Genomic DNA, 288358 nt, shown 5'->3' with positions numbered 1-288358 from the left:
GTGTCTGCATGGCTGTGTCATGCCTGAGCTCTCACCACCGTCTGGAGCACACGATGAGGCAAGCCAGAGTCAATAAGGTGAGGGGTGAAAGGGAAGTGGGAGGGGGCGGGGCAAATCAGTGAACTAAATCAAAGGTTCCTCATCCCGTTTCAGGGAATCAGCAGTGATACTGAGCTACACGTAAGAAGCATCTTCAGGGTCTTCGGATTTCCCTACCTGTGACGTAACATACTCACTGACATGGATTTCTGAGTTTTCTGTGGCAGATACCTTTGACAAAGGGTTATCCTAACCAACCCCTGGACACTTCAAATATTCTCCTATTCAGAAGTAGAAGCATAAAACTAAAACTTCCATTAGGCCACGGAAAAGGAGAGCCCCACCTTTTCAGGCACAGAGTCCCCTTCCCAGAGAGATCAGCATTATTCCCTACAGATGTGGGAAGTGAGATAAAGTACCCCTGTAATGTTGGGATAGTTCTGAGGCTGGAGGGTAATAGGCTATTCAGGCTCCAGCTTCAGAATCATGACTGAGATGCTATGGGTTCTGTTCTCATGGCATTAAACACATGATGTATTGGGGGGGGGGGGGTTGCAGAAATGGTTCAGTGGGTAAAGTGTTTGGGGAGCGACATGAGACACTGAGTCCAAAGGGAAAGACCTAAGACAAGTCTGTAATCAATCATAGGGAGAAACAATAACAGGAAGACTGACTGGGGTTTCACTGGCCAGCATCCAGAAGCAGAAATGGGGCTACCAGGGACTCATTGAGTAGATGAAATGGTAAGATCCAGGTCAAGAAGAAACCCTATCACGAAATTATGGGGGAGACTGGAAGAGAAGGATGCCTGATGTTGACCTCTGGTCTCCACACATATGTGCACAAATGTGATCATATAGACACACACATACACAAAACACATACATATATACATGCATGCATACATACAGAATCTGAGAAAGAGAGGAAGTCAAGTTGACATAATTTTTCTTTATCTGTTCAATCAAATACCTCTTACAGGAAAAAAAAATAACTGTTAGTTTTAAATTGTTCCATAAAAACACCTGAGATAATTGACTTCTAAGGAAAAGGAAAATGTATTTTTATCTGATGGTTTCAGAAGTATATTCCACAGTCCTGTGGTCCAGTTGCTCTGGTGCTGTGGCATGGCAAAGCATAGCATGATGGGGAGCCCCTGAAAGAACAAAGCTGCCCCCTAATGGCGGCCAGGAAGCAAGGAGCAAAAGGGAAGGGTTGAGGTCCTATTATCCCCTTCACAGACTTGGACTCAATGACTTCATTTCCTTCTCCTGGACTCCCCTTCCTAAAACTGGAATTGCCTCTGTGGTGCTGTAGACTGTCAACCAAGCCTTCAGCACATCACCACCGGGCAATGTTTAAGAGCTAAACCCAAAATACAGATGCATCTGCTTATATGATCTACATCCGTCTTCATTCCAATAGGATACAATGTGATCTGACTTCCGGGTTCATATTTGTTTGCATATGCCAGCTTGAGACCCATGCCAGGAAAGGGAGCCCAGGCCTGACACTTCCTGGGGGGCCAGGAATCAGAGACTTGATACACAAGCGATGGAGGATAGAAGCAAATATAATCCAAAAATAAGGAAGGAAGGAGGGAAGGAAGGAAGAAAGGAAGGAAGGAAGGAAGGAAGGAAGGAAGGAAGGAAGGAAGGAAGGAAGGAAGGAAGGACAGAGGGAGGGAGGGAGGGAGGGAGGGAGGGAGGGAGGGAGGGAGGGAGGGAGGGAGGGAGGGAGGGAGGGAGGAAGGCAGGGAAGGAAGGGAGGAAGGAAGGAAGGAAGGAAGGAAGGAAGGAAGGAAGGAAGGAAGGAAAGAAGGAAGGAAAGATAGCTCAATGAAATTATTCCTAATGGTACTCTGCTTTCTTATAGACCCGAGCCCAACATAATCATCATCAGAGAAGCTTCATCCAGCAACTGATGGGAGCAGATGCAGAGACCCGCAGCCTAACATCAGGTAGAGCTCAGGGAATCTCGTGGGAGTGGAGGAATAAGGATTGTAGGAGTCAGAGGGGTCAAGGACACCATAAGAAAACCCACAGAATCGACTAACCTGGGCTCATGGGGTCTCACGAAGGCTGATAACCAGGGAGTCTGCATGGGACTGACCTAGGCCCTCTGCATACAAGTTATGATTGTGTAGCTTGGTCTTCTTGTGGAGCTCCTAACAATGGGAGCAGGGGCTGCCTCCGACACTTTTGTCTCCTTCTGGGATCTTTTGCCTCCTGCTGGGTTGCCTTTTCCAGCCTTCATATGAGGGAAGGTACCAAGTCTTATTGCAGCTTGATATGCTGGGTTTGGTTGATAGCCCCGGGAGGCCTGCACTTTTCTGAAGGGAAATGGAGGAGAAGTGGATCTGGGGAAGAAGGGAGATGGAGGGGAGAGACTGAGAGAAGTGGAGGGAGGGAACACTGTGGTCAGAGGGTAATATATAAGAGAAGAATAAATTTTTAAAAAGAAAAACAAAAAATAAATTTAGTTAATATATAGTGATTATATATATACATTTTTCATGTAACATAAATACATTGATACTAGTATTAGTACAAATATAGTTACATATGTACATGTATATACATGTGTGTATATATGTACTCTCATGTATGTATGTTCAGATTTTATGTATGTGTGTGCATGCATGTTATATAGACAGGATATATAGATACACACAGGCTACCATGAGAGGAAATAGGTTTAGTCTATGGAGATGACAAAATTGCACTTGGTACTAAAGAGAGATAGACCTAGGAGATAAACTTACACCTCAGCTCTATCCCAGGAAGGCCTTGTGAGAACTTTTACTGAACTTTAAAGAACATTAATAGCAGCATTCAGGACAAGATAGAGGGAGTTACAACAACCGTCTTTTGTTCACTATGGCTTTATTATGTTTTTCTTTTTTCTTCCACTCCTTTCTGTAAGCATGTCGGAGCTGTGACCGCAGAGGTGATTGGAGAATCACAGCCCTCCTGAAGCGATATCTAAACAGAGTATTTTCCAATACACATCCTGAAATCACAGAGCATGCCATTCCACACGAGCTCCAGGAAGGCAGCAGCTCTGCTTAGGATATGGAAATTTGGAAGCTCGTCGCTATAATCTGTGGTTATGATTTCAAGATCCCCCAGTGATGTCGGGAAGCAAACCGCAGGCTCCCAGTGCTAGGAGCCTTTATTGTAATCCAATAAAGCCTTAACAACCACTCTTCTTTTATGATAAATTAAGGGCCTCGTTTGCTTTGAAGCAGCCCCTCTGCCCTGGGGTTTACCTCATAGAGAATTCGTTCTGAAGAAACACAGAATGAAGACAGAGAAGGAAAAAAAAAGCAGGAATCTCCACCTTGGCTGTACAGATTCAGAAATTTCAAAACAAATAAAAAATAGTTCTTTTTTTCTAAAGAACCAACTGTTTAGGGTGAGACTCTGCCTGGGAATTCTGACAATATCTTATGGATCCTGACCTTCTCAACCCTGCATATCAAATAAAGCCCAGCACCGTGAAATAACTGAGTCCAAGGCTGTGAGTGCATTCTACCTACATGTAATTTAATTCTGTATTTTCCAATTTAAAATTTATTCAGAAGCTCAAATTCTGCCCACATTTCCAATATTTAGATTATTGTCATCATCTCTGTGAATTCATCTGTTGCAGAATGGGTTCTAAATCCAAAATAAACTTCAAGCAAGGGTTATGTTTATTCCACAACCTTAACTGCTTCTTTGGGTTGAAGGCAAAGGGACAGCCAACTACCCTAGTACTACATGTGTGTTCTAAAAGGATTTCTGAGGTCATCCAAAAAATATCCAGAGGACTTATACCCTGTGCTAAAGAGACATGAAATTATAGTAAAGATAAAACAAGAAGCGTTTCTGATTTTCACTTTAATATTAGCAAAATATCTAAATTAAGATCGAAACATAAGAAGCTAAATTGATATTTCCCAAATATTTCCAGAAGTAACATCTTTAAAAGCAAGTTAAATATATTGGGTTTTTTCTCCATTTACTTAAGAATCATGAATTGAATGTGTCTGTCATTCATCAAGCTCACAACATTATAATCTGATATTCATCAGTGTAGATGTTCCATGGCCATCACCTAGTTCCAGGCAGGCAACTTACCATGGCCCCAAGAAATTCTGTGATTCCTTTAGCATTTTAATGTGAGTGGTTTACTCCAGAACTAATATTAGCAAATGTTTTGCCTTCAACATGAAAATTTGAATTTAAAATCTATAAACAAAAAGAGATGGAGGAAGCAACCCACATACACACTGGGTAACCCATATGTAGTGGTTATCTACAGCCTAGAGTCACCTGGGAAGGAGGGACCTCAAGTGAAGAATTGTCTCTATCAGACTGGTCAATGGCCAGGTCTATGAGAGATTGCCTTAGCATGGGAGGGCCCAGTCCACTGTGGGCAGCACCAGCCCTAGGCCAGTAGATATAAACTGTATAAGGAAGCTTCCTGAGCACAAGCCAGTTAACAGTCTGTCTCTATGGTTCCTATCTTGAGTTTCTGCTCTGACTTTCACTGATGATGGACTATGACCTGGACATGTAAGCTGAAATAAACCCTTTCCTCCACAGGTTGTTTATCTATACAGGAAAGCAAACAAAGACACCATAAATAGGCAGGTTCACATTTGAATGATTCCAAATTATATGTAAGTATTCATAATGATGACTTGATTGTTAGTGCTTACTAAGTATCAGGAACCATTTTATTCAAAACGCTACATATAAACCAGGTACATGGGCACACACCTGCAATGCCAGCACTTAGGTAGTGGCAAGAGGATCAGGAGTTCAAGGTCGTCTGTTGAGGGAGCTGCGGGCCTGCTTTTTATCCCGCCCGGCTCCCGCATGGCTAGCTTTACACCAGAAATAACAACACACGAATTGTATTCTTTTAAACACTGCTTGGCCCATTAACTCTAGCCCTTACAGGCTAATTCTCATATTCCAATCAACCCATCTCTAATAATCTGTGTAGCATCAGTTTTACCGGGAAAGATTCAGCATGTCTGACCTGGGAGCTTGCTTCATGGCATCTGCCCGGGAGAGGGGAGCATGGCCTCTGAGCTCACTTCCTCTTCCTCCCAGCATTCTGTTCTGTTTACTCCTCCCACCTATGTTTTAACCTATGAGGGCCAAGCAGTTTCTTTATTATAGTTACCCAATGACCTTCCTCCATCAGTCGTCCTTGATCATAACATGTTTGATGTGAGCCTAAGTTGCATAAGACTGGAGGTGCAGGGGAAACAGGAGGCAAAAGGAAAGGAAGTAGGAAGGAAAGGAGAAAATGTAAAAAAAAAAAAAAAAGGAGAAAAGGAGCTGAGACTCAGTAAATAAATCATCACTTGTCACGCAAGGTTGAGAACCAGGGTGGACCCCGGCCTAGAAACTATAGAAAACCTGTGCAGGGGAGCTGCCTATACACCCTGCCACTGAGGAGTAGAGATAGGGACTCTCCAGAGAAATCAGGGAAGCTGGATAAGATCTAGGTTAAACCTGTGCCTTAGGGTTCCTATTGCTGTGAAGAGACACCATGACCATGGTAACTCTTATAAAGGAAAAGCACTTAGTTGGGGTGGCTTACGATTTCAGAGGTTCAGTCCATTATCATCATGGTGCCACACGGTGACATGCAGACAGACATGGTGCTGGAGAAGTAGCTGAGAGTCCCACAGCTTGACTTGCAAGCAACAGAAAAAGGACTGGGACACTGCATGTGGCTTGGGCATATATGAACCCTCAAAGCCCATCTCCACAGTGCACACTTGCTCCAACAAAGCCACACCTGCTCTAACAAGGCCACACCTCCTAATAGTGCCACTCTCTTTGGATGCCATTTTCTTTCAAACCACCACATCCCACTGTGTGACTCTCAAAGGCTTGTAGCCATATCAGAATGTAAAAATACATTTAGCCCAGCTTTAAAAGTCCCCACAGTCTCACATAACAGTCAAAAATTTACTTAAAAGTCTAACATTCAAAGTGTCTTTTGAGATTCATGTACTCTCTTAACTGTAATCTCCTGTAAAATCAAAAGCAAGAAGCAAATCACATACTTCCAACATATAATGGCACGGGATTAACATCACAGTTCCAAAACAGAGAGAAGGGAGCATGTTAGGAAAATACCGGACCAGAGCAAGACTGAAAAGCAGCTGGGCAAATTCCAAACTCTGCATCTCCATCTGTGATGTCAAAATGCTCTCCACATCCTCGACTCCTTTCAGCTTTGCTGACTGCAACACACTTCTTTCTCTTGGGATTGTTCCACTCCCTGTTAGCAGCTGCCCTCAGCAGGTATCCTATGGCTCTGGTATCTCCAGTATCTTAGGGTCTCGAAGGCAATCCAGGCTTCAATTTTATAGCTTCATGCAATGGTTTCTCCTAGGCCTCCATTCAGGGACACAGCCTGACACATGCCCAGGCTCAGCTGCTCTCCACTATCTCTTCATGCCTTCAAAACCAGTACTACCTGGGACTTTGACACATTACCAAATCCAGGTGCCGGCCTGAGGTACAACCTTGGCTGCCTCTGGAACCACGGTGCTGTGTTCTCAGGAAACACTTCCCCAAAGATTTCACCTCAGTGATGCTGGTCTCTTCTTAATCACAGCTAACTTCTTAGCTCCATCTGATCTACATCAAGAGTCCCAGCAAAGCAAAGTTTTGCTTTAGTAATTCTGGTATCTTATTAATCACAGCTGATACTCCAGACCCAGCTAACTAGAAAGACAGGCTCTTAATTCAAAATTGCAGATGGTCCTGATGGAGTGTTTAAAATTCCCTCTGAAACTTCACAATCCAATAGGTCTATGTCTGCCTGCATGCCACTATACAATACCATGATGATAATGGACTGAACCTCTGAAAATATAAATGACTCCAAATAAATGTTTTCTTTATAAGAGTTGCCGTGTCCATGGTGTCTCTTCACAGCAATAGCAACCCTAACTAAGACAAAAGTTGGTACCAGGGGCTGGAGTACTGTTGTAATAGACCTGACTGTGCTTTGTTTGAAAGACCTTGGGACTGTGGATTTAAAAAGCAGTTGAATGGTGTAAGTGCTGATTAATGGGCCATCCTAGTAGGAACATGGAAGACAGCGGTGCTAAGAGTGATTTGAACTGTAGGGGGCTTGCTCAAAGGGTTTCAGAGGAAAAGAACCTTAGTACATTGCCTAGAGATTTTTCTTGTGATATTTTGGTGAAGAATGTGACTGCTTTCCACCCTTGTCTGAAGAGTCTGCCTGAGGCTAAAGTGAAGAGTTTTGGATTAATTCTGATGGCAGAGGAAATCTGAAAACAGCCTAGTATATATAGACTCTGTTGTATGGTGTAGTAATTGGAGTGGCGGGGCTGTATCCCCGGCACTCAGCTGCCCGCATGGCTAGCTAATGCCCTGAAACAATTACACAAAAACTCTATTCTTTTAATCACTGTTTGGCCAATTAGCTCTAGCCTCCTACTGGCTAGCACTTACATATTGATCTAACCCATTTCTAATAATCTGTGTAACACCACGAGCTGGGCTGACCAGGAAAGATCTTAACGGGCATCTGTCTGGAGTGGGAGAATCATGGCAACTCACTGACTTGGCTTCTTTCTCCCAGCATTCTGTTCTGTTTACTCCACCTACCTAATTTTCTGTCCTATCAGGCCAAGCAGTTTTCTTTATTAGTTAACCAATGAAAGCAACAGATAAGATACAAGACCCACCTCCATCAGTATGGTTATTAGTGGTAACTGTAAGGAACATTTACAATGAAAAGGAGCCCACAATGAAAGGCTTGAATTTTTAAAAGAGACTGGTGTAGTATGAAGGCCACTTGTTCATTTCCTGGCTGCCCAGACTCCCAAAATAACCACACAGAAACCGTATTAATTAAATCACTGCTTGGCCAATTAGGTAAGTGTATTGCTAGCTATTATATCTAGAATTAACTCATATCAATTATTTTATATTTTACTATGAGGCTCGTGGCCTACCAGCAAGGTTTCAGCATGTCTGTCTCTAGCGGCGGATCCATGGCTTCTCCCTGACTCTGCCATCCTTCTCCGAGCATTCAGTTTAGTTTTCCCCACCTAGCTCTGTTCTATCCTATCAGGCCAAGACAGTTTCTTTATTTATTAACTAATCATGTTCACACCATACAGCAAGGAATCACACATCAGACTTGCTATTTTAAAGAGACTGAAATTTTAATGTGTTTTCATCTGTCAAGGCTGTGGGACTTTTAAAGTTATTTATGATTTTAATGTGAGGTCTTGGGGATGATAAGAAAGGAAGAATTGTGTCTTAATGGTGATCTGTTTGTGTGTCAAGTTGACAAGGGGAAAGTTGTACTAGCTGATTTTGCATGTCAACTTGACACGAGCTAGAGTCATCAGAAAGGAAACAGCCTCAACTAAGGAAATGCCTCCAAAAGCAGTTGTAAGTCATTTTCTCAATTAGTGATCAATGTGGGAGAGACCCAGCCCATGGTGGGTGGTGCCATCCTAGGCTTGTGGGTTCTATAAGAAAGCAGGATGAGCAAGCCAGGAGAAGCAATAAACAGCACTCCTCCAAGACTTCTGCATCAGCTCCTGCCTCCAGTTTCCTGCCCTGTTTGAGTTGCTGTCCTGACTTCCATCAGTGATGAACAGCAAGGATGAGTGTAAGCCAAATAAACCCAACTTACTTTTCAGTCATGGTGTTTTGTCACAGCAATCGAAACCCTAACTAAGGCAGCAAGAGAACCCCTGCTTCTAGAAATAAAGTGGCGAGCAGTGGAGGAATACACCCAATGCCACCTTTGGGTCTACACACATATTTGCACATATGTGTGCACACTTATTATACATGAACATGCCCACCACACACATATCCAACAAAACTGCTGCATATGTACACTCAGATCTCACAGTGAAGGGCATTCTGTTCCCCTCCCCCATCTACAGGATGCTGAAACACAAGGGGTGAACCTTGGTGATGTGTGCGAGACAGGTCCAGTCAGGATGTGAACAAAGGAAGTTTAGCTCCCAAGTCTGTGTGTCTTAGTCAGGGTTTTTATTGCTGCAATGAAACACCATGTCCAGAAATCAACTTGGGGAGGAAATGATTTATTTAGTTTACACTGTCCATCATGAAAGGAAGTCAGGACAGAAACTCAAACAAGACAGGAATCTGGAGGCAGGAGCTGATGCAGAAGTTATAGAGCGGTGCTACTTACTGGCTGGCTCATCATGTCTTGCTCAGCCTGCTTTCTTTACAGAACCTAAGACCACCCATAATGGGCTAGGTTTCCCTCCATCAATCACTAATTAAGAAAATGGCATAAAGCCTGATCTTATGCGGGCATTTCCTCAATTGAGGTCCCTTTTCTCAGATGACTTTAGCATGTGTCTATTTGACATAAAACTAGCAAGCACACTATGTTTAATGTTCCCAGTAAGGGATGAAGAACAAGCTTAGAACATCAAAGGTTTGGATAGAAGTTACATTCACATGGATTTCAGAAGCAAGCTATGTTCTTCATCTGTACACTGAGATTCCATTTGTATTTAAAAGAGCTTCTTTGTTTGCTGACAAAGGCAGGAGAAATGCAAATCCCTCCAAAATTATCTCATAAACCTTTTGTCATTAACAAACATGATTTGTTTGCTTCTCTGTTGCTGATATGCCCTTGGTGGGGAGAGGATGTACAGGTATCCGTCACAAAGATGACTCATCGGGCAGTAATGGGCTATGAACAGCTTACATGCAAATACCCACTGTCCCTGTGGCCTTGGGTTCAGGTGTCACCTGCTTGCCCTTATACTGGGCTTCTCAACATGACTTACCAAAGCCCACAAAACAATGGAAATGGCAAGTGAGCTGCAGACAGGCTTAAAAAGCAATTGAGCACTGGGTCTTGACATCCCCTTACTATTTAGAATTCTGCTGGCTGGTGATGAAACAAGGGCCAAGTCTCCCCAAAGACCAAACTAAACTCAATTCACCTGTTCTCCACCTAAGAAACTCAACATCACTACCACCAGCAGCCTCATAAACACCATTAAGAGCAACAAAATGATGTCAACCTGTAAATTCTAAAAGTTTATTTTTTAAAAAATGACTAAATCTTGAAGTTATTTATTACATAGCAAAGTCTAGCACTTAATAAACATTATCCCCTTAATAAACATCTAACTTTATCCTAATATGCATTTGAGGATAATATAATGAGCTCATGATATTTACAATGTCAATACATTTGTTGTTAATTGGGCCTTTTCAACATACTCGAATTGCTTAAAATCACAGAACTTATGTGATTTGGAATATGACATTCAGAGCTGGGGCTGAGGATCCATGGTTTAGAATTTCTCCAGCATATAGAAGACCCTGGGCTCAATGTCCAACACCTCATAGATTTTGTAAAGACACATGATATTTGCCCATTACTTATCACTGCCGCAGGTTAAGACTAAAATGAAAATGTGCTGCATAATACAGACTTGCTCATCTGCACATTCCACAAAACACTAAAATTAGTTCAATAAATTCTACTCTGGATCATCTTCAAAATGTACTCTTCCTGCAGATAGTATCTGTAGCAAAATTTTTGCCACTGCTCACAAATTAGTTGGAAAATTAGTCGCACTTACCATGCCTGTTATACTGTAACTTCTGAAAGGTTTTTCTAATAAACACCAAAGAATGAAATATGTAACACTAACTTTTATGAGACGCAAGAACTTATTGCTGACATTAATTGCGTCAATTAAAATCAAATCTAAAATTTTATGACACATTCTACTTCAAAACAAAAAGTTGTCTAAAAATAAACACCTATTCCTAAGACAGTCATTTTAATATCCCTAACTAAAATCAAAGCACAAAAGGGACATTAGTGAGAAGTAAAATTCTAGGAATAGAGGAAGGAAGGGTGGTAGAGGAGGGAAAGGAGACAATAATTTCTTAGATCATAAAATTTTAGATATTACAAAATACTCCAAAATTCATGATTTAAATGAGATTGATATTTATTTTTTCTCTCATTTTGCACCCTCTCAATATCCCAAAGATAATGATGGTGTTGTGCATTTGAGAGGCAGTCATGTTTGAAGATAATTGGCAACTTCAGGCAATACTGTTCAGAATGAAATCAATATTCTCAACCTCTTAAATATAGTTTGTGTGTACACATACACACATATATACATACATATACATAATTTAGATATGTATATCAAAGGTGATACATATTCAGTCAGTACTAAAAGCAATTGCTTGCTAATTTCCAAATCTTCCCAAATGTTTTCCAATTATTGATTCATCCTCCCAGTAATCTGAGGAATAAGTACTATTTTCTAATTCTATGAATGAGATTCTATCACATGACTAGCATTGGCACAGCATGCAAGCATAAGGACCTGAGTTTGATACCCAAACATACCTGAAAATTCCTTTCATTCCAAGTGCTGGGAAAGCTGAGACAGTAGGGATCCCTGGGGCTCGCTGATCACTCCATCTAGCCTACTTGGTGAGGTTCAGGCAAGGGAGAGAAACCTTGGCATAAAAGAGGTGAAGACATTTCTTGAAGATGGCTCCTGAGGTTGCCCTCCAATCTCTACATGCACACACATGACACATACATCAACATACACATAAAGAGACAACATGTGCACACCTATAAACATATACATACATTTAAAATGTGCATTGATCATAAGCGTGGTCTCTTTCCTAGGAAGGAATCTGGGTAGAAACTCAAAAAGAGTGGTAATGGAAACTCACAGAGTCTGAACCAACAACCTAGGCTCTCTGCAGAGATCACACTGTCTTTATCGTCATTGTGGACCCCTTGTGCATTGCACTGTGACATGGTCATAATCAATGCACGTTTTTAATGCATGTATATGCTGATGTGTGTGCATATATTGTATATGTATGTGTGTGTTGATGTATGTGTCATGGCTGCATGTGCATGTGGTTGGGGGCGATTGCCTTGCTCAGCCTGAATACAGGAGGAGGCACTTGGTCATATGGAAGCTTGATATCCCATGCCTTGCTGAAGCCCATGGGAGGCCTGCCCCTACCTGATTGATTACAAAGGAGGGGTAATCACTGTGATCAGGGGGCAGAGGGGAGGAGAGGGAAGAAAGGAGGAAGGGGAGGCTTCAATCAGGATAAAACATTAATTAATTAATTAATTAATTAATTAAATAATAGCATGACAAACAACTGAAAAGGAATATAGACTATGTCTAAAAGAATAGATTTTACTTCCCTGACAAGAGAAATCTAGAGAAGAAATCTATCTATCTATCTATCTATCTATCTATCTATCTATCTATCTATCCATGCATACATACACCTGTGTATCTATTATCTATCACCTATATATCTATTATCAACTTGTCATCTATCATTTATATCCTTTATAATCTATTGATTCATTCTTCCATCAGCTGTTATTTATCTATCTAGTAATACGCGTTTATCCATCATCTGCATACTGATATATCAATAATTTATTTATTTACATCTATTTATCTACCATCTACCTGTTGTCTGTTTATTCAACTTCTATCTTCTATCTAGCTATTCTAACATAACATATAGATCCAAATATATTATTTAATGCTGAAAAATAAGTAAACAGTAAATATAATGTACTTGTATGGCAACTCTTCTCTATTGAAAAGTTACCTCCTAAAGGGAGGAGGGAGGCTCATGGGACTCAGAAAATACACTAAACTTACAAGTCTGAGAAAGCTCCTGAAACTTACAGGATTCACAATGCCCATTCTTAAAGACCGTATAAACAGTAACAATTGCGGGGCAGAGGAAACTCTACCACTGGCTGAGTTGCATGCAGGAGACTCTCTGACCTGTGATGCTCCCTGAAAATTCATGCAGAGAGCTCCAGGATTCAGCTTTCATGAGTTGTTACCTAAGCTGGGATAAGTTTTCCAGTGACACAGTTGCATCTGAGTCAACCAATAGATAGCTCTTATACTCTCATAAGTTCCCTGAATTCGTGTGGACTCATTTCTTTGGTCCGTCATTAATGCCTTGACTGGGTTGAATGTCTGTTTGTTCCATCTCCTCAAGAAAAGTCACACAGCAAGATTCAGCTCTAGAGTTGGGGATGGAAGAAAGGTAATAAATCCAATTCATCACAGACAGACCAATTGAACTCTGAGACAGGAATCCTCAATAGTCCTTAGAGCATGGTCACAAGCAACACAAGAAAGTTCCAACAAACATACTGCATTGTTATTTCAATTGTAGTTCATTAGTTATCTCACTGAGAATGGAGGAACAACATGAATAGCAGACTTTCTTTAAAGCCACGTATATACATTCACTCTGCCATAAAACCACAAAACATGATCCTGACAATAAATTTAAAAAGTCAACCATAAGGTATTATTAAGTGCATCATGTCTATCTATCAATTTAGTAATGTAATTCATATTTTAAAAAACTTGCTTACATATAACTTATTAACAAAAATGTAATTATGAAATAAGCTAAACCATACGGGTATGTGTCTTCAGTGGGTCAATGTTCTAGATAAACAGGTTAAATTTAGCCATTAAAATTGGAGTTAAGTGTTTTTAAATGATGTTTAACTTTTGGCATTTATTTGTTGGTTGGTGGGTGTGCATGTGCACACAGGAAAACACATATCATGGTGTGCATGTGGAGGTCAGAGGACAACGCGCAGGAGTAAGTTTTCTTCTTCCTCCATGTGTATTCCAAGGATTAAACTCAGGTCCTCTGGCTTAATGACAAGCATCTTTACCTACTGAGCCACTTTGCCAGTCCTAGAGCAAATATTCTATGATTTATACATTATCTCTAATTTGTAAAGCTGTAGAGATAGAATTTTTTCTCAGACACCAATACAGACACCCATTTTATCTAAATTCATAATTTCTGCAAAAATGCTGTCAGGTTTTCTCTACAACCAAACTTCATAAGTTCATTGTTAAGGTCATTTGGAGAAACAAATAAACAAGAATAGCAAAGAACACAGTAATGAAGGTAAATAAGATAGTTGGGGCAGAGTGTTACATCCACCCTTAGTAAAATACATTATGGGTCTTCTAGAATGGAAGCAACATTGGAATCATTTTCAGGGATATAGAATGTAGGTAATGTAAGGAAAAAAAACATGGGTTCTTATATGATATTCTAATTCCACAATTTCTGCTATTTTTAAAAACTTAATTTCTGGAGCAGGAGAAGGAAGATGGAGAGGTAATATCAAACGAATTAAGGTAAAAACTGTAAATTCTCCTGAATTTGAATTGATGGTATCAACACAACTGTTGGTTTATAATCTTTAGAAACAAATCTAGGGGCTGGGGAGATGCTTCAGAGAGCAAAGTGCTTGCCCTGCAAACATGATAGCCTAAACTTGATTCCCCGTACTCAAAAAAAAAAAAAAGAGTTTAACACAATGAGCAACATCTATAATCCAAGTCCTGGAGAGGTAGGAACAAGGGGATCTTTGGTGCTCATTGATCAGGTAGTCTGACTTAATCAGTGAGCTATAGGTTCAATGAGAGACCCTTTCTCAAAAAATAAGATTAAGAGTGATAGGGATGGATCCTCTGGCCTACACACACACGTGCGCGCGCACACACACACAAACACACGTTATATATTTCCTGGGATTGTCCACTGAGAAGCCATCCTATTAGCAATGATGACATCTACAGACTAGACTGTGATGTCTAAATATTCATTCCCATTTAAAAAACAAGCAGAGATCCCCGTGGAAATGACTGCTTTTCAGATATAGTTTAGATTTGGCTGGTACCCTACCTTAGGAAAAGGACCCTATAAAAGAAGGTAAGTTTCTTGTGTAAGCACTCAAGAAGCGACACATAAATAAACCTCTGCTGCTCTTACCACCACACACACACACACACACACACACACACAAACACACACACTAAACCCCTTCCTAGCAAGTTCTTCTCTTCGTGTTTCTTTGTCTAAGACACACTGCATATAATTAGGATCTGTAACATCTTAATCACCTGGGCCAATTCCTTTGAATGTCTTGAACAACATGGATGTGTATTTCATCATGAGGTCCTTACCCCAAGATGATATTAATAATCCAGAAAGGTCAATGCCTGTCTTAGCCTTCCCAGACTACCTACAAAGATGTTCAGACACAATGAATTCTCAGAGACAATCGCCTAATTACTCCAAGATGATAAAATGGGTACATGGCCGAAAACCCTCTGCTGGAACTGAACACAAGCCTAGAAAACCACCCATTCCCAGTTACAAACCAAGATTTGTTTCTTTCAAAGCTTTACTTTCTGTTTTCAGAGGTATTGTTTTATTTCCTGGGGACCAGGAAAAGGAGAAAGATGAAAAGGAGAGGGAGGAGAAGAAGAAGAAGAGAAAGAGGGGGAGGAGAGGGGGGAAAAAGAAATTGAATGGGAAAAGAAAAAAATCTTTTAATTACTGTCAAAAGAAAATTATGAATAAAGTTACTAAAAAATTTATCAACTGAAAAAAAGGGCTACAATGTGACATCCTATTTCTGAAGCCTTCTAATCTTCAGTCCCTTTGTCCCAAATATTCAGACTTCATTATAGAAAAGCAATTCCAAAATCCAAGAGTCTTCAAATAATAGGCACTTAAATTTAGTAGATAATAGGAAATTTCAATATAGAGACTTTTCTCATTAAACTTCTCCTGCACTTGTTTTTTCTTTCATGATGTGCACTTTGAATGAATAATTTCTATAAGAAATCTAATAGTCTACTGAGATTAAAAAAATAAACTCATCTAACTTTCACTGTCAAGGACACTAAAGCAAACAGTTATATTCTACAGAAGAGAAATAACCTCCCATAGTCACAAGAAAGATACAGGGGTATACGGCTGCTATGAAAGTAATCCTAACAGAGGAAAAAACTGAAAGAGGGCACTGAGGGTATGTAGAAATGAAAGAAGAACAAGGTCAAACTAAATTTATTATAACAATATTTTTGAGAAAATTTGAGAAAGCTGTTGAATGAATTAGAAGAGTACACAGCTCTCCTGGTCATCCAAGGGTCCCTCTACTAATACAGCCCCTCTCCCGTATCAATCCTCACCCAAATCTTCACAATTGTGTGATTAAGCTTCCAACTGCCCAGGTTTCGTGGTGGGATAAAAGTATTCTTCCATGCTCTCTGTTTGCGAGGAAAAGTGAGAAACCCTAAATTTCTGTTCTCCTGACTCAAACCAAAGCCTGGCTTTCTTCTCTCTCCCAGCAAACTCAGATGCTGGGGTAGTTTGAGGGTGAGGATCTGCATTCAGAGCTCAACCACAGCTCCTGGGGTAGCTCCACAACTGGTCAAAGTTTTCCCAGGACAGTTGGTGGTGGCATAACCCACCATTACTTTCTCAAACCATCTCTATGAGCAGTGTCTGCTTAGTCCCTGATGAGATTTCTATTGGCAGGCTCTTGCTCGTTCAAAGCCCTGGGAAATTTTACAGCATTGCATCAGCCTCCCAACTGCATTTGCCGCAGCCATTTGCGGTTGTTGGAGATGAAGTCCATTTTTGTTCTCATCTGTTGTCTTCTCAAGATTTCTTAAGAGCCCTCTTCAATCCCACCTGTCCACAAGGAGCATGGCATTCCAAGTCTTCCTCTTCAAAGAGCAACTGGACAAGCAGCAGGTTTAGGATCTATGACTAGAACTACATAATATTACCTCATACATCCGACCTACTGTATTTGATAAAAAGCTCCAGGTAATTCTTTTTTTTTTTAGTGTTTTAAATTACATCCATTTGTTTATCTGTCTGTTTATTTATTGAGGGGTCATGCTATACCGCACCATACATGTGGAGGTCAGATGATAACTTAAGGGAGTTGCATCTCTCCTTCCACCATGTTGTTTCTAGGGATTAAATTCAGATAACCGGGTTTTGCAGCAAATGTCTTGACACACTGAATAATCTCACCGGCTCCTATGGGGTTCTTGTGTAGTGTTCATTCGAGAAGTTGGGGCTGGGAAGTTGGTTCAATTGATGAGGTGCCTGCCTTGTAAGCCCAATGATTTGAATTCTAAACTTCAGTGTCCTTGTAAAATTTACGACCATACCCATCTGTCATCCAGTGCTAGTGGGGGGAGGGTAGAGACAGGAGGGTCCCTGGAGCTCACCAACCAGTCAGGCTAAACCAATAGACAAGTTCCAGGTTCAGGGAACCACCCTGTCTCAAAAGCTGTGATGGAGGGTGATGGAAAAACACATCTGTCGTCAGGCTCTGGCTTCCATGTGCATGCACTCATCTATTCGAGCCATCTACATACATATTCCGCAAACGCACGTGCAATGTGTGAGAAGTCAAACACAGGAAACGAATTTTTATTTCATTGTGTTACACGTCCGTAGAAAACAAAGAGGCATACATTTAAATTTTCTTTGGGAACCAGTCCCTTTTTTGAAGGGTTAAGTTTTGAAGGGAATTCCCAATAGCACATAGAAAGTCAGAGTTATACCCACAGGAGGCATGTGCTGAAGCCAATGAATGGTTTGCTAATGACAATTTGTGTCGACTTATTTCATTTGCAAACCGTATGTCATGTTTGTGCAAGCAATGACAAGTAGGAGACCCTCTAGTCTTCCTACCAAATTTATATGTCTTGTAACACATAAGGGCTCTTCTAATTTCATAAAGATGTCCATAATGACAGTTTCTTGGACCTGTTTCTTATAGCAAAAAAAAAGACAATCTGAAAATGACTTTTAATGTTCTCTGAATTAACTGTAACTTTATAGCAATCCTTCAGTAACTCCAGAAATTCTGCTAATTAAACTCTCTGTCACTGTCTTGTGTGGTTCTTGCCTATGAAGTCTAACGTGGCATTTAAATACCCCACATCATCCCAGTCAGGCATTCTTAGAGAAAGGGTTTGACAGGCTGAGCATTTAACAAGCAGTAGCATGATTGCTAGCAAGAAGAACTTCTGAGAAGTTCGGCATACTCTTCCATTAGAAACAGGATGGGACAGATTTCTGGGGCCCAGTCTCCAATCCTGTGTCTGCAGCTCAATGAAGCTAGGTTTAGAGCAAGTTGCCTAGGTGATGCCAAATAAAATTCTTCAAGAACCATCCCTTGAAGGAGACTGTGTGGAGATGTTACACCACCATGGATTCACCCCACCCCAGAGTCTGGGCACAAAACTGCTCCCAGCAATAGTGTACAGGATCAAGTTTCTCATGGTTATGGTTCAGACCTTTACAGCCCCATTTAACACAAAATGTGTTCTTGCCTCAATGACGTGGTCAGCTAGTTCCCTGTAATTTTCCTATCAACAACTGAACTCCCTACCAGTCCTTTATTCCTTGGTAGTTAAGGATCCTGTCCTCAAAGCACAAATTACCCCGGATCCAGTCATGGAAAAATTCTTTAGGCTCCATCTACTGCCAGCTTTTAAAGGACAACTTTGGTGTCTACCTGCTGTCTGCCCTGAAGACCCCTGTCCGTCACCTTGGTCTTTGCTTTAGTTAAGGTTTGGATCTTTATTTTTATCCATGAAACACTGATTTAAAAAAAATTGTTTGGAACTCAAATAAAATGCAAACCAAGAAAATTTGCTTTCATTGAGGATGGTGAGGAGAAACATGTGTCACTGAACATTCTCACTCGGAGACAAGCAGCACACACATCGACATTTTCATATATGCAGTCATTCACTTGGATACACACAAAACTACTGCTACTACCTCTCTCTCTCTCTCTCTCTCTCTCTCTCACACACACACACACACACACACACACACACACACTGGATGCTGAGATGATCCTTCTGAACCTTGGAGATGAATCATGCAGCATCAAAAATCTCTTCTCTCTGTTATAAATCCAGATTAGTGTCCAATTGCCCTGTTGACCTGCCTTCCCAGACTTAAACTCCATGGTTTAAATCTGTCTTTTAAAGAAAAGAAAGGACTTTCTCTTCTTGTAATCTAATTAGTTCCTGTGTGTACATTTCCAGGTCTACATCTTAATCTATGGGTTTAGCTTACATTCCTGTCCAAATATGTCCAGATCGGGTCCATCCAATCACTTACCAAGCTTGAGTTGTTTACATGCTCCTGTAAATTCTTCTCGGGGAGAAAATGGTCTTATAAATTTATTGCAGTTAGAATTGGAAACGACTACATATAACTTAATAATCATTTAAGTGATATAAGTAACTTAAATAAGTAGTGGATGTTGGTACTGTCAGAAATTACAGTTTTAAAACTCAAACTTGTGCTTTTCAATGCAGTGAGCTGATATTGCATATTGACCAGGTATCCTGCAATTTGGTTGTACTTATCAATTATATGGAAGGTTTTTTGAAGTATTCTACATAGGGCTTTTAAATATTCATAGCTTAATTTATTGTTTTCTAATCTAAAGGTCTTATTCTTTTCTACTTATGTGATTACATAGGCTTGGATGTCTAAATACAATGTAGATAAGAAATGATGAAAGTAAATACTCTTGCATTTCCCTGGTCTTAGAGGGAAAGTATTCCCTCTGTCATCAGTAAGGATATATAAGCCTTCATTTAAATGCCTGTTATCTTGTACACAATGGTTCTATTTTAATATTAAGCCACCCTTGAATATCTAAAGTAACTACCTACTAATGCTACTAACCTCTTCATATGCTGCTGGGTTCAATTGGCTAATATTTTATATGGATTTATACATTCATATTTATGAATGATATTGCTCTGTCGTGTTCATTGTTTAGGTCTGGTTGGAGTGTTAGTGTAATTCTAGTCTCATAGAATGAACTGATAATAATGCTATCATCCCCTATTTTCTGAGTTTATATAAAATTAATCTTGTGACTCCTTTAAACCATTGAACTTGAAATCATGAATGAAGATAACAAAGCAAAGATTTTCCTTTGTAAGAGTTTATTTCTTTTTTAAGGGTGTATTTATGGGAATATATGTATGAGTATTTCTGCATGCATGTATGTAGGTGTAGCATGTGAATATCTGATATCTACAGAGTTAAAGGAGGACGTAGGACCCACTGGAACCAGATTTAAGCCAATTGTAAACCACCATGTAAACCCATGTGGGTGCTGGGACCTCTACAAGATCAATAAGTACTCTTAACCACTGAGTCAATCCTCCAACATGCATAATTTTAAGTGTTTATGTATGTGTGTATGTCTGTGTATACATGTGGGAAGACCCAGGCATTTTCCTCTATTGTTCTCTATCTTATTTTTGAAACGCAATCTCTCACTGGAGCTGGGGCTCAGTATCTTTGCACTCTTCCCCACAAGCACACCATCTCTCGGTACCCAGATGAACAATTTGCCACTACCACACCCAGCTTTTTATGTGTGGGTTCATAAGTTTCAAACATAAGTCCTCATGCTTATTTGACAAGAACTTTACTTACTGGGCCATCTCTCCAGCCATCTTTCATGAGATTTTTAGTTAGTAATTATTAGTTTTGTGTTGCTGCTACCAAAGTTACCGAAGGAAGCAACTGAAAGGAGGAAGTATTTTCTTTGGATTCCAACTTGAAAAGATTTAGTCCATCATGGGAGGAAACCTGAGGCAGGGACATTCACATCACAGCAGGCTGAGAAACAGAGAATTGGGGAATTCCAGTGCCTGCTGACTTTCTTGCTCTTCCTTGTTTGTTACATCCAGAACCCTATCCCAGCCAGAATGCCAACATTTGGGTTGTTTCTTCTCTCCATAGCTAATTCTGTTTGGATGCTTTGACAGGCATGCCTTACCAATCTCCCAGATGATTCTAAATTCGGACAAATTGACATGAGCTTTAACCATCACACTAAACATAAATTTATTTTACTTGTTAATTTTACTATTTTTGTTTTATCTGTTATCAAATGTATTAATTTGCTCTATAGAAAGTCATAATTTAATCTACTTCAGATGACCTGGTCTCCTTTGTCCTGTCTATTAAGTGTCATTATATGTGAATGACATTAATCAGGAATGTTCTTTCTCAATTTTCTTCTTGTTTATTTTTTGTTTATTCTTGAGAATCTTGTATAGGTTAACAAGGAAATACAATCATGTCTAGCCTCCATTCTCCTCCCCAACTTTCTCCATATAGCCCCCACCCAAATTTAAGTCTTTAAAATAGCCCACTAAGTTCAGTATCTGTCCATGTAAGTATGGGTATGGGATCATCCACTGGAGCACAGAAAACCTATGTGTCCACATACTCAGAAAAGAAGGACTTTCCCTCCCTAACCAAGTGTCAACTACCAGCATATCCTCAATAAAGGATGGAGCCTGGAGACCATCTATCCCAACCACTCCAGAATTTGGCTCTCCTTACTCTTGTGAAGGTCTTGTGTAGTTAGCCCCGACTGCTGCAAGGTCTTGATTTCCATGGCCATTGCGTGCCCAGAAGACATTTCACAGCCTGAGATGATCCCTGAACGTTGTGTCTGTGCTTGTGGGTGTGGGTGATGCAGGGTCCCATTTAGCACTGAGCAATCCATCTCTAATTCTCAGCAGGTTGACCAGTTATACATCTTCTCGGTTGACTGCCACAAAGAAGCATCTCAGACTGAGGTTGCAAGAAACCCAGATCTTCTGCTACAAGCGGGAATATTTCCTTCAGGAAGGGAGTACATGTGATCCACCAGCACTTTCACGTATCTCAACCAAATTTATGGGAGGAGAGGAGTGAGAAAGGGAATAGTGGGTGATGTGGGGAAAGAGTTTTTAATATACCTACATAAACTTATATAAAAACATGTTACTGTATGGCAATGTCTCTTGCAGTAAGTACCATGTACAGTGAATATATACACAAAGATTTTAACATGTTTCATGTTTTCAAGTAATTAACCTTTAATTTTTCTGATTTTTCTTCACTGTGTTATTTGTCAAGGGAAGGAGGCAGGGTTCTATCTCACTAATTGATACTCTACATCGGGTCCTTTCTTCTATTTCTTTTTATTTTAATCTCCTTTTTTCACCTATAGACGTTGAAAGCCAGGTTTCTAATTTGAGATCTTTTTTAATAACATAGATAATTGTTGCTGTATTGGTAAGTTGCTTCCTCCTGAAGCAATGTCATAATCCTTTCTGAATATTTTGGTATGTGTCTTCATTTTAACTGTACTTAGGATATTTTGTAACTCTCCTTGTAGATTCCTCTTCCACCAATTATTTTTTTCTGACATTGATTTCTAGTTTAATTTTATTATGATCTAAACACATGCTTAATCAGATACTTAAGTGTGCAAAGATTTAATTTTTAGATTTCTTGGTTATATTGTTGCCTAATTCTTAGACCTAAAGAAAGAATCACTTTTCTGCTGTTGCTAGGTGGAGTGTTTGATAAATATTGGATATGCAAAATTGATTGGTAGCTTTGATGAGGGATTATATGGCCTTTCTGGCATTTTGTCTGCTAGGAAAACAATATAATGTTTATATTTCCTTGCTTTTGCTTTTAACCTAGGTCTTCCAAAGATTAAACTTTTGAAAAACATCATGTGTTTTAGAAATTGTTTCCATATTAATTCCATATAACAAAATCTGCTGGTTAACTTGCCCAGAACATTTACATCTAAAATAATTACTCCTGTGATTGAATTTGGGCCTGATATTCTACTATTTATTTTCTCTTGTCCCAGAATTGTTGCTGTTGTTTTTCCTATTTCCCTTTTCTGACTTATAAAACTCATTTGAATATTTTAATATTTGCTAAATTTAACCACTGGTTTGTCATTTATTTCTCTTTGAGTTTCTATGATTGTTGTAAATATTGCTGTATGTATAAAATCTTTCATGTTATAATTGCAGATTTTGTTTTGTGGGTTGGGGTTGTTTGGTTTTCTGTTTTTGTTTTTTGCTTTTGTATGTGTGTGTGTGTATGCGTTTTGTTTGATTTTTTGTTTCTTTGTTTGTTCATTTTGAGGGATTTTGGGGGCTTTTTTGGAGACAAGGTTTTTTTCGTGTAGCCCTGGCTGTCCTGGAACTTGCTTGGTAGACCAGGCTGGCATCGAACTTAGACATCCGCCTGCCTCTGCTTTCCATATGCTGGGATTAAAGGCGTGTGTCACCACCACCTGGCTAGTTAAAATTTTTAATATTTTGAATAAATTTCTGAAGATTTTTAATACATAAATGCCTTCAGCCTCTATTTTTAACGTTGCAGTGTCAAATGTATAGTTATACACATTGAAAACCCCATCAGATAATGTTATTATTGTCCTCCATTTATATTTCTAGAGAATGCAATAGAGTTTGAATGTCCCCTCCAAAACTCACATAATAATTTGTTGTTGTAACTGCAGTAACAAATGGAACTTTAAAGCAGTGATTTAGGTCATGGTGGCTCCATACTTCATGTGCAGATCAATGTCCTCATCAAAAGGATGAGAAAGAGAATGACTCTTTCTGCCATGCCCACGGTTTCTTTGTGTGGCAGTTTGTGCACTCTGCCTTGTAGAGCTGTGATGTAGTAAGAAGGCACTCATTAAATGTAGTCCCTCGGTCTTAGATTTTCCAACTGCTGAAAGTGAAAAGGATTTTCTTTCCTTTATAAATGACTGCATTTGTAACTGAATTATGTGAGGGTTAGTTTTAATTGTCAACTTGATACAGAATTCTCTGAGAAGAGAGTCTCAATGAAGGACTGTGTAGCTCAGGTTCGCATGCTGAGTATGTATGTGGGGGACTTTCTTGACTACATTAACAGTGGTTGGAAGACCCATCCATTGTGAGCATAGCTCTTGCATGGGTGTGGATCCTGAACTGTACAAGAGTAGAGGAAAAAGTAGAATAGAAGCATGCATGTATTCATTTCTCTCTTGAGAAATATATTTTCCTTGAATGGACATATAACAACTCGCTTCAAGTCCCTGTCATCTTGACACCTCCACAGTGATAATTATAACTTGGGATTATGAGTTAAAATAAATGTTTTCTTTCTCCCATAAGGTTGTTTCTGCCAGGGTATCCTATCACAGTGACAGAAGGAATCTAGGACACACGATCAGAAGAGAAGGCACTCTAAGAGGGAATTATTTCCCTGGACATGGAATTATAAACTAACAGGTTTAGGGATTTGTGGTTTTGTTTTCTTCTCAGTACTTTAAAAAGACATCAGATCCCGACTTCTCATCATGGTGATTTTGAGTTCTCCGAAATTACATGTTTTCCTATATGTGGTGTGTCATTATTTGAGTAGCTTCTTTCAAGATTTTTTTTCTTGCCCTTGTTTCTCTGCATTTTGATTATGATATGTCTGAGCCTGGTTTAGTTTGTTGCTGTTGTTTGGGTTTTTAGTATGTAGCCCATTGCGGGGTAGCTGAACTTCTGCATCTGTGAGCTTTTCTTCCCTGATATTTGCAAAGGTTTAAACCCTTAACTCCTTACAGGATCTCTCTACACACATCGTTTTCCCATCATTCTCAAGCTCCAATAGCATATTGAACTGTTTTATATTATACTGTATGTCTCAGATGTCATCTACATTTTTCCCGTCTTTTTCTGTGTTCTCATATTGAATGATTATTTTATTAAAATAACCCAGTTCAGTTTCGTTCTCTGCTGTCTATTCTACTCAGGTGTCTTTTAGTTCAGTTTCTTTTACCATTGCACAATTTCTGTTTGCTGTTTTATAATTTGTAGGTATTTTAAACAAAAATCTCCTTTCTACCCACTTTAAATGTGTTTAGCAATACTTATTTTGATATGTCTATCATTTATTTAAGCTTGAAATAGCTTCATTAGCTTCTCTTGAGAATTGGTCAAGCCCAATGTCCTGGTGCACAACCATAATCCAAGAGCTTAAGAGGCTATAGCAGATGCATTGCCATGAGTTCAAGGTCAGCATGGGCTACACAGTGAGAACCTATCTCACAAAAATCAGAGACAGAAAAAGAAAGATATCTGCTTTTTTCTTACATCAATTAATTTTGAATTATGTTCTGGGCACTTTGACTATACTTTGTGCAGATTCTGTATTGTTAAAAATCTATTTGGTGTGGGGGTGGGGAGCAACAGGGTGTTCCTCCCAGGGCAAGGGCCTGGAAAGCTGAGCTCTCAGAGTGGAAACCCAGTTACCTCTCCAAGGGCAGTCTAGGCCAAAACTCCCGTGGTCAAGGGTAGGGAGGAGGAGAACGAGGAAACAGGATGCTCAAGAAAGGGGAAGGACAGAGAGGGAGAGCAAGAAAAGAGATATCTTGATTGAGGAAGCTATTAAAGGGCTGGTAAGAAACATGGCCCTAGTGGAATTCCCGGGAATTTACAAAGATAACCCCAGCTAGGACTCTAAGCAACAGTGGAGAGGATGCCTAAACTGGCCTTCCAGTATAATCAATCAGATTGATGACTACCTTAATTGTCATCATAGAAACTTCATCCAGCAACTGATACAGAGATCTACACCAAAGCACTGGGCAGAGCAACCAGAAACCAGTTCAAGAGCTGGAGGAATGATAGAATGAGCAAAGGAGTCAAGACCATGACGGGGATACTCGCAGAAACGCTGACCTGAGCCAGTGAGAGCTCACTGACACAGGACTGACAGTGGGGGAACCTACATAGGACCAAACTAGGACCGCTGAAAGTGGGGGACAGTTGTGAGGCTTGGGCAGTCTGTGGGGCCCTTGCAGTGGGACCAGGATCAATCCCTGGCACTTGAACTGGTGTCTCAGAGCACCTTCTCTTTGGAGGGATACCTTGCTCGGCCTAGATATAGCAAGAAGGGTGTTGGTCTTGCCTCAAAGTGATATGCCAGACTTTGTTTTCTTACCCTTCCTGAGGAGTGGATTGGGGTAGGGTGGGATGAAGGGTGGAGCAGGAGGAGGAGAAGTGGGAGCGGTGATACCTATGTAAAATGAGAAAAGATTGTATTAAAAAAATTCATGATAAAAAAATCTACTTGGAATTGATTTTCCCCCCACAGACAAAATCAGCAATTCTATTTATCAAATATGCCCAGTCTCGCTCTTATTCTTTGTCATCAGTGACTGTGAAGTTGGTTCTGCTGTCAAAGACTGTGCTCTGCTGCATTGGGTGTGTCCTGCAAATTTATCTCTTAGAGGTTGGCCTGATGTTGGCCTAAATCGTGGTCAATGGTTAGGTCTTAGTTCAACTCTCAAAGCCAGAGGTAAACCTTGAACCTGTTTATGTCCAGACACAGACTGTAAAGTTGTTTTCTTCTGCTTTCTCCTTGACGGGATAACCCGGCATAAACATCCTCACAGGTCTCTTCAGCAGCTAATGCTGCTGGGTCTCACTAGAAAAATACAGGGGTTCCTTTGTTCACACTATAGGACATCCCTTTGGGGTATACATAGATTGGTTTCCTATTGGAGTGTCATCCCCTATTACATATCAGAGAGTTCAAAATGCAAGAGAAGAGTACATAAAAATAAAAACTAAGCTTTACTAGCCATTAATCTAGTAGTATAGTCTATTTCATAACTTCCTAGCTTTGTTTACACTTAAGCATCTTCAGTTAGTTTCATTTTGTATTTTTTTCCAAAAGCTTTAGATGTAATCTTCAGAAGATAGCTTTGTATTATTTTGTCTTGGACAGAGCAGAATCAGAGGAATCTAATACAGAATTTAATATGTGTGATCCTACAGGAAGTACCTGGCAATTATCAGACTTTGCCTATTTTCTAGAGACCACTATGATGACCCTGGACTGCAATCTTATTGAAGCATTTTAACATTACTGGTTTTAAATATGATTTTAAAAGGACAATATAAGAATTTATTACAAGATAGTCCCAGCATGATTTGGAATAATGCTTAAATATCTTGAATCATTTTCCAAAGTTTTATGTGGAAAAAAAATGACGCAAAATGGGCTAAGCCTCGAGTTGTCTTTTACACCTTAATTTCACAATTTGTGTGTGGTTTGAAGGAAATCAAAACCATCGTATATCTAATCCTCTAAACTTCGATCAACCAAATATTTTGTTTTAGAGTCATTTGATATTTCAGACCCTAGTAGTGTTTTTTTTCCCTTTGTTCCTTGTAAAAACAGGAAGTGGTCATCTTCCAAAAGTAAATAAATGCACTTGAAAATCATAAGAGGTCATGCTGAGTTCACAGCTTCAGACAGAATTCACTGGTATACTCCTCACTTAGTAACGCAGGCCTTTTTTATTATTATTCTTTCTTTTTTTCTTGATCTAAAGAGTCAACTGACATCAAGAATGTTTACAAATACGTAACATTACCAATCGTAAAATAATTCGTATATTTAATTTTCTACAGAGGAGGAATGTGATCACATAGACATCAAGGGAAAACTATGAAAACCTGAAACAATGCAGCAAAATCACTATATTGAGTCAAATGCCAGCATGGAATAAGTAACTATTGGCATAAGCAAGCCATCCAATGAATTAATAAGCACACAGAAGGAAATCATGGGCCACACTGTACTCACCACTGTGTGACGCTACCGTGGCCTGAATCTAGAACGTTCAGCATAGGCTTGTGTTTCGAATACCAAGAGGCTGTGGACCTCGATGACTACAGTAGGTCCCTGAGGGGACCTTTTTGAAGGTAATACCTCTTCCGTGGTCTCTACTCCCTTTGTTTCCTGCCACCATCCTGCAGAGAACTCCATAGCTCATGTTCCAGCGGCCATTACCATCCCTTCTCCTTCGTGATGTACTGAAGTCTCTGGACCCGTGTGCTAAAGTAAGTGCTTCCTCCCTTGTCTTGTTCTGCCGGGTATTTCAGTCACACTTACTCAAAAGTAAATAATACAGCCACCAAATACCAGTTGTGGCTGTTTTTTTTTTCCAATCAAACAGTTGTCCCATTCTCTAAGAACCTCAAACTAGATGTTCCATGTGTGAAGTCAAGTCAGATCCCAAACCAAAGAATCCAGGTCTGTTAGACTGGCCCTGCTTTTAGACACCAATCACTTCTGGCTCAAACGTATGTGGGGCTTCAAAACTCTACCTCCTCGGTTTTAGTCACTTGCTGGAAAACTCGCAGAGTTGAGGGAATCATTTTACTTATCAGATGATAAGAGAGAAACTGTCATACATGAGAAGTACATGAAATAGCACGTAGGGGTAGGGGAGCAGAGCTTCAGAATCCTCTTCAAGTGCATCGCCTTGCAGGCACCTCCACCTCTTTACTGACATCCTTGCGGTTCTTAAAAAGGCTTTGTTATACAGTCACAATTTACTAAACCATTGCCTGTGGGTTTTTAATACAACCTTCATCAGCCTTATCTCCTCCCTGGATGTCAGGAGAAGAAAGACTAACAATCCTAACCTAAAAAATAAGAATAGTAAAAAAAGAAAAATCTGTCACAGGCAAGAAACCAAGAAAATGCAGACCACACAGTGTAACATTGTTTTTAGGAGTTTATCCTAAACTGTTAGGTTAAAGTGAGATAACTCTGGATAATGTTTTTATTGATGATTTACTTATATGGAGCCATGGACTTGACTTGGTAGGTAACGTGCTAACAGACCAGCACTGTACATACTTGGCTCACACATATAGATGCAGGGAAGCACTCATACACATAAGGTGAATTTAAGGCAAATACTATGGAATCCACTGACTCCCCTACATAAAAGCTCACTTTGGGGATAGTCTCCAACTGTTCTCTACTGCCTATCCCCAAAGCCACCCCCTCAAAGTTCCCAACTGGAACTGGGACTCAAGTACCTCCTAAGCCAATGACTTCAAAACTGAGAGTCAAATTAACATCGAATCTTGTAAAAATATTATATCATAAGAGAAATGCATGTCTTTTAGGAACAAAGTACATTTAAAGCTAACAAACCCCAAACTCTGAGTTGAAGAAGGAAAAACAAAAGACCCTTGGAAGATAATCTCAATGACTGCCTTCAAATTAAAGTAAATACAGTTGGTAAATCAGGAATTGAGTAATGATCAGCTGTGTGCTAAAAACATGTCAGCCCTTTGCATACACAATACTAATTATCACTATCGTGTGGAGGAATAATTTACCCTCTTCGAGATGTGGAAAATACATCTACAAGAAAGAGAAATAATTTGCTCAAGATTACACTTCTAATGGCATGCAAGAACACATAGAAAAGGTATTCTCTTAAACATGAAGCTGGGCCCCTTTGCCTCACCTACCTGGGGTCTGCCAGTTCCTCATGGGGCCTTTGCTATGGCCAACTGGGTGAGGATATGTTTGTTTTTATAGGTCATGCCTTCCTAGGGAAAACTATGATTAAAGACAAAAGAATCTCCTTCCATATAGGGATCAAAGCCACTCAAATTTCTATATACACTCTACTCTAGCTATCCCAAAGCGTCACTAGTTGAGGCTCATCAGGCATTCACAGTACTTGGCTGTTCCCATGTAGCAGAAGGAACACAGTTCTATTTGTAGAGCAAAATAGCAGATCACTCTTAGAATAGCTGATGACTGACTGATTCAGAATAATTCAGAATGTTTTGTAACACGCCCCCCTCATTAGCCGTGAAACATTTGGTGTCGACTTCAGAACACAGGAGAACTGTGTTTAGTATTCATAGATACCTGACAGACACCATTTAAGGAAGTAAGGCTCTGCTCTGTGTGGTCTTGCCAGAGTGCAGCAGTCCATTGTGTCGTAGAAACTTGGTCCTGGGAGTGAGTCAGCCTAGGACAGCAGGAGTGTGTATGCAGCTTGTTTACATCCTGTGAGATCCAGACACAGAGAGGAAGCAGAAGTGGATGTCACTCTCAAGACCTTCCCCCAAGAACTCACTTCTACCACCTAGACCACATGACCCAGATACTCCACACGCTCCCAAAACTGTACCAGCAACTGGGGACAAAAGTATCCAACAGAAGTCTTTTCCATATTCAAGTTGTAATAAAAAATGAACTGATTCTCTTCATATTCATATTTTAATAGTCAAGTGATAATAAAGAATGACCTGATCCTACAGAAACTGAACACTTTAGAGACAATGTCACAGGAAGGTGCACAGACTGCCAGCATCTCATCCATCCCCATGATACCTTTTCTTTTATTTTTCTGTAAACTGGCTCCCTTGAAGAAAGACATGAAATTCACTGTTCATGGTGATGCAGACTCTGCAAAAGAAACACCACCCCCATTGGTTGCAAGGATTTTTAATGCATCTCATTTAAAACAATAATAGCAAGAGGCTTAGAAATAGGTCTTTATGTGTCCGGTGCTGATAGATGCTCTGCAGCTGTTTAGTGAAACTGTCTTTTTCCACTTCTTCCTGATGGTTGTGTTTTACCCTCCCCTGCCAAGAAAATTTACTACATTTTTTTCATAAATTTCCTCATGTCAAACGGAACTTTTCATTCTAAATTTCATGGCTCTGCCCCTCCTCTCAGTTAGGATACCACATAACAAAAATGTTTCTTTTATATTAATTTTTTTATTCAGACAAAGTAAGCAATTACTCCTCAGTATGCCATATAGGAGCCAAGAAAGAAGTGACACACTCATGCCCAGGTTTTATTTAAGCCATTTGTTCAGTGGTCCAAGTAGATTACAGACAGAGCTGTTGCCCTAGGAGCAGCTGTAGTAATATGGGGCAGCGGCAGGGTTGCGTCCCCAATACCCCAGCCGCCCGGCTCTGCCCGGCTAGCTTATGCCCCAAATAATTACACAGACACTGTATTCTTTTAAACACTGCTCTGGCCCATTTCTAATCATCTGTGTAGCGCCCCTAGGTGCGCTTACCGGGAAGATTCTAGCCTAAGTCCATCATGGGTCGGAGCTTCATAGAGTGCGTCTTCCCTGGAGCAGGTAGCATGGCGTCTCTCCTGCGTCTGCTCAGGAGAGGAGAGCTGTCGAGTCTGAGCTCACTTCCTCTTCCTCCCGGCATTCTGTTCTGTTTACTCCACCCACCTAAGGGTGTGCCTATCCAATGGGCCTAGCAGTTTCTTTATTGCTTAGCCAATGAAATCAACAGATTGATATATGACACTCCCCCATCACTTCCCCTTTTTCTGTTTAAACAAAAAAGGCTTTAACTTTAACGTAGCAAAATTACATATAACAAAACAGTTATCAAGTAAAAGTTACATCAGAAACATTTATACATATAACAAAATTGACCGTAAATCTCTATCAATAAAGCAAAATCTATACTAATGCAAATTATTCATATCTATATAATATCCCCCTTTAAATGTAAAAGAACGTTTATAAACCATATTTGGGAACATGGGCGCAGTTATTTCTCTCCAAACTGCTTCCTGCTGAATGGGGGCGTCGTTAATTAGGCCTTTCATGGTATAACCTGTGTGCCAGGGTCATCTCAGTTGGCAGTTGAGCGAAGCAATTTTCTGAAGATGTTCACAGCAACCCTTCAGGAGGACGAGGTCCATCATACCAAATCGGAATAGAAGAAATCCATAGAGTCTCATCCTCTGTGAAAACAAAAGAAGAATCTCTTTTCCAAAGTATCATATCCTTAGATCCAAACTCCGAAATCACACCCTCATGATATCCGTTCTGGTTCCACTTGGCAGCCCAGATAATGAAATGTCTCTCTGTACTTAGCTCCTTCACAGTCAAAAATTTTAAAGAAAACACAATGTACATAATCCAGACTCTCTGTGAATTTTCCATCTTTACGCGGCTTATTTTTACTCTATCACTTTACTTTATTCTGTCTCTTTAAAGACTTTACCTTTTTTTTTAAAAAAACCATTAACTTTATTCTCTATATTCTTTTTTTTTCTCTCTCCCAAGCCAACGTACATTCATCCAACAGTGTGACTCATTCAGTGGTCTGAATCTGTCCTATTGTGAATCTGCAATTTTTTACTATCCAGGAGCACTTTTGATTTACACCTTTAAATCACTAGGCGCTTAAGAATCTAATCTGAGACATTCCTAGATTAACTTTTTGCTTTTTGAGCATACATCTTTGACCTGGAATAACCCTGTAGACCAGGCTGTCTTTGAACTCTCAGAGATCCGCCTGTCTCTGTCTCCCAGGCATTGGGATTAAAGGCGTGTGCTACCACACCTTGAACTCACAGAGATCTGTTCGTCTCTGCCTTCTAGGCACTGGGATTAAAGGCGTGTGCTACCACACCTTGAAGTCACAGAGGTTTACTTTAAGAATTTTAACTTTTAGTCTGCATATATTTTAACACTGTAAATCATTTAAAATTTTTCTTTGTCTTTGAATCTCTCTTTACTGTATATCTCTCTTTTTCTGACGACATGAGTCCTTAATTTAGCAAGCAATATCAGTAGAATTAAAGCCGTGGCTTTGCGGGCTAGATGTAGCCCATTCCTTAGCTTTCCAGCCTCATGGCTGAGGTACTGGCTGTAAGGTCCCTGCCAGCCAGCAAGCTACAACAGACAACACTCAAGTCCTCTCTCGGTAGCTGGCCCTCCTGCCTCAAACAGTCAGAGTTTGCCCTGGCAGGACAGCCCAGAAAGCCGGCATTTTTAAACGCGCAGCTTTTTTCCTGCTATGGCTGAAAACCGAAAAGCATGCGTTCAGCTTTTCGCCAACACCGTTTAAGTGTTTTGTGGCAGGACCTCTTAATGAGCTGCAGGCTTTTGCAGCTAAAGCTGAGTCAGGAAGCCTCTCTTAGATGAGAGCGCTTGCTTGCCTCTAGCAAGCAGAGTAGACCCAAGAAATCGCTACTATCAATAAAACATGCTTTACTCTTTCCCAAGCTTTTTCAGGCTTTCTGTGGATTCAGTTGGCCACACGTCTGGGCGTCATCTGTAGTAATATGGGGCAGCGGCAGGGTTGCGTCCCCAATACCCCAGCCGCCCGGCTCTGCCCGGCTAGCTTATGCCCCAAATAATTACACAGACACTGTATTCTTTTAAACACTGCTCTGGCCCATTTCTAATCATCTGTGTAGCGCCCCTAGGTGCGCTTACCGGGAAGATTCTAGCCTAAGTCCATCATGGGTCGGAGCTTCATAGAGTGCGTCTTCCCTGGAGCAGGTAGCATGGCGTCTCTCCTGCGTCTGCTCAGGAGAGGAGAGCTGTCGAGTCTGAGCTCACTTCCTCTTCCTCCCGGCATTCTGTTCTGTTTACTCCACCCACCTAAGGGTGTGCCTATCCAATGGGCCTAGCAGTTTCTTTATTGCTTAGCCAATGAAATCAACAGATTGATATATGACACTCCCCCATCAAGCAGCTAATGGGCCAATCAGTTTATCATTAATATAGAATCTCTGTGTGATTTTCTTTGGGGCTAACTGGCTGTAGGAACTGGGCAGGACAGAAACCCCAACAAGCGGACCCTCATGCTACAGAATGGCACCCATGTGAACAACTCCATCCACATAAAACCTGAGAGAGCATGGGAAGTAATTCTGGGCAGAAAAGAATAAAGCATGACTTCTTGGTAGCAGCAATTTCTCAGGTCTGCTCTGCTTGCTAGAGGCAAGCACTCTCATTTAAGAGAGGCTTCCTGACTCAGCTTTATCTGCAAAACCCTGCAGCTCTTTAAGAGGTCCAAGTAGATTAAATGCCCTAGGAGCAGCATTGGGGTAGCAAGGATTGTTGCCACTTGGTCGATAAAGTGCATGTGGCTCACTTGATAGCCCTTCCTGTTGGTCTCCGTCAGCCTCATTAAACACTAGGACACCTGCATTTAACAGGCTCCAGTTGAATATATTGGGGGGGGGGAGCATGCAGGGTTCTTGAAAGGATCTAATGTTAACGTGGTGCTCCCCAAACTCCCAGGATGCCTGGAGAAAGAGGATCAAAGTTTCCCTTAGGGATTCCTGGGAGTTGAAAAAAGCAAAAGGAGAAAGTGGCACGGGAGGAAGAGGAACATGAAACAGAAAAATAGAAGAACAGAAATAAACCGAGAGAGAAAACATTGCACGCTTCCATTGTTCCCTTTCTCTGCCAGAGTCTGGAATGTTAAACAGCTGCAAATTGAGCGGCTGACGGGTAATGGATTTTGGTCTCCACCACTAAGGGTCAGAACCCCATGACATGTAAATAATACCTACACACTTGAAACAAGGAACAGATGAAGTCCCTGGGAAAGATAGGTCTCAGCTTTCTTATTTTATAGAAAAATGTAAATTGTAGCATTAAGACAAACGGTGAGAATATTGTGCATGTAGGCACCCCCATGTGGGTGAGAGTCTCTAACCATGGGTGCTTATTTATCTCTGGCTTATCAACTCCAAAGAAAACTCATCATTGGGAGCATAGCTCCCACGTGATTGAGCTCTTTCCTCGAATGCATGAGGCCCTGGGTTCCATTATCAGCAGCACGTGCAGAAATCAAGTATGGGGGTACATACTGGTAATCTCAGCTCCTAGGATGTAGAAGCTGCTGGATTAGAAGTTCAGCTAACTGCCAAGTTTAAGGCCAGCGTGCTATATACGAGACCTTGTCTCAAAAAACTAAATCAATAAGTTAACCAGTTCTTTATAAGACAGTGTATTCATTTTAAAATTTACACTTTCTTATCTCCATATTTCTTCCTTTCTTGATCTTTTGATGGGTATATTTTTGTTGTTGTTCTTTTCAATTTTTTTTAAATTAACACACAAGGTATCAGACAGTGCCACAGCATGTTTCAACACACTGTGTTTTAGTAGCTTCTCCTTCCCCATCTTGCTTTGGTTATATGTAGTCTTTTGGGGCTCCATACACATTCTTGAATTATTTTTTCTGGTCTTGTGAAGAATGACATCAGCCTGTAAATGGGAATTGCACGGAATCTTTAGATTACTTTTGGCGATCTACGTAGAAGATCTTTCCATCATCCAGCACTGTCTTTGATTTCTCTTTCCAATGTCTAGAAACTTCCATTAGAGAAGTCTTTTATTTCCTTGATTACATTGATTCCTAGGTACTTTTCTTGTTGCTGTTTGGAGTGATTGATAATGAGGTATATTTTTAATTAACTTATTTGTCTGAGTTTGTTCTCCATATACATGAAGACAAATGGCTGATTTCTTCATACTTAAAACAGCTTTGGGATGGGAATATAGAATACTTGCCTAGCATGTTCAAGGCTCTGCAGTTGAGCCCCAGAAGTGAAAAAAGCAAACAAACAACCTTTATAAGTGAGGAAAGTGAACATTGTTAAGAGGATCAGAGAATAAGTGAATTAAAAAAAATCCCAGTGCCTATCCAGTTAAATATATGGTAAGGGCAATAATACTTCCTATAACACCCATCAATACATGAATAACAAAGAAAGAATGTTTGTGTTTTTTTGTTGATAAGGGACCCACAACTTTGAGTGGAGTTTCCACATAACTAGGTGTTAAATGCATATTTAAGGCCTCATGAGTGGATATAATGCCATAAATAAGCCTGATTAGGCAGTGTCAAGCACAATAGAATCATTACAATAGAGAAAGTTAAAATGAATAGACAATAACAATGACCCATCCTCTTGTAGGAGAGAACATCAGGGCTTAGGGAAAACAGTGGTCTATGAAAAGGACCAGCTGAAATAATAGATCAAAAGTAAGAGCCAGCAAAGGTCAGTAAGACATAGAAATAAACAATTTCCAGAGGGTGAAAAGCTAAGTTAAAGGTGACTAGAAAACAGGGTTGGAATGACTGACAGAAGTTATTCAATGTTAGGGCTTTGTAGGCTGTGCAAAGGATTGCAGTCTCTGTCTCGGGTGCAATAAGAAACTATTAGACAATGCTAAATTACCCCCTTTAAATGGTTATAAATGGATGATGGGATCTAAAACAGTAGGTGTAGAAACAGACACTGATTGTCAGCTATATGGTAGACCTGATAGCAATTCTGATGGTTTAGACTTTGAATGTGTGGAATGGGATACGGAGGAAGGAGGGAAACAAGAACCACACACAACGCTAAGATACTTGGCTTGAACACCAAAGAATGTGATGATTCCGTGACAGAAAGTGTGGGGGACCAGATGGAGCTATGTAGGTAACCTGAGAATTCTTCTTGCCCCACAGTATGCATAAAAGGCTGAAGGCATATAGAACTGGCTCAACAAGTTCTAGGCAAGTGGCACTTTTCAAAGGCATCTGTATTTTGTAAGGGCAATGACCAGGTCCTTTTCATGTATGAGGATACATGTGTGTGTGTGTCTGTGTGTCTGTGTGCTAATGTTCATATGGGTGTACATGTGTGTGTGTGCACATGTTCATATGGGTATAAATGTGTGTGTATGCACACATGTTCATACAAGTGTGCACGTGTGTGTGCACATTGATTTGGGTGTGTGTGTGTGTGTGTGTGTGTGTGTGTGTGTGTGTGTGTGTGTGTATAGAGGCCTAAGGACAATTTAAAATGTAGTACTGTTTGTGGAATATTCCTTTACACGGTGTGAATATATGTGACTGTGATTAAGTTAATAAAGAAGAAGTTGACTCTTTTTTTCTGCAGCCTGACGCCGCCAAGGTCGCACGCGTGAGGCCGGTCCGCAGCAGCCAACAGGAGCTACGTCGCCTCTTACTTGTTTGCCGCCCTTGGGGGCAACTCCTCTCCTAGGGCCAAAGACATTAAGAAGATACTAGACAGCGTGTAAGAGTTAGCTAATAACAAGCCTGAGCTATTGGCTGAGCATTTATAATTAATAATAAGTCTCGGGGTGGTTATTTGGGAGCTAGCTGGTAGGACAGAAAAATTCCTTCTAAAGCTATAGAAGTCATTTACTTTGTTTTTTGAAATAAGATCTCTTATTTCAAAAGGCCTGGGACTTGCTGAGTTGATAAAATTAGCTGGCCACGAAGCCCCAGGGATCTACCTGTCCCTGCCTCTCTAGAAGTCTGACTTACAAGAATGTGCCAGCAAGCCCAGCTATTTTTTAATACAGCTTCTAGGAAGTGAACGCGGGTCCTTATGCTTATAAGGCAAGCACTTTAATAACTGAGTTATCTCCCTGGCCCAGAAGGTTAATTTTAATATCAAATAAATTTTTCTCCAATAAAAGTATTTGTCACACAGGCCTCTTTCGTCGGGTGGAGTCCAAAGGAGCCAGCTTCTTGTGAGATAAGCCTCCAGAGGTTTGAAAGAATGAAACTGACATCCCCACACAGACTGAATGCTTAAAGTATGAGAACAGAAATAGGCAACCCCTCTCAAAGAGAAGCACATTGAGAACTGTGCTGTCAGAGTTCTCAAAGCCTCAGCATGGAGGAACAGAGGCTCAGCTCAGCGCTGATTACAGAGCTCATGATGACAGTCTGTGTCACGACCCACACGAGCAAACACGGGTGCCCTCAAGTGTTCCTCGTGCAGAAAGACTCTCAGGATTCCCTCACCACCTAACAGTTTCCTACGCAAGTAAGTCTCTCATGAAATTTTTATTCTCCCAATGAATCCATCTGATCCAGCCATTTTTTTCTGGACAGATGTCTTTTCATGATGGTGCTGGACATTGCAATCAAGTGACCGCATTGCACTGCCGGCATTTCTGAAGTTTGTGGTGAGCTCCTGTCTAGCCGGGTTCCCACATCCTATACTTGTGCTGTAATTTCTTTGCTTGGATTAAAAATGTTGAGGTATTTGAAACTTGAGTCTTTTGAGCTGGACTATTAGTTATTTCTTCCACTTTGGTTGCAAACGTGGGTCGGATGAGTGCTCTTTCTGTCTGTGTTCCATTTGTTGGCTAAAATGATACTTAAGTGACAGAAAACTTTAGTGTAATAAATTCAAGAGTGAAAACTCGCTGCTTGCTTACCCTATTCCAGATATTTCTCAAAGTCAGAGTTTTCTCATCTATAGGACAGAAATGACAAAGCACAGAGAAAAGTAATAAATTGCCTGTGAAACTTACAAAGTCACGTTTACCTATCACTCAAAAATGTTAAAGAGCATCTTACTTTAAGATAATAAAGCCATTCTCGGACCTAACTGATGGACTGTGTGTGAACAAGTTCACAAAAACAAGTATCTACCAATAAAGGTTTTGCCATGGAAAGCAGGAATAAGTGATGACCTTGACAGTTGTAATCACTAATTTGCTGGCCTCTTATTGTCTGAAATAAGATGCAATATGAGTGTTTCCCATAATGCTCCACCAAGAAAGGAACCAAAGAGAACACAGGAAGATGATCCTGGATGGAAGAAGGCTCTGGTGCACCTCTTCTCTACCTAATACCATGTCATATACTGAGTTGTCCCCTGCATGTAAGTCTGTCTTTCTGCCTTAATTTAGATTCCCCAGAAGCAAATCATGAGGCAAGGACATAAGTGCTAGTTGTTTTGGAGGATGGTGATGTGAAATGCTGAGAGTCACCAGATACATTATTAATCTAGTGACAACTCAGGATCCCTGAAGCATAATTGTCCTGTGGAACTATTGGAGCCAGGGTAGAACATGTGCCTGGGAGTTATCCTACTCCTGTGGATTAGTTATATGCTTATTGCCATCATTCTTTAACGAGAGCTGGTTGATTTGAGGCTGAGCCCCAAGCACTTTTAAAATGCCCCATATACCAAGTGAATGGAAGTCAAGTGTAGCTCAAAATCATGGTGAAGTGTGGAGATGGAGATTATGGACTGGACACAACAGAGTATATGGCAGGTAGTGAAAAGTTTGTTCAAGAATGAAAGGAGAATGTGCAAGTGTATAAATGGCTGGGTCTTTGTTTCCACAGAATCAGAATCTGTAGATTCAATCAATCCATTATGGTTTTAAAAGATTACTTAAAAGTATCAGTGTTTTCAAAGTTAAGCCTTTGAAACAAGTAACTTTAATCATAACTGTAGGTGGAGTTTGAGTATCAGTGCTGGACATGAGTGGATGTCACTATCCCTAATAGGACCCCCTAGAGCAGTGGTTCTCAATCTTCCTCACGCTTGACCCTTTAATACAGTTCCTTATGTTGTGCTGACCCCAAACCATAAGGTTATTTTTGTTGCTACTTCATAACTGTGATTTTGCAATTGTTATAAATTGTAATGTAAGTGTCTTTGTTTTCCAAGGATTTTAGGAGACCCTGTGAGAGTGTGGTTTGACTCTCACAAATGTGTCTCAACCCACAGGTTGAGATCCATTGCCTTAGAGGGCACAGTATAATCTCTATGGAAACAGACTCCGCTCTGTCTCTGGGACTGCAAGTATTCTAGAGAATATTTAGCACATACAGAAAGACATACATAGGTCGTATGCAAATGTTTTGTCCTCTTATATAAAACCCCCAAGGATCCGGAGTTTGGTGTCCATAAGGGATCTGGAATAAACTCCCCACGACTCCCGAGGGATGACTGAAGGCTGCAGGCATATAACATCCTACTGTTCTGCGTCTCTAGAGAACCCTGACTAACACAAACTGCTTCAGGGTTCAGCAACACTGTAGCGTTTAACAACATTCTGTTCTTTATCAAAGACAGTTGCCCTGGGAGAGCTTCCATTCCCTGTGTCATACAACATCCCTCTTTCCAGCAGTGGCTGTGACTAGCCTATATCACTGTAAGTATCTGAGCACTAACCCACTGAAGCTAGACCTAGGCAAGGTATCCTAAAAGCCATGCTGAAGAGCTTGATGTTTCCAGACACTGGAAAGTCAAAGATTCCTCTGGGAGGACGCCTCCACAGTGATGACTTCATGTCAAGGATGAAGGCAGAAGAGGTTGACCGACATTTTCCAAACCACACCTCTTTGTCCCTGAGTTTGAAGGGGTAGCTGAAAAGCCGTGAAGGGGGCTGGTTTGGTTTGGTGTTCTTTCTTCCTTGTATTCACTTCGTTAGTCTGGTTTATAGTTTTTGAAAGAGACGCCCAATCAAAACAATGCTCTGCAAAGATCAAGTCTCCATAGATCACACGAGCAGACCTGCACTTCATTTAATCTCAATTATCCAGAGCCTCCAAGTGCCCAAGACTGAAGAAAGAGGTTGCTCTGTCAGCAAAGGTTACAAGTTCAAGCAGGAGAAACTGCAGTTCTGTCAAAAGGCTTAAATTTAAGACCTCAGCTTTACTTTGTTTCAAAGAAAGAGAGGCATTGGAAGCTGAATGGAGTATTGTTGTTACCTCTTCCTCTTTATATTCAAATATGTTCACTTCCCGAAGGTGACTTTCTTTTTTTTAACAACTGCATACACTTCTGCATTTCTGTATAGTAAAACCAAGAACTAATTCCTAGTGCTTGCTTTCTCCCACAGACCTCAACATTATAGTTTCTAGATAGAATATAAAGAGTCACCTGGGAGCTGGAGGTAGGGGTGGCTTGGTCTGTAAGGCTTGTATTGCAAACATGAGGATTGGAGTTTGTTCCCCAGAACCCATGTTTAAAAGAAACTCAAGTGTGGTGGTGTGCACATGTAATCCCAGTGCTGGGGAGACACAAGAATCCCTGATGCTTGCAGCCTAGTCCACTCAGTGGGCTCCAGGTGAATGAGAGACTGTCTCAAGAATGAGACAAGAACAAGATGAGTGTCTATGAGTCAGGTTAGTTGTTTCTGTGGTGTGTGTGTGTGTGTGTGTGTGTGTGTGTGTGTGTGTGTGTGTGATGTCCTTGACCTCTCAGCTCATACAATCATTCCTCCCTCTCTTCAGCAAGATTCCCCGAGCTTGGCTGTGGGTCTCTGCATTTGTTCATTTGTTTCCATGAGTTACTGGATGAAAGCTCTCTGAGGATAATTGAGGTAGTCACCAGTCTGATCACAGGAGATGGCCAGTTCACCCTATGTATTCGCTATTGCTAGGACTATTAGCTGGTGTCATCCCTGTAAGTTTGTAGGTGTTTCCCTTGCACCAGGTTTCAATCTGACCCCAAAATGCCCTCCCTTTCCAGTCATCTCCTTCAGCACTCCCTGCTTCTCATGCACCTGCAACTGATCCCTCAAGTTCCCATCCCCACCTGCCCCCAGTGCACTCAGAAAATCTCTTCTATTCCCCACTTAGGCCCTCCTTGTTACCCAGCCTCTCTGGGTCTGTGGATTATAGCGTAGTTATCCTTTACCTTACAGCTAATATCCACTCACAGAATCTGAACCAATAACCAGAGGGACTACACAGGACCAATCTAGACCTTCTACATATATGTGACCATTGTGTACCATAGCCACATATACATATAGACATAGGTCTACCAGATGCCCAGTCTTATTCTACTTGTGGACAACTAACAGTAGGAGCAGGGGCTGTCCTTAATGCTTTGGCTGGCCCTTGGAAACCTATTCCTCATACTGGGTTGCCTTGCACAGGTTTAATACAAGGGGAGATGCTTAGTCTTACTGCAACTTAATATGCCATGCTTTGTTGATGCCCATGGGAAGCCTGACACTTTCTGAATAGAAATGGAGAAGGAGTGGATTAGAGAGGCAGAAAGGAGGGGGAAGGGATAGGAGGAGACGAAGGAATGGAAACTATGGTCCAGATGCAAAATAAATAAATTAAATTTTTAAAAAAGCAAGATGGACGGGTACTGAGAGATAATATCCCAAATTGACCTCTTGCCTTTGTGCAGCTCCACACATTCGTGTACCTAGATGAACATGCACCCACATACACATACATACATGCAAAAATAAGTAAGTAATAAAAAATGTAAAAGGAGTTGCCTATTCAAGGTTTCTATTGCTATTGTTAGCTTGATATTAGAAAGGGCAGCTTGGACTTTAAATGGGATGAAGAAAGGATTACACTTCTCTTGATGAAAACTACACTCTGCAACAGCCACAAATGACATGACTATGCATGAATGGTCATGAATTAATAAAAGTATAAGAGGTTATCTGAATAAGGATGTACAGGAGAAATGATGGCAAAGAAGAGAAAGGCATGAGCATAGGTCTACCAGATGGCCAGTCTTGGACTTTAACCTTTATTTTCTTAGACAAGACATAAAGGGTTGCATTCAACTGGCCAGTGTGTGTATGGTTTGGAGATTTGGTTCCAATTATTATTTCCTCCTTGTAAAAAGATGTCCATATCACTCCCATATGACTTCATAGTGTCTCTCAGGAGAGAAGACATAGTCGTGCCTGAAACTTTGATTTGGGTTATGTGACTTGATTGAGGACCCATTTGACCCCACTGGCATCAACAACATGTTAGTATGCCTTCATTGATTGTTTTGCTTGCATCTCTTTCTATAAACATGAGAGGACATGTATCTGGTAAGACCTGATAAAAAAAAACAATGCTACACAGAGAAGACAAACCCAATGTATTTGTGAAGTCAAACATAGGCAGTCCTTCCCTGATTCACCCAGGCCTGCTACTAACTCAGACTTGTGAGTAAGAAACTTACCTATTTCCATAGCCCCTGAGGTTTAGGAGTGTTTATTACATGGTGTCACTATAGTAGAAAGTGTCAAACAAAAGCAAAGAGAGGAATTTTAGTTAAGTCAATGCCCCAATAAATTAAATTATAACCAAAAAAGAAGAGAATTTGGAGGATTACCTAACAGTGGTTCTCAACCTTGCTAATGTTGCTGTTCCTCATATTGTGGTGACCCCCAACCATAAAATTATTTTTAGCTACTTTATAACTGTAATCTTGCTACTGTTATGAATACTATATAAATATCTGAAATGAAGGATGGTCTTGGGTGACCCATGTGAAAGGGTTGTTTGGCAAGCCCTCCCCAAGTGGTCACAACCCACAGGTTGAGAACTGCTGGTCTAGAGTCCCCAGAAATTCTTTTTCTTTTGTCCCTTAGACATAAGCTAAAGCTGTACAGTGTATGATTCCCTTAAGTATGACCATACTTAAGATAGTATTCCATATGCCTGGCTTCCAGAGAAAAGAGACACAGATCAAATTCTTTATCAAATCTATACCATTCATTTAATGTGAACCAAAATGCTTCTAAAAGCCTGAGATTCAAGGATAGCTTGTTTCCTTGGTGTATCTCAAGACAGAGAATTCTTGGGTAAACTCAGCGAAGTCATGGACCACTGATGTTTCCTTATTTCCATTTCTCCTTCTTCTGCAGACTACAGGTATCTTAAAGGACAAACCTTTTGTTTTCAGGCCTTTTCCTTCTTAGCCATCGTTTCTCCTGTACCTCCTTAAAGTTTCAAATCAGCAGATACAAACCAGGTAAAGGTCATGCCCCCATGTCCTGAGGTAAGAAGGAAAACAGGTGGTTTGGCCTTTCATTATACATATTGGGAAACACGATCAACAAAGAAAGAGGGAGGTCAGCTGCGTTAGCAGCCAACAGGTTCCCTGATCGAAGAACGAGGCACCACCAACGTGGTACATTCTTCCGTTTATTAAACCCTTATTCTCAGTCCGTTTCTTTTCACAGCTTATAGACATTATTCCCACCCACGCACCCCTTTTGCAGATGAGAAACTTTGTGAGCTAATTGAGGCTCACAGAGAAAAAGCAACGTGTTTAAGATCACCCAGATCGCAGATGACAGAGTCAGAGCTTGAACTCAGGCCTGACTGTATCAAAGCCTTTGGATGCGAACGCCCTGCATGTGGAGATCTGCCTCTCTCTATTCTTCACGACTTCAAGACAGCCCTCGGTGCTGCTTGCCTGATTCCTCTCTACTACAAAAGAGGCCCAGGACACAGACACAACAACAAAGTCCTTCCCTGGGGATCAGAAATAGCCAAAAAGAGGCAGATGGTGAGTTTCTGAATGCCAAAGCCCATTCCAGAGAAACGAGTGCCTGCTGTCCCATGAGTTTTAACACTGAGCAATGTGCAAATTCTGCTGGGCTCCTGAGGAAGCGTGCCAAGTCTGTTTGCAATTTCGCAGCTCATAGCATACTCATCAGAGGCTTTCCATTCATTCTGCCTGATGCTTCTTGGCCTGTTGAAGACTTTGTAGCTCTGAAAGCCACAGAGTCCAGGCCTCGGACTCTCAGAAGCTGGCTGTCCCCATCATTACATCCTTCATGTTGCTGTCTGTCCCTTTACTTTCTAGAAAGGCAGGACATCACAGTACAACTCGAAAGGGCAATGAGCTGAGAACTCACTGGGACACTGGGCAGCAACTCCCTCACGTTGCTCATGCTCAGAGCATCATTTCCCTGTTAATTACCAGCATCCTGGCCTCAGAATCTCTTGCTCTTTGGACAGAAGTCTGTCTTGATCTCTCTGGGAGACACAGCAAGCAGCTGTGGTAAAACTCGATGCCACGTTCATGGTGTTGAGTTCTTTCTTGGGATTCTCACGTGGAAGTACTCTACCCTGGGTGGCCTTCCATGTAGACCAGAGCAGCCCCTCTTCCGAGAAAGACAGCTGTGCTGCCCAGCTGTGAATGTCTCAGGAAAGCATGCTGCACAATCATCGAGGATTTTTCCACTTTGAAAGAGTGTAGGCTCTTTTCTGAGAAAGCCGGTGGCGTTGCTGTCAAGTGAATGGACCACTTCTGCCAGTGCACTCTTTCCTCTCTGAGAATGACATCGTTAAAGGGGATGAGGTGTGGGGGGAGGGAAACAGCATCTGCCTGTGTGTGGTAGCAGCCCTTTAAAACTGAAGCTCAACGATTCCTGCCTTTGTCAAATCCAATCATCTTACCTTGATTTATGTGACCATGTAAACATAATGAGAAGTTATGTGTTAAAAACTGGTCAGGTTAAATTAATCCAGTGGACCTCTCAAAGCAGATTGCACTCACGTGTTGTGTATGTGTGTATGTGTGTATGTGTTTGTGTTTGAATGTGTGTATATGTGTGTAAGTGTTTTTGTCTGTGCATACATGTAAGAAAACTATGAATAGATGTCAGGTGTCTTCCACTATCATTTTTTTGCCTTTTATTTTGAAACAGGGTTAGTTATGATAGCTAAGTTCATCGACTTGGCAACCTAGAATCACCTGAAAAAGGGAGCATCATTCTTTAGGCAAGAGGTCCTGAGTGGTTTAAGAATGAAAAGACCAGCAAGCAAGCAAACATACACAAATTAACTTCTCTCTCTTCTCAACTGTGGATAAAGTAGGTTTTTGAAGTTCCTCCTTTGACTTCTCTACAGTGAAGGACTGCTGTAGCCTGAGATTATAAAGATAAAATAAATCCCTCTCTCCCCTAAGTTGATGTTTGCCAGTGGTTTTCCACCGCACAGAAGTGAAACCAGGGCAGTCTCTTACTGAACCTGCTGCACACCATTGTGTTTCCACGGACTGCCCAGTGAGTCCCCAGCATCCACCAGTCTTCCTTACGAGGTCATCAAACTAAAAGGAGGCCCACATTGAATTTACAGCCTTTCTTTTCCATCCCAAAGGATGTCTCCTCTAATATTCTCCACTTCGATAAGTGGTTCTCCTGTTCAATGCCTGCTGGAAACAGGAAGCTACCTTGGACACTTCTTCCCCAGTCAGCGTGTTCAGTCCAACCTGAAGATTTGTCAACTGTACTCAAAAGCGTTCTTCGTCATCTTGCTAGGCAAGGTGATTCATGTTAGTGTTATTTACCAACTCCCTTAGAATTCAAACATTACCCCCCAGAAAGGACATGGGGCTCATGGGACTTGGGAAGCAATTAAACTTCAAGCCTGGGAAAATGAAACTTTCAAGTTTTCTTCTAAGTTTCAAGCCTATGAAAATGAAACGTACAGGATTCATGAGGGTCCCTCCCCAAGGTTAGCAGCAAGCACCTGAAGGAATTCTTTGACTTGTTGAGGTATCCATAAGCCATGCATGGTGCTTCAAGATGACATTATTCATGAGTCATCCATCCTGTTAGGGTGGTGTTTTCAGTGGTGCAGTTACTTCTAAGACATCCCTGCTCAGTAAATAACCACTCACCAATACCCCTGTAAGTAACTCCAATAAACTTGATGAGTCACAAAGTTATACTTTGGTCTGTTCATCGCTTTGGTCTGTTATGGGTCCCCTTGAGATGTGTGTCAGTGTGTGTCATGTCCCATTAAAGTAAGTTTCCCATAATAACTATTAATTCTAACACTTAAGAAGAAGGCTGAGTCAGGTGGATCATAAGTTCAAAGCCAGCCTGGGATATACCATGAGAACCTGTCATACAAACACATACAAATATTCCTGTCTAGTCCTTTACTTCCTTATTGATACCACTATCCCAATCCAAGTCACCATGTTTGGAGTTTGACAAGTGCGTTTAAACTATAGCCCATATCCAATCCTATTTCTCTACGGTCTTCCCCAGTCTGTACCAGTGTGGTACAACCAAGTTTTCATAATAGTCTAACTCAACTCAAAATTAAGTTCTTCACCAAAGAGCAATGGTCAGTTGTTCTATAATTTCCACATTTAAAAAATATTAAATGCTTGTAGTACCTACAGAGACATGTCTTCTTATATGCAAGTCTTCATGGATTTTGCTAAAAGCTGCTTTTTTTTTTTTGTGGTGACTCTACAGTTCTTACCAGAGATGACCACACAGGAGAAAGGGGGGAATGATGGGGGAGGGGACGCATGAAGATGAGATGATAGGATTTCCCACAATTGAAATTCCCTTTTTTTTTTTTTACAAAAAAAATTCCCTTTGGCTAACCTGGGTTTGTTTTTCTTAGAACCAGATAACCCTCAACAGAAATAAAATTCACCTTTTGCCTTTCCTTCTCTATATAATTTAAAACTCACAGTCAAATTTCAGTTTGTACAGTCATCACATTTGAAAAACACTGGTGGATTTCCCACACCAAGAATTTATTTTGCTGAGCTCTTTACAAGCAAGCGATCTCTTGCCAAGTAAAACAAAAATTCCCCAGATCAACAATATATTTTTAACATTTTACTTGGTAACAACTACACATTTACAGATAAATTATGGAAATAAAAATAATATGAGACTATCCATAAACTATTTATTCAGACTCTTTCCATTTTATCCTATTTGCCTTGTCATTAATATTGTTTAACTATACATCTAACTAGCTGTGCCTATGTTGTTCTGAAATATCTGATGATAAATTAATGATATTATGTCCTTTGGACTGGGACTATTTCAGGGGGTAATTCCTATGGATAAGGCATTTTCTGTTATATGACCAAATACTTTCCAACTTTGACAAATTTAATGTCGGCGATTGTTTTTCCTCTAACTTATACTTTGTATTTAAGTTTCATCACCCTACCAAATAATGTCCTGTACTATACTGTTCCCTCCCCTACTCCAATAGAGGATACACTTTAAGGTCAACTATCGTATTGACTTTTGGCCTTTTTTAATATTTTTATTAACTATGGTCACTATATTGTCAAATATATCTCTTGAACTTACTCATCCTGCATAACTGAAGTTTCCTACTTTTTACCAATACCTTCCAAATCCTCCCCACACCAACTCTTGATAACTGTTCTCTTAGCTTCTCTAAGTTCAATATTTTAAATTTCCATTTGTAAATAATTTTGTGTGATATTTTGATTTGTGTGTTTAACTTATTTCACTTCATAGTATGCCAACTTACAGATCCATGGTGCTTCAAATAACAAGTTTTCCCCTTTTCTTAAAACTGAATACTATTCCATCATACACATATATGCACATACACATATAATGTGTGTATATGTGTGTATGTATATATACAGATATGTAATGTTATATTTATATATTCTTTACATATTCATCCTTTTGATTTTGTATTTTGGAAGTTGTGAAAATGCTTCAACAAACATAAGTGTAGGTGTGCAGATACTTCTACTGATTTCATTTTCTTTACAGAAACACCCCAGAGTGCTGAACAAGGTTAGCCCTGTTCCAATCTTTCTTGAAGGCACACATTGTGTGTGTCGGGGGTGGGGGAGAGAGATTCTTACTTTATGCCCTCATAAAATGTCTCTGTGCCCATGCGTATATGGAACACAAAAAGCCCTGAATAAGAAAACCTCAAAAAACCTTAAGATCTGTGGAGCAACAGCAAAGCCTTCGTCCCTAAGGGTGAAATGCAGCAACATGGTAAAAGCTTCCTTGGAGTTTGTTGGGTGTTGACAACATGTGTACCATAGCTTCCAGGATCCCTGACCTGGATGTTTATGGTCGGAAGATCACTGCCTGCTGAGATCATTTCCACCTAGATTAGCTAAACCTGCCTCCTTGATCCAGACATGTGCCATAAACTCTGCCTCCTTGTTTGTCTGTGTACAGTAATCCCACCTCTCTGTCCAACTCTATATAATAACCATGCTGCTCTTCCAGCATGCTGCGGTTTCTCTAGCCAAGAGCTCAGACCACCTGACCCCAGCTTTATGTCTGTGTATATGTCTATGTTTGTCTTTTCTTCATTGCCTTTTACCTTGGTCAAGTCTGTCCCTGGAGCCCTGCTGTAGAACAACCTGAAATCAACCATTTCTCTCAATAACATTTTTAAACTGAGGTGCTATGCATTGGGTTTCTTAAAATGAGACACATTTATATCTACTTGATTCATTATCAAAATATTTTAGTATTATGCCTAAAGACAAAACAAAGACATTTCAATGGAAAATTCTTCTAATGGCCCATTTCCCCTCCATTTTCTGGCTGGGAAGACAGAGTGCAATGTGGGTTGAATTCTACTCATTGGAAATCAATGTATTATTATCCTAATCTTCTGAGAGTCAGTGTTTGGCAGGTTTCCCCAAACTTTAATATGAGTTACAATGCTGGTGATCAGCTAATCCAATAAATTGCTCAGTTCTTCCAGTTCACTTAGACCAAATATGATCATTCTTTAAAAAAAAATGCAAGCTTGTTGGAATCCATTTCTTCATCTACAAGTATAATGATTTTGACTAATTTTACACAAAAATATTGCCATGTGTGGGCCCCATAAATCTGCCTACTTTTGTTACTTGCTATTCTCCCCAGCTGCTCTGAACTTAGCAGAAATTTTCCAAGTCAAAAAAATGAGCTGTCGTGTGCTGTAATTTCCTCTTTGAGGCTTTTTTTTAAAATTTTGTCATTATATTTCTTACGTTTCAAAATATATTAAACACATCTGATTCTGTGCCCAGGAAACAATTGTTTCCACTTTTAGCAGTGGAGCTGAAAATGTAGAGCTTGACTGTTAGAATTTCACTTTTGCTGAGTTTTTACGTAACAAGGGTTAGTATCTTATCTAATTGTATTTATCAGATTACTTTTCTTGGGGATTGAAAGGTTCATGAAAACTCGAACAAATGAAAAAAAATAAAGAACATTATCTTTTCCTGTCCCACACATATTCTATGCTGAATTGAACTCAGGTGTTCTTTAAGTGATGCACAGTTAAGATGATATGATGGGCTTAGTCGGTATGAGTCAGGCTCACTCAACCTCATACAAGATAATAACTAAGAAACACAGAACAGAACGCCAATGGCTAAATGCTCCAAGTAGAATATGCTAGTATGTAAGCATTACCATAGGCCAGGCTACTGTTTGCATGTCTATATTTTAAGACCCAGAGGAGATAAAAACATAAAATGTAAGATTTTCTATATAGCTAATAACTGCAGTGTGATGTTAGTTCCTGTGCCATGAAATGAGCCTTCCCATAGTTCAATGGGTTTTAGTATATTTACAGATTTGTCCATTGAGCCCGCCATCTAAGTATAGACATTTTATTTGCCCAAGAAAGCTACAGACATTGACACTCACTTCCTTTTCATCTCTGCTGCCTCAAATCCATCCACCACGAGTGAACTCTGTGTGTATCTATTCTGAAGAGCTCATGTGAATGGAATTAGAGAGTACATGAATCCTCTCACCTAGCAAAATGTTTTCAACTCTTAGTGCTGTAGCATGCTTATTTTGTGCTAAATATTTTTTGCTTTTACATACAACATAAATTTATTTCCCCATTCATAAGGCAGTAAATCATTAGGTTGTTTCAACCTTTTATTATAATGTAGCTATGAATATGCAAGTACAGGTATTTCTATGATACACATTTTCACTTTTCAACTACTTGGGGGAAGAATTATTTGATCATATGGTAATTCAGTGTTTAACTATTTTGGGCAAGCTTTCAGCCAAAGCAAGTGTTCCATTGTATAATCTTTCCATGAAGATATGAGCATCCGATGTCTCCATGGTCATACCAACTCACTTTATCGGCTGTCCTTTTCACTGTGTCCATTCTAATATATGTAAATCATAGCTCATTTGAATTTGATTCTCATTGCTCTAATGACAAATGAGGTTGAAAGTCTTGTAATGCATGTATTGAGCATGTGGATGTTGGGTTTTTTTTTTTATTGAAAATAGACTCTTATCTCAACAATACATCCCAACCACAGTTGAGCCTCCCTCCACCCCTTACAGCTCTCTCACACCTCCTCTTTCTTCCAAATCCACTCATCCTTTCCTCTTCGGAAAAGAGCAGACCTCCAAGAGACAATAACCAAACACAACGAAACAAAATGCAATAATACCAGGCCCTCATACAGAGGCTGGACAAGGCAGCCCAATAAAAAAAAGCAGAGCCCAAGAGCAGGCAAAAGAGTCAGAGGTACACCCACTCCACTGTTAGGAGTTTCACAAAAACACCAAACGAATAGTCATAATATATACACATAGGCCCTTGTGAAGACCAAAGTGATGTCTCTTCAAGTTGTTGCTGATTTTCAATAGAGTTGTCCTGTTTATTGACTTGAAAGAGCTCTTAAATATTTTGGATACAGTTCCATTACCTGGTTAATGAATGTTTTCTTCTCATCTGAGTTGTCTTTGACTGATGTCCTATGAAACAGTGAGTGTACAGATAAACTCTTCACAGATATCTTACCACTAAAAGGGGAGATGTTTCATGATTGGTGTGTATGGTATGAGTGTGTGTCCACACATGCATTGTGTACTCATGAATACATGTGGAAACTAGAGGTCAACGTTGGGTATCTTCTTCAATTGCTCTTCACCTCTTCATCCTTCCTTCCTATCTACCTTCCTTCCTTCCTTTCTTCCTTTCTTTCTTTCTTTCTTTCTTCCTTCCTTTCTTTCTTTCTTCCTTGCTTTCTTTCTTTCCTTTTTCTGAGCCTGGAGCTCTCCATTTTAGATAGGCTGATTGGCCAGCAAGTTCCTAGGTTCTGTCTGTCTGTATGTCCCCAGATGTAAACCACTACACCTGGCTACCAGAAATCTGAACTCAGGTCCTCATGGTCATATGACAAGCATTTTACCCACTTTGCCATCTCCCTAATACTAGGAAAGATTTATCATCTGAAAAGTTGGTAGACAATACATGCTACATCTCGGGTTTTTTCTATTGTTCTTTGTTCCATGCTACAGTTCATCAATACGTGGAAAATAATGTCAAAAGCAAACAAAATTATTACTAAACTCTGGATTTTCAAATCCATTCTTACAGCTGTGTCTTTCCATGCCCTCATTGCCGTTCAATTGTTGGAATGGTCCGGTTCTGCTCAACACTCCTTGGTCTCATTTCCAGTGCCTCATCTGGAAGTCCAGTGTCTCAACCACTAAATTGCACCTTCTCAGTCACAAACTCCTCCAATTTCCTGGTGTTAACCAAAGCCAGAGTGTTTCAAACCCACATCAATGTCTTATTGAATGGAAGAAACGCCTGCTCTCACCCCCCCACACACACTAGCATTCTGTTCTGTGTGGCTGCCGTTTCCTAGTGACATGATCTTAGGCCAATTATTTAAATCCTCAAAGCCTCAACATCTTAGTTTCTTAAATGGAAATAATACCTGCCTCATGATTGCTGGAAAACTGTTGAAATGTAACAGAGAAAAGTGCCTGGTTTTTTACTCATTCAACACTCTTTTCCACACTGCTAGCTAACCAGGCTTACTCTCTACATGACCCAGCCAGGGGCGTGCGAGTAAGGGCAGAAAAAAATTATAACTGGAAGAAGTAGCTGGAAGGAGTCAAGGATGTCCTCCTAGCATGTAAATTTGAGGGTGTTTGATCAAAGTGGGTGAAATATAAGACTGGGTAAGTAATATTTCTTTGAATTAGAGGTATTTTATTTAGCGGGATGCATCACTCCAGCAAGAGAATGAGGGAAGGAAAGGGATACAAGTATGGCTGTATGCAAGTTAGAAGCCTAGCATATACAAGGGTGAAGTTCCAACCTTGTAGAATGGCCAGGGTTTCCCTGGGAGATGGTAGAGAAAGAAATAAAGAGATGTGTAGTAATATGGGGCGGCGGCAGGGCTGCGTCCCCAAACACCCCAGCCGCCTGCCCTGCCCGGCTAGCTTATGCCCCGAAATAATTACACAGACACTGTATTCATTTAAACACTGCTTGACCCATCTCTATCTAGCCTCTTCTAGGCTAACTCTCGCACCTGGACTAGCCCATTTCTTATCATCTGTGTAGCGCCCCTATGTGCGCTTACCGGGAAGATTCTAGCTTATGTCCATCCTGGGTCGGAGCTTCATAGCGTGCGTCTTCCCTGGAGCAGGTAGCATGGCATCTCTCCTGTGTCTGCTCCAGAGAGCAGAGCTGTGGAGTCTGACCTCACTTCCTCTTCCTCCTGGCATTCTGTTCTGTTTACTCCACCCACCTAAGGGTGGGCCTATCCAATGGGCCTAGCAGTTTCTTTATTGCTTAGCCAATGAAATCAACAGATTGATATATGACACTCCCACATCAGAGATGGGGTGGCAGAGCAGGAGAAGGACTGGAAGGGGGAACTGTGGTTAGTATGTAAAATGAGTAAAAAAAAAATTAAAAATTTGGACATGTCCAGGCATGATTCAAAGGATAAATTGTTTACATCCAGAAGACCCACCAGAGATGCCCATCCCATGAAAAGCTCAAATGCACAGACACCATCCCTCCAGGCCACCAGGCTGCCCTGCTTTTGAGAATGATTTTTGAGAGAATTGGGAGGGGGAGATATGGGAGGAGTTGGAGGAAAAACGGTCAGCTGGCCTCTCTAGGAGGTGTATAGGCTAGGGACGATGGAAAATGAGGGATCACAGGGCATGGCTGGGTGCCGTTCACAAAATGGCGGCACTGTGTGGATGAACCTAAACGCGCTTCATAGACTGAAACTTTGATCCACAGCTGTAGGAAGTGACTTCAGGAAACCTGAGTTTGACCTGTCAATAAAAAACTGAATGACTAAAGCCCTGTACTTCACTAATTCTCATGCAATTCACCGCTCTGGCTGGTTACTCCATTAGAGTTTTTACAGTTCATTCAATGGCCCTTGTGAAAGTCACAAATATTTCCAGACCAAAATTCGCACTCCACATGTACAAATGTAAATGGTCTCTTTCCATTAGAAGTGTGTCATGTAACTGTGTCTTTGACCACCCTTGGTCGGGCATCTGTTTGTCAGCAAGTAACAAAAACTCTTGGTAGAAATTTTTTTTGTAATCAGTATCTACAAATGCTTTGGTGGTCATGTGTCTCTAACCTTGACATATTGGCTTGACATTTCATATCTCCACAACGTGGATGCCTGCCTCCAATGCTTTCATCCATACAGAATCCCAGATGAGGAAGATGACCAATTCTTCATCTAGTCCACAGGTACCATGGCATCATGGAACCTAAATGGAGTTTACAATATAATTCCTAACTGCATTCTAAATATTTATTCTTTGTACCACAGATAAGTGCAGCTCTTCCTCTTCAGCCAAGAAATGTCTTTTTGCAACAATTGAAGACCATTACAGGTATCCACGACTGGCCAAAATGCAGAGAACGCCAGAGCTGGGGGTACCCAATCCAAATTGATACATCTAATGTGTAGCTCCCACACTTAAGGCTCAGAGAGAATTATAGAAGAGGGGGTGGAAAGATTATAAGAGTCAAAAGACCAGGAAGTCTACCGCAGGCTAGTGTCTTCTATATAGGACAGGGAAGCTGTACCCATAAAGTCTCAAGTAGGCCACCTAAACAAGACCAAAAATGACAATAAAACAAGCTTACAAAGATGAGGGGACTTTCACAAGGTCACATCCCTAACAGAAGAACTTCAGGCAATGAATGGCCACTGAGAGAGGAAAAAAAATGGTCTTCTCTAGGGACAAGCCTTCTGACTACACATAACAATAATTGAAGACATCATGAATTTGAGAGGGGGAGGGTGTAGGAGAGTTTGAGGTGGAAAGGGAGGGGTGGAGGGAAGTACCTACTCATGTATGAGATTCTCAGACGCATTTCAAATGTTTTATTTTAATAAATAAATAAATAACAGGGTCTAGCGCTCCGCCGTAGCTTTGAATGTCAAATCTGCCGCTTGGAAGTCCCACACCAGGAGTATTTGTTACCTTTTATCATTTCAGTGTGCTCACCTGTAAATAGGACATACGTAGAGGTCTCTTCTAGGAAATCTATGAAGTAATATCAACTGGCATCTCATCGACTAAAAGCCAACTTCCATGGGGGGCTTCGCAACTGTCTCCATGCTCCACAGAGCACAAGGTTTACAGTCCTGAGCACAGGAAAATCTAGTCATCGTAGAGCAGACGAGACAGCCCAGCTTTCAGTCTCCTTCTGTTTATTTTATCAAAAAAAGTTCAGAGGCCAGAAAATAACTCCCTTACATGAATTCTCTTCCTGAAAGTTTGTTCCTATTTATATATTTTGATTTGCAAGATCACTTAATATGAAATATACCTACTTAAGCAGATGTTCCTATCAATATTAAAGTCCTTTTTGTTTATTGGTACAATTTGGGCAGTTTTTTGGTGTATATTCACCTTTCATAACTGAATTTTATACCCAGCTCTCCATTCCCTCCTCTCCAGATTCTGGCAAACATGACTCTGTTCATCATTCCTATGATTTTAGAGAAGCATTAGAAATGGCTTCTGAAATACCTGAATTTTCATTTCTGGAGAAGTTTTCATCTACTTAAAGGACTGTTGAGTCAGCTTTTTCTTTGCTAGGCCACTACACTCTTACATCTCGCCATCAACTCCTATCTTGGCCTTCTCTCTTCTGTCTGAAATATTGTTTTCTTACCATTGATGCCACCACCAATCCAGAGCAACAAATACTAGTGAAAAATCTGTTCAGAATAGTGTATGGCATAGCTCCTATCTGTTTATCCATGTAATGATAAATAGCCTCACGAGTAAGTCACAGAAGTCACAGGAGGAAGAATATCCCTTTGGGCCTGTGACTCTATGTCCTCATTTACAATTTTATAACATACATGATTATAGAAACAGAGTATGATGCTTAGGGTGAGATCTGTGTTAGTGTGTGTGTGTGTGTGTGTGTGTGGTGAAGGGGAGAGTGCACATGATTGTGAGCAGGTCTGCAGTCATATAGCCAGAGGAGGACAACAGGAGACCTGTTCAGTTACTCTCCGCCTTGTCCCCTTGAGGAAAGGTTGTGACTGAACTTGGAGCTTGACATTTTTCATCCAGTTTCTCTGGCCAGGAAACCCCCAGTGATGGTCCCTTCTCTGTGCCCCAGCGCTATACTCACAGGGGGCAAACAGCCACACTAGGTTTTATGTGAATGCTGCAGATCTGGACTCAGGCACTGTTGCTTGAGCATCGGTATCCTGATGACCATCTCTGCAGCCTCATCTTTATTATCACTTAAGAAGGTGCTTTAAAGAAAGATGTTTCTTGGGGCTGGAGAGAGGGCTCAGCAGTTAAGAGCACTGACTGCTCTTTCGGAGGACCTGGGTTTAATTCCCAGCACCTACCAGGCAATTCACAATAACCTATAAGCAGTTCCAGGGTCTCTGACTCCCTTCCTCTGATCTCCGTTGAAACCGCACATACATGGCGTATAGACATACATGCAAGCAAAACACCCATAGCCATAAAATAAAATAAATAAATCTTAGAAAGAAAGTTGTTTCTTAAATCAGGGTAGCTGATAAATGGCATTTAATGGCTTTCTGGAAAACACACACACACACAATGTATAAACCAGTCAGTCTCATATGTAGCAACCTCTCCCTCCAACATTTATCAATGACTGGAGACAAATTTTTGAAGAGTGGGATGCTATATTGCTATTTGCTGTAAAAATAATCTTTCTATACACTTTGAATTTGCATTGCTTTCATTTGTTAATAAAGAAGCTGACTGGCCAATAGCTGAACAGGATAAGGTTAGTTGCTGGAAGAAAGAAGAGCAGAGTCTGAGGAGTCTCAAGTAAAAGCAGGAAGAAGCAAGACGGGCATGCCCTGCTGAGAAAAAGTACCAAGCCATGTGGCAAAACGTTGATAAGAAGTAGGGGTTATCTTAAATATAAGAGTTAGCTAGTAACAAGCCTGAGCTATTAGCAGAGCATTTATAATTAATGCTAAAACTCTGAGTGGTTATTTGGGAGCAGGTGACTGGGACAGAAACTTCTGCCTACAGCTAGTAACTGCCACCAAGGGACTGGGATACTGAGAAACAGCCAACAGTCCACAGGATAGTCCTTGCTATGGTTTCCGTGGAGCTTCTTTCTACTAAGGCTCATGTGGAAATTGGATGACCAATGTGTCTATGTTAGGAAGTGGAGACTTTGAAGGGTTTAATGTCCTTTCCACATGCTTGATTAATTCTTGCAGAGAGAGACTGTGTTTTATGAGAGTAGTTTGGTATAAACTAAGTTGGTTCATTTCCTCCCTTTTTTTTTCCCCTACAGGTGCTCAAAAGACATTCCCACAACATGCCCACATTTTCTCATATGATGTAACCTGCTCTGCTGTGGCATAGGATGAGCTCCTATTAGCTACCTACAGATCTTGAATATTTGCCTTTCAGGAATAGGAGCCTAAATCTCTTTCTCCTTCATGAACTGTCTAGCATCAAATACTGTTATAGCAACAGAAAATGTATTGACAGATCTCATAACAAAAATAATATGGCCTAAATATCAATAATGCCAATGTGGAGAAGTACTGGTCAGGCTCTGCCTTGCCTAGTTTGGGGAGGATAAGGTCTGTTCACATTCCAGGAACTCATTCCCTGCATGGGGTGAGGGGTGGGAGGGGGTGACAGAGATGCTAGGACTATGCAGACGCTTCTATACAGGGTGATGCTGGGGAACTCCAGAGGCTGGGTCTTCCTGCCTTTGTCTTCTCCTTACACCCAAGGTCTGGTCCCCTGGAAAAAATAGCAGAATTCATTCCAGAAAGTGCTCTGATGTGGGAGTCCCCTCTGTATGCTGTGAATTCCATGGGTTAATAAAGGAACTGTCCTGGGCCTGCATAGAGCAGAATAGAGGTAGGCAGGGAAAACTAAACTAAAAGCTGGGAGAAAGGAGGCACAGTCAGAGAGAAGTCATGAAGCCTCTGCCAGAGACAGACACACTGAAACTTTGCTGATAGGCAACGACCCCTTGGTGACACACACATTCATGGAGATGGGTTAAATTACGGTGTAAAAGTTAGCCAATAAGAAGCTAGAGCTAATGGGCCAAGCAGTGATTAAATTAGCATAGTTTCTGTGTGTTTATTTCTGGAGTCTGGGCAGCTGGGAACAAACAAGAGGCCTCCTCCTACAGTGCTCTGGAGTAGATGCAGAAGCAATGTTCTTGAGAAGCAACCTTTAGGGAAGAGAGGTGAGTGCTGGGTGAGTGAAGGGCATAGAGGATGTTGTGACAGAAATAACCAGTGTATGACAACTGCTATGACCTCACTCCCGCCCCCACAGAGATCAATATTACACAACTTACAGAAAAAAAATAATTACTTTATATCTGCTACCTTGACAGAGGTAAAGAAATGCCTATATCAGGGTTTGAACCAGAGCTTTACGCTGGCCAGAACTTTGAAAATTCTGAAAACTAACACCCATTCAAATACACTTCATCAGAAATGTTTTAAATATGAAATTTTGTTAAACTAAGTAGAGAGAATCTTTCTGGGTAGGGCCTGTTTGAGAATTCCTTTGCTAAAAGAGCATTACTGTATCATCAATAGTAGATTCCACCCCTCACCAAGTTTTGCAACTTCGATAAATAGTTGGTTTTGTCGGCTCATCAATACTTGAAAGACAGCTGGGTGTAGGTTTTATTAAAATCCCTTTATGTGTAATGAAGCTTAAAAGGTTTTTTGCTTCAACAGAGTCTCACTGTGTAGCCCCGGCTGACCCAGGCCGGTCTCAGACTCCCAGAAATTCACTTACCTGTTTCCTAAATACTGAGATTAAAGGTCTTCACCACCACACTGATTAGGAAGGCTTTCCTTACACGCTCTATACTAGATTATTTAAATGAGAGAACTTATCAAAACATCAAATCATGCAAAGACTTTAATCAATTTGAACCAAATCAATAGACCTTAGAGAACTCATTTTTCTAGAGAATCAATAAAAATGTTATAAATGTGCAAAAGTCTTTGATCACTGCTCAAAGCAAAAGAGCCACTGACAAGCTGCTTTTACCTTCAAAATCAGAGTCCTTACTTAAATCCACAGAATAACAAAGGGCAGGAGAAAAATCCCAACATTTCTCCCACCATCCTGCGTCTGTGCTTCAGCTGCAAACGGATGGATAAATTGTTGCTCTTCAAATTGATTCTATTATTTTTAATTACGATGAGGCTCTCTCCCTCATTCAGGCTGGAATGTTTGTTGGCTTGCTCTAGCGTGGGTCTTATGCAGGCAGCCCCAGCCTCTGTGAGTTTTTGTGAGTTCAACAGTCATACCGTGTGCAGACAGCTATGCTTCCCAGCGGTCCTTCTCAACCCCACCTTTTGTTACTGTCCTTTCTACTCTGAACACTTAGATAAAGCTGAAACCCACTCCTTTTGTAGGAGCAAAGCTGGACTTCTTCTCAACCTTGTGATTCTCTCATGGAGTTGCCTCTTAACAGCACCCTACCAGCTTAGAAGGAGAATCTGTGATTGTCTACAAGGGCCAGGTGAGGAAGGAGAATGATGCATCTATTAAGTAAAGAAATTCTCTCTAGCAAACTTCTTTGCTGTTGGGGAACAGGGAAGGATAAAATAGCACTGAAAGGAAGTAGATTAACTTAGGTTGGCCAGGGCTATAACAAAGGCCCGAGGTCTTCTGATATTAATAAATGACTATCAGTGTGTGACCTCCCATTTGCCAGCCAGCATATAGGCCTGTTTCAACCTGGAGTTAATTAGGATCAACACTTTATTAGCCAATATATCTAAAGAAATACAACATCAATAGAGTGCCATCTTTTGCTGATGTGATAACCCTTCATGGCTGCAGGTGCCATTGTTACCTTGCTGTATGTAATTGGGGTACCTCTTTCTATTCAACTTACATACAGGGGGTAATGGAAGAACAAAGAAATTACTCCAACCAAGTCTAGGTGGTTGGATGCGATGACTAAATTTAGTTGTCACTTGATAAGATCTGTAATGAAATAAAATATAAATCAATGGGCACTCCTGTGAGGCACTTCCTTGGTCTGATTATTTGAAGCAGGAACCCCCCCCCCAGAGGTGGGTGTTCCTTCTGATAGCAGCCCTGATAAAAGGACATGGAAGAATGAAACATTGCTTCTTGTCTGCTTGCTGTCACTATTGCTGGCAAGTTCATCCATCCTGTCCCTGCCCCTTTTCTTTACTGGTATTAAAATCACCTTCTTTAGCCTTTCAGCATATACTGAAGACCAGTAGCTCTCCAGGAATCACCCAGGTCTTCAACACCAGGTTGGGCTGGCTGAGACATCCAGCTTGTAGACTGGATGAAGCTACTGGAGTCTCAGCATCTTTGGTATGAGGCACCATCTAAACTACTCAGACCAGATGGTATAAGAACACCAAATAAATCCCCTTTATAAATTAGCCTATCAGTTCTGTTCCCTAAAGAAACCCTGACTCACACACTGGGCCAATGAGTCTTTGGAGTTAGTTGTAGGAGTATTGGAGTTTAGAGTAGCATAGATAACCAATGGGCAGCTCCTTTCAACAAACATTAGCTGGGGAGGGGAGAAGCCTGATGAGGCTCCTCATCTTCAATAGCCTTCACCTCGGCCTCCACAAAGGAATGCTAATGGGCCCAATCTTGTAAGGGCCTTGTGGGAGTGTCTAAACATTTTTCTAACTCAAGATGACAATGCAGAAGTCCAACCTGAAGGAAACAATTCTGAAATGATTATGTTTCATATCTTTGAGAATGCTTGGAAATTAATATGCTGAACTTTTCATTTTGATATGGTGTGACTGTTACAGGGAGAATGAGTTTCCCTTTGGGGAGGGTTAGTTTCATTTGATGAAATAAGTTAGAAACAAACTCAAAAAATATTCAAGGATAACTTTACTAGAATTTAAGAGAAAAACCACAGAACATGCAAGCTTCAAGTCCCAGTGTCTTCCAGGATAGGAAGACAGAAAATGGAAAAGGAAAGAGCCATGTCTTTTGAGTAGGGATTCAGCATGCCTAGCAAGCAACCACATAGCAGAGAAGGGTGGAAGCTTCAGAGAGAAAGCCCAGAATGTCAAGAAAGCATATTCAGGTTTTGAAAAAAAGGATAGAAAAAAAGCAAACACTGAAGAAGAGCAAAATGACTCTAAGAGCCAGAGATAGCCAACTCACTGCAGCGAAACTGTTTTCTGGTCATGATGAGAACATGGCACACATGAAATCACAGCAGGTGCAGCTACCAGCACAAGATAAAGCCAGCCAAAACTCCAGAATGGACTGGGGAGGAATGATGAAGTCCCATCCCTGGTTGAACAGCTGTAGGCAGTTGACAGCTGCCAGCAGAGGTTAGAATCAGCTTATTTAGGATGTAGCTTCTGAAAGACTGTCTTGTTCCAGTCAATGGTCCTGAACCCATGCTTATCCTGACAGCACTAAGGGAACTCCACTGGTCTCAAAAGGACGACATGAAGTTGGGAGGAAAAATCAATACAAAGGGTATCAGAGAAGTTGGAAGGCAGCGGGTAGGAGAGTGGAATTGATCAAAACACATCACAGTCATTCTCAAACAATAAAAAAAAAATCTTTTTGCACTGTTCATGAAAAGAAAAAGTTGAGCTGTTCTGAGTACATGATAAACCAGCCTGCCTCTATCTTAGACTTGAAACCCATTTTATAGGAAAGATGAACTAAGTTCATTCCTGTTTGTGAATAAATCTGTTTCTCAAGGGTTGGGCTATGCCTCACCTGTAACCTTAACTACAAATGGTCCTGCACTACCTGTTCCAAGAAATGGCAACTATGTCTTTATTTCAAAAAGTTGAGATGATCTTCTTGCAACCCTACAACCTATTTCAATAGGTTATTATGACCACCTTGTTTTGCTGTCCTGTAAGTCTCAGGCTGTTTCAAGAGAATTCTCTCCTGATTAAATGCAGCCCCGTGAGGTATAGGATTTGGGTCTTACCTCATTTGGTACCCTTCATATATGAATCTCCGAATCCCCACCCCCATTCTGTTCCATATTTTGCCTCAGTATTATTTGCAGTAGTTGGCATTGATTAAATGTATACAAAATTATGATTTGATATGCCATTCCATAAAACACATTTCATACATTTATAAAGTGGGACTTACGTTTTTCTTTTAATGGTAGCCTCATTTAAGTGTGCCCGTATTCTGTTAATAGGCTTAAAATCTCTCCCAGGCTGAGGCTGATTCTGCCAGTGATGACTTGAGCAGAAGACATGGCTGGAAATTGCTCCTCCTAGTCAACCTGTTTGACGGATGTGGCCCACACCACTGTCCCCTGTGCTGCAGGTTGTCTGGGGTTGGCTTGACATTCCTATGTTCTCAGTTATAATTTTGGTCTTTCCACCAAGGCAGTATTATTTCCTGACAGGCACTACAGTTTATGAAAGCCAGGGCTATTGGGAAAATATTCCAAATGCACAGGTTATGTGGTTGGTGGAAAATAGGCATTAATGGAAAAGGGACTCAAACCAAAGTCTCTTCCGAGTGCTATTTTGGAACTTCTGGTTTTCCTGTGGAATTCCAAGTCCATAGTGATTGCAAAACCAAAACAACCAAACAGAATTATTAGAATTGCAAGGGACCAGGAGTCATCTACTTAGCAAATAGGTAAGCCTACACTGAGCTTCATGAGTTGTCGCTCTTAAGTCAGAAGACATGAGGAATGTTGGACAGTCTGAGAGGGATGGACTTGAATTGCTGTGTTTTTCCTTTGTTTCAAAGCAGCATCCCTGTGTCTATGACCCCTTAGGAAAATTTCACATCTGTAGCCTTTGGACACAGGACATGTTCAGACATGCAGAAGCTGCTCTGTGGCTGCCAGCGCCACCTAGCTTCTACATTTCTTCAGTTCAGTCCTGTTAGAAAATGTTCTGTGAGCCCTCATCGAAGCTCAGCACCCATGGCGCAGGTTCTGAACGATGGAAGGAGGCTGGGAGAGAATCCCAGCAGCCAAACTTCACCACTGAATGGTTGTCAGAGGGAGAGGCATGTTCTCTGATTCTGTGCAACTTGAGATAGGATTGACACTATTTCTCCATGCACTCCCTGCCTGTCCTTGGTTGACAAATCTTCTCATTCGAAGCAATTGGATAATATGCAGAGAAATGACTTCTGAATTTTAGCTACTAGGCTCTAAGTAGAGATGAATTCTGGGAGAATTTTTTTTTGAGACAGGTTTTCTCTGTAGTTTTTGGAGCCTGTCCTGGAATTAGCTCTTGTAGACCAGGCTGGCCTCGAACTCAGAGAGATCCACCTGCCTCTGCCTCCCGAGTGCTGGGATTAAAGGTGTGCACCACCACCGCCCAGCCCTGGGAGAAACTTTAAGGCTCACCATATGAACCTGCTCCCCGCATGAGGGAGATTAAAATGTGTCATTCATGACATGCCACTTGTCATAGGATTATTTTGAACTACAATCAGTGGATAAACAAATTGCTCCTCTTCCCCATTTTCCTAATCACAGACCATAATTTCTCCTTTATGGATTTGTCTCCCTTGTACACAGTAGGAAGATGAAACAAGGCTATCATAGAAACAGGAGACACCCATGACAGCTGAAGATAGTAGTCTGTTACTAGCTCTCTCTAGTTTTAGTTGCCCACAATCGACCAATCAAAACATTAAATGGAAGAGTTCAGACATAATCTATTCATAACTTTCAGCTTTGTCTGTATTAGCCTTTGCTCACTGTGATAAAAATTGCTAAGACAGAACTGACTTTTTTAAGTCCATTCTCTTTGGAGGGATACCTCGCTCAGCCAAGATATGGAGGGTGGGCCTTGATCCTGCCTCAAAGTGATATGCCAGACTTTGTTGACTCCCCATGGGAAGCCTGATCCTCTCTGAGGAGTGGATGGGTGTGGGGCAGGGGGAATGTGTGGGGAGCAGGAGGAGGGGAAGGAGTGGGAACTGGGATTGGTACGTAAAATGAGAAAAGATTGTTTTAAAGTAATACATATATACACATACATACATATAATTGCTATGATAACTTAGAAGGGAAGCTTATATTGGTTTGTGATTTCAGAAGTTTAGCTCTATTGTTACTATTTCCATTGTTTCTGGGTCTATGGTAAGATAGAACATCAAGGCAGGGAAAAAAGTGAATCTCCTCGTGGCATCTAGGAAGGAGGTGGAGGCTGGCTGGGGGTAAGATGAATCCTTTCCAAAAATACACTCCTAAGGACCTACCTCTTCCAACTAGGCCCCATCACTGAATAGACAGGCCACTAAATTATGATCTCCTTAATGGGTTAATTAATAGAGACCTCATAATCTGATCACCCATTAATAAACCACCTTTGAGCACTGCTAAACAGAAAAGGCTTAGGGAGACATTTCATATTCAAGCCATAGCGCATATGATTTGGATAATATGAATAGACTCCATGCCGTCCATTCTGCACAGCTGAACATGTGAATCTTCCCTTGTCCAAAGTTCCTACCCTGGGCACACTACCTGCATTTTGACACTTAGTAGCTGTCACTGCTATACAATCAGCTGTCACAATACTGGAATGTTTGTATAGTAAATATTTATTTTATTTAATATTGGCCACAAAGCACAAAAGAAATGATGCTGGTATTTTACAGCCATATATTATTACAATTTTTCCATTTGACTATCAATTATTGTCAGCAAGCTTCTCCTGTACCCAATTTATAAGTTGAATGTATCTGTTGTAGGCATGTGTGTGTAGGAAAACAACATATGTGGCATTCAACACTACCCATGGATTCAGACACTCACTGGGGATACTGGAACATACACCCTATGGATAGAAGAACTCCCATGCAAATACTCCCCTCATACTCCCATAACGTTTCACCCTGAAAGTCCAAACTCCCTTCCATCTATCCACTTCTCCACAATTTATGGACCTTTATTAAAATGGTAAATAAGTCCCAATGTCTACGTCTCTATTTTGCACTTCTTTTCTATGACTTCCTGGTACATGTGAAAAATATTAACATCGAATAAAATTTGTGTGACTTTTCTCTGTTGGTCTATCTTTTGCTAATTTAATTTGCAGTTTAGCCACAAAATGTGAGCCCAACTGTGAGATAAAAGACCCTCAAGCGGAGTTTGAGATTAGGAAACACTGGGCTCCGTTCCAAGTCCAGCAAGGCAAACAAGTGTCCACATATGGGCAGCCATAAAGTGATATGCCAGACTTTGTTGACTCCCCATGGGAAGCCTCCCCCTCTCTGAGGAGTGGATGAGAGTGGGGTGAGGGAAGGTGTGGGGAGCAGGAGGAGGCCACATCAACAACAGATAACATCAGGGACAGTCCTGCATCCTCTACCTTTCCGTCCTTGCTACGCACACGAGATATCAAACAACAGGTAAGACCATGCCTACAGAGTGTTAGGCGTCAGTCACTGTATGATGTCTAAGTGAGCAAGTTACATCCTTTCCTTAGTCTGGTGGTGCCACATTATAAGTTCTTGGACTTTATGTCACTGATCAAATTTTTACATATCCATGTGCCCATACTGTCTCAATTCACCCCCAATAAATTTATAGAGTCACTCCCTTCTACTCCCAGCAATAAGTCATTTGTCACTCGGTGTTAGGTGGGTGCTACAACAGATGGTGTTGTTTCTAGGCCCACCAAAGGGCTACAGCTATCCTTCTATTAGTCAAAAGATTCTTGTGAAGTGGAGGCCCCCAAAGCAGTCTCCAGCTTGAGAAAACACTGTTTTTATACAAGATGGAGTAGCTTGAAGTACCATAAACCCTAATCTAACATTCCCTAATCTGTAAACAAAAATGAACATCCTCTTTCCATCGTTTCTGCCTTGGACACTGTCATAACAAGGAAAAAAGTCACTGACACACTGGGTCAGGCTCACTCCTCAGCAGGAATGACCGACGGAGACCATGGATGACCATTGGTATATCTGAAAGCCAACAGGCATTTGAAATATATAAATAAAATTTACACAAAATGAAGACAACATAAAAATAGACACTTGCAGTTGCGGGAATGCCCTTTCATTTATGTTGGGGAAATGCAGACATGCCTCATTTTCCTGTAACTCGCAAATACTACGCATTTGGAAAATTGCAGCGCCCCTCTGCGGCTAGCAACCTCAAGTTTGGTCCCAGTAGCACATCCTAGATCTCAGCCTAGTCGGGTGACGACTCTGCTTAACTCATAACCTCCAGTATTGGCTCCAGTCTGGTGAGTCCACCTGACCATTGCCTGTCCAAGTCATACATAACCACTAGGCCTAACCAGGTCCCACAGTCTGGTGAGTTTTCCTGGAGCCCTGATGTGGGAGTGATTTCTTTCTAATCTGTTGCTTTCATTGGTTAATTAATAAAGAAACTGCCTAGGCCCATTTGATAGGCCAACCCTTAGGTGGGTGGAGTAAACAGAATGCTGGGAGAAAGAAGCTGAGTCACGGAGTCGCCATGATTCTCCTACCGGACACAGACGCAGGTTAAGATCTTCCCTGGTAAGACGCCTCGTGGTGTTATGGGGATATTAGAAATGGGTTAGATCCGCTGGGCTGTGGTGGCGCACGCCTTTTATCCCAGCACTTGGGAGGCAGAGGCAGGCGGATCTCTGTGAGTTCGAGACCAGCCTGGTCTGCAAGAGCTAGATCCAGGACAGGCTCCAAAACCATATAGAAACCCTGCTGTGAAAAACCAAAAAAAAAAAAGAAAGAAATGGGTTAGATCAATATGTAAGAGCTAGCCAATAAGAGTCTGGAACTAATGGGCCAGGCAGTGTTTAAAAGAATACAGTTTCCGTGTAATTATTTCTGGTAAAGCTAGCCACGCGGGCAGCCGGGTGCCGGGAAAGTAGCCCGCCGCTCCTAACACAACAGAGCCCAGTCCATCAACACCATATCTAACCTCTGGGCCTAGTACACATTGTCCATGTATACACCACCCAAGCCCAATAAGTCCCTGAACCTTGTCCACCTTCACCATCCCAACCCTCTGACCTAACCTCCCCATACAGCTTGCTCAGTGGCCCAAGCTGGTAAGTGCCCAAAATCTTGACCCATCCAGACCATCCTCACACTCCCAGGCATAGCAGGGTCAGCACAGTTTACACATCAGCCCAAGCAGATCCAAACATTCTCCCATTTGTATGTTCTTTTACTTACCACTCAGCTGGAATCATCCCTGCTCCTCCAATGAAAAGTCAACACTGAGTAGATGAAGAATTGCTGTGTATTCAGCAGAATACAGAAAAGAATCATATCTAAAACTAAACATAAAGAACGAAGACAGAGTATTGAAAACTGCAGTAGGAAAGCCACAGGCTGGATACGAAGAAAATCTCAACATAGCAAGGTCTGATTTCTCAAGGGAAACTTTGAAGAGCCTGGATCAATAGCTTCGATTTCTATAAAGACCACAGATGGCAACCTAGACGACTGTACCCAATAGTGACATAGCAGACAGAGAAAGGACATTTTCCCATGATCCAACCAGGCTAAAAGAATGTACACCCACCAAATCAGCCCGATACTGAATCAGCCGGTGATAATGATGCATGCCTTTAATTCTGGAACTATGAAGGCAGATCTCTAGGAGTTAAAGGCCAAGCAGGGCTACAGAGTGAGGTCCTGTCCAAACAACGAATCACTGTGTTTTGGATGCAGCTAACAGTAACAGTATCAAACACAGACTGGTATTGTTGAATAAGGATCAGTTTAGAAAGAAACAGATCTTGTTCCTCCGAGTAATTCCTGTGTCAGTGTTATGCATATCATAGCACACCACCACCTGAAATATGCTGGATGAAATATCTGGTTTATTAATCCCTAGATTCATAATAAAGGCATTTAAGAGTCTTGTTTTTCACCTTGCATTTCGTCTAACTGTACTACTTGAATGTATCTGGTAAAGAAACACCCGGGCAAGAACTGAGCATCACCTATCCATAAGTGTTCTATGGTCTCTGCTGCATGACTGTGCCCTATCACCCAACCCTAGAAGGGGCAGAAGAGTCAAAACCCAAATATCTAAGCTGCGTTATCAGACTCTATATGATGAGGTGCTTAATGTGAGCCAAAGCAAGAGTCATAGAGTGGCGGGGTGGGGGGAGTGCAATGATAGTGCCTGCTGAGGGATAGCCTGACACAGGGGATACCAGGATATGATGCAGCATCCAAAACAAGGAAGGCGGGAAGCTGTGATTCAGCTGTGAACTCCTCACCCTGGGAATCTAGTTCTTGTGAGTAAGTCCTGCCCAAGATAATGACGGTATAAAAATATATTGACACAATAGTCATTGAAGTGGGATGTTTTTTCATCTTGTTTTCTGGTCTGCTGGCTAAACAGGAAGTTTTTTACAGGATGCTCCAATATCCTCTGTTCAGAGTAACAACTTTAGCACTTTGCTTTCCTCCTCTCCCATGATACACTTAATGTTTCCTCTGCCAGGCCCTGGATTCAGCGGCAGATTTCCTGCAGACAGCGAAGGTTCCTTAACTCTTTGTGCGGATCAATCACAGCCCACAGGAAAGTCACAGGAGGCCTTTTGTAGACAGAGTTCAGCATACTGGCCTGCCCCGGGGGGAAGTCAGGCTTGGCGAATTAATGAAACCGTGCCGTGACACCAGACATCAGTGTCAATCTCTGTGGCATTCCCTGGAAATCGGTACTTGAGGTTGCTTCTGGTAGCAAGGACGAAGATGCATGTTTCCTTGTCATGGGGGTTAATTACGAACGGATGCTCTTCCTCTAGACCTTCCCTTCACACCGGGAAAGCAGTCCCAGGGCTACAGGCTACCGTGATCTAAAGCTGATGTTGAAAACATCACTTTATGTGATGTTGAAAACCACACTGTGTCAGCATCCACTCTTGGGGTAAAAAGGGCCTGGTTTGAAATCCCAGCACCCACACTTGTACTGTTCATGAAATCGCTCTGTGCATAGGGTTTCTCTGTTTCTTTCTCATTCAAATGGGGAGGAAAATTGTGTTTTGCTGCATCTCACTGGGTTACCATGACAACAGCCTATGAGGGCTGGTTAGATCTCTGGGACCTCACAGGCCAACAGCTCCAAGAGAGATAATCATGACTCATTAACTTTTGTAGCTTAAAACTTATATAATATTTTAGCAGCTTAAGCATCAATACTTGTAAAGTACTCAGTATGCCACCCATTAAAATTTAACTGATGATATTTTTATTATTATCTTGTCATATTTTCAATCTGTAAGTATTGATAATAGAACTACGGATCACTGGATTCCACTCTAGAGAATATGATCCTACAGGAAAGAGGTTTTTCCCAATCTTTTCCCCTTTGCGTTTGTTACTGGAATGAAGCCTATTCATAAAACAGTCAATAAATACTTGCTCTGTGGCTGGATAAATTAATACCATGACTTAACTAACTCTGGCTCACTTCCTCTCTTGCTCTCTTTCTCATTCTTTCTCTCTGCTTTGTGAAATGAGAAATGGGTGGAGATAGAAATTTTTCAAATTAGTCCCAGTAGCCAAGTGCATTTTCAACAAAGCCAGCAGATCTGTCTCTCCCTGAATGACTGAATGGCATAGGAAATAAAAATGTGGGGCTATGGGCAAGAAACTCTGTTTGCATTTACAGTCTTCAACTGAAGAGACAATGATAATCTTGATAGAAAAATTAACATATGAATCATGACTCTTCTCAGTCACAAGGTCTTTAAAGAAAAGAATGGGCTTAATACAATCTCTTTCTAAGAGCAAGAACTGGAAGATGAAAAAAAAGGTTAAGTAGTTATAAGCACTGGCCACTCTTCTGCTCTTCCAGAGAACACAAGTTCACATCCCAGCACCCACAACAGGTGGCTCACAATCATTCCAGCTCCGGGAGGGGGGTGGGGGATCAAACAACCTCTTCTGAACTCCAGTCACACACACAGGCACATCCATACACATAAATGAAAAATGAACATTTGCCAGTAAGAAAAGCAGGGATAGGTTGAGTGTCTGTGTAAGAGCTGCTGCAGCCCTCAGCAACCCTGGTGGGAGTCTAGTCCTGGGGGCATTACATACTGACTGGAGACGCTGAGAGAGAGCCCTTGCTGCTTTCTATAAAAGTTCCCTGCTTCTTATGATGAGCAGAAACACGCTGGCTCAGTTACCAACAATAATGAAGAAAATAAACATCCTATTTTGCTGTTACAAAATAGCAGCCACTTCAGAAGAGATGCCCTGGGAAAGAGGAGATCAGCAGCAACCTTGCTTCTTTGTTGCTCTGATCCACCTGCATCATTTCCTTTGCAATGGTGTCACACTTGAGGTGTCTACATTTTTACTCATCTGAAAACAAGTTCAGGGCTATAACGAACGATTATTGGTCATACTCCTGAACTTAAAAGATCATCAACCACAATAACAATCTGAAAAGAAAACAAAAGCTTTCTGATGGTTTCCACCGGAAACCTTAAAACTCTGCTGCTTCATCTTGACCGACCTTCCTGCCTCAGTAAAGGTTCTCATGAGACTCTTGGGAGAACAGAGTCAAACACACTTGGGAGGGAGCTGAGCCCTGGCTTCTGGAGGGAGGATGTTGTTTATATTTTAGATCCTGTTTTCATCCTGGATGAAGTGCTGCCGCGGCTACCAGGTGGTTCTCCGTGTCTTATCAGCTTCTCCTCAAGGCTCAGGCTGCGGGAAGCAGCTTCCTGCAGCCTCCATGTGAAACTGGATTCTGGAGAACCGGAGAGCGAGCACCTGCCAAAGGTTATCTTCCACAAGGTCACAGTTTCCATGCGTACCAAGGTTGATCCTGGTTGGTAAGGTCATTCAAGTGATGGGCCACGGGTCACAGATAGAAACAGAAATGTGGCTGGAAGGGAAATGGGAAGGGAAAAAAAATAACATGAGCTGAGCACCTGAGATGGGAAAGGAATTCCCAGTCACAGGTTGCAGAACCCAATTAAAGTGGCTCTAGAAGCAGTAAACAAATGACACTCCATACAGTGACGTCTAAATTGCTTAGTGCATATGTGGTGGTCATGTTGCTCCCCAAAATAACACACTTCGATACCCAGGGTACATTACTTTTGACTCAGATTCCAAAAGAAATCACTGTCACCTCCTCCAATAATTACTCAATGCCCCAAACAGACACAGGGGACCAATTTTACTCCAAGATTCAATGACAACTGATTAGGTAATCAGAATATGAAGATGCTTAATTATACGCCTACACTCTCTGGCTCAGTGCTACCGTGACACACAGCCCAGAAGACGCTCCATCTCTGCCCCGCTCACTCCCACCTTGGGGAGGCCAGCAAGTGGGCAGAGCTCGCAGGAGTAAGAGGGGAGGTAAGTTGGAAGTCCTGCCGAATTCCTGTCAGATGCTAAAAAAAAGAAAAGCAGCCTGCCTCAGAGGCCAAGTACCGAAGGAAATGCTTTGCGTTACCAAGGTTGTATCCTCTGAGTTATTAGTTATTGACGGTAAAGCAAAGACTTGACTTAGGAACTGGGAAAATATCACCAGTTATACTTCCTCTAAGCCAGGCTCAGCTACTTCCTCTTTGCTACTCATGACTTCCTTCCGGCCTCGGGGGTCTGCAGCAACAACACCGAAGCTCCCAAGCAGACTGTGGGAGCAAATCCCAGTCATCGTCATAGCAAAGAGCAGCGCCTGAACAGTGTTTCTTCCCTTTTCGACAAACCAGAGGGGAAAACCAGGTAGCGGAGAGTGCAGTGAAGAGATTAAATTTCCTAGAATTCATTTTGGGAGTAGTTTTTATAGATTTCAGAAAATAGACTTTCAGAAAACACGAAGAATTGATTTTAAACTGAATTGGATTTCCTGGACTCCCATTAGAATCTTTCCGAAATCCCTAAGGGTGATGACTTTTCAGTACTAGGGAAAAAAATAAGAAATTTCGAGATTAAAAGGGAATTTGGACCCCTTTCTGCTAAACTGGAACTGAAATGCAATAATAAAGACATTTCAGAAACTCGAAAGTAATTGAGAAAAAAATAATTAAAAGACAAGTAAGTCCTACTGTTCCATATAACAGACGGATTCTTTTGACTTGGAGGTGCTTTCACAAAATAGTTGAGTGCCTAAAATCTACAGGCGCAGTGTTCAAAGCTATACAGAAATATTAAGTGGACAGCCTATCCCCAGAATTTCAAGTCAGTCTTAAGAAGTCATTGCATTGCTCATTGTTAAAGTTACAAGTTACAAACACACACACACAAATATGTACACATATACACACAAGTCACATACACCCGACACACAACACATACACAAGCAAAAGTTAGCCTGGAGCTTTCGAAGCATCAAAATTACATTGTATAATCCACGAAGTTAAATTTTAAAGTGGAAATGGAAGAAAGAATGAGAGGGGAGGGACAGCTTCATTTTAAAAATTGTAACTCATACTGGGCAGATGGCCAAGTAAATTAAGTGCTTACCAGACAAGCATGCGGGTTGGAGCTTGATCAGATAGAATCCACACCAAAAAGTCAGCACAGTAGTACACAGCAGCAACCCCAGCTCTGTGGAGTGGACTTAGGAGGGTCTTTGGGATTCGCTGGCCAGCCAGTCCGGTTAAATCAGCAGCTCCAGGTTCAGTGAGAGGCCCTGTCTCAAAATGTTAAATGGTGTGTGATGAAGAAAGACAGCAGACTTCAACCTCTGGCCTCCACACATAGAAACACACACATATCCCCACACACACATGAACATGTTTACATACATACACAGACACACACACACATACAAAATTTTAACTGATAAATGCAGAGAATAAAAGAGTCTTAAAACTCACTTTGGCACCTCCAAAATTAAGTAAAAATAATACTTACAGAAGTAGATTGCAATGGATGCCAGAACCATTGTGGGAAATTTGAAGGGTAACAAAAGAACAATCATATAAACTCAAAGCAATTTGCCCGCATGATACTTATTTATAAAAGGGGAAATAAGGCGTTTGCAGGGAGAAACAGAAACATTATATGCCACCCTAAGCAAACAGATGAAAACTAACATAACTGATAATAAAACAAAGAGATGCGCCCCTTGGTAGGATGTATACACCATGTACCTGAAATGTATGTGTAAATCTAAACATAATACAACCTGAAATGATATATAATGTATAAAATAATCTGCATGTATCCAAAATGTCAAGGTAATGATCAGTAAAAAATAACTGAAGAATTATTTTATAGTAAAATAAAGAGACATAACAAGTGTAATATGTGATACAGGTCGGATGTCAAGCTAGAATTTATTTTTCTCTTTTGCAATAGATGATATTATTGAGGAAAAATAATGAAATTTTATAAGATTTATTGAATAGATCAGGGGTTGAAAACATTTTCGCTAGATCGGTTAGCAAATCTTTTCAGCTCTGCAGACCAAAAAGTGTTTGTCAGAGCCATTTAATTCTGCTATTATAAGAAAAGGCCATCACAGACAACCTGTAAACAAATGCACCTGGCTGTGTACTAATAAAACTTTATTTACAAACAGGGAAGAAGCAGTCATAGACAAACAGTCATAAACACAGCATAGTTATGTCTCAATAAATCTCTATTTACAAACACAGATGGTAAGCCACGTATGTTTGCCAATTGCTGGACTAAATACTACTATTAAATGAATGTTAATTACCAAATTTGTTAACTGGATTAAGATTTTTTTTTTTTAGAAAACATGTACAAGAGCATTTGGGGACAAAAGATGTTCTATTTGCAACTTCCAAAGATTTCAGAGGAAGAGAAGACAAATAAATGCTCATAAAATTCTAATATCCCTGAAGGATATTGCTGTTTTATTTGTCTTTAAGTCTGACAAAATTACCCCCCAAAAAAAGATTTTACAAGTGAAAGGAAACAAATACCCATGATTTGCGGTAATTGTTTGGGACATACTCACTATTAGCGTTACTACCAGACATGCAGGAAGTTCTCAGGGACAGTCTCATTAGCAAAGCCGTTCGTCTGGCAATTCGTTCATTAGGTGTTTACTGAAGGTTATGGCACCCAGAAAAAAATCACATTTTACAAGGCTGAAAAAATGAATTGTGGAAGAAAACCCACTTACCTTGACCACAAGGAGGAGTATAGGAGAAGTGGGCTGAAGTAACAAGACAAAACTAAAAATTTCTCAGGGAGAAAATGGGACGATCGCCTCTGGGCTATCTACCTTGCACAGACCAACTTATGCAAAAATGATTTCTACTTTCTCACAGGCAAAAAATTTAAATAATGTCACAGGAATAAAATTTTATTTTTATGGATGTTCCCCACTCTGAACTGTGTGCAAAATGCATAACTCTGCAGGGAAATTGCATCTACAATTTCTCCTTTTCAGTCATGGCATTGGGGAAGTCTAGGCCTTTCAAAATCTGTAGAAATAAACACAAAGAGCTGCCAAAGCTTTACTAGGTAGTTAGATAAGTAGATAGATAGATAGATAGATAGATAGATAGATAATTGATAGATGATAGATAATGGTAGATGGTACAAATAGAGATGATGAGATGATAGGTAGATAGATGAAAGATAGATGATAGATAAATGATAGATAGATAGATAGATAGATAGATAGATAGATAGATAGATAGATAGATAGATAGATAGATAGATAGATATGAATACATACATAGACAATGGGAAAAGAATGATTTTATGAGAGAGTTCAACCACAAGCTTAAGAGAAGCTGCTGAAGGGAAAATGTTGTTCTGAAAAGTAGGGAAAGGAAGTGCAGCCTCTGGAAGTGAGAGTACTGGCAAGAAGGCACAGGGCCCTAAAGGTGGTGGCAATGGAGTAAAGCTCAGACACGTTTTTGTGAAAAACATGGCAAAATCATGGAAGTTATGGAAAAGTTAAAGTCTAGAATGAAAGTCAATGAAGTGGCCACACAATACAGTGAAGACAAAGCCAGGCAAGGGGGTGACCCAGGTTGGATGACCAGAGTGTCCATGGTAGGACCGTCTCAAGAAGCAGCATTTGCCTTGCCTGTAAGTGGGAGGACAAACCTGTGTTTACAGACAAAATTTAGGTTATTTTATGGTTGAGAAAAGAAAATAAAAGCCCATGAAAGACTGAAAAAAAAGGATAATTTTATAAGAATAAAAATCTTTTACTCTAGGATGATTGTTTCTAAAGCAATGCTTAGAACCATGGTCAAAATTCTAAACCTATACAGATCCTATTACTATCTCAGTTAATTTTTCCAATAAATCTCTAAAAAATTTTCTTTGTGGCAGAAAAGATGGCAAAAATTGGCTGTATAATTTTTGTTTATTTGGGGGTGGAAGGGAGGAGAATATTTGTTTATTCTTTTATTTAAATTTTGAATTTTTTGAGAATTTTATACGTGAGTACTATATTTACATTATTTCCACCCTTTCCTCTCCCTTCTCCAACTCCCCTTGTGTTTCAATATTTCTTGCCAAATTCATTACCTCTTCTTCTTCAAGTAAATACATATATTTATTTTTATTTATTTATATATAACATAATTTTAATATGAACATATAGGTATATATTTCAAGTAAATATCTACATATACTACATATATACACACATATCCACTTAGTGTTTGCATTTGCATTTAGGGCTGACTGACTGCTCGAGATTGTATGGCTTGTCAGGGATCCTGTCTCAGCAGCCATTGCTAGCCTGGAGTGCTTCTTCTAGGGGTAGAGCCTTGTGATACAGCCTTGTGATAGCTATCCTATTCAGGCTGGCCTATCAGCTGGTGTCCTCACTGTGTTAGTCTGGTTTAGGCAACCATATTGTTTTGATTTCACGGTGGTAACTCCCCTGCCACATGCAGGAGATGCTATCTCACAGCAGGTGTCCTGGGCCTTTGGCTCCATAAAATATCTTCACTTCCCTGAGCCTCAAGTATAAGGGTTGTGCTGCAGATGGCTCAGTTGGGACTGCATTGTTCTCAGCACTGACCAATTGTGGATTTCTGTAATTGTCCCCTTCTGCTACAAAAAGAGCATTTGATATGGGTGAGAGATACACCCTAAGTATTTAGAATGCAGTTAAAAATTATATTAGTTTAGGAAAGTGGTAGCCATAGGTTTTCCTTTACTATTCATGACTTTAACACCCATGGGTAGTTAGCTATGTTTACAAATCTAGACATGAATTCTTACCTCTTGAATGAGCCTTAGATCCAATAAGATAGCCATTGGTTACCCCAAGACATAAAGTACCCCTACTGCACCATTGGTGATATCCTATCAAGCTGACTTTAGATGTAAGTATACAACCTGGAGCAACTGCAGAAATAAGGTAAGTCTAAAATGACCGTGACAAAGAGATGCTTAAGAGGAGGTGTAGTAGGGCACGGGACCTAGGGAGAAATGGGTGGGAAACTTTAACTGTAAGGTGGGGAGAGAGGGTAATATAGAGGAAAGATGAGGAACAACTAACACTGAGAATATTTGAAAAGACCATAGGGAAACAGTATTTTATGTTTACTTAAAAGGGCAGTGTGTGTGTATAAAGTTATACCACTTAAAGTGATAATGACCTTTGAGAGTCAAGGAGACTATCTAAAACAGACCCCAGCAACAGGAGGGAAGCCTCCCCTGAAGTTGTTGATCAGGATAGTCCAAGAGATTCCTCAAACAACACAGGTGATTTCCATCACCTTTGGTTGCTTTCCAGAACTTAAAGGTGAGACCCTACTGCTGAACGCACCACACACTTCAGATACAGGGCGTGGAGAAATCAAATTGGAACTGACCTGGAAGCTTCCTCCCTGAAGACTGGCTCTTCCAGCATTCAAAGGTGCAACGCCAGCTCCGAGGGAGAAAAGCGGTCATTAGTACTAGCCAGCTGTAAGGCAACAAACCACAACAATGGCCAGCCCCACTTTTTAGTCCTGATTGTGAGTTTGGGAAAGTACTCAACAGCAGGTAAACAGAATGCCCCTATCACAGCATTCATGCTCTAAGAGAAAAACATTTCCTCAAGAAAGGAGTTAATAATTTTCTGACATTCCAAGGTGTCAAAGGAAGCAATCTGACGTCTGCGAGCCGGAAAAAAAAAAAAAAACATTTTCTTGGCCTTGGCTGCCCCTACACACCAAGGTCACCAAGAACATTATCAGAACTCCAAAATAAATGAAATCAAAAATGCTATTTTAAATTATATCCTGCATCCCTAAGCTACAAAATGGCTCGTGAAGATGTGCACAGTTTCTCTCGCTTGTTTGAAAATCTTGGATAAGGGGTTGTGGAACACAAACACTAAAACCCCCCAATAAATGTATTACGAAGCTTGTGAAATTTAATTGTATTGCATAATAGATAGGAGATTATCAAGGAATTGGAAATAGTTATTTTAAGTTCATAGGTTAGCTTGTCAGATTATGACCACAGAGGATGAAGTCTTAAAATGGAGACTGCGTCTTTATCATCATCGTATCACATGATTCGATTATCATTTCTGTATAACTCAGACTGAAACGACCAGGTAGAGTTGGGGTTTTCTGACAAGGAAAGCAGGGGTGTGAACACCTCTTTCATAGATTTCCTGGTTCCCTGACTGACTGCTGGTTTTTGCTTTGTGCATGCAGACACCATTGAGGAGTGAGCTGGAATCTATTGAGGAAATAGGTTTCCTGAAAAATTCACCTTCTTCGTAAAGAGATGATAGTAGAACACCATTACTTCCCGGAGAGCACATATGAGGAATATTAGTTAGGTGGGGGAGCGACAGAATGTTCTCGATGGACTGTCTTTGCCTGTGTCTTCTGATCCCCAATAATCAGATCAAGATTTGTTGCATGCTAACAAAAATGTGGGGCAATTGTTACTGCTGCTTTTTAATACAGACTGAATCTTTCTTTCATTAGCTAAGTGTAGAAAGGACAAGAAACCTCTCAAAAGATTTCCATGTAAAGTAGTCCCAAGAGAAACCCTGCTCTTCCAGGAATCTCAGCATCCTGGTGTTTTTAGTTCTACCCTTTGAAGAAATGTTTATCTTACCGTAAAACACGTACAATGTAATGAAGACGTAGGAACATAAGTTACTTTTTTCTTTTAAAAAAATGCATCCAGGGGCTGGAGAGATGGCTCAGTGGTTAAGAGCACTGGCTGCTCTTCCATAGGTCCTGAGTTCAATTCCCAGCAACCACATGGTGGCTCACAACCATCTGTAATGAGATCTGGCTCCCTCCTCTGGCGTGTGGGCATACATGGAGACAGAATGTTGTATACATAATAAATAAATCTAAAAAAATTAAAAAAATAAAAATAAAATGCATCCTTAAAAAAATAAAAATAAAATGCATCCAAAGCAAAGAACAGACATGCAGGGTGTCAGTGCCCACTGGGCCTCCTGAAAACCCCTTCTCTGGGGAGAGTTAACAAACAGCAAGCAGGACAAGACAAGCCCTAGTCCTCTGGTTTCAACAATCTGTACCAACTCAGAGCTGTGTTCGTTCGGAAGATGAATCCGAGAAGTAAGCGCCTTTCTCTCCTGCAGTGACTCTGGGCAGTGTACACAGACGACGACTGAAGAGTCACTCCTGAGGTGCGTGTGTTTTCAGAACTCAGGGACTGAGCCTTTCCGCCACTTCCCACCCTCTGCTGGCCCGTCCTTTCATGCAGGCAGGAAGGAAATGGCTGACAACTTTCTCGTCTTTATGGAAGGCAAACTTTATTTCCAGCTACCAGGTCAAAAGGTGGCGGAAAGAAAACAGAACCCCTAAGAGATAAAGGCTAAAAATAGCCACCTGTGAGGTGATTCAGCCCAGTTGGGGATCCTGAAGACAGCAACAAGGCAAGGATGTGCGTAGGGCGGGATCTGCGTCATCCTTAACAGGTGGTCATGACCAGAGTCAAGAAGCCCGGGCAGAGAGGAAGGATCTCTGCAAACAGGTGTGCTGGGAGTTGGAGGGGGGGAGGCGTGGGGCGGGAGAGGAAAAAGCCACTGGAACAAGCCTGGGCGAGGAGCCCAGACACTTTTCCCAGCAGGCCACCTCTAGGAAAGCCCACGACTTGGACTTGGGCATGAGATCGGAAGGATCTAAATTTGAGTTGGGTTTTTGAGGTTTTGGGTGATCAACTTTGCGTTTAAAATAGACCGGGATGTGTTGATGCAGCCAGGGTTTGTTTCTTTGTTGTCAAGTGTCACATTCGTGGAGACAAATCTGTGATTCACAGACCAGCATCTTAAAGATACAGGAGTCTTCATTTGGCGATTTCCTATTTTATAGAAAGCTAAGGTGGAATAAAAAGTGGACGCCCATCGCCTATGGGTTTTGATAATGAGTTTAACAGTGATCATTTTTATTCAAATAGCACTTACATTGTGCTTTTAGCAGCATCCTAATTTGGGCACACAGATCAAGCAGTTAAGTTAGTTTATAGCATATTTTACAAATTGGAAACCTGAGGGCAATTAAGTTAAAGGATTGGATTGCAAGTGTTTTTATACACTGAGTTAGATCTCATCTCTACCTCCCATCAGTCTTGTCTCTGTCTCTCCTTCCCTTTCTCTCTCATTATTTTTCTCACTGTATGGTGAGCAGATCTCCAAAGGGCAAAGCTTATGTCTCTTGTTGTTCTGACAAAATCCTGGACAAAGGCAACTTAAAGAAGGGCAGGAAGGGAGCTGTAGAGGTGGCTCAGTGGTAAGGGGCATTTGTTGCTCTTGTCAAGGACCCAAGTTCAGTTCCCAGCACCACATGGGCAACTCACAACCATCATAACTCCAGTTCAGGGGATTCAGTGCCTTCCTCTGACCTCCGCAGGCACTAGGCATGCACATGGTAGCCATACATACATGCAAAGAAAAACACAAATACACATAACATAAAATAAAATCTAATTTTTTTAAAGAAGGGGGTGTGTATTCTATCCCATAGTTTGCTAAGGGAGACTATGTGATGAAAGAAGACATCATCTAAAACATGGGGTGAGAATAGTGTTCACCAAAGTGATGTCAAGACGGGGGCAGAACCGATAGATAACAATATTGAAGTCAGCAGACAGGGGAGCAGGGATGCACACTCTGCATGTAATAGAACTTTTGCAGGGGCATGCACAAGTCTAGAGAGGCTGAAAGCAAAAGCAGGAACAAACCTAAAGAGCTGGCTTGTCAGGGGGATCCTGAACACAGGCGAGAGGAATGGGCACAGAGTCAAGTCTGGGCAACCCAAGGCCAGAGCTCCAGATTAGCCTCCGTTTCTGGGAAGACAGGACACAATCATGAATATTATCTGACTTGGGGATTTTAGGTAGAGAGAAATGGAAAGTCTTGCTGAGAAGGATTTGGGCATAGGGTAGCTGAGAAGCTTTCTTTTTTATTTTAATAATTCTTATTTAAGAGACTTCTGATTGTTCATTTTTATAGCCCAAGAAGGAATGTGCACAATTTAAAATACTGCCTGCCTGCCTGCCTGCCTGCCTGCCTGCCTGCCTGCCTGTGAGGTGGCAAGGCTGAACTCTCGTTCTTTTGAAAATAGAAAGAAAATCACATGTCGTCTCATGCCCCTTCCTCAGACTCTCAGGTAAGCAAATGCTTCTAGAATAAGGCTGATTCCCTTGCACAGTTTGGACTTCAGTCCCATACAAGCAAAACGTTCTATTTCCTATTTCTGAGTACCTGGAAATCCCTTACCTCTCTGCCAGGGACAAAGCCAAAAGTCTCTAACTCATGGGGATCTACGCAAGTTTCCCCAAGCTGTTAAGATTTCCAGCAGCACTCAGGAAGCTAGAGCACAATCTAAAATTACACTATTGGAAGGATTTATTCCACAGTACACTTCAACTACATAGGTCCTTTCTTAGATAGGCAGAAACACCACACACGATCATCACTTTTTAAAAAAAAAAAAAAGTCTAAGTTATTTCTCCAAGTGTCAAATGTTAAAGCCAACTACCCTCTCCACACCAGACAAACCAGATGAACTCTGCCCCTTAGATAGCTACACGGAGCTCATCTTCAGCCAGTCTCCTGTGTTCTTCCTCTCACATGTCCTGAACCAATTTTTTTTACTCTATTTCAAAAAGAATCAGTAACCAACCTCATGACAACCAAACAAATAAATATTTTCCATATCTGTGAAAGGATACTATTTTATAATGGGAAAAGGGTTAATGCCCTAAATGAAATTTATTTTCCTATATGGATCATTCTAGAATAATACTACCTTTAATAATCTTACTTGGTCTTAAATAAAGTCTCCCTTTATCCTAAACAAGAAAACAAGTATATGACATTTTAAGGCCCATCAAAAATGAGTATTATTTTCGACCCTGGTCATTTCTGTTAGTCAATTCTTTATTTGCCAAGAATATTATAGCAAATTACTTCGATCTCTTTGTTGGATTTGCTGTTTTGATAATTTGTGGAGTGAAATACATTTTTTTAAAAGTATGTATACTTATTTTTATTGTTTCTTAATTAGAGTGTGTGTGTGTGTGTGTGTGTGTCTGTGTGGTGTGTGTGCAGTTGCTTATACAGACTACAAGCAAAAAAATCCGTTTACTTTTGGAGCTGGAGTCAGTATAAACCACCCATTATGAGCTCTGGGAACTGAACTCATTCATTTGCTGAACATTTCTCCAAACCCCTAAAACTGACCCTTAAATTGGCAAATGAGATGGTACACACATATTAGAGCCAATACAAGTCAAGCTTCATTCACCGAACAAGAAGGCAAGATAGTCATTAGAAGTACTAAGTCTTAAGCAGGATATCTTTATCAGACTCATCCTGCCAAGGCTCAGGAAGCTATGCAAAAAGAAGGGAGAAAGATTGTAAGAGCCAGAGGTGATGGATGACTCTAAGGAAACAGTGTCTTCCAGACACAACAGGACTGACGCCCATATGAACCCACAGAGGCTGGCTGAATGCAGGGGGCTTTCACGGTTTCCCTCCAGCTGGGGTCCCAGGGCTGAGAGAGGGAAGAAAGCACTGGTGTAGGAGGGTCTTCTTTCTATGTGTTGCTTTCATTGGTTGAGTAAAGAAAACCGCCTTGGCCTTTTGATAGGACAGGCGGAATAGACAGAAGAGAATGCTGGGAAGAAGGGAAGTGTGGCAGACGCCATAATTCTCCTGGCAGAGATGGAATCTGGTTAGACTCATGCCGGTAAGCCACAGTCAAGTGGCAATACACATTAATGGAGGTGGGTTAAACGAATATGTAAGAGTTAGCCAATAAGGTTAGAACTAATGGGCCAGGCAGTAATTTAATTATTACAATTTCCGTGTGGTTATTTCAGGGGTTAAGCTAGATGGACGCAGCCTGCTGCTCTTCTTACTACAAAGCACAGGCTCCCAGCCCTAACCAAGAAGCTATCTGCAACTGACACCTGCTTGCAAAGGGAAAATTAGCTTTCTGCAATAGAATCTCAGGTGGTATCTGGGTCAACCTGAAGAGCAGGCCCACACCCAGCAGTAAGTGGCCAACACAAAAAGAACACAATGGTATTTTTGTAGACATTTTTGTCTCATTTTGCTTTGAGTTTTGTTTTGTGTTTTGCCTTGTTGGTCTTTTGCTTGTTTATTTTGATTTTGGCATGTGTGTTTGCATGTGTCTGGGAGGGTTATTTCTTGTTTGTTTTTGTTTTTTTGTTTGCTGGTTTTAAACAGAGAAAGAGCATAAAGTTGGGTGGGTGAGGGATAGGAAGGAACCAGGAAGAATTGGGGGAGAGAAAGACATAACCAAAATATATTGTATGATTTTTTAATAAAAAAAATAGAAATAAACACCAACACTTGGTCTGTAAGGAACAGATTGTAAGGTTTTACTAATTTACAAAAAACTGAGGCATTCTGTGTGTATGTCACAGAATGTTCTCATAAGGCCTAAAATAAATCTTAAAATTGATTTTCACCTCAATTTTACCAAATGGGGAGGGAAATCATTAAAATGTTGATACACTCTGTCTTCGGAGTAAGTATAAATTCTTGGTAGCACACAGGTCCCTCGCGACAGTAGAAGAGCCTTTGCCTCTTCCTAACAAGAATGCTGATCTCTCACGTTGACTCATGGAAGCTTAGGTTGTTGGATGCATTCCATGGTCTCGATCTTGCTGGTGAGCCAACCAACCTCAGACACTCATAGTGTGACATTTCTGCTCTGTCACAGCCAACAACTAAAATCTACAGCATTATTATCAGACAAGTAGCATCAGAAAGGCCTATGCATCCACTTTCAGAAAAGTGACTGTGTCCAGAGATTCTCTCCATCAGACAGGACATGGCACAGCGATGTAAAACACAAAGTGATTCCGAAGATATCGATATGGAAAGAGCTTTGAGAGACATCAAATGTTCTTCCCACAATTTTTTTCTTTCAAGACAGGGTTTCACTGTAGCTAATGAGCCTGTCCTGGAACTAGCTCTTGTAGGACCAGGCTGACCTCGAACTCCCAGAGATCTGTCTGCCTCTGCCTCCTGGGTGTTGGGATTAAAAGCATGTGCCACCACCACCCGGCTCTACCTGCAATTTTTAATACATGTGTGAATTATGAGACCTTAAACACAAAGCTCAAATACCCAAGGAGTATGGATAACCTCCAGATAAGCAGATGTGGCAAAAAATGTTGGGATTGTGGGTGGTCATCAAGAGTCTAGAGGTCATTGTGAGCTCATCCAGTGAGAACTACAGATGTTCTGCTTGTATGTAAATGATTCCGGCTCCTCTGCAGTGTTTCTGCCCAGGCATCCCCACAACGTTTAGTTCTGAACAAGGTGGCCTCTCACAATGAGCAGCCCACCTGACACCGCTGGTGGTGTGGAGCCTGTCTTTTTCCTTGAGAGAGCTCTCTTAAGCATTTACCTGTGACTTTTAAATGCTACTTTGTTCGCTTGTTGGTTTGTGACAGAGTCTTGCTACCAAACTCAAGCTGTCCTGAAACTCATGGTCCTTCTGTCTCGGCCATTTATGTTGTAAGATTGCAGGCATGCACCATCAGGCCAAGGATCGTGACACATTGTTTCACTTTGTGTCAGGGGATAAGCAAATAATCCCATACTGAGTTTCACCTCCAGATCTTAACTATTACTTTTAACCTGCAGGACAAAATGAAGTAAATTTTTAAACCCATTTTAACCAATTATCTCCCAGCTCTTGCAAGAATCAACCACTTTCATCAGCCAAGATGGTTTCCTGCTGGTTCACCAAACCATTTGTTTTGTTGTTGTTTTTCAATTACCTTCTCAGGACCCCCACTGCCCTGCTAAGTTCCCTGCGATGGTCCTCTACACCTGCATCTCTTCCAGAGACTTGACAAATCTCTCTGTCCCACTTACAGTGAATACCGCCACTCATAAGGTCAGATCAAAAGCAAACACAACACATAAGCCTATGCCACTTTATTTACTCCAGTTTGCTAAGTTTAGCCATAGTGGAATAGTGACAGCATCCAAAATTCACCGTTTCGTCTAGGAAGCCAATAGGGCAAATCTCAAGGACAGGACGGAGTAAGTCTAAGCATGCACTCGTGACAAAGCATGCTTACAAAATAATGCATCTCCTTGAGCTTTTCAGTAGAAACGTCCCAACGCACCGTGCGGCTTTAAGATAGCCAGGACCGCTTGCCCTGTGCTCCTAGCTACCCTGAGGGAACACAAATGGCCCCGCATAGGAAGTATGTGCCTGAGACTGGAAAATTACAAATATGTGAGCCACTCTTCAAATTCCCCTTTGCTCTGGATTGGAGCCAGGATATCACATCTTACACTTCCAGTCATGCATGAGAGACAGTTGGGGATTTTTAACCTAAGACTGATAAGCAGTAGGTAAAAGTGTATTCTGGTACGAGCTTAGACATTTAGATCTTATCTTTATTTGAACCTGTCACAAACACTAACTGTATCTTTTATTTTATTGCATCGCGTACGTGATCGAAGATTTGAGTTTGTTTCTTTAAAAAAAATAGATAAGGGCTTAAATTATAAACATAAAACAGGAGCTGGAGAGATAGCTTGGTAAGTAAACTATCTCTGCCCTCCAGAGGACATGGGCTCAGTCCCTAACAGCCACCACATTGGTCAGCTTACTATTACCTGTAATTCCAGCTCTGGAGAAGCTGATATCATCTTCTTGCTTCCAAGAACACTCATATCCATGTGCATAAACTCACACATAGCTTTACACATAAATGTACAATTAAAAATAAGAATAAAATCTTCAGTAAACATAAAACAGTAATCACCCCGAACGCTTAAGAAACTGAGGAAGGAAAATCACTGTGCCATCTCGGCCATTCTTGACTACAGAGAGAGGGGCCTTGTCTCAAACAACAACAAAAATCAATGAACCAGAAGAAAGCTGAGCACTATTCAAACACAGGTAAAAAAATTTTGGGGGACCCTCCAGTCTAATCACCCACCAGGCATGGCCCCATCTGTAGGAAAACATTTGGTCGACCGTAAAGAGCTCTGAGAATGTAAGATACTATTAGAAAGGCCTTGTGAAAAGGTCTACCAAGGACTTTGACCTAAGCATATTGCATAGCGTTCAGCGCACTGCTGGCAGGCACGAATGAGTTTGTGAAAACGTATTACTCATTGTTGCGAGCATGAATAGCTCATGCAACAGCTGCTTGTGAGGCAAACACTCATCTTTGATATAGACTTACCAGGAAAGAACTTCCAAGTTTCTCAGACTCTCTCCTTTCCCCCTGCCCTGGAACGCCGAAGTCACAGTGGATGACTAACGTGGATCACGTGTCCAGTGTGGTGTGTGTGCAAACTAGCACGTGTAGACACCACGCTCTTTAAGGAGCTTGTACTGAAACGATCCCAGGGAAAGAGCAGGGCCCAGTGTCAGAGTTAACTTCCAATCAGGATATCCCACCTGGAAGGAAGCCAGTTTCCTCCCCTTTGAATAAAGCAAGAAAGATATGACCTTTCTTTTAACTGAATGAACAATACCGTTGGCCCAACCGCTTCTGTGGGCTTCAGCCTTGCGTATGGTTTTTTTTTTTAAGTCGTTTGGTAATGAGTGAATTCAGCAATAAAGCCTTAATCTCCTTTTCTTTCAGTTGTACACATTCGAGCAAGGATAAAGAGGGGACATCGCTTCCTGGCTGGCTCAGATAGCTTTCTTAAACAACCCAGTCCCACCTGCCTAGGGGTGGTGCTGCCCACAGTGGGCTGGACTCTCCTACACCAATAAATCAAGAGAATTCCTCATAGGCAAGCACACAGGATAATGTGATTCAGTCAGTTCTTCAGCTGGGGCTCCCCTTCCCAAGTGACCCCAGGTTGTTGTTTCAAATTAGCATCTGGAACTAGGAGAAACCTGGAAATTCAGACTGGATCATACTGCTTCATCATGTCAGCTTTTAAAACCCATGTTTAGAAGTTTCCTTGAACACTAATGATAACATTCATGAAGAGTCACACCCTGGGCAGTTCAAACACTGCTGATGAGGAAAAAAATGTGGGGGGAAGATCTTTTGGTATCTGGATGTATTTAAAAACAAAAGATTTCAAAATGTTTTTAAGCATCTTTATAGAAGCCCAGCAAGTGTATCCTAAAGAGGATTATGCTTTGCAATAAAAGCAGTTCCACCCCCAGACAGGTTGGTCCAGATTCACCGTGACGTTCCATTGGATCTGTTCTCTTCTCTCCTATCTTTTAGATATGAGCCAGAGCCTGAGTGTGCTGTCTCTGGTACTTTGGACTCTTCCACCTTATCTCTAACGCTCCTTTCCCATTCCTGGGGTTACTTGTCCTGGCAGATCTCTCACCTCCATGCCTGACTCCAACAATGCAGCTCCCTCTCTTCATCTCCTTCTTCCTCCTCTGGGCAGCGCTGAGACAGCTTGACAACTGGTCTTTCTCTTTCAAACTCCAATAGAATTGTCTAGAACTTCAAAGCAATGAGTTTAAAGATGATTTTAACGTTATTCATTTTAATTATTTTAATTGAAATATAATTACATTTCCCCCTTTCTTCCTCTAATCCCTTCCGTGTCCCTTCCCTCCAACATTTCCCAAATCACTCCCTCCCATGTCAAATAGGTAACCTCCTTTTCTTTGATTATACTTGTGGCTTACATATCCTTATATGAATCAAAAACTTACAAAGCACCTTATATCTAATAACAGTCAATTAACAACTACATTCATAGCATCAAAAACTTTCTAGGTTTTATTTCTGCTTTGTTTTTGTTCATCACAAGGTTTCACTGTACAGTTTAAAGTGACCTTGCCCAAGCTGACCTGAAATGGTCATCCTCCTGCCCCAGTCTCTTTAATACTTGCATTATAGACATGTGTGATCATGCCTGCCAACTTTCTAATTATTGAAAGATGATGGATCAGCCAGGCATGGTGGGGCACAACTTTAATCCCAGCACTCAGAAGGCAGATAGCAGAGTTTGAAGCCAGGATGGTCTACAGAGTTCCAGGACAGCAGTCAGCAACACAGAGAAACCTTGTCTTGGGAAAGAAAATTAAAATGAAAAAAAAAAAATGATGGGCTACCAAGATGCGTTAATAGGTAAAATAGACCTAGATCTATGTTGGAACCCAGAGTGAAAAGAGGGGATTAACTTCTAAAAGTTATTCTCTGACCTACACACACATACATACATACCCACACACTCACACATTAATGCACTAATAGTTGTAGTAATAATACATTATTTTAAAAGAATAATAGGCATATAGCAGTTAAGAAGAACAAAAGCAAAACTGCTTCTGTTTTGTAAGTTTTATTGAATTACATTGAACGTGTATCGATGATAATAGCACAGGCATACAAACAGATATACATACATGCATAGACACATACATTGAACGTCTATACCCTGGAATGTTCGTCCTTCATTCTGAGTGCCAGATTGTGGGTGAATTTCATTCGTTTCTCTGTAATTTTTATATAGAAGTATCCTATTGCATATACTTTTTAAAGTTGTGTTGTCTTGATTCCAGAGACAAAGAGTCTGGTCTGGGATGTGGGTTGCTTTGGCTCCCATCACCGCAGATGCTTTTTTCTTTGTATCCTCTTGTAATTCACATTTGTTTGATGTTCGCAGATCTGGTTATTATGATATGTTCAACTTTTGAACCAAAGGCATTTCTCCCAAGAAGATTCCCAGATTATCCTGGTTTGTATTTCTCCCTTGGTGGCCTGGAGAAGCACTTCCCACCTGCAGGGAGAACAGGAAAGTATCCGACACCGAGAGTCTACAGGACACAACTAGGGTCTGCAGCCCGAAGACCCTGGCAAAGATGGCTGAAGATGGTCACCACAGAGCCCTCTGGTTCCATAAGCACACTTTTTTATGCTCTTCTTTAAGCTCATACTTAGCCACTGTCATGGGATCATGGGGATAATCCAGTTACTGAGAGGGGGGGGGAGGGAGAGAGGGAGGGAGGGGAGAGAGAGAGAGCACACAGAACAGAGAAAGAGGAAGAGAAAGAACATGCACACATACACAGAGAGAACACACATACAGAGAAGATAGAGAACACACACACACATACACAGAGAGAGAGAGAGAAAGAGAGAGAGAGTGAAAGAGAGACCTGTTTGATTAAGCACAGCCTCCTCTGCTCTAAGAGCTCACTTATCTCTCACCAGAAACATGGTATTATCCTTTTGATCATGTCCATTCCATTTCCCATCCACTTTTCTAAATCCGAAAGTCCCTCTCTCTGACATAGAGAGGAATCAAGTCTGTCTCCCTGAGTGCTTATATCGCCTTGCTGTTTTCTAAGCAAGCACATGCCATCCGCCGGTGATGAGCTGGTAGCCTCCAGTAATCACGTTATACTTCTGAACACCGGTGCCATGACTCAAAATGTCAGTTCTCACAAAGACGTGGGGAATCGATTTTAACCTGTTCTTTTCTTATTCTATACCCGCTTTTCCTTTTAAGTCATCCCCAAGGGGTAAATACATGTTTCGAATCACGTGTTGTATACCATTTCATAATAAAAGTAGACGTGGTAGGCAGAGGAATAGTGGGAAAGAACAGGACGGCTGAGGGGGAAGGAAAAACAAAAGAGAAGGGGGGGTAAGAGAGAGCATCAGAGCCTCCTTTCTGGCTCTCTGTCTTGGCTGTTTTGCTTAAGACGGGGACTTTGTCATGTGGGACAGGCTAGTATATAGCTCTGATAGTTTAAGGGGATTATACAAATAAATTTGATTACGTAAATATCTTTATGAATCTATTCACTCTCTACAAACACATTCCTAGGTTGAAATGTCACCTAATAATCTCACTTATGAAACAGAGCAAGCAAGGAACTGGAGAGATGGGTTTATGGTTAAAAGTGCTTGTTGCTTTTCCAGAGAACCCAAGCTTGATTCCCAGCACCCATGTCAGGCAGCTCACAACCACCTGTAATTCTATTTCCAGGGAATCTGGTGCCTTCCTCTGGTCTCCTCTGTGCCTGCACTCACACACACACACACACACACACACACACACACACACACACACATGCAAGTACACACATAGCATACACTTACACATATACATAAATCAATAAAAGTAAGTCTAAAAAAATGAAGTAGCCAGCAGGCTGGGGAGATGGCTCAGTAAGTAAACACACTTGGCTGTGCAAGCGTGAGGACCTGAGTTTGAATCCCTGGCACCCACATCAAAGAGGCAGGCACTGCCACACGTGTCTGTGATCTCAGCATGGGAACAGACATGGGAAGATCTCAGGAACTCAGTGTTGAACCAACTTTGACCTCCGTAAACCAAAGGAGACGTTGGCAGGTGGACATGGTGGATCATGCCTTAATTCCAGCACTTGGGAAGCAGAGGCAGGTGGACCCCTGAGTTCAAGGCCAGCCTGGTCTACAAAGCGAGTTGCAGGAAAGCCAGTGCCACACAGCGAAACTCTATCTTGAAAACAAAACAAAACAAGTGGGGCTTGCATCACACTCCATTGAGAGAGACTGGGTGAAGCGAACTTGACATCCACAGTGTAGACACAAAGACCTCAGGAACACATTCTGATTCAGGAAAATGCCACTGAATATCTTCACTGCAGAGTCAAGTCACTCCACAGTCTCTTGTTGGTGCCAGGTGGGATAACGGGGGTGGAGGAGACATCTAGGTGAAGAGGCTATCCCTGTATAAACTGCATGCCCCAGACCGGTTTCCTAGAAGAGACTGGTTAGTGCCGGAACACTTGGATAGCTCCTTTGTCCTCACAATTGACAGAAAGCCCCCCTCTTCCCTCCCCACACCCTCTCTTGAGTGTGGTAGTATAGGGAAAACCATTTGATTGCACCCGCTGCCGTCCTTATCAAATGGCAGTCATGTTCAAGACTCATCAACAGACTCAAATGACTTCCAAAGTCATCGGAAGTGTGTACGTTGGGGGTGGGGAGGCTTATAGTAGACTATATATATATGCCCAATCATGGCTCAAAGTACCCTAGCTAGCAGGCAGAAACCTAAGAGTTCAAATCCAAGCTCTTTCATTTAATTTATATTAACCAACTTACCAGCCCTTTTGAACTTCAATGTTCCTCTCTATAAAAAGAAACAGAAATAAAAAAAATCTCTCATGCTAGTTATGAAAACTAAATGAAGTAACATAACTAGTTGCAGAGAAATAATGACTGAGACAATCGCATGCCCATCACTCACTATAATAGCACATTGTGGCTGCCACATTCACCGCAGGCTCACCTGAAGTGCTGATTACTTGGGTTAATCTTCAGAACAACCTGTAGTATCCTTCCTACCTTCCCTGTGCACAAGCTAAGACTCCTAAGAGGTTAGAAGAGCCACCCAAGGCTGTGCAACCTCACAGCCAGAAAGTCTGACAAAAGCTCAAGTTGCTCTGAACTGTATCAGCCATTTGGTACTACTTCCTCTTAAAACAAACCCGATAACTGTGATTCGTGAGTAACTGCACAGTCTTACCCAGTCTGTTTCCTGTTTTTTGCAAGTTAAATCTAATGGACTTGACCTTGTTATTATTTTCCAACGAACCATACTGAAATTCTAACAAGTGGAAGAGGGACTTAGAATTTGATCCATTAGAAAACAGAAGGAGAAATATCAGGTTGGAGCCCACCTTGGGTATAAATGCCCAGTGGTTGTCTTTTTAAAAATTTATCTGCTTTTACTTTTGTGCACAAGTGGTTTTCAGCATGTATGTGTGGGCACCAAGGCAGGCATGTCTGGTGCCAGAAGAAGCCAGAAGAAGGTATCAGGTCCTCCTGGACTGGAGTTCTAGATGGTTGTGAACCACCCCACGTGAATGCTAGGAATAGAATCGGAAAGACCAGCAAATGCAGTTAACTTCTGGCCATCTCTCGAGCGTCTATTCTTAAGACAGTTGAAAAACTGGTATCATCTAAACTCAATTTATTAGGAGAGGTACCGCCGCCCCTGCACGTTCGGGTGCGCGCGCGTGCCCACATACCACCTAGACCCATTGTGTTTGGCTGGAAATGCCCATGTTTAAGGATGGCTCAAGGCCCAGGCGCTTCTGTTCTTACCTTTGCCTCCTTCTTAGCCTGATTTTACTTACCCAAGAACTTGCTGCAAGCATACAGGGAATGCGGGGTGTGTTGCTGCCCCCTTGTGGCCTCTTTAAATTGTTCCCCTAGCAATCCATACCATGGACAAAAATTTTCCAGTTGAAACTCCTCCAATTCACTTTCGGGAGTTGTTTGCATTTTGTTCAGCTTTACCATCAGTGGAAACCGTGTGTGTACGCTATCGTACTAACTATCGTGTTCAAGTGACTTTGTGAGACTAATCCCCAATGCCCTTTGGAAGGGGCCTTTTGATGGAAACTTCCGAAAAAAAAGGATCCTCTGTTTCTCCAAAGTCTAGCATCAAATGTCCCAGTATTCTCTTAAAATGGGATGATTATGTTGTCAACATAAATATGGTCTTATTTGGATAATAGAGAGTTGCAAATGTCTCATTATGTTACCTGCTCTTGAAAAGGGTTCTGATAGCTTTTTATTGTCTATTTTAAATAAACAATTTGGATATTTTATTTTTAAAAAGGAGACCCTTCCTAATGAGAATCCAGGAGACATTCTGAAATAGTTCATCACCACCAGGGAAAAGCTAGAGTTTGCAAATGTAGCTGAGAGATTGATCGGAAAAAGAAAAACAAAACCAAAAAGTAATAAAACCACCACTAATTATGTGAGCTGGTCAAAATGCACCTGGAAATTTCCAAGAGACTTTTTTTAAACCGGAGTTTAAAATAAAGTTCTTGAGTTTAAGTGTTTCCTCGGCCTTTCCTCTACAATCATTTGGGGCTTAGTCACTCACATTAGAACTGTTCCGAGACCATGCTCAGTGTTAACTCAGATTTTTTTTCTAGAACTATGAAAGGCATTATAAACAAACATTTTAAGATATATGTGATGAATCTTTCTCTGTCCCACCAGGTAGCTCATAAATAATGACACAGAGACTTATTAATTATGAAAGCTTACCCTTTAGCTTAGGCTGGTTTTTGACTAGCTCTTACCTAATTAAATCTAACCTAAATTAACCTGTTTTTCCTGGGATGGGCTCCTGGAATCCAGTCGAAGAAAGAGAGCAAAGATTATATAAGCAAGCAGAGCATCAAGAGCATGGCAGGAAAAAACCACAGAGAGAGCTAACTAGAGCTAGTTGGGGGAGCTCATAGACTGGATCTCCAACTGAGGAGGCTGCTTGAGACCAAACTAAACCCTCTGAATGTGGGTGACAGTTGTGCGGCTTTGTCTGTCTGTGGTCCCGCTGGCAGTGGGACCAGGATTTATTCCTGGTATCTGAACTGGCTTTTTGAAGCCCATTCCCTATGGTGGGATATTGTGGGATATCAAGGCTGGGATGCTCAGCCTTGATGCAGGGGTAGGGACTTGGTCCTGCCTCTACTTGTTATGCCAGGCTTTGTTGGCTCCCCATGGGAGGCCTTACCCTCTCTAAGGAGTGGATGGGGAATAGGGGAGAGGTAGAGGAGGGGGAACTGTTTGGTATGTATGTAAAAATATAAAAAAATAATAATAAATTTCTAAAAATAAATCTGCTTTTACTAATCTGCATTTTACCATGTGACTTTTTACCTTTCGTTCATTCTGTATGTCTGACTCCCTCTGTGGCTTGTTGGCATCTCCTGAGGGCCTTGATGATTATCTTCTTTCTCTCTCTGCCCGGAAGTCCTGCCTATACTTCCTGCCTAACTATTGGCCGTTCATCTTTTTATTACACCAATCGCAACAAATACACCTTCACCCAGTGTACAAATATCCCACAAGTGCATAATATGAAATAATAACAAACATTTGAAAACTATGTCATGCTCTTTGGCTTGTCTCTTTTTTTGTCAAAATTTATTCTTTAAAATTATAAAATAAAATTATATTTTATATACATGTATTATTAAATATTAACATAATATTAAGTATAGGAAGCATAATATATATACAAAGCTCACTGTGGCTGCCCTTCCACAGGACAGGGGTTTGATTCCCAGTATCCAACGGTGGCTCACAACTGTATCTCAAGTCCTGGGGATCTGGAGCCCTCTTCTGGTCCCTTTGGGAACTGCATGCACATAGTGTGCAACTTGATGTGCAAACGATACACCCACCCAGACGCACAAATTAAAATAAACAAATCTTTTAAAAGATCTTACTCTGCACACCAAACATCCCATACACACCTGCTCTTAGCAGGATGGAAATAGGAAGACCACGGAGACAGCCTGGCCTAGACAGTATGAGCCTGAGGTTCTCTGTTAGAGTCTTCTACAAAGGACTAGGTGAATTATAGAGATCAGTCCCGTGTCTTCTTCTGGATTTTGTGCATGGGCACAGGCACACACACTCACACACACAAAGTCTTCTGTGTATATATAATAGCTTCTGTTTCAGTGTTTTTATGGGATTTCTGAGTGTGCAATTGAGTGGGTCTCTGATTTTTGTCCCTTCTCTTGGGCTCTTTTCCTTCTCTTTGTTTGTTCTGTCCATTCCAATGTGTTGGGGTTTTATTTTATCTTATTTTATTATTTTAAAAAAAAAGTTCTTTCTCTCCCCTACCCTTGTAGTAGAAGGCTGCTTATTTGTTGCCCCCAAAATAATCACACAGAAACCATATTATTTGCAATACTGTTTGGCTAATGATGGAGGAAGGTCATTGGTTAAATAAAGAAACTGCCTTGGCCCTGATAGGTTAAAATTTAGATAGGCGGAGTAAACAGAACAGAATGCTGGGAGGAAGAGGTAGTGAGCTCAGACGCCATGCAGGTCTCTCCAGGGCAGACATGCTGAATCTTTCCTGGTAAGTGCACCTCGTGGTGCTACATAGATTATTAGAAATGGGTTAAGAGGTTGAAACTAACGGGCCAAGCAGTGTTTAAAAGAATACAGTTTGTGTGTTGTTATTTCGGGGCATAAGCTAGCCAGGCGACCAGGAGCTGGGGCAGCAGGAACACAGCCCACAGCTCCTTCAACAGGCTAATAGGTTAAGCATATTTCTGGCTAACTCATATCCTAAACTAACCCATCTCCATTAATCTGTATATCACCGCAAGTCTGTGGCTTAACGAGTAAAGTTCCAACATCTGTCTCCGTTGGGGCAACATGGTTTCTCCTTGACTCCATTTTTTTCCTCCTAGCATTCAGTTTAGTTTTTCCTGCCTACCTCTGTTCTGCCCTGTGCAGGCCTAAGACAGTTTATTAATCAATGGTATTCACAGCATACAGAGGGGAATCCCACATCATACCCCCACTTAGATCAGCATTAAATTGCCTTTGGTCTGGCAGAACCATTATAAAGTACATATATATTATTTAAAACAAATTACATATTACTATATATTAAGCAAATAGTGATAAATCATTATATACAATATGAAACCTATGTGAACCATATTAATATATTTATCGTAAGATATAGTCTTATATAATATGAATTATACAGTATAAATAGTCATAGTATATGATCATTTATTGTATCACATACTGCAATTGTTTTGTAAAACAGTTCATGGTATATAATGTGAATTGTATATTAAACATAAAAGTGTGTATGTAACATTAAATGTATTATGCATTAGTATGCTACATGAAAGTACAATACAAAATAGTGCAGGACATAATTGTTGTGATTATTTAGACAGTGAGTAGAAATTTTTCACTTTGTGGAGAAGTTGGTGTGGATGTTTGCATGCCAACAGGCCATAAATATTCAACTATGTGAGGTGTATACACGACAGAGCAGATTAATAAAATGCCTAGGGAGTAGAATCTATGAAAATAACATTTCATAAATGTCACAGATTTGAACATTTTAAATGAATTGCTAGATCTTACCCCAACAGGTTCTCTAAGAAAACAGTGGTGCATCAGACTAGACAATTTTCCCTTGACATTGTGAGGCCATAGACCCTCTGAGCCAGACATTGTGAGGCCATAGACCCTCTGAGCCAGGGATGGGTCACAAGACAGCAGTAGTCCCCTGATCTGTGTGATCCCCAGAGCTGTGTACTCAGCACAAGAAAGACCCCTGAAGGGGCAAGCACAGGGATACCGGCATGGAGGACAGTGTAGATCTCAGTGACTGCCACATGACGGGGCATGCACAAAGTTGGGGACCCGCAGGTTGATTCTTTGGAGGATGAATTTGTATATTCAGCAACTTCTGTTTTTGCTTCTCATTCATAGGTCCGGGAAAATGTTGTATACAACTGTTTTGGTGTATTTGTGATTGCTGGCAAAGCCGTCTAGTTCCTCAAGGTATGCTACACTCTCAGCAAGTGATTTGATTAAAAGGATGCTTTACCAATGATAATTTTACAATCTGACATGGAAGCAACTGTCTGATAAATAAATAGAGGTGGTTATCCATCTCCTATGAATTCAGACATTTCTTTCTCCAAGACATATAATTCTCTGAGGGGTGAGGATGGGGGACTTTGCCAAAGGGACTGAATTGCCTTCAAAGGGTGAAATTATCAACCATCTGAAGTGCAGCAGATCAGATCCCTGAAAATACAACGGGAACAGCTGAAGCACAGTAAACCAGGCGGCCGTTTCTGTTGTTTGTAGAAAATGTCACATCAAATGCCATTTCACCTTGGAATTTTTGCTGACATCTGATTGTTAATGCAGAACCCTGCATGTTTGCCCCTGTGAGGAAAGTGGAAATTCATGTTACAGGCCCACGTATTATACATCATAAAAATATTTCCATCTGCTCCCGAACTTTCCATAGGAGAATGCCCAAACGTCTTTTATGGATTACTACGGAGTAAATGGAGAGTGTGGATGGAGCTTTGCCCATCCACAGCTTCCCACCCCTCCCTGTCTCCCACCTCCCCACCGCCCCACACACACACACCTATGAACATTTGGCATCGATTAGCTCTGAATGAGCTTGCTACACACATGCAAAAGATATTAACTTTACATTTCCTATACGTCCTCTGACCACGAGAGACATTTGTTAACCAAATGCCAGACTATCTAGAACTTCGAAGCTGTTTCCCCTTGTTCCCCAGTACAAGACTGTGTCCTTAGCAGACTGAGCCCACCTACCACCGCCGCTGCCTCAGGCCCCAGATTTTTCCACTCTGATGTTAGACGATGTAGTTTTTATCTCAGAGAGATCACTGAAACATGTTCAAGGAACTGAAAGGGTGCCACAGTCCCCCACAGTTATGTGTAGGGGAGCCCCCAGTGAATGCCTATTACTGTGGAAATATGGATCAAACCCTATACATAATGTTTCTTCCTATAATCATATACCGATGGTAGACATAAATTATAAATTAAGTTCACTAAACAAATGAACAAGTTTATTAACTAAAATTAAAATATAACATGGGTAATAGCACACTATAATAAAAATTATGTGACTATAGTCACATTCCCTCAAAATATCCTATAACTACGCTAACTCTTTTCTTGTGATGAGAGCCTGTGTGAGGAGGTGGAGTCAGGGGGTTAACTTGCAATGCCCATGAGGCACTAGGCTACTTCTAAAGGTGCAGGCGCTGAGCTGATCTGATAAACCAGGGGACTACTACATGTCCCAGAGTGACACAGGACACACTGGATGAACTGACATACGCACTGGGATGGGAAACTGTCGAGTTTGGTAATGCAACTTAGAAGAATGATTTACAGGTTAAGTCCTGGGCTTTGTTTGGGTTTTAACTTCTGCAGGCTTCTGTGTACGGATTTTAGAGAGATTTCCTTGGCGGTGGGCAACTGGAACTGCCCAAAAGAGACCACAGATAAGGGGGATTAGTCTATTTTATTCTGTTATAAAACTGGCTTGCATTTCTGAATGATGGTGAGCTCGGATTTGACATGGTTCTTAAAGAATGAACCCCTCTCCTTTTGAAATGGAAAGTATACGTGTCCATAGGCTCTGTAGCCACTGGACCTGACTCTTTCATAGACTGCCAGAATGGCATGGAGTTCCCTCCTACCAATCTTAGGTTCCAAAGGACAAAGTTACCATTGCCCCATTGCATTGCTTAAGAGGCTCATGAAGGTGAAAACCATGACCAGAGATCTTCTCTTCCCAAGCTTCTCAGTCTTCACACGTAATCATGGTGTGATTCCATCTCTGCGGCTGAGCGATAAAACTAGTTTCTGTCTCTGTCTCTCTCCATGTGTGTCGCTGTCTCTCTGTCTCTGTCTCTGTCTCTCTCTGTGTCTCTCTGTCTCTCTCTCTCTCTCTCTCTCTCTCTCTCTCTCTCTCTCTCTCTCTCTCTCTCTCTCTCTCTCTCATGAGCTTGTGGCATGGGCTGGAGGAGAGTTTTCTTAATCAAGTAGCCAAACAGTCCCCTCCACCTTTGGCCTCAAGCAGAGTCTACAGATTAGTAACAACTTGATCATCTCCATTGCTGGAACTGTTTCCTCTCCACCCATTCATGCTGGTGAGTTACTTTGTGCCTCTCTTTTCGAACCTCGTGGTCCTGTCGTGGTGATGACTGGATGTCTGGAATGCCTCTCTCTGGTCATAGTCTCCTTTGTGGTGCCTTGTATGGATGCATATATTCGAATCGATTCATATACTGGAATGCTTGGTCCACACTTGGTAGAACTGTTTAAGAAGAGTTGGGTGTAGCCTTGTTGGAGGAGGTATGTCATGGGCTTTGATGTTGCAAAAGCTTTAGCCAGGCCCGGTATTGACTCCATCTTTTTCTGCCTCCTGTAGTGGATCAGTGCCATGCCTGCATGCCTGCTGCCATACTTCCTGCCGTGATGGTCATGGACTCACATGACCGAAGCCGTAAGCAAGCCCCCAGTTAAATGTTTTCTTTTATAAATTGTCACAGTCATGGTGTCTCTTCACAGCAATAGGACAGTAACTAACACACCCACCCTCTCCTTTACCACAGTCCTCACATAGTATCAAGTACGCATGTGCACATACCTACTGTAGACTTACAGGGCACCGGAACTTCCTGCCCCCGCTCCGCCCCCTGCTCCTTAGGTTGGTCCACTGTCCAGGCTTCTATTCATATTCTCTTTGCTCCTCTCTGATTAAGACCAAGCCTCTATTCTGATCCTAACTGAACAAAACGAGGCTCCACTCTAAAGCCTGCCCAGCTGCTGAAGTCCTAGTGATCTGCCCCACATCCTGGAATGTCACCTGCTCATCACCCAAGAGGTGTGACCCCCCATACCTACACAGTTTGTCTCCTGAGCACAGGCCAGACCATCCTGCAACTGGCTGCTCAATGATTTGCTGTGCACCGCCGGATCACTCAAAGTACTGATGTCTTAGGCCCATTAGCTAATCCATTTAAAACATTGGTTTTCCTGAAAAAAGCTAAAAAACTATTCTCAAGCTCAACAAGTTAGAGAACATTACAGAGAGGGCTGTCATGTAAATACCAAAGGGAGGCCAGCCCCTTCACTCTGACTCCTCCATTTTGTTAGCTGAGTCATTTTGCAAACCTGAGTCACGGAACTGTGAGATCTTCCTGCCCATCCTTAAGAGTGTGAGCAATGGTATACACCTCTGTGACAGAGGATTGCGTGAGTCATTCTTAAGTCATTGATAATAATGTCCTTTCTGGCGTTTGCTTCTAAAAGCAAATGTTATCTTCCTAGTAGTGTTCTTATTACAACAAAATTCTGTGGAGCAAAGATGACATATGGGAAGTGTGTGCATGGCTTTATAACAGCAACATGTAAGTGCCATGAGGGCTACCTATGTATACCAGACAGTATAAGATTCCTCATGTGTTTGTGTGTGTGTGTGTGTGTGTTGTGTGTGTGTGTCTGTGTGTGTGTGTGTCTGTGTGTGTCTGTGTTGTGTGTGTCTGTGTGTGTGTGTCTGTGTGTGTGTGTGTCTGTGTGTGTGTGTGTCTGTGTGTGTGTGTGTGTCTGTGTGTGTGTGTGTGTGTGTAAAGGTTCACTTACATGTGTGAGCAGGTACAAGTGTCAGAAGTCATCTCAGGGTCACTGTTTTTGAGATGGGACCTCCCATTTGACCAGGGCTCACCCAGTAGGTTAGACTATCTGGGCTACAGCCTCCAGGACTGCCCCCCACCCCCCACTCCACCCCACCTTACCCCACCCCACCCCACTCCTGCCGCCTTCCCTGCTGGGTTTACAAGCACTTCCCATCACATCCAAGTCTTTAACATGGGTTCTGGAGCTCACACTCAGGCCAACATGCTTGGAGCATAAGCGTTTTACACACTGAGCTGCTGTCTTGGGGCCTAGATTCTTACTTATCTTTACAGTTACCATTTCCCCCTCCCCAGCACAGTGCTATGTTCTACTTATTCAGACGAAAATAAGCTGAGACTCAGAAGGTATAAGAAATGGATCCATGACCCCAGACAAATAGGGAGGAAAGCTGAGGTCTAACCTGGGGCTGGTGGCACTAACAGCCTCTGCTTTACTTGGGCAAGTACTCGGAGCCTTCTCTGAAAACACAGTGTGATTATGGGCTTTGAAACCTCCAATCCATATGGCTTAGCTTCTCTAATATTTGATAAATTAGAAGGATTTTTCATTTTAAAATACCTTATGGGGGCTGGAGAGTTGGCTCAGTAGTTAAGAGGGCTATTCTCCTTGCAGGTGACCCAAGTCTGGTTCCCAGCACCAACATAGAGTGGCTCGCAAGCACCTCTACCTCCAGTGTCTGGGAATCTTTGCCTCCTTCTGGCTTTCTCAGGAGCTTGTATGCACTTAAAGCAGGCTCCAAGAACATCTTGGTTTCTGCAGCCCAGCCACATTAAAAGCTGTGTCTCTTGTCCTTTATTCTCCTGATGTAACATACTTCCGTCTTAACACACGGGTTGAGAATGTTGGCATGCGTGCTGTGGGTTTCCTGGTTCGTGCCGGCTGTGCCTTCATCTCACAAAACAGGGTGCTCAGAAGTGAAAGGGTGGTTTTACCCTTCGCGTGAATAAGTGAAGAAAATTTGGGCTCTAATATCCAATTGAAAAACAGGAACGTTTGCTTGTGGCATCAAGATTCGGCTTGTACACTCCCACACATTCAGCCAACAAAAGCCAAGTGTTGCTGTGATACGGTGGGCTGGATGGGCTGAAGCTGAAATACCTTCAGATTTGAAGTTGTTAAGTGTATTTCCTTCTATGTGCATTTTTATCTAATCATATTGACTGAGAAAAGCATTCAAGTGATCAAAAGACAAAACTGAGAAAAATACATTGTGTTACGACATAGACTATTTTGACTTACAGACAACATGCCCTCTAAATAGCTAGTATTGTTCTCCTGACACTTAAGAGGAGTAAATTGAGGTAGAAGTTAGGTCTGTCTTTGTGATGGTTAATCTCAGATGTCAACTTAACCGGATCTAAAATTAACTAATCAGATGCTGGGCATAGCTGGGAGACATTTTCTTGATCTGGTTATTTGAAGTGAGAAGACCCACCTTAAATGTGGATGGCACCTTCCAGGGGCAGCCGAGGGAAAAATTAAGTCATGGGTGGGAAAGGCTTTTGCTTTCTGCCTGCTTGTCTTTGTGTCTAGTTGACTTGGCCATCTACCCCCTTATAGCAGCGGTTGCTGGCACCCTCCACTGACACTGGAACCAGCCTCCAACCTGTACTGAAGACAAGTGGGGATCTGGGAGTCCTACAAGCACTCAGTGTGCCAGGTTGGGACTGTCCCAACATCCGGTCTTGGGGATTTACATGAAGAGGATAGTCAGTGTAGAATTACCCAACAGTGCCACGAAGCCAATCTAACACAATATAACACATCTCCTTTGGGTACACACTCTTGCTGTGGGTTCTGCTCCTCAAGAGCACACTGCTAGTAGCTACCTGGAGACAGAGTTTTGCCGAGGCTCCATGGTTCCAAAGTAGAATTCTCTCTCTGATGTCAGTGCTGCTCAGTTTATTTCGCCTGCTTTCGCTGTTTTGAAATAATTACTCCCCCATTTTGTTGGCATTACCAAGGCATATTTCAGCTGACATTACCCTACCATGGTACGCAATGAATCATGAATATTTTGTGTGCAAATACAGATAAGTTAAAAATAAAGCTCCCTGGCTCTTTTATTTCTTTCATTCCCTTCCTTCTTTCTTTCTTTTTGGAAATTTTGTATTAATTCTTTGAGAGTTTCATACAATTTATTTTATAAATAAATAAATACCCACACCCATCTCATTTCCTCTAGATCTTCCCATCCCAACTTTCGATTACTATTTTTGTTTTCCTTCTGTCTCCTCCAAGTACAGGTTTTGTTGTCTGGCTAGTTTGGGGACTGGGGTTTTCCCCAGTCTGTGGTCAGCTGACCAGGGTCACATGATTGAAGAAAGCTTCTCCCAGTAGCTATCAAATGCCGAGAGCTCTTCTGTCATGGCGGCATGGCTGCCCACTGTATCCATTCTGTGTTAGAATGTTGACTGGAGACTGAAGAGTTCTAGTGTATGCTGTCACAATCGTTGTGAGTTCATTGTGCCCAGAAAATACTGTTTCCTTAATACCATCAACTACCTCCTTTATGTCTCAAAAAGTGACTTACCAAAATGAAGAGGATCTGTGTTCTTTCTCATTAGCAAACTGATCTCGCCATTTGCCCTAGGATTTCCCTGGAAACAGACTTAATCTATGCTACTTTCTAACATGGTTTAGGGAGCTCGGGGGTCTGGCAAGTCACTATTTAAGTTCATCTCTGGGGGGGGGGGGGGGGTAACTCACTGGATTCTGGTGAAGGAGTCCTAAAATCCAGTCAGCTCAAGGAGAGGATGAATATCCAAAGGCCACTCTGCCCAGTGAATCTGACTTAGTCACTTTATGGTGGGAGCTATGAACTGGCGAGAAGCACACAATGTCACCAGCTTGACATCCCTGGCTGCCAACTGGAGGGGCCAAAATGATGGCACACTCCCAATAAACAGCTCTGCAGACTGTTGGGAAGGTCGAGTGGTTTAGCAAGTTCTTGTCTAATAGAAAGTCTATGCCTCCCACTTGGCTGTAGTGTTCCCGTTCATAGGAAAACTGAGTGCTTTGAGATGACCTGACTCCTCTCAGGCAGATAGTGCTAGTCTGTGAGTCAACCTCTGTCCTTTCTCGGATGACAGGGGTTCTTTGCCAAGGGTTCTGGCCAACGCAGCATCCTTTGAGGTCTCACTTGGAGCCACAGAGTCAGCCTGTCCCAGACCTCCTTCCCTGTGAAGCCAGCACCATGCTCTGGATTCTTAAGTAGCTTTCCATCAGCAATCTATGCAATAACTTTCTCTACAATTGGTATAAATGTGATTTTTAAAGGGTTCTTTGACTCCCTTGCTTCTCAATATTTCAAAGTTTATACAATATGGGCTGGAGAAACACCTCAGTTGGAAAAATGCTTGCCCTGCAAATATGAGCCCATATGTTTAATGCCCAGAGGTGGGACTCATAAGTCCAGTCAGCCCAGCTAAGCCGGAAATCCTTGGTCCTGGTAAGAGACTCAAAACACAGTGTGAAAGGTTCCTGAGGCATGACAGATCTTCTTTAATTATCGTCTCTCTCTCTCTTTCTCTCTCGCACTCTCTCTTTCTCTCTCTCTCTTTCTCTCTTCCTCTCTCTCTCTTTCTCTCTCTCTCTTTCTCTCTCTCTCTTTCTCTCTCTCTCTCTCTTCTCTCTCTCTCTCTTTCTCTCTCTCTCTGTCTCTCATACACACACACACACACACACACACACACACACACACACCTACAACAAAAATTCAAAGGAAAATGAGAAAGGAAGAAACTGTATATAACCAGATCTCAGAGTGCCAATAAACTTTAATATGATTAAACACACACATCTCGCTGTCCAATATAGTTTGATCCACCTGCATAATATAGTTACTATACTTTATAAATCTCATGATTATTCTAGAGGCACCTTCTCTTTATGAATATCAAAAACATTACAGCAATATTTACTATTGAACCATTGCACATTTGAGATCAGGTATGATAAACGGATCGGTGCTTCTTAAAGAACCACTTGGATAGGAATCCCTGGAGGATGGTTTGGACACCATGTTCTTCTGTGCATTGCGAACAGGCTCCCAGGTGATGGGGTGGTGGTAGTGGGAATTCATTGGTGACCAGGGGCACAGAGGACAAACTCCCGGACAGTGCCAAACTTCACACAAGAGCACAGCTGTGCTGCACCTGGAGACAGTTTCCACTGACACCGCCAAGGCTGGCATTGTCATTGACCACTGACCATTTGTTCATTGTGTTTGTTTGTGTTGTTGTAATTGCAAAGTTTGGCCCGTAGCTTTATAAAGACCTTTGTGTACTTGGGGCTGTGTGGCTAGTTCAGTGGATAAGACGATGCCGGACAAACAAGAAGACATGAAGATCTGAGTTCAGATCCCCAGGACTCACCAAATAATAATAATAATAATAATAATGATAAAATAATAATAATAAACCAGAGCAATGGCACACATTTGCAGTCTTGTTCTCAAGGGAGGTGGAGATGGGAGAATCCCCAGAAGCTCATGGGAATGGATAGTGTGGCATCTGCAGCTTCTAACATATAAATACACCCTGTCTCAAACAAGGTGGAATGTGAGGAATGGCACCCAACCAGTGTTGATCTCTGACCTCCACACTTACTCCATGGTTCATACACACCTGTGCTCACACACAGGAGCATGCACACACACACAGGGAGAGGGGAGAGAGAGAGAGAGAGAGAGAGAGAGAGAGAGAGAGAGAGAGAGAGAGAGAGAGAGAGAGAGAGAGAGAATGTGTAGAAAGACTGTGTAATCTCACATGTACACAAGACCAGGTGGAAATTTCATAATTGTCTGTTACAACATCTTTGGTACACATTTTTGTTTGTGTGTTTGTTTGTTTGTTTGTTTGTTTGTTGACAAATTGTGATAGATGCTGTGATGGCTATTCTTGGTTGTCTTGCTTAACTACATCTGAAATTAACTAAAACCCAAACATGGAGGGGCATACCTGTGAGGGGGTTTTGGCTAATTTGAGGTGAGCTAGACATATCTTTAATGCAGATCTTGAGGCAGGAAGACCCACCTCTAACCTGGGACACACCTTCTGCTGGAAGCCTATATCATGGATCAGAAGGAAGTGTTTGCTCTTTTCCTGCTTGCTCTCGTCTCTGTAGCAACTCCATCTCTTCAGCAACATTAAAACAGACTTCTTCAGAATTGTGGCATACACTGAAGACCAGCTGAGACATCTGGTCTCCTGTAGATCAGAGCAACCACTGGATTCCTGGGTCTTCCATTCATAGGCAGACATTGTTTGGTTATCTAGACCACAGCCTAGAAGTCATTCTAATAAATTTCATATGTATGTGTGTGTACATATAGAGAGACTCTTTCTATATGTTCTACTACTCTAGAGAACCCTGACTAATACAGACTTATACTTCTTGAATTTAACAGTATTCACGTGACATTAATTATAAATCTTTTGTTTCCTAGAAGCAGACTCGACTTTCCTATCTCTATGCTTTATGCTTTTTCTAAAGACTTTTTCTTAATCATTTTGACCTCTGAGGAGGTCTTCCTGAAAAGCATCCACTTACTCCATTTTGCTCTAGGGATATGCCTACAGGACCAACAAGATATCATCAGGTGAGTGGATTCCAGTGGTGCAAATCCCTACTTTTTGCAAGTCTGATCTCCTAGCCTGAAGCTGGACCTAGGATGGAGGAAGTTTGGGGGGAGTAAGACAAGAATGGAAGGAGAGGGCTATGATGACATAAATAAATAAAACCATGCCGATGGTCAGCCCTGAGGAAAATTCAGAAGATCCTGTGGTTCTTTCAAGAATCCCTAAAGCAGTGTGGCCCAAAAAGAATACAGGATGAACAGTTATCAAAATGGAATAATCAAAACTCTTGACAGTACAGGAACAACTAAGTATACATGTATCTATATATGTATATATTAGAGTATTATTCAACCACTAAAAATGATGATGATTATTATAGATAGGTAGATAGATAGGTAGGTAGGTGGATAGATAGATAGATAGATAGATAGATAGATAGATAGATCGATAGATAGATAGATAAAGAGACTAACAAGATGCCCATAATGCAATTTGGAAATCAAGGTTAAGTGTGGTTTGTAGTTATCTCTACTGTCAACTTGATAGGATTTAAAATCACTATGGAAGCAAACCTCTGGGTGTGCCTATGAGGGTGGGTTCCAAAATCTTTAGCACAGGAGGAAAGAGCCACCACATTCAGGGTGGAGTCCTAGACTGAAAATCAGAAATCAAGATGAGTACCAGTACCCACCCTCCACTTTCTAACTGAGGATACAGGGTGACCAGTTGTCCCTGCAGCCATGCCCATGTGTGCATTCCCTGCCCTGCCATGAACCCTCAGACTGGGAGCCAGATAAGCCCTTCCCCCCTTAAGCTGCTTCTGACAGTCATCTTGTCACAACAGTGGACGGACGCAGCTAACATGGCAGGCAGCAGCACCTCTAAAGCTTTGTAGTGTGTGTGTGTGTGTGTGTGTGTGTGTGTGTGTGTGTGTGCGCGCACATGTGTGTTCTGAGTTTCCAAGTGTGGGTGGAAATTAAACAATATAATTTTTAAATTCACGAACAATTAACTTAGATTAGGAGGTGGTATTTATTTTCCTGCCTGTGTTCTCAAAGTATATTATTTTTAAAATACAAAAAAAAAATAAAGCTAATTCCATTTGAGGAGAAACCACCTACTCAGCAAGTATTCCTGAGCCCTGGCCATCTGGGGTGGTGGGGAAACGCAGACAGTTCTGTGAGTCACTTCTGTCAAAGGTTTGTTCTTTCTCGTGTCATTTTAACTTCAGCTGTGGCTTGACTTCACACAGAGGTGGCTTACTCACCCTCGATCAGATAGCATTGTTTTGATCAAATAACTTCCCTTGATGGAATTATGGATTATAATTAAACAGAAACTAATTTCATCGCGAATTTTAATAAATGTTTCTCAGTGCCTTTTGTCCGCTGAATTGGGGGGGAGAGGGAGTAAGGACTACAGAGAGCGCTCAGTCGGAGAAATGTTTGCCTTGAAAGCGGAAGGCCCTGAGCGTCCATACCCCCAGAACTCATGAAAGCAGAAGGCCCTGAGCGTCCATACCCCCAGAACTCATGAAAGGAAAGGGCAGGCATGAGCCCTAAGATGACTCAGTACGAAGATGGTTCTGCAGGTACAAGTACCTCCACCACCTCTGAGAACAGCTCAATCCCCAGGCCACACATGGTGGCTGGAGAGAACTGATTCATGCCAGCTGTGACATGGCACAACTTCCTATTGCACACAAAATAAAGAAATAAAATGCAATAAAAATGTTTTTAAGCCAGGAAGTAGCGCATGTTCTCCAGAGACAAAACATCGGTCCATTCCTGGGGCTCAGGGACCTGTCAGCCTAGCTACTAGTAAGTTCCAGGTCAATAAAAGACCCTGAAGAATGACACTCATGGTTGTCATCTATCCTTCACATATGTGTGTGAACCCTTACCCACATGTGTGCGTGCGCACGCACACATACACACACACACACATACACACACGTACACAAGAATAGGATGGTTGGTTTGTAAGTTTACTGGTTTATTTTCACCATGTTGCATGACCAAACACTGTAGTTAGTTCTCAAAGATCCACTCTCCCAAAATACACTTCTAATATTCTGACTGGAGATCATGCTTTCTAACTTGTTTGAGGCTTCTCCCTGGACCATGTAGATCACTAATTTGGGAGGAGATGGAAGACTTCTGACTAACCTGAAATAGAGGGATGGTGAAGATTCCAAGCTGGCTACCATGTGGAGATCTCCAGAGAAGTGCTAAATCAACTCCCAGGAACCCCAGCCAACCAAGTCTAGACATTCAGCAATGACATACTCCAGCCATCTGTTGGCGACTACATGGGAACTCCCAGCCAGATCATGCAGCTGTCCCCAGGAGATCCATAGGAATGCTAGACATGGTGATAAACTTCTGTGGGATTTTCAATTTGCCTGTAGATAAAGAACACCAAATTTAAAAAAAAAATAAGTACTTCCTCCATCCAGATTCTGATGGGAGAAAATGATTCTGATGGGGCGAACTAACACCCGTCAATATGAAAGGTGTGCAAAGGTGTACATTCTTCAGAAGATAAATCATTTTACGTCTGATGATGTGTTAGTGTGAAGATGAAGATAACAATGGCTGTAAAGAATGGGAGAAACTAAGAGCCTTTGAATATGATGCCCTCAGTGATGCTCAATGATTGTCAGTTTGGCAGGATCTAAAAATCACCCCAAGGAAAAAAGTCTTGGGGCATGGCTGTGAGGGATCGCCTAGGCGACCTGATATGGGAAAGCCCACCTTTGATGTGGCTAGGACTCTTCCCTGGACTGGGTCAGAGTGAGGAAAAAGGAGACAGCTGGGCACAAACATTCACCTGCCTCATTCTGCTTCCTGCCTGCCGAACGCTGCTGGGTGGAGCCAGGAAGCGTCTAAAGGTCACTCCAGGCAGATCAGTGTGATCAGGTGCCTCAGGCTCTTTCCACTATGTTTCGCCCACATGATAGACTGTGCCATGGGATTGTGACACCAAATAAATCCTTCCACCATTAGACTGTCCCTTGACAGGTATTTCATCAACACCATGAGAAAAGAAACCAACACTCCCTCCTTGTCCACAACCCTCCCTCTGCTTCTTGCCACAAGGAAGGCCTCTCAGGTAAAGATGAATGAATGATTTGAATTATCTTAATGCAGCCTGGTGGGAAGAAGAGTGTAAAGTCTAGATGGCCCCATTGTCATCTAGCATCAGGAAGTCATTTGGGTGATGTGTGTATGTACTGTGAGTCCTCCACTTTAGAATCTAATTTCTAAAACGATGTAAATCTAAGGCTCAATTTGAGGAACATTTAAGTTTGTCTATTCCTAGTTCAACAGTGACATGTTTAACCAAGAGGCAAGATAGAAGTGGATGTATACTTCCCAATACAATGGCTGATTCATTCCAACTGTTCACACCAGGGTCTAGCAAGTCTCCAAAGTACATGTGCATATAAAGGATATAGGGCTGAGATTATAAGGCAAATCAGAACACTTGGCAGATTCAACCATATTTAGTTATGGTACCATTTTCTCCTTCGTCTCTCTGGCCATCTGACTCACGGCACTGCTATATCTCACAACAGAAATATTCTAACATGACACGAAAAGTATTAAGGAAAACGTGAATGATTGGTTGAACTATGCAGCCAACCAAGCAAGAAGGTCTTGATCTTTTCATTTAAGCCATCTGATTTTAATCATGAGACCTTGGCCTTCCCTTCTAAACAAGGCTGCTACAAGAATATTGAGTCTAATGTACATTAGGAATGGAATGCTTTTTTTTTCTCTTGAGCTGTAAAGATTTGGCCCTGTTGTATAGATGTGCTTGGTTTTGTTCTACTTGCAGAGTGGCGTGTGTCCTGGCTAATCTTTATGATCAAGAGTTACCTGGAAGGAGGTAACATTAATTGATGGATTTCACAGATCAGATTGATCAGTAGCCACGAATGTGAGAGATCATTGATTTATGATTCTGTAGGAGGGCCCAGATCACTGTGAGTGGCGCCATTTCCTAGGCCATATCAGAAATCTAGCTGAGCCAGTGAGCAAGCAGGTGAGCAGAATTTCTCCATGGTTTCTGCCTTCAATCTCGGCCCTGACTTCCTTCAGTGATGAACTGCGACCAGAAAGTATCAGCCAAATGGAATTTCTCCTTCCCTGCATTGCTTCTGATCATGGTGATAATCAGAGAAACAAAAACCAAACGAGAATGCGGTGGTAAGAACAGAAAAATGGGGGTGGGGCTAAATCATGAAGGCAGTACTTGCACCTCAAACGTCTTGCTTGGTTTTGCGTTTTTGCTGGAGTGCGGCTCACACCCAGAGCCTTGCTGAGGATAGACAGGGGGCTTAAGCCTGAGCTATTTCTGCAGTCCACCTAAAGGGTCTTCTCCTAAATACAGCATTCCTAGAACACATACCATGAGCAGTTCAAGGAAGATACTGACCCAATGCATTTCTGTAATGTCTTTTATTGGTTGTACAGTTTTTTATGAGATAACACACCATTTCATTCAAGAACATCCCTCCTGAGGGCTGACATCATATGTCCCAGCTATGGAAGCATGGTTAGCAGACAGAATGAAGTGCTTTTGCCTTCATCTCTGTCTTCTCCACTGTTCAAGTCAGTTCACAGATTGACAAGACACTGAACACAACACACACAGTGTGAACACACACACATGCACGCACGCACACACCCAGAAAAAAAGTTACAGTGTTGGCAACTCAAGACTTCCCCCTTGGCACCAGTGTGGAACTGAAGCACATCCTGAGATGGGAAATCAGAGGGGATGCTCCTCCTCAGCACAGAAGTTCGAGTTTGACTTAATTGCCGTTTCACTTCCCTTCGGAGGTGGTAAAAAGGGAGCCGAGAGCCACATAACAACCACTGACCTATCATCTCTGCCATTGTCTTGGCCAAAAGAATGAATTCAAAACCATACTTCATAGCATACCAAAAACACACTCTTAATATGCTCTTAGATCAGAAATAAAGTGGAAGATGATGCTACAAACTTCACAAGATCTAGTGATGGGCATCCCATCATACCATAACCTATACATAAGCATAAGACAAAACCACCCCACCTTTGGCAAATCATTGTTATTATTGGCTTTATGACCACAGAGGTCAGTGATCCAGGCTATTATACAGCCCTCATTAATGGTACTTGCAGATACTGATGGATTTTTCCAGAATGAGACCCAGGCTATTTGGGTATTCCAAATGCTACACACACACACATGACTTAGTTAAGGCCACATTATCCTTCAACTAGGTACACCCCTGGAACTTTTATTAACATCTATTATAACATCTATTATATATCTGCAGCAATGTTTATATCTACAAGTCCTGCACATGAGTTTTTTATTGCCTTGATTTTAGGATTTCTGAGATAACATTACCACTTATAACAAGCTTTTAAGTTAAAATCAGGAAAAAAAAATCCACCATATACAATGTGGATGATAAAAAAAAGCTAAGCTAACATAAGAATGTATTGGGCTGCCTCGGACAAGAGGCAAGGATAGAATAGTGCATTGATGGACAAGATGGGCAATGCAAAATACAACTCCAAAGCTTGACAGAAATTATCACTTGATATTCCTAACTTTCCTTTCACCATACAGTGATGAGGGATGCTTCTGGTTTGGGAAAAAAAATCAGCTTGACTTGTTTTCAAGGTGAAGTCTATAGCCCCAGGTCCTTCACCTCTGTAGGTGAGATTACAGGGTTGGAATTTAGATTTAACACTTACCTCAAACGTGTGAAACATTCCGTGTAGTCCTTCCTGAACAAAACTCTTAATAAATCCTACCTTCCACAGTTCAGCCTGCCTAGTTTATAAAGAAAAAGACCCTGGAACCCACAGAGAAAAGGGATGGTTCTACCCCCAGGATGATCAGCAGCATGGTGCACATGGCAGGAAGGATGAAGACGTCTAAGAGGGGACCCACAACAGCCTTCTACTCTAAACTCTCCCCACTCCAATTATAAGAGCTGGAATACGGAGTTTTGAAGGATGGATGGACATCCATCTATTGTCTCCTTTCAAAATATTTTGGGTACCAAGAAACGGTCATCCATATGAACTTTGTTTTTACATCAAGCCTTGTTTGCTTTGGCCCGAGAGCTTCCTTTAGAATACACACCGTTTACAAGTAAAATTGGTGTGTGACACGGGGAAAGAAATAATTATATTGACAAATAAGTGAATCTCCTATAAAGTCCACAGGCACAGGAAGACAAACGCCTCATGTCCTCTCTCATATGTGCATCATCGCTGCTCATCTGTCTGTGTGTGTATGAATGAGGGAGCAGGTGTGTGCAGGTGCTAGGAAACCAGCAATGGGCCCACGAGGGGCAAGAAAAAAAAGGCTTTAAGGAAGAACGGTAGCCAGGGTAACAGAAAACAAATACTATGAAAATGGAAGGCAAAATACTGGGAGTAGAAGGGTAGAAGGGTTTAAGCAAAGATGGGGAACAGAGTTAGGCGAAACGGAGCGAGCAGAAGTTCCGGGAAAACACAGAATGTTTCAGAGTTTCAAAATGCCGCAAGCATTACCTGCTACTTTGTAAGCTAGCAAAAAGTTCTCTGGGATATTGTTAAGAAGTTAGAATGTTGGAGCTCATTGTTTAGTAACTGTTACTGACTTTGGCTGTGTGAAATCACCCACACAAGTATCAAGCCAGCCTAGGTCATCTAGGACACACGGAGGGAGACCAGCAAGACATGACTGAAAAAGACTGACGCAGGAAATGGTTGGCAGCCTGGTCAAAGCTCAGGTTACAGGTGACACAGGAAATGGTTTCACACATTCAGGAACAAGTTAGTGCATACACCTGCCCTTGCTCTCCATCCCACAAAAGCTTGATTTCTGGACCGAGACCCTGAAGCTCAGAATTGCACAGTATAACCTGTGGGGAAGCATGGAGTATGTTGAGATCATTCCTCAACTGCCAATACTGACAAGGGTCAGAAAGAAATCCAGTGCAGATCTCCAAAACTCTAACTAACTCTCAAGAGAAAAGGGGGGCCAGTTGCTTAGCTCCAATGAAGAAACAAACCATGGTCAAAAATTTCTCAGAATCCCAAGAGCAGGCTAAATATATGTAAATGGTTTTAAACATTTGACTGGGTTTTTTGTTGTTGTTGTTGTTGCTGTTGTTGTTTTTAGTATGTATGTGTGTATACTTGCATGAGTTATATGCAGCATATGTATGCAGGTGCCTGAGGAGTCCAGAAAAGCATCAGATCCCCAGGAACTAGAGCTAGAGACAGTTGTGAGCCAACACATAGGTGCAGGGAACGTGAGGTTCTCTTAACACTAAGCCATCTCTTCAATCCCTGAATATATGTAAATTCTTTTAGCATATCTGCATTAAAATACAAATAAAACAAAAAATCCCTACTATGAAGTCCTTGAACTTGATTTCTGTCTCTCTTTAACTAGACTCCCCCTTGTTTTTAGTAGGAAGACATTTCTGCGGGAACTATACCTGAGAAGTGAAGTTTGGGTCAGGGACTGCAAAGGTAAACCACAATCATGCCCTGTCTCCAAAGGACCTGCGTGGGATGATGAGATTTGCATGGCCGTCAACAGCGAAGCCTCGGGGAAAGGTCTCTGGATTTGGTGGTAAGATTCTTCCCATGGGAAGGTAACTGTGTTTTGAAGGTTCTAGAACTCAAGTTTCCTTTTCCCCTGGTGAATGAAAAACACTCTTTTAGGTAGACTACGTCAACAAACACTTCAATATGCACTCTTAAGGAGTCTTGTGTGTTTTTCTAAGTGTGATTTGTTATGAGGATAATGTAGATAACGTGGATGCTGTGTAGACAATAGCTTTAAAATGTGTCGTGTTCGGAAAGGGGATAAAGGAAAGACCAGAGGTCCTTGCACAACAGTTGTCTTAGAGCGAAGTGTACAAACACTGACAGAGGCGGATGATGCACACAAGCTCTGAGGTTTAGAAACTCATGAGGGCTGGCAACCCAAGAAAAATCATATCGGAAATGCAGCATTTTGTAAGGATCCCTTGAATCAGCAATGTACTAAAAGCCCTTTGAGTCAGCAAGGTATTAATGGGAGTGCCCTGGCAAAGTTCAGAGGCAAATCTCAAAGCAGACAGCATGAATTGGATCACAATGCAAACGAGAGCCCTATAAGATAGCCAGAGAAAAGGACTATGGATCCTAAACTACTCCAAATTACTTTTGGAGGGGGGGGGACTGAACAAACAAAGAAGCCAATAGATAAGGTGGACACATTTCTGAAGACGCTAGACTGGAGATGTAGCCAAGTAGGTACAAATGGTATTGACTGAGTGATTGGCCTAGTTGCTCAGGCTTCTTATTAACTCTTATGACTTATATTAGCTCATAATACTTGTCTGTGTTAGCCAGACGGCTTGGTACCTTTTTCAGCAAGGCAGTTACATCTTGCTTGCTCTGTGTCTGGCTTCCTCTCTGTCTGGGTGATGACTACAGACTGTCTCTTTCTCTTCCCAGAATACTCCTATTCTCATTGCCCTACCTCTACTTCCTGCCTCGTTGCCCTGCCTATACTTCCTGCCTGGCTACTGGCTAATGAGAATTTTATTAAACAAGTACAAGAAACAAACCTTGACAGGGTAAAACCATTGTCCCATAGCAGAATGGGACTGGAGATGTAGCCCAAGTGGTAGAGTGATTGTCTACCATGCATGAAGCCCTGGGTTCGCTTCTCAGCACCACATAAAACAAGGTGTGGTGGTGCACACCTGTAATCCCAGCACGTGGGAGATGGAGGCAATAGGGTTGAAAGTTCAAGATCCTCCTCAACTATATAGCAAGTTTGAGGTCAGTCTGGGATAGGTGAGATCCTGTCTCATAGACACCAAAAGATAAAATAGGATAGACAGATGGCTTAGAGGTTAAGGGCACTTACTGATCTTCAAGAGGGCCTGATTTAGTTCCCAGCACCCACATCAAACAACTCATATCTTCCTATAACTCCAGCTCCAGGGATCTAATCCACATGTACATGCACATACAGACAGAGAGATGATAGAATGAGAGAAAGAGAGAAAGAGAAATTAAAAGTAAAATAAAATAATCATATCTGCCTTCTGCTTCTAAAGCTAAGTCTGGTCTCACAAGTGCACTGTCGTTCTGGCATATCAAGAATGTGCCTCTTCCAAACTAAACAGTCATGATGCCAATTACATAGTAATGAAAAGGATATCATAACCTAGACAAAACTGTTCCATCACCGTCTGGGGTAATAAATACATACTTACCTGGAGAAACAAACAGATGACATTCATGGAACTAAAAAATTCCCCATTCTTTCTGATGTTTATTTGCCTATATTTAGATTCCTAATAGGCCTCACCACTAAGCCAAATATGGAGTTGAAAACTCTATTCACTGAGTTTACCAATTAGAATTTTATGTTTGACGGTCTAAGACGGGCGTTGACAAACCACAGCCTTGTCAGCTAAGGACAACCCATGCTTGGCTTTCTAAGTTTTTATTGTAACATAGCCACCAGGCTTGTTCATTTAGGCATTGTTTTCTGATGGTTTTAGATTTCAACAGAAGAGCTGAGAAGATTAAAAAAAAAAAGCCCATGAAACAGAAAGCTAAAAATATTTATTATCTTGGTCTTTATAGAAACCATGCCAATTAATCAAGGATGACACAGTCTACATTCCATAGTGTTGATTAATCTATATTCTATTGCAGTCTATTGATCTAAGAGGTCCACAAACTTCCATCCCTCCCCAACCAAGAAAGGCTTGCAAAATGATGGTTCATACATGACGTACATTTTCCTACTGTAATGGTTCCAGTTTTCAACAGATTTCCAAGAGAATTATCATTTAACCAGTTAAGGCCACAGAGAGCCAAAGGCTGTCTTTAGCTGCTAGGACACTCAAGAGTCTTATCAATGAACAGAGGTCAGAGGAGAGAGGACGACAGCGTGGTCAGAATGAAGTACCGTGTCCGCTCATCTTGTTTGGTGGCTGCCTCTTCAGAGGATTGCTCTGGCATTTTCACCCTGATGTCTATTTTCAGTGGCCTGATTGAAAAGTGTCCCTTCTGAAAAATTTAAAAAAAAATACCATGCAGGTGACACTTATCCAAGTCACTCAAAGCCTCAATAAAAGCAGGGGGTTCCTTGAGCCAGAAAATCCCCTTCAAATCAGAAACTTTCTGACAAAATCCTGGTATGATAAAAATTCACTTCACTAGCAGAACATCCACCGTGATAAATCGAGTGAATACGGAAATCATATTTTCGAGGTCAGAGAAAGTAACGACCCCCCCCCATTCTAATAGGAATTGAGAACTAGATATTCATTGTGCTTTGAGGACAAAAACGGTGTTCTTCCTAAATACTCTCAGAGGTGACCCCTCTGAACAGAAGTAATGAAATCCCAGGTTTAATTAAGACATTTTGAAGTTAAACTATGACATTTTAGGCCCTCTTGACTTCCTCTGTGGTGACATAAGGCACTAAAGTTCCTGAAGAGAATCGAGGAGAACGCTTGTCTTGCCTCCTCTAATGCAGAGACCCCTGTCTGTTTCTATCGCACTTTTAAAAACATTTTTAAATATTTTCTTTTTAAAATATTGCTTTTGTGTGATGTGCGTCTGTATGCTTGTTGGTGTGGATGTATGCTCGTGTGTGGAAGGTGAACGTGCATGTGAGTATATGGAAACCAAAGGTCAATGTAACGGGTCTGTCTCTTCAATCTCTCACCAACTATTTTTGTGTGTGTGAGACAAAGACCTCCTCTAAAATCAAAGCTAAAAGATTTGGCTAGACTGGCTGGCCAATGAGCTTCAGGATCCATCTGATTGCCCTCCCCACCCTCGACCTACCTCAGACTGGGGTTACAGGCACAAATCCCCAGGATCTAAACCCGAAGCTCCACGCTTGCTCAACAGACCCTTTACCTCCTGATCCATCTCCCCAGCTCCAGAGGCATCATTTCTAGACTACGATATTCGGCACTGTCTACTGATGAATAGCAAAAAATGGTTTTTTATCTTTAATTTCATAATTAAAGAGGCAGACACACCAAAAATATCAACGAGAGAGAGAGAGAGAGAGAGAGAGAGAGAGAGAGAGAGAGAGAGAGAGAGAGAGAGAATGAAACAATATGAGGGGCTGAATGATTGAGAGCTCAGTTTTGAAACTGGCCAAAGACTGAGCACATTTCAGCATAGCATATGACCAGCACCCACAAGCCTTGAAATAACTCCTAGACATGGCGTGGTTTAAAGGGCTACTATGAAGCAGCTCTGCTCAAACTGTTTGGTACACTGAAGTATCCAATACCTTGGCCCACAGCACGAAACACAAAGGAAGTTACTGAGACAACCCACCAATGGCACCATAAGTAAGGAAACTTTGGCAAGCGTGTAAAAACTTTTGTTAGGCTTAGAAGATAGTCAAGAACTTGAAACAACAATCCATTTTAACGACATCCATAACCAATCTTCTCCATTTCAGGGGACCCTGCCATTCTAACCTCACCAGTGCCCTCAACCCTGGCTGCTGTGTATCGGAAACTCATGAAGGCTTTTACTTTTTTTATTTTTAATTTTCCTTCTTTTTAAAAAAGTACTAATTCCCAGACTCTACCTGAACCAATTAACTCCAAGTCTCTGGGCCCAGAACTTTGGCACTCATACAGACCCCTAAGTGGCTTTAAAGTATACCAGGCTTAAAGCAGCTCCTCTTCCCACTACGGTGTTTTACAAGTTCCTGCCCTGGGCTCACAGACCACACAGGCGCACAAGTGCAAAAACCATGCTCTTTGTTAAAAGCATTTCAAAGTAGGAAACCAAGTGAGACCAATCAGATCCAGACCCAAGAGATGATTTACTTCAAGAGTTTCACTAGAAGCCCCAAGAGGGTTCCGCAGGCTTTTCCCCATGACTTTCTGTTCTCATAAGATGTAACTGGAGCTGGAAGACACACATGATCTCTGTCCATGTCAGAGAGAGGAGCTTTCAGATTGGGAAAGGTGGGTGGGGAGTTGAATGAACATGATCATAGGATAATACCATGTTTCCAGCGAGAAATAAATAAAATGGCTATGTCTTCAGAGCAAAGAGAACTGTGCTTAGTCAAACAGGTATCATGGGGTGGGGGTGGGGTAATACGGTGTGTGGTGTGTGTCTGAAGGGATGCAGAGAATGTACCTATGTACAACACACTTGTGAAGGCCAGAGAACAGACTAGGTTATCTCTCCTCAGGTGCATTCCACCTTTTGTGAGAGACAGGATCTCTCACTGATCTGGACTCTCAGCATGTAACCCAGGCTCACTGAGTCACACAGGCTTCCAGAGATTTGCCCGTTTCCGCCTCCTAGGTCACATTTTCGGCTGGGCCACCATACCAGGTTTCGGTAGGTTCCAGAAATCTGAGAGGCAAGTGTTTACTGACAGCCATCTCCCCAGCCCTGACAATGGGTCTGCCCTACAGCAGAATACAGAAGAGATGTGGAAGTGTCAGACACACTCGAAACAAGTGCCCTGTGCAAGAATCTCAAAGATGAAAAAAAAAATACAATGAAAACCCAACTGTTTATGCTTCCAAATCTAGAGGAGAAGGGAAAGAGGATTCAAAGAGGTCAGGGAAGGGGGGGAAAGGCGTATTTTTTCCTTCTTCCCTTTTTATCACCATCTTGTTGTCTTCATATTCTAATAATGCCCTTGTATTAATACTGAGTCCCAAAGCAATGGTTCCTCACTATTTAGCAAAAGTCTATCTTTTCCCTGCCACTCATAAAACTTCTTAACCCTATAGGGCCACAGAAGTTTAACATAGAGAACCCATCACAAGGGAAGAGACGGTTGTTTAGTCAATTTGGTAGAATTTGAAAGTGGAGCTGGCCCCTCCCTGGTGCTATAGAAACATCTGACATGGCCTGAATCTATGACAGCTCAGCAGTCTGTTCTGAGGCAGTATTCTGAAGGACCGCTGTCTTTCCTCTTCTTCTCCCACAGCCTGTCACATAATAAGGTTTCTGTATGGCTTATGAAAGCAATCAAAGCAAGGTAGCTCATGAGTTACAAAGGCCGGGCCCAGGGGGCACATCCATGGAGGAGACTCAAGATCAGAAAGCTTCCTTTCTCTCTGAGTTCTCAAATCTCCTCTCATGACTGACTGGTGTCCTTCTAATAGAGGTGTTCCTAGAAGCTACTTGGTGGGACTTGGTTTAACAAATGAACACACAAACACACACATTCACGCACACAAACATACACATATAAACACGAGTGCGCACAGAGAGAGAGAGAGAGAAAGATAAGTCAAGATAAAAAGCACACCATTATCCATGATTTTCATTTTCCACTAAAACTATATAACACATTTGAAGAGAACCATTGTTTTGCTTTGTTTTTTACTCTTCGAGCCATGATACAAGTGACTTTCATGTTTTCCAAAGTTGGGGGTTGGGATATGATCAAGACACTTTGACAATTCATTCAAAAGATGAAGTGGTTACCCAGGATTGAGTTGAACTTTTGGCGCAGCAGCCATGACAGCTGCAAGCCACACTGCACAGGAAGAGCCCCTTTGTTTGAGATTTTTATAATATTCTTTAAAGATGCATATTAAATAACTTCCTCTGGACCACAGACATGATTGAACTTAAAAAATAAAAGCCCTATAAATACTGCCAAGTCAGCCTTGCTTCTGTATCTCCCTTCTTGCATAAAATGGAATATTTCCAACCAAGCACTGAAACATAAATATTAAAATAATAAGTGGGATACACTACAAATCTACTTTACAATTTCATCACTACTGTAGCACCTTGTTACCAGGGCCAATGCACTCATTTTGTAAAGAACACGAGAAATCTGAGAAGCTTGAGGACTTGTATGACTCGTCATTAAATATTTAATCACCTTTTCAAGTCCTAAGCCTTTATCATATTTCATCCATCTAGAGAGTTCATTCTATACTAGAGATTCCAAGGCCCCCTTTGGAGAAGAAAAAGAAAAATTAGGGAGAGAAAACCCTCAGGAAGGCAGGGTTCAATGATCTCAAGATGACTTTCTTGTTGGTGCTGTAATGAACTCACTTCACCCTGTAAGCCCACCAATCCACAGTAGGATCAACCAGTTAAGTCCATGGCTTTTTAGTCCCCAAGTATCAGTTTTACAAAAGATGCCACATCTGTCGCTTTGGATTCGTGTAGGGTGAAAAATGGGTGTTGCTGAAAAAGAGAAGAAAAATGCATGGCATTAATACTTGACATTGATAATGTACAAAATTAGCAAGTTTATCTATTTGCTTAATAAATAGGTTAATATCTCTATCGAGGAAAGTCAGATTTTTCATATCTTTTGTAAAATCAAGCACATATCTATTGATGAGCATATCTTAAAGTTATCTCTTTGCTATCTCTAATTTTGATACATCTAGGCTTCTAATACAAATAATCTATTGGTTTAGATAACCTATACAAGTATGCTACATAATTCCATTCATACAGAAATACAAAGATTGGATAAGACCATCTCTTCCAAGTCATTTTAGACAGCTGCAGTAGCAAAATGATTAAAACTTCATAGACTTAGATTCTTCCACTTCAAGGGAATAAGAACAGGGTAGTAGAACAAGATATCAATGTTGCTGAACAGTACGTGAGCAAAGAAGACATCCGTGCCCTTGACATTGGAAAACTGGTTTGAAATAAAACACCTAAGGCCACTTTCCAAGGCCACACCCACAGCTAAGAGCTCCATTTACATCAGTCTTGAGGGGTTTGATTTACTCACAGAATAACACAGACTGACAGACTACTGGTATGTTCAGAGAAACTTCAACCCAGAGATTAAAGACTGAATAAAAAAGGAAAGGAAACTTCTTTGTATACAACTCAAATTAAGTCAACTTAAAGAGAGAAAACTACAACATTAAGTCTTACACTTTGTGGAGAAAAGGTAAGGCAAGATGCAAGAGTCCACATATTTCAAGGCAAGTCAGATGATTAAGCTATTTTTTGTGTACAGGACAATCCTCCAATCTTCAGTTGGACAGACATACATTATATCATATTCATCAGTTCTTCTAGTGGGAACAGAAACTAAGCAAACAAACTCAAAAGGACAATTCTTTCAGATACCACCACCACACACCCACTCCCTTCTCTACCAGGCCCAGGTCTCCAACAGTCTGAGAGTAAGTACTCTAGTTTGAATGGATCAACATGAGTCTTTTCTCATGCAGACATGAGATGACTCACTGTTTCCCTGATGAGGGGTTCAGTTTGCAACCTCCATTCTGCCTAGCAGTAGGTTTTCTAATTATATTTGCTTGAAACCTGACAGTAGAAGGCTGCATGAGTCAGCTTTGTGGAGAACTGAATGCCCACCCATGCGAGTTTTAGGAAACAATGCCATGGGGGAAGGAACAAAGAAATAAAACCCAGAAGAAAGTAGGTGGTCACTTTTGAGCACTGTGACTCAGAACATGGAAAGATCTTCTGTTTTTGCCCATTAGAGGACATGAGCTGAGTGCTGGCTCAGAGCCTTACACCCAGTGCGAAGCTCTAGATTCAAGGCCCTTCATTCCGAGTTCCCCCATCTGCCAGCCAGTGACACCACTTTCAATTACTGACCACTTACATGGCACACTTACCACGGTTCTGTTTTTGTTGTTTTATTTTAACCATTATACCTATCAGCTTTCCCACATCCTCTTGACATTTGGGGATCTTTTAATGTGCTTTAAAAGCTTTGGACTATCAAAACAGAACATGCCAAACCTCAGTTTGCCAGATTCCCGTGCTGTCACCCCAACCTTGACTCCTATTCCGCCGTTACTAGCTCAGTCCATGGAGCTTGAGTCCATGAATGAAAGAAATCATATCATCTGAAACCTTTAATGAAAAACAAATTCTTTAGGTATCTTTTCGTTTATCCCAGAGTAAGAAAATACTGTGAGGGCCAGGAGGCAAGGGGTGAGAAAGAAAGCAGACAAGCCAATCAACAAGGAAGGTGTGCGTAGCCTTGTGTGGGGCTTAGCAACTGAGGAGTGTTGAGAACTTGATTCCTTCTCTAAGCAATGAAAAGACTAAGGATAGAAAAGGCAGCAACAGAAGATGGCTAACTAGGGTCTTAAGACAATCTCCAGGCTACAGCCCCAGTTCAAGTTCCCGCTCCAAAAGGGCCAAGTCTGAAGAGAGAAGACTCCGTAACAGTTAGGATTCCTACAGTGCCATGAAGAAGCAAGGAGATTCATAGACATGCTGCCAAAAGCAGAGAAGCAAGCCACAATCACTATTAGGCCTCCAAAACATCCCAGGTATACACCACAACCTCCAGGATTGTAGACTCAGTTACCCTTGTTTAAGCTGCAATTCGAGTCAATAATTTTCTCAGACATTTGAAGAAGACAATCACTTCGCCAGGATATCATCTAAGCAGCCTGTTTACTATTTCTGGAGGTAAACATTTAAGGCAGGAGTAGTCAAACTACAACCCATAATCCAAATTTAACTCCCTGTCTGCAAGGATTTGAATGAGAAATGTCTCCCATAAGCACAGATGCTTAAATACTTGGTCTTAAGATGGTGATGCTGTTGGGATAGATTTAGGAGGCATGACCTTGTTGGAGGAAGTGTGTCGGTGGGGAAGCTTTGTGGTTTCAAAGACTCATGCCATTCCCAGTTGGCTCTCTCTGCTTCCTGCTTGCCGTTCAAGATGTGATTTTAGCTTTCCACACCTTTGTTAGCTCCATCATCAAGGGCTCTACCCTTCTGGAAGTATCTGCCCAAATAAACCCTTCTTTCTCTAAGTTGACTTGGTCATGGTGCTTTATCACAGAAAGAGAGAAGTTACTAATATAGTTTCTGACTTTTAAATAAAGTTTTATTGAAACACAGCACATGCTCTTTTGCTTTCATGGATTGAATATCACTGCTTTCAGCTTAGTTCATTCATTGTTAACATCAACTGCAAGGCTAACCTAAAATACTAAATCTAAAGACTTTTTTAACCAAAAAAGAAGAACTGGGTGATATCTGCTATAGAAATCAAATGCTACAAAGCAGAAGTCCAAATAAATGTGCAAATCAGATGGACTTGACACATGTCTAGCCCTCAATCTGAATTAGGGTGAAAACTATCAGGGATTCTGTAAGAAGTACATATCTGAGTTGGAGTCTTGATAACAATATTCCTTTATTTGGAAAAAATGATCTTTTTCCCCCTTTGTATATCTTCACAAATTCCTAAAATTGAAACAATAGCCTCCCAACACGTGTTGCTTAGTGCTGAAGTCAGGGAGTTCCGATTCAGAGTTTCCATTTAAAAACCTCAATTCCACAGGAAAGCAGGGAACACTTATGGTCTTAAAAGGCACGTCCATTTCCAGTACCACAAAGACTAATGCCTTAAAGGGGGATGTTGCCCACACAACCTTATATTAGTAGACATGCCAAAACCCCCCTCAGTGTTTGTTAGGTTGTAGCGGGAAGGTAGACATCACCACCAGATGCTGATGTATAGGAAATACTTTTTTCCTCAAATGTTTTCTGATGAAATTTTTGATAAGAGGCCACTTAGATAAAAAAATAAATGTTCTGCACTGTAAATAGCTGAACTACAGAGAAAATATTCTCATATTAGAAATGAGTTACAATGCAGAGACATCGGGATTTGAAGTTCCATAGAATTCTACAGGAAATCCTCCCTGTCTATCACACTTCATGTGGAATTATCTTTTCACAACAGTCAGGCCAGGGAAAGGCCTCCAATTAGTTGCTTTTATAAAATAATAGCCCAAGAACAAACATTCAACTTAATGCTCAAATATCACATGTCTGTTTTTATAAAGCTGTTGAGGGTTGACTGCTGGACACTGCTCTTTTGAGGGTGGACAATGGAAGCCCAAGGAGTTGGCCTGATTCCAGTTCTTCCAATCAGAGTATGGGTCAGTGTAAATAAACCAAAGCTGACACCCAGACCTGAAGCAATGCATACCTGAGACAATCACACAGGTCACCTTTCATAACGTTTTTTTTTCCAATACCTTATTTTTAATTATGTGGATATGTGTACGGGGAGGTGGAAAGTTCACGTGAGTATCGTACCCACAGCGGCCTGAAGTTGACATCAACCTCTCCGGAGCTGGAGCTGCTGAGCTCAACCACTAAAACATCTCCATCCTCTCTTCTATGACCCTTATGGATACTCCCAAATGGCTCTTTCTCTGTGCCTCAGCTACCTCAATCCACCATTCAAAAAAGAGATACAGGAGCCTGTGCTCCTGCCATGCACTCAGCTGATCGGATGGTGAGGTTGTGCGGAGGATGGAAGAGTGCACCTTGTGACAGCTGCTAGCAGGCCCACTAATAAAAGATCTCAATCAAATTTGTTCTTCCATCTCTCGGAATTGGACAGCATCATAATTCTCCTATGATGGCTATCAATTAACTGCCAACTTGACCTAACCCAAAACCACCTGAGAAGAGAATCTCAATGAGGAATTATCTGCCTTGGGTTAGCCTGTGTGCATGTCCGGGAGAGACTGCCTAAATTGAGTTTGTTCTATGAGAAGATCCAGTTCACTGTGGGCGCCACTACTCCCTAGGCAGAGGGTCCTAGGCAGTGTTTTCAGAGCAGTGAGATCAAGCTAAATGCAAACAGGCAGACAACTTGTACTTCTTTCTGTCTCTGCTCTTAACCAGGAGTGGGATATGAAGACTTGTGCCTTAACAGACTGCTGTCCTGACTTCCTGGCAGTGGTGGAATAGCCGAGAACCATGAACTAAAATATACCCTTCCTCTCCTGAGTTGCTCGTTGTTGGTGTGGCTTATCATAGCATCAGAAATGAAACTAGAACATCTCCCTCCCAGTGCTAAGATTCAAACCTTAGTCATCAGGATAGATCTGAGGGGAGGTAGTAAACACAAATTCACATAGAGCCTAAATTTTGTATTCCTCTCCCAAGTGTATTCATCGCATATTCAACATCTCTTTTGGTAGAAATACTACACAGAGCAACCGTGCTGGGGGTTTGTTTTCGCCCATGTTTTACTGATAGGACAAACAGTAAATACAGAGGCAGGCATTTTACTTCTTTCCTTCAAAATGAAGACAGCAAAAGGTAAGGAGAAAGAAATTCATCTAATTTGCCAACAGTTTGTTCTGAAAATTTGATGGGCCACATAGCTGGTAAGTTATCTCACGGATGTCTCTTAACTCATACATCCAATACATTTATCGTGGGAATCTTCCAAATTTGAAAACGTAAATATTACGGACATAAGTGTTTTCCAGGTTTACCCACATGGAGAACAGCACTGGGAAAGATGACATAGTCTGAGTTTGCATCAAAAGAAGAGAGAGAGAGAGAGAGAGAGAGAGAGAGAGAGAGAGAGAGAGAGAGAGAAAGAAAGAAAGAGAAGGAAGGAAAAAAGGAAGGAAGGAAGGAAGGAAGGAAGGAAGGAAGGAAGGAAGGAAGGAAAATGAGCATAAGCCAGCAAGATGGTTCAGCAAGGAAAAGCACTTGCCGCCAATCCTGGCGGCCTGAGTTCAATTCCCAGGACCCACATGGTAGAAGGAAAGAACTGACTCCGACAAGTTGTCCTCTGACATCATGTGCGCTGTGACAATGAATATCTACAAATATACAAATGCATGCACATAAAATAAATAGAATATTTTTAAAGGACAAAACACAATGAGAAGGGCCCTTCACTGTTTCTTTAGTCCAGTTCCTGGGAATCAACCATCTCTTAATGGGATCAACTCTTCCTACTTGATGATCTACTCATCATCTTAGTCATGGCTGCTTCACAGTTAGTTAGTTAGTTAGTTAGTTAGTTAGTCAGTCAGGTAGGTGGGTAGGTAGGTAGTTAACACACACCAAAGTGTTCACACTCACCATAAGCTCTGGATATGTGGGCCGTTCTTTGGAATTTTTCTTCAAGCTTAAAGAAAAAAAAAATAATCACATTAAAAATCTAGAAACCATTTTTCACTGTTAGGATTTAAAAACCAGTGTAAGACTGACCATAACTTTTTTTTTTAATGCAGATAAAACAGGTTTCCTATCTCAACTTCTCAGAAACTATGTTTTAAACCACTGTGGGCTTAGATGAGTAAGTGTGGAAGTGGAGTGTTGGGGTGTGTTTGTTTTCCCTTAATTCAACCATGAGTGCCCTTCCGTCCAACTGTTCTGATCTAGAGCCATCGCCTTCCCAAACCTCCATGTACTTTCCTTCAGGGTAGCTTCTGATCCCGCCTCCCGGAAAAGAACCAGCAAACGCTTCTCACAGGACACTGAGCTCTGCACCCCTTCACTCCCTTTTCCCCTTCCATACACGGCTGGCTTAGACACGCTCCTACCCAAACCTGACTGGGACAGAAACCGCGAACCTGAATTCAACTGAGGTAGTGCGCCTTGTTCACTGTGTCTTGGTGGATAAGAAAGGAAGGCATATTCAGTCAGCAAATTAGCAATTATTCTTAGAAATATTTTGTGGTTCTGCAGTACTGTCTAGTGGTCACTCAGTTCTCTGAATAGCCAGACATTTAATTGCATTTGATACCAGAGGCAATCCTCATAAAACTGCAACGTGAAAGAGACCAAACCCGTCCCCCTGTCCTCAACCCACCCCATTCTCTCTCCACCCCTGGCTCTGAAATGGGAAAGGAAAAGCAACACTTTACTTCACATTAGAGTTCCAGGTTATAGAATGGGGAAAAGGATGGCCTTGGAAACGAGGGGGTGCAAAATAACCTCAGTACTCTGTAGCCACTGGACCATAAAATAAACGCGAATGAAAAAAAAAAAGCTGTCAATAAAGTTGAAGAAGCACAATATGACAGTATATTAGGTTGCTAGAATTTGTGCTGAGGGGTCCTTGTGAGCAAGAGAGGTCTTGCACACATGTCACGAGCTCTGCTGCACCCACAGAAGCTAATCACCGTGAGGGAAGCAAAGGACAGATCTGTGGGAGGGTGACGTCATTGGGAGATTTGGAACCACACAGTTTTAAGCAAAACGAAATTCTTTTTAAAAATTAAAACGAGAGGAAGCTTTTTGAACCAAAACAACTTAAAAGCAGCCTACCAGTTTATTCCAGGCAATGCTGTGGGTAGAAGCCAGGGAACCTGAGACAGGGTACAGGTAGAGGTGAGGACAGAAGTTGCAACCTGGAACTGAGGGCACACCTAGGACCTAGTGACCTCAGGGACCAGACAACCTATGAGAGAAAGTTCATCTCAACTGGGGATAAAAATAGAGCGCATTAGAAAGAAGAATTATCAACTGTCAGCGTGGGGCTGGGATGAGAATGTGTGCCTCGGTGAAATGAATGTGTTTTCAACCCACTCCTGGCTCTGCATACACCTATTTTCTAGAGTCAATGTTGGTGGTTCCCAATGGTGGTGATCCTGTACCTACGCCCCAGGGAACATCTCTCTATGTCTGGAGGCATTTTTGGTTGTTGCAACTCATCAGCAGTGCTGTTGCAAGCATTTGACAGAGGCCAAGGATGTTGCTAAGCATCCTTCAATGAACAAGCCTATTTCCCATAACAAAGATAATTCATTAAAAATGCCCTTGGTGCAGACAACAAGAGGTCAAGAATCCTTGAACTGGACTGTGTGTCATTGGGTGGCCCTCTTTATTTTTTTTCTCAATTTCCTATTTCCTTCTCTAAAATGGAACTCCTTTAGAAGAATCATCTCCAGTCGTTTCATATGCTATCTGCTTATATTCTCATCACGGAAACCTCCTATCTCTCTCCGCTGTCTTCCGAGAAACTAAAAGTTGTCTAAATTCAAGTATTAGCTAAATTGCCCTCTGGGTATTACTGCCTTGTACACAGAGCCTAGATTATTTTTATTACCCAGGAGCCCCAAATATCCAGCTATTTTCAAAGCAAATCTAAACCTAGAAATTCTTCTTCATTGGTTAATCAGTTTTACTTATTAAATCAATAAAAAAGAAACATAAACACAACATTAAAACTACACTCAATATTAAAATAATTAAATAGGAAATCTGAGGGGCCAGCAAGATGGTTCAACTGGGTAAGGGCATTTACTGCCAAGACTGGTAACCTGAGCTTTATTCCTGGAACCCACATAGTAGAAGGAGAGAACAGACTCCCGGATGTTACCCTCTGACCTCCATATGTACGCCATGGCTGCTTACACCCAACAGAAGGAAAGGAAGGAAGGAAGGAGGGAGGGAGGGTCAGAGGGAAGGGAAGGGAAAGAGAGGAGGGAGGGAGGGAGGGAGGGAGGGAGGGAGGGAGGGAGGGAGGGAGGGAGAGAGGGAGATAGAGAAGGGGAGGGAATGAAAATGTTTAAAGTAAATTAAATCTGGAACACTTTTATGTTCTACCTTCCCATAACTAACCTTTTACTCAATTGTAGAACTAAGGGAACGGTTAGCTAAGAGAAACATCTTGATCTTGAAATGTTAAGATCTTGCAGTTGGTCTAAAGACTTTAAAAGTTCCTCTTTTTTGATGTTCTTGTCATTGCGACACTAGAGAGAGAACCCCAGACCTTGCACAGCTAGGAAAGTACTCTACCACCGGGCTATATAGCCTCATCCCTGAGGCTTTCAAGTTTAAAGTAAAAGCGACCTCGAGACAGGACATTTTTATCCTTATTACAGTTTACAAAATTTTCTGTCTTGTTTTAATCTGTATTTTTGAAATTGGAAAAAGTCACCAAGTTGATCAGTGAGAACGTGTTAAGATTTCTCAAACCTCAGAGGCTGTTGCCCAATTGCCCAATAGCTACTTCTTGACTTACGGCCCCTGGTCAGAAAGGAAAGTTTATCCCCACCTACAGAGTTGTAATAAGAAGGACTTACACAGTAGCTGGCCCTGGTAATGATGCCTGTAATTCCAGCACACAGGAGGCTGAAGCAGAAGGATTATAGAATCAAGGCCAGCCTGGGCTACAGGGGGACTTTTAGGACAGTCTAGTGCATACAGTAAAACCCTATCTACAGAAGAAGACATAATAGCAGAAGGGAGAAAGGGAGGAAGGAATGAAGGGAAAGAAAGACCGTTCATTGAATTAGTATAACACATCTAACCTATTCTCTCCATCTTTCAAATCAAAAACACTTCAAACGTGGCACTAAGAATAGCAAAAAATACCCAAGATAAAGTTGGGGCGGAAGCAAATTTTCCATGTTTAATAGGAAACGCTTGAAATTCCGTATAAAATAACAACCTCGGTGTTCAAAGGCACACCACTTTCTTCTTGGATCGAAGTCTGACTTTTGAATGTTCGAGTGGCTTGTCATTTTCAAGTGTGCAATTAGCTAACGTCTCTAATTCCTCTTCCAAATGCCACAACACAGGGTCCTGACCATGGCTGACACTCCAAAACAGATCCGTGCTGTCTCGAGAATTGCTGGCTTGAAGTTTATGCTGACCAGAGGTTTTCTGCCTATTTGAACTCCCCCTGATCATTTCCAAGAAGGGCTATTTGGTGTGTCCACAGAATAAAAACACAGTGTGCCTCTGAAGCCATACATTTGTCAAAAGACAAATAAATAATCTACTGCCTCTTTCGCTGCCCTTTTCTGAACAAGCAGAATGTGTTTAATTGACTCTTTCATTCTAGCTCCTGAGTCAAACAGTATTGACATCTGGACATCCGGACAGGCCTCTAACACACTTGGGTATGGCAATGGGCTCGCTCTTTAGCTGGGTACCGAGACTCCAAAGTAGGTCTGGAGGAATCATTGTGGCAGCAGGCAGCTTGTTTCTATTCAGTTTCTTGTGTGAACACTTACAAAGAGGTTCTAGTGAAAACTGCCAAGCTTTTTTTCTTTATGGTTCCGTAAAGAAAGCGCTAACCCTGTGAGCATACAGACCTGAGCATGATCCCCAAAACCCACAGAAAAAGCCAAGAGCAGCCGCTCACACTTCTAATTTGAGCACTGAGGAGGTAAAGAGAGGAAGATCCTTGGGCTTTGTGGCCAGCCAGCCAAGCTGAATGAGACACCGTGTCTCAAAAAATAAGGTGGATCATAGCCAAGAAACGACACCTGCAGCTGACCTCCGCCCCTTCACATGTACACATAATACCTACATGCACACAAAAACATACACAACACACGTGCATGAACAACTATATACACTCAAATCCATTCACTATATATATGTGTGTGTGTACAATATATATGCACACAACACAAAACATATGAATCATATATGTATGTGTGTATGGTCCATAATATATATATACATATAAATGTGTGTGTACATTTTGTATATACACATATATTCTCTATCTGCTAAGATCCCACTTTTGATAAACTCTTATATTAAACCTTTTACAAGACTAGACTATAAGGATTTCCTATTAGAATTCAGCATTTATATCCAAAAACAAGGCTTGCTTTGTCATGTGGTGGCTTGAATGAGAACTGCTCCCCATAGTCTAAGGCATTTGAATACTCGGGCCTCATTCGGTGACACCGTTCACTGTTGGGAGCAGTTCAGAAGGTGTGGCCTTGCTGGAGGAAGTATGTCACTGGGGACTGACTGGCTTTTAGAGCTTAAAGATCTGACCCTATGACTGAGCTAGGCCCTCTGAGTGTGGGCAACAGTTACATGGCTTGGTCTATCTGAGGAGACCCTGGCAGTGGGACCAGGATCTATCCCTGGAGCATGAACTGGCTTTTTGGAGCCCATTCCCTACGCAGGGATGCCTTGCTTGGTCTTGATGTGTGTGTGTGTGTGGGGGGGGGGGTGATCCTGCCTCAACTTGATATGCCAGGCTTTGTTGACTTCCTATAGGAGGCCATACCCTCTAGGAGGAGTGGAGAGGAGGTGGCAGGGGAGAGGGAGGGGAAACTGTGGTTGGTATGTAAAATGAATAAAATAAAATAAAAAAAGCTCTTGCCCTACTCCCTGTTCACTCTCTGGTTTCTGCTTGAGGTTCAAGATGTGAGCCCCTGGCTGTTATTCCAGCCACCATGCCTACTGTTTGCTGCCTCGCCTTCTTGCCATGATAGATTTATCCCTCTGAAACCACAACCTCTTTCTTCCAGAAATCTCCTTGAGTGGTGTTTTGTCACAGCAATAGAAAAGCAACTAATACAGGTCAGTACTACCCACACTGAAGAGTCTTTAAATCTCAGTGGCAAAAACACACTGGGGAAAAGGAGCAGCCATCTGCTCTGCTGTTTTGAAATAAATACATAAAAAAAAAGTATTTCTAAGAATTGGTGTTTCTCTGTTTTCCTCTGAAATACTTCGAGATGCTGACTCAGGTGAGAACTTTGAAAAGGACTCCGGTACCACAGAAAATAATCCCAAGGAGTGACTAGTGGGATAATATGAAACTAAAGTTCCTTTGCAGCCAAAGAAATAACCATCAGAGTAAAAAGACAGCCAACGGAACGGGAGAAAAGTCTTTGCCATCCACACCCCAGATGAGGATTTACTACCTCATCTACATAATGGCAAGTTTTGAACACCCCAATAAATAAATCTTCCAATCAATCAATGGGCTAATGGACTATATAGATGACTCTCAAAAGAAAGGCAAATGACAATAAATACTTGAAAATATTTTCAACATCCTTGGCTATCCCAGAACTCCAAATTAAGAACGCTCTGAGAGTCCATCTCCTCTTAGATGTGATTGCTATTTCCAATAAAAAGAGAGGGCACAGAAAGAATGTACAAGCCAGAGGGTGTGGGGAAGGGCGGTAAGACGCTGAGTTCTGCACACAACATAGCTTTGCACACATCAACTTATGACAGCTGTTACTACGAAAGAAGACCCCCTCTCTGCAGAAGATCAAGTCCATCAAAATTCCAGAATGGATGGGGAGAGGTCTCTGGAGACCCCCATCCTGTGTTGTTGATGGTTGCTTGGGGAGGGAGAGCCATTCTCCTTGGAGGACTTGTAGCGCTAATTGGACTTCAGGGATTCTTAATAATCATTTAAGAAAAGGACAGGAAGTTGGGAGGCAGACAAGGTGGTAGCAGTAAGGGAAGCTGGATGGAGGTAGTGGTGGACAGATATGATAAAAAAAAAATACAGTCTGTATATATTGATGAAAGTTCCAAACAAAATAATGTTTAAAAAAAGAAAGCAAACAGAAGAAATGATGGAAAAGGTGCAGAAAAAGAGAAGCCTTTGTTCACTGCTGTGGGTAAACTTGTACAGCTACTTTGGAAATGACAATGGAGGTTTGGTATGAATCTAAAACTAGAATCACCATAGGACCCAGCTCTGTCACCTCCACTACCAGCTTCCCAGGCATACACTGAGAACTCTATGTCCCATTACAAATGTTTCCCAACTAAGCATATCTTCACTCAATCACAATAACTGAAAGGGCCAATAGCCTAGACGTCCATTATCCAGATGGATGGAATAAGAATAAGTGTGTAGGTGTGGGTGGGTAGATGTGGTAGAAATGTCTTTATCTGCAAAGAAACATAAAACTCTGACATTTGCAGGAGAAGAGATGGAACTGGAGATCATGTCAAGTGAGCAAAACCACTCAGGAAAACAAGGGCCCCATCATATGAGGAGTCAGAATTTTAATTTTGGAGAAATGGGATGAGTACAAGTGTGTGTGTGTGTGTGTGTGTGTGTGTGTGTGTGTGTGTGCCTGTAGGGTTTTGTGTATGTATGAGGACCCAGGTTCAGTTCCCAAGACCCACATGGTGGCTCACAACAGCTATCTATAAGTCTAAGTCTAGGGGACCTGATAGTCTCCTCTGGTCCCCAAGGGCTCCTCCTACCATATATTGTATACAAACATACACTCAGGCATACATGCACCCACAAAAACAATAAATAAATAAAGTTTTACAGTTTTTAAAATGGTTTGTCTCTCCTGAATAAATTAGGAATGTGGGGGTCACGGGAGAGGGGAGAAGGGGAGAAGGGAGTGAGGGGAGGGGAGAAAAATGTATAGTTCAATAAAAGCAATAAAAATTATTTAGAAATAAAAAAGACCTCCTCTCTGACAACTTCCAGAATGACATGTTATGAGTTTTGTCATTATTGTTACTATTATTAATGAACTCCATCACTGAGACAAACTTCTGCATTGTATGCAAATAAAATAACAGTGTTAACAGAGTTGCCAGACTTTCAACAGTCACAGGAAATCCACAACAGATCAGCAGCCCAAAATATCTAGATGAATAAACTGTTACATCTGGGGTTACAATTCAGAGAAAAGGAGAAAGAGAAGGACTTCACAGAGGGACAGTCATGAGAACTCTGAGTATTGGGGGGAGGTGGGAACAATGTGGTCACTATAGAACGAGCAAAAACCAGACACCTGGACTCTCTGCCCAGACATGCACACATTAAAATTAGAACGCATTCACCTCTCAAGGGTTTTGACTTTTTTTGTTGTTGTTTTGGAGGGTTTTTGTCTGTTTTTTCTGTACCCTGGGGACGGAACCCAGGGTCTCACACACGCTAGGCAACTGCTCTACTCACTTAAGTTCCAACATCATTTTTATAAATGTCTGCAGAAGTTTCAACGCTTTGATTCCTTAGGGGAAAACATTAAAGCTGAATAAGAGGGGGAAGGACCAGTTTGATGAAGAATAGTAACTGAACAATGGTACGGGCTGCCCACAAAAAACATTAGGGAATGCTCAGCAGCTGAAGGCTTGTTCACAGAGCTGACGTCTAATCGGGGTTCTCACCACATGCTTAGAGGTTGCATCTGAAGTACACTGTGGTGATTTGAATAAAAATGCCCCCCATCCCATAAACCCATAGGGAGCGGCACTATTAGGAGGTGTGGCCTGTTGGGGTAGGCGTGGCTTTGTTAGAGGAGGCTTGTCATTAGGGATGAGTTTTGAGGCCTCAGATGCTTGAGGTAGGCCCAGTATGACATTCTCTTCCTACTGCCTTCAGATCCAGATGCAGAACTCTCAGCTCCTTCTCCAGTACCATGTCTGCCTGCATGCCACCATGCTTCCCACCATGACAATAATGGACTAAACCTCTGAACTGTAGGCCAGGCCCAATTCAATGTTTTTCCTTTGTAACAGTTGCTGTGGTCATGACATCTCTTCACAGCAATAGGAACCCTAAGTAAGACAAATACTAAGGTTGGAATACTTGAAAAAAAAACTGATGCTGAGCTTGGGAGTCAGCACTTTGGAAAACTTTGCCAGAGACTGGCCACCGAATGTACAAGGACAGCAGAGAACTACATTAAACCGTGGATCCACAACAGGAGACTCCGCGTTCTGGAACTTTTCACACCTGGCATGTTCTTCCCTAAGCTTCATGAAATACCCAGAATCCTTAGGGAAGGGGCCCAGGTAGGAGAAGGGCAATTGAAAGGGTGTTTGAAGACACTTCTTGCCACAGGCTCCTCGCCTGCGAGAGCTCTCCTGAGATGTCTGGGAGTCAACGATGGTCCATGACTCACGGCTTTTCCTATGTGACCTTTAAACACTTGAGGATAAGGGGGGGACAAGGAAACAAAATAAAAACAAAAACCATCAAGTTTCTTGAGTCTAGAAGGCAAAATCACGCATGACCCAGCTTCAAGCTGGCAGATGCACCCCCTCACCCACACAATCACTCAAGGAAAACAGGACGCACTTCGGGAGACGAGAGAAGGGAGGGGACACTTTTATTAAAGACATCCAACAGCATTGTCCTAGTGCCCAGTACTCCAGCTCTCTCTGGTCTTTCCGCCAAAAAGAAAACTTGAAATAAAGCGTCATGGTAGCCTCGTAAAACATGAGGGGAAAGCACCAGGGGCAGGAAGGGGGTGAGCACCAAGCAACCGTCCAAAAGGTCTTAAGCAACAAAGAGTTTCCCTGTCTCATCATATTTTCCAGCAAAAGCTGTATTTGAAACACCACTTCCACAGAAGCAAGGCCAATGGAGTATTGCCTCAGCATTCTCTCTGTACCTCAGGGAGACTTCCAGGTCTAGGTCAATTCTCAGTGGCAACTGTGGTTGGGACTGCTTCCTCCAAGAAGCACGGTTGGGAAGACAGACAGCTCTGACCCACCCACTCCCTCCTCACTCCTATCTGTTTTCACAGAAGAGCCATCTAGACTAACTTCTTTCCACCTTGGCATCTTCCCCCCGGCAGCGTCTGCAGTTATCACTACCATTCTGCTACATTAAGCATCATGGTCACCGTGTAGACAGACATCACGAGAGTACCTGGAAAATACTACGTCCTCCTTACTCTCCTTGACCACATGAGTAACACCCTTTCCTCTTTGTGCTTCAGCTTTCTTTGGATTTGCCTCCAAATCCTCAACAGTGCCTGCTAGAACTGCACAGGCAAATTCATCCACAGTCAACGTGGGTTCAGCAGAAGGCAAAGCTCTGCCTAACTTGTACACATCCAAGCAATGTTCTTGAGTGCCCCAGAATCTCCTCAGCACAAAGAAATTTTTGCATCAATTCCCCATCCCAAGCCTTCCACCAGGCTCGCTACCTTTGTCTGTAACCAATATCAGATCGCTTACAGTTCTATCCTGGTTTCATTTCCATTGCTTGAATAAAAAGACAGGACCCAACTTATGACACAAAAGGTTCTTTTTAGCTCACAATACCAGGTTATAGTCCAGCACAGGAACCCAAACCCAGGGAATGACACCACTCACTTTTAGGCTCAGCCCACATCCATTGGCCTAATCAAAACAATCCCCTCACAGATTTCCCACAGGCCAACCTGTTCTAAATAATCCTTCACTGAGACTCTAGGAGTGTGTGAAGGCAACAGCTAAAATTAACCGGCCACCACAAAGTCCTGGAGAGGTTTTCCCTGCTTTGTTGATGTGATACAGTACAATCCTCCCAATGCCATCTTTCCTGTTTCACTCACCTTAGTTGGAGAAATGCCTCCCAAGGCCTCCGCTCAGGTTTTATATCCTACACACACACACCACACCATCTTAATTTATATCCTCCAAATATCCTATGCATATCTCCATTCCTGGTCTTGCCAATCCAATCGTGATGCTACCAAATAAATACTGGCATCATTGAATCCCCTCCTAGACTTGGAATTGGGGCTAGGGGCAAGGCCTGTGTCCTGCAGCATGCGGGACACACTCCACGGATGCTTCTGAAATGAGTGTATGCGATGGACCAGACCCCATGGAGGAGTCATGAGAATGATCTGTCTTCGTTAGCGCAGGTCTGTGGGATGGAGGGTCCTCTTACCACTGTGAGGTAAAGTCAACAAACTCTGCGGAGAACTTGTCTGCCGGGAGCTGCGGGGATGGCTCTTCTACCACTTGCTTTAGCTGCTGGAAGGGAGTTCCCCAAGAGTCATAGGGAAACCGGAGGATGGCCAGCTCAATCTGAAAGGAGGGAAACGGAGGGAGGTAACCATTTAGGGAGGGCTCTTAGGAAGCAGCCGTGTTCCTTTCCAGGAGGACTAGAGGTGAAGTTCAAGTACAATTAGGGAAGAAAAATAAACTAGAAACCCATCCTCACAAAAATCTTAGAGCTATTTTTTTTAATATTATCTTAGTAGCGACAGCTATTTAGACCTACTTAAACAAACGAGTCCCTTGATAACACCCCTGAGTGCTAGTTAATAAAAAACTTATCAGCCAAGAGCACTGAAGTTCAAGACAGGAAACAACCAGTTTTTCAAATATCTGGCCAGAAAGGAAGGCATAACTTTGGCAGCACCGTGCCTCTGCTGCCACCTACAGGTCCCTCCGTGAAATGGAAAATTAAAAAAAAAAAGTTACCCAGGACCAAATGACTGATCTTTTTTTGGACTTGCGTAAAGGCCACTCTGCTGTTACAGAATCACATGTTTTCTGGGCAGGGACATGGAATAACTCACTGGATATAATCAGCTGCTGGTCCTGGGCAGGAGCCAGGACCACAGTGGATAATTCCAGACCTCAGAGACACACGGAAAACGTACACAGTGGTAAGAGATAAGGCAGCAACTGACTGCAGTCACAGGGCCATGCTGGGGAAAGTACACTGTCACTGTGTTCTTAGGATAGATCTGATTTCAACATATAAAACTTCCACCGCGAAAATGTTCAGCGCAGAGCTGGGGACGTCACCCAGGTGGCACAGTGCTTGTACAGCATTCAAGAATCCAAGAGTTCGATCCCCAGCATGGTATCAAACTAAGCATGGTGATGCATGCCTGTGAGCCCAGCACTTTATGAGTGGAGAGAGGATCAGAAGTTAAAGGTCATCCTGGGCTACATATAGATTTCGAAGCCAGCCTGAGTTACATGAGATATGGTCTCAAAAAGAACAAAAAAACAAAACAAAACAAAAACAAAAACAAAAAACAAAAACACAGTTTATGCATTTGGCCTACCAGGACCCACACATTAGCATTCGTTTTGCAACTTAAGTTTCTTGTCTTGATTGTAATCATTTAATTTGAACTATAAAAAAATTGATCAACCCCATGTCTATTGGAAAGATTGTCTATGAGAATACACGAGTTACTGAAGGTCATATGATAGTAAAAGACAGAAAAATTTGAACAGCGAAATCTCACTCAAAGGTTTCCACTGTACCACACTGCAAACAATCAGCCCGGGTAAATGACCCGCCATCTCAGACAGGAAAGCATGCCCAAATGGAGTGTCAATAGCCTTTGCTTCTGGGTCCCCAAAGACCACCCACCGCATCCAGTTTCATGCCCAAAACCTCATAGCCCACAAGGATGATCATAGGTTACCATGGTGATGCCCAGACTCCAAATGTCAGACTTCACACTGTACCCCTTCTGGTTGAGCTCCGGGTTTATTCGTTCAGGCTGGAAAAGAGGCAGACAGTTAAGAAATGGAAAGACGCCTGAGATGCTACGTGTAGGTCAATAAAGGTGTAGGTGGAGACAGAACAGGTTGCCAAATGAGTTATTTGACTCTGTTAATGCTCTGCCCAGGCCAAAAGATCAGGTAATCACAAGCTATCAAATATCTCCATAGGGGTTTCCTCCCTTATATTGGTCTTAAAGGCAGCAATGAATCCAGATCCTTCATAACACATTTTAACTGCCTTAAGGACAAGGGTCCATGTTCACACTCTCCATCTTAAAATCATCCCTAGTCAAAGATACCAGCAACTTAAAACCCATTCAAAAGAAACTGAAGAAGTTCCCAGATACTGTCCGATGTTAAGAGACCTTAGGGACCCTTACTCAGACATGGACAAGAAGTTTATAAACTCAAACGCAAGTCCATTTCCAAAACGAACATTCTCTTCCCAGCTGAAAGAATATCAAGGTCTCGCTAGTGAGCAGGGAGTAAGCACAGGCGTTCAGGTGTTCTGGGATGACCACACCTGCTTTGTGTGGGTAATTTAAGTTATTCACAGTCTTCCCTCCTTAGCAATCAAGCCCATACTTGCGTGCAAATCAGTATGGAAAACTGTATGACACTGTGTATTACTTACATGCAGTTTCAAACAATATGCCACTTCAACTTAATTTTGAAAGGTAATATATATACACACAAATATATGTGTGTATATATAGATATATGATATATATAGATATAGACATGTGTATATATAAATATATGTATATATATATGTGTGTGTGTGTGTGTGTGCTATGATTTGCATGTTTGTGTCATCCCAAAGTGCACATGTTAAAACCTTGTCCCACCTGTGACCATGATAGGAAGTTGTATCTTGATAAGATGATTGTGGATTTGGGGTGGATTCCCTGTGGTTAAGGTTAATACCCTCATCAAAGAAGCCTGAGACAGATCTTCTGCTCTTTCCATGACATGAGGACCAGCAAGGAGCTACAATGCGCCAGAGAAGCAGGCTCTCACCATGCCCTGAACTTTCCATTATCTTCACCGCGGACTTGCCAGAGTGGAAAACCCATAAAAAGCTATCTGTGATCTGGTCTGTAGGGTACCTAGTTTGTGGTATTTTGGCTATATAACTTCAAAGGATGAAGATAATATACGGAGCAAGTGACTAATGACTTCTGACATAGGATCTTTAAGAAAATGACCCAATGCAGGATATTTTTTGAATCTGAGGTTTATTTCAATTTTCCCTTATAGTAATCCATTTCTTATTTTCTGTCCTGGTTTTGCATGTAGCACAAATAATAAAAACCCAGAGACAAATATTGGGGTTCAACCTGAAGATCAGAAAAGCAAAGCAGCCAGCCACTAGAGAGCTCTTACCTCTAAGAAATCCTCAGTCTGAAATGGCGATCCTGCCTCCAGGAATCCTCAGAATGATACCGAGTTGAGAGCTGTCTCCTCCTATCTTATATTCCTCATTCCTCTCTAGTGCTGGGATTAAAGGCGTGCACCACTATCGCCCAGATTCTATGGCCAACTAGTGTGGCTACTGGGATTATAGGTGGGTGCCACCACTGCCTGGCCTGTATGGTTGACCAGTGGCTGTTTTATTCTCTGATCTTCAGGCAAGCTTTATTTATTAAAATATAAATGAAATGTCACTACAGATGCATTTCTCAGCACAAGCATACACACACACACACACACACACACACACACGCGCGCCTCTGGGTGCTGAACTTACAGCCATGTACGGTTTACAACCCGCGTCAATCGTTTTAGCAACAGAGTCCACCAGGTAGCCACTGATTCCAAAATCACACATCTTCACTTGGCCCAGAGCGTTAATGAGCACGTTAGAAGGCTTGACATCTGAAAGAAAGAGTGACGATTCACGTCTCCACCACTAGATGGCTCTAGACTCTCCACTTGTTTTGGACTTCAGCGTCTGCCAAGCTGCCGGACACAAACGTCGCCGCAAGCTTTGCTTTTTCCCTCTTGGTTTTTAATTCTTCACATTTTGTCTGTGTCTTTCAGGATCATGAAACACCAAACGGGAAAGCCTGTCTCCTCTGCTTATCACTGCATTGCTGCCACACACACAGTAAGAACTGGAAAACATGATTACCAAACCAAATGTCCCATGCAAAGTGATCTTTCAGGGCTAGGGAGGTGATTCAGTGCATAGAAGCACTTGTCATCCATGGTGACCTGAGTTCAAATACTCAGCACCCATGTAAAATGCCTGCTGCAATGTGTGTGTGTGTGTGTGTGTGTGTGTGTGTGTGTCTACAATCACAGCATCTTTGTAGGAAAAGATTCTTTTGTAAGAAAGAAGACACAGACAGGACTCCCCAGAAGTGTGGGTCAGCTTGATGTGCATGGCAGTGAATAACAAGATACTGTCTCAAATGCGGTGGACGATAAGGACCAACCAAAACCTGAGGTTGCCCTTTGACCTCTACAAGTGAACTGTGGGATGAAAGCACGCACCCTTACACACGCATACAACACATATATACATACACACAGAGAAAATAAAGTGCTCTATTGAATAATTCGTGTAAGAGTTTGAGGCTGGAGGATGAAAGCCTGTAAACCCAGTACTTTAGAGACGGGGCAGGGGGAGGGGAGGGGATCCTTTAGCGACATAGCAAGTCTGAGGCCATCCTAGGCTGCAGGAAACCCTGTCTCATAAAAAAAATAATAAAAAGTAAAAAATAAAACAAAAATTTTTCAATATCATTTTTCTCTTAAAATGGGACATACCAAATAAATTTTATTGCTTCCATAGTTTTGTATATATTCTAGCAAAAAAATTTGAATCTTGCAATATTCTAGAGAAAGTGCAAAGGACTCCCATGCCTACAGATAATCTGAAAGTTTGTTGCTCTATAGTCTCACTTCCTTCTTCTAATCCACTCTCCTGTTTTTCCAGTGAACATTAGTAATGGCAGGCACACTGTGCAGGGCATTTTACATCACATCCCAGCTCACAGATGTTAAGAATTTACCCCACGCACAGACCTTAGTACCCATCAGTACCACTACTAATGTCCTCAGAAAACCTCTTAATATACAAACCACAGGGTGTCCCTGACTAGAACCTTCCAACAATAATCTGCTCCTTGTTTTTCTTATACTACTTTATATATGGTACTTTCCTATTTCCAGGCTGTTTTATTGAAGATTTTCTAGCTTTCTCTTTATTGAGAATTCCTACAAGGAATTTTTTTAAATTGATTTATTCTTAAGTATGTCTCTCTCTCTCCTCTCTATGTGTAAGTGCAGTGCCCTCAGAAGGGACAAAAGAGTGTTGGATCCTCCTGGGACTGGAGTTACAGATGGTTGTGAGCCACCATGTGGATGCTGGGAATTGAACCCGGTCCTCTGCAAGAACAGTCAGTTTTCTTTTTTTTTTCTTTTTTTCTTTTCTTTTCTTTTCTTTTTTTTTTTTTTTTTTTTTGGTTTTTTGAGACAGGGTTTCTCTGTAGCTTTGGTGCCTGTCCCAGAACTAGCTCTTGTAGACCAGGCTGACCTTAAACTCCCAGAGATCCACCTGCCTCTGCCTCCCGAGTGCTGGGATTAAAGGCGTGCGCCACCACTGCCCGGCAACAGTTTTCTTAAGCACTGAGCCATCTATCTAGGTCCCTAGAGTTGTTTAAAAAAATACATTTTCCTAGATAAGTCTTAGGTCTTCCTCATGCTATTAAAAACATCTCTACTCAAAGTAACTTTAGAGACTGGAAAGATGTCTCAGTGGTCAGAGAGCTTGTTGCTCTTCTAGAGGACCCAAGTTCAGATCACAGCACCCACATCAGGCAGTTCACAACAGCCTGTAACTCCAGCAGCAGGGGATCCAATGCCCTCTTCTGGCCTCTGGAGGTTCTGCACTAATGTGGCAGACACATACATACATAAGTACATATATACACCTAAGTAAAAACAAAACTTTAAAGAATTGTGAGACGAATGGATGGAAAAGGATGGGTGCTTACATTAGAAGATGAGTGGATGGATGAAGAAATAGCAGACAGTTGGGAAGATGACTCAACACCTAAAAGTGCACACTGCGCAAGCAGGAGGGACCTAGGTTCAAATCCCTAGAATCCACATTAAAAGCTAGGCATGGTCATGCACACCAGTGGCCCAGTTCTATAAGGAGACAGGGTTTGGTTAGCTGCTTCAGTGGGAGATCCTACCTCAGAGAAATAATACAGCATGTGACAGAGTGAGAACCTGGCATCCTTCTGGGGTGTCCACATGCACGCATGGGTGAGCATACCCACACACGTTTGTGCATAAGAAGTGCACACACGTGCGCGCGCACACACACACACACACACACACACAATAACAGAAAAGGAGGAAGACTGGGAAAGAGAAAGCCAAAAAAAAGAGACAATATCATTTTCTCTCCAGTTCCTGCAGCCTGGAAAGGCTCTGCTTTGGTCCGGAGATTCCCACATTACACCTGCACAGCCACACCTGGGGACCTTGTTAAGTTGCAGCTCTGATCCGTTCTGTAACCACCTCTGCTATAAAGTGCACAAAATTATAAGCTGTATTTTTCTTCCCTTGGGTCCTTTCAAATTTTCAACGATGCATCTAGAGCTCTCCTCAGTGAATTTCTATTCAATTTAGGTGTGATACAAAATTCATCTGTTTTTGTATTCTCGGCCAAGACAAAGAACGCCCAAGGCCAAGGCCTGAATCTTAAATATCTTCCAAAAGCTCATGTACTGCAGGCTTAGTCCTCAAGTGAGCCTTATGGGAGATGCTGAGACCCTTAGCAGGTGGGGCTTGCAGGGATGTTTCGGGTCACTGGGGACTTCCCTTGAGGGAGATTAGGGGATCCTGGTCTCACTGTCTCCCTTTTATCCCTGGCCATAAGGTAAAGGAGCTTCCTCTGCAGCATGGTCCCAACATCTTGCACTGACTGCTGCCTCACCACTGGCCAAACAGTCACAAGGTCAGTTAACTACAGACTGAATCCTCCCACCTGTGATTCAAAATAAACCTTTCTTCTTTGTGTCAAGTGTTTCGCCACAGTAATTGAAGATTAATACAACTGTTTCCATTTGTTACAGTCCCAACAAAGCCGTCTATTACCCTGCATAACTCAGCCCCCACCCCTACAAACAGGGAAGAGTGGGAGAGGAAAGGAAAACACCAGGCAAACGAAATGAGCTTAGGACAAGGAACTGCCAAGACAGCTCAACACGTGCTTACCTCGATGGATGACGGAGAGCTTACTGTGTAGATGTTCTAATGCTTTTACAATCTACGAGAAAAACAGAGTGGAATTATCGACCCCATCGCTGGAAAGAAGCTGAACGTTAAGTGTGTTCAATTTTATTAACTTCCCCTGCTTAAAGTTGCTGAGTGAGGGATTTTTCTCAAATAGCAATGGCCCCTAATCAGGAACACAACAGGAAGTGACCCAACTGGGCTCCTCCCACCAAGGAGGATTGCATCTTACAGCAGAGATGCCTCCTTCCTCTCTCAGAAGCATCATTTTCCCCCACCTTCTTGAACCTTGGTAGCCATGAGGGCTGCCTTGTCTTCTTACTTCTTTGACACTGTAGTGCTAAGAAAACATTAAAAACTCGACCAAGAGAGGTGAAGTCAGCACAAGTACAGGCACGGGATCGGGCGTCACAGAAGATATACACACGGCTTGGAGGCCCTGAGGGTGAGTTTTAATTGTCGACTTGACACGATCTATAACCGCCTTGGAGGAGAGTCTAATGAGAGACTGTCTAGCTCAAGTAGACCTGTGGGCCTGTCTGTGGAAGGTTATCTCGATTGTGTTCACTGAAGGGAGAAGAGCCCGCCCACGGTGGGTGGTGCCATGCTTTGGGTAGAAGATTGCATAAAAATATAAGAAACAAAATTCATGCACTGATTCATTGTTCTCTGCCCTAGACTGTGGACGTAATATGGCTAACTGCTTCAACCTCCTGATGCCTTGCTTTCTCCGCAATAGCGGCCTGTAACCTGGAATCAGGAGCTAAGTAAGCCCTTTCTCCCTCAGGTTGCTTTCGTCAGGGCTTTTTGTGGGTTTTGTTTGTTTGTTTTATTACAGACAAAGAAACGAAACTAAGATAGAGGCATTTGGCATGATTTACCAAACCAGGTCCGTGGCTGCACGTACTACACAGAGACAGGGAAGAAAAGCACTGATCCAGCCACCCACTGACACACTCAGTACCCAACAGAATCTATTGGAGTAACAGATCTAACAGCTAGAGGGCGGGGATGAGGCAAAGACACAATCTGGGACTTGTCCCATTCCCTTGAGCAGGCAAGGTTCATGATGTACTCACAGAAACTGCTATCTTCCCTAAGATATCCTCTGGAATTGTCTGGCCTTTATCAATAACTTGTTTGTAGAATTTATCTAGTGACGTATCCATGAGCTCCATGCATATCCAGACGTCACCCTGGAGATCAATAAGTTCAGGAATTGTCAGTGAGGAGGGAAAGAGGGGGGAAAAAATAGCCCGTCATTTTTCCGAAGGGTTTCTCCTCAAGATTTTAAAATCATTTAAAAAGCGAAACAAGATTGTTTCCCTGGGGCAGTCCAGCAGAGAGCAGAGAGACTCTGAGGAGATCGGAGACTCTTTAAGTTGCTGGTCTCCTTGGACACTGAACTGAAGGATCACCTACCTCCCGGAAGAGAGCACCATAGAAGGTGACGGTAAAGGGACAGTCCACTGTCCTCATGGAAACGTCCAGATCCATCAGTAGCCGTTTCTGCTCCTGGCTATTAACTGTGGCCCGGATCCGCTAAACGGGAGCACATGGGAAACGTATGGTTACTCCTCTGAGGAAGAGTCAGTTGAGACGGGAACCCACCAGAGCTCCAGCCTCACAACAGAATCAAACTTTACAGCGTTAGCAGAAACCTGGCCCACAGCAACCCTAAGCATTAGCTATCTGAACAAATGAAAAGCAAAGAAGAAGGTTGGCCGTTTGATTTCCCAATCAGTCTGCTTAGAAGCAAACACACGGTATACATCAGAGAGGGGTGAGTACGTGGGGAAACACTTCAAAGGTGCTAACACAATCAGTGTTTATGTCAGCTCAATGCAAAAGGTGACAGCATTGATTACTTTCTGCTTATCTGAGATGCCATGGTTTTAGAAAAAAGAAAAACAGCTTGGGTTGGTGAGACAGCTCAGCAGTTTTTTTACAGAGGAGCCAGATTTGATTCCCAGCACCCACATGGTAGCTCACAAGTGTCTTGTAATTCTAATTCCAGGAAATTTAATGCTCTCTTCTGGCCTCTGTAGGAACTGCACACACACGGTATACATACATACTGTCAGGCACACACATATATGATGTGGGATTCCCCTCTGTATGCTGTGAAAACCATTGGTTAATAAAGAAACTGTCTTGGCCTGTGATAGGGTAAAAGAACAGAGCTAGGTGAGGATAACTAAACTGAATGCTGGGAGAAGGAAGGCAGAGTTTAGAGAAGCCATGTAGCCCCACCGGAGACAGATGCCAGAACTTTACCCAGTAAGCCGTATCCTCATGGTGATACACAGATTAAGGGAGATGGGTTAATTTAAGATATGAGCTAGGCAAAAAATACAGTTAAGGTATTGGCCTAACAGTATTGTAAATAATATAGTTTTTTATGGTTATTTCATGGTCTGATCAGCTGGGAACAAACAAGCGGCCCCCTACTACACACATGTATATAGACATAAAAATAAATATTTCCAAAAAATAGCAAAAAAGGGTAAAGTTTCCACTTCTGGAAAATGTTAAAGCGCCATAGCTATAGTCAACTTAGGTACTATGGTGGTTTGAAAGAAAATGGCTCCCAAAGGGAGCAGCATTATTAGGGGGTGTGGTCTTGTTGGAGTAGGTGTGGTCTTGTTGAAGTGTATCACTGTGGAGGCGGGCTTTCAGGTCTCATATATGCTCAAGCTACTACCCAGTGTTGCAGTTTACTTCCTGTTTCCTACACAAGACAAAGAACGCTCAGTTGCCTCTCCAGCACCATGTCTGCCTGCACACCACCATGTCCCACCATGATGATAATGGACTAAACCTCTGCATTGTAAGCCACCCAATTAAATGTTTCACTTATCAGAGTTACTGTGGCCATGGTGTCTCTTCACAGCAATAGAGACCCTAACTAAGACAGGTACCCTTAGGAAATTCATTCATTCGAGGACAAATTTGTTAATAAAAGTCACAGATGATTGTATCTCTAATAGAAAATGTTATCGTTTGGACATACATCTTTTCACTTTCTAAACTCACCTCTAGAGTACTCAGATCTACTTAAGACATACAGGCTGATTCCAAACTTCACATAGCTCAAAATCCAAGAAATCAACACTCGATGTCTTTTACCCTTCTTTTCTCACAAATATAAACAATTTGATTTCTCAGGTTTTGCTTCTTGACTTTCAAGGGCAGTTCTTGTAAAACAACACAATATGTAATTAAAGAGGGTTTTGTTTAGAATCTGGTTGTATAAAAACAACAACAACATAACACTTTGAGATAATCAAGGAAATTTTAATTTAGGTTGGTATTAGATGAGGTTTTTTTTAAGAGTACTATTAATTATTTTAAGTGTAATTAGTTACACTGTAATAGGGACTGGAGAGATGGCTCAGTGGTTAAGAGCACGTACTGTGCTTGTAGAAGACCAAAGTTTAGTTCTTGGACTCAAGTCAGGTGGCTCACAACTACCTATAATTCTAGCTCCAGGAAACCTGGCATCTTCTTCTGGCTTCCAAGGGCATCTTCATCTATGTGTATAGACACAGACACTTACACACCCACTCACACAAATTCTTTAAAAATTAAAAGTGGGGGACAGAGAAAACTTGGAAAATAAACAGAAAGCAGATACGACACAGACTCGCCAAGTACCTTCCTCAAAGGTCAAGGGAAATACTGATTGCTACAGAGTCCTTTTTCATTCTGTGGTGGGCTATTTTGCTTCTGTGAAAAGAGCTGAGAAGGGCAAGGGCATACGCTGAAGACATGACCCATTTTCTGGAACATCAACTCTACCTTCACCGCCATGATCTGCCCGCTGGGCACGTGTCGCATCTTCTCCACCACCCCGTACGCACCTCGCCCCAGCTCCACTATAGGCTCCAGGTCATCTGCCTTCACCTCAAAGTTCTGCAAGGAACAAAAGTCGTCACAAAGGAAGCAAGTGGAAACTAAGGAGGGCACTGGGCATGCTGCCTTCTGTCTGGGTTCTTAGGGTATTGGTATGACAGCTGGGCCACATGTTTTTCTAGCATGTCGAGATGCCACTCAAAGCAAAGAGTACCAGGAGATATTTAGGGTCCCATGGTAGACAACTCGCTGGTCCCCAACACCAGGCCAAACTCCACCCAACTAGACTTTCAAACTGTGCCTCTGAAGCTATACTGAAGTTTCTTATCATCTGTGACTGGCTACTAGCAACTAGAACTGTGTGGCTTTGATAAACACCCTCCTGAGAGAGCCATCTATCCCCCTCTGAAGCCTTCCATGGGGATCACAATCGCTTGATTGCAATTCCTGATTCAAAAATAACAAAAGCTCCACCTGTCAGCTCCCTTTTAATCCAAAAGCCTTTTTGGTCCATCCCCTGACAGGCTGCCACAGGAAACAAGTTATCAGTGTTCAGTTGGGAAGTATACATCGGAAGAGGACAAAGTGTCGATCACTACCATGTGACCTTTCTCACCTGGTTTCCAATAGAAATGCAAGCCTTGGAGTCTAAATCTCGAGGTGGCCTAAGAAAAAGAAGGGACAAAAAAAGTAGCATGAAATAGTTGGTCAACCATGTCCTTCCCAAACACGGCAGCTGTTGGATTTGCTCCAAGGAAACTGGTCAAGGGAACAGTGGAACGGTGAGAGGAATCAAGCAGGCAGAGGAACAGTGGGAGGAGTCAAGGGTACAGAGGAACAGTGGGAGGAGTCAAGTGGACATGAACAGTGGGAGGAGTCAAGCGGACAGAGGAACAGTGGGAGGAGTCAAGGGTACAGAGGAACAGTGGGAGGAGTCAAGTGGACATGAACAGTGGGAGGAGTCAAGGGAACAAAGGAACAGAGGGAGGAGTCAAGCGGACAGAGGAACAGTGGGAGGAGTCAAAGGAACATGAACTGGTGGGAGGAGTCAAGGGGACAGAGGAATGGTGGGAGGAGCCAACTGAACAGAGGACGAGTAGGGAGGAATATGGGCCTGAAATGAAATGCATTTAGATTTTATTCGCATCATCTCTTTGATTATCTACTTGTGCCTTAACATGGGGATATTAATACATACACTCAGTGGTATAGGGTTAAGTGTTAACTAAGATACTCCGAGTAAAATCCTACTTTAAATATTCAACACATCAGAGCCATGTGTATCACATAGAGCAAAGTTTTCTAACCGTGGGTGGTGAGCCGGTGTGCTGTGGAACTGTGGTGGTTATGAAAAGCTGACAGTAGTAAAAGATCTTTGAGCACACAGCAAACTGAAAGTTAATTCAAAGGCAAACTTATAATGAAACTGAGACGTCTCTGGTGGCACTCACCTATTGCATGGGGTGGCCATCACCACAGCCTTGGTTCTGAGCACACAACACGCACTCTTTGTATGGCACATGCCATCACATACCATGAAGCACCATTGACCGGTGCCTGGGGCACCTTGGATCCAATCTGAGACTACTCCATATTCACGCTGATGTGCTTGCACTAAACATACAAACCTTTCTGATTTTATAGAAACATAATGGTTTCACGACGGGAAACAAGGCTCCAATACTCTCCTACTATTCTTCCTTAGTGTTTAGTATTCAGCTGGTGTGAACTGCATTGAAATGCTTAATTTTTGAAAACTGCTGTTTGCGCACTGGCTTGACTTTCATAAATCAACAGTTAAATGTATTTTGGTTTTGGATAAGGACAGAATTTCCAAAATGTTCTGAAATGGCCCTAAATATAGACCTGTTGCTTTGTAAGGCATGGTTATAGCAAGTGGCATTTTCAGTATTGACTGTTAAAATAAAAATACTGACCAACTCTGAAAAACATTAAAGACACTCTGCATATTGCAGTAGCAAATATTCAGCCCTGATTAAACTGTTTATGTTAAAAATTCGCAAGCACAACCATCTCATTAGTATACAATTTTGCTTTAAATCATTAATCAATAATCAAATTCTACATATGCAAAGAAATTATCTTAAAATAAAATGATTTATTATCAGTAGATGTCTGAGATGTATTCCCCTTAAGTATCTATATACCTGAGATTAGATTTAGCAATTTGTTGAATAAAAATTGGTCATGAGTGGAGAAAAAGTCTAAGAAGCTTTGATACAGACAATAATGCTACAGGGATAGAAATGAAACCCTTTCATTCAAGAGCACCAAATTATTCGATTACTTTTACTATTTGTTCCTATAATTGTTTTTTAAGTGGAATATGGTTCTGGTAACCCACAAAATTTGTAGAACCTAAGAACCCCCAAATATTATATGATCCCCTCTCTGCTTCAGTAGGTGAACGAAAGGTCTAGGGAGTCGAAGTGACTCGTTCTCAATCACAAAGAACTCAGGTCCCCTGACTCCCATCTCGGCACATTTTTGGTTCTACCAGGCCAAGTCAGGTGGCATTTCTTCTGTGCATAGGGAACATTCTATTCTGGGATTGTCTCAGGACCCAGAGGTTTGCTGACTTCGTGTTTCCATTGTCTCCTCCTGGGCATTAGTTTTTGCTAGCTGTGTTCTGGATTGGTAGAAATGAGCTGAAGAGAAAGGTGTGTAACTAACCAGTCACTGAGAAAGGTTCTTTCTTGAAATAAATGCACCAAGAGTAAGAGATGCCGAGACACATGTGGTTAAGATGATTAAGCACACAGAACAAACAGAAGGTGCAGACAGGGGACACAGGCTCTACCCTTACAAAGAACAAACTACCTAGCAATTCAAGTGTCTTTGGATGGTTAGTCACACCAGAACTGCCTGCGAAATAAATCAAGAGAAACAGAGGGAAGGAGGGAAGAAGAGAAGATGAAAGGAAGAGAGAGAAGAATCACTTGCTACCCTAGTTAGGGTTAACTGTCAACTTGACAAACCTACAATCCTCTGAGAGAAAAGCTTTAATTTAGGGATTGCTTAGATCAGATTGACCTGTAGGCATGTCTGTGGGAAACTGTCTTGATTATTAATGACGTAGGAGGGCCCAACTCTCCGCGGGTGGTGCCATTCCTAGACACGTGGACTTGGGTTAAATGACAAAACTAGTTAAGCATTAACCTGTGACTGAGTGAAAGAGTGAGCCAGAGAGCAGCTTTCCTCTATGATTTCTGCTTTCAAGTTCTTGGTTCACTTCCCACCCTGACTTCCCTCAGTGATGGACCATGACCTGGAAACGCAAGTCAAATAAATCCTGGTTCACTTCCTGCCCTGACTTCCCTCAGTGATGAACCACAACCTGGAAGTGTGAACCAAATCAATTTTTTCCTCCTCAGAGTTGCTTGGGTCAGAGTCTCTTATCACAGAGGAGCAGAAAGGAAATTAGAACACTTGCTGGCAGCTCGTTTTTCCCTACCCTTCTGCAGTACGCTTTTATCCCTTCTGCTGAAAGCAAACACACATATAATATAATGAAGACAAAGTAGGAATACAAACACAGATATGGATGTCAATCTAAGACTTTCATGGCAAGTCCCTCCTTCCTTCGCAAATCGTTTCATGTTGGCTTAACTGAAGCCTTTTCTGGGCGAATGTTAAACATGAGACTGGGAGGGGGAGAGAGAACAAAACTAAAGACTTGTGCAGATGTCACATACATGTACGTGTACTGCTTCCGAGCAGGCAATTTCCCTTCAGAGAACTGGTATTGGAGGTCCTTCTGTCTATGTGTTGCTTTCATTGGTTAATGAAAAAAGAAACTGCCTTGGCCTGTTGATAAGGCAGAGCTTGGGCAGGCGGGGAAAACTAAATGGCATGCTGGGAGCAAGGAGGAAGAGCCAGAGTTAGGAAGCCACCATGGATGGAGCAGCCTCCTGAATCTTTGCCAATAAGCCACTGCCACGTGGCAATATACAGATTACTAGAAATGGGTTAAACTAAGATGTAAGAGTTAGCCAATAAAATGTTAGAGCTAATGGGCCAAGCAGTGATTTAATCAGTACAGTTTCTGTGTGTTTTTTTCAGGGTAGTTATTTCGGGGCTAAGCTAGCGGGGCGGCTGGGACAAACAGGCGGTCTTCCTGTTACAGAGAATCCTTTCAGAAGCATCAAGTTTCTAAAAACTCATTTCTCATTGTTTTGAGATTTATTTGTATATTTTTTTAATTATGTGTAGGTGTGTTATCTGTGTAGGGGTGGGTATGTACACATGATTACAGGTGCCTGTGGAGGCCAGAAGAGGGTGTCAGATCCTCTGGAACCAGAATTACAGGTGGCTGTGAGTCATCCAACATGTGTACTGGGAGCCTGAACTCAGGTCCACGGCGAGAGAAGTAAGCACTGACTTCTGCATCATCTCTTCAGCCCCTAATTTCTCATTCTGTCAAATCTGGTGTTTCTTTGGCTATTACATACAATGTGTTTGCTCAAATTGTCACAGATCTCTCAGAGGAAGACAAACGCAACTTAAAATGCATGATGAATAATAAGATCTTCTACAACTATTTAACACCCTTCCTTGGTAAAAACTACCAAGGAAAAAAAATTATTATTTGTGGTTCCCTCCATTTTCTTGCCAATCAGTGAAGTCATGAAATAGAACTGCTTCCAGATCTAATACCTTCTCTTCCAAACCATGGCTTGGCAAACTGCAGCCTGTGACCCAGCTATGGAAGACTTTCAGGGGTTTAATAATTCTACAGTATTCTATAAAAATACCCAACAAAGGGCATACAACTGATGCCACTATGGCCTGATGTAGCCTCAAATAGTTCCTCTCCAGCTTTCCCAAATGTTTGCTGCCCTTGACTCTTTACTCTGCTCACATTTAACCTCAACCTAAGAGGATATGGTGCCATATTTCCACATAAGAAAAACGAAAACCAGATATTTGATGATTTTTATGGAGATACATAATTGTCAACTACACTGAATCTAGAACTCATGTCACCTGATCCTCAACTTTGACCTGAGAAGGTAGAGAAGACAGAAAGAAGAAAGTTGGGTAAAGTGCTTTACCCAAGCCATGATTCCTGTGCAAATAAGGCTGAATCAAGGAACGGGTTCCCGATACTCGGGCCTCTGATGAAAATGACTAATCCACCCAAGCCCCAGGCCTCTGGGTTCATCAAGTCTGCCAAAAGCATCAAAGGATAAGGCCAAGACCGACAGCTCAGGCTGGATTAGCTGACACTGTGCTCCCTCTGTTCAGGGTTGGACACATAAGTTTGCCTGAGGGGGTGAACCTCCACAGGAGGCTAAAAGCCGTGGGTGGATATTCTTGTCGATTATTCAATATCTTATTCCTCTGGGGGAAAGAACCAAACTTAGTACAAAATTCTTTCCCTGGAAGACCAAAGGTATTTCAAAGGTCGCCTAAGACTTGTATTTCATATGTACACCAGTGATGACCTAGTTTGATAATTATTTATTTATCTACAACTCTATGCAAGGAAACAGGTCATTGGTTACTAGTACATGAATTATTCGTTAATTTTACTAAACATTCACCTGCTAGGCAAGTAATCAGCTCACTGCTTACTATCACATGTATTATTTATGTTATTAAATACCCACCTGTTTTGTAAGTGATCAGCCCATTGATTAATATTACATTTATTATTTGTTTATCTTAGTAAGCACTCACCTGAGTCAAAAACATTACTAGGTCATCTATACGAAACAGCTTCTTTAACTTTTATGATACTCATAGGTACTATATCTCTACTTCAGTAGGAGTAATTGACATCAAAAGACATAAAATGATCTAAGATTATTCAATAAGAAAATGAGGCTGGGTGGTGGTGGCACACACCTTTAATCTCAGCACTTGGGAGGCAGAGGTAGGAGGATCTCATGAGTTTGAGGCCAGCCTGGTTTACAAGAGCTAGTTCCAGGACAGCCAGGGCTGTTACACAGAGAAACCCTGTCTCAAAAAACAAAACCAAACACAACAACAAAATGACATTGGAACTCAGAGCTATACCATAATGACTTCTCACTAAAGAGGTCAAGGATCCTAGCTTACTAACCAAGAGCTGTTTGGTCTGATCTTACATATTGCTAAGAAGACAACTGAGCCTCCAATAGCACTAGGTTTATAAGCTAGCTTATATGCTGAGAAGCTATGCCACAAAACTAGACAACTTGAAGCTACCTTTCACCAGGCAACTATTATAGCAGACCAAGAGATGAGGACATGTAATCTTGATAGTGATCACACCATTCAGTCCTAGACTTTTACTAAAGAAAGCAAAGCTTGGTGCAGCCAGAAATCCTGCCTAAACTAAGGTATTCAACTGGAGAAGTTTGGAGTCCAAACAGACACTTAACCATGAAGCTAGCCGGAGGATTTTGCACACAACACCTAACACTTGCATGGTTCTACTGTTTCACTTCTCAAGGGAATAAGAACAACTCCCCACCATACACACCAAGTGTCTTGTCAAGCAAGGTTAAATGAACTGATAGTTATTATCATAGAGTTGATTTGGAACTAGTTACTACCAGTCAAGGGAGGGGACAACTCAGAATCCTGAGGCAAAGACAGCCTGGCGCCAATGACACAAGAATGAGTACATGATGAATCCACACAGCAGACCTAAGGAATGGCACCGGGTCCCAGGTTCTCTGCACCTACCGCAGCACAGCAGGGATGGGAGAGAGGCGTCCGGTCCATATCAAAGATTGCCTCGAAAATTACAAAAGGCAGAAGCTCTATCTTTAGAGGTACATTTAAGCCCCAGAGTTCATAAGACTCCATGAGCAAAAATGCTGAAGTTCACCAAAACAATGCTCTTGAGTTTACACAGTGAAGCAAAACCATAGTGTAAAAGAATGTTCTACTCCAAGAAGTGACAGCCTAGAAACCTCTTCTGTCCTTGTTTGGGTTCGAGACCATTTGTTTATACCAAGAAATGCTTTCAAGTTTCATGAAGTACAGAAATTGGCAAATATTAGAAATGGGAAAATTGTAAAATTTTAAAGGAAAGGATTGTAAGGCATCTGAGTGGTTGGCATAGGATAAAATATATCTTTTTTTAAAAAATAGCTAGGGATCTAAAGTTAAGCCCCATATGCAGGTAAGTGCCTTAATACTGGATCACATGCTCAACTCACTATAAGAATATAGGTTTAGGAACTGGGCATGGCCTGTTACTCACCATTACTCATAGCAGTAAGGGAGAGAGGCAGTGGGATCTCCATATATTCAAAGCCAACCTGGTCTACACAGCAAGTTCCAGGTCAGCCAGGATTGCAAGTGAGACCCTATGTCAAAATAAAGTAAATAAACAAAAAACAGAAACTTCAGGAAAATGTATAAGGATAGAAAACAACAAAATCGAGAACAAAAAAGAGCAGTAAAATAAGAATTGTTAAGGAAATCAATAAAATTGCTGGGCCTGGTGGTGCATGCCTTTAATCCCGGCACACAGGAGGCAGATGAAAGAAATAAAAGAAGCTGGGAGGAGGTGCGCACACCTTTAATCCCAGCACTTAGGAAGCAGAGGAAGGCAGATCTCTGTGAGTTCAAGGCCAGCCTGCTCACAAAGCAGGTTCCAGGGCAGCCAGGACTGTTACACAGAGAAACCTTGTTTCATAAAACCGAAAAAGAAAGAGAGAAGGGGGGGGGGGAGGAAGGAAGGAAGGAAGGAAGGAAGGAAGGAAGGAAGGAAGGAAGGAAGGAAAGAAGGAAGGAAGGAAGGAAGGAAACCTATATACCTAGAGAAATGTATTCTGTTCCTATATGAATTTAAAAAGACCCAATGTAAAAGTGTGAGGACCTGATTTTGCAAACTCCATTTGAAAGAAAGGGCTTCATCTTAAGCCGTATAATGAGCTGTGGGGTGGGCAGATCTCAGATCCAGAAATGTGCAGTGGTATCATAAATTTAAACAGACACCCTAAAAATAGCCAATTAAGGAGCTAGGGAGCAGGGCCATAAGATTTAACGAGGTCCAGATGTTCTTGGGAGGCATCCTGTCCTTGAAGACACCTTGTCAGTAATTTATGGCTCTTTGTTAGGTTTTCATGCCCCCAAAACTGACCAATGGTTTCAGAAACTACCTTATCCTATGGCCTCATTGCCCAATCCTGAGATGACAGGACATGAACTCCCTGATTACGGCGTTTCCCCTTTAAAAGTTCTACCTTCCCAGGGCTCCCTGCCACACTCTTTGCACCCGCCATGCTGGGGTGCTGGAAAGGTGTTGGTCCAAACTTGAGTATGAATTAAAAATCCTCATGTAATTTGTATCAGAAATCCAGCTCCATGAATTCATTTGGGGGTCAGAAACTTGGGCATAACAAAAGAAATCTTTTCTCCCTCCATTGACTTCCAGGTTAAACTCAACTCTTAATAAAGCATTAGAAAGTATCTTTGCAGACAAGAACAAGTTTATTCTAAAACTAACAAGAAAAAAGAATAGGCTCTTTCAAGGGCCAACATAACTTTGGAATACATGTGCATACATATGCGAAAGCCTAAAAAAATAATAAAATTGATTTTCAAAGAGAACAAAGTGGAAGAAGCCATGTCCATTCCCTGTGGCAGTAATCATGACAGTGGGAGCCCGGAGGAAGAGCAGACCCATAAATCAATGGAACAGAGCAGGAAATCCAGACATGGTTCAAAGCGCCTATGCGCAACTAGCACTAGACAAGGGGAAAGGGCAAGGGCAATTCCATGGGGGAGAGACAGTCAGCAGCAAACTGAACTAAGACTGGAAGCCTCAGTGCATCATATGCTGTACAAAAACTTAACTCCAAATGCCTCTTAGGCTGAAATTTCTACACAAGAACACTGAAAATCTTCAGGACCTAAGGCAAAAAAAAAAAAAAAAAGCATTCTTAAATGTGGTACCAGAAGCAGAATCTGTAGGAAGAATAATAAATAGTATTCCATCAAAGTCAAATTGTTCTGCCTAGTTTTTTTTTCTTTCCTGGTGAAAGAAAGAATGAAAAGGAAGAATTCCATGTTAAAAAAAGTATTTCCGTAAGAGATAACTGGGAAAGTTCTTGTGCACACAATACATAACTCAGAAGCCAATCACGGGGCCAGAGGAATGGCTCAGTGGAGAAAGGTCTTTGCTGCCAAGCCTGGGGGCCTGGGTTCAGTACCTGTGAGCCACAGGGTGCAGAGAGAATAGAACTGACTCCCTCTGACTTCCACGAGCAGGCGGGCACGCGCGCACACACACACACGGAATATTGTATGGCTAGTGAAATTAAATAAGTTATATGATCCACTCCAGGACAGGTTTCTTGATTATGCGAACACTCTACAGTTGTACAAGCGGTTAAGAGAAGGTGCCAGACTGGGGAGAGGGCACACTGGGCTTTTCTGCACATTTCTTCGCAATCCCCTATGACTATAATTATTTCAAAGTGTCTCCCATACAGTTCTGCACAGACTAGCATAAGGAGGCTTCATGTTTTACTGTAAGCTCTCTAAAAACCAGAGAGAAATTCTAAAAAACAGTAACAGTATCACACAGTCTTCACATGTAGAGTTGGAGAGAACCCCAGATTATGCAGACAAAAAACCCCTTCCAACAAACCCAATATTCATGTAGGTAGGGGAAGAATTTCCTCCCACAGATCTTCATGAAAAGAACATTCCAACTGACTCCAGTCTTTCGGCTACCCTAGAGAGTCTCTGTTGCTGCTTGGATTCCGGGGTCTCTGTCCCGGACAATAGGTTGTTTCATGAGCACATCCCAACACTAGGGGCTGCTCTGTCTGTCAGATGCATGACAGCTAAGACAAAATTCCCTTTACCAGGAGGCCTAGCGAACTGAAGACCTAAAGACTCAGGGTTCTCTCTCTGTACTTTCTCTGCCACTCTAGGATCTCTCCCGTGGTTTCTCGTCTTGGATTCCCCACTCCTCGTGGGCAGACTTGTTCTTGGTCCTCCAGCTGGAGGGGAGGGGAGCAACCCAGCCAACCTCACAGACATACAAGAGGATTTGAGCTCACTAAGGGCTTTCAGCCAAAGCTTCAGCTAATCCAGAAGCATCCCTTTAGCTCACCTTGCATTCGGATTAAAAATACAGGATTAAGTGTCAAAGTGCAGGCGCTCATCACATACCATCCTCCCATTTCAACTCCATTTCCCCCACATACTCATAGATTTATCTGTCTGTTCGTTGATATCTACAGGGAAAAGTTGAGACAGTCCGCACCCGGGGAGCTTGCTGGGTTTATATAGGATCTCAGCAACCACGTGGCATGTAGCTCTCACTCGGCCAGCAATCTGAGGCACTGATTTCAAAGCTACAGAGCAATGTAGACTTACAGCCTGGTTGCTTCAGATCTCAGAAGAGCAAGCAAACGACTTCCCTCTCCAAGGGCTGTTCCTTCTAACAACCATGCACAAAGTCAAAACCTCGTGCACGAGTTCAACACTGAATCCTCGCCACCCCCAACACACACACACACACACACACACCACGGCAAGCATGTAAAATACAAGTATCCAGAATGGAACCCTCCTCTTCATGACTTACGTGGAACTGGACTGAGGTTGTTCGAATGCTTCTTTTGGAATCTTAAGGCCCGGGTTTCGCTTCTTGCCTATGGGGAAGGACATAAGGGGAACAAGTCAGTATCTGCTTTGTTGTAAAAAAGCAAGGGCAGACGGAGACTTCCGGGCAAATGGAAAAAGTCATCCACCTGCTCGCCTCTCCCAGTTCAGATTACAACTTGCAAGGGAAGCAACCAGTAAGCGACAGGGGCCAGGGCGTCGGATGGCCTCTCAAATGAAAGGTGGGCTGAGACTGGAAATGGCATTGCCGTAGACCCAAAGTGCATTGTCAAGGTGACAATGTTAATTCTGGCTGGGACTGTGGCTCACTGGCCAAACACTTGCCTATCCCGCGCAAGACCAGGGCTTCGACACTGAAGAATTGCCAACTCTGTGGCTAAGAAGGTGGATCCTTTCTCCCCACTGAGAAACTGCCATGTTAGCTTCCTTGGTTGTTCTTTTATACAGTAATCATGATGGCTGATGACACCGGCGGGGTATTGGGATTGCTGTCCTCTTGTTCCTGTTTTAACGTCAATCAAATGGCGTCATCCCGATCCTACAGCTTTCTAAGTTGAGCAGTTGTTAGTGTATCCATGGGAATGGATACACAAAATAAAACAACAACACCACTTCTGGGCTGCTCTGTCTTTACTCATTCCTCGGCTACCTACAAGAGGCTGAAAACCGGAAGAGAAAGCATCTGACTTAACTCCCGAAGTGTGCAGCGATATGTCTGCTATGCTCTGACAAGGATTAGGATGACAGATGGGCTCGTGCCAGGTTATCATTTCTTTTGGGGTCCAGATGGGAATGTAGCCTGACGCTACTCAATTCTAGGCTAAAATTGCAGGAGAGTTTGGCTCAAGCGCCTTTGCCGATGAGTCAAAAAGAACAGACTGGGACATGACAGCTCAGGAAGCAGATTCTACTTATGCATAAATCCCAGGTCTTTGCACTTGGTGGGAGGACCCAAAGCCGAGCTGGACACAATGCCTACAGTCTCGCTTCTTTCCTCATCTCTTCTCTGTACTTCAAGTGGGCACATCCAAGCTAAGACAAGCTCTGGATGAGATCCTAGTAGACCCTAAGGAACAACATAAGGAAACAAAGTACTCTATGTGCAAAAAATGCCCCAAAGAGCTTAGTGACCTGTTCAACACCAGAGTCAGCAATGGCCTCATTAGCATCTGTGTGGAGGTCTCCTGACACCCGATGTGGAGTTCTTCCCACTACTCTATAAGGCCGAGAGTACAGACATGGCCGGGTAGTGGGATGGGGGACATGGGGTTGTGATTTTAAGAGCTGTCAGGTTGTTTCTCTTACCACAAGTGACTTTCAGACTCATTTCTTTCCGAAAGATGTTTTAAAATGTATATGGGTGTTTGCCTGCATGTGTGTCTGTGTACCACATGCAGGCAGTGTCTGAGGAGGACAAAACATGTTGTGCCCCCTGGAACTGTAGTTATAGACTACTGTGAGCCACCCTGTGGGTGCTAGGAATAGAACCTGGATCCTCCACAAGAGTAGACAGTGCCCTTAACCCACAGAGCCATCTCCCCAGCCCCTATCCTGGATTTTGACTCTCAGTCTCCTTGGCTGTAAAATCCAGAAATAACATTGATATTTACTTCTCTGAACCAAATGCAAGAATCAAACCAGACAGGGCATATGAAAAAAATATGAAAATATATGAGCTATCCAAAGAACTTTTTCATTATGAACATACAGAGAAAATATCTCTATGTCTCGTTTCAAAAAAATAATAAGAATGGGGACTGGAGAGATGGCTCAGAGGTTAAGAGCACTGACTGCTCCTCCAGAGGTTCTGAGTTCAATTCCCAGCAACCACATGGTGGCTCACAACCACCTGTAATGAGATCTGGTGCCCTCTTCTGGCCTGCAGGCACACATGCGGACAGAACACTGTATACATAATAAATAAATAAATCTTTAAAAAAAATAGTAAGAAATCCATGAATAAAACTGGCTATGTTATCAGAACCCTAAAATCATGTATAAATGAGCTTTTTAATCTATTCTTTAGAAATTCAATATCTAGATCAATTCAGCAAGCAATATGAAGACAATACTAGTCAATAATCAACACAGAAAGCCTTTGGCAGACATCTTCAGTAAATAGGTTTTCAACTATCCCTTCTAGAAGAATCAGAATATACCATTACTCCTCCCTTCTCCCGAATCTCAGAGGCCACTTATTTGTGAAGTTGATCAGCTCAATGCAAAGTGGACTGACAATGGATAGGACTTTTCCCTGTGCTGCCGGGTGCTGAGTCTGACGAACAGATGCACGGTTTAACTCTAAGTAGTCTTCTCCATGAATCTCAGCCACGCAGACAGGAGATGCTGCTTAAATAGTCACGCCAGTGAAGCACAAGATGTTCCACTTCAAACCATGACAAATGGTAAGCACTACAAGCAGAGAGGGGACCAAAAAAAAAACCCCAACAAATAGCACCTTAGCGTTTTCTCAAATAAAACAAAAGTAAAGTAAAATAGTTTATCTGTGATAAGGGCTCCCGAAGCTACTCTTCCTCATTCCTAACTGGGTTCCTATCTGACAGGTGTGAAGCCAGATCACTGTTTTTCGGGGGGGGGGGGGGGAATCTCCATTTAAAAAGCACAATGCATTGGGCGGTGGTGGTGACACACGCCTTTAATCCCAGCACTTGGGAGGCAGAGGCAGGCGGACCTCTGGGAGTTCGAGGCCAGCCTGGTCTACAAGAGCTAGTTCCGGGATAGGAACCAAAGCTACAGAGAAACCCTGTCTCGAAAAACCAAAAAAAAAAAAAAAAAAAAAAGCACAATGCATCTGGAGGAATTCTTAGCAGCAACTAGTTATGCCACGCTAACACAACAAATTAGCAAAACATCTATCCAAAGACAGCAAAGCAAAGGATTGAGGAAGAGAAAGGGTGGAGAGAGACTTCTGAGGACAGAAACAAACAATATATGACCAAGACAATAATACAGTCTTTCCTTGGCTCTCCCCCATCTTCCATGTGCACCCCATCACCCCACCCCACATCACATCACTCTGCCCCAGAACTGGTGATTGGCAGCCTCTGACTGAAATTACTAGCCTCTCATCTCCAGATCTGACCCCTGACTACCTACATGTTAGAGACTTTCATGGTGTTAAATGTTTACATAAGTATAAAATTTCAAAAACATTCAACTCCAGGACAGCAAGAATAAACCTCAGGAGATTCAGAACCCCAGCCAAATGTCACTTAGAAAAAAAATGTCCTCTTTCCTTGAGGATGTAAATCAAGTAACGCGAGGACCATACACATATCCACGACCTTCCTGGACTTACTTCTCCATCTCCAGAAGCTTCAGCATCTCCCAGGAGGTTTTGAAAGCTGCAAACACAGGGGCTCCAGAAGCAGCCCCAACAGAACTCATCCCTTCCTGAGCTCCAAAGCCGGCACACTTCAGCAGGAAGCAAGCAGAGCAGACTCCACCTCCTGCTCTTGTGTGGTAGCAAAACCTTGGTGAGTTCATTGTTCCTGGGCAATGGAAGCTGCTCGCTTGGGGAGGCGGAAGGTTAGCTGGCCCATTCAGACACCCAGGGGTGGCATTGCTCATTAGGCAGCCCAGTAGTTAGAAATCCCTGAAGTAACCCTGGGAGCCCGGTCCTTTAGCCTTTTGATAAATGGCTCTTTCATTTCCTAACAGAAAGAAAAACAATAGGTGGTCGGTTTCCAGCTGTGTTTATTTCAGGGCAATCTGTTCCCTCAAAGAGGCTGCCAACACCTCATGCTAACATTTAACACAGCGAGCTAGGGTGGAAAACCATTAATGGGAAGGAGAGATAGGGATAACAAAGTTAAGTGGCCAAGAACGTTAATGGACCTTTCCCTTGATAAACCAAACCAGAAATTGTTTAAAGTCGGAAAATAGTCTTTACCTTAGATGGGAACAGAAAAACAAGACTTCTCAGAATCTTGTATATTTCTTGTATGCTTTCTTTTCTTGGTGCAGACTGGAAAAGAGGGACCCGCCTGACTGAACAAACACAAACAGCCTTGCTTCATCAGTGTGCGTGTGTGTGTGTGTGTGTGTGTGTGTGTGAGAGAGAGAGAGAGAGAGAGAGAGAGAGAGAGAGAGAGAGAGAGAGAGAGACAGACAGAGAGACAGAGAGAGAGACAGACAGAGAGACAGAGAGACCCATGCTAAGAAAATGGTTTCTCCAAAAAGACGGCATCATCCCAGGACCCATCTTAAACCAAAGTCAGGCCATGAAAATTCAAACCCAACGTAAAACAGAGCCAGCCTCAGAAAGAAAAGGAAAAAATAGAAAGAGTGGAGGGGAAGGAGAAACATTAAAAATTTCTAAATCTTTAGAAATGACCAGGCCACATAGAAATACGCTGGCTTTAAGAGTATGTAAAAATGATGGGGGACAAATGAGGTCTCGCCCAGCACCCGCTCTGTGGGGGTGAGCACAAAGGCCTTTCTGATGTGCCTTATTACATAAAATAGAAGGCTGTGCTCCCGGCGCCAACCCAAACAGCACACGGCCCCCACGAGGCCCGCAGACAGTGACACCCTGAGATAAGCTGGTGTCTAAGCATGCCTCAGCTCGGAGGAAGGTTGGTGAGCGTGATTCCGGTGGTCGGCGACCATCGGCCTAGCTTCACAAAAGGAAGGACTGCGGGTCACCAGAGCCAAGTTTATTTTTCTAGTGTGTTCCCCAGTGTGAATGGGGCTTCGAGCCAAGTTGCTGGAGATCTGGAGGCCTTGGCTGCTCTCTCCCTCCGAGGAGCATCTGGATTTGTGTTCCAAGTGTCGCTGGCAGCAAAGCGCACAGAAAAGCGTCGTTAGATGCCATTAAACTACAAGGATCCTAGGCAAAGCAGCTAATGGAGCCCAGAGGAGGCAGGAGGTGCAGAGAAAAAGCTGCCTTTACGAAAGCCAGAGTGGAGCACCTCTGGAAGAGCAGCCAGTGCTCTTAACCGCTGAGCCATCTCTCCAGCGTCCACATGCCAGCTCACAACTGTCTCTACCTCCAGTTCCAGGGATTCAGACACCTCCACAACAATGCACATAGAAACAAAGTTAAACAAATTATATATTTTTAAAAAAAAATCACTAGGAAGGCGACAAGGAGCCCTTACCACCATAACCCTACAAAATGCCAGCTATTTCCCGTCACCAAGACTACACACGGTGTGCAAAATCTGGGAGGATTACACAAAGTTTACAGATGAAAAATTGGAGAGCTCATCTGAAAACTTCCAATCACATGGACCTTGGAAGTGAGAAGGCAGACTGAATCTCTTAGCAGCTTGCCCTTCCCCTCCATGGTCCCCTCTACAGGGAGCGCTCCAGCTGCTAGCAGAGGAGAATTCAACCTTCTGAATTCAGCACATTCATGGAAAACCCGCAGAACCTCCCCTAAGCCTTCCCCACCACCCCGCTCTCTGGAAGCAGCTCCTGTGACCACCACCCATCTATTTTCCTCATAACCTTAGTTTGTTGCTTTTAATTTCACATTCTCTCATTACTGATTTATTGTCTGCCTTCCCCACGGGAATGTGTAAGTTCCCCAGCAGCAAAAATTGTATCCAGTATGCCTTGTCATAAATATCTTTTTACGGAATGTCCATTGTCCTTTCCTTGGCTATTTTGAACAGAGTAGTTGACAGAGAGCTGAGGAGGGGGGAGGTACAGAGTGGGGGGGGATAGAAGAAGATAAAAATGATAAGAAAGAGGTGGGGGGAAGGGAGGAAAGGAGGGAGGGAGAGAGGGAAGGAGTGATGGAGGGAGGGAGGAAAATATAGAAATAAAAAACTCACATAAGGTGGAAATAACACAAACAAAACCAACAAGGCTGTGTTTCAAATCCTACTAATGATGCTTTGCATTAAAGGTCGGTTTAACATAGTCTAGAGTCCCCTGGGAAAGGGACCTCTGCGCATTCTGTTAGGGCACTGTCTTAATACATTACTTGGCTGTGGATGGGACTAATCCCCGTATGCAGGACAAGAGAACCTGTACTGCATAAAATAGAGACAGAGGGTGCAGCCCTAGCACGCATGTCTTCATGGCTGCCTTCCAACTGTGGCTGTAACGGCGCCAGCTGCTTCAAGCTCCAGCTGGCCTGATGTCCCCGTCATGGTGGACCATACTTTGAACTGTGAGCGCACACAGGCCCTTCCTCTATGATGGCTTTTATCACGACGACGGGGAAAAGAAACCAAGACACCAGCTCTGCTCCTTATTTACAGTGTGATCTTAAAGAGCGTCCCCACCATAAATCAGGCCCCGAACCTGCGAACCGGAGCTGACGGTCAGCCTGACCAGGCCACTCACAGGTTCCCCTGACACTGCGTGCACAGGCTGACGCAATGTGCGGAAAGAACTCCGGCAGTGCCCTGGAGGCTACGTGCTCCACAAATACTTTCCTTTCCCTCTTTCGCATTTGTGCTTCTAGTTTTAAAATATGAGGTAAGCAGAACGCCCTGTCAAAGGCATCTTGTGTCTTCCAATGACATCCCCTGACCTTCCTCCCTTGTGTGGCTTGGGCTAAAATTATATTTCCCAACAGCTCACGCATCTTGAACCACATGGTCAGCGGGCCCATCAGCTATGAGAACTAGTCCAGCTCTACAGACTCAGGATATCTGGGCGTGTAACCTCAAAACTCTCTCTCTCTCTCTCTCTCTCTCTCTCTCTCTCTCTCTCTCTCTCTCTCTTTCTCACACACACACACACACACACACACACACACACACACACACATTTTAACTTTGACAGTAACTTAGATTCCAGCCAAGGTCAAGAACCACTTGTCTAGGATTGAGTATGATATAGTATATGTAGATACAGTTTTTCACTTTCATCACTTCCCACCTAATTTCCTCCTAGGTTCCTGATACTTCCCCTACATCCAAGCCTGTTGTATCTGCCTCAGAAGAATGACATTACTGGAGGCTGTTTAAGAGAGTACACACTGCTCTTCAAGAAGACCAAAGTTCATGGCTGGGTGGTGACCCACACCTTTAGTCCCAGCACTCAGGGGGCAGATTCAGGTGGATAGCTGACTTTGAGGTCAGCCTACTCTACAGAGAGAGTTCCAGGGCAGCCAGGGCTACACATAGAAACCCTGTCTCAATAAGAATGGAAAAAATAATAAATAAAAAGGAAGCCCAGAATTCCGTTCCCAGCACCCACATCAGCCTATGACTCCATCCCCAGGATATACAACACCCTCTTTTAGAACCCGTATGCACTGCACTCATATGCCCATACCCACACAAAGGCCCATTAATTATAATTAAAAATAATAAATAAAACTTTTTCCACCATAATTAAATTCAAAGTTCCTCACTGTGTTAACTACATCATTGAACTGAAACTGTCATAATTCACTAAAGCAAACGCTTATAAGGGATAAAATTCATTACTCTGCAAATTCTGGTTTTTTAAGGTGTCAGCAGATATGAAATTCCAATAACTAAAACAGCAGTGAATTTATGAGATGGGTGATGCAGACAATGGACACTGAAGGCAGGAGAGAGAAAACCGGACAAGGAGAATAAAACGTCTCACAGAGGAAGTGGTATTATGGATCGACTTGGATAACTGATTTGAGGGTACATGAGAGTTCACTATTTGCAATGGTGAAACTTTAGTGGTCAACTTAACTAGATCTGGGATCAACCAAAAGACACATCTTTGGGAGGGTCTTGGAGGGTGTTTCCTTACAGGAGATCTCCAGCCCAGAGTGAGCAGATATGAAGAGATCTGAGGGGGGAAAAGGCTGCTTTTGCCCACTCACCTTCGCTCCTCACTGGTGAGTTTTGCCCCTGCTATAGCCATCCCTTGCTGACATCAGCTTCTTGGGTGGACTGGAGGACCATCAGTTTTCCAGGAGTCCTCCAGACCTTCTGTGAAATACCGGTACTGCTTAGGAACCTGCCCCAATGGACAGAGCAGTTACCCAATCCTCAGACTCTCTAGCATGAAGACAGCTGGACTGTTTACTCAGCAGTTACATCATGCAAGCCAATCTAATAATTTTTCATGGCATATATTTATTCTATCAGTTCTGCTCCTCTAGATAACCCTGACTAATAGACATAACCACCACCATTATTGCCATCGCTATCGTATCACAATCACCATCATCATCAATGTTGCCATCCTTACCATCATCACCACCGCCATCATCACGACCACCACCATCACCTTCATCACTACCATCAGCATCATCATCACCACCATCATCATTATTATAAACATCATTAACAGCATGGTCGCCGTTATCATCATCACCATCATCCACACCACCACCATTATTAGCATAATCATCGTCTGGCTATGCCACAGCAAAAAGAGATTTAGTGAAGAAAAAAAAATGGTGAGCAAAAGGGAGTAGACATGGAGAGAAGGGAGATGATGGGTGCTGTGATTTAAATACACAACGTGCCCCAGAAGCTTATCAGTCTGAACGCATGGTCCCCATATGGTGATGCAGTTTTGAGAAACCCGAAACTTTGGAACATGAGATCACAGGAGAGGGATAATGGAGTATAGGATACCCGGCTCCTTCCTGCCTCTTGCCATATTCTTTCTGCTTCCTGATCATCCAGATATGGACAAGCTTCTACAACATAGCAACGAGCCATTGCTGCCACCATTTGTTCCCCACCGTAATGGACGGTAGCGCCTGAACCTCTTTCTCCTTAAGTTGCTTCAGTGTGGGAGGTATTCAGTTTATCATCAGTACAACCATCATCACCATCATCATCACCATTATTATCATCCCCCATCACCATTATCATTGTCATCATTACCATCACCATCATACCCATCATCACCACCACTGTCATCATCACCATCACCACCATCATCATCATCACCATCGCCACCATCATCATCACCATCATCATCATTATCATCATCACCATCACCACCATTATCATCATCACCATCACCACCATTATCATCATCACCATCACCACCATTATCATCATCACCATCACCACCATTATCATCATCACCATCACCACCATTATCATCATCACCACCACTGTCATCATCACCATCACCACCATCATCATCATCACCATCGCCACCATCATCATCATCACCATCACCACCATTATCATCATCACCATCACCACCATTATCATCATCACCACCACTGTCATCATCACCATCACCACCATCATCATCATCACCATCGCCACCATCATCATCATCACCATCACCACCATTATCATCATCACCATCACCACCATTATCATCATCACCATCACCACCATTATCATCATCACCATCACCACCATTATCATCATCACCACCACTGTCATCATCACCATCACCACCATCATCATCATCACCATCGCCACCATCATCATCACCATCATCATCATTATCATCATCACCATCACCACCATTATCATCATCACCATCACCACCATTATCATCATCACCATCACCACCATTATCATCATCACCATCACCACCATTATCATCATCACCACCACTGTCATCATCACCATCACCACCATCATCATCATCACCATCGCCACCATCACCATCATCATCATCATCACCATCGCCACCATCATCATCATCACCATCGCCACCATCATCATCATCACCATCACCACCATTATCATCATCACCATCACCACCATTATCATCATCACCACCACTGTCATCATCACCATCACCACCATCATCATCATCACCATCGCCACCATCACCATCATCATCATCATCACCATCGCCACCATCATCATCATCACCATCGCCACCATCATCATCATCACCATCACCACCATTATCATCATCACCATCGCCACCATTATCATCATCACCATCACCACCATCATCATCATCACCATCACCACCATCATCATCATCACCATCACCACCATTATCATCATCACCATCACCACCATTATCATCATCACCATCACCACCATTATCATCATCACCACCACTGTCATCATCACCATCACCACCATCATCATCATCACCATCGCCATCATTATCATCATCACCATCGCACCATTATCATCATCACCATCACCACCATTATCATCATCACCATCGCCACCATTATCATCATCACCATCATCATCATCATCACCATCATCATCATCATCACCATCACCACCATCATCATCATCACCATCACCACCATCATCATCATCACCATCACCACCATTATCATCATCACCATCACCACCACCATCATCATCATCACCACCACTGTCATCATCACCATCACCACCATTATCATCATCACCATCACCACCATTATCATCATCATCATCATCACCACCACTGTCATCATTACCATCACCACCATTATCATCACCATTATTATCATCCCCCATCACCATTATCATCACCATCATCACCATCACCATTATCATCACCATCATCACCATCACCATCATCATCACCATCACCACCAATACCACCATTATCATCATCACCATCAACATCACCATCTTCCTCACCACCACCATCATCATATTCTATCCTATAGACAAGAAATGCAATTAAAACAATGAGTTTCGATTCAGAATTCCTGAGAAATACTGGGAGAACACATGGCAGATTTCCAGTGAGAAAAATGAAGTTTGAGAGTGTTCTTCTACAGGAAATGTGTGGAGATCTGAAAGCAAAGAAGATGAAAAAGACAGGTGGGAAAACAAGAAAACTGAGAGGAAAGAAGGCAGCCAGAGCAACAACACTTGAGGAGAGGGGCCTAAGGAAGCAGAGTCACTGGCAAACAGAGAATCCCTGGTCCTGTCAAAGAAGATGCCAGAATGTGAGCACCAGAAAGGGTTTGCTTTTTTTAGGCTCGGTGGATTTAAAGTATGTTCTGTGCTGTTGGAATTTAGTGCTGACTCCATGCTCTTGAGACAGCCCGAATGTAAATCACAGCGAAGGCCTCTCCGTGTGGTCTAGACCCAGCGTGAGAGGAGGAGGCCGAGGAGGCGGGCAGTGGTTCTGTGGGGAATCCCCATCAACTGGCTACATTCATCTTCTTTATGTGTTACTCCATTCATGAGCCTGCATCAAAAGGAAGTATAGTCACCAGGGTGCTAAAAACAGGGCTCTGAAAGAAAGACATGGAAACAGATTGCAGAGGAATTTAGGGAAGTGGCTGATCTCTCCAAAATGCACACCAAGCTTTGATAGAGTTTTCAAAGTATTCATTTTTAGATCTAAATACTGAAATGTTTACAGTGATATGCTTCTAGGATTTGCTTCAAATGATATGATGACAGGAAAGAGCTGCAAAGTGGAGATGAAAATGAAATAAGATCAGCCACGCGCTGGTAATTATTGAAGTTTGGGGATGGAGGCTCATTAGATTATTTTACTTTGAATACATTTGAAATTTCTCAAAATGTAAACAGCAACAAAATGACACTCTGTGTCCTCTGTGCTTTCATAAGGCAGGAGCACTCTTTCCTCTACCTCGATGACTGCATGAGTATCTCAATACCACCTGCTATTTTGTGCTGGGGCAAAGAGGGAGATGCTAGCCTTCTTTGAGATCCTTCTTGAATGCTATGGGAATGCTAAATGGGAAGAAAAACCGTAAGATGACGTATAGCCCTTTCTCTAGGTCTCTGATGCACTATCTCATGTTCCCTAACAATGAAAAGCAAAAAGATAAAGAAATTGTAGCCATAAAGTATGACAGACTTCTTTGTCCTGTAACTCAAACTCTCCAGGTTTTTTTTAAAGACCTTAAATTTAACCTTTGTGTGGCTGTGGTTTGTTATAATATCTAGCACCTTTCTCTATGGAGGCTTGAGATACGGTAAGAGTCTGGTTTCCAAAGTACATCCAGGCCAACTATTCCAACTACCACAACAGCTTGTCTTTCATCCTGCTACGTATTCTCCTGGCTTCATGCATCTCTCTAATGGTGACACTTTTAGTTAGGGGTCCATGACATCCAATTACTAAGAAATAGCTCCCAGGAAACCACAGAATTGAAAGATGAGGGTTTTTTTGAAAAGAGAAAGCAAATCTATAAAAACAAATTATTTTATTTTCAATGTGGTTTGGTTTATACCAGTAAACTAATATTTCAATAGTATTTCAGATTCTCATGTAGCTCTTAATGGAGAAATTCCCCAGTCTTATAGAACAACTGAAGCCTCCAGTTTATACTCCTGAATTAATCATCATCACGGTAATTAACAAATACCACTTCAGGCAATGCCATAACTCAACGTGTCAAAAGAAGTAGCATTCTCTAGTCTTGGGTAATAAGTCTAGAAACTGTTTGGGGTAAATAGTTATTGTCATATCCATAAATAAGTTCATCTTCAAGACAGGACACAAGAAGAAAATACACAAATTCTCTGCTGAAGAGCAGTGATCCACACATACCTACACGATCACAGAGCTATGAGGGAAAAGCCATTGGTTCGTATACGCTTCATAATTTCTCATACATACCATTACCTAAAGAGTATTCCTGATATGGTTACATTGTCTAATCAAAAATATGGGGGCTGGAGAGAAGACTCATTTGTTAAGAGCACTTGCCGCTCTTGCAAAGCATCCATGTTGGTTCCCAGCAGTCACGTGGTGGCTCAGAACCATCTAGAACTCCAGTTCCGGGGGTTATAGTGCCCGCTTCTGGCCTCCAAGGACGCCGCACTCATGTAATGCATAGATATACACAGAGGCAAATTTTACTTTTAGAATTTTAAATCTAAACATACAAAAATATATGTATATACATGTAGATATATATATAGATATATATATATATATATATGGAGAGAGTTTGTAATTATCCCTGTATTTAATAATTTTATACGATTTCCTTATATTGTGGGTTCTTTAAACGATACTTATTTTTATACAAGGTATATGAGAGTTTTGCCTGAAAGGCTAGTTCCTCCAGAGGTCAGAAGAAGACATAAGATCCCCTAGAACTAGAGTTACAGATGTTTATGAGTCTATGGGGCTCTGGGGACCTGGGTCCTCTGGAAGAGCAGCCAGTGTTTTCAGCCTGTGAGTTATCTCCTAGCCCATTTTTAGCTAAGCAACACTTGCACTGCCACCTGACAAATAGATGTTGGGAAAATAAAAACTAGATTACCACGCTAGCCACGCTGCTGTTCCAAGGTTGGTACTGCGTCAGGAACAAATGTTCAGGAGAAAATTGTTCGTGAACAAATTGTTCATGAGAAGAATGATTAAACGCTTGAATTTATTGAGAATCTATTATATGCAACATGGTATCTTCAGCTATCCCCCACGACTTATTTAATGATCACAGAAACTTTATGTGGAATTTTCCCTGCTATTTCAAGAACTTTGTCCACATAAAGACACATGCAGTTGGCTTTCCCATAAAATACAATTGTGTTCAGTGCTTCAACTGAAATCGTTCTTCGTCATGTGTCTGCTTGTGGGAGGACTGTTACTGAGCTGTCTGTGCTGTATATATAAAACCCAGAACCCACAGAAATTTGTCCTGAAGAAAAGTCCACAGTGCAGGCTATCTGCTCCTCTGACCTTGTTCCTCCAGATACCACATGCAAGTCATAAATGTGTTTACCAGGAGCTGTGGGGGCATGACCAAGGTCTGCCAAGAAGCGCTAGGCTCAATTAAAAAGGAAAGAAGAAAGAAAGAAAGAAAGAAAGAAAGAAAGAAAGAAAGCCACCTACTGCCGTGGACTATGCTCAAGATATTTTAACCTTTCTGGACTTTAGTTCCCCTCATGCAAAAGTGGAAAACATTTGGTCAGCCAATCAAGCAGATAATCTTCTAAGTAAACAATGCTCTGGTATTTGAGAGGAGCATATAATCAGATTCACGGGTAAGGTCATAAAGATTTCTGCTCTCCGGTAGCCCTGTGGCATCCTTATTAAATGTCACACCCTTTCCCCAAGGGTGCTCTGATGACACTGAAAGGCCTGGTCACTGCCTGACATTAATTACTTCAGCAGGATAGTGGGAGTCAGGTGAAGATTTGAAAGCCAGGGCCATGATCGCTGCTTGCAAGATTCTGTGACTTGGGGTTATTTGCATCCTGTGTGCCCTGGGTGTTGAGAGTCCCATTATCAGAGAAAAGGACTCTGGTCTCTTAATGGATCCAATGACTCCCTTACCTGCTAGAAATCTCTACCTGGAGTTTCTGGATTCCTGTTAGTGGAGTGAATTGTCCCAGAAGACTAAACACCAAGGGTCGCTATGACTCACACCTGGCTTCATGGTGAACATTCATAATAAAATAATCAGACTTAACCAAATGTATTTCAGTGATTCTTTCACCTTCTTGGGGGATTTTCTAGGCGGGGAGATTTCCCCTATCTCTTCATCTCAAGATACTACTCTCTGCCCAAGAAACTTCCCCATTCTCCAGTTCCCCAAAAATCAACAAACATGGCCTTTCATCAGTTATGGCCCCTACTGCTCCCAGCACCCACTATGGTTTTGGGGCTCTGAGTCAATGCCTGGGAAAACAACTGAAAATAAAAACCACTCCTCTCAGGGTGGTCCCCTAATCTCTCATGCACAAGACTCTTGGAGAGCATCTTCGATAAGGCTTCACAAATGAAAACGGGAAGATCTACAGACCTCTCAAAAATGTTAACTACAAGAAATAATAGACGGAGAGGAGTGGGGGGAGGGGGAGAAGGGTGGGAGGAGGGGGAGAAGAGTGGGAGGAGGGGGAGGGAAATGGGAGGCTCGGAGGAGGTGGAAATTTTTTTTATTCTCCTTTTATCAATAAAAAAAAGAAAAAGAAAGAAATAATAGGATATAATAAATGAAGGAGAAAATAAAGATCTCAGGCGCGTATAGATGTTTGGCCTTTTTTGTACATCTGTTACTACTGTGGGGGGGAGGTGTGTGTGTGTGTGTGTGAGAGAGAGAGAGAGAGAGAGAGAGAGAGAGAGAGAGAGAGAGAGAGAGAGAGAGAGAGAGTTAAGGAAAGAATAGTTAGGAAAGAATCCAGAGTTGGGGGGGAAAGTCAAAGAAGCTAGAGACAATGACCATAATAGGCAAGTTAGAGAACCAACCTAGGTGCCCATCAAAGGAGAGTGAAAACGTGGTAAATAAACATAATAGAGTATTACTCAGCCAAAAAGAATGAGAAATGATGTCATTTTCAGGAAAACAGATGGACTTGAAGATCATGTTACATGGAAGAGACCAGACTCAGACAAACACCACGTTTTCTATCATCTAACATAACCCAGATGTTTAAAGATGCCATGAAGTAGAAGGGGACCCACTGGAGGGAAGAAATAGACAGAAAGCAGGGAATGGGAAGATGGGTATGGTCAAAGTACATTATACACATAAGTGAAATTTCATAGTAAAACCGACCATTTAGTACAATTAAAAATAGGATTATAAATTAAGTTTAAAAAATAGAGATGCGAAAATAAAAACCAGTGGAGTCAGGAATATCACCCAATCAGTAATGTACTTGCCAAACAAGCTTCGTTTGCAGCACCTGCATAAGAGCCAGGTGTGGGTACTGTGGCATGCATCTGTAGCATGCATCTGTGATCCCAATACTCAGGAAGCAGTGACAAGAGGATGCCAGGGGCTCCCTAACTAGACAGTCTAGAAAAACCAGTGAACTCTAGGTCCAGCAAGAGACTGCACTTCAAAAATTAAATTGGAGCACAGTAGAGGAAGAAGACACCTGACCATGACTTCTGGCCTTCAAGTGCACCAGAACCTACACACACAAACACACAAGTGTGCGTGCACACACACACATGCACGCATGCACACACACATGCACACACAAACACACACACACTTTTATTTTTTTAATATATGATTATTTATTATGCATGTGTGCCTGTACAACAGAAGAGGGCACCCAATCTCATTACAGATGGTTGTGAGCCATCATATGGTTGCTGGGAATTGAACTCAGGACAGCTGGAAGAGCAGCCTGTGATCTTAACCCCTGAGCCATCTCTCCAGCACCCTCTCTCCCCACATACACTTTCAAAAAGTGATGTGGTCATGTGCTGGTGAACATGGTGTGACCAAGTGTTCAATAAAGGGGTATGATGTGGGTTGTCCTCCTGTATATGTTACTTTTATTGGTTGGTGAATAAAGTTGTTTCAACCAATGACCTGTCAGAGTAAGGCCAGGCAGGAAATCTGAACAGAGCCAAGGAGATGCCATGTAGCTACTGAAGAAGACAGATGCCAGAACCTTATTGGTAAACCACGAGCCTTCTGATAAAATATAAAATAATAGAAATGGGTTAATTGAAGATGTAAGGGCTAGCTAGGAATATGCCTAAGTCACTGGCCAAGCAGTGCTGTAATTAATATAACTTCTGAGTGATTATTCAGGTCTGGGTAGCTGGGAAATGAATGAGCAGTCTCTGTTTACAGGGGTAAGCTCTGGGAAAAGTATTTTTTAGACAAAAAAGAAAAAGAGCAATATAGGTGACAATAAAAATCCCAAGTGAGCCGGATGGTGGCACACGCCTTTAATGCCAGCACTCTGGAAGCTGAGGCAGGTGGATCTCTGAGTTGAAGGCCAGCCTGGTCTACAGAGTGAGTTCCAGGATAGCCAGGACTATTACACAGAGAAACCCTGTCTCGGGAGGAGTGTGAGGGGGAGACATCTCATGTGAAGGAAGCTGAGAGGGACAATGAAGGTTGACATGTGACAGCATGCTCTGCCAAGACTTCCCCTGGGGTTCTAGAAACCTCAGATCCTGTCCCAGAATCTCAAACGTCACAACGGGACATGTGGCACATTTAAAGAGTCTTCATCTGTGTTGGAAAGCCCTAGACCTAAAACAGAGCCAATGTGTGCACGGGTACATGCGGGTGCGTGTGTGTAGAGTCAAGAAGATAACCCTAGCTACTATTCCTCAGGTTCTAGCCACATGGCTGGTGGTCATTAATTAGGCTAGATAAGCCAGCCAGCACACACCAGGGATCCACTCGTGTCTGCCTTCCCGTCACTGGGATCATAAGCACACTATCACGCCATCTTTTTTATGTTTAACATGAATTTGGGGGCTCAAACTTAGATTCTTTTGTCTATAAGACAAATACTTAAATGATAGAGGCATTTCCCTAGTCCCTAAATGAACACTATTCTTTAATTATTTTTCTCTTTTTCCTATAATCTTCCAGCTCTGATTGGTTTAAGGTTTTTGTTTGTTTGTTTGTTTGATTGATTGATTGGTTGGTTGGTTGGTTGGTTGGTTGGTTTGGTGTGTTTGTTTTGTTTTGTTGTTTTCAATATACATTTTACCCATTGAGTTCTCAAGAAGAATAAGGTTTCATTAAAATATTTCTCTCATGGGAGGGGGAGGGAAATGGGAGAAGGTGGAAAGTTTTAATTAAAAATAAATAAATAAATGAAAAAAAATTTCTCTCACCTGCCAATCTCTATACCCCTGACTTTTCCTTTATGACCTCTCACTGCAAGATCCAAAAGAAAGAAGAATAAAATGAAATTTTTCAAGCCAGGAATGATAGCCACACCTTTAATTCTAACACTCAGAAAGCAGAGGCAGGTGGATCTCTGTGGTTTCGAGACAAACCTGGTCTTCATAGTGAGTTGCAGGATAGTCAAGCCTATGTAGAAAAATCTTGTCTCAAAAGGAGGGAAAGAAGGAAGGAAGGAAAGAAGGAAGGAAGGGAGGGAGGGAGGGAGGGAGGGAGGGAGGGAGGGAGGGAGGGAGGAAGGGAAAGGGAGGGAGGAAGAAGGGAAGGAGAGAAGGAAGGAGAGAAAAGAGGGAAGGGGCGAGAAGAGGAAGAGAGGAGAGAAGGGGAGGGGGGAGAGGAGAGGAGAGGAGAGGAGAGGAGAGGAGAGAAGAGAAGAGAAGAGAAGAGAAGAGAAGAGAAGAGAAGAGAAGAGAAGAGAAGAGAAGAGAAGAGAAGAGAAGAGAAGAGAATTACCCAACATCTCTGATGAGCAATGCCAAGACAACTTCCTTCTTCCATGCCAAAGATCACATTCTCTGATGTTATATATTGTATACATATACTGTGTTGTCTCCATGTCCCAAAGGTATTGAACTGGAAGCTTTGTTAGCCAAAAAAACCAAAACCAATACCATTCCGGGGGGTGAGACTCTGAAGAAAGCCCTGTTCTCCATATGTGCCAAGTGGTAGACAGGTTGGGGCTAGTAGGAAGAACACAATGTCCCTTGAAAAAGAGGAGAGGCATAGCTACGGGCAATAGGTGCCATGGGCTGGGAACGAAAGCAAATGTGTGTGGAGGCACTGAGAAGGGAGATGCAATATCTCAGGACACCGTGTCCTGTGCAGTGTTTAGTTCTCAATAATGAATAGCCCCCGGGCAGCTAAATGATTGAAAATATACACCTTCATGTCTTAAGTCTTACAAAATGAGTAAGAAAACTTTTCACCTGGAAGCATCAAATTTTAATTCTCCAAACACCTATGACTGGAGAAATCAAACAGTGCTGTGGGGGAAAAGATGGGATTCGGTCCTCAGTTGAGTCCCAAACAGTCACATAACCTTACTCCAAGAAACTGCCGAGGTTCTACGGTGGCCCTAAAGGTCCACTCCACTTCATGGTGCTTGGAATAAGCATTGACTGTGGTGAGGACGTTTCTCCAATAAAACAAAGAGCAGCTGAGGTAGAGCTCTCTGACTGCAGAGCACTTCTTGTCAGAGATGCCGTGGCAGAGGCTGAGGACACTAGCCACGCTGTGCTTCCTTCTGCATGTTACACAATCACAGTATTTTTCAGCGTACTGAATAATTGTTCAAACGTAGGCTCACACATCGCTCAGTCTGGACTGGGAAGGAAAGTAAAGACACACACATGCACATAAGCTCATAACCTATCAGGATTTCAGAGGGAGAGCTCACCTGGGAGAAAGCACAAAGTGGACCAGCGGACCCAATAGCACACAGGAGAAATGTCTTATTGAAGGGGCCATGAGCTAACTGCCACCAAAGGAAACCGAAGAAATAATCGTATTCCTAATTTTCTTCTTGACACCTCCTCTAGGTTAGCAGTGAGTGAGGCCTTGAAACATGAAAGGACATTACGTCACACGCTACCAACTACCCACAGCTCCTGGATTATCTCCCCTAAAATGTTTGGGCTGATTTCTAGAATGTTCAGTGATGGTCCCAGAGGCTCCTCGAAGGACAAATGGAGTAGCCACTTCTTTCAACAACTAAATGAGCTACAAGGGAGAATAAAACATTGAGATTGAAAGACTGAATTCCCAGTCTCCTAAAAACATGTCTACGCTTCCCCCTCAAACTGTACACCATCTATAACTTACTCTCTTCATGGGCATTCAAGAGCTTATAGTCATAGGGGAGAGGGGGAGTTGGAGAGACGACTCAGTGGTTAAGAACACTGTTGTTCCTGTAGAAGACCTGGATTCAGACCTGGCTCTGAATTCAGGCTTCCGAGGGTGCTAGGCACACACGCATGACACACAACATACATGTGAGCAAAACTTTGCTCATCCACATAAAATAAAATAAAATAAAACTAACAGTAAAAATGAGTTTACATTAGGCTCATAAGTTTGAACATTTGGTCCCCTGCTACCGGCACTGTTTTGGAATGTTGTTGACCCTTGGGAAATGGACGCTCTCTGACTGATGTAGCAACACAGCAGTAGCATGTGGGGCTTCTAGGCTAGTCCCACTTCTGGCCCAAGATCTCTGCTTACTTATCTATGCTGGTGACAGCCAACTTCCTTCCCTCAGTAGCCCAAAACTCCCACAAGGAATCCTTCATGTTGGGTTCCAGGACAAAGGCAGAGCATGGATACAGCGCTATGGGCTCAATCTTCTCAAGGACCTAGCCACTGTCACTGCTGAGTATCCAATCAAACAACAGCAGATACACAGACTCTTCTAACAAGGAAATGATTCAGCCCTTCGGAGGCAGGTCGATCACAGAAGACCTCTCCACCCAGGAGAGGAGACGGCAATTCATATCACTAGAATTGACACCTACTTCAAATACAAGTGTGCTATCTCTGCCCACAAGACCTCTCTAAGCACCATTATCTGAGAACATAAGGATGCCTGATCTGCTTCGCGGAATGTGAGAGCATTGACTTGAGACCCGGAGACTGACATTTCAAAGGATGGACAACATGAGTCTACGGCTCCTCCTAGGAACGAGGAATAAGACAACAAATTGAAACCATCATAAACTACAAAGCACCTGTAACACACCCAAGCTACCAAGCATTATAGCTTAAGCACACTAAACTGTTAAGAGAGTACTAGCTGCTGTTGCTGAGTATTATGAGAAAGCTCTATAGTGCGGCTGGGAGCACCCGGTATAAGGCTCATCGGTAAAGTGCTTGTCATACAAGCATCAGGACCTGAGTTCAACTCCCAGCATCAACAGAAAAGAAAACCAGGCGTATTGATGCGTCCAGCACTGGGGAGAAAGAGATAAGAGGACCCCAGGCGCTGGCTGGCCAGCCAGTCTAGCTGAAGCAACAAGCTCCAAGTTTAGTGAAAGAGTCTGACTCAAATAATAGGGAGGGGAGCAATTGAGGAAGACAGTTGATACCAACCTCTACCCTCTACCGACATATGGACCCATAAACACAGGTGCACATACATGTGCACACACGCACACACACGCACAGAGCATCAAGTAGCATAATGATTCAAAGTACTATTTCTAGGGAATCCCTGTGATTTTTTTACACCGTCATTAACTAACTCAAGAAATCACTGGTCAAGCCACTCTAGTCAAGGATTGCCTGCAATCAATCTTACACATGCCATTATCGTTCAAAAGCACCCAGCTGAACCAAAGAACGGAATTCTGGAGTCAAGGCTCAGTTGGAGAACTGGCTTAGGAAAACAGCCTTCTATTCCAGTGCCACGTTGATCCGTGCCCTGACTCTGATATTTTGGCATGGCAGCTGACTTTTCCGTGGAGAGAGGAAAGATGTCACGATCTAGATGCCCGGTGTTCTCGTTGTTATTAGGGCGTCATTTCCTCTAGTCCTTTCATGAATCCGGGTTCAGAATCACATGACTGTATACATTTACTGTGATTGTTCACCATCATTGTCTGCTTGGTGAAATTTGGAGTCATCTGGGAGATACACCTGTGGGTGTGTCTTTCACACCATCGCCAGAGAGATTTAAATGAGACTCAGCTTGGAAGTGGGTAGCGCCATCCTGTGGGCTAAGTTCCCAGACCGAATAAAAAGGGGAGATGGAGGAAGCTGAGCGCCAGCATTCCTTCTCTCTCTGCTTCCCGATCCACTCAGACATAAGGAAGTTTCGACTGCCATGGCTACGAGGTTCTGATCCATTCCTGCCACCTGTCATCATCACCTGTTGCAAAGGGCCATCCCACCAGAGATGGGAGCCAAACTGAAACCTGCCTTCCTCAGGAAGCTTCTTGTCACGCACACAACAGTACTGAGTAAAGCAACTGATACACAAGCGCACGCATTTATAAATATACCGTGGCTACCAGTAACACGAACATACAGACAACCATGCACATTTTACAACCCATGAGTTCCCATGAATACAATCCCAATTCACCTCGCAAGGTGTTTGTACGTTTGTGGGTTTTTTTTTTTAATTTCTGTTTTGCCTTCTCTCGAGATTGACATGTATGCCATGCCACATGCGAGAGGATTGCCCGCATACTCCCTCATTAACCAATCTGTGAAAAAAGGACATGTGATGGAGGAAGATCATTGGTTAATTAATAAAGAAACTGCTTGGCCCTGATAGGTTAGAACATAGGTGGGTGGAGTAAACAGAACAGAATGCTGGGAGGAAGAGGGAGTGAGCTCATATGCCTTAGCTCTGCTCTCTGAGGCAGATGCGATGAAGCCGCCAGGTCAGACATGCTGAATCTTTCCCGGTAAGACTAGTGCTACACAGTTTATTAGAGATGGGTTGATCAGGATATGAGAATTAGCCAGTAAGGGCTAGAGCTAATGGGCCAAGCAGTGTTTAAAAGAATACAGTTTGTGTGTTCTTATTTCGGGGCATAAGCTAGCCAGGCGGCCAGGAGCCGGGTGGCAGGAACGCAACCCGCAGCTCCTACAACAGACATGGGTCCATCGTGATTAATTAATGCCCATCCCTCAGCACTGGCACTATGTCAGGGCTTGGGACCAGAAACAGAGGGATTTCTAACGGGAAGTAGAGAAGGGAGTCTGCAACAGACAAGTTAGTTTCCCACTAGCTACTAAATTAACCTACAATCCAGAGTGAGGAGCGATATAAAACTCCTGAACTTAGATATTCAAACTTCCCTCCATCCTCCATCCACAGCACTGTCTTGGAGCACTCCGTGACTCCAGGGAAGTTTAGAACCACCCTCGTTTCAATTTAACCTGTCTTCAGTTTATAAGGCACAAGAGATTTCCAGGAATTCCAGCCCTAATTCAGAAAATACAAGTGTTCTCCCAATCTCATTTATTGCACTTTTGCCCCTAAGACCTTGGCCCAAACACAAATATTTGTCTCAGTTGGAGTCCTCCTTGTGCTGGCTCCCAGACACCGACTTTTCAAGCTTCCAAGGCAATTAAGGGGCACTAAATTCTGAATTAGACATGCTGTCTTTTCAGCTCTCAGTCTTCTAAAGAAAGGAGGTACTGAGTAAGAGTCCCTGAAGGAATAAAGGAAACAGACACACAAACTGCCATGAAGAGGAAATCAATCTGTGGCTTAGAAGCCAAAGAGCAAACATCAAGGCAGCCCGTCACTTCAGTGTGCTCTTGAGATCCCAGCCCAATTGGTCCAGACCCGGCGTTCAGAGCCCAAGGAGTTTTACCACCATCTGGAACAGCTGTGGCAATAGAAAGAGACTGACCTGCCCAACGCTTTAATCTACGAGGGCTCCTTCAACAGTTCTGTTTATCTATCTGAAAGGTTTAACACAAAGGCATCGTCAGCAACTATCATGCAAGGGCAATCATGGGGGCTGGCGCGGTTTAAAACATGTGCCCTCGGGTGTGGCCGACAGCTGGGCCAGACAGACAACTGCTGTGCAGACAGACATGAAATCGTGACTCCAAATCTCACTTGGCACCTCGGTCAAAGGGTAACGCCACGGTCAACCAAAAGAGCTTACTTTTGAGAATAGACAAGACACTGTCGATGCCAGGGCAGAGCGTGGTAGGGCAGCGTTTGCCTAAGCCGTGGATTCAACCCTGAGCACCACTAAAAAAAAAAAAAAGTGGAGGGCAGAAAGAATTCAACCAGGACAAGACCTGAGAAACAGGACAGCCCTGTCAACCAGACACTCAGCACCCCACTTAGTACAAATTTTATAATACTGCATTCTGCTCTGCTCTCCTTCATGAGTGCAGTGATTTGTGTGTGCTTGACGTGATTAAAGACCACAGAGAACATGAAAAGTAGTTAAAAATGAAGCATTGTACTGTTCCCGACCATAAAGAACGGTAACACACCATAGCTCGTATTTCTCGCCCCTCACTTAGTTCCACCATCACTCTGGCTTGTCGCCCAGCAATGGCCATTCTGCTTGCCTTAAATCCACATTCACATGTCCGCTCAGAGTCGAGGCATTTGGAGCACTTATCTGCACACTTTGGTTTTGAGTTGGGGCTGGCAGGATGGCTCAGTGGATAAAGGTGCCTGTTTTCAAGCCTGGCAATCCCAGACAGACCCAAGTAATAGAAGGAGAGAACCAATTCCCGCAAATTGTCCTCTAAATGTTATACACACACTATCATACACACACATAAAGAGAAAGTAATTAATTAATTCATATCTTGAGCCACGACCACACTCCATATTTCAAATCATCTCCAATTCCTTCCTGATCAATGTGTACTTATCAGCATGCTCTGATATTCTCAAGATAAAGAACGTGTTGCATCTAGGATTCCAGATTTCTTGCCCTCATTAACCGAAGGAAAAAAGAAAAGTTATTATATCGCTGAGGCTTAAAAACTAAAATGTTGCCTTTAAAAAAATAAATGTAGATTTCCTGACTTTAAAAAGCCAAACAGATACTGTTTAATAACACACACCTATAAACCCAGTGGTTGGGATGTTGAAGCAGGAAGACCTTGGGTGTTGATATCAGGCTGAGTGAAACAGAATGTTTGAGCTCAGCCTGGGTTATATAGCAAGACACTGTCTTAAAAATAAAACCAAAACTAATAACAAAAAACACACAACTTTTCAAGGAAAAATAAACATTTAAAATCTAGGAAATCAGGCGGGGAGATAGCCTAGTGGCAGAACACTAACTTGCCTAGCAAGTACAAGGCCCTAAGTTCAAACCCCAGTATAACAATAATAATAACAATAAATTTAAGAAAATTGAGAAAAAAGAGAAAAATTGAAATTACCCAGGTTTCACAATCCAAGTAAAACTGATGTGACTATTTTGGCGCAGAAAATTTTTGGCACAGCCCAAATTTTTGCATAAAAACTTGTAAACATGTTTGCTTACACAGATAAAGAATGTTCTAGAATTACAGGCATATACAATTGTCTGTATGATGTCCTTAACCCTCAGCATTTTATTGTCGACACTTTCTATAGACATTCACTGTCTTTCTATAAAGTTTGAATAGTTGCAAACTATTCCAAGACACTACAAAAACCGTTTGTGAGGAAGCATATTTATTTGTGCTTGTTAAGTAACCAATTACATAGTAGGCATGCATTAGTAATATGTGAAATATGTCTGGCACCTTACAAAAAACAAGTTGAAGAATGAAATGCTAAGTCACTCAGCTTTACACAAGCCGAAGTCAACTCATTCCAGAAGTGTCCTGCTCTGAATGGATTAAGACATCAAACCTGAGCTGGAGCAGGCGGCTCCTCTCTAAAGTGAGTGAGAGAACAGAGGATCCTCTAAATGGGAAGACCTGCTAGTCTCCAGAGATACAGATAGATCATGATCATTTCTACAACATAACACAACCAGGCATCTAACGTGTATCTCTGTGACCCACTGCTTTCAGAGGGCTCAGCTCCTGTGAAGCCCTGGGGATTCAAAAATGACTAAACCACACTCGTTCCTCTCAAGGTCTTTCAGGGCTCTTGGTGTGATTCAGATTCAGCACTGGCATTCTGAATGCTTCTGTCCATTGACAAGTGGGTGTTGGCCATGAGCAAGACAAAGGCATGAACGTCAGCCAAGGGAGTAAAACAGTTCACATCCACTAAATAGGTTTTTTTTTCTTTCCTTATCCTATATGTAAATTTAGTAATACATGATCAATCAATTCATTTGCCTCCTATGCTGTTGTTATATTTTAAAAACCCTATTAAGTTCTTGCTATGTGCATGCACCGGGCTAGATAATATGGATACCAAAATGAAAGAGGCATGGCCTCTGTTGTCAGCACACACACATTTTACTGTGGACTATAGATATATGCCGAGCAATCACATTGGGAGAAAATCGTAAATAAAGAGTTCAGAGAGAAGCCAAGAATGAGACAGGTGAGGGAGTTTCACTGACTCCAAGAAAAGCGTGTGAGGAAGCCAGGGTATGAGGGAGTTCATCTTAAGTGTCAACGTGATGAGATTTAGAATGGCTATGGAAACAGCCCTCTGGACAGGACTGTGAGGGAGTCCCCAAACTGGGCTAAGTTAGGTGGGGAGACTTAGGCTAGATGTGGTCAACATTATTCCATGGGCTGCAGTCCTGCACTGCATATAAAGGATGAATGGGGGCTGGAGAAGCTGGGAAGAACTTGCGCCAGTCTTTCAAGGGACTGGAGGTGGGTTCCCAACACCCACTCAGGTAGCTCACAACTACCTGTAACTCCAGCTGTAGGAGAGTCCATGGCCTCTTCTGGCCTCCTCGGGAACCTTCACATATCCATACACACATACAAGTCATGGTTTTTTGGTTCTGAATAAATCCTTTTCTAAAAGAGCAGAAAGCAAAACACCAGCCTTCCCCTTCTTCCACTTTCTAACTACAGACGCACTGTGACCAGCTGCCTACCCCCTGCTGCCTTGGCTTCACCAGCTTGGTGGACTGTACTCTTCCCAGATATTTTGTCACTGAAAGGAGAAACTTAACTCAACAGCTGGTAGGGGAGGAGAGGCAGGGGGAGAGAGGTTAGAAGAGATGTTCTAATTCAGGACTGGCACAAGCACAAATTCAAAAGGAAGCAGGATGGCTACATAGTACACGTGACACTACATGTCAAATCCAGGCAAAGCATGCCAAGCAATGAAAACAAGCAAGCAGACAGACCCGTCAACCACAGGGGACTGTGGATCAAGAGACCAGAGGGACAATTCTACTTCAGATGAAGTCCTTACTTCATACTTCACTGCAGACACGAAAAGGCATGCAATTAGACCTCACACGTCCCTCACCACAAATCATAACGTCTTCATCCTCTACACAAAGGTAGACAAGTTCTTCTGGTCAAAAGCCACTCCCTCCACAAGGCTCCAGATTCATCCATCCTTGTCCTACGAAGGATGCTGGGACAAGGCTGAAGCATTTATCCTCCCCGGAAGAAGATTTGAGTACCTTGAACTCTCCCTCATACCACCAAGTTCCTCTTGCTTGGTGTACCTCTACGAGCAAGCAACTATCCTCTTGTCTGTTACATACAGCAACTTTCAACAGCCAGGACTAAGGGCACACAACTGTCATCCCACCCACAGGGAAGCTGAAGCAGAAGGATCCCAAGTTCAAGGCCAGTTTGTGCTCCACAGCAAGTTCCTATTTCAAAAACAAACAATCGAAACAAACAAACAAAAAGCTTCATTCATCCTATCCACATACACACACATAAACCCTGCAAATAGGCATCAAACTCTTAAAATCAGTAAGAAAGGAGGGCTTCTTTCCCCCACAGAATCTGCTATAGAAAACAGTGGGACAACTTTATTATAGCCCTAGGGAGATATACTAAAGTCTACAGAGCCCCAAAACAATACGTGGATATTATCTGAACCTGTAAAGTTATAGCAATTTAATAACAGGGTAATAGCAAAGGAGACAAAACAAAAACAGAAAAACAAACACAGGAAAGAACCCAAGCTGAATGTGTTACCACACGCAGCCATGCTCTTAAAACAGAATGTTCTGCTGGCGCCAGGTTTTGCCCCCAGCTCCCTGACTGCTTCTTCTCAGGCTCCTGTGGTGAATCCTTTTATTCTCCACACTAAAGTTACCTAGTCTTCCTTTTCTTCTTCCTTCATCACAGACTGCTATGGCTATACATTCCAACTGTAGAGGGCAGCTCCAGATTAAATCTACAACCTGGACCATGCTTTCTTTGATCACACAGCTCAAATCGCAACAAATTCCTCTCAGCGATCTCAGGCAATTTTATACATTCAAATGCGACTTTTATTTATAATTGTGTGTGTGTGTGTGTGTATTTGTAGGCATTCTGTGCACATGTATATGCAACTGGGCTTGCCCGTGTGTGTGCATTTGGAGACCAGAAGTTAACAACAGGTAGTGTCTTCCTCTATTGCTTTCCATCTTGAGAGTCTAACCATTCTGGATAAATGGACTTGACAGCAGGTCTCCTGGATCCTCATGTCCCTGCCTGTCATGTCTCAGAAGTCACAAACACAAACCACCACACCTTGCTTTTAGTTGAGTTCTAGGAATCGAACTCAGGAACTTGGGATTGTGTAGCAAGCACTTCACTGAATCATTTCCCCAGCCTCTTGACACTTTTCTTCCTACCAAACCCTCTACACACTCATTCCAACTAGCCACCCTTACTCTCTTCTTTTGTTTTTATGTCTAATCCCATAGGCAGGTGATCCCACTGATTTATCTCTAAGATATTATAAACCTGCCCACTCTTCTCCAGCTCTCCTGCTAACGTTCTATTCAACATCACCACCACCACCACCATCTCTTTCCTGAACTCCCACACCATCCTTTGAAGTGGTCTCTGCACCTCTCTTTCATCATTTTCTGCCCTGCGCGTCATAATGCAAGAGTAATAATCAAGTAGGAACTGTATAAGACCATCTTTGTGTTGGTTTCCCACTGAGGTTAGAGTGGAATACCCTTCTCAGGCTATGAAGATCTTTATGATCTTATTCTCTCCTGTTTCTCTGATTTCACTCGAGGCTCTCTTAATCGCTCTGTTGATCACCCTCTGTGCCAGCTCCCTTAATCCAACAAGTTGACATGTCTCTAGGACTTTCTGCAAACCACCTAAACCACTCATTCCTCCTCTTCTGTCCTTCCTAATGCCTCCCTGTCCTTTCGGCTTCAGCTTAAATGTCACAATCAGCAAGAATCTTATTCCTCAACATTGCTCACGGTGCATCTGCCCTTTGATTCTCCGTGCCAGAGCCTTGTTTGTTCCCTTTGGTACATGACAGTTTATAAGCATGTGAGCTATTTGTCCTTGTAAAGGCTTCGGTGGTCATCAGCCCTGGAAGATAAGTTCTGCGGAAGCATAAACAGGGATCCGTCAACTGCTTCCGTCGCAGTCCTGAAAGAAAAGTGATCAACCCAGAGATGGATGCCAAATCCAGCAGCTGGCAGTAAAATGGATCAAAACGGAGGACAAGATTGGACATCGAAAAAGAAATGGAGAGATTCGGACAGAAATTGAAGTGAGACAAGGAGCTGGAACTTTAATCAGTTACAACAGAGATAAGGAAGGGAACCTCAAGTTATCCAGAGAAAGGTCTTTCTAAGAAACACCTGAAAACAAAGTCCCAAAGGATCAAATCTGGTGCGATGGAGGAGGATGATTAGTATGAGGTGGGATGAAGCTGAGGTTCCAACCAGGCGGAGGAGCACAGCAGTGGGCAGCTCACTAGCCTGACTTTAGACTTCAGGGAAAGGGTCTGGCACAAACAAAACTTTCAATAACAATTATGCTAGGCACAGATGTTGACATTTTTACAATGTAGAGCTTCCAGAATACTCAGAGTGCCCGATCAAAACACCTGCATCTAAACCCATTGTCCGGGAGTCAATGCAGCAGCGCGCCCCTCCTCTCCAGTGCGGATCAATACACAATGGGAGGAAGCACGCCACAATGGCACCGTGCCACAATGGCATGGCAAGCTCCATGGTAGCCACAATCCTCCTACTTCTCCCTTCTGGGTTATCTCAAGTCTTCCTGGATACAGATGGCCCCCTTCCTAACAAACACCAGTCCATAGCTCCACACGGCCAGGCTCCTCATAAGGCAGACTGATCTCAGCTGTGGTACCCATTCAAGATCTCTCCCTGAAACGTATCAAAACACAGGTTAACATTGCCTTCCTCAGAACATGTACCGAAGACAGATAATTCTTATCATTTTCTCCTTATAGAGAGACGTTTTGTTTTCTTGCCTGGGATGCAGGTAGAAAAAAAGAACTCTTTGAGCAACATTTAACTCCAAGTAAAGTAGTAAGCCAGAAAGGCAGGATGAGCCTACAGTTTGAGTCATTATCTACTTTTATTATAATCCATGAGCAATCACCATGCATGTTCCTGCTGTGTTCATATGATCCCACAGCAGAATCTGCCTTAACAATAGGATGGTATAAAGCTCTAAATATTTTCACATAGACAACATATTTATTTTTATTTTATATGCATTGGTGTTTTGCCATGGGTGCCAGGTCCGCTGGAACTGGAGTCACAGACAGTTAGGAGCTGTCATGTGAGTGCTGGGAATTGAACCCAGGTCCTCTGGAAGAGCATTCGGTGTTCTTAACCACTGAGCCATCTCTCCAGCCCCTGACACATATTTCAGCCGATTTCCAGCCTAGTTTGCTTTCTGTTGCTGTGTTAAACCCATAACCAAAGGCAACTTGGGAAGGAAATCTTACAGCTTATACACTCCATCACCAAGGGAAGTCAGGGCAGGAACCTGGAGGCAGGGACTGAAGCAGAAGCCAAGGAAGAGCACTGCTTACTGACTTGCTCCTCAGGCTCACTTCAGCTACCTTTCATAGTCTTCCCAGGAACCCCAGCCCAGGGGTAGCACTGCTCACAGTGGGCTGGAAACTCCCACATCAACCATTCATAAGGAAAATGCCCCTTAAAGACTTGTCTATGGGCCAATCTGATGAAGGCATTTTCTCAGTTGAAGTCCCCTCTTGATCCTAGTTCAGGTCAAGTTGACCAAAAAAAAACAAAAAACAAAAACCCACTAACCAGAACATTACATTTCCTGTACCAGCCCAGGTAATTTAGAAGGGCAGGGGGCTAGGGGGCATTTACACATGAAAAAAGTTCGCTTTGTGGGCTAGGGCCCTAGCTCAGTGGGCAGAGCCAGTGCTATGCAATTATGCCCTGGGTTCCATTCAGTTACTCATCATCCACGTGAAAAGCCAGGAGCCACGGTGTGCGTCTGTAACCTCAGCGTCAAGGGCGTGGAGGCAGGAGGATAACTAGTCAGCCAGCCTAGCGAAATCAATGAACTCCATGTTTAGTGAGAGACTCTGGTTCAAAAAAACAAGGTGGAGATCAACTAAGGAAGATCCATGACATCAACCTCTAACCTACACCACACACACACACACACACACACACACACACACACACACACACACGGGCTTTGTGTATGAGGTGATCATTTCAATTAGCTAGGCTGGGATGCTTACAAAGACAGAATGAAGCAGCCTCTCTGCGTGAACATGATTCTGTCAATCTCACAAAACCACTCCAAATAGCTAAGCACCAGAACACCCATCATTCACTCCTCCGGGGATTCAACCACTCAATAAATATCATAAGAGCTATTGTACTACAGGCTCTATAGAAGTCTAAAAAACAAAACTTCTCTCTTGAAGTAGGGACATAATCTTGAAAAAAACATAAAACACAAAAAATATATAAAAATAAAGATAGGCAATGATTAAGGGCTTTGACGGGAAAGCACTATACCAAACACAAAGGCAATAACTCATTTGAGCTTTGTGAAACGTATATAATCAACTACCACCAGACAATCTAGGGAGGAGGAAATTGAGACCTCAAGAACAAGCCAGGAGGCAGTGGTGCACACCTTTAATCCCAGCACTTGGGAGGCAGAGGCAGGTGGATCTCTGTGAGTTCAAGGTCAGCCTGGTCTACAGAGTGAGTTCCAGAACAGCCAAGGCTACACTGAGAAACTCTGTCTCAGAAAAGAAGATCTCAGGAAAATCTCCAAGAGGAAGATATTCTAGAAACAGGGAATGGATAAAAAGCCCAACTCTGCCCTCTCTATTTTACTACTAAGTGGAGTGGTCACATGCTTAATCATCAAAATAAACACATTTTTGTGGAGAATAGACAGTGTGAAAAATTGTAATGATTTCACAGCATTTAAATATTTAACAGTCAACAAAATGGTTTTGTTAGATGCAGTTAAAATGTTTTCAAAGTTATTCTAAATATTAAATTCTAAACAGATGCATTAAGATATACCTTGCATAGGGGACTAGAGAGATGGCTCAGTGGTTAAGAGCACTGGCTACTCTTCCAGAGGATCCGGGTTCAATTCCCAGCGCCCACATGGCAGCTCACAGCTGTCTGTTAACTCCAGTTCCAGAGGACCTTCACATTGATGCACATAAAATAAAGTTAAATAATTTTTATGTATATTTTTGTGTATATTGCATAGAATATACACATCTCTGTGTACTTAAAAATAAAAATGTAGAAAAACTTCCTGTAGATTATCAGAAAATTACAAACTAACACAAGCTGAATAATTTTTCTTGGCACCCATTCACATCCTTTAAGTCACTGTAAAGCTTCTAAACACTGAGAATCACAGAGCTCAGCTTGGAACTCGGCCCAAACAGCTGGTGCAACCGGCAGTCAGCAGGGGCGCCCTTGTCAAATACTTCTCCCCTCGCTACCCAAGAAATGAATGGCTCAGTCAACCTTGACCACACAGATTTAATCAGCCAGCAGGCACCGCGTACACCATCCGTGAAAAGCAAAGAAAAGTCAGGCAAGTGCTTGCCTGCTTCTTTTTGGATGTATCCACACACTGAGAAGAGAGTCTGTTCATTGTGTTTTGCATCTTGCACACTGAGAGCATACACTGGATGCTAGGAGCCAACAGCAGCGTCCCTAAGATCCTGCTGCTGTTAGTGCAACTGTCTCAGTGGGGAAGAGCCGTTCCACAGCAAGCATGAGGACCTCGGTTCAGATCTTCAGCGTCCACATAAAAAGGCAGGTGTGATCATGAGCAGGCATGTAACCCCAGCACTACGTGGGGAGGAGACAGGAGGATTGCTGGAGCTTTGTGGTCATCAGCCTCATTCTCTGCTCAAAAGAGACACTGTCACAAGGTACCAAGTGAGAAAACGGTAGAGCAAGACACTGGACAGCCTTCTCTGTCTCTCTGTCTGTCTGTCTGTCTGTCTGTCTGTCTGTCTCTCTCTCTCTCTCTCTCTCTCTCTCTCTCACACACACACACACACACACACACACACACACACACACACACACACACAGAGGCGGGACGTTTTAAGAATCTAGGGTAAATGCTAACCCAGACGGAATGTAGAACATGGACATGGGAGTGTTCCAACCCTGTCCTCCTCAGCACATAGGGACGCACGGTCACCGAATGACTGAATTATACTTACTTTTCAACAACTGTAACAGGAAGCAGACGTCCAAAGAACCTACCACAAGGAAACTTCAAACACGTGTGGGAGGCATCGCCTCTGGCTCGGTTCATAAGGAAAACGTTTCTGTTGTTCAGCAATTCATTATGAGAAATTTCAAGCACACTGAAGAACAATGTAATGAACCCTTGTGCACCTAAGATTCCCACTAAACCACTATCCGTCCTTAGCCGCTCTTGCTTCACGCACGACACCCCCCACTTGGACTCGAGTTCTTTGAAGCAAATCCCAGACGTCGTATGATTTCATCCGCACATGTTCCAACACGCATTCCTGACTGGTAAGAAAGCTACATACGTGATCTCAAACCCATGACTTCCTAGGGGAAGGAATGCAGGAAGCATGAGGGTCTGGAGGTGGAAAGGTAGGAAGGGAGGACTTGGGAAAGCCTGTGTGAGCCTGTGAAGAAAGACCCAGGCAGAAGCACAAACATGGAAAATAAAAATTAAAAAAAAAATGCCCGTGATCCAGACAGGAACTGAGACTGACGTCTAAACTTCCTAGGCTGACTGTCTCTGGTTCACCTGAAGAAGCCACCTTGGCAATGACCCTCCAGAAAAGAGCGACGGCTCAACACAACGCCGCACCGCCTAAGAGCACGCTGTGCTCTCCCGTCACTCGACAGAGGAACTGTATGTGCCGGAACCCACAGAGGCTGGCCAAGCATCTCTTCTCTGCCAGAACACCCTGGCCACACAGATCAGCTGACCAGAGTCCTATCCCGGGGTAAGAGGAGATGCTAACTCAGTCGGCTCCCTGCTGACTCAGGCAGAAGTTCTCTCAGCCTCCCTCGCCAGTGTCCAGCCGGCTGCCTGCGATGCCCGCCTGCTGAGAGAGTCGGCAGCGTGCCTGGGGTCCAGAAGAGAGTAGCAAGGCTTGCGCTGACGACTCGGCTGCGTGTTTGCATGTTAGAATCCCCCGTGTGTGTGATTCATCCCAAACGTGAACTGCAATCCTCCCTCATTTTACCTTTCCTTTCAGATTTCTACACATAAATTCTGTCTAAAATGAACAGTGTAGGCCGCGAGAAAGAGGAAAGCGTGACTGCTGACACAGAAGGGAAAGTCTTAAGAATGGTGTGTACTCTCTTTCTTCCCTCCCTGTCTTGTCTTCTGCTCCCGGGGCTAATGTATGATGGATGGTTGAAATGGAACCCTGTATCCTGTCAAGCTCCTGAAGTCATCAAAATTCTCTCTAACAGAATCAGACTTGAGTCAAGGATGCAGAGGCCTCAAATGACCCCAGTGGATAAGAAATGGTTTGGGGATGCTAAGTCACAGCTCTGTGGGGGGAGCCTTGGAGATCATCCCAGAGGGTAGTAGAGCCCCTTGGCTTTCTCAGCAGAAGGCTTTCTCCAGCCAGCTCTCCCCAGAACAAAAACAACCCTGTCAGAAACCATAAACAGTCAAGAAAACATGCAGGCAGACAAAGCTAGGCCATTCAGTGGTCCCAGCATGGTCTCCTCCACCCCTCTGGATCATTGACCCAACAACTGAGAGAATCTGTTGTAAAAATTGGCAGGAAGAAATCTCTGCAGAAGGAAAAGGGGATGAAGACAAGTTCACGCCCCAAACATCATTCTTTCCTTTTCATCAGGAAAGCCTTGTGAGGACCAGCATAGCAGGTAAGACATTTAAAAATCAGCATACACAAAGCAGGCACAATAATGCATGCCTTTAATCCCAGCACTCAAGAGGCAGAGACAGGGGGATCTCTGTGAGTACCAAACCAGCCTGGCCAACCTAGGTAGTTTTAGGCCAGCCAGGGCTGCAGAGAAAGGAATGTGACCTCCTAGGAAAAGAAAATCAAAGGAACTATCTTCCAGCCATTTTAAGAGCTGTCGGGCAGAAAGGAAGGATATCTGTCCTAAGCTATTCCAGGAGGCAAAGGAACAAGGGACAGACTTTCATGTCACTTCAAAAAGGGACTTTCCAGGCTAGGCATGCAGCTCATGAACCCTGGGTTAGAACCCCAGAACTGCCAGGCATAATACCCCACAGCTGTGATCCCAACACTAGAGAGACAGAGGTAGGGGGACTGGAAATTCAAAGTCATCCTTACCTAGCTTGGAGCATACAAGCTTGGAACACTTAAGACCTTTCTCAAACAATCCACCAGCCAACCAATCAGCCAACAGGGCTTTCTTCACAACCACTAGTCCAACAACTAGGGGAGTGTTTTAAGTCCATCTTCTCTTCCTCCTACTTCCCTAAGTGGCTCTTCCTTCACTCCTCTGCGGAGATTGGCCTGGCCTCTACCCTGAGCCTGCTCTCTCCCTGTGCCGCTCATCCCATCCTACTCCAGGAGTGTCTGGCTTTAAGGGCTTCTTCTCTGCTAAAGCCGAGTCTCTGGAGTCTGACCTAAGTTTTTGTCCTGGTGATGGCTCACCTTCCAGGATTACACTTCGCTAATCTACTGCCATCTTTGCTATCGCGCAGTTATACACACTGGGGATCCCCTTTGCCTACCCTCACCTCTCAGTGTTCCCCAACTCTATCAGTTTACCTTGCTTCTCTCAGCTCTGATCCTGCACTGCGGTACCTCTGCCTTCAAGTCTGCACTGTGAGGACAGCATCTGCTCAAACAGTGCCCCTTCGCTTATTCTACCCCTGCTCATTCTCCACGTGACAGTTCCATGGTGTAGGACAGGTTTACCGTAAGGGGGAGAGAGAGAGAGAGAGAGAGAGAGAGAGAGAGAGAGAGAGAGAGGGAGGGAGGGAGGGAGGGAGGGAGGGAGGGAGGGAGGGAGGGAGGGGGAGGGAGGGAAGGGGAGGGAGGGAGGGAGACAGAGAGACAGAGCGACAGAGACAGAGCAGCCAGAGGCATCTGGAAGAGTCCAGAGCAGAGAGAGAAAGAAGTAGACTTTATGAACATGACCAGCAGACTGAATATGGCTGGGCTGTGTGCAAAAGAAGAGAGACTACCAGGGGGTGGAGAATATAGAAAATATTGTGCAAACAGCAGAAGCAGGAACCTAGAGAATATCTGGGTTATGAGAAGGATGACTAGCTGACTGAAGGGAAGTCCATGAGCTGGAGGGAGTTTAAGGTAAGTGGGGAGGTGAGAAAGGCTAGGATGCAAGGTCTTTGAAATGTGTACCAGGAACTTGTGCTACAGAGGGAGCCTGGAGGCCAGCATGAGCTTTGATATGCTGATGGGCAGCACGGGCCCCTTCTGGCAGAGAGGTAGGGGAAATGACTCCCTTTGGTAGACTGAATCCTTCTTCACAAGTCCCCCAAGAATGCTGGCTTTTATCTAACTGCTAGGAATCCTCTTATGGTCCATGCCAAGCTCATTTCTGGATATCCAGGCTGCCTTTGGGGGTTTGGGGAACTGGAATTTCCTTTGGACCTGACACCTGTCACCTCATCTTCATCACTCCCTTCTCTCCACCGTTGAGCCCTGACTTTTCCTCTACATCTTGCAATCTGTTCCGCTGTTTTGAAAATATGGAAGCACCGTGAAGGTGAGGGACTATAGTAGTTTGAAAGAAAATGGCCCCCAAAGAGAGTGGCACTATCAGGAAGTGTGGCCTTGTTGGAAGAAGTGTCACTGTGGGGGTGGGCTTTGAGGTCCCTTTGGCTCCACTTCCCTCAGTGTGACTATCAGTCGGCTTCCTGTTGCCTCTGGCTTTCAGCTCCAGCACCACGTCTGCCTGGACACTGCCATGCTCCCTGCCATAATGATAATGGACTGAACCTCTGAAACTGTAAGCGAGCCAGCCCCAACTAAACAGTTTCCTTTATAAAAGCTGCTGAGGTCATGGTGTCTCTTCACAGCAATAGAAACCTAACTAAAACAGGGACACGGTTTGTTTTATTGTACAGTCACCAGAGCCTAATAAAAATGAAGTGTGTTTGCTGAATATAAAAAGGAGAAAGAAAAACAGAAAGGGAAAAGAAAGGGAAGGTAGTGAGGGGAACAGGAAAGGGGAAAGGAGAGGAAGGGGGGAGGTGAAGAAATTTCTCAGAAATGCCCTAAATTCTCCCTTTTTCTGTTTCTTTTTGATCTCTATATTTTCCCTTCCTCAAATTTTACGGATCTACTTTACCGACTCTTTTTTAGATTTTATCTTATTTTATGTGTGTAGCCGGCTGCTTGACCTGTATATGAATCTGTGCACCTCATACATATGGTGCCCACAGAGGCCCAAAAAGGGTAACTTCCTGAGACTGGACTTACAGGTGGCTGTGAGCCACCATGCAAGTGCTGGGAATCAAACCCAGGTCCTCTGGCAAAGCAGCCAGGGCTCTTGACTGCTAAGCTACCTCTCTAGCCCTCTCTTTACAGGTCCTTAAGGGGATGATACTTATTTAGTGACCCTGGACAAAGGTACTGTGATGGTTGGCCCCATCAACTTGACCAAACCTAGAAATACCAGCAGACACATCTGTAAGAGATTGTCTTAAATGAACTGATACTGAAAGACTCGCCTTAATTGTGGGTACCACCGCTCCCTCATCAGGGGCTCCTGAACTACACGGAATGAAGAAAGTGAGCAGAAGGCTGGCGTGCATGCGTTTGTTGCTGCTCTCTGCCCCCTGGGTGTGGATGAGAGTTAGCCACTTGCTTTAAGTTCTTATTGCCTTGACTTCCTGCCATGATGAATCGTTACCTTGAACTGTGAGCCAAAGAAACCCTTTCTTCCTTAAGATGCTTTGTCAGGGCCCCTTTATTACAGGAACAGGAAAAGACCCTAAGCTAGGAGCATCTGACAAAACAAAGGAAGATGCTGGTCTGAACCAACTATAGAATATGAGACATCCTCAGAAAAATCACGAATCCATCCGAAAGGAACCCTGCAAGTACAGGAATTGGGAGTTAAAATGGCTGGCTTGATAATACACAGGAAAATAAAGTTACATAGTAGCAAATAAAAATTTGGAGAACATGTTCTTAATGTAAAAATGCTCAGGGATCGGCTACTTTGCTGCCTGGAGGTTGGCAAACAAAGGCAAAGTGAGGTCCAACTTCTCCCTGGCATGGACACGGGCATTCGTGATCAATGTTACACACCAGCAAAGGAGCTCAGAACCAACACAGAATTTTTAAAATAAGTGTGTCAGCTTCTACAAGGTTTCACTTACAGTGTTTCGAAAAGTCAAAAAACTTAAAATAAGGAAGGCTCTGGTGAATTCTGAAATAAGAGGGTTTCTTCTTATTTATTTATTTATTTCCAGGCTTATTTACATTACCCTATGGGGATAAGTGTGTGTGCATGTGTGTATGTGCGTGCATGCATGTGTGTGCGCGCACAGGTATCTTTGAAGACCAGAAGAGGGTATCAGATCCCCTGGAGCTGGAGTTACAGGCAGTTGTGAGTCACCTACTCTCAGCGATGGGAACTGAACTCAGGCTCTCTGAAGGAGCAGCAAGTGCTCTTAACCACTGAGTCATCCATCTCTCCAGCCCTGCAAGAAGTGTTTTAGAGAAGTGCAGAGAAGCCAGGCTACAGATACTAAGACATGAGTGAACAAAACGAAAATTCCGAACAGCCAAGACACATTTTGACCTGGACACAAAGGCAAGACCCATATAAATAGACCTTTCGAATAATGGACACAGATGTGAATGAAAACGTCTTTTCCTTTTTCCCCCAAACCCAGAGATGCTGCATTTTCTAAAAAGCAACTGGCAAAGGGAACTGCAATAAGCAGAAATGAAAGCCAGGTAAGAATCAGAGGCCAGCAGGAGGGCAAAGGTGCTGCCAACCGCAGAGCAGAGGCAGCCAAGGCGGAAGGGCACCCTCCACCTCAGCACAGTCAACACTAATTTTGAGCTTGGGCTTCTTCATGCTAAAGCTTTAAAAGAAATCACAGACAACTCAAGAGCTAAGATCTGCCCTGGAACATGACTCTTAAAACCCCAAAGTAAAATCAGACATGATGGCACAGGCCTTTGGTCCCAGCAGTTGGGAGGCAGAGGCAGGCAGATCTTTATGCGTTCAAGGCAGCCTGGTATACATCATGCTGAGCTCCAGGCCAGCCACGGTTACATAGTGAGACCCTATCCCAAGATAGATAGACAGACAGACAGACGGATAGACAGGCAGACAGACACGGTAAACCTCAGGGTATTATTGGTCTCCAGAAGGATTTGTTCTAAATGCAGAAGCTCATTCTACTCTCTCTATCTATCGATCTCTATCAATCAATCTATCTATCATCTCTCTCTCCCCAGTGAGACGTTGGTTTAGCAGGTCTACCTAGGGTATTCATTGTAAATGCAAATTTTGTCTATATATTTTTATTACATTTGTTCATTCTTGTGTATGCATGTGTGGGCAAGTGCATGCAAGGCTCACATATAAAGATCAGAGGATAACATACGAGGCTCATTGCCTCCTTACACCTTTTGAATCACAAAGATTGAACTCAGGTCATCAGACTTGGCAACAAGCATTTTCACCAGTGAGTCATCTCACTGGCCTTAAAATATATATATATATATATATATATATATATATATATATATATATATTATATTTTTTTTAAAGGTAGAGAGACTGAAGACATGGCTCCTTGGTTAAGAATCGCTCTTGCCAAGGACCCTAGTTCAGTTCCAGGCATGCACGTGGTGGCTCACAAGTTCCTGTAACTCCAGTTGCAGGGGATCCAAAGCACTCTTCTGGCCTGTGTGGGCATCTGCATACATGTATGTACATTCATACATAGCCATAAACACATACACACATAAATAATTAAAAGGCAAACCTTAGAAAAGAAAAGAAATACCAACCATCTCCATGTCAGGCTTATTGTAGTGGGTAATTTTGATTCAACTTCACTGGATTAGGAATTGCCCAGGTCAGAGCTGGGACAGCCCTGGGATACTTGTCTGGTATCTTAAATTCTAGGGTAAATTAATTCACCAGTACTAGTACTTTGTGTGTGTGGCGGGGGAGGGGGGACAAGCAAACAAAAGGAGAAAGGAAGAAGAGGTAGAGAGGAAGGGAGGAAGGAGAGGAGGGAAGGAAAAGAGGGGAGGGGTAGGGAAGAGGAGAGGAGAGGAGAGGAAAAAAGGAATGATCTATAGAATAAGTGAGGTATACCCCTATGTATATCAGCAGGGAAGTTTCTAGAAAGGATTAACCAAGAGGAAAGAGGCACCCCGAATGTGAACAGTACCATTCCACAGACTATGGATCTGAAACAGAATGAAAAGTGGAAAGGAAAAGGCAGCTAAGTGGCCGGCACTCATCTCTGCTCCACGACTGGGGATGCAGCTGCCTCCACTTCTGCTGCTGAGTCTTCTCGACCACGATGGGTCTCCCTCAGCCTCCTGTACATTCTGGTCAGGTATTTGGTCACAGCTACTGCAGAATTAACTAACACACTCCTGAGCAAGAAACGGGGCTTTGGCTAGACTTTGCATTCAGCAAGTCCTAGGTGACTCTCTGAGGCAGCTCGGTGTGCCAGAACCCCTGGGTAAGGCACCAATTGTCTGACTTCACGAGGTTATATATTAACTTACATTAATATTTATACAGATGTGAATCATTTCTCTCTAAAAGTAAAAAAAAACACCCCCAATAATCATAGCCTTGTTAGCCCTGATTGGTTTTAGCCAGTTTTGTATCTAACCTGTTTTTCCCCTCCACAGCTAATTTCATACTTTATTCAATGTATCAGTTACTTTTCTCCTTGCCATGTCAAAATTCCTGACGAGAAAAGGCTTACAGAAGCCACAGCAGAATGCTGCCTGCTGCCTTCCAGCTTGCTCTTCGTGGCTTATCCAGCTACCTTTTCTTTCTTACAGGATTTCTCTGTGTAACAGCCCTGGCTGCCTTAAAGCTTGCTCTGTAGACCAGGCTGATCTCAAACTCACAGAGATCCATCTGCCTCTGCCTCCCACGTGCTGGGATTAAAGGCGTACACCGCCACCACCCGGCTCAGCTACCTTTCTTGAAGGACCCAGGACCATTTGCCCACGAGTAGCATCACCCACAGTGGGATGGGCATCAAGAAAATGCCCCACAGGCTTGCCCACCAGCCAATCTAATAGAGGCAATTCCTCAATCTAGATTCCCTCTACCCAAGTGCCTCGCCTTTGTGTCAAGTTCACCAACACACGTGAAACAAAACTCAAACATGACCCATGCAGTCTAAAGCATCTATAAGGTGATCTTTTGCAGGAGAAGCTATTCATCCCTATACCAAGCACAATGATGCCCCGCTGCACACAAAGGGTTGAACACCCAGAACAAGAGACAAACCTTTTGGTTACAGATCTAAAACATGAGGAAGGGTTTGCTAGGTACTCCTGGGAAAGACAGTCCTTCCTGGTTTAAAGAAATAATACCAAGAACCATAAGAAGAGAAGAATCTCACTTTTCCTTCTGCTTTGTGTTGTGACCATGTGATGTCATGATACATAGGGTTACAGTAACATCCTGTGGTCAGAGACAAAAGCCAAGGAAATTGGGAAACCCAGGGATACCATATAGAGCCAGGGCATAGCTGAACAACTGAACTAGCAGCCCCAGAATTGTGATGGTCCGGTTAATTTCATGGAAAAAGTACTAAAAAAAGGATCAGTGTGACCACGTCTGTCAATAGGCAGTTGTATGCACTAGCCAGAATCCCAAGGGAAGGAGGAGGACAGAGAATTCAGCATTTGAGAGCATTTGCTGTTCTTACAGAGATTCCATTTCCAGAACCAACATGGCGGCTCACAAAACATCTGTAACTCCAATGCCAGGGAATCTGACACCCACTTCTGACCTCCAAGGGCACTGCATGCACACGGTGCATATACACACACAGGCAAACACACATACACACAAAATGAAATAAAAATTAAATCTTTAAGAAACCAAAGACTCAAAAGTCTACCCATTGGCCCTTACCAATGAACCTTCACAGCTCTAGCATAATGGAAACTGAGGAGACAAGATGGTTTAGTTCCGATTGGTACGATCCTCACAGCATTGTACCCACCCAGGCCCACTGCACACACACACCCGCTAACACCCGTGACTAAACCTTGGTTAAAAAAAAAAAGCACCATGTATTTGAAGAGGAGCCTGGTAAACACTTGAGTGATCTGGAGCCTTAAGGCTGAGACCTTACACTTCTTTTGTTTGTTTTCTGGCAGAGCCCGTTGTTGCTCAGTCTGGCCTTAGACTCCTGGTTCAACTAAGATGACCTTGAACGTCTGAGCTTCCTATCTCTGTACCCCGACTGCTAGCCCTCCAGACAAGTGGCACCACACCAGTTTAGGGGCTTTTCGTTCGGGGGATTTTGTCGACGATGGTTGTGTTTTCAATATAGTCTAGAGATGAGCAAGCTTTATACCATCCGCGCTATCTCCAGCCCTTGCAAATATCATGAAAAGGGTACTGTTTTCAGCAGTATTCCAGCGAGGGTCCCTGCAAGAATATCCTACTCAGAAAATGCAACACTTCTCTCCATGTATTCAAATTAATTTCAAGTTGTTTTATAAATTGAATTAAAATTTATTTTTATAAATGTTCCCTGGAATCTACTTCTTGCCCTAAATAGAAAAACTCCTTGAGCATGTTAGCTCCACGCTTAAGAAAGCTCATGAGACCAGCACGCAGCCATGACAGTATAAGAAGGCCCCTCTCTCTGCACAGGAACATCTGTCCCGATCATTTCCTCTGGTACAGTTGGCTTCTGTGAGTAATAAATTAGTCACCGGAACCAGGATGCTTTCAACAGCCTCAAAGGCTGTCATCCACAGGCTCGGTGAGGGAAAAAGGGTTTCTGGCTCGAAACACAGAAATACCAGCCTAGCCATGTCACAAAAGCTTTCTGGGATTTTTTTTATCGCCTCTACTGGACAAGAGAGAGAGAGAGAGAGTGGGGGCGGGGGGGGGGGGAGGGAGGGAAGGGGGAGGGGAGAGGAGGGGAGAGTTTCAATTTTGTCTCTAGGACATCAGAACTCCTAAACACAGCTCTTAAAACTGTAAGTATCCCATTTTCATTTTTAGACTTGTGGAGTCCTAACCTTTGCCTATCCAGAATTTCCTCCTTTACTTCAAAGCTAAAGAAAGTGATAAAGATGTCTTTTTTATTTTTTTTTAATATTTTTTTATTTTTTTTTATTTTATTTATTTATTTATTAAAGATTTCTGTCTCTTCCCCGCCGCCGCCTCCCATTTCCCTCCCCCTCCCCCAATTAAGTCTCCCCGTCTTTTTTAAATCCCAGGATGTGACTGTCAACCTTGGATGCACAGAGAACCCCTCCCCCTCCTCAGCAGGGAGCTTAAAAACATAATGATGTTAAGTCCCTAGAGCTCTGATTAATAGCTGCACAGGGGTCTGGGGATTCTGAGGTCTAAAATTTCCCCCAGGAGATTCTAAGGCACAGTCAGGGTTGAGAACTGACCCAAGGTCAAAGGCAAATAGAAGAAAGTATGACTAAGAGCTATACCCTAGAGAAAAATAACTGTATTTATAGAAAGAGATAAGAGAGAGGACTGGGAGAGGTTCTTCCTACTGCCTAACACTGCCAAAACTAATAGGAAATCAGTGATCATCAATCAATACTCAATTCAAATGTCTGTGTACATAAAAATGCACATACAGAGGCTGGAGTGATGGCTCAGTGGTTAAGTGCACTGGCTGCTCTCGCAAAGGCCCAGGTTCAATTCCGAGCACCTACAGGATAGCCCACAACCACCTGTAACTCCAATTCCAGGCGATCCAGCACCCTCTTCTGGCCTCTGTGAGCACCAGGAATGCATGTGGTATATATATATATATATATATATATATATATATATATATATATATACATACATACATGCAGGCCAAATGCTTATATGATTTAAATAAATAAATAAATCATTTTTCAAAAAGATATATTGTCTTAGGGTCACTGTCAGTGTGATGGAACCAAAGCAACTTGAGGAGGAAAAGGTGGATTTGGTTTCCGCTTCCACATCACTGTCAATCACTAAAGGAACTCAGGACAGGAACTCAAACAGAAACCACGAGGCAGGAGCTGATGCAGAGGCCATGGAGGAGTGCTGCTTACCGGCTTGCTCCCCTTGGCTTGCTCAGCCTGCTTTCTTATAGAACCCAGGGTCAGCAGCCCAGCGGTAGCCCAACCCACATCAGTCATTAGTTAAGAACATGTCCTACAGGCTTGCCTACAGTCAGATCTCCTCGGAGGCATTTTCTCAGTTGAGACTCCCTCCTCCCCTATTACTCTTGCTTGTGCCAAGTTGATAGAAAACTAGGCAGCACACAGACATAGGCACTTCAGGTCAGTTAAGAAAGGTACTACACGGACGGAAGACAAGGAGGTGATGAGCTTGACCTCTTTCCCTCTAAACCTTTCCCCTGGATTTCTACCCTTTTGCACACCTCCCCCACACAGCAATGCCTCTCATGACTTTGGTCTGGGGTCAGCCAAGTACCACTCAGAGACAAATCTAGCTGACCACTTCTTTTGCTAAGTAAAGATTTATTGAAATAAAACACTCAACTTCATTTGCGGGTCATCTGCCTGCTTTCACACTATGACATAGGAAGTGTAACCCAGACCCCCGTGGCCTACAAACCCTGCAGCATTTCCTCTGCAGCCCTGTAGACAAAAGGTTTGCAGATCATCTATCTCTCTCTTGCCTGAAATGTAGTTTCTGGTCAAACAATTATCGCACTCCCCTTTAATTCCCTTCCCACTGGGGTCCATCCCAGACCTCTGCACCTTAGCCTCTGCCAAACACCTCCCGTTCACCCTCTCAGTCCCAGCGATGGCTTCCCAGGGTCTCAAGGCAGCCCTGGGACATTTCATGGACATTTTATGCCTCTGGCTGAAGCCCATGACTCTGTAATCACTGGAAACAAAAGGCAGCCAGCACGAGGCACAAATGTCAAGGTGAAGTAGCCAGCACGCACATTTTCCTTGTGCTTCCCCAGGAACGACAACCCAGCTTCCCCTTCCCCTTTCCTTTTCCCTAAGGACATCTCATCTTCAGTTGCTTCACTACCCTGCTCACACCTTTACCTGTTGCCTGTGTTTACTCATTTGGGGCTGCAGCTTGAACCGGGAGCTTTCTCTGCACGAAGCACTCACTTGACACTGACCAAGAAAGACTTCAGCACCAAGGGTGCCTTACATTTATCCTTCTGCTTCTACTTCTTGGAAAACCATGCCCTATCGTAGGAGGGAGGGAGTTTATTCACTGAGTACCACTCCCTTCCTATTTGTTTGTTTTCATGTACTTCCAAAACATCAGTTCTTAATTTCACAAAAAAAAAAAAGAAAAGTTATTTTATGGCACTCAGTGGGGGCCATTTCAACTTTTTAAAGTTCTTTGACCGTGCAAGAATAAAATGTGTTTCAGTCATTTTCATCCCCATTGCCCTCTCTCACTCCCTAACCCCTTCTCCTTCTCAACAAGCCCCTCCGACCTTCCTATCTTTATCTTTACTTACCTATTTTTTTTTTGGTTTGTTTGTTTGTTTGTTTGTTTGTGTTGGCAGAAGCATGGATGAGAAGTTATTGGCAGGAGTGTGGGCAACTTACCAATGGCTGGACCACAGACGAAAATGGCTTCCCTTCCCCCAGAAGAACTGTTAACTAACAGAAACGAAACTCCCCTGCCATGTCTCCAGACATTGCCTAATACACCCTGGGGGCAACCCTGTACTCTCAGTTGAGAGCCACTGCAATATGGAAACTCGTCCAAACACTGGCTCTGCCTTCCCCCGTTTGACACCATCCCAACCTTCTAAATCCCCACCGCTGTCTCAGTGCTCAGGCCTGCAGCTTCATCAAAGGTGATCAGACTGCTCCTCTCCCAACCGGTCTCTGCCAACCTCCCCGTCCCAAGACGCTCACCTATCCTCCAAACTCACAACTCCCCCAGCCATAGCAGATGTGGGGATAACTATATCCTTTAACCTGACCACTTTCTCCTCTAGGTGCTGAAGCTCCTCCAAGAACCCTGTAGGAGAGAGACATTTCACCAAGATGACATGATCCCTCCCCAGCAAGGGCAGCCTGTGTGCTGTACCCAGCTCTATGTCTCCGGATGGGGCACTGATGGGCTGTGGAGCTTTCTGGAGGGATTTGTCACTACCCAGACTGCTTCCTCAGCTGCCCTTTTGAGTCTAGTCTCCATCAGCCAAACCTCCTGCTGGCAGATCTACCTCCCTGGGGTCTGCTTTCTGAAGAGCCAAGTACATAATACGGAGGTGGCTTTCTTATTTGCAAAGCTGACCATGTCACCGTCTGCGCTCTCTCCCCATCCCTCACCAAGATGAGCCCTAGGGATAGCATTTCATGCTGTGCTGGCCAGGCAGGCTTCCCCTCTGGGAAGGAGGGGAGAAGGTCCTGAACCGGCTGATTGCCATGATATAAATATTTCCTCCATTGTACATGCAAGCTGCCAATGGTTTAACTACCATCTTACAAAATTACTGGCTATTTAATAACCGCCTCTAAGAACCAGACACGAGCCAGCACCAGCATGCCACTGACAGCCCTCTGCCATTGCTCTCCACACTTGAGCGAGAGCCTTGCAGTCCTCAGATGCCAGCCTGGTTTGAGAGTCTTCATCCTTATTGTTGCTTGTTTCATCATCTTTTTAGGCTTCCTTTCCTAGTCTGACTCGGGCAGACATACTCAGTGCTTTGGAGTCAGTTCAGATGAAGCTCTCTGGATTTTAGGATTCGCCTCCACCCATCCCATTTTCCTGAAAGGTTAAATGAAGCCTAACCTATGGGTCACGGCCACTCTGGCAAACCTCCATCTCCAAAACTATTGACGTTTGTAATAGTAGCAAAAGTACAGTTATGAAGTAGCAATGAAAGTAATTTTACGATTGGGGGTCACCATAACGTGAGAAACGGTATTAGGAAGATTGAGCTCCACTCTTCTATGCCCATACATGTAAAAAGCATTTTCCAGCATTGTATTTCTATTGTACTTTACTGAAATTCTATCATCTTGGCCATAAACACTCTTGTTTCTATATTTAGTGTCTGCCACAGATTGTGTAGGGTTTTTTCTTTGTTTTGTGTGTGTTTTGTTGTTATTTTGTTTTGTTTTAATATATCGGACAGGGGCTAGAGAGATGGCTCAGTGGTTGGTTATGAGCGCTAGGTCCCCTTCTCCAGAGGACTTGGTTTGGATTCCAGCACCTACATGGCAGTCAACAATCATTTATAATTTCAGTCTCGGAAGAGATGATTCAATTATTAAAGTGCTTGCCACACAAGCAAGGGGACCAGAGTTCAAGTCCCCAGATCCTATGCAAACGCTGAGTGGGCTTGACAGGTCACTTGTAATTCTAGTCTTAAGAAGTGGAAATGGGATCCCCAGAGCAAGCTGGCGTGATAGACTAACCCTATTTGTGATATCTGGGCTTGATTTAAATACCATGGCTCAAGGAATTTGCTGGGAAATGGTTGAAAAAAAATATTCCCAACATCAATCTCAAGCCTCTTCACGCACACACAAATATATGCACCATCACATACACATGTTTCCATACACACTTGAACATATATATATATGCACACCACACACATACACATAGCAAAAAAAAAAGAGGAAGGAAGAAAGGACAAAAAATGTGTGAAACCTAGAGAAATGGCTCAACACATGAACTGCTTACCACACAAGAGTGACAACTGGAGTTTGGACCACCATTCCCCACCTAAATGTGGGGGGAAAACAGAAGCCCACCAATAAACCTAGCACTTGGAGACAGAAGACTTCTGGGGCAAACTGGCTAGCTGGGTAAGCTACACTGATGAGCTGCAGGTTTGATGAGAGACCATGCCTCAGCAAAGTTGAGAGCAATGGAGGCAGATACTCAGTATCGACTTTCTGCCTCCACCCACACACTCACACCTGTGATACACACCTGTACACATGTTCACCTGCACACACATGCACCTACACAGAGAGAGAAAGTTTGGGGACTTTGCAATACTCTTGCCATGGAGTACAGAATTTTTATACAACTCCAAGAAAAGGTTTAATTGCTCCAAATTTGAATGCCAGGCTTGAGCTCCCTCCCATGCTCTGCTTCCAGAATGTTGCACAGTGGCAAACACAGAGATGCCTGAGGCAGAATAAGTCCTCTAAGGCTTCATCTCATGCCTGAAGGGCCCTCATGGAGAAGCACTTAGAGAAACAAAAAGGAGTCTCTGCAGCCAAGAGTGTCAGCCCCTTCTTAGCTCCCAGCCAGGCATTCTGGAAAGCAACCTTTTCAAATGAGATCGGCTCCAAGTCCAGCCATCCACTTACCAGGCTTCCACTGCAAGCCAAACGATCACAATGGGCACCTCCTACTTGCAAATTCCAGCGTCTTTAAAATCGGTTCAGACACAGCACACGCCAGTCAGAGGCATCCGGGAAATGCTAACCAGACTTGCTTTTCATTCAAAAACAAAAATGTGCAGGACAAGAGGGAACAAGAAAGGATAATGTGGGGTGTATATGGCCATAATACACATAAACAAAAACATCTTTACGGTATCGAGTGCGGGGGTTTGAATGAGGAATGCCCCCACATAGGCTCATGTAGAGGAGGTCCTAAGCTTCCTGCTCCTGCCACCGTGCCTGCCTCTTGCTGCCATGCCTCCCTGCCAGGGTGGACTCTTACCCTATGGAACCAGAAGGCAAAATAATAAAATGTCCTCATCTATGGGCGTTATTCACAGCAACAGAGAAGTCGCTAACACCTACCAGTATGTCTGTCTCAGGGAGGTGATGGAGGAAGGTCATTGGTTAAAAAATAAAGAAACTGCTTGGCCCTCATAGGTTAAAACATAGGTAGGAGGAGTAAACAGAACAAAATGCTGGGAGGAAGAGGAAGTGAGCTCAGAGACGCCATGCTCCCCTCTCCCCGGGCAGACACGATAGCTCTGCTCTCTGAGGCAGACGGCGATGCAGCCAGCCACCAGGTCAGACATGCTGAATCTTTCCTGGTAAGCGCACCTCGTGGTGCTACGTAGATTATTAGAAATGGGTTAAGAGGCTGAAACTAATGGGCCAGGCAGTGTTTAAAAGAATACAGTTTGTGTGTTGTTATTTCGGAGCATAAGCTAGCCAGGCGGCCGGGGTGCCGGGGACACAGCCCCGCCACTCCTAATACCACAGGGAGGGTTGCTCTATGGCTGTGATGAAACACCACGACCAACATCAACTTCAAGAGGAGAAGGTTTGCTCCTCTCACAGTCCCACATGGTTGGTCACCACCAAAAGCAGCGAGGGCGGGAACTCAAACACGACTGGAACCTGATGGCAGGAAGGGATGCAGAGGACATGGAGGGTTCCTGCTTACTGGATAGCTTATTATCATGGTTTGCTTAATCTGCTTTCTTATAGAACCTAGGACCACAAGCTCAGGGACAGCACCACCCACAGTGGGCTAAGCCCTGCCCCGTCAATCACTAATTAAGAAAATGCCCTACAGCCGGATCTTAGGGAGGAGTAGCCAGCACAATGGGCAATGAATAAAACACTAATAAAACTTAAAATGTGCCCCCAGAAAACCTTCATAAAGAAAAATAGCAGTAATTCCACATGCAACATCTGACTGCTCACATATAAATAACAGACATAGTATATACTATATAATGCATATCATATAATATATATTGTCCACATTAATCTTATTTTCTCAGTACTAGTATTAGCTCTATTTTATGAATTTAAAAGCAGATATTAAGGTACACAGTTAGTAAGTATGAAGGATAGCCCGGCTCCAAATTCCACACCCTTGATAACACGAACAGACAGAGAAAAGCAAGTTTCCGTATAACTTTTAGGCACTGCCACCAAAGGACTAATGTTCTTTTCAAAGACTATATCCTAGGAGTGCTGGCCTCTGCCCATCACCTTGACTGAACAGAAAGGACTGATAATAGCAACGACTAAACCCCGCCAGCCCTACAGGACCTTCTGTGCCCTCAGTTGTCAAGGGAGTCTTTCTTTTAGCCATATCCCAGGACAGAGCGAAGCAACAAAGAAAAAGAAGGACCCATGCCTCTAGCAATGTAAACAAATTCTCTGCAGCACAGTGCAAAGAGTCCAGAGGACACCCGGTTCTGCATACCACAGCTCACCCCGGAAGAGAGGAAGCTCTCACTGCCTGAAGATATGGCTACAAATGTCACTTGTAGAGATCCAGAGTAGAACCCCATCTGAGACGAAGGTGTGGAAAGGAAACACTATCAAAGATAAAGAACAAATGAGTGCAGGGCCAGGGTGGGCCTGGCAGCCATTCTGACTGGAACAAGGAGATCTGAGGAGACACAGACACCCAGGCCAAGGCTGCAAACAGGAAGGCCTGACCCCTCATCAACCCCTAGCAGGGTCTCTGAGCACTATAGACCAGCAAACTAGTAAGATTTCTTGAGTCAAGAAGATGGCTCAGTGGTTGAAGAACTTCCTATGCAAGCATAAGGTCTCTAGCTGAGATCCCCAGAGCCCAATAGGTGCTGGAAGGCCTTGGTAGCCTGCTTGTAATTCCAGACTCGGAAGAGGTCAAAGCTGATTGACTGGCAGTATAGGCATCTTGGGGGTTTGACAGAGACACCCAGCCTCAATGAATCAAGCGGGAGAGCCATGGAGGATGATTTCTGACACCAACCTCAGGTGTCACCTCCACATGCACACACAAGCAAGCATGCATGTCTACACACAAGTGCAGCACAGACCCATGCACAAAAGATGCTATTTCTGAAGTAATAAGTCGAGTGACCTGACCAGAAGAATAAATCTTCCGGAAAGAATATAATGAAAAGCAAATTGCTCAAAGTCCTGGAATTCAGAGAGCTAAATTTGAGTTTATGAACGATTCTATTGGGATGTTCCCCTACAGACGGAGATAATGGAGTCATTGCTCGATTTAACGGGAGGGTCAGAGACTGGGGGCTAGAAAGTGCAGGGCTGCGACACTGAGGGCAGCTAGTGAAGACTCCATTCCTTCCCCGGGGTCCCTTCCCTAAGAGTCACCTGTCCCCTGTCCCTTGGGCTCCAGATGCAGCCTCTCAATACAGAGTGGAAGCTGGCTGCCCAGCCAAGTGACCTCAGCCATCTGGTAGCTCTTTATTCCTTGGCTTAGACACAGGTTCCACTTCAGTAAAACTCCTCGGCCTGGGAGCCCTGTGCCGTGTACCCCAGCTCCTGCTTGTCCCTGTGATATTCACAGCATCGCTATTGGTCCACGATCACTCACACTGCACCCTTCAGAAAGGCCCCCCGGGACCCTAAGCAAACCCGCTGCTTTAATTCACCTATCCTTTTCCTAGACTGCCTCCCATAATGAAGTTCTAATCCCCCAAACCTACCTTCATACATGATTCCTTTCTATGTGAGAAACGAAGATTACAGTAATATAGAAGTTATATGGATCACCCCAACACCATCATACCTGTTACAAGTATCAAATTAATAGGTGCTTCCGAGAGTCACATAATTCAGTATCTCAAAGGAAAATGACATTGGGAAGTCCACCAATTGTGCCTTTGAAGCACCCACGTCCCACTAAACACCAAAGGCTATAATTGTGGCAGAGTGGGAAGGACTCATAAATGTGTTGGTGTCTGTGGGGAAGGGGATAAAATACTAAAATGATGAACAAGACCAGAGGATCATCAGAGGCAAAATGTCTCCACTACACACCAACCTAAACTTGTATGAACCCCGACGTGTTATTAGTTAGCTGGGAATCTGAAAGAAAACGCCTCAGCCCACTGAGCTTTCATTTGCTCCTCTGTAAAAAAAAGGGGGGGGGAATGGCCAGGCGGTGGTGGCGCACGCCTTTAATCCCAGCACTCGGGAGGCAGAGGCAGGCGGATCTCTGTGAGTTCGAGACCAGCCTGAGCTAGTTCTAGGACAGGCTCCAAAACCACAGAGAAACCCCGTCTCAAAAAAGCAAAAAAAAAAAAAAAAAAAAGAGGGGGGGAGGGAATGACAAGTTCCTAATGGTTTCGTTATGAAGGAATCACAAGCGAACATAGTTGAAGACTCGGACACATAGCAACGCAATGTAGACCTTATTGGAGAAACTGTGCTACAAAAAGTCACTTAGCCCCATTGCCCAGCCCTGCTGTCACTGACTTAGCCTGTGTTACAGGGCTGTAAAGCCAGCAACTCAATCTCTCTAAGCTTAGCAAAAGTTCGTGTTTCTCCTGTATCACTCAAAAGACCTTGCTGACTAACGCAAATCAAGACTGTCTCCTTGGACCAGCACCCCCATTTCTTAAGAAAACGCTGGGGACTGTTGCTTAATAACCAACTGCCAATTATTGGCTTGATTCTATCAACTTAATAGTCTTAAAGTAATAGATCCACCCTCCCGCAGCCCAGTTTCTGTTAATCACCAAAAGAGATGAAGGCAGTGAAGGTAAATATAACAGCCAAGGAGGAGCAGCTGGCAAGGCGGCATGCTCTGTACCCAAAATACCTTTGTCGCTGGGGAGAAAAAAAATAACATATTTTTCCTGGCTTAAACTCTTAACTCCTTAGGTATGTAGATAGATACCTATAAGATTTCCTATGCAGTGTAACACGGTTCTTTTTGTAATGTGAAACAGATCTGACCTAAACCTGAGGTCAATATATTTTTCTAAGTGAAACCAACAGATCAATTCTTCAAACTACGGAAGAGAAACCTTGACCAGGTTTACTTTTTCTGAAAGCACAAAATGTCACTCATCCAAACAGCTATCCCCAAGAAGTCAAGTCCCTGTAAACATCCCATCAGCACAACTGCCACACGTCACAGCAGAGCTCTCGCAACGTGCCTTAAGGCTCAGGCTTCAGGCAGTTTCTTTATTACGTAAGAGGCGAGGGGATGCTTATGGGGAAGTACTTGAAGTACAATGAGAAAAAAAAATGTTGACAGAGAGCTGAAAGGCAGGATCCCAACCTTGGGTTACCACCTGGGGGTTATGTAACTCCTAAACAAGCTACTTGCGTGGTAGCATTCAACGGTTCCCCCACTCTGTACTGAATCAAGGGGACGGATAGCATTGTTCTGTTTCTTCAGGCTTATCGTGTGGAGCAAACAAGGTGTATGTCGAATTTTCAGTCATGATCTCTGAGCAATGCTCAAAACTCACAGCATGATGGTCTGCCCACATTCCATTTTCACTTTTGCCTAGTGAGCCAGGATTAGCTCACTGACATCCTAGCTAAGGCTGAGCCAGCCCTTCTGCTTTTGAGGTCAGTAAGTAATACAAGACTCTAAGAGTCTTCTCTCTCCAACGCCTGACTTCCCTGAGTCAACTTTCCTTCCTCTGTGTGGGGAAGCTGGTAAAGTCTGTTCCTCATGCACAGGTAACTTTGAACTTCTTAAGAGATTCCTTGGAACCTACTCTGGTAGCAGACACAGGACAGACGGCTTTGTAACGGTTGTATTGGACATGGGAGTCCCCTTCTGTGTTTGGGAAATTCCCCCACGTTTGGAGGCAGACATCCTTCCACCCATTACAGAGGTTAACATGCTGGGTGTTTGCTTTCCCAGCATCCTTTGAAAGAGAGCATGGAGCCAGAGCCACCGCTGCCAAGTTGAAACCAGCCGCTAATGGTAGAACACGAGGAGGGACAGCCTGGGATCCATTTTAGCACCTGACAAAGACGACAGTGCCTCCATATGGCTTGGGAAGGCTTGCCTAGAAGCACTCCCGGTAAGGTGACATCCCGTATCTACTAGCAGAGGCACAGGCAGATATGAGTGCCCACCACGACAACAGTGGAATCTACACCAGACCCCTTAAGACTGTGTGTTCCATGGCTTCTCTCTCTCCTCTCCCTCTTTCATGTGTGTGTGTTGCGGGGAGATCAGAGGACAACTGGTAGGAGCTAGTTCTCTCCTTCCACCTTGTGGGTGGGTCCTGGGAATTCACCTTATGTTGACAGGCTGGAAGCAAGTGCTTTTACATACTGCATGCATCACCTTACCAGCCCCCCCCACCGTGAGGTTTTCATACCCCCCCCCCATAATTACTACCTTCTCAGAGTTGGTGGATCTCAACTGTGGCTGCTGTGATGTCTTTGCACCCTTTCCCCCATTCACCATAGTTTGTGAACTACAGGAATAATTGAAGTTTTACATGAAGTTAAGGTAATAAAAGTAAGGGTCAAGAACAAGTTCACAAAACCGGTCCTTATCCATCTTCCTTCAATCACTATCTCACAGTCTCCCAGGATTAAGCATTCAGATTTTGGTGGGTTGAGAATGTAAAAAAGTAGACAGCTTCAAAGATGAATATGCTATAGAGTGGGCAGAGTCTGTCATTGACACACGTAGTTTGGGTAAACATCCAGAGGCCCCTTAACCTGGCCAAGAGGGAAGAAGGAAATGGCACCTTATAATGTCACAGTTTATGGTTTGGTGAACTCAGTTCTAAGTAAATTCAAAGAGGGAAAACTAGAACAGGAGGCAGAAGCTACAGAATACTCTGGTACTTGAGCTAGAAATGCAAAACATTTGAAGAAAAATGAGAACTGTAATTCAAGGAACAAGCAAAAACATAAGGGGGATATACTAGCATATTTAGGTGAAATAAAATAAGTGATTTTCTTTAAATAAGAGACCTGGAGAGATAGCGCAGCAATTAAGAGCACTCGCTGCATTAGGAGAGGATCAGGGTTCAGCTCCCAGCACCACAACGGACGGCTTGTAACAGTTGGTAGCTCCAATTCCAGGGAATCCAATGCCCTCTTCTGGCCACTGCACTGCATACATGTGGTGCACGTGTGTACACTCAGACAAGCAGTTATACACATAAAATCAAAACAAGGAAACCTTTTCAAAGAAAAACAAAAAACACACCTGCATTTTTTTAAAAAATACAAGTCACACAGTAGGAAGCAAGCTGAATATGCATTTGATGGTTTAGGAAGGAAAAGACAATGAAGCAACTTAGAGAAGGAAGTAGGAGCCCGAGGTTGGGAATTGAGCAAGAGGATGGAGAGAAGAGTTTCTTGTATTAATAGATGCCCCAGAGCTGCAATCAATGGGTCTTTACAAGGTGTTAGTAACGTTTGGATATTTCACACAAATGATCTCACTCCACCCGTGAATCAAGTCATGGTTGCTATCATTGTCATTCCCATTACACAGCCAGGGCAGCTGAATGTATAAAGGTCTCAAGATGGCACAGCTTACAAGCCGCAGGGGTATATTTAACGTGTTGTTTTGTCCTAAACCTTAGGTAAAGACAAATGGATGAGAGAGAGAGTAAGGCATGGGATGATTTAATGTCCCAGGCCCATTGGTAACAAAGTATAATTGTAAAGAAACAGACACAAGAGGAAAGATACTTTGTGTTGGCGTCGTTATGTACAAAGCAGTGGCAGAGGCAGAAGAAAAATGTTACTCGAGAAATAAGACTGCCAGGACTCAAGCTCGAAAGAGAGGGAGGCTCTCAGGGGACAGGTCTAACAGTCACATGATGAAAGAGAACCCAAGACTAGACACAGCGATGTGCTCATGGGGGAAGTCCTGCCTCGAGAGAAAACCCTTCTGGGAAAAGATCCACATTTGGGGAGTAAATAGGGGATTCATGAAGAGGTAATATGAGAATAACCAAATGGATAGAAAAATAAGAGCATCCTGTCAACATAATAACTAAGATTTCCAATAAATTACAGAAGTCAGTGCAATCCAAAGGAGTTACCAGTTTTAAAAAGTCTCTTCTTTTCTCCACCAACAACAGTGTTAGACAAATGTGTGTGAAGCCGGGTGTCTTCACAAAGTAACAACAGAGTCTGGTCCTCTATAGCACCAGCAAAAACAATGCTTTAAGAAGTAACCAGGGGCCCCTCCAAACCATGAAGGTATTAGTTAAAACCTGCTAAGGAGCCTAAACCAATGCCACTCATCAGTAACAAGAACTTTTCACTCTGGGTATCAGTACAACCAAGGAGGAAATCCATACTCTGACCCTCGCTTGGTGGTAGGGAAGTCCCCTCTTCGACCTATTGTCTTAGTTTGCTTTTCTGTTCCTGTAATAAAACATGAACCAAAAGAAAATGAGAGGAGGGAAAACTGTTTTTTTCTACACACTTCAGGTAACTGTCCATCACTGAGGGAAGTCAAGGCAGGAACTCAGGCAGGAACCTGTAGATAGGAACTGAAGCAGAGACTGAGGAGGAATCACTGCTTCCTGGCTCATGCTTCATGGTTTGCTCAGTTTGCTTTCTTAGGCAACCCAAGACCATATGCCCAGGAAGGAGCAGCACCCACAGTGTGCTGGACCCTCCTTCATCAACCACCAATCAAGAAAATGCCCCCAGAGTTATAGCCACAGGCCAATCTGAAGATGCTTCCTCAGTGCAGGCTGCCTCTTCCCAGGTGACACATAAGTCCCTAGCTTATGCCGAATTGAGAAAGACTAAGGTGTATACACGCTACAGTGATATCAGAGGATGTGTAAAATGCAACCTTCAAAGAAGCGCCACTCTCAAGGCCGGTGAGACTATTCAGTGGTGAAGAAGACTTGCGGCCTTTTCTGAGAACCTGAGTTCTGTTCCCAGCACCACATAGGACGACTCATGAATGGCCATAACTCCAACTCTAGAGGATCTGAAACCCTCTTTGGCCTCTTCAGACACCCCCCTCCCCGCACCAACACATGCACACATATACATGACAAATAACAAAATAAACCAATTTTTATTTTTAAGAAAAGAACCAGCCTTATAACAACATAACATACAAAACACCCAGGTGTCAATCAAACTTCATTCCTGAAGCATAAAGCAGAATGAGGGAAAATAATAAACCCTAAAACAACACAGACGTTAGAACCGTCTGAGGATGCAGTGGCTATCACCAAGACACTCAGCGAGCGAATGGTTCATGTTAAACAAATGGCAGAAGACGAATATCTCATCACAATGGTGGAGAAGCCCAGAAACTTGAGAACTAGAAAGTGCAACAAAAGTGTTCCTGAAATACAATGTATGGACTCAGTCGTACACTAGAGGACACAAAGGAAAGAAACAATGTGTTTGAAGACACTTAATAGAAATCATTTGATCTGACAAACAAGGTGAGAGGGAAAGAAAAATAAAGAACAAATTCTTGGGGACATGTGAGACTATAGAGGGAAAAAAAGAAAAAAGACAGAAACAAATCGGGTTTTTGTCAAGGAGTCTCCAATAAGAGAGGACTAGGACAGCCTAGTGCCACACAAATATTAATGACAGAATTGTTGGCATTTTCCCAATTTAAGGGGAAAAATTTTACACACATACACCCATAAATACTCTTCTATGGATTTATATATTTATAGTTTACTAGGGAAACCCAGTCAGCATAAATCAAAGAAATTCATGCCAAAACCATCGTCATAGGGTCAGTGAGATGGGTCAGTGGGTAAAGGCACTTGTCATCAATCCTAGTGAACCCAAATTTGATCCCTGGACACACATGGTACTGATGCCTGCAAGTTATTCTCTCTCTCTCTCTCTCTCTCTCTCTCTCTCTCTCTCTCTCCACACACACACACACACACACACACACACACACACATACGAGAATAAACAATGACTAAAGACATTCTCTAAACTGAAAGATGGTAAAGAAGTCACAAGTGAGACCCAAGAGCAGCATCAATGTGTGGAAAAAGCAGGTACCAAATGGCAGATGCAGAAGAGGATGGAGCAGCTGGATGGGAAGCAGCCACGAGGACCATAGTCAGGCCAGGAGAGAGCTGGCATGGAGGAGAAAGTGGGGCACAGTGGTTAAGAAATACAAAGGGTAACATCTCTATTTAGCATCACCCAATTATTTTGGCCCAGAGTAACTTCTTACCATTTCTGAACTCCCCCCTCACCACACACAATTTTTAAAGGGCTCATTGGAATAGCCTCCTAGAAGAGTATAACTTTAAAGTAAAGGGGATGTGGAGGAAATGAGAAAGGAAGATAGGCAAGAACAGAGTATAGCAGTGTATATGTAAGAAAACATCATAAGGAAACTCATGACTTTATATCCTAGTTTAAAAAATAGACAAAAAAGTAAAAAGACGTTACTTACATGTGCTCAGGGGAAAGCTCCACCTCAATCTCCCCACCCCCCCTCTCCAGGGTGAACCCACCAAATTGCAGCTCCTCCCCCGGAGATGCTCAAGAACACACCTACAGGGTATTTAAACTGTCCCCTAGAAATGGGCTATGTGGTTTTTTTAGTCTCTTATCTGCTACTCCTCTCTAGAAGCCAAAAAAAAAAATCATCTGGAAGTATTTTACTCATTAAACCTTGATTTTTAATACTTATTTCAGCTTGATTTGGATTACTGCTTCAGTAAAGAGGCTTAATATCGGGGTATGGAAACCTTTCAATATGGTACTAAGCAATGTCTGATGTTTGAGTATAAAGACCTAAGAAGCACTACTTAGAAACCCGTAGAGATGGTTCAGCAGTTAAGGGCATGGGATGCTCATGCAGAGGACCAAGGGTTACATAGTAGTGCACAATTGTTCAAAATTCTAGTTGCAAGGGATTCGACGCCTTCTTCTGGCCTCTTCAAGTACCAGGCACACAGCACACACATGGTGCACATACACACATACATACATACAGGCAAAACACTTGCACACATAAAATAAAACTAAATGAAAAACAAATGAAAGCTCTAAAAAAACGATTCTACCAGCATTGATTACATGACTTTCTTTCAAAAAAAGTGAAAGGAAAGAAAGACAGACAGATGGACGGACGGACGAAAGGAAGGAAAGAAGAAAGAAGGAAAGTAACACTGTTCCTTTTAAGAAGTTTTATGTGTATAGGTATCCTATGAGTGTGATCCTCATGGTGCATGTGTCTACATGTTTGTGAGTGTCTCAGGATGCCAAGATAAGTAATAAAAGGATGTTGGGTCCTCTTGAGCTGGAGTTACTGATGTGGATAGCCAAACTCTGGTGCTCTGGAAGAATAATAAGTGTTTTAAACTATGAACCATCTATCTCTTCAGTTCCTCTCTTAGGGTTTCTATTGTTGTGAAAAGACACTATGATCATGGCAACTCTTATAAAAGGAAACATTTAATCAGGGTGGCTTACAGTTCAGAGGTTTAGTTCATTTTCATCAAAGCAAGACATGGCAGCATGAATGCAAACATGGAGCTGAAGAAAGAGTTGAGAGTTCTCCATCTGATCCAGAGGCAGCAGAGGAAGACTATGTTCCACACTAGGCATCGCTTGAGCATAGCAGGCTTCAAATCCCACCCTTACAGTAACACACTTCCTCCAAGAAGGCTATACCTACTCCAACAAAGCCACAAATCTAATAGTGCCACTCCCCATGGGGATTATTTTCTTTAAACCACCACAGTTTCCCATTCCTGTTCTTCATAGCTAAAATAGCTATTTTAGCCATAAGAGGTGCTGGCTCGGGGAAATACTGTCCTCTGAATTCAAACAATACAAAAAGAACATTGGAGGAAAATGAGAGAAAGCAAAGCATGGTGACACACAGCTATAACCATAGCACTTGGAGGCAGAAGCAGGAAAATCACATGGTTAAGGCCAGCCTGAACTACTTAATAAGACTTGTCTCAAAAAGAGTCTAAGTGCATGGAGCATAAGGGGGGTAGAAATGGGAAAACGGGAGGTAAAAGTGCTTGCATGCTGGGATGAGAGAACACAATCCCACAACTTGTCTGTCCTCCATAGGTACACATAACAGATTAGGGTGTGGTGTAGAAGAGACAGATTTAGGCACACAAAGTACAAAGGAAACATCAAAGCACACATGCAATGATAATGTCCATTGTGGGAAACCCTGGGGTTCAAACAATGTCACCCCAACTTGCAGATGCCTCTTCAAGAAGCAAGCTGATCATCTCAAGCATTAACCCACTCATCCCCAAAATCGAGCATCATGTCATCTTTAAGAAATCTTCATAACACTGTTGAATGCTTCAGATCATAGACATCTAGTAAGTTGCAATATTGTTCTTACTGAAAATAAATGATGAGGGCCATCAAAGTAGCTCAGCCAGTGAAAAGTACTTGCCACGGGAGTCTCAATACTGAGTTTGGTCCCCAGAACACACATTAAAAGGAGAGAACTGATTCCCAAAAGTTGTCCTCTGATCTCCACATATATACCATTTCTCTCTCTCTCTCTCTCTTTCTCTCTCTCTCTCTCTCTCTCTCTCTCTCTCTTTCACACACACACACACACACACACACACATGGCACACCAATGTGGGGCTGACTATATCCACATAAAACCTGAGAAAGCTTGGAAAGGAATTCTAGACACAAAAGAACAGAGTTAAGCATGGCTTCTTGGTAGCCGGCGGTTTTTTTTCCAGATGGGCTGGTGAGAAGGGGTGCTGCAGCTCCTTTAAGAAAAGGCTTACTGACTCGGCATAAGAAATGATGGCTTCCTGGTTTGGGCAGCATGAACTGTGGCTCTTTCAGGAGGCCAAACACTTGAATGGTGGGCAGCATGGTGCAAGTTACTTGCTGGTACCATGGGACAACTGGTTGAGATGGTGAGGGCTAAAATCCTTAAGCTAAGAAAAGCCAGATGTAAAAGGAAACATGTCATAGGATTTCATTGAAAAAGTGTTCATGATAGGAATGCAGTATTAACATATTTGCTGATCACTTCCTCATACCAGCTATATGGATGGGGAACTGTTAGGTGTGTGGAGAAGGGGTGGGAGTTGGGATTTAACACAGAGTCTTGCTGTAGCTCAGGTTGACCTGGAACTCACTAGAAATCCCAGGTTCACCTCAGATCCTTGGTGATTCTCTGAATTCATCCTCATAAGTGCGTGGATTACAGGTATGAGCTATCATTCCCAGAGGAGCTTCCTTTTGAGGATATAATTGATAACTAGATAAAAAGAAAATAGTTCTTAAAATTCTTTAATGAACAGATGTCGGTATTTTTCTCGTGAATTCTTATCAAATTTTCCTGAACCGTAACTGTCAAATTAACACTGATGCTAACCATAACCCAACTCTATCTTTTAAACACCTAACTATAACCCTTACATAAGCTCTAACACCTAAGCCTAACTCCTAAGCCTAACTCTAAACCTAACCATAACTCCTAATCGCTAACCATAACCCTAATCCTAACTCTAACCCTCTCTACTAATCTATTACACTATCCACTAACCCTAATCCTAATCCTCTAATCCTAACCAATTTAAACCAATCCAACCATAATACTCTAATAATAACCCTATTTGCTAACCCCTAACCTTAACCTTCTAACCCTATCCACTAATCCCTAACCACTAACCCTAACATAACTCTAACTCTAACATTATCTGCTAATGCATTACATTAACCCCTAAACCTAAACCACCAACGCTAAAGAACGAACCATAACTATATCTGCTAACCCATTATACTAACCCCTAACCCTAAGCCTCTAACCCTAACCCTATCCACTAACCACTAACGCTAAAGCACTAACCCTAACCCTATCTGCTAACCCATTACACTAACCCCTAACCCTAACCCTATCTGCTAACCCATTACACTAACCCCTAACCCTAACCCTATCTGCTAACCCATTACACTAACCCCTAACCCTAACCCTATCTGCTAACCCATTACACTAACCCCTAACCCTAACCCTAACTCTAAGCCTCTAACCCTATCCACTAATCCCTAACGCTAAAGCACTAACCCTAACTCTATCTGCTAACCCATTATACTAACCCCCAACCCTAAGTCCAAGCCTATCCATGAAAGAAAAGCAGAGTACTCCAGAGAAATAGAATTAAATCACCCTGCATTTGAGAGGGAGGGATGAGAGCAGAAACTCCAGGAAAAAAGGATGAAATCTAGATGAGCTGTGTTCATTTGCAATTGTTTTTCCAAAGCTAATTCTCTGCAGAGGACAGAGAAGGCTGACAGCTGTTCTCTTCTTTTACAGAGTCGTTTGCTGTCTCAGGATCTAAAGCTGTTGCCAGTGCATCTATCTCTTTTATTCCCTTTAAATCAATTCCAAAGACCAAAATACGTTTCAGAGCATTATTCTTTAACCTTTAAGAACATCAGAGAGAAACCAGTTCCTTAAGGGATGCTGCCCTTTTTTTTTTTTTTTGAAGACTTCACACACACGTATACACATGCACACACGGACGCGCGCACGCGCACACACACATTCTTTATGGTCATATTACAGACACCATTCTTTCATTAACATCAAGGTTTATCTTTTATCTCGGCAGATTGAAGACAGATAATAGATAATCTGTTTTAAGAAAGCCAGCCAAAGTCAGTTATGTATAAATTCAGGTTACCAGTAGACTATGATTTAATTAGCTCATTTCGTCCAACCTTCACCAAAAGTAAGAGAAGCAAGTCAAACTGGAATGAAAGGGAGGTGAGACGGGTACCATATCTCACCCTCTAGCACACGAACATCTTGAGTTTGCGCTTCTGCATTTGCATGGAATTTCAGTGTGTTCCTGTCACGTTTTAGCTTCTCCTCTGTTTCCTCCCACATTAAGCATTTTTTTAAAACCAAAGAGACCTTCCAGTTACAGAGGAGGACACCAAGGTCTGAGGACGTTAGAAGATGAGATTACAGATCCAGTTAAGAGCACTTATTCTTGCAGAGGACTCAGGTTCAATTCCCAGCACCTAGATGCTGGTTTACAATCATTCACAAAGTGCCACACCCTCTTCTGAGTCCCGTGGGCATCAGACAGGAATGTGGTACACATACATGTAGGTCACATACATGTACACACACATGCAGTCCAACACTCATGAGATTAAATAGATCTAAAAATGAATTTTAAAAATGCAGACAACTAGTCAATTTGTTTTTCTCTGGGTTGCTAAGTTTGTTGCTAAGGACTAAGCAAAGCTATGGATACAGACTTTGGAAATCTCAAGTTGAAAAACAGTAACACAACAGTCATGTTCGATGCATTATGAAATCTGAAAGAGATCACCCTTACATCTGGTTTTGCACTTCGTTATCACCCCAAGTCCCTCCTGCACTTCTCTAAGGCTTTCCAGAACTTCCTCTTCCCATAGAGTAAGAGTGATTTCAAAAGGTCCAAAAGGTCCCCAGCTCTAGAACACATTGACTGAGTTCCTGCTTCACGAAACTTCCAGAATGGCAAGCATTCAAATGAGGCAACATCAATGTGACCTCATGGAGGAAGTACACAACCGAGAGCCAGCAAACTCCCTGGCTCTTGGCAGGCAGAAATGTCAAGTTAGTTCATCAAAAAACAAAAAGGAGGGTGGGAGACATGCCCATATAAATGAAAGCCGTATAATCAGACCTCAAGGCATGCCCTGTTCAACAGGGGCAAGTGAAAATTGGTGAGAAGCCAGCAGAGTGTCATTATAAGCTGAGTCATCAAACACGGGCTGTTAAAGAAAGCCACATCCAATACCTAGCAGCCGGAACAAACTCGGTCCCCTCAAAAGGTTGATATCTTTCTTGATCTCCCGATAAAGTTAGCTGTGGACTTGTCAACAGAAAGCTCTTCAGAGCCAGTTTGGCATTCTGCTCCATACTGAACTCAGAATATTAACAAAACCCTGTTGCTAAGGGACATAAAAGAATAGTTGAGTCCAAAACACTAAATTACGCTAAGCTGCTGGAAGAAACCCTGTCAGTCTCCCTGCACAGCGTAGCTCAGCACTAGTCCTAGCTCGTCTCTGACGGCTTTGCCTGGTGGCCCCTCCATTCCAACCACACAGAACCTCAGGGTTTTATAGACTTTATCGCTGTTTCATTCTATCTAGGAACCAAGTGGGTCTGCTCTCACTACCTCTTCTTCCAATTCCCTGTTCTGCCGTTCTCTTTGCAAGATCCGTACGGTGAATCGATTCTTTGGGTTTATCATTAAATCCCAGGTGTCGCTAGACACATCTCTTGCCCTACGAAATGTGAATTTGACTGTCTCAAGAAATAAGATGGGGAGTGATAAAGGAATACAGCTGGCCTTGACCTCTGGCCGCTGTACACCCACACACACATAGAGGGGGGAGATTCTTTTCTAGACACTCCTCGGCACCTCTCCGAGAACCACACAGAGAACCAGAAAGTAAATACCCAGGAGATGAATGAATGGACGAGTGGCTACATGCATGACAGAATGAGAGAACAGCCCCATTCAATTATCTGACGACACGATTTCTACTATGCTTGACACTCTCTCCCTTCCTTTTAAGCCCCGAGAGTGAGCTTCTGCTTTTACAGGAGGTATAGAAAGGGTTCCTCAATCAGTCAAAGTCTGATTCAGCATCAAGATGCTCCTGAGATCCAGAAATCCGGGTGGGGACTTTAGAAGACCTGTTTTCCTTCCTTTGGGGCCTCGCCAATTCCTCGGCACTTCGACTTCATTTCTCTGGGTTAGAATGGCTTCGTCTCTAAGATGAGGTGTCCTGGTTTCTAATACGCTATGTATATGATTCCAATGTCTTAGCGTTGGCTATTTAGACAGTTGTCACATCACTGGGCAGCCTTGCACTTGACACTTTGGCATCAGAAAACACCAGTGAGATTTTCTGTTTTATTTTCTTTGAACAAAGGCATGACCTTAGTTGACTGATCAGACAATATTTTGGTCTGTGTGTGCATGTGGGTTTGTGCACATGTCTATGTAAACACGTGGAAGCCATTGACGAACCTTGGGTGTGATTCTTCAGGTGCCATCATCAATGGTTTTTGGAACAGCATCTCTTACTGGCCTGGAACTTGGCAAGTGGACTATGACATCTGGCCAGCAAGCCCTAGATATAGACCTGTCTCTACCTCCTCCCTATCACTGGGGTTACAAGCATGTGTTACCAGGGCTGTTTCTATTACCTAATTTCTGGGGTTCAAACTCAGGACTTTGTAAGGCAAACCATCTCCCCAGCCCTATTAATATTCTTCATGTGACTTTAAGGCCTCCTTCTAAAGGCAACTGGCAACAGAATAAATGATTGTGTCTGTACCCATGGCCTCTTCTACACACAGAGAACATGAGTCAATCTAAAGAAATACATCTTCTCAGTAGTCAAGTCCTATTATTGACACTTTCAACTTCATACGTAAGTTCTTATTCTAATAACTCCTTATAAAAGAAAAATATAAAACACTAGAGGTCAAAGCACTGATACCAATTCACTTAACAGAGTCTAACATTTGGGGCTAAAGAGATGGCTCAAAGCGTAAGTCAATTCTTGCCCTTGCAGGAGTCCTTAGTTCAGCACCCACATGCTGACTCACAACCACCCATAACTCTAACTCCAGGGAACCTAATGCTTTCTTCAGACACCTTCATGTACCAGGCACACACATGGAGTACACACACACTCACACACACACACACACACTCACACACACACACACACACACACAGCACTCACACTTATAAAATAAAGAAAATTGAAAACAATTTTAATAAACTAAATAAATGTAAGTCTCATGAGGCATACTGGTTGTTTTCTTTTTATCTCATGCATTTATTTCCTTCCAGCCTGCTTATTCTGTCAATCCATTTGCTTGTCCTATCTCCCCCAGCACCCCAGATGATCTGGTTCTACAGCACCCCTAAGTGGACAATGATGTGTGTGTGATCATTGATGAGCACTGTGATGAATATTTGATTTAGACCTAGTCAATCAGATAGCAGCCATTCATCAAAGGATTGGTTTTGAATCATACAGAATTCCATGTCAGAGCACAGACTATATAAGTTGCTCAAGAATGGTAAATACAAAAACTACAAAGTTAGGTCAGTGAGAAGAATTTACTAGGTAAAAGTACCTGCCGCTGGTGTGGGACAATGGTGTGGGACAATTATACTTTAAATAAACACTGATTGGCCAGTAGCCAGGCAGGAAGTATAGGTGGGACAACCAGACAGAAAGTAGAGGTGGGTAAGTGAGAACAGGAGAATTCTGGGAAGAAGGAAGCCCTAGTCTGCAGTTGTGACCCAGCCACAGAAGAAGTAAGATGTGACTGCCTCACTGAATAAAGTACTGAGCCATGTGGCTAGCATAGACGAGAATAATGGGCTAATATAAGTTATAAGAGTTAATAGGAATCTTTAGCTAATGGGCCAATCAGTTTATAACTAATGTAGACCTCTGTGTGATTTCTTTGATACTTAACGATGGCAGGAACCAGGCAGGACAGAAACCCTGACAAGATGCAGCCATGCCTGAAGGTCTGAGTTCAATTCCTGGGATTTCCACACAATTTATTACCATGGCATTAAGTAAGTACGTAAGTATAATAAACATTTTTAAAGAAACTATGACGTCACCCATATGCAAGTGAAGAGTGAGCAAAATTCGGGCCCTCAGAGGAAGGCAGAGGGTAGAGATCATCTCAGAGAAAGGCAGAATGAGGACTAGCAAGGTGGAGGGAGGGCAGGCTGGAGGGAGGGCAGGCTGGAGGGAGGGCAGGGTGGAGGGAGGGCAGGGTGGAGGGAGGGCAGGGTGGAGGGAGGGCAGGGTGGAGGAGGGCAAGGTGGAGGGAGGGCAGGGTGGAGGGAGCGAGTCAGAGAACATGTCAATTAATAACTACCAGGTTCAGGGGTAGCCCTTACAACTGGACTCAATGAAATTCTCACTAACGAAAACTCTTTTACTTGATGCTAAAACAAAATACCCACAAATGCGCAAACGCATGCATTCATTAGTTATACTCCAAAAAGGTTTGCATCCCCTCTCCCTCAGCAGGAGCCCCCATTCCACTGATGCCGATTCCTCTCCTCCACACCCTGTGATACCATAGGCATCTGATAGGCAAATCCTTCACCATCTTGTAACAGAACTCTATTTCCCCATTTTAACAGACTAATGACATACAAAGAAGCATGAACTTTTGAATTCAAGTCGATTTGGGCTGGGTATTTAGCTTTGTAGTAGAATGCTTGCCCAGAACACTGAAGGTCCTACGTTTAATCAAAAAGAGAAAAGAGGTAGGCGAGGAAGGATTTAAATGAACCAGATTCAGACGCTAGCTCTGTGTCCACTAACTGCACGGTGGAGAACCAAGCTATTCAGTTGATTTCCAATTTCCTTCTTTATGAAATGGGAACGTCGTCTGCTTCCTGGGCTTTTATGAGCATGGGAGCTACCTCAGAGCTCTAAGTGCTTAGTCCAAATAAAGTGCTTGCCACAGAGCCTCGAACGGCATAGGCACTCGCTCAGTAGTCACGATTACAGAGTAGGGTGCTGACCGCAGAAACGCTTCCGGAAAGCGCTGGAAACTATTCAGTGCCTAAGCCGATCTGCAACCCCCAGTCCAGTTCTTGATAGAATCTCTAGAACAAACCCTCCCACCAACACTTGCCGGGCCTTCAGGACTTGTGGTTGCTTTGCACACGACTTCGTGGGCATTCCCTAACCTGAGAGAGAAAAGCCGGCAGGTGTTGCTTTTTAAGACAAAAGTCTTAACAACGCTGCCTACTCTGTGGATCTCACTTAGAAAACTGTGCTCGGGTACTCAGCATGGAAGATATGTCTGGGCTCGTTTGGAAAAAAGCCTCAAACTGGTCTGTGTTGCTCTTTTTCTGTGTGTCCTCCTACATTTACCTCTCGAGGCTTCTAAATACACCTTCACACAATAGCCAGATGATCAACCTGCTTCTGAAGATGAAAAGGACAGATGAAGAAGATGCTCACTCTTCATATGTAGGGTTCATAAGGAATAAATGCTTGTACTAGGCTAGATTCCTCATCCTGCTTTCTTCATCATCATTACTATGTGGGCATGGGTGTTTTGCCTGTATGTAAGTTTGCACACCGTGTGCCGGCCTGATGAGGGCAGCAGATCCCCTGGAGTGGAGTTACAGACAGTTAAGAGCTACCATGTGGGGGCTCAAAACCAAACCCAGGTCCTCTGGAGGAGCAGACAGTGCTCTTCGCCATGGAGCTATCTCTCCAGGCAACACCCTACCCCAGCCTGATTCCTTAAACTCTTTCTTTCACTCCGCTCAATGCTTTAATTGACTTTTCTGCTCATTTGGCCTCCCCCCTCCATTGACTGTCTTCATTCTTAACTTTCTGCCAGGCTCTTTTGTTATTTGGTTCACCTATCCCAAGACCACTTCACACTCCACATTACAACTAATTGAAATAAAGGTTTAATCAGGTGTACTCATTGCTTGCTTCCTCCCTTCCTCCTTTCTTCCTCTTTGCTTCCTCCTTCCTTCTTTCCTTCCTTCCCATGCATTTCCTTCCAGCCTGTTTTTCACATCACTTGTTTGTCCTACCTCTGCTCTCCTCCCTGATGACCTCGTTCCACAGCACCCCTAAGTGGACACCAGTACATGTGATGACTTTATGAGCCTTTGTCTTCACATCCCTACAACATTCCCGAGGTGACCCATCTGGCGCCCATACTTGCCATCAGCTGCCAACGGGACAGTAGATGGATGAAGAACACTCATCCCAAAACAGAGAAATCCCTTCTCACTGTCCCCGACACTCACCACGACACACACCATAACCAACCATTTCTTCCTTCACTGTCTCCTCTGCTGAAGCGGCTCCTGGCATTCTAATGTATAACCTTATTCTAATTATCCAGATTACATTACAGTGATGAAGCTGCTTGTCAGTTTAAATGCATGGACACACAACTCACAAGGCCTTTTGTTAATAGTCAAGGGTTAGAGACATGACTCAATGGCTGTATCCTTTCCTCAGATGCACAAGGTTCACACAGATTCTATCCCCAGCACCACAAACAAAACTTAATCAATACTGCAAAAGCTTGGTAACACTTGGGCAGTCTTTTTTTATTAAGGCTTACAGGCATTTTCTAAAAATAAGTTTCTAGGCTGCAGATGCTTGGACCTACTCTCATTTCCTAAACTTTGCTCCGCTGAGACTTTGACCACGTGTTACAATAGCAAGGGAGCCCTCGCCCCCACCCGAAAACCCTGCCCCGCGTCTCTATACCTCAAAGTTGCCCGTGGCAACCACTGAGAATGATTCATTGGTCTCACTACCAAAAAGACGCGGTTTGGGGAATCAATTGCAACAGCGTGTGCGCTCACACATGTGTGTGCCCATTTGCTTTCTAATTTAACACATCCCAGTTTAGAAGTATCCAACCTCCAGAGAGGAAGACGCTTGTTTTATTTCCTCATTCTCCTGAGAAGCACACTTCAAATTCCACGATGCCAAGTTAATATCTGCCCTTGCTGACCGGCTTCCCGACCCCCCCACGAGCCTTATTTCATCAGTATCCTGAAGCATTCCATTCTCTACCTGACCTGCTTAGCACAGCACAGAGCACATGTTTGTTGACATTTGTTTTCCCAAGTCACAGGCCGAGCTCTGTCCCCCAAGATTTAATATGGTGAAATCCTAACTACCGACACCTCAGAATGTGACCTAACTGGAAAACAGGGTGGTTGCATGTAATTACTTGAGATGATGTCATCCTGGAATCGGGTGGGCCCCTGCTCCAGTATGACTAGCTTCCTTGTGGGACATTTTGAATACACACAGACAAGGGAGATTGCCGTTTGACTCGAAGGGCAAAGATCTAGGTGGAGAGTCTACACAGGAAGGCTTGCCAATCAACCACCAGAAGCTAGGAGAGAGGCACAGATCTCCTTCCTAGTCCTCAGAAGAAGCAAAACCTACTGCCAGCTTGATTTCAAACTCCTAACTTCCAGATCTATGAAACATTAAGTATCTGGCATTCAAGCCCATCCTCTGTGTGGTCCTTCGTCCCAGCAGCCTCAGCATCCAAATGGATCTCACTAGACAACAGACTTCTAGAGGGCAGAAACGACTCTGCCTTAGTAGCCACTGAACTACCGGTATACAAGATGCATAGGATCAGGTTAGTTGGTTAATAATGTTTATTGTATCTAACCGAGAAAAATATAGTTCTCCAATTTTCACACCCCTTCCATACTGACCAGATGCTTTGTCCTTAGATAGACTACATCAAAAAGACTAAAATTTGAAGGCTGAGAAGACAGTTCTGTTGGTAAAATACTTTTCACACGAACTTGAGGACCAAGGTTCAATCCCCAGAACCCACATTAAAAAAAAAAAAAAAAGGCCTGTTGTGGTGGTTCATGCCTGTAATACCAGCCCTGGTGAGTCAGAGAGAGACAAGCTGATCCCTGGAGCTGCTTGGCTAGCCAGCCGAGCCAGATCAGTGAGACCAGGCCAGCTAACGCCATTCTCTCACAAATGAGGTAGAAGACTTCTTTCTAATTAAAGTATTTTTTTAAAGAATTATTTTGATTTTTACTTATGTGTCTATGCCTGCATGTACAAGGACATGAGTGCGCATGCACAGGAGTGCAGGTGTTCAAGGAGGCCAGAGGCCTCAGATCCCCTGAAGTGGGAGGGTGTAAGCCACCCAACATGGGTGCTGTGACTTGAACTGGAGCTCTCTGCAAGAGCAGCAAGTGCTCTTAACCACGAGCCCTTCTCTCCAGCCCCAAGGTAGATAACTCTTGAAGAACAACATCCAAAGTTGATCTACAGCCTCCACACAAATAAACATGAACACACACACACACACACACAAGCATGCACATAAAAAAAAACACATTGAAATTTGGGATTGGAAAACATTCTAACTCAAATATATCAAAAATCTCTCAATTCTTTCTGAAACCACTTCCATTCCAAAATTTAACCTGGGCCTCCCCTACTTTCCCTATAAAAATAGAAGCTCATTCAAGAACAAAATTTCACGGGGAGATCACTTGGCAAGCCACCTGAAAGAAAGAATATGGCCAGCAGGCCATGTGTACCTGGCTGGGGTTTATATTCTCTGTTACTACTCAGCAAGATGAGGCAAACCAGCCCTGTGGTTTGTACAACTCTAAGTGGGAGTGGTTCATCTTAGCCCCCTTACTTACTGTCTGACTTTAATTGAACGGAGCCAATGAAGGAAAAGGCAGTGACTAAGTATGGGTTCCCGGAGAAAAAGCCCATTTTGAACCCCAAAGCAGAAGGTCACTTAAGGTTTGAAACTGAGCTAGCAAAAGAAAATAATTTATCAGTTGTAAAAAATATAATTTATTTTCCAACCTGTATTTTTAGAAGCTATGCATTATTTTATATCGTCCATTGCAATGTATAGCTATATAATAGTACAATTATAATTGTACAGATGCAATTATAACTTAACAATTATATGTATACAGATAATTTCCAGAAAATATAGTTTAAGATATAAATTATGTACATGTATATATGTCTGTCTTGAGAGAATAAGTTTAGTAAAACGAAAGATCTCCTAGAACTCCGCTCTCAAGCAAGAATTCAAAAGTATATTGTACGGTTTTCCTCCTCTTTCAAATGAGTCTAGAAAAAGAGCGAGGCACAAAGAAATTGAAAGGGCAGGCTGGCATGTGAGTAGGTTATAAAAAATGAAAATTACACTGCAACCGTGCTCTGGAAAATATTCCCTGACCCAGCTAGACATTGATTGTTGAACCAACAGCTTGCTTATATAATTACAGTGTGCCTATAAACCTGGTTGATACGATATACTTGTTTAACTATTAACCGCCAGACTTCCTGGAGTTTCCACAATCCAAAAGCACAGCTCAAACGCATGATATAGGCTACATTCCACTTACAAACAGTGCTGGGGTTCTCTGGGTATGAAAAGGAAGTACTTCAACAAGACAAGTGAGGTTTTTCACCCAGTATTTTCCTGGCCATGTCCTTTTTTCCTTTTGCCTTTTGCCTTTTTAGTCTTCTGAAGAGCCGCCCTGCGTAGCCCAGCATTTGATCTCTGCCACTGGTATTAGAAGTCAAGATTCCTTCCCACCTCTACTTCGGATCTGAGACTCAAAGCCTCATTAACCCCAAAGATCACATGAATATTTCCACATCCAGGTATGAAGACTTTCCTGGTCTCCTTGCTATCCACAAGGCTCCCCAGCTCTGGACAAATCCAACTCTAAACATCGTTATCTCCTCCTACACGAGAATGCCTTTAAGGACTGAAAGGGAATGACGAATGAAACAAACCTGATTATAGAGGGATGATGACAGACAGCAAAGTCCCTCACACAAAGACCGGCACTCAGGAAGCACCCATGAAACGAATGGGTGCCGAGCATGGCACAGAGCGAATGATATGCAGAACCTTGTTCAGTCGTCCCAATTGCACCATGACTTCGTGTAGGTCTCTCCCCTGAGAAGGGGTGAACTCTCAAGCTAGGGGGGTTTTGCAAGGTTTCCTAGTGAAGTAATAAGAATAGAGTCAAGTGTATCTACTCTACGTGCACCCTGTACAGTATTTTCTTTAAAGATTTGTTTAGTTGTTTGGTTGTTTATTCTTGCCTGCATGTACGCAGCCAGGACACAGTATGAGACACACTGGAACTGGAGCTAGAGATAATGAACCACCACGTGTGTGCTGGGAACTGAACCCAGGTCCTCCACAAGAGAAGCAAGGGCTCTGAACTGCTGAGCCATCTCCCCAGCATCTCGCTGAGCTGCCCACATCTCTCCTGACAGCACAACCTCTTAAACATAACAACGTTTCAAAAGTTGGTATATCGAATTGGTCCAAACAAATCCATTACCTGAGTCTCCTCTTTAGATGTCCAGAGTCTATGGGATTGGCCTGGGTTTGGTCTTGTTTATCAAACGGCAAAGTGGGTATGGAGTATAGATAGAAAGGTAAATTAAAGAGGAAGTCTACACCAGGAGGTGGTGGCACACACCCTCAGTCCCAGCATCAGGAGGCAGAGGTAGGTGGATCTCTGTGAGTTCCAGGACAGCCTGGTTTAAAAAGCAAGTTCCAGGACAGCCAGAGCTGTTACAGAGAGAAACTCTGTTTCAAAAAAAAAAAAAAAAAAAGGCAACAACAAAAAAAAGGAAGTCTTCAATGCACCGTTTTCAAATACCTCCAGGAAAGCTGTTTCTGTAAATTCGCTGGTTTTATGAACCTACTCTCAATGGCTCTTCAGAGTCTATCCTTGCTCTTATTCCTAACCTCTGTCATCTCATTTGTGCTTGGAGGAGAAAGAAGAAAGGAGGAGAATAAATGACCAGTTCTTTTGTGTCCACAGTTTAAAGGATAGGGGAAAGCTTTGCTTTGGTTGGAAAAAAGGACAAGAAGACAAGAAAGAAGGCATTGGTTTGAAAGAAAATTCTTTTTTTTTTTTAAAGGAAATTCTTAGCTGGACACAGTAAAACAACATCTGCCATCCCAACACTCAAGGGATCACCATGAGTTCAATGCTAGCCTGGGTTACATAGCTAGTTCAAAACTAGCTTAGGCTATACAGGGAGAGTTTTTTTTTTTTTCAAATAATGAAGGAAACAAAAAATAAATATTTATTCCCAACTTCTTAAGGGAATTAAAAATAAGTATTCATTCCCAAGTCCTTTCTAGTTCCTTGAGTACACAAATGTCATCTCATACATACAAGAGGAAAACAGTGGAGATACGGGTTCATGCATAATTTCAAGGAAATTGCACTTGATATATTTACATAGAAATAACCAGGAAGAAAGGGTTTGGCTGTGTTCTGGTTCGAAACGGTATCTTTTAGACATGTAAGGGCACACACAAGGCTTGAGTCCATCAGTTTCTCGATAGTACAGACTTGAATCAGCGAACAGAGCCATTTGTCGCCAATGTTTGAGCATCAGCTTCCAGGAGACGCTCATCAATATCTGTCACCACATCACTGCAATCGGCCTCCTTCAAGCAAATGGAAATGTGTGCTTGGAACTCAACCTGAAGAGTCACAGTGACTCAGGCTCAGCAACCTACGTGCAACAGACACTTAAAGGGACACGTCAAAAGGAACTTATAAAAAGCTAGACACAGGTCACCCTCGTAACTACCATGCTGGGCCCAGACATGCCCACATCTCTCTGAGTTCCTATGGACTCTGATCAGTTTTTCCTATCTGCAGCCATTTCTTCCATGCAAAGGGTTTTATAAATGTATCTTGGAGGAGCAGCTCAAGTGGAATAGACTTAAGCTGAGGTTCTAGACTCAGGTTTAACTTTGACTAAAACCCCTGCTCTGCCACTGTCAGCCTGACATCTAAATTCTTAATCTCTGTGGCCTCAGTTTGCCCATCTACAAAATGGGGTATCACCTCACTGAGCAATAGGAAGAGTTGATGTAATTCACAGGCATCATAAAGTCCAGTGTCTGAAACAAAAAAGAACTCCCAACAGCGCCCCCTTATGGGCTCCTGGGAACTAGCATCTTTGCTGTGTATCTCGTAATCAACCTTAGGTTAACAAACCTGATCTGATCCCAAACGCCTCTGCCCTCCTGTGTCTTTCATCTTCCTTGACTTTTGGAACCTTTATGACAACTGTCCTTCTGTATGCATAGTACATATGACTCGAGTAACTCGGTAAGCAAGGGACATTTACAAGACAACCAAGAAGATGCTGTTAAACAAGCCACTGGGGGGTTAAGGAAAAAACATGAGAAAACATCCCAGCGTTTTCAGGAGAACCAGAAACCTCTCTGGGTCGCCTGAAAAACGTTCTAGCATGGAAGAAGACTTCCATCCCCACATAAAAGAATCGATACAGCCTCCGGGCCAGGTCATGACGAAAGTCACCAAAGTCAGGCAGTGGTGAGAGCATGTGGGTGACTTTAAATAGACTTTCTAAACAACACATGGGATCAAGAATGGGAGGGTGGAGACAAGGAGAGGAAAGAAATGCAAAGCCAACAGGAAGCATGCAAGGAAGGGGAAAGGGGCCCCGGTGGGCTAAAGGAGAGGAGTGACTGGTTTGGACAGAACCGGGCAATGAGCTAAATTCTCACAGCTAGGAAAAATGTTACTCAGACATTCCCTGTGACCTGGGCCTAAGAGGTGGCCAGAGGAACGCAGACCAGTGGTGATCCTGGTTATTAAGGTCCCATTAGAGTCAAAGAGGAACGCAGTCTGGGAGCCCTGTGAGTGATAGTTCATTTGTATCTTTATAAATAAAGCTTGCCTGAGTTTCAGAGAGTAAAACAGTCACACTGACCAGACTTACTGACCAGCCTTACCGACCAGACAGTGGTGGTACACACCTTTCTTCCTAGTCACACTAGTTTGCCACCGAAACCGGCAGGAGTGGTGCACGCCTTTAATCCCAGCCCTAGAGAGGAATATAAGACGGGAGGAGACAGCTCTCAGACACAGTCTCATTCTGAGATTCCTGGAGGCAGGATCGCCATTTCAGACTGAGGCAGAGGTAAGAGTCAGTGGCTGGCTGTTTTGCCCTTCTGACCTTCAGGTTGAACCCCAATATCTGTCTCTGGGTTTCTATTAATTGTGCTACAGCCCTCTCATAACAAGACCCCACTGACCCCACTCCTCAGCTGAGTCAAGTCAGAGTAAACTTTTTTTGGAAAAGGACAAACGGTAAATATTTTCTACTTCGTGGGACACGGAATCTCTGTTAGAACTACACAATCTCAATATTGCAGAGCAAACACCAACCGCAGAAACAAAGCAACCACAGCTGTGCTACAATATAACTTTACTTGTGGACACTGAATTTGAATGGTACCTGTCTTTCACATGGAATGAAATTTCATTTTCTGGTGACTTGCAATTGTTGAAAACTGGTAATAAAACCCAAAATATAGTAAAATTCAAACAATTATCTCTTCTCCTCCTTAATTATATTGGTTTATTATTTATCTATTTATTTATTTTGGAAAAGCAGTTTCCTATAGCCAGGGGCTAGTCTCAAAGTTGCTACAAAACTGAGAGTGACCTTGACCTTCTGATCCACCTGCCTCAACCTCCTAAACGTAGGAATTACAGGTGTTTCCACCGGTCCCACTTTACGCAGTACTGGGGATCGAACTCAGGACTTTGTGCATGCTACACAACCACTCTTCCAAGTGAGCTTCCTCTCCAGTCCAGGAAGCATTGCTTGCATTGTTCCAGCCCAAGGTAAGGTAGTTACAGTTCAAAGAAATGTGTTACACATTTCAAAATAACTAGACAAGCAGAGAAAAGTCCTTCATACACAGAAATGGAGAGAAAGAAAGGACAATGACCTGAATTTGATTACCACTCATTGTACATATTCATCGAATTATTGTACTATGCCCTAAACATTGGGTGTCAACCTAAAAAACAATTTAAGTTGGAATTGGGATATAGCTCCGCAGGGCAGGTGTGGCATGCATAGGACCCTGGGTTAGGTCCTTGGCACCACCAAAAATGAGCAGGGCATCTAGTTTAGCTCATAGAATTTGGCACAGGGGCTCTCGTTTCCTGGCTGCTGGTTACAAGCCTGGGAAATGGGGTGAAACAGGCCTGGTTTTGCCTCCTGCCTCCTCCACTTCCCTTCAGTCTATGGGGGAAAACACATGATAGTTAATTTACTCATTTGTAAATTAAGGATACTAGGAGTCGCCCATAGGGTTTAAGTGATATTTTTACAAACTTACGCATGAAAAGTAACTATAGCAAACAGTGACCACAATGGTAGGAGAGTGAAGATGCAGGGTGGGGGGGGTGATGATGACGGTGTTTGGGGATGGTGTGATGGAGGGATTCACATCTAAGACTGAGCCCATGGGGCTGACCGAGGTAGGATGTGCACACTAGAAAGCAAAATAAATGGCAGGGGACCTCACAAAGGCCTATTTCATACCCGACTCAGAGCACAGTCAACGGAGTAACAAGAAATTGTGACCGACTTCCCCGAGTCTCCTCTTCAAAATGCAAAGAGTGGACTTGCTGTCTACACATCCAACTACCTAGACAAGTTTAGGGAGAGACGGTCGTCTGAGGGAAAAAAAAAACCCAGGCAGGCAGCGGTGGCCAATGGCAGCAGAGGTAGTCAAGGAGGAAGTGAGGAATCACACACAGTACTGGGTGCTTATGCTGCCAGATCTGCTTTATTAGAGGGCAGCACCACTGTTAACATTTTCTCAATTGCCTCTGATAACCCTCCGAAGACTCCACAGACTTAGAAACCGAAAGCAGCAAGGGACATGGAGACCTTCTCTTCCGCCCTACCAACTGTGCTCCTCTGAGCCGCTCACTCTGGAGTCACATACTAAGCACCTCCTCTACACTGAGCAACATCCTCAGCATATTATTTTCCCTTTTGGTTTGTTTGTGTGTTGCTTGCACATGCATGTGTTGTATGTGTGTGCATGATACACGTGTGAGACACATCTGTAAAGTGTGCAGGTAGCCACACCTAAGCACGCACCAGAGTAGGAGAGCAAGGATATGGGCAGGTAGGCGTACCATTGCTCTTTACCGTATTTATTACCTTGAGACAAGGTCTCTCGCTGGACCAGGAGGCAGCCATTTCAGCTCTGCTCGCTGGCCATGGAGCTCCGGAATTCACCTGTCTCCACCCACCAGTACTAGGGACGAGGGCACATCTAATCCTGTGGGCGCTGGAGATTTGAAGTTAAGTCCTCACGATTGCAGAATAAGCGCTCTTCACTACGGAGCCACCTCCCCAGCCCCTCTGCATATTATTAAAACAAAGGGTAGTAAAGGGCCACCGGGCACCTTTAAGTCTCTTTAGAGGGTGATGTAGGAGAAAGGACACTTCTTCAGTCACTGCTTCTGTGCTATTTTTTGCAACTTCCAAATGATCAAGCAAAGAGATAATGAGACGTTGAATGCAAACAAGGAAAAGTAAAAGCAACAGTATTTAGAGTTCAATTGCCTCAAACCTTTTTAGGGGAAAAATGACAACTATCCTTACTGATGAAAAATAATGTCCGAATATATTTAATTACGCCGATTATCAGTTATTGATAAACACGACGGAACGGTGAAGGATTTACAGAAGCGAAGACATGTGAAATTTATCTGCCCAGCAAGATCTTTCAAAGGAGATGGTCCATAAAAGGCAAACGGTAATTACAGAGCTTACAACTCATAGCTGTACTCTGCAGGCAACTGGCAATCAGACGGACAGCATTTGCAAAACATCTTTTGGCAGAGGACTGGAAAGAAATCCTGCCACCATGATTCATGGATCACCATTGCTTGGGCAAAGAATAATAAGTGCTAATGATTGTATCATCAGCCTCACAACTCCCCCCACACACTCAGCCTGCTCCCCACCAAGCAAACAAAATGAAAAATGTCAAATACACTGAATTCTGAGGGAAGGGAGAGGAGTATAAACATGGATTATCAGTGCTGGTGTGTACAGATCAGTGGGAAGAACTTTGGGAGAAGAATCAAGAGAGTCGCATTTACCTGTGGTTGTGGTGTCTGCAGCAATGCATTGATCCTAAGGCCTCAGTCTGCTCATTTGCAGAGACAAGCCTGTGCTGGAAACACCTTTCTTATTCCTAAAGCTCATCAGGAAGTTCCAGAAGGCAGAAGTAGGCAGGGTTGCGAAGGGTAAGCTAAGCTAAGACTACATCACACCTGCCTGACACATAATTTGGGCGGTCAACAAAATTAACTGCGGTCTTAATTGTTTTAACGAAGTAAATTTAAATCAACTGTTCCTTGGGATTAGCCCTGTGATCAAAACTTCAACAATTCATTATTTTATATCAATGTCCACAAAACAGCCAGGTGCTATGCAAAAATTCCTTACAAAACTAAAGAAAAACTAATTTTACTTGTAGAAGTAATTAAAACTCCAGACACACCCATAAACAGGACATTCCCAGTCTGGAATTCAAAGCAGAGCATTATAATTTTCTCATTATTTCTATGTGAGTCTGGACAGCAAAATGAGTTTACATTATAAAATATGAGAAATGTACAGAAGACATTTTGGTCCAAATAAAATTAGAACTCATCAAGGGATAAAACCATTTAGATGCATAGAACCCAACTCCCAACCCATAATTACCTAACCTCTACAGTCTTCAGATTTCCTGGCCTAACTTGAACAAAATAATTTTATCTTTACATGAAGATTTTAAAGATACATTTTATGAGGGAGAAGAAAACACATGAAACAGGGATGTCAAGAGAAATGAACATTTCCAACTTATTTAAACATATGTAAGTAGGAATCAAATATAAATATCTTTTATCAAATAGGCAAAGGTGTTCTTTTTCAAACTAAACTTAAGAGGAGGAAAAGTATGATCTTTCTGGAGAGTTACATATTTGGCAATATTTACCATAATTCTTGAAAAGAAGAGGCCAGAACCTCTCAATTATCATTGAAGAATTGAGAGAGTTCGGATTCTCTATAGAATATCTTAGCCACATATCCATACCCTTTGACCCAGGACTTCTAATACTAGGAATAATCCTAAAGAAATAACTAGACATGTGGGTATATCAACCACCTAGTAGGAGAGGTCCCATGCCCAAAAGTAATTGACTAGCACAAAATGAATACCATATTGTTTGTGTGTGTGTGTGTGTGTGTGTATACAAACGTTTTTGTTGTTGTTGTTGTTTTGGTATTTTTGTTTTATTTTGCAGTTTGTCTGTGTTGCCTTTGTTTTGTTTCTATTATTGATTTTAGAGCGAGAAGAAGCATAAATTTGGTTGGGTAGGGAGGTGAGGAGGACCTGGAAGGAGTTCCGGGAGGGAAAAGAATATGATCAAAATATATTGTATGGGAATATTTTTAAAGCAAAGTTGTTTTTAAAAAGAAGGAAGGAAGGAAGGAAGGAAGGAAGGAAGGAAGGAAGGAAGGAAGGAAGAAAGGAAGGAAAAAGAAAGAATTGGGTTAATGTGGATAATCTATGTACAAGGGATTCCTTGCAATGTTGTTTATAACCGCACATAAAACTATGTGAAAGTCCATGAAAGACTGAGTCCACGGCTGTGTTCTTACAAGTTAAAATATAAAACCGTAACAAAGAATGAGGCTACTGTGTGTGTGCTAACGTGGGAAGACAGCCAAGACGCATGGGAGAGTTTAAGGAGAATATCCCATACAGTAAAATAACACATTTAAGGCTATGTATACAAAGACAGTCATCACAAGTGCACAGTAATTATCTCTGGGTAGTTTAAGGTGAAGTGTGTTTGTGTGTGTGTGTGTGTGTGTGTGTGTGTGTGTGTGTGTGTGTAATTTTTGAGTGAGACAGAGCCATTCTATGCAGTCCTAGCTGGCCTAGAACTCATTGTATTGACCAGGACGTTCTTGAAATAAAAGAGATCCATCTGCTTCTGCCTCCCTACTTCCAAGAATGAAGCCATGCAGCTGGCTCAAGTTATATATTCTTATCATAACTTTCTCTTTGGTTTAACATTTTCAATGAATAGTGACCATTTATTTAATAATAATAATAATAATAATAGCCTAGTTTTCTAAATATAAAGAAAATATTGGGGGATAAGGGAGACATAGACATTCACACTCTGCAGTTGACTTCCTGGAATTTAGTCTCTTGGCATTGTATGCCTGGGAACATGGAGCAATATGCACGATTCTGAAGTAAGCAGGCATTGAAACTCTATTTAAGCAAATATAAAGGAATTGGATATTGCAAATGTAGAAATATATTGACTCAGACACAGTTCATAGCATACTGAAATAAAAAGAAGCCAAATGTACACTAGCAGTACATATATTATATATATGTTATATATGTATATGTGTGTGTGCACATATATATGTATACATATATATAATATGTGTACCATTGGAAGAGTATCTATCACAATGTATTCTGCAGTAATTAGTCATTTTTGTTTTCTTTTTCTACTGAATATTCCTATAATAAAGAAGTACTATTTATGTACATTTTAAAGTTTTAATAATACTCCTTGCAGATTTTTTAGATTTTTAACAGATGGGAGAGATTGTTTAAAGATGGTATTAATCTGTGAAAAACAAAAGAATGCGAATCCCAATCCTTGTACCTGGGAGGAGCTGCATTACCAACACAGACACACACACACCATTTAGCTAACATGCATCGTGTTAGAAAGAACCGAAGGCGAGATCCACACAAAGACAGCGGGAGGCCCAAGGTGCCTATTCTGACTGGGTGTCCTGAGAATGACAAAGTTATAAAACACACTGGCTCAGGTTACAGGTTCAGCATGACCCAACAAAGGCATGTGTGCACTGAATGAGAAATTTACATATCTGGTGCCCTGGGATGGAGTAAATTACAGAATCCGAGATTAACTCAGTGGGGCTGAAAACTTCGCGGCTCCATCCCTACTCCCTTCCGAAGTGTGCCTTGTAAGCATTTCTTACATGACTTACTTATGACTGCATCCCACTAAAATAAGCTCATATTGTTTTTTCAAGGTGAATAGGAAGAGAAGTGAGGAAGACTGGCTCCTAAAAGGGTCAAATACGGATTTTCAGGTAAGCCAGGAGATGCTAGAGCTCCCTCCCTCCCTCCCTCCCTCCCTCCCTCCCTCCCTCCCTCCCTCCCTCAGAAGGCCATTCTGCCTGATGACAATAGCTTTCTCGCCCGGGTAGTGTAGATGACACATTTTTCCTGTGACTTGCCTTCCTGTAATGTGCAGGAATTCCTGCACTCTCTGGTACCCTTCCTGTTAACTTACATTTCAGATTTCCTCAAAAGGCACACTGCTGCTTTAATATTTGAAAAATGTCAGCTCAACCCCAGACGGCTAAGACAAACAAGCTGAGAAACACCACCTAGACTCACAACTGTGGAAAACAGAATCTCTTTTGAAGAAAATTCTTTCTCGGAATCTCACTGTTGGGAAGGCTAGGGAGAAGGCGCCCAGTCCTTCCAGCTCCTGGGCAGTCTGTAATTCTTTGCCTCTGCTATGCCTTAAATTAGAGGTCTGTAAAACTGAATTATAGTGATCTAAAAAGTTCATAAAGGTTCGGGAATTGAACATGTTGTTAAATTCTTCAATACTGTGAGATTGTACCCACCTCTCACTTTTCCTCCCATTTCATTTGGCTAAAGTATTAGAAAGAAGTCTGAAACCAAGAAGAAGAAGAAAAAAAAAAAAGAGTGCTTTTGGCCATTTCAGAGAGCCTGGCTGTGCTAGGCCAAGTCTACATAAAAAGTGCAGGCCAAGACTCCTTAGCCATTTCTAAAATGATTGCCCACATCTTTCCACCAATAATTTTCCTTTTGGACAAAAACCTCATGTTCATACCAGATATAGTTTGCAAGCAGGATTCGGTGGAGAGCATTCATCTGCATAAATGGAAACTGACTCGAAAGACAACCAATCCCGGATCTATGATCAAGAGGAAAGTGCCACACAAGGACCCCTGTTACCTCCCAAGGTTTAAAAAAAAAAATGACCTGCCAAGAAAGACCAAAAACTGTGCAGAAAAGAAGTTAATTTAGAACCCAAGATCCAAGGCAAGAGGGGAAGATTGCAGTATGTCTAAACTTTAGGCACAACTTCCTGACAACTCAGCAAGTGAAAGAATCATTATAGCCTCTAAACTCTGGGAGCCCCGTTTCTCCTCAATAGCCAGGCTTTTGAACTTTTTATTACATCTTCGTTTATTTCTTCTGAGAGAGTGTGTATGGGCTGTGCATGGTGCACGTGGGCACGTCAGAAGACAACTGGGAGGCAGTTCCTTCCACCATTGGGTTTGGAGGGTGGAATGAAGGTAGCCAGGCTGGGCGGCAGGCACCTGCGCCCACCGAGTCATCTCACTGGCCCCATCTATGCTGCTATCGCGTGCCACGAAAATGTCCTCACATCCTTGCTATCCCAAACCAGATGGTAATTCTTGAAGAAAAAGACTTCATTTTAAGTATTCGCGTGTATCCCAAAACTCTATGCCCATATACATACATGCAAATCGTCATGTGCATGTATATACATGCATGTGTGTATACAGACATAAGCATGTATATCATACATACGTATTTTAAGCTGAACTGAATGAGTGAGTGTATGTTTATCAAATATAAAGTAACTAGAAGCCATCTCCTTAGTATGTTAGAGCATGACGGACTCCTGTAAACTTCTTTCTCTGTTCAATTAATAACAAAATTTTAAGGTTTCCCTGGTTAAGGAATATCCACACCTTTAAAAATACCCATTTCTAGGTTCATAGACACACTTCTGAAATAGTTCAAACACTTCATCCTCCCCTAACATTAAACACAAAATAACAACCAACAGCAACCATAAGCAATCTTACTTTAAACTCTGAAGAACATCATCCCTTTCTTCTTGGGACCAGACACGCACGTTCATCAGGTAGAATTAAATCATATTACAGCTCCAGAAAAAAAGTGTGTCAAAAAGCTTATTGAATACTTTAATAAGTATCCCCAGAAAGTCTAGCTCCCCAGCAGCTAGCACACCTCTTCATTTTGGGGTGTTTTCCGATGCCATCTGATTTCTCTATGGTGAGGAAGATTGCTCCCAAAACAGGTCATTAAAGGTCTCACAGACACCTAAGCACCCCTTCAGCTCTGACGCCAAGCCAGGACTTTTTTTTTTTAAATTTCCTCCACAGAACATCATCAGTAAATCTGCAAAATACAATCTTACAAATTCTTTTTTAATTAAGTAAATTTGAAAAAGAAAAAAAGGCAGCCACAGCCCTGAACTTCTGACCTATTAATCTCTGCAGCTACACACTTACAGGAATCCGTTGCAGTTGTCAGTGAGACGGTAAAGGTTGGCTCATGTTGATGCAAGGCTTAGAAATACGGCTACCCCCTAAAACCCTCCCTCCCTCAGGTGCAAAGCATCTCCAAATGGCCAAACAGATTTAGGTTTTCACCACTGCAAGTGACTGGTAAAAGTGTAAAAAACCTCGGGAGAGCAAGGCTTGGCTGCTTTACTTATTTTTTTTTTTAATATTACACTGCTCTCAAAACTTCACCTTTACGTCTCTTCAAAATCAAAAGTTGCCTATTGTCCAAAGCGAAATTAATACAAATTTAGCTGAAATCTGGCACCACAGTGGCTCATTCCCCCAAAGAATACAAGATCACGTTAATTTCTTAGTAGTTTAAGTCGAGTTTTACCTTTCATCTTCACCTCGAGACTTTTTGAAAGTTTGGATTCCTGTTGCACACAAAATTACTTAGAATGTGCGTGCATACTAAAGAAATGTACTATTATATAAAGCATTGCACATTTAGACGCTACCAACCTGCTATCTCTCTCCTGACTGTGCAAAAGGCAAAAAGGCTCAGTAATCCTAGCAGAAGAATGCAAATAATGTCAACGCACAGCTGAACTGCAAGCCCTGCCTTACAGGAACTCTCTGTGTCTGCAAAAAAAGACACACACTAAACAGGAAATGCAACTGAGCTGTGGAAAACCTCAAACTTAAAAATGCAATCGCCGGGCGAAAATTGCATCCATGCATTCATGAATGCATGCATAAGCCTTTGCATTTTTTTTGCAACTAATGCAAACAGGCTCTTACCTTTCGACTGAGACATTTTCCCCTTTCCTTTGATGGGGGAGGGGAGCACAAAAGACTTTGCCTTGCTTCTCTTCTGTAGCTAGTTTTGCAACAAAGATGCAAGCTGCAGGCGTGCAATCTTCATGCAAGTGGAGTTTCTCTTGACCGATGCAGCAGATGGACTTTCAGGGAGTCAAGATGGAATTGCACACCTTGCAAAACAGTCTGGAAAGTGATTTTTTCCCTAGTTGCAACGTTAGGGAAGGCTGTGCTGCAGCTACATGATGGGCCAGGGCTGGCAGCTAAAAGCTCCAAACTTGGAACTGAGTATCTTAGTGCGCAGACGTCCTTCCTGCGAAGGGCGCGAGGCCCGCTGGGTAATGTAGTTCGCCTGTAGCGTCCACGGATCTCTAATTTAAGGAAACGTGCTCCGGTCGGTGACTGAGTGAGGTGACTGGCTGAGCGCGACAGAGATCTTACTCAGATAAACAAATCGGACACACACTCTTCAGTAAGTGAAGGGTGATTGACGGCCAGGTCCATGAAAGCAGGCGTTTTGTTCTCAAAAAGCCCCTGAATCAACAGCTTAGAGAACACAGGGGCGGTTAAGGCGCCTTTGTCACCCCTAGACTAAGGTCTAATTGGGGGTTCAACGCGTTTATTTCTTTCTTTTCCTGCTCAGTATCTTCGTACTGTTCTGCCTGTAGACAGTTCAGCCTTACATCTCATTTCACAACAAACATTTGTCTTGAATGGGAACTCCGGTGGCGATCTAACCCCTCAGAGAAGATACAAAGTTTTATTTGGGAAAACAAGATCCCGGTCAGTTCTTTTCAAGAAAGCTGAAATTCAGTGCTGAATAGGGCTGAGGGAGAGAAATTTGGGAAGTTCTCGTTTCTTACAGGATTAGAAAGGAAATCTTGTTTCTTATATATCAAAGCCAATTTTAATCAAAATAAAGATAATTTGAAATTTCTTTTCTCGCCCGAGGCAGGTGGGGATGAAGGGGAAAGTCCCTGGCCTTAAGAAGAAAGGGTGGGTGGTGGGTAACAGTACTCTTAGGTGAATAAAGTCGAATATCTTGACTGTTTTCGATACCATCAAGAGATGTTTGTTGGGAGCCCAAAGTGTGCCAGACATCTTCCCAGGGCTTGGGATTTTCCCCTTTATCCTGCTGTGCTCAAGGCTAGAGGGTGGCTTGTATCGCGGTTGGGGGGGAGCATCTCCCCCTTTAAGGAAGTCAGAGATTCAAGCAATCCCTGAAAAGGGTGGAGAAGAATAGTCAGGGTGTGTGGGCTGGGAGCTCCAGCTTACATTGTACCTATTAGACCACCTTCAGGAATGTTCTTTCAAGGCAAATAGAGAAGGAATGAGGGTTTCGGGCTGCTGGTCTGCAAACAAACCTTTGTGGGGACAATGAGGGCCAACTGTCCATTCCTGGGTCGCTGAGGGTACCATGCTGCCTTATGAACTAGAGTGGCTCTCAGAATTAACCTGGTGTGGGGCGTTCTGGCCGGATTTAACTGTTTAGACTTTAATTGAAAACATAGAGGAGGAGGTAGAAGGTTTTGAAAAGGGGAACTTAAACCAAAGCATTGTTTTAAGAATGTAAATTTACCCTCAGAGATATAGGTGGGGTTGGACTTGGGAGAGGCCAGAGGTAGTTAGGGTCGTTTGTGGAAAGCCGCGAGAGTCGGCTTGGAAGACAATTCATCCGCGATGGCTGCTAATAAAAATTTCTGGAATTGCATTAAGAATTCTAGGAAGCCAGGACCATCTGAGTAATGCGCGAATGAGAAGGAAGGCCACCACGTGGTAGCTGCAAATCAACTCTTTCTTCTCTCTCCCTGAAGTGCTGGAGATTGGATCTAGGGCCTCAGGCATTCCAGGCATGTGCTCTATCACTGAGCTTGAGCCACAGCCCCTCTCCTCCCCCCTTTTTAAATTTTATTTTGAGGCAAGATCTAGTTAATCCAGGTTAGCCTTTGAGCCCAGTCCCTAACACAGACAGGGTCTGAATTTGTGATCCTCCTGCCTCTGCCCACTCCCAACACAAGTTAGCAAATAAGGCAAATATGCTGAATGGGGTGGGGGTGGGGCGGGGAAGGGGGAGGTTTGTGCTAGCTACTTCCAGTAATGCCCTTTACTGACTTTTTTTTCCCCCTTGAGATCTTGCCTTGTCTGACTGGCTTGGAACTCAGTGTGTAGAGTTTGCAGTAATTCTCCTGCCTCTGTACCCCTGAAGTGGTGGGATTACAGGGGTACCCCACAATTCCTGGCTTCCTTTACCGACATTCAGGAAAATTAATCAAGGCAACTTCACCCAGGGAGGGGCAGCATCTGCCTGTAACAGGATAGCTTTCCGACTCACGTCTAGAAGTAAGGATTTTCTTTTATCTTCTCTGTCTTTCAAGTCTAATCCACGCTACACCGCCCCACCTTTCTTCTGCATGTAGATTAGAACCTCCTTGGTGAGCCTTTTTTCTAAGTCTCATTGAACCAGGAGATACGGGCCATTTCAACACAGCGCCACTTTCCTTTTGAAACAATGACAGGAACACCTGGGATAGGCAATGATAGCCCTGGGATATCTTTGTGGAGCTATCCTGGCTTAGCCCAAGCAGGACCTGAACAATCACCAAGAGCTGGCCATTTGTCCTTCCCATCCTCAGCTGCTCTGTTCTTCAGTGAATCTAGTCTGATTACGAAAGAGTTCTTTTTTTTGGTTACAATCATTTAGTATACAGATGTGTGTGCTCGCAGGCACGCATTTGTACACAGGCCTAACGTAGAGCAAATGTCAAGGTCATGAGACAATTTAGCAGGAATCAGTTGCCTCCTCCCACCTTGTAGGTTCCAGGAATCAAACTTGGGTCCTCATACTTGGTGCCAAGTGCCTTTATGGAAGCCATCTGGGCCATCCTCGAATGGCTCGGATCTCTGCTGGTGTGGCTCCTTCTGCTCCTGTGATTCAGCTCACACTCTGTCAGAATAAACACACGCAAGCCACAGCCGGTAGGACCAAGCTAGACCCTCTAAATAGGGGTGACAGTTGTGAAGCTGGGGCTGACTGAGGGGCCCCAGGATTTATCCCTAGTGTTTATACTAACTTTTTGGAACCCATTCTCTTTGGATGGCTACCTTGCTCAGCCTGGATATAGCGGAGAGGGCCTTGGTCATTCCTCTGAGCAATGTGCCTTACCCTCTCTGGGAAGTGGCTAGGGGTGGGGGGTGGGGAAGGAGTAAGGTGGAGGGGATGGGAAGAGGGGATGGAGTGGGAACTGAGATTGGTATGTAATATGAAAAAAAATGTTTGTTTTCTTTTTTAAAAAATAAACTAAAGTGAGAAAAAAGACAGAGCTGGTAAATGTGGTGAATTCTGAAAATCAATCTGCCATCCACTCTCCACAGAAACAGAGATGGCCGACAGGCAATGTGCACATGCAAGCACACACACACAAGACACCTTTAACCGCAAGCCTGCTGAACCACAGATTGTGACAGAGTGGGCCCTTTATCTTATGGATCCTGAATTTGGAGCAGGTTGCAGGAGTGGCGGGGAATTCAACCTCTTTGAAAAGGTTTGAAAAGCAAGTCCTTGGTATGAAGGGTAACTTCTTCCTAGACTCCATGCATGGTAAAGAAGCTGTGCCCCTTGTTCTGCCAGACTGCAGTGACATGAGAAAGCAAGAAGGACTTCAGACAGACAGTCCCTTTAAAGGTACATCAAGTGTTTATCTTGGAATTTTCCAGACTTCAGATCCTTAAATGCAAATCATATAGATTCTGCTTATCTGCTGAACCAACATCTAAACCCTTTGGTATAGCACCGTCGGCTCCTCGGGGTTTAAACTCTGCGTATTTCCCAGCTTCATTCCTCAGGCCGGGCTGATGCCACACCTAGGAGAAAGCAGGATTTCTGGCTCTTTTGAAAGCAGTGCTTCTCTGCCTGTAAGACCCTTTCATTATCTAATGGTTCTGATTTGTCCATGATTACTCTCAAAATACTCTCTGTACTGAGGGTGTCCCTACCAGCACCCACGTGAGTTGGACACATTCCATAATTCTGTAATGCCTTCTATATGTATCTTACCTAAGGCTCATCCCAGGCCTCACCAGTGTGTCTCTAGGAGGCTAGAGTACTAAGGAGCAGAGATTTTACCAACGTCTCTCCTTCTCGGTACCCAGAACAGCATTTAGCACGTTGTACACTTCAAGACCTGCTGCAATTCTGCACGGAGCAGCTGGGGTAAGGACCTGTAACCTTGGCTAGCCTGGAATAACCAGATTATTAACACCTCAGGGGAACCCAGAACACCTGCAGAAAAAACCCAGGCTGTCAGGTTGGAAGTGTGAAATTCTTGGAAGGAAGCCCTTAGGTTAGGTCATACTGGTTTCTCAAGTAGTTATTCTGGAGTTATAGGTTGGGTGGGGGAGGAGGTAGCCTGAGTATCGGGAATAATCCATGGGCCAGGAAAGGCACCCGCTACAATTTAGTGGTAATAGCTCTCTCTCAGCTTACCACCTGGGTGTTTGGCAATGCCTGCTTTATTGTAATGAAGAAGAGGGATTGATACTGGCATCTAACAGATAGGAATTTAAAGCACAATTATCTTGCCATGATCCACAGGAAGTCCCGCCCTCAGCAAAGCACTATCTGGTTCAAATACCAGTGTTGAGTATGAGAAATGCTGGTGTGAAGCATGAGAATTAATTCCTTGCTCTAAATTAATTTAAACTTATGAGGTTTGGTAATTATTTAGGTGAGAGAAATTTAGAGTCTAGACATGGCTATAGACACGAGCTGTGTCTGCTGAAGCAAGTCATTTCACCTTTCTGATGTTTGTTTTGTTTTCTTTTTTTTTTTTTCCGAGACAGGGTTGCTCTGTAGCTTTGGTGCCTGTCCCGGAACTAGCTCTTGTAGACCAGGCTGGCCTCGAACTCCCAGAGATACGCCTGCCTCTGCCTCCCGAGTGCTGGGTTTAAAGGCGTGCGCCACCACTGCCCGGCAAGACAGGGTTTCCCAGTAGCTATGAAGTCAGTTCTGGAATTTGCTTTGTAGACCAGGCTGGCCACAAACTCACAGAGACCCTCCTGCCTCCCCCTCCTGAGTGCTGGGATTAAAGGTGTGCACCACCACAGCTGGCCCGTTCTGTGATTCTTTTAGTCTCAATGTTAAACAAAGAGAATGAGCATCAGGCCTATGCCAATTCAAGCATCCCGTGGTTCCTGACTCAGCTTGTGTTTGGTGAAGCCACCAATCATTTCAAAAGGACTTTAAAAAAAAAAAAAAAACAGCTAAGCATCTTTCTGTTTGGTAGTTAGAAGGGTTACTGGTCCTTTATTTGACAAGATGAGGAGTGACCATCCTAACAACATGTCTTAAGAGGTGAGACAAGACATGTTCCTGAAACATTTTGCAACGTGACCTCTAAGGGAGCAGTACTGATCTGAGCAGGACACCTGAGCATTTTCCAGAAGTGTCTACTAGACATCAGAAGCAAGGGAAAGCAGGGCGGTGATGTTAAAGCTGTGAGTTGAAGGACTGAATGGGAAACATAATGGGGAGAGGCCCACGGGGATGTATTTAGACGTTTGGTTGCCTTTGCACAAAATGTTGAAGGCCTGTTTTTATTTTTGTAATGATGTGCATATGTGTGAATATGTGTCCATGGATAAGGTACCCATGGAGGCCAGAAAAAGGGTGTCTTATCCCCAGAAACTGGAGTTACAGGCAATTGTGATCCACCCAATGTGAACGCCAGAAAAAAAAAACTTTGGCCATTTGAAAGAGTAGCAAGCCTTCTTAACCACCGATCCTCTCCATCCCTTTGTAATATATATTCACTAGGATGCTTTAAGTAAAATATACATAAATATATTTTATATATTAAGTAATAATATATTATATTTGTATTATATATATATGAAATAAAATATATAATATATTTTATTTTACTTAAGCAGCCCAGTGAAAGTTGACTGCCGGCAGAAATCTGGTTCAGCTTTGCTGTCAGTGTTCTCCCCGGTCTGACACAGCTATGTGTTTAAACTTATCTCCCACTTGGCAATTTAATCAACGTACTATTCTCATTCTATTAGGACATGAGCTTACATGTCACTCGGTTTCTATATTTTAGTCTCTGGCTCTGCCTTATCCTGGCCTCCATTTTGGTATTCATTTTCTGTGCTCTCCTCTCCATCCAAAATTCAAAGTCATCTCTTCTATGAAGATCTTCTTGATGATGTCATCCCTACATCCTATTTAAAAAATCGTCCCCATTTAATTAAACTTCACAGTGGCTCTTATAAGGCTTATATCTAGTGAAACATACATTTACTAATATCTTACTTGCATACAAATATTATATTTTTTAAGCCTTACTTTTATTTACATGTATGTATGTGTGACATTTGCTCTGAGCGAACTATCACTTCCACCTGTCATCTCTCTCACATCACTCTTTGGGATCTCAGACTGCTTTAATCCTCAGGAACACACTTTGTGGACACCCTGGGTTCTGCAGATTGCAATGATACCATAATCCTTAGAACTACCACCCAGCTCCTATATCCAAACTTTCACAATGTCTCGATTCTCTGTGGCACAAAGTATACTACTGTCTACCTGTTAGGTAGTCTGGGACTTATGCCCTGGTGTTCCTTTTTCTAAAACTAGGGGTGGTACCTGGTGTAGAACCCTTGCCAATTCCCATCCCTGAGTTTATAGCAACATGACATGAGAAAGTAACAATTCAGGTCATTTCCCCTTCTAGCAGCCCTGGGCATAACCACCAGTGTCTCCACCAGAGTGGTGGACGGTGGGACTGACTACCTGCTTAGCTATTTACTGTAGGCTTTCCTCACAGTTCATCCAGGATCCCCAATGGGTGACTCAGGCCAGCCTAAGCCCTCCAAGGCCCAAATAGACTCGCTGTAGTACTACAAAATTGGCAAGAATTAGATTTACTAACTTCAGAGAGAGGTGGTCTTTATGTCTTCCTCGGACATCTGTTAACCAATCAGATATAATAAAAAATAAGATCTGGCAACTCCAGAGGGATCTTCAAAAACGTAAGAAAGAGTTTGATACCTCTGGTCAGTGGATCACTGATAGTCCAATATGGAACAGGATACTACCCTTCTGAACCCCTCTTCTCCTCCTTTTCTTAATCCTACAGTGGCACCCTGCCTTATAAAGTTCTTGCCTAGATTCTTTCAACAGCAGATCCAAAAGATGTCAAAACAAACTTTGAGCTAGTTACTATTGCAAGATTGCCAGCCCATAGCTATGAAGCCAGAGACCTATGACACCTGGTTACATCCTGACAATGACTATCAACATTGCCCCAAGAACCGCAACACCCCATTTCTACAGGAAGTAGTCTAATGATAACGTTGCCTCCTTTCCAACCCCTGGTTGTTTATTAGTAAGCAAAAAAGAGAAGATTGTAGGGTAAAAGGGACAGCCAAAGAAACACGCCCTGACCCTGAAACCAGAGCCAAAGAAACACACCGTCTGCCCCTGACCAATTCAACCCCCGCCCCCAAAAAAATCCCTGAGCTAGAAAACCTGTGCACAAAATCCAGCCAATCTCTGAGCTTGTCCAAACTCAGAGATTAAAATCTGACCAATTCCTACCTTGAAACTTTTATTTTCTTTTTTTAAAGATTTATTTATTTATTATGTATACAGTATTCTCAGTACTTTGCTTGCAGGCCAGAAGAGGGCACAGATCTCATTACAGATGGTTGTGAGCCACCATGTGGTTGCTGGGAATTGAACTCAGGACCTTTGGAAGAGCAGGTGGTGCTTTTAACCACTGAGCCATCTCTCCACCACCCCCCTTTTTTCTGAAACTTTTCACTCTGGAAAAACTTCACCCCTAAGAAGCCCTATATAAGCCCCGTAACTGTTCAGTTGGCAGCTGCCCTTTTCTACCCTGGCAGAGGCAGCCACACTCCTGGATTGTTCCCTCCCAATAAATCTCCTGAATGAGGTTTGGGTGAGACCTTCTTTTGCTAGAATAGAGTAGAACAGAGAAGGACACTTTGATGGAGCAGAACTGTAACACTTTGATGGAGAAAACATCCCCTAGCTGAGCAGAGTTGTCAGACTTTGGAGACCGGAGCAGAATTGTAACAACTTCAACAAGGAAACCTTCCCCTGCCAGAGCAGAGTTGTTTCATTGGGGAAACCCTTCTCTGGAGCAGGTTTGTAAGGGGCTATGCTTACAGTAACTTTGAGGTATCTCTTTGCTCCTGGCTGCCAGATTCCCTCTCCATTGGAGCTGCAATGCTTACAGTTCAATTGTATGAGTTTATGTGCACCGTGTGTGAAGTTACCCAGGGAGATCAGAAGAGGACATCAGATCGCCTGGAGCTGAGGTTACAGACTATTATGAGCCACCCAGTGTAGGTGCTGGGAAGCAAACCCATGTTCTCTGCAAGAGCAGTTAAATGCTCTAAAATATTCAACCATTTCTCCCAAATCTCACATTTTCTGAGCAGTGAATTCCCTGCACATTGCTAATCTACTCCTTTGGGAAGACCTCATTGCTTACCTCATTTTAACCCTTAACTCCAAGTTTAGCTGAAGATGGTTTCATGTTTATTGAGTCTCTCCGGGTTGCAATGAAGACAATATATATTCAAGCTATACTCATTCATCTGATGTGATCCTGCATTTATTACCTAGATAATAGATGACTATCTATTAGCTTAGATCAGCCATCTTTGTTAGAAATTAAAGAAAAATTGCATGGGGATTTGTTAGAAGAAAAATTAATTATGATATCTAGTTAAAATATTTAGCTGATATTTTAAGACTCCTATAAAGATTCTAGAGTTTCAAACTACTGTGAATGAATTTCCTTTTATAACTGTCAGTGCTTGTGAAAGGCTGATGGGATATCTAGTCCTGATATGACTACATTCTTGTTAAATTAAAAGAAAAAGGTATAATATGAACATTAAATGTTCCTTAGCAACTCAGAAGTCGTATATAGAACTCCAATATAGTATGATGTTAACCCTTGTCCTCAAATCATAGAGTCCTGGAGAGGCATGTTAACAAGAGTTGACTGACACACAGTTATAGTTTCTAAGATGGTAAATGTGAAAATCATTCTACTTTGCTAAGAAACCCTATAAACACTTCAGGGCATCATCTGTGTGGAGCACTATAGTACTGGCAAGTAAAGAAATACCCCTAAGTCATTAAAAAGTATAACAGAGCCCCACAGAGATTTTCCATGATGTTCAAGAGACAAAATTGGGACTCTGTCTAATCAAAACTTCTGAAATATGTTTTTTTCTCTTCCCTCTGCCTAATGCCTAACCTATCTCTCTTTTGATATCCATATGGAAACATGTACACACCTGTACATATATATATATATATTACATACATGTACATATGCATGTGTATATCTGCATAATTTTCTGATACAGTGCTGTTACGTAGAAGTTTCCTCCATCTTGGAAGCAAGCTTAAGAGGCAAGATATACTATAAGCAGGGTTGGTGAAGATGGGAGTGGAGAGGAGAATTTGAAATGTCCCTTGTTTCAGAGAAGCTTCTGAAGACATAATAGTCTAAAGGGAAGTGAAACACTCCAACCTTCAGGGAAACGCCTTATGTTCAGGAAGCAAACAACTCAAAAGTTCCAGGAAGTCCCTGAAACTCACCAGCACCCTCCTTTCCACAGGCAAATATAAGCTTTAATGATTGCTGGGAGACTCTCAAACTAGCCAAGCTGCTTGGAATAAAACACTGTTCAAGCTGTCAAGCTTTGGAAATTGTGTAATAAGCTCCAGGTCTCCAGCTTTAATGAGTCATTAGCCCATGTTGGGCTTATGGTGGTACAGCTATTTTTGAGTCATTCCAGTACTGAAAATCACACCTCAGCCGTACTCCTGTGAGTAACTCCGATAAAACTCACTTCACCAACAGGGACTTTGGTGATATCCTTGCATTGTTCTGTTGTTGGCTCCCAATCTAAGTGAGTCCAATGTCTGTTTACATCTCCATAGAAAAGAACAAACACTTATTAATTTCCTACGGGAATCTGCTGTGGGAACTCGTTCAGCCAATAGCCTTTAAGATACCAGCCCACTTGGGTGTGGTCTCCTACTATAAAGGCAGACATAAAGCTTGCAGGGCTCTCTCTTGGCTGCTGGATTCAGTTCCTGTTCCCTGTTAGTGCAGAGGACTGTTGATCTGCAAGTCTACCCCTAAATAAAGAACCCTTTATTATACTCCATTATGAGCTAGTGTGGGACTACTTTATTGTAATCATCTATATCTGGCACCCAATTCTGTCTGTCTTCAGAAAAATGTGAAGAACTGCAGCTTTGTGAAAAATCAAGTAAATGGAAATGTCTAAATCTGGGATTCCTATTACATATAAACTTGGTGCTCCTTTGCAACATACTAAATCAATTCCACACTTAATTAGTTGTTACATGCTGTCCAAAGGAAATTGAAACTGAACCTGGGCTCCTTGCAAGAGTATCAGTGCTCTTAATCACTGGGCCATTTCTCCAGTCCCACTGGGTAACTGTTGGAATGAGCTCTAAAATGCACTTTTTTTAAGCTGAGAGGAATGTGGTAGCATTTTGAGGCATTTTATTATTATTTAATGATACAAGCTCAACTCATGACCAAGCAAGTCCATACAAGGTCCATCTATCCCCTCTATACTCTGTACCTTAAACAAGGCTTGGACAACTTGGTAAATACCATGGTTTTTGAGGATGTGTTGGAAACACTGATATAGGACATAGTGTCATGCCCTTCAAGCCTCCTTGATCTGTTCATGTTGATATTAATAGACAGTTCTGGGCTCCATTCACAGACACAAACTATTCCGGTCATGCTGACCAAATGCACTTTGAAAAAAAAACTATTAAGTATTCTGGGAAATTTCTTAGGTAGATGATATATTAAAGATATAGAGAAAAAGGATAAATTGTCCACAGAAAATTAAGCTGCTGGAAGTACAGTTGTATAAAAATAGCATACCATGTTTTTTTGTAAAATCACTTCCTTTGAATTAATATTCAAAGGATATATTTTCTAATTGACAGTATATGTTTATGACAGAAAGACTGAAAATGATACTGATTTTTCCATTTTACTATACATTTTGAAAGATCTATTTTAAGTTTATTAGTGTTTTGCCTGAATGTATGTTTGTATACCATATGTATGCCTGGTGCCCACAGAGGCCAGAAAAGGGACTGGAAATGGAGTTGACTGGGGGAGTAGGAGGCAAGTATGTGCTTGGTAGTGCACGTGCCCTCAAAAGCCTGTGGTCAGATCCCCTCTGGGGCTGAGGTTGCAGGCAGTGATGAGCTGCCTGACATGGGTGTTAGGAACCAAACCATGGTCATCTATAGATCAAAGTTTTCATAACCACGGAGCCATCTCTTAAATCCCTTAAAGAATCAAAATCTAGCTGGGTGGTGGTGGCACACGCCTTTAACCCCAGCACTCGGGAGGCAGAGGCAGGCGGATCTCTGTGAGTTTTAGGCCAGCCTGATCTAAGAATGAAAATTCTTTAAAATTTGTCCATTAGTGATTTTATTTATAGACCAAATTTAAAAAAAAAGAATGCAATTTATTAGCATTATACTGTATAACTGAGTAATAGTTCCTAAGTATTACATAAGGATAAAATATTTCTCAGGCACTACTTGAAAAGGTAAGAAGCTTTGATTAAAGTGGTCTTCATATCATCCATAAAGTGTAAGGTCATCTAAGGTCAATAGCATGGCCCAGATGTCTTACGCACGTCCCCATTTCTATCCACAGTACAAGGAGAAAGGCAGCAGACTGTGGTCCATGCTGCTCTGCCACCACTAGCATTCTTCAGGCGTCTGCCCTGATGCCTCATTGCAGGGCTCTCACCTGATTGATTCAGAAGAGCCAGGAATAGGATCTAGGAACCGTGAATTTATGCTAAAGGCAACTGAAGATGTCCATTTTATAAATCATTGTTGTTTCTGTTTAAAACAAACAGACAATGGAAAAGAAACTAACAGATGAGTAGACGGTTGCCTTTGTTAACCTCATAGGAGTCTGTTGCCAAATTGCTTGGTATCGTAGATAAATTGAATAGACACTGGTCTGATCCTGTGCTTCAACTCTGAAATGCTTGTAACATTTTCAAAGGAAAGTATTGGACATTTTTCTTATGCTTTTCTTAAATTTATCCCCATAAGTTTAGGAAGCTCCTTCTGCAAATTGTCAGCCTGTGATTTTAATACATAAATCTTTTTTAATGAAAAAAATACATGTTACTTAAAACATGTCATGTATAGTGGCACATGCTTATAATCCTAGCACTAAAGAGGTAGAGGCAGGCCACTCGGGTGTTCAAAGCCAACCAAGATTGAAGCTAGCCTGGTCTTCACAGTGAAATCCTATAAAAAAAAAAAAGAAAAAGAAAGAAAAAAAACGCTGTATAAACGTACTTTCGATCCCATATTTAGTTATATTTAATGATGTGTGTATGTGTTATTAGTGATGGTGTGGATATGCGCACGTGAGTATAAGTGCCCTTGGAGACTGGAGCATCAGATCCCCTAGGTCTGAAACTGCAGGCGGCTGTGAGTCATCTGACACGGTTGCTGAGAACCAGACTCTGATACAGTACTGTTTTGTAGCAGTTTCCTCCAAGATAAAACATTCTATCTTGGAGGCAAGTTTGTTAAGAGGCAAGATGTGCTACAAGCAGGGCTGGGGAGGGCAGGAGTGGAGAGAGGTGAAAAACAGCGCCTGGTTTAGAGAAGCTTCTGAAGACAAGATATTCTTCATCGATACATTCAAAACAGTAAGATTCAATTCAAAAGTACCAGGTACTTTTGTGCTTCAAAAACCCTATGGAGGGGCTGGAGAGATGGCTCAGTGGTTAAGAGCATTGCCTGCTCTTCCAAAGGTCCTGAGTTCAATTCCCGGCAACCACATGGTGGCTCACAACCATCTGTAATGGAGTCTGGTGCCCTCTTCTGGCCTGCAGGCACACACACAGACAGAATATTGTATACATAATAAATAAATAAAAATTAAAAAATATTAAAAAAAAACCCTATGGAGAGTTTTTCTGCTTTGTTTCATTTGTTTTATGTATATGAGTGTTTTGCCTGCAGGTATGTCTGGGCACTGCTGGTGTACCTTTCAGAACCAAACACAGGTCTTCTTCAACAGAAGCAAGTGAGCTGGTCTCTCCAGCTCTGCTATTGAGGATTTTAATCCTAAGTGTTGTGGTGTTGTTTTCAAACATGGGCTCCTTTCTTGAGAACACACTGCATTTGATATAAGATGTACGAATCTGGACCCGATCAAGTAAAAAAAAAAAAAGAACAACGAATGAAAAACTCTATTTTAAAGCCACAGGAAAGAAAACGATGATATTAGACCACAACTACCAACATGAGGAAATATGAATAGAAACTCTTAGACGAATGGGAAGAAAAAGAAGGGGATTTTTTTTTATTGCAGCAAATCAAAACACTGTTGGATGCTTGTTTAGAGGAAATGGAGGCCATCTGGAGAAAATTTTATTCCATAGAGCAGAATGGATTTTAAAAACAGGGAATAGCTAGGACCAATGAATCACGTAGGCCTTGGGCCAGGGGGTGTCAGAGATGAACAAAGCAAACAGCAGGGAGCATGGTGGTGGTAATGAGAGACTGGAACAGTTGTCCAGAGCCTATCAACAGTGTTTAGGATGTGGTTTCCTTACTAAAGAAATAGCATAAGGGCATCATTTGGGTTCTTTGCCATCACCTGATGATAGTGTTACCGCCTTAGTTCTGTGTGATTCTATTTTATTTAGTCTATCTATAGGTTTCTCTTCTTTTTCTTATTAAATTAATTCTTTAACATTTTCATTCATGTTCCCTCCCACTCCTACCAGTTTGCCTGCCCTTGCCCATATTCATGTCTTTTTGTTTTGTTTTGTGACCTGTTGAGCTTAACCATGGCTGTCTGTTAGAAGCAGGGTTTCAGAACAATCTACTGGAGCTTGGTAAGTAGACAGCAAAGACACAACTGAAGACAGCGATTTTTTCCCTCTCTCCAAATCTTTCAGAAGGCATCATTTCAGCAGGACAGGGCCTAGCTATATATTTCTTATGGCCATTGCATTTGTGTCTGTTCTTCCTTGTGGACTAATGGTCACTGCCTTTTTTGCCAATTAAATTGTCAATTAATTAGCTCAGCATAAAAACTTAGATTAAGCATATCTTAAGATCTTTAAGATGGATTCCCTTCAGTTTCTTACTTATCTAAAGGATAGACCGTAGAGGAATGTTTCATTATTAATCAAAATGCAAATACTTTCATTAAAGATCAATTGAGTCTGTATTTAAAGCGATTGTTTAATGTCTGTCGAAAGTGATCCACATAGTGTGTTTGGGATTAAACAGGGGCACAAGAATAAGAGCAATAAAGCAGAGAGGAAAAAACAGATGAATTTCTTATTAGCTAAATACTCTACTTTCTGTTACAATGAGTTTAAAAACCTTTGTGGAAGTTGGATATGGTGGCCCGTGTCTGTTACCTTATCACTAGGGTGGCTGAATCAATGGGGTTTTAAATATGAGGCCAGTTGTAAGTATGAGCTACAAAGCAATACCCTTTCTCTATATGGAAATTGAACAGCCTTCCTTTTTCTGTATTGAGAAGTAAAGTCATAAATGACCTTCCACAAACATCTTTAACAGTCCAAAAGCTTAGAAAGATTTGTACTGAAGGTTTTAATGTCTTCAAAAAAATTCAAAAGCCTAACCCATTATAAACAGATCATACATACAACCACGCTTTTCTGAAAAGTTATTAGCATTCTCTAGTTACCATGACTTCTGAAACCGAGTTTCTTATTTTAGGAAAAAGGTGTATATACTTAATCACTCATTTTATTTATTTAGATCAACTTATTTTAGGAATTAAGCCTGGCAGAAATGGTACGTTCCTTTTTTTAAAAGATGTGTTTATTATGAATATAGAGTTCTGCCTACATATATGCCTGCACACCAGAGGAGGGCGCCAGATCTCATTACAAATGGTTGTGAGCCAACATGTGGTTGCTGGGAATTGAACTCAGGACCTCTGGAAGAACAGCCAGTGCTCTTAATTGCTGAGCTGTCTCTCCAGCCCTGGTGCATTCCTTTAATCCCAGGAGATTAATCTCGGGAGACAGAGACAAGTGGATCTCTGAGTTCAAGGCCAGCCTGGTCTACAGAGAGAATTCTAGAGCAGCCAGGGCTACACAGAAAAACCCTGTCTCAAAAAAGAGAAAACAAACAAAAACAGCAAAACATTTTAGAAATTAATGGCCAATGTCTGTTTCGAGAAGATAAGGGAAAAAAATCAATGAAATCCCATCAAACACAATATTTTCTGCAGGGTTAAATATCCATTAGCACACATTTTTAAAATGATTTATTTATTTTTATTTTGTATGCGTTGGTGTTTTGCCTGCATGCATGTCTGTGTGAGGGTGTTGGATCCTGGAGTTACAGACAGTTGTGAGCTGCCATGTGGGTGCTGGAAATTGAACCCAGGTCCTCGGGAAGAGCAATCAGTGTTCTTAACTGCTGAGCCATCTTTCCAGCCCCCCCCCCAACCCAATGAACATGCCTTTAAAAAGTGAATTGAGCCTTCCTTGTCTATTGAAAATGGCACTTAGAATATGTCATGGGAGGGCTGGTGACTTGGTGTTTGCAGAGGACCTAGGCTTGGTTCCCACCACCCATGCCAGGTAACTCACTACTGCCTGTAAGTTCAACTCCAGGGGCTCTGACACCTTCCTTCAGCTTCCACAGACACCTGCGCGCACAAACACACAAATAAAATTAAAAGTAATAATTCATAGGGGAAATGAAGGACTGGAGAGCAGTGTTCCTCAGTGGTGGGTAGTATCCCAGGGTCCTTTTCCATCCGTTTTACAAACTGCTTTGGATGTAGAATGGCAGCGAATATGAAATCATTTTTCAAGTTGTTGTATGCACACACTCTTGGTTCTATTTCCGTATTCATCGGAACAGACAATTTATGTGGTGCACTTGAAATACTCCCAGAACAAAGACCAATTTCCCTGAAGGTTATGAGCACTCTTGAGTTTAACAAATACAAAGGGGGGAAAATTATTTTCCGATTGTCATATTTACATAATGAAATGTTCCAGATTTACAGAGTCCCCAGGATGAGCCCCAGGAAGCATGCCCACTGTGCATATTGATTTTATTTGGAGATTCACGGAGTGGCTTTAAGCAGTTCGGAAGTAGCATTAACAACAGACATTGACAGGGAGTATTTCCCGGGGCACAGGGCTGAGAGGCTGTGCCCCTTAGCTCTGCAGATGGGTGTCTGCCATTCTTGGGGAAGCAAGTATTCTACTGATCTGCTTAGTCTAGGTTTGGGGATCTGAGCATGAGTCTGTGTGTGACGGGAACCAACCACCTGTTTTCTTCAAATGGAAGTGAGAAGGTCGCATAAGGACAATACATTAATCCTTTTGGCATGTAATATCTATTTGCTTGTTTTGTTTTCCTTAGAAGAGATGCGTAGAGCTTTGGACAGAGCTGCCTTCCATTTGGGCCCCTCACGTGATTCCACCCAGGCGCTCAGCACGCTGTCCAAGCACACAGTAGTAACGTAAGGGATTCCAAAGTTCAGAGTAACCCTGAGGCTTGGCTCCCTCGGCCTTTCTCCGGGAATGTTTACACAGTGACGCTCGTTTTTATCCTACCAATGGCGTCTTGCGGGAGAACTGAGTCCCTCAACATAGGTAGGAAACCGTGTTCATGTTTAAAGTGTTCATAACCGTCTGGTGAATAATCAAATGTGCAGATCCACATATCACAAGAGGCACAGCTGCTGCGCTGTTTTCTTTTTCTTTTCAAGAAAATGAACCGGCAAGAGCAGAGCCCAGAGACTGTTTGTTTTGTCTGCGGTACAAACTTCCCCTGAAGTTCCCCCACGGTTGGGGGCGCAGTCCTGCCTAAACTTGCTTCTGTCACATTCCACACCCAGGGCAGAGTTCTGCAAGTGGGAACACCGTGCCCTTGCCTAGGACCTTGTTATGTAAGAGTCATAAAAGCTCTCGTGTGCCTGTGTACAAGCCAGGAGGAAGACCGGAATGCAAAACTCAGCTTTGAAGCAAGGCGTGGTGACACGTACCTGCCGCGCCAGCAGCCAGATTGCTGAGGCAGAAGGGTCGTGAGTTTGAGGACAGCCTAAGCTACATAGTATGACACTTATTTCCAAATAAGCCAATCACTACAAGAGAAAAAACAAAACAAGACAAAACGAAAACCTGAACCTCGATTTCATTTCTACACAAAGGAAAAGCATTGGGGCATTCTCACCATGTATAAGGTCTGGGGTAAAGGCACCTTTACCAGTTTAATTACTGAACTTCATAAATACTTTAAGATCACGGGTGACTGAGACAGAAAAAGGGTAGGAATTTATAAACATTGCTTTAGTCCTTAGTGCAGAAAATTAAGGCTGGTTTAAAGTTTTTAATAATTGGCTTTATTAACTGATAATTGGATTCTAGCTGCTAGAAGACGGATATGCTCATTCAGGTATATCCAGTCATTGGAGTCATAACATTCTGTGACTGGTTGGAATCATTGGTTGAGAAGGAAAACAAGTGAACTGGGAAGTGAGTAGTAAAGATGCAAGTACCACCGGGTGGTGGTGTCACATATCTTTAATCCCAGCACTCAAGGCAAGCAGATCTCTGTCAGTTCAAGACCAGTCTGGTCTAAAGAGCAAGTTCCAGGACTGATTCCATAGCTACTGAGAGACCCTGTCTTGAAAAAAAAGAAAAGAAAAGAAAAAGAAAAGAGGCAAATACTTAAAATGAAATTAGAAGCAGGCTTTGAGATCAGCTAAAATAAGGTCTGAGTATAACTTCACAGATTGTCCCACCAGACTGAGAGGGAAAATACAATTATAGAGATTTGACAGACAACCTCCTTCATTCTTCCACTGATTTAAATGCTGTTTTCATTTGTTCATTCATTCATTCATTTATTCAGTCTGCTTTGCAAGGAAGAACAGACTAGGGATGAGAATGCATATCTCAGTTGATGATTTCTTTCTTCAGAAGTAGGGTGCTTTTGTGTTGTAGGTAGGAAGAGCTTTGATTATAAAATCAAGCTTAGATAACTATGTTTCAATGGTTGACAATCACAGCCATCAGTTTTTCTTGAAGATGCATTTGGGGATTTGAAGAGTTGCTCAGTCAATCCCCATCACTGAAGAGGGAAAAAGAAGGAAAAAAAGAGAAAGAGAGAGAAAGATAGAAAAAAGGGAGGGAAGAAGGAAGGGAGGGAGGGAGGAAGGCATCATGCCTTGAGAATCTAAGAAGCTATTAGTACCAATGTTCTAGTCTTTGGTAAAAGAAAAGGCACCTGATGAAAAAAATAAAATCACAATGAAACATACTTTCATACTCTTTAGGGTAGCCACTAGCAAACAAACAAAACCAAAAGAACAAAAACAGAGCTGAGCATGGTGGCCTGCTCCTGTAGTCCCAGCCCTCTGGAGGAAGAGGCAAGAGGATCGTAAGTTCAAGACCACCCTGGCTGACATATTAAGACCCTATCCCCAAACAAACAAACAAAAAACCTGGAGAGAAGAAATGCTGGCAAAGATACAGGTGTGGGATCCCTTGTATATTGTGGGTGAGAATGTACAAGGGTATAACCATTGTGGGAAGGATTATAGAAGTTAACCCAAAATTAAAGATAGAATTATTATATGATCTGTCAATCCCAGTTCTAAGTTAATACTTAACTGAAAGCAAAAACTTGGAGAATATTTGAATATCTGTATTATATCATATTCATAATGACCAAGAAGGGGGAAAGAACCTAAATCTTAATGTATAAGAGAATGAATAGAGAAAACAGGGTGTTTACACAGAATATTATTTAACCTTTGAAAAGAACAAAATCCTGATGTAAGCTACCATGTATTTAAAACTGGAGAGCGTTTTGCCATGTGGAATAAAATAGTTATAAAAATACTGCAGTATTTAATTTCTGCATGCGTGCAATAAAAATAGAAAATAAAATGGTGGTTTCCTTGAACTAGTGCTAATGAAAGAGGGGAAATTATTGTTCAACTGGCAGAGTGCTGTATCATGCATATTATGGAGGTTTGAATGAAAGTGATACCCCAAAAACCTTATATATTTCGATGCTTTATCCCAGTTAGTGGAACTGCTTGGGAAGGATTAGGAGGTGTGGCCTTGTTGGAACAAGTATGTCACTGAGTGGGCTTCGAGGTTTCAAAAGGCTGTGCCGTTCCCAGTTAGCTCTCTCTGCATCATGCTTGTGGATCAAGATATAAGCTCTCAGCTACTGCTCTGGCACTATGCCTGCCTGCTTGCTGCCATGGCGGTCATGGACTCTAGCTCTCTGGAATTGTGATTCCCCCAAGTGAATTGTTTTCTTTTTCTAAGTTGCTATGGCCAAGGTGTTTTTTTCATGGCAATAGAAAAGCAGCTAATAAGTAACACTACCATATTAGGCATCCAAGTCAGAAGTCAGAGTCATGCATCCCAGGACTTCAGCCAATGGGCTGGTCACCCCCAGTGAACAGGTCTTTTGACATCAGCTAACCTAACCTACATAACCCTCGTATGGCATATCCAGAAACCTGTACCCAGATGATTCTTGAGCTTATCAGGTTGACAGTCAGCACTAAACATCATACACTTCCCATGACTCCGTATCCCCTCAGAGTAAGAACTGAAGTCTTCTCAGTGGCCCCACAGCAGCCCACGGGGCTCACTCTTCCAGCCACGCTAGTCTCCTTAAAATTCCCTGAAATCCATGCACACTGAAATGCCAAGGTTTTCCTACCAATTTCTTCTGTTTACAACATCTCACTTATCCTGATATTCAGATAGCTGGTTTCTTCTTTGTTCAAACCTATGTTCTCCTGTCATAGTGAGACTTTCTTTGATGGTACAGTTAAAGACGCACCAAAACCCACCCCTGGTGTGTGTGTGTGTATGTGTGTGTGTGTGTGTATACTTTAAAGATTTTTTTAAATTATTTATTTGTATGTATATCTCTGCATGTATGACACATACATGCAGGTACCCTTCAGGTGCCAGATTCTGGAGTTGGAGCTAACAGACAGTTGACGACCAGCTGATAAGCATCCTGGGAACAGATAGGAGCAGTCTATGCTTCCTGCCATGATGATTATGGGTTGAATCTCTGAAACTATAAGCTGTCAACTCAATTAAATGTTTTCCTATATAAGAGTTGCCATGGTCAGGCTGGAGAGATGGCTCAGTGGTTAAGAACACTGACTGCTCCTCCAGAGGACCTGGGTTCAATTTCCCAGCACCCACATGGCAGCTAAAAACTCTGTAACTCCAAGATCTGGCACTCCCGCACAGACTACATTCAGGCAAACATCAATGCACATAAAATAAAATAAAAAATAAATCATTAAAAAAAAAGAGTTATCCTGGTCATAGTTGTTAGTACTCAGGCGTCTTGTACTGGCTTGCTCTTGGGATCCTGACAGAATACATCTTCAGCTGCAGCCACTAAGCACACCTCCTGTGCACATTCACTATGTTCCCTTTTAAAAGGTGGGCCTTGCCCACCTCCCATCTCTTTTTCTCTCTTCTTCCCTCCCTCTTTCTCTTTCTCTCATTTTTGTTTCTCTTCTGTCACTCTTGTTCCAGGGACTGGTCTCTGTCCCCTCCTCTGTCCCCTTTCTGCCCTTTCTCTCTCTTCTTCCAATAAACCTCCCATGCGAGCCCTGTTGCACGGCCTGACTTCTCTTCATGGCATTTTTAAATGAATCACAACAATGGTGTCTCTTCACAGCAATAGAAACCCTAAGACATATGTGGATGTTTGCTTTCATATGTGTCAAATGTGCCATGTGTGTGCACTAGCTTTAGAGGTAGAAAGAGGGCCTTGGAGCCTGTGAAATGGATGTTAACTGTTTGTGAACTGCTATGTGGCTGCTGGGAATCAAACTTGAGTCTTCTGCAAGAGCAGCCAGTGCTCTTAACCACTGAGCTGCCTCTCCAGCCCCTCATTCTCAACCCTAAGCATTTCTGCCTGTGTGATTCTTTGTTCCAGGATTTCATTACAAAGACCCATCTCTCTGAATTGCCACTCTTTTGCACCAAATACATAGATATTTTGATGGTAACCTACATACCAGGAATTATGGCTTGTCAGAGATATTTGTCTGATCAATCTGTAATTGTATTCTAAACTCATTGAAATTAATAAACCAGCTGCTAAGAGTTTGAGTTCAGCACGTTGGCTTGGGCAGGTGCACAGCAGCAGGCGTGGTATCTGACTGCGGAATGCGCTTTTGTAAAAGCAGAGTAGTTGAAAGACTGCTATCAGCAATTCCCGAATTCCAAGAAGCAGCTGACAGTCCTCTGAAAACCCCCCTGGGTGTGATGGATTTCGTTTTGTAAGAAAATGCAAAGCAATGAGTTTCTTGTAACTGAATTCCTTAATTTACACCATTTGTATTGCTTATTTTTTAAAGTTAATCTTGGTTTCTTGCCATTCCTTAGAAATATTAGCAAAGATGGAAAAAGACTGGAAGATGATATAGAAAAGAAAATACTTTTGGTCGAAAGGAAAATGCTTGGTCAAAAATTCATCTAAATCATGTGAGTTGGCCTCCGTTTTTGAAAATGTGTGATTTTTTTCCATTTTTCATTTTTTAATTAATTCTTTTGAGAATATAATGAGATATGTTTTGATAATATTCATTCCCCCTCCCTTCCTTCCTCCCGGATGCCCCCACAACTTTCTCACCCTTTAAACATTCTGTGCCCCTACCCCCATTTTACCCAGGGAATCCAATTGGTGCTGCCTAAATCCTCTTGGTTTTGGGCCAGCTGTGGAACATGGCTGACCTACCAGGGTTCACGCCCTTAAGCAAACTTGCTCTCCCTCTCCCGGAAGCTGTCATTGTTAGACAGAGGCTGGGGGACTTCACGTCTACCTTCTGCTTTCGCAGGAATTCTCTCATCTGCTACATTGCTCTTCAATTATGTGCATTCTTTTGAAGTAATTAAGACCAGGATAATATATATAAAAAATAAGAACTATTTAAATGCTTCTGTTCTCAACAGGAAACACCAGGGCAAGTACCACTAATGCATATTCAACTTTTTGGCATATGTTCAGATAAAGAATGGGTGCTGGACTGACTGCAAGAAAGATAAAATGCTCCTCCTTTTAATAAATAATTATAAACGCCACTGGAACTAAAACACTAAGCTTTCTTGAATTCTGTAGAAGACCAAAAAAAAAAAAAGAAAAAGAAAAGAAAAAAGAAAAAAGGAAATGAAATTGAAGACATTGGTGAACTTCACACGTTTCTTTGCCACAGAAGAACTCATTTCCTAAAATGTGTCTGTGAGGTTAACTTTAGAAAAGGAAAAAGCACAGGTATAAAGGAAAACATTAGAGGCATTCTGCTATTTTGTTTGGCATCTTTGCTTTTCGTTAGCTTGTTTGTGATACTGGGGATAAATCCATGACTTTATGCTTGTTAGGAAATTCTGTTTCAAAAATACAATGTACTTTAATTTTGGTATCCATGGACTACCTCTTGTGAAAGCCTGAAATGTTCTTCCTCCCATTTCCCACTGGAAATTGGGGGATTTTTAGCATTATCTCATCTGCTGCATTTGCGTATTCCTTTCTTTGACTATCATCTTCATGACCGTGTGGCTCTCTGCTCAGAAAGACTCAGCGTTAAGGCCACACTTTCACTTCTTGTTTCTTTGTTCCTAAATTCTTTTCTTTTTTTGAGACATCTGAATTTTGTTGTCTAGCATTCAGAAGGGCTCATAATTGCTTCTCTTGAAGTAATTTCAAGTTTGAGTGTATGACCTGACTAACAGAATGCTCTAGCAAACACAATGGAATATTCTTTGAGGCATCTTCCCTCTAGTGCTTGTAGATGCTTAGATTTCAGTATGCACACAAATTACCTAAGACTTTACAGGCTGAGCCATCTCCTTTGTGTCTGTCTGTCTTTTTTTTAATTTCTTTTTTTCGTCCTTCCTTCCTTCCTTTTCTTTCTTTCTCAACTAGCAAGTAAATTGCTAATGACAAGTTTCCTTCTGGTGTTTTCATACAGGCTTGGTTTTGATCGCCCACCCCCTCTTCCACTCCTGCCCATCCCCCACTTATACTCTTCTCCCTTATTTTCACAGCACATGTGTTCGACTTCTCCCCACCTTTTCTCTTCAAGCGTCTTTTTATCCCTGCCCCCTCTTGGGCCACTTTCTGCTTTCCTGACCTCTGTCAACATGGACTCCCACTTAATGACAAATATAACAAAATACAGGCATTGGACGAATGAAAGGAAGATCTCCTGAATTGGAGCCCTACCAAAAATCCAAAAACTTGAAGAACAGTTGACCATACTAAAAGAAAGAAAGAAAGAAAGAAAGAAAGAAAGAAAGAAAGAAAGAAAGGAAGGAAGGAAGGAAGGAAGGAAAGAAAGAAAGAAAGAAAGAAAGAAAGAAAGAAAGAAAGAGAAAGCAAACAAAGGTGGTTTCAGCTGGATTCTTCTTAAACTCTAAGCTCTGTGTTTACCTGCCTCAAGGTCTTCCACAGGGAACTTTCCCACCTCCCTTTGCCTCAGGGATGACTCCTCAGTAACTCTCCTCTCCTCTCAAATCTTACTTTCTCTGACCCTTCTGACTTCCACCCTTTCTCTGCTTGTTGTTTTTGTTTACCCAATCATTACTGCTTCTTTTCAGTTTCCTTAAGAGCCTTTTCCGCCTAACACACAGCACCTGGCATGTGATATTTAACCTATTGTGAGCTGAATTTGTTTGTTTTTCTCGCTCTGCATGAAGCAGGGGCTGGAAACCCTTTGTGGGCCTTCCTACTGCTATCTTTGTTCTTCTCTGTCTCCTTAGCAACCCCAAGCATATATTTTAATGGAAACAGTCTTGTACCTAAAAAACCCCGTTCACCCGAACATCTCTCACTGTAGCCAGCTCAGAGTGCTTTTGTTCAATGAGCAATATAGAAACACCTACATCAATATATATGTGAATATATAGTATATTATATAGAGAGAAACATATACTTAATAGATATAAGAATACATACTATATATTCTTAATTTTTCTACATTATTTTGATGGTGAATTCAGCTAGAGGGGAAAAATTAAGGCAGTTAGGAATTTAAAAGGCTGGGGATGTAGCCGGGCAGTAGAGGGCTTTGTCAGAGACCACAAAGGCTTGAGGTTCATCCTTGGCACAGCATAAACCAAGTGTGGTGGCACACACCTGCAATCCCAGGGCTCTAGGCGGAAGCGGATGGAGCAGTAATTCAAAGGTATCCTCAGCTGCATAGTGAGTTGAGCCTGCTAATCTCTACACAAAACCCTGTTGCAAAAAGTTCAATTATTTTTAACTGAATTTTATTTATTTTTAATAAAATCCATGTTCTGTGCTGGGGATTAAAGCCAGGGCCGCGTGCATGCTGTTCTTCGTTCTTTCGCCTGCCTTTCTTCCTCCAAGATGCAAGTATGAAGTATGACTTCATCTTCAGGAAGCAGGTGATTTCTATAAGTGGCAAAGCTACCCTGTAAACATCAGGACCTCTTTTAAAGACAGTTTGATTGAACTTCTGAATCCTAGACTTTTGGTAGAAGCTATAATAGTGTCAACTATCTCATGGATTTCAGGACTACTTAGTCTAAAATCAAAACACATCTTACAATTGATAATTATCATAATTGTGTCTTAGACACTTTGCCAAGTTCTTAATACACGCCATGTTACTTTATCCTCAAAGTAGCTTAGTGATTTAGGCAAATTGAAGAACTTTATTTTTCTTGCTGGAGGCTGAATTCAAGGCTTCACACGAGCTAAGCAAGTGTCCTACCACGGAGCTTCACCTCCAGGCCAGAGATAGGTTTTAAAAGACCGAAATGATGACTCTATTACAAGCTTAAACTAAACATGTGTCCCAGAGCTTACTAATCCATTATTTAATAAGGAAACCCAAAAGTTGTTGCAATTGATTGAGAGGAAAATGTTTTAAATCACTCTTGTGCAGCTGGAAGTGAGTTTACAAATACATGCACAGAAAGGTAATATTAGCAAAAAGGGGCAAAGTTTAACACACCTTCAAAGTGCCTTTGTTTTTGTTTTACTGAAAACCTAATTTGGAAAAAATAAGTTGGTGGTGAGCAGAAATAATCCTGCCATATTTCTAACCAAAGGTGATAATCCCAGAAGAATTCCAGTCGGCCACTTTAAACTTTTGAACACAGGCTCCACAACCTGGAGCTAAGTATCCTCTGTTACCTGTGTACTTTCTTTCCTTCTTGGCCAATTGAGAAAGAGTTGCTAGGCAGGAAATTCTGTCAGGGCCAATGGCCACCCCAGTCAATGTACTGTTAGCTCCTTAATTTATACATTATGCAATAAATATCCTGTCCTCTCATCATAAAGATAAGGAAGTCAGGGGGCTGGAGAGATGGCTCAGTGGTTAAGAGCACTGACTGCTCTTCCAGAGGTCCTGAGTTCAATTCCCAGCAACCACATGGTGGCTCACAGCCATCTATAATGAGACCTGGTGCCCCCTTCTGGCTTGTGGGCACACATGGAAGGAATGCTATACACATAATAAATAAATAAATAAATATTTTTTTTAAAAAAAAAGATAAGGAAGTCAGTCCTCTCTAATGCTTCCTTGGATCTTTAAAGCCTTTGCTAGCTACAAAGCCCCTGAGGGTCAGCAATTTCCTAAATCTCCCACAAGACGATGAGAATACAACCTCCCACTGAGGGCTCTTGAGCAGTTATAAGAAGCTGCAGGGAAACTGACCTCACTGTACTATGTACCAACAATCTAAAGTACGGATATTATAGCTTTAGGACCACAAAGATGATTGAACTGAGGGGTTTGTGAACACTCACAAGTGCCTCCCTGAAAGTGATCTTTAAATAAAGTGAAATAACCATGGAATATTGGCATGTGATCAATATTTCAGACCAAGCTCACATTTTGTAGATAAGAGTTTGAGGTGAAGCAGTTTGCTCCAAATCAGAAAGCTGGCTATTAGCTGACCTGAGAGACGAGCAGAGTAAATTAGGGTAGAAAACCTTAAGTGTTAATAAGTAGAAAGAAACAAAAAAATAAAATAAAATAAAACCCATGTATTAAAACTACCTTGATGTATTACCCTTAATGAGCTGCCCTTCTAAAATAAAAATAAATGGAAACAAACAACAGTAAGGAAACTAACATCCCCGACGTCCTAAATGTAGAGCAAGATCGGAGACTATGTTGGTATTTGGAAGCCTGTTTTCTTCCGCCACACCCAATATCATAAATTCTCATTATTTAATTATGCAATTATAATCATTTTAAATTATGAATATGTTCTCCAACTGTAAGTTTGTACTGAGCAAATGATTTGATTTAATATATATGCAAGGAGACATTTTCTGGGAAGACACACTCATCAGCTGACATTCTCTTCTTAATTAAGTCAAAATATTCCTCTGCCTAAAGATACATTATCAAGGAAGTTCAATTATAGATGTGAAAGCTGGGTTTTGTATATAATGAAGGGTGTGCCTGACGTCTAATCCAACAGAGTGCTGTAAAGCTGCTATGGAAAGGCCAGGCCCAGTGGTGCCCCTTAAATCCCAGCACTCAGGCAGCAGAGGCAGGCAGATCTCTCACAGCTCAAAATGAGCCTGGCTTACATAGTGAATTCCAGGCCAGCTAGGGAAAGAAACAAACAATTGCCATCATATTCAGATTGGACGCCTGTGTAACAAGATTACATTAGAGTTATGTCATTTTCTCTCTTAAGCTGCTGAACTGAAACACAGCTTATCAGTTCCTATGTAAATGTTCTAAGAGGGTGGACAGTCCTAGAGAATCTGACGTGCTCATTCAGTTTTATATCATGAATATAGCAAGGAAAATACACAAAGGACCCTGGGCCAGAGAGTTAAAAGTTGCTCTGTTGTTCAAACTAATTCTGTCTATGACCCTTGTCCTTTTTGAGAAACATCCAATCTGATTTGGGGGACGGTATTTCTTCTTTGATTATAGTCAGTGATCAGTCAGCTACAGTACTGGAGAAAGGTCACTTAACTCTTCACTTGATCTTAGCCCAAAGGCCCACAAGTGATGGCTTTCTTGAATGACTGGTGCCCATCTGATGATGAACAGGGAAACCAGTGCTGCAGTCATTTTGGGTCAGAATGTCTGTCTTTGAGATAGTGTGTTCTTGGCTTAAAGAAATCCTTTGTGCTAGCAAAGGCATGTTTTGTTTTGTTTGTTTGTTTCCAACATTAGGCAATTGTTTTTCCAGGTAGATCTTGCACTTGGAGAAAAAAACAAAACAAAAAAAAACCCAAACAAACAAACAACAGCAACAACAAAAATGTGGGAGGATCTTTGTGCACGTTCAATCTTGAAGAGCTGCTTTCAAACCATTCTTGATGAGTTCTGGAGACTTTTCCTGAAAGAGAACATAGACACCTGGTTGTATGAAGAGGTCACATCTGGATATGTCCAAGCCTGTTGATGGAGGTTTCTGTTTCATCTGGTCCTGCAACCATTCAGTCCCAAAGAAACACACAGAGGTCTACATTAATTATAAACTAGTTGGCTTATTAGCTCAGGCTTCTTAATTAACTATTTTTTACATCTTAAATTACCCCATAACTCTTGTCTGTATTAGCCACATGGCTTGGTACCTTTTATCAGTGAGGCCTTCTCATCTTGTGTCCTCTGCATCTGGGTGACGACCACAGACTGAACCTTTCTTTTTCCAAGAATTCTCCTGTTCTTGTCACCCCACCTCTACTTTCTGCCTGGTTACTGGCCAATCAGCATTTTATTAAAGCAGTACAACTGACAAACTTTTACAGGGTATAATACTAATGTCCCACAGCACAAGCCATTATCTGTCATCGGTCACTAAAAAGGTACCTGAGAAGTCAAGGCAAAGTGGGCTTTGGGCTATATTATAAACTCTTCATCTGTCCATGCTTTAATAAGAAAATTCCATAAGCTGGTTGGCTTACATTAGAAATATTTACCTCTTTTTTTAAAGACGAGATAGGATGTCTTGGCTTTGAAGATTTATTTTAAGAGCATCTGTATGTGCTTGCATGTGTGTATGCATACTGCATGTGTGCACGTGCTGGCAAAGCTAGAAAAAGGTGTCAGATCCTCTGGAACTGGAGTTTCAGGTGGTTGTGAAGTACCTAATGTAGGTACTGAAAACTAAATGGGGATCCTCTGCAAGAGTAGAAAATACTTTTAACTATTGAGCTATCTCTCCAACTCCTACTTCATTTTTTTAAGATTGATTTTTTAAAATTATTTTTATTATTTGTGTGTCTGTGTGTGTGTGTGTGTACCTGAGTGCAGTACTTAGAGAGGCCAAAAGGGGGCATTAGACATGATATCATCTGGAGCTGGAACTTCATACAGATGTGGATCTTATGGGTCAAATGCTGGTCCTCTGCAAGAGCAGTATACACTCTTATCCTCTGGGCCATTTCCAGCCCCTATATTTTTCATGTTATTTATTTCTTCTCTCCATCATTATAGTTGTGTCTGTCTGCCTTTCTGCTACCTAGTACAAGGTGGCTTAGTATACAGTAATCTTGTACTTCAAGATTTTGTTGAATAAATGAATGAATTAAATTAAAATGAAGTGAATCAAGATGCCTCTGGGAAATCTTGCATTCCCTGTCTTAGGTCCAACAGGGTGAAATGGTACAGCACAGTATGAAGCCATGATACTCTAAAGGGATATATTGGCTCAGAAACAGAAGAGGCACATTTACCTGGCCCTGGATTTAATAACTAAAAAGTATGGAATGTAGCTACCTTGGCCCACTCTGAGAGCTGCTATGAAGGATATATCTTCGTTGCTGTTGTTGTGAGACAAGATTTCTCTGTGTAGCCCTAGCTGTTAAAGGCATGTGCCACTGCCACCTGTCTTGAAGGCTATAACTTTTGAAGACCTTCCATGTATAAGTAGGATTTCATTTTGTATTGTTTTGTTTTTCTCCTGATACTTGTAAGCAGTGTTGTTGGTTTCTGGTACTTAGCTGTTTACAGTCACCTGCTGACAAGGGTTTCTGTCCCACCCGGTCCCACAGTCATTGAGTCCCAAAGAATCACACAGAGGTCTACATTAATTATAAATTTATTGGTCTATTAGCTCAGGCTTCTTATTAACTCTTATAACTTATATTAGCCCACAATTCTTGTCTGTGTTAGCCATGAGGCTCGATACCTTTTTTGGTGAGGCAGTCACATTTTGTTTCCTCTGTGTCTGGGTGACAACTGCAGGCTGAGTCTTTTCTCTTCCCAGAATTCTCCTGTTTGCATTGCCTGGCCTCTACTTCCTGCCTGGTCACCCTGTCTATACTCCCTGCCTGGCTACTGGCCAATGAGCATTTTATTAAACAAGTACAAGAAACAAACCTTTACAGGATAAAACCATTGTCCCTCCCCCCTTTTAAAACAAGAACTCTGAATTGAATCTCCCTTGTTTAGCTTTCTTCCTGACCATTGTACAACTTGTAACCAATACTCTAAACAAAAACAAACATCCATAATGCATATTTTGGGAATGTGGGTATAGTTTTCTAGGCTATTTCCTGCTGATTGGGGGTGCTGATAATCTTACAGAGACCTAAAGAAAACTTTGAATTATAGTTAAGTCCTGAATGGAATATTCTGTGAGGCTTGATCATCTCAGGCAGCATCTTGAAATCTGTTCTGGATGCAGAACTCAGACATCTGGACCATCTGTTCCTACCGGAGATTTCTCAGGGGGTCTTCCTTGATCAAACCTGATTTTTCTTAACTCAGAATGAATGCACAGCTTCTCATTTCCTGTGAAAACAAAAGCAAAACTTCTTCTCCAAAATAACATATCTTTTGACTTAAATTTTGAAGTCAAAGCATTTTCAAAATATGTATGTTGGATTAATCCATCAGCATTTATAATCAAATATCTTTTAATAGCGTTTGCTCCTTCCTCAGCCATTAAACTGTTCAAAGACAACACAATAACATACAGTATCCAGACTCTCTGTGTATTTTCCATCTTTACATGGCTTTATTTTAAACTCTATTTCCTTTATTTTTATTTGTAATTTTTGGCTTTTTGAGACAAGGTTTCTCTGTGTATCTTTGGCTGTCCTGGAATTCACTCTGTAGACCAGTTTGTCCTTGAACTCACAAAGATCTGCCTACCACTGCCTCCCAAGTGTTGGGATTAAAGGTGTGTGCCACCACACTCAGCTACTCTTTTTCTTAAATTTTATTTTAAAGACTTTATCTTTTTTCTTTTCTCTCCCAAGCTTACATATATTTTTAAACACACTGTAAACCATTTAGAGGTTTTCTTCCTCTGAATCTATCTTTACTGTATATCTCTCTTTATCTGAACACATGGGTCTTTAATTTGCTAAGTTATATGACTAGGATTAAAGTCGTGGCTATGAAGGCTGGATCTAGCCCATTCCTTCGCCTTCTGAGAGTGTAGCCTCATGGCAGAGGTACTGGCTGGAGCCACGTTTATCGCCACAACTCTGTGGAGTTTCAAGGTCCCTTCCACCACCAAGAAGCATGCTGTCAGCTATTCAGAAACACCATTTAAGTGATTCTTAAAAGAGCTGCAAGGTTTCACAGCTAAAGCTGAGTCAGGAAACCTCTCTCAAATGAGATATGCTTGTCTCTAGCAAAGACAGCCTGCCTGAAAAAGTGAAGCTATCAATAAGCCATGCTTAACTCTATTCTTTTCTGTCTAGAATTACTTCCCAAGCTCTCTCAGGTGCAGTTTTCCACGTGGGCTCCGTTCTGTTGACAGAGGTTTCAACTTCCTATCCAGTCAAAACCATCAGTGATGATTCTGAAGTAACTCCAGGAATGGCTTTTCCCTGAGCATTGCCATGTTTCAGGTCCAACTATGGGTCCCAGCAGAACTTATTTTAAAAAAGATGCTGGTAAGCCAATGTGGCTAAATGATGGCTCCCTTTCAACTGCTGATACCGGGCAGTCTTTTCAGATGAGTTCTCAGTGTTGGGTTTGTAGGGTGGGAGTAACAGCAAACACTTATTTTACAGGGAGAATATCCTTGTGCTCCACATGTTCAACACACCCGGAGACTTTTACACATTCTCCAATTCGGAAGTTGGTCATGTGATTTGTCATAGGACAGTTTAACTGGCAGAAGGTCCATACCTATGACCTGTGGGACTTTCTAGACTTAAACTTGGGCACATAGCACTGACAGACCCCATAGTTCAGACAGAAGTGAAGCTGGACCTTGTCGCACACCGCGCCCCCGTGTCTGTGCGCTTTTACCCAGTTCGCGAGCTTCGGGCAAGGGAGCTGGAGGTTAAAATACAAGAACACACAGATAGAGAGACAGAGACACAGGTCATCCTTGAATTCCTCAAGAATGCCCCCTTTATTGTGTTCAGGGGCAGAATATATAGAGATAGCCACACCCCAGCCAAACCCACCAGAAACCACTCTCCTGCCATTAGGAACTCCTGAGGGTCTCGTGCTCAGAGCAGCTGTAGGCACTCAGATCGGGGGGGGGGGGGGGGGGGGGGGGGAGTTGTTTACAAGAAATCCAGGATCTGGGGTCTCACTGCTCCCAACAGGACCTCATAGGTGTCCTTGTTTCTGAGGCAGACCACAGATTACTCTAGCATGTCTTATGTCATCTCTATCCCCTCCAGGGGGAAAACAAGACTTTCCATGCATCTGAGTTGCTCCTGGCTCTCACAGACTACGGGATGGGTGATGAGACAGCCTTCATCAGAAAAGATGTGGGGTGCGGATCTCACATCGAAGTCTTCCTTCTGCTGAAAAATGCAGGAGCAGTGTCTTCCTACCTGAGCCCTCCACGAAGAGGGCAGACATAACTCCATGCATGCCCATGTTGCACGTGGCAGTGCAGATATCTTGATGCAGTGCACCTTGACATGATTTTTTTATATTTATCTGCAGATGGCAGTGCTATTCTAACAGCGTCCCGGGATAGTCTTGGTATGGCTACTGCCGCCTCAGTCTTGACTGAATTGTGGCGTCTGTTGTTGTTGTCATAGTGGAGAGTGACATGGCTAAGAAAGAAATATTGTTTCTAAAAAACACTATTCAAAAGGGTGGAGAGAGATGACTTAACAGTTAAGAGCGATTAATAGTGATCATGCTCGTGTAGAATACCTGGGCTTGGTTTTCAGTACCCACACGGAGGTTCACAACTACCTGAACTGTAACTCCAGTTTCACAGGCTCTGACACCCTCTTCTGGCCTTCATGAGCATTACATATATGTGGTACACATATACAGGCAGGCAAAACATACACATAAAATAAAAACAAGTAAATAATTTTTATTGTTAAAACAAATTTCTGACTTTATAAACTGTTTTCTTATATAGACATGATATAAAATTATAATCTACAAAAAGTGACAGAATTGAGTCAGCAGAGAACATTATATATTTATAGAAGTAATGTGGGCATGTGTTTACACAAAACAAATGCTTTTCAAATATAGCTATATAGCTGTCTGGTTATTTATGGAAATGAAAAATGTCAATCTATAGGTTTCTCTAAAGGTTTTCCATTTGTCGTAGGAAACGTATGTATGTTTGTGTAGGGTAAGCAATACTCATTTAATGAAGCTTCATATATACATATATTTTATATCATGCATATTAAACTAACATAGATCTAGTGCCTCATAATGTAAAATATACATATTTAAAACATGGGCTATTAGTCCTTCTATTATGTTTTGTTTTAATTTTTTTCTTTATTTTTATATTAGATGTATATGCCTGCATGTATATTTGTATATTAGGTATATTATTTTTATATTAGGTGTATATGCCTGCATGTATATTTGTGCATCACATACGTGCCTGGTGCCCGCAGAGGCTCAAAGAAGGCACTGGGTTCACCTAGGGCTGAAGTTACAGACAGTTATGAGCTGCTGTGTGGATACTGGGAATTGAACCTGGAAGATAGTCAGTACTCTTAACTTCTGAACCATCTTTGCAGCCTGTATTATGTTTTTTTGTTTGTTTTCTAAGATTTGCGTTTAATTTTCATTCCATATATGCATGTGTGGGGGAGAGTGCACACGCCAATGGAAGAGCCATGCACTCCAGAAGAGGGCATAGGATCCTCTGAAGCTGGAACTGTGACCCGTCCAACATGAGTGCTGGAAAACTGACTCAGGTCTTCTAGAAGAACAGTCTGTGCTCTTAGCCACTGGGGAATCACCCAGCCCTCTATTTATGGCTTCAGATTATGGTGATGTGACCACAGTGGGGTGAAATGATACTCTGAAGAGACATTCTGTCATTGGAAGGCAGGCAGTGTCTGGGAGGGTGATACTTTTGGGGTGGAACATAATGAGTTTGAAATGTTAAAACAATTAGAGGGCGTCCGGAGATTCTCAGAGATAGGATGCTTGCCTAGCATATGAAACACTCTGGGGTTAATCTACAGCACCACAAAATAAATAAAACAACAAACAAACCAGCAGGAAGGGAGCAGGCAGCAAACACGTGGGCCGTATCATTAGTCTTTGGAAGATGTGTCAGGGCTGTAATGGTACAGATGTGTAAATTGTCTTTATTGAGGACATGGTTGAGACATGCAAATAAATGAAAGAATTAAGTTAGCCTAAACAGAAATAAATATATTTCAAACACTATATTGTTATTCTAACTACACATGGTTATTACTAATTTGTTCCCGAAAACATGCTGTTTATCAATGTTTTGAAAGTGTAAAAGCCTAAGGAGGCCATCGCCATAGCATGCCCATGTTGAGATTCAGTACCACAATATAAGAAGGACTTTGGTAGGGATTGGGAAAATAACTCAGTGGGTAAAATGCTTGCCTTGCAAATTGGAGGACCCGAGTTCAATCTCCTACATAAAAATGCCAGGCGTACTTGTGGGCCCTTGTAATCTCAGCTGTGGGGAAGGAGGTGGACACCGGAGGATCCCAGGGGTTCACAGTCAGCTTAGCTTAACTGATGAGCTTCAGGCCAAGGAAAAACCCTGTCTGAAAGAAAGATGATGGTGTTCCTGAGAGTGATACCAGACGTCATCCTCTGGCCTCTATGGATGTGCTCACATATACATGTGCAACGCACACGCTCCGCAGGCAAATACACACAGAGACAAACATAAAACTATATATATATAGTTTTGTTTTGTTTTTTTTTCGAGACAAGGTTTCTCTGTAGTTTTGGAGCCTGTTTTGGAACTAGCTCTGGTAGACCAGGCTGGCCTCGAACTCACAGAGATCCGCCTGCCTCTGCCTCCTGAGTGCTGGGATTAAAGGTGTGCGCCACCACCGCCTGGCTACATACAAATAATTTTAACACTAGTTCTGGTGAATCTATAAGAACAGACTCAAAGGATTATGATAATCTCATCTTTCTTTGTTCTGTTTCAAACTCTCATGCATTAGATTGTCACTTGCCTGGGTGTCTTTTTTGCATTGATCTTTTATTCCTTTGGTACGCTGATCTATTACTTCGCCTGACCTAGATGAATTTTCCTGAAAATGAAAATTCATGATTTACCTCGATGCTCTTCTGAAAATGTGCTGGGTGAGAGTCTGCTTTTGCTTCCAGTTTATAGTTTTATACAGGAGGTATGTGTCTAACTCTCTTGTCTACGTCTGCAGAATGCCACCACAGACAGTGACCTAATCTAGTACAACACACATCTAGGCCATCGGTAATTCTTTCACAAAACTTCAGGGAGTCCATACATTTTATAACATGTAAGAGCAGATTACATTCCTATATTTTGGCATTTAAATATAGTTTATAGGATAGAGCCTGACACGTATTAAGCTGTACAGTGAATACATGTAACAGGAATGGACAGAGGTTTTGTACAAAGATGATAACAGCCTGATTTATTCCACTGAGGCTATCTCCATCCCTGTAAGTATAAAATATGACCTAGTCAGTGGGCTGAGCAGAGGAATAGGAAAACAGATTCATAGCATGTGAGCTCTAGGATAAGCTACCAAAACACTCAAATAACAGTTTATGTTGGGGTATGTAGTACTAGGGATTTGTGGGGGCCCAGGACCTCATGCTATACTCTACTGCTGAGCCACACTCCCAGTACAAAGAATATTAGGATAAACCCTAAGATTTTAGTTCTCTTCTCAGAGATGGTCTTTTCAAAAAGATAATCACAGCTGGTGTCTCAGGATTTGAAACTAAATAAATAACAAATAGCAAAGAGACACCATATGAAGAATACTACTTTGCCCTTCAGCCTTATCTTTAAGTTTGCCCCAACCATAAGATAGTTTGCCTGGACTTAAGGGAGTCTTGAAGGGTTCTTTGCCCTGCCCAGTATAATTTATACCAAGAAATTGATGAGTGATCCAGTGCTGAGTCTGGAAACTCTACTACAGAAAGGATTCACATGCCACTCACTACCCAGGTGAAGCCTAATTACAGGAGCTTACCCCACTCAGAACCGTGTAATAGTGTCCAAGAGTAATGCTATCGTAGTCTGCGCACCTTTAACTGTCAACTTGGCACAAACTAGATTTATCCAGGAAGAGAATCACAATTAAGGAATTGCCTAGGTCAAGCAGGTCTGTGGGCATATGTAGGGGGGGCATTGTCTTGACTATGAATCTATGCAGGAGGGTGGGCGGCACCATTCCCTATGTTGGTGATCCCGAACTCTATAAGCGAGCTATGTGGCAAGCAGCAACTTTAAGGTTCTTGCTACACTTCTTTGTGAGTTCCTTGATTGACTACCAAGTGAGACCCTTGAGCAGAGGTGATGCTATGTGGAATGGTGAGCTGGCCCGTCTTCAAGTACCTGACTTCTCTCACTGATGGACCTGGAATTGTAAGTCAAATGAACCCTTTCCCCCTAAAGTTGTTTTTGGTTAAGGTCTTTTATCATAGCTTTAGAAACGAAGCCAGGACGGTCCACTCTTTAGTGACCATCCGTACTATGCTGACAGGAAAGACCATCCCTGGACTTATTTGTCGTGAAAATGAACTTCATGGACTTGAAGTGTCAAAGCGATAGACATGTGAGGGCTGGCCAGATGTTCAGTGATTAAGAGCTTTCGTTTCTCCTACAGAAGACCCAGATTCAGTTCCCAGAACCACATGGCAGCCCACAACCATTCTAACCCTACTTCCAAGGGATTCCGTGCCCACTTCTGATCTCCACCAGCAATAGGCACATGCATGGTATACATACATACGTACATATGGACAAACCAGCCCCCCTTTTTTTGTTTAGTTGTTAGGTTATTTTGCTTTTGAGACAGGGTTTCTCTGTAGCTTTGGAGCCTGTCCTGGAACTCTGGCTTCAAACTCAGAGATCCGCTTACCTCTGCCTCCCAAGTGCTGGGATTAAAGGCGTGCACCACCACTGTCCAGCTGGGTAAAACACTCACACACATAAAATAAGTAAATCTTTTTAAGAAAGTGGTAGACATGACGAGTCAGTTTCAGAGGATAACGGCAGAGGCATATTGCAAAATCAGTGGAAGTGGCAAATCTGTCAGTGATGCTGGTGGCAGGCAGAGGTTTAAAACAGGCCTGAAGGGCGGGAGAGACTGCTCAGAGATTGAGAGCACCGCCTGCTCTTCCAAAAGTTCTGAGTTCAATTCCCAGTCCCCACATGGTGGCTCACAACCATCTGTAATGAGATCTGGTGCCCTCTTCTGGCTTCCAGGCATACATGCAGTCAGAACACAGTATACATAATACATAAATAAACAAATCGGAAGGAAGGAAGGAAGGAAGGAAGGAAGGAAGGAAGGAAGGAAGGAAGGAAGGAAGGAAGGAATTGAAATCTTCCCAATGGTGACTCTGTGAACACCCTCCTCTCAACCTCCCATCTCACTACAGCCTGAACTACAGATGTGTCCATCAACCTCTTGGCTACTGGGACAAACACCTGAAACAGGGTAGAGTAGTGTCCCTTAACCTGTGGGTGGCGACCCCCTTGGGGGTCACATATCTGGTATCTTGTGTATCAGATATTTATATTACAATCATGATAGCAGCAAAATTGCAGTTATGAGGTAGCAATGAAATAATGTTATGGTGTGTGTGAGTGTGGGGTCACCACAGCATGAGAAACTGTATTAAAGTATTGCAGCATTCGGAAGGGTGAGAACAAGTGGTTTAGAGGAAGGTTTATTTCAGCTCATGATCTCAGAAGTTCCACTGCCTCATAGGCTCTGAACTGGTGAGGCAGGGTTCCATGGCAAGAGAGGACGCAGTGGAACAGATCTGCTACACTCACGGCATCTGGGAAGCAGAAAAAGGTAGGAAGGAAGACATCGTCCCCCAAACACGCTTCTCATGACTTCTTCCAACTTGGAAAGTTTTCCCTACCTCTCAACAAAGTCATCAAAGCCACGAATAAAGGCTATGGTGGCTACATCTAAGCTTCCATCTAGGGCTAAAACCCAGTACCTTCCTTTAGTCTCCACCACAGCTTATACCACATACAAGGGATAAAGTGGTCAAAGTTGAATTACTAGGTCAGAATGTATGGACATTGCTCTGGATTGAACTGTGTTGCCCTTAAGTCTATATCTGGAGATCTAAGCCCCAATATGATGATAGCTGTCAATAAGGTTACCGATAGATAATGGTACCGGGCTTGGCCCCAACCAAAGAGGACTTTGTTTTTATTTAAAAAAGAATGTATTTCTTTCTCTCCTCCTAAATTCTTTCCAGTCAGCTATCTACAAGTAAGAAGAGTCCTCACCAGATAGTAAGTGACCCAGGAATTTGATGGAGGAATTCTAAGGCACCTAATCCATCCTATTTCGTTGCAGCAGCAGCAGCAGCAGCCACAACAATAACAACAGCAATAACAACACCACCACCAGCAGCAGCAGACTAATACTAGGATGTGTGACACATACTAATAAGTCAGGTTTAGAAAGGTATCACCAGTATATGCCGTTCTAGGAGCCGGAGAGATGACTCGGAAATCAAGAGCACATAACAACATTCTAGAGAACCTGAGATTTTCTGTTTGTTTTCTTCTCTCAAGATCCATGTTAGTTGGACTCAGAGCTGCCTGTAACTCAGCTCCAAGGGATCTAACGTCCATTTCAGACTTCCCCAGGCATCTCCCCCTCCCCCCGACACTGTATTTATTTAAATAAATGAAGAAACACCATTCCGTCAGCACACAGAGAAGCTCTTTACCTTACACCCTCAACACGCATGGGATATAAATTATTAAAACATTTTTCCTTAAATTTCATTCTTCCAAAAGCCTAAACTGTATTTTCCCACCTAGGTTGATGCTAACATTGTACTAGACTCTCCACAAGATGTGAATGCTCACAGCATAGATTCTTTTGCTATTGAATCGGGACAGAATTTGCCGAACAGGGACCGTTGGCAGTCATCATGAGGACAAATGACAATGGCGTGAGTCGATGTGTGAGTCACTTTCCCCTTCTGATTCCACTCCTGTCTCACCTGCTCCATCTAGTATTACTCTTCTGTGAACCACGCTCTGGTCCCCTAACTTTGCCCTGAGTTGACACCAAGTCTGCAGAGATGAAAATATCTTTCACGTCAGTCCTCTTGCCTCATAACATTCTCAAGCTGTTTTCCCCATTTTAGCGTTTCAAGGGCCATTCTTTCCCACTGTCTCCTCTGAAAGCCGCTTGGGTTTCTAGGGAACCCATGCCTGCTGAGTGGATAATAGAGCCAAGAAAATTACATCCACTTGGACCAGCCAAAGCGGACACAAAGGGTGCACCAATGTCAAACAGAGGGAATTTCAAAAGCCAGTTTAAAAAATAGACTTGCTTTTTAAATGTTTTTATTTTTTTTGGTGGGGGGGCGTTATTAGTGCTTTGGCTGCACCTATGTCTGTGTACCACCATCATGCAGTGCTCACAGAGGCCAGAAGAGGGCACTAGATTCCCCTTGAACTGGAATGAGAGATGATTCCAAGCCACTGTAAGGCAAGCCATTACAAGAACTGCTAGTGCTCTTATCTGCTGAGCCATCTCTCCTGCCCCTCAGAAGTCATTCTTAAGGGTGTTCTTTTCTCATGGAAAAGCCAAGCAGGAATGTTCTCAGCCCAGAAATTTTTTCCTATGGTCTTTGAGTTGGCATCTTAATGTTATTTTTATACCCAGCACGCTGCTTTTCATCTACCATATAAATAGAAAAAAAAATCAAAACCAATGAGTAACTAAGTTGAGGAGTTAGAATAGAAATTTGGACAGTGAGAAGTGGGGGAGAATATGAAACAGAAATACCATTTCCCCCCTCTTTGGTTCTTAAGAAAGCAATCATAGCCAGGGGTGGTGGTGCACACCTTTAATCCCAGCCCTTGGGAGGCAGAAGCAGAAGGATCTCTGAGTTCTCGGACAGCCTAGTGTACAGATAGAGTTCTAGAATAGCCAGGGCTACCCAGAGAAACCCTGTCTCAGAGGGGTTTTGACTGGGGGGAGGTGTATGAGTGATTTTTGTCTAATGTGTTATTGGCAGAACAGAGATGATGTTATTCAGTATGTGTCATTTACTTGGAATTAAATTAGTTTCAAATTTAATACTTGGCTTTGGTCATTGTAGTGTGGAAAATGACATCTTTCAGTTCTACAGAGACTTATTTGACTTTATATTAGAAACTGATAAGTTGAATGCATCTGGGAAAATAGTTTCGTTTGCATTTTCATTGTAGACTTTTAAAAAAGACTCAAGCCTAAATCAAAGAACAGGAGCTGGAGTGATGACTCAGTGGTTAAGGGCACTTGCAGTTCTTGCAGAGGACCCAGGTTCCATTCTCAGCATCCATATGGTGGTTCACAAACACCTGTAAATCCTGTTCCAGGAGATCTGTAACTCTTTTCTGGCTTCTGCCAGCACCAAGCACACAAGCTGTACATATGTATGCATGTGGGCAAACATTCATACACATAAAGTACATATAGATACATTTTAAATTAGAAAAACACATTGAGTCATATAGAATATTAAGCAGATGGTATTGCTTCTATATTTGGTGACGAAAATGTGTCGCCTTTGATAGATTGCGATTTCATGTCACAATACTTTAATCACAATGTAGGAAATTAAATCTATTGGTGTTTCCCCATCAAAACAAAGCTTCCTTTAAAATACGAAACTCAGATACAAGAATAGTAACTTAGCTTTATCAAAATTATCCAATATGGTAAATATTTTGAAAAATTTTCGACTAATTAGAGGTTAACAAGCTCTTGTATAAAAAGCAAAATAGCAATATTATGTGATGAATCTGTGACAGGGTGGGTGTCACCTACAGTTCCAATCCTAATTCTCCCAGGCAGCTTTATTCTTCGTTGCTAGAACCACCCTAAGCCTTCGAACCCCCACCCCCAGCATTTAAGGGGCAAAAAGGGGTAATAAAGGCAATTCACTCTCAAGTATCTCAAAATATAAAAACTACATATAAAGATATAATGAATGTAGCTTCTCTTAGATCACCAGGAAATAGAACATGGCTATTACTGAAGATTTGCTATCTCCTGCCCCTGATTTGGGCTTTTTCTTTTTTCTCTCGCTCTCTTTCTCTTTTTCTCTTTCTCATTCTTTGCTTCTTTCTTTCCTTTCTTCTTTCCCTCCTTTTCCCCTCCCTTCTTCTATCCCTCCCGTTTCTTGCCTTCCTCTCTTTCTTTCTTTTTTTCTCTCTCTTTCTTCCATTGTCTCTTTGCAAAGTGTCTGCATAGCTAAAAACATTTCCATAAGACCTAGGTGAACCCACATAGCTACCGCTCATAAAACATACAGGCAGAAAGGTCTGCACCGTCATTACCCTGGTAGCATCACATGTTCTTACAGAGTCCTTTGGTATGCCAAGACTTTACCTATGTGTGAGGGTCAGTTTATAATGTCAACTTGATTGGAGCAAGAAACTTTAGGTGTGCATTAACGAGACCCATCTTTGGGTGTGCATGTGAAGACGTTTCTAGAAAGGAAAGACCCACCCCCTAATGTGGATGGCACCATCCCAAGGGATGAAATCTCAAAATGAATAAAAAGAGAAAAGGGAGAAAAGCAGATGAACTTTGGCATGACCCCCCTCTCCTGCTTCCTGATCCACCTGGATGTGAGCCAGCAACCTCACACTTCTGCTGCTTTGACTGACATCTCCTGTTACCACGCCTTCCCCACCATGATGAACTGTCTGTTACCACACCTCTTCCACCATGATAAACTGCCATCCCAGATAGCGAGCAAAAATCACTCCCTTTGTTTTTTGTTAATGATTTTGTCAAAGCAAGGAGGAAATTCATTAGTTATATTATGTTGATATTCTATTTTCTTTTTCCCTTTGTTTTTTTGAGACAGAGTCTTTATGTAGTCCTGCCTGTTCTGGAACTTAGTATGTAGACCAGCAGGCTGGCTTTGAACTCACAGAGAGCAGCCTGCCTCTGTTTCCTTTAGTGCATGCCTGGTGGTATTCTATTCTGTAAGTTTATTTTTTTTATAAATTTATGTTATTAAAATGTGATTACAGCATATCTCTTTCCTTGAGAATTAGGTTCATGAAAAAGACAGTATAAAGTAACATAAGCCACATCCTTCTAAGTATTAATAAAAGTATTTATCATTATTTTTCTCAAATTTACTAAGAATCAGAATCATATGGAAGGTTTTTTTAAAACATCCTATTCTGTTTTTAATTTTTATTTTATAAGTATTGGAGTTTTGCCATGGGTGTCTGGTTCCCTGGAACTGGAATTATAGACATTTGTAAACTGCTATGTAGGTGCTGGGAATTGTACCTGGGTCCTCTGGAAGAGCAGTCAGTGATCTTAACCGCAGAGCCACCTCTCCAGCCCTAAATTCCTTCTTAAATTTGTACTTCATATTATTCTTCTTCCATCTGAAATGGGAAGTCCTTCTGTATATGTGTTGCTTTTATTGGTTAATGGATAAAGAAATTCCTTGGCTTGTGGTAGGGCAGAGTAGAGCTAGGTGGAAAAAACTAAACTGAATGCTGGGAGAAAGAAGGCAGAGTCAGAAGAAGCCATGTAGCCCTGCTGAAGACAGATGTCGGACACAACTTTGCTGGTAAGCCACAGCCACATGGCGATACACAGATTAATAGAAATGGGTTAAATTAAGATGTAAAAGCTAGCCAGTAAGAAGCTAATAGACCAAGCAGTGATTTAACTAGTATAGTTTCTGTGTGGTTATTTCGAGTCTGGGCAGCCAGGAACGAACGAGCAGCTTCCTCCAACACCCATCTATGAAAATATCTAGGTGTAAAAGCACCAAATTAATATATAGAAATATTTATTCAGTACTTTAGTATGTAACTGACTTTAAAAACTATTTATTAGGGAAGCAGAGACAGGTGGATCTCTGTGAGTTCAGGGCCAGCCTGGTCTACAAGAGCTAGTTCGAGGACAGGTTCCAAAGCTACAGAGACACCTAGTTTCAAAAAACCAAACCAAACCAAACAAAGAAACAAACACCAAATTATTTATTAAATACATATGTGCCTGAGTGTGCATATCTGTGCCCCATAAGTACAGGTGCCCACAGAGGCCAGAAGAGGGCCTCAGATCTTCTGTAATTGGAATTACTGGTGATGAGAGCCACATAATGTGAATGCACAAAAACCAGTGCCTCTCTAAGAGCAGCAAATGCTGTCTCTCTAGCTCCTAGAATTGGCTTTTGAAAGATGAGAATTTTTTAAGTTTAGGAAACTTGTATCACGAACCAGGAACATGTGCTTTGTACTGGCTGGTTTTGTGTGTCAACTTGACACAAGCCAGAGTCACCAGAGAGGAAGGAGCCTCGGCTGAGGGAATGCCTCCATGAGAGCCAGCTGTGTGGCATTTTCTCAATTAGTGATTAATCGGGGGTGGGGGGGTGGGAGTCCAGCTCATGGTGGGTGGTGCTGTCGCTGGGCTGGTGACCCTGGGTTCTATACAAGAAACAGAATGAGCAAGTCACAGGGAACAAGCCAGTAATCAGCACCCCTCCATGGCCTCTGTGTCACCTCCTGCCTCCAGGACCCTGCCCTGTTTGAGTTCCTCTCCTGATGTCCTTCAGTGATGAAGAGTAATGTGTAAGTGTAAATAAACTCTTGCCTCCCTAACTTAATTTTTGGTCATGGTGTTTCATCTTAGCAATAGAAACCCTAACTAAGACATCAAATGTTCTTTTTTCTTGTTTCCAGTGTCTTTTTGGCAGAGTTTGCTAATAGACAAAGACACTCTTTTTCACAAAAGTAAGATTTGGCTTTAAAACGCCTATTTATCCAATGCTCCATGGAATTAGTACTGAATTATGTGGAGACATGCCAATGAGGAAGCAATTGTTCATCCTTTCATTTTAAACTCATTCCCTAATTTCTTTTAATCATCCCTTGCCTGCCATTTGATGTCCCCCACTTCACCCCCAGCTCAACTTCCCTCCCCTTTTACTTATTTATAAGTGCTGTATCTCTATCTTTTAATTGAAGGTCGGTAAGAAATTATTTTGGTGCAAGGTACTAGCCAAGAGAAGCTCACAGATCAAACAAGATGCTGAAATTACTCTTGACAGAAGCAACTTAAAGGCAGGGAAAGACAGGTCATGCTACTAAGAAGGGTAAAATTGGTATAGAAGGATCAAAATTATTAGAATTCTATAAGATGTTCATATGTCTTCTTTTCCATCCTTCTGCATCATTTTTTTTTCTTCATGTTAGCTTTGTGGCTACAAATACCAGAGTTTAGAGTGAGTTAAGAAGGCTCAGTAGGTAGAAAGTGCCTAGAGCCAGTTTTACCTTTTTAAAAGATATTTTTTATTTATTTTATGTGTGAGTGCTCTATCTGCATGCATGCCTCCACACCAGAAAAGGGCATCCTATCTCACTACCGATGGTTGTGAACCACCCTGTGGTTGCTGGGAATTGAACTCCGGGCCTCTGGAAGAGCAACCAGTGCTCTTAACCTCTGAGACATCATCTTTCCAGTCTTAGAGCTAATTCTCGATTGTCCTACCAGAAAGACTTAGGGGCTGGTATGCCTGGCAATGCTCAGACTTTGCTAATCAACCACACTGATGATGTAACCACTTTGAAGAGAGGACACACGGAGCCCAGTGAGTCGGCATGGGTATTTAGTGCACGTGTTTCAGTGCTCACCTGGTTCTGCCATTCCTTTCTGCCTAGACAGTCAGCACTCATGAGGTCTACTTAGTTCACACCTAATGCATTCACATAGCTCTTGTTGGCTTGTTTTATCACTGTTTTCTTTCATTTTTACCCCAGACCTGATCCCTAACCCCCATCCCCCAACCCCGGTGGCAGGGTGGAATTCAGGGCCTTGTGCATTGCTCCACCATGGGAGCCGCGTACTCAGCTCAGAGCCACAAATTCTGTTTTTGTGTTCTTTTGTGTTCAATAGCTGTTGTCTAACTCAGTGGGTAGACCAGAGCGACCTGGAACTCACAGGGATCCCGCCTGTGTCTGACCCCAAGAGCTGGTGTTAAAGACCCCTGTCACATGCCCAGCCTCAGAATTACATGTTCTTAAGTGATACAGCAATCTACAAGTTAGTAGTCACGCTTGAACTTTTTCACAAGCATATTGGATCTTGTAATATATGTAAAATTGATAACTATAGGCATCCATCCATAGAAAAATAAAGGAAACAGATTTCTAAGCTGACTTTTTTCATGTTACATTATGTTAACTGTTTTGGGTTATAACATGGCAGTTACATGTTGATATTTATGTAGGTTTTCAAACATTTTAAACAAAATTTCCTTGTTTAATGTTTTTTCTTACATATCAAAGATTTCACCAAAAATATGTTGATTCTTCTTATGAAATTATAAAGAAAACTTATCTTTTATTTAAAATATCTTGGGAATAATTTCCTCAGATCTTATTTGCAGCCCACTAATCATTTCTTTCACTGTGTCTAGCCCCTGTTTAACCCATTGAATTTTCTTTAATTTGAAATAAAATGCTCAATGATAATAGGGGATTTGTCTTTTTTAAGATTTATTTATTATGTATAGTGTTCTCCCTGCATGTATGTCTGCAGGCCAGAAGAGGGCACTAGATCTCATTACAGATGGTTCTGAGCCACCATGTGGAGACTGGAAATGAACTCAGGACCTCTGGAAGAGCAATCTGTGCTCTTAACCTCTGAGCCATCTCTCCAGCGCCATGAATTTTTCTTTGATTGTCACTTTCAAGCTATTTTAATTGCTTAGTAAAACACAGGCTCTTGGAACGCTGATATTTCTGTTTCTTGTGTCCACTCAGGCTGCCTTGTAGAAAACTGCTTCCTCATATAGCATTTCATTTTTGATTATTTATTCTTGTGTATGGCGAGGGACTCATTCGTGTCCTGGGTTATGCAGTTGCCTTTATCAAGGACTTTTGTATTCGCTTTTGTGGGTGCCAGTAATTTCTCTATGCGCTTGGGATTTTATTTTCACACATTAATATGAATTTTTATGGGAAGCATCACCCTACTGAGATGATTGGGTTTAAATATGGGATTCTCAGCAAGTGCCTTAGGCTTCAGAAAGCTAAAGCTTTCAGGCTTCCAGCCAGTTGACACAAGAAAGCTAGTTCAAACTCCTTGTGTCTTTAGGGCCACTTCCTCTTGTCCAAAGTGGCATTGAACGTTCAATTCTGGCCCTTTATTATAGTGGCTTTGAATTTCCTTGTTATGAGAGTCTGAAGCCTGTGAGCTTTCTATTTTGATTTCCATTTTGTGCATCAATACACTATGTTCTCTGTATAGACAAATCAGGGTGGAAGCAAAAGTCTCTCAGTTCTAGGTAGGAAGATAATCTGGTTTTGCTACTTTTACCAACATGTCATTCAGATCATTCAAGATGCTATTGATTATCTCAATATTTTTTAAAGATTTATTTATTTATTGTGTACACAGTGTTCAGCCTTCTTGTATGCCTGCAGGCCAGAAGCGGGCACCAGATCTCTTTACAGATGGTTGTGAGCCATCATGTGGTTGCTAGGAATTGAATTCAGGACCTCCGGAAGATCAGTCAGTGCCCTTAACCTCTGAGCAATCTTTCCAGCCCTCTCAATATTTTTTTTATTCTTAAATTTTGGATAGTAGGGTTTGAAGAGATGGCTCAGCGGCTAAGTCACACTGTTCTTCCAGAGGACCTGAGTTCAGTTCGCAGCACCCTTGTCAGGTTCACAACAACCTATACCTTCTGCTGGTCTGGAACCTTCAGGTCCACCCCACTTCTCTCTCTCTGCAAACTCTGCCCTCTCAGAAAAACCTCCAAAGTCCAGGCTCCTCCCTCAAAGCTGCCAGCTGGTCTAGACTGTGCCTACAGGGTATTTAAGCCCCCTCCTCTAGATGGGCCACAAGATTTCTCCTGCTGCCTCCCTCACCTCACCTTTGGGGGCTGGAAAGATCACCTGGGAGTGCTTTGCCCAATAATCCTGGTCTTTTAATTTGGCTTGAACTGTCTTACTACGTTGGTGAAGAAAACTAATATGGGAGTATGAACACCTTTCAACTTCAGCTCCGGGGGATCTGACACCCTCTTTTGGACTCTGCAAACACTGTACTCACACGCATGTGCAGGCACACACACGCACACAATTAAAAATAAAGCAATTTAAAAAAGAAACTTGGATGGTTGCATTACGGATATTATTATTAAGATCAGTTCTATAATAATAGTTATATTTAATAATTAAAGATATATCGATGGCTAAGATATTATCTACACATAAGAGGCAAGCATTATGCAGCGATTGAGAAAGACTCATAAATAAGCACAACACAGAAAGTCCTTAAGTGCCACAGAAATGCATATAGCTCTTCAGAATAATGCATGTTCCATCTATTATGGAACAAATGACTAAACTCTTTAAAAAGCAGAACAGACTCGGAAGACGGAGTTTTCTGACTATTGTCAAGTAGCAGGGGCCACTTGCCGGTTAGCTATGTCAACCGAAATGTTCTTTGAATAAGGATTGGAGTATCTAAGAGGTTAGAGGGGAGGGTTTGTGGAGAGGGGATGCCTCTTCCAAGTAGAAGTGAAAAATATGCACTTAGATAAGGCACTGGGACATGGAGGAGCTCAACTAGGAAGGTCAGGCTCCTTTCCCAGGCTCAGAGCTCAGGAGATTAATCCTAGGCAGAAATCCTTAATAAATAAATAAATTTAAAAAAAATCCTATAATGTGCAGTTGGAATAAAGCGTGGGTGGGGTCCCGGTGGTATAAGGCAGACAAGGACTCAAAGGTCATTTAATTTTCCATTTTCTTCAAGTTATATTGATCTGAAGAGAAAGGATATTGTTGGGTCGATATTTAAAGGGGAATTTGTGAAGCAGAGTCACTCAAAGTTTGGGGTGGTTAGTTTCTTCCCAACGTTCCAACCCTTTGGTTGGCTACTTTCCTCAGTTTTCTAGAAAGTAAACTGAATCAGCATTTTGTCTCTCAGGCATACAAGTACCACCTAGTGGTAAAAGAAAGGACCCACAAGAACAAGCTTATGAAAAGGAGTGAGAAAAAAAACCCACTTAACTTATTTTTTACTTGTTATTTATGTGTTATTAACTTATAACAGAAGGCCATGTTCTAATCAGATAGGAAAATAAAACAGTCTAACGCAACTACTTTGCTTGATTTTTGGACTAAGAGAACACAAGATTATGGGCTATAAGTAAAGGATTTGTAAATTCTAAAATATTTGAAAATTTCACCTGGGGAACTTCACAATCACATTATATTTTAGAAATAAACCTTGAGCCAGGTGATGGTGGCGCATGCCTTTAATCCCAGCACCCAGAGGGAGATCAGGTCACTCGCCATGAGTTCAAGGCCAGCCTGGTCTACAAAGTGAGTTCCAGAACAGAAACCCTGTCTCGAAACACACACACACACACACACACACACACACACACACACACACACACAAAGAAAGAAAGAAACCTTGAAACAGGATCTATATGAATTTGGAGAGAAAATTGAGAAAAAAGGAAAGTCATTGTAAATAAAAACAAAGTCAAATAATGAAAACAAAATGTTCTTCAGAATATTCTCTTTCCCTGCTGTCTAACTCTTAGTTGGCCTTCAGATCTTGAGATAGGTGTTCCTCTGGACACAACCTCTCGGGTTCGGATTCAGTCAGTCTCTAAGGACCAATCGTCTCGTGATGCCAGTGACCATTTTCCATCGTTACCTCCTGTCTCAGAGCACTCCTCACAGCCCACTGCTGAACAGTTGGTACCCAGCCTGTTTCTTTCCAAAGGCTTAGGGTGCTACCCGGCATCAAATATGCCCTTCATAAATATTTACTGAAGGAGTGGGCAGCTTAATGCAGGAAGCAAGCTTGATAGGAATGTGCAAGGCACAAATATGGGAAGCCACCATCAGTAAGAGGAGAAAGAAAACGCATTTCCAGGAAATTATTAGCAGAAAATGTTTTGTTCCCTGTGTATTGGTTTTCTGCCTGTAGTCCATTTGTTGGTAATCTCGAGTGCTTTTTCAGTTATTTAGCTCTTCTCTACTTCATTGTTGAAAAAAAAATACACAGGGATCATTTTGTCATCAGAGATGAAATAAAATGCTACATAGAAATATACAGAACAGAGTGTGGCACAGCTGTGCTGAACAACCGGGTTTTATTCCTTCACACAGCCCACTTCCTGAGCTCTCTGAAGGAACCCAGATAGTCAGAGGTGGCAGCTATTTTTAGCAATAATAATAGTAATAGTAATAATAATAATATGATTGGAGAAGTTAATATGAATGGTAGGTAATAATGAAGGCGCATTATTACCAGGTTTCTGAATCCACAATATTTGAGTCGTAGATTCATTGTTCTTTCCAAGGCATCATGTTTCTTAGCTAAGGGAAGAAAAGCAAAGAAGTGGCATCTGGTTCTAAAAGACCACAGTGCTACAGGGCCGAGGATGAAGAAGTGCTTTAGGAAGTACAATGGTAGAGAGATGGGTGAGT

General features: G+C 42.5%; 1 protein-coding gene and 1 long non-coding RNA gene across 4 annotated transcripts; one reads left to right on the top strand and one right to left on the bottom strand.

The window, feature by feature from the left end:
- Positions 1-115665: 115665 nt before the first annotated feature.
- On the bottom strand, positions 115666-239603 carry Map2k6 (mitogen-activated protein kinase kinase 6). 3 transcript variants are annotated; one of them, XM_075989980.1, is made up of 12 exons: positions 239300-239603; positions 155509-155575; positions 145561-145609; positions 144891-145004; positions 142512-142631; positions 142169-142285; positions 141072-141123; positions 137584-137711; positions 135752-135829; positions 134248-134387; positions 123963-124008; positions 115666-118283 (listed from the first exon to the last, which is right to left on the bottom strand). In XM_075989980.1, exons 1-12 carry the CDS (start codon positions 239313-239315, stop codon positions 118206-118208), a joined length of 1005 nt encoding a protein of 334 aa, XP_075846095.1. In that variant the 5' UTR covers positions 239316-239603; the 3' UTR covers positions 115666-118205. The 3 variants fall into 3 exon arrangements, with proteins under 3 accessions (XP_075846095.1, XP_075846096.1, XP_075846094.1); XM_075989981.1 differs by lacking the exon at positions 239300-239603 and adding an exon at positions 238893-238957; XM_075989979.1 differs by lacking the exon at positions 239300-239603 and adding an exon at positions 181302-181320.
- LOC142831752 (uncharacterized) lies at positions 208305-217807 on the top strand. Its single transcript, XR_012907069.1, has 3 exons — positions 208305-208390; positions 208578-208740; positions 216972-217807. It is a non-coding gene; the product is annotated as an uncharacterized LOC142831752 (long non-coding RNA).
- Positions 239604-288358: the final 48755 nt, after the last annotated feature.

This window comes from Microtus pennsylvanicus, chromosome 11 (genome assembly GCF_037038515.1).
Source record: "Microtus pennsylvanicus isolate mMicPen1 chromosome 11, mMicPen1.hap1, whole genome shotgun sequence".
NCBI classification, from domain to species: domain Eukaryota; kingdom Metazoa; phylum Chordata; class Mammalia; order Rodentia; family Cricetidae; genus Microtus; species Microtus pennsylvanicus.
The sequence above is the reverse complement of the archived record's forward strand: the minus strand, read 5'-3'. Positions and strand labels throughout refer to the sequence as shown.

What these genes read in the sequence shown, in the direction of transcription:
- Map2k6 (XM_075989980.1), bottom strand. An exon ending in GGCAGATCATGGCGGTGAAG is followed by an intron (nt 142,632 to 144,890) that starts GTAGAGTTGATG and finishes GCTCCCGTTTAG; the next exon opens with CGGATCCGGGCCACAGTTAA. An exon ending in ATGGTGCTCTCTTCCGGGAG is followed by an intron (nt 142,286 to 142,511) that starts GTAGGTGATCCT and finishes ATTGATCTCCAG; the next exon opens with GGTGACGTCTGGATATGCAT.